At 40.3% G+C, this 288,358-nt stretch overlaps 8 protein-coding genes across 14 annotated transcripts; 3 read left to right on the forward strand and 5 right to left on the reverse strand.

Moving 5' to 3' along the window:
* Positions 1 to 30,728: 30,728 nt before the first annotated feature.
* MSH3 (mutS homolog 3) lies at positions 30,729 to 142,790 on the reverse strand. Its single transcript, XM_086480036.1, has 24 exons — positions 142,674 to 142,790; positions 140,823 to 140,943; positions 139,583 to 139,803; positions 136,085 to 136,297; positions 134,710 to 134,826; positions 133,815 to 133,932; positions 132,381 to 132,526; positions 131,538 to 131,704; positions 102,765 to 102,877; positions 101,221 to 101,335; positions 94,199 to 94,283; positions 93,508 to 93,617; positions 82,184 to 82,316; positions 72,555 to 72,742; positions 68,927 to 69,095; positions 65,453 to 65,517; positions 64,063 to 64,179; positions 62,170 to 62,277; positions 58,540 to 58,654; positions 55,047 to 55,204; positions 37,112 to 37,298; positions 36,773 to 36,902; positions 33,994 to 34,168; positions 30,729 to 31,080 (listed from the first exon to the last, which is right to left on the reverse strand). The coding sequence occupies exons 1-24, from the start codon at positions 142,788 to 142,790 to the stop codon at positions 30,972 to 30,974; spliced, it is 3,297 nt and encodes a 1,098-aa protein (XP_086336162.1). The 3' UTR covers positions 30,729 to 30,971.
* A 232-nt stretch (positions 142,791 to 143,022) lies between these two features.
* On the forward strand, positions 143,023 to 165,023 carry DHFR (dihydrofolate reductase). Its single transcript, XM_086479914.1, has 6 exons — positions 143,023 to 143,123; positions 143,581 to 143,630; positions 148,776 to 148,881; positions 149,787 to 149,913; positions 163,121 to 163,236; positions 164,936 to 165,023. Exons 1-6 carry the CDS (start codon positions 143,038 to 143,040, stop codon positions 165,021 to 165,023), a joined length of 573 nt encoding a protein of 190 aa, XP_086336040.1. The 5' UTR covers positions 143,023 to 143,037.
* A 19,130-nt stretch (positions 165,024 to 184,153) lies between these two features.
* On the forward strand, positions 184,154 to 185,710 carry ANKRD34B (ankyrin repeat domain 34B). Its single transcript, XM_009949100.1, has one exon. The coding sequence runs from the start codon at positions 184,154 to 184,156 to the stop codon at positions 185,708 to 185,710; it is 1,557 nt and encodes a 518-aa protein (XP_009947402.1).
* A 12,036-nt stretch (positions 185,711 to 197,746) lies between these two features.
* FAM151B (family with sequence similarity 151 member B) lies at positions 197,747 to 207,833 on the reverse strand. Its single transcript, XM_086480208.1, has 6 exons — positions 207,815 to 207,833; positions 207,554 to 207,679; positions 205,613 to 205,778; positions 201,900 to 202,117; positions 200,032 to 200,167; positions 197,747 to 197,897 (listed from the first exon to the last, which is right to left on the reverse strand). The coding sequence occupies exons 1-6, from the start codon at positions 207,831 to 207,833 to the stop codon at positions 197,747 to 197,749; spliced, it is 816 nt and encodes a 271-aa protein (XP_086336334.1).
* Positions 207,834 to 208,183: 350 nt separating this feature from the next.
* ZFYVE16 (zinc finger FYVE-type containing 16) lies at positions 208,184 to 237,855 on the reverse strand. 5 transcript variants are annotated; one of them, XM_086480503.1, is made up of 20 exons: positions 237,827 to 237,855; positions 235,734 to 235,766; positions 234,902 to 235,070; positions 233,791 to 233,899; positions 231,425 to 233,604; positions 225,390 to 225,486; positions 223,722 to 223,898; positions 222,190 to 222,341; positions 219,729 to 220,107; positions 219,095 to 219,217; positions 218,844 to 218,999; positions 218,005 to 218,229; positions 217,463 to 217,545; positions 215,378 to 215,482; positions 214,371 to 214,521; positions 213,135 to 213,215; positions 212,413 to 212,575; positions 211,469 to 211,574; positions 210,897 to 211,061; positions 208,184 to 210,012 (listed from the first exon to the last, which is right to left on the reverse strand). In XM_086480503.1, exons 4-20 carry the CDS (start codon positions 233,858 to 233,860, stop codon positions 209,851 to 209,853), a joined length of 4,575 nt encoding a protein of 1,524 aa, XP_086336629.1. In that variant the 5' UTR covers positions 233,861 to 233,899; positions 234,902 to 235,070; positions 235,734 to 235,766; positions 237,827 to 237,855; the 3' UTR covers positions 208,184 to 209,850. The 5 variants fall into 5 exon arrangements, with proteins under 5 accessions (XP_086336629.1, XP_086336631.1, XP_086336630.1 ...); XM_086480505.1 differs by lacking the exon at positions 218,005 to 218,229; XM_086480504.1 differs by lacking the exon at positions 237,827 to 237,855 and having other exon boundaries at positions 235,734 to 235,778.
* A 6,701-nt stretch (positions 237,856 to 244,556) lies between these two features.
* Positions 244,557 to 257,720, reverse strand: CCDC125 (coiled-coil domain containing 125). Its single transcript, XM_086479972.1, has 11 exons — positions 257,450 to 257,720; positions 255,795 to 255,853; positions 254,347 to 254,433; positions 253,433 to 253,510; positions 252,623 to 252,708; positions 250,435 to 250,517; positions 248,288 to 248,403; positions 247,614 to 247,721; positions 246,508 to 246,679; positions 245,024 to 245,157; positions 244,557 to 244,895 (listed from the first exon to the last, which is right to left on the reverse strand). Exons 1-11 carry the CDS (start codon positions 257,718 to 257,720, stop codon positions 244,557 to 244,559), a joined length of 1,533 nt encoding a protein of 510 aa, XP_086336098.1.
* Positions 257,721 to 259,455: 1,735 nt separating this feature from the next.
* Positions 259,456 to 261,235, reverse strand: AK6 (adenylate kinase 6). The gene is made up of 5 exons (XM_086479856.1): positions 261,208 to 261,235; positions 260,583 to 260,675; positions 260,185 to 260,243; positions 259,960 to 260,105; positions 259,456 to 259,816 (listed from the first exon to the last, which is right to left on the reverse strand). Exons 1-5 carry the CDS (start codon positions 261,233 to 261,235, stop codon positions 259,627 to 259,629), a joined length of 516 nt encoding a protein of 171 aa, XP_086335982.1. The 3' UTR covers positions 259,456 to 259,626.
* Positions 261,236 to 261,525: 290 nt separating this feature from the next.
* LOC104351607 (cell cycle checkpoint protein RAD17) lies at positions 261,526 to 278,044 on the forward strand. Of its 3 annotated transcripts, none has more exons than XM_086479138.1 (16): positions 261,526 to 261,590; positions 262,983 to 263,261; positions 264,401 to 264,484; positions 265,222 to 265,378; positions 265,874 to 266,010; positions 267,116 to 267,168; positions 267,262 to 267,387; positions 267,475 to 267,544; positions 268,214 to 268,325; positions 270,671 to 270,865; positions 272,066 to 272,151; positions 272,735 to 272,881; positions 273,443 to 273,589; positions 274,354 to 274,474; positions 275,801 to 275,858; positions 277,215 to 278,044. In XM_086479138.1, exons 1-16 carry the CDS (start codon positions 261,549 to 261,551, stop codon positions 277,480 to 277,482), a joined length of 2,082 nt encoding a protein of 693 aa, XP_086335264.1. In that variant the 5' UTR covers positions 261,526 to 261,548; the 3' UTR covers positions 277,483 to 278,044. The 3 variants fall into 3 exon arrangements, with proteins under 3 accessions (XP_086335264.1, XP_086335265.1, XP_086335266.1); XM_086479139.1 differs by having other exon boundaries at positions 265,267 to 265,378; XM_086479140.1 differs by lacking the exon at positions 274,354 to 274,474 and having other exon boundaries at positions 277,215 to 277,251.
* Positions 278,045 to 288,358: the final 10,314 nt, after the last annotated feature.

A 288,358-nucleotide genomic window follows, 5' to 3' on the forward strand; every position in this document is an offset into this window, starting at 1 on the left:
GCCCCGCGGGAGGAGAGCGGGTGGCGGCAGCGAGCTGCCCCCCGGGGCAACTCCGCCGTGACGTGGAGGGATCAGCCGTAATCCGCTTTGGAGAGCGACTTAAAGAGCAAAATCGCCGCCGCAGCTCCACGGTCCCTCCCTCCGCCCGCCGGCGGGGCCGCCTCCCGGTGGGGGGGGGGGGCGGACGGGGGGCACCGCACACGGCCGCAGCGATGGGGATGGGGATGGGGATGGGGATGGGGATGGAGGGGGTCAGATGGGGCACCTGCGGACAGCCATGCCCTCGGGGGGAGGGACGGGACGGGGCGGGAACGGCTGGGTGGTTTGGGGCTTGCTGTTGGTTTCCCGATAGTTTTCCCTTTTCGATTCTTTTAGTTAAAATCTTGGAAAGCGGCAGGGCTGTGTGAGCGTGGCTGCCAGAGTCGGGAACTTCGTTTTCGAGCTGCGTTGCGAATTAAAGCAAAAGCAAGAAGTGAAACCCGAGTGAAACACCAGAGACGCGTTACTTTGAACCCGATATTCACCAGGATTAAAGGCCAGGAGGGGGAGGTGAGTGGTGCAGGAGGTGTCACCCCGGGGAACTACATCCCGGCACCTTCCTCAGCATCCATGTCGTGAACAAATAACCCGGCCAGGGCTGCAGAAAGCCGGCCGCCTGTCGGGGCCCGCTTGCAGCACGGCGCGTGAGGACAGCCTCCCGCTGCCAGGGGTGCAGCTCAGCGAAGGCGGGGGTGGGGTGGTCACATCCCGAAAAGCAAGTCTGCATGCGCTGTGCTGGGGAGAGCGGTGCCTCGGGTTTGTTTTCTCACGGAGTTTAGCCAGGCTGGCAGCAGGCACGGTGGTGTTTCTGCAGTCAGGGCAGTGGAATGAGGTACGAGCAGACCTTGATTAGGAAAAAAAAAAAAGCTCTGGGAAAGGAGCTGGTATCAGTAGGTCTTTTACATAAAACACTAGTGATATGGAAGTTCCTACCAAGTAGAGGACCTTGGACCTTTAATTTACCAAATTATTTAAACTTCCTTTTAAGGTTCTCTCACAAAAAGGCGTTTAAAACTTTTTCATTTAAAAAAATGTTGTGTGTATGTAGCTTTCTGTTCTCTTGCTTTAACGAGTTGTATGAGTAAGAAAGAAAATTGATTCTCTTACTGACTGAACAAAAATGTGAAGATTACAATGCTCGGTATGCTGTATAAAGCACAGAGCGAGTTGGAAAATATTCCCTGTGTGATCTCTGTCAGTGATTATGATTTTGAGTATTATTTACAGGAACTGTGGACCCACGTGGAGTTTTAAGGCTCTTGTTCTGTGAACAGACAACTTTGTATTAGAAGAAACAGATGCATAAATGCTGCTGGAACTGACTAGTTTGCCTTGTGGCTTCACATCATGACATCTGAGCTTAACGCATAATGTCCAGGGAAGTCTAGGTCCTGGACAGGAACTGGAGATGATTTGGATGATTCGCATTTGTGAAATAACTCATATTTGTGCATCTCAATGCATCTTTAGTTCAGTATTCACTCAGCTAGTGCTATCCAAGTCAGTATTAATTCAGTGTGTGAAATTTCATGGGATATCTTGTCTCTTGATGTCAGTAAATAGCAAGGCAGTAGAACCAAGGGAAAGAAGCAGACTGCAACTCAAGAGTTTTAACATACTTGATGCTAAGGGAATAGTTAGTGCTTTTCAAAACAAGCACATCATATATCACAACCGAATGCTATAGTAAGAACCCACCTTTGCCAAAGGTAAGGTTGCAAGTTTTTGTCCCATCTTACATGATTTGTACATTAATAAAGCTTTTGCATAAATTAGAAATTATTATGCACCACCTGTTCTACCACAACACCTAAGACGTACAGTAAAATGACAAAAAAATAATTGACAGGAGTTAAATTTTAACTACAAAATAAAGAGAGGGTTTCCTTCTACTATATTGTTTTCTCCTAGACATGCAGGCATTTTTCCTAAGCTGAAAATGTTGAATATGTCATTGCACAGCAATCCATAGGAATTACGAGGCATCTAATGTTCCTGCTCACTACAGTGAATGCTGACTGCGGTTCATCATGAATTCTGGTACTTTGTTGTTCAAAGCATTATTTAGTTCTCTCAATGATATTTTCTTTATTACTTAGTGATTCTTATAAAAGCACAACCTAGTTTTGACTGCTTTAACTATCTACTGCGTATGTATGTATCAATGTACTATCTAATACATCTAAATATATGTAAGTAAATTTTAAAATCTTTTTTTTTTTTAATTTTCTTCATTACTGATGATAAAGAAGGGGTTGTGTGTGGTTTTTAAGAAAGAAATTCTAGGCCAAATTCATATGTGTGAACATGATTGAGTTATATGTGCAAACAGATGTAAAGGAATCTGTTGGTGTAATCTATTCCATAGGGCTCTGAAGAAAAGAACATACAGATCAGCACACTGGTTTACTTTTATTTTATATCCTCCTTAACTAACCCCTCCTTTTTGTGTATTTTCATTCCAGAGTATTCATTTATAAAACCACATTCCCGAGTGTTGTGTCACTATAGGCCCTAAGGAGCTTTCTGTAAAACTGTGGTGGGAAGTTGTGGTCACATATTCAGCTGAGATAATGTAACACATTTAGCCCACATTTACCTTGAAATTTCCATTGGGAACTAATTCATTGCATGTTGTTCAAAGCTGTCATAAATAACGAAGTACATGGCATCGTATGACAGTGCAATTGTTGATTCTGATAGCCAGAAGTGACCATGAAAGCTTGGGGGGCAAGTCAGTGAGTTGTCACTCTTCTGAGTGACAGGTGACAGGAAAATCTATTTTAGAAAGTATGTAAAATTTAGGCCTATATTTTGAAAAGCACCTTGGGAAAATACTATTAATGTAAAGGTAATAAAAATTGATTAAAGCAATGGAAAAAAGTTGTGCTATCATTTTTATGTCTCAGTTTGTATTTGCTCTATGTTGTTATACATTTGGAATGCTTATTTGTCACTAAATTGGAATAGTAAATCATTATTTACCTTTTCATGTCAAGATAGCATATCAAATACAAAATAATTTTGTAAAGCTGTTGAATAGCTGCTACAGTAGCTTATGGGGAACAAACTATGTTTCACTAAGTATATATGTGTGTAAATCCTCTTATATATTGTCTGAAATGTAGAACTGTGAACGAATTTATTCTCTAATTTTTTGTTATGCAGTTTTGCCAACATAATGGTTTACTCTTTAAGGCACAAAGCATGATTTGGCTATTTGAAAGGCATTTATAATGCTCAGCTAAGATTTAGTTACCTGATAAAGCAGTAAAATTTTCAAACACATTGTATTATACATCACTGGTATAGTAAGTCCTCAATACCTTGAAAACAACAGGATATTCTCCTGTATGGAAATGTCATTTGCCTTTTATCATTCTCCTTTTAAATGACTACAAACCATTTTGTGCTTGTTTAATCTAACTTTTGATGTCACTTCAGAAGATTTACTTTTCCTATTTTATCTAGACATTTTTGGGGGTAATTGTCTTGGCTAACCAATTTTAAATCATTGCATATACCAGGTCATAGTGATTCATTCCTGATGGTTACTTAATCTTTTAGCAACTAGAAGCAAATGTTATGGTCAGCCTTTCTGTGTAAGAGATGTGACTACACATGCTCTTCAGCTGTATGAGAAAGGTGGTGGAACAAGTGTTCATGAGATCCCCTCCTTCAGGAATCTCAGGCCAACACTCCCCCAGGTCTTCCACAAAGCAGCAGTGAGGATAATTTCACAGCGCCTCTACGCAAAGCGTGAGTAGTGCCTCTGATGCCACTTGCACATCTTTCCAGGAAAGAGCATTTGCAGTCATTTTAAGAAAAAAAGAGCATGGTAATTCTGTACATAGCAGAAGCATCTTGTTACAATATACACAAGTGCCATCTAGCTATTTTGCAGCTCCACACAGACTGATTCTCATGATTTGAAAGGTCTGAGGAAAGGATTTTTACTGCCATACTGGAGGGTGACAAAAGGACCACTTCTTTCAGTGGGAGATTTCAGCACAAGGCAGATAATTGCAGATCATTTACCTATTATGCAGGTGAGGATATTATCATCAAGGTTTAATGCCTTAGCCTCTTTGTGCTAAATGCTGCATAAACGCAAGAAAAGGATCCATGCCAGGAAGAACTGAGTCTAAGCATAATATCAGGTCACTAAAGCCAGTCAAAAGGAGAACTACGGGGACTAGTAAATGCACTGCACACTGTGATAGGCAGCATCCTCGGTACACAGCTAGCATATTTGTTGCTGAGGTTTGGGAGAAGAATAGCAAAAGAAGGTTTTGGAGGAACTTTTGAAAGAAAGTTTGGTGTGTCTGTGGAGGTCATTGGGGAGTTCTTGCCTGTGGTCAGGGACAGCATGGAAAAATACAAAGAGCAACTAAAAAATTTTTTTAAAAAATGTGTGGCAGAAGCTGTCTCACAGGCTGGAGAAAGTAAAAAGCAGGGGAAAAAAGGCGGGGGGGGGCAGAAGCTGGAATCAAGGGACTCAATTAAATTGAGGAAGTTGCACTATTTAGGCAAGAGGCAAAAAGCAAGGGGGTTGTGGAAGAATTCAGCCTGTTTGGCAGACTGATGGTAATAAGAGCACCGTAGGTAAACAGCAGAAGAAATCAGTGTGAGTAAGTGAGGGCTAAGAATGTCTGGAGAATTGGAGAAGATGGATGGGGATCCTAACAGCGAAGTGCAGAGGAGGGAGTTGCTGGGAGGTGGTAATGGAGAGAGACTTATGGAGAAGACAAACCTGGGAGCCACAGAGCATGAGCATCATGGCTGCTGAGTAATGCTAGAAAACCAGGTGGTTAGTAAAGAGGTGGAAATCACCTGCAGAGATCGTGGGGGCTCTGAAATAGGAAGAAAAGAGACCAATACACGAGGGATGGGGGCAGATTGAGGAGGCTGGTAGGCAATAATGTGGGAGAGGAAGATCTGAGTTGGCTAGGGTCAGTTCAATACAGCACATGAAGGGAAAGGATTAGATCAAGGGTGACACCGAAGAAGAAAGCATCATTTCGAATGTGAAAATGTTGATAGTACAAATCAGCGCTAAAATCACACAGGGAAGAAAAGACAGGCAGCGTTTTCTTCTTAAGCCTATTTTCACCTGGTTCCTTTGCTCCAGAGACAGCAAAGGTTCACTAGCTGAGTGAAGATCCAGCATTCAGCTTGTTGTCCAAAAGTTTAAAGATACACTGATGTACTTGGTAAATTAAAAGCTCCAGAATTACTTTACATAATAAAGATACAACGGACATAAACTGAGCTCCAGATTTATGATGCAAAGCATAGTGAAAATAATATTTTAAAACTTTCTTCATATGGCTAACATTTTCATATTGAGACACATACTTACTTAGTTGGAACATGACTGTCAGAGCTAAGCCCTGATTTTTAAAGTCGGTAGAGATTACTCCCTTTTTCCCTGTTCTGAGAGCTGTGTAATGAGAATTTCACAGACACTGTGATTAGCGTGATAACCTTCAGAAGAGTATTGTCCTAAAGCTCACAAATAGCCAAAGCATGAAACTGTCTCGACATTCTTGGGAGATAGCTTAAATTAGTACTTTAAATGTTCCAAAGACATTGGCATGTCATAACACAGGTTTCATAATGTTCTCCAAATGTGAGTCAAGAGAGGCAGCCTGATGACTGAGCTTTTGCAAGTAAAGGGTTCAGCAGACACTAGGCTATGATTACTCTAAGTTTCAGAAAGCTCTTGGTAACTGGGAAAATGACTTTAGAATTAAAAAGACATAGTAGGATAATATTTCCTTTTTTTTTTCTTATTCAATGTGAACTGAGTATAAATGCAAATCACTTTTTGCTTATTCTGTCAAGATACTCTCACGTATTGGCATAAAAATAGGAAAAATGTGTAAAAAAGTAAAGCATTCTCATTTCTTGGGGAAAAAGTAAGCCCCACAGATTGGAAGAAAGATACAGAGAGCGCAGCGGGTGCCATCTGGAATAAGTAAGTAACCCTGGGAAGAATTTGTGATGTTTACAAGGCTCGATACTGATACAGAGAATTCTATCCATCTGGCATAAAGCCTGCAAATAATCTGCCACAGGGGTGCATAATTCAATAGAAATAGGTTTGATAAACTAGAAGTAACATTCCCCATAGTCACCTTGAAAGAGACATTTAATGTATTATGCAGCTGAGCAGCTTTCAGAAACACAGCACCTTACTTTGTAGGTAGGCAGACCCATATACCATAAAAATCAGCTTTATGGGAAATGGAATCCACTGTTCTCTGAAATCAAACATTTCAGGCTGCCCACATCATTTCGAGATCACGTCAAGTTTCTGAGATGATGTCTTTTTATGAGAACATTGCATTTATATTTGATACAGATGCAATATATTGAAAACCATTTTAATGAATCCATTCAGATGCAGCTGGGACTGTACAAATGCCTGGAGAAAATGTGTGTAACAGCAGAAAAAAACAGTGTTACAAGTCTGTAGGCAGAGCAGCCCTGACAACAGTGATCTGAGCCAATGTTATCACCCCCACACATGCGAGGAAAAAGATACCAAACAACAGTCTTGCCTAACAACACTAAAGAAATTAAGCTTAACATCAGTGGCTGACTGACTGTTTTAGGGATTTCTGGTCAGGTGGGAAGTGGATAGCAGGTATCTGTAATTGCTGACCCGTTGTTGCTAATCCGCATTCCTCTTGATTCAGATTTATGTTGTTCTCAGATGACAACCTTTGCAGCTGCTTGGGAGCTATGAAGTATACTTTTCTAGGGGAAAAAACAAACAAACAAACAAACAACAGGAAAAGAACAAAGGAGAAAAAATAGCTTAGAAAAATAGAATAAAAATTTTTAAAAATCAGACCTATATCCAGATACAATTATATTCAACATCATACAGAAAATTTGTAACTGTATATTTTATAGTAGAATGCTTTCTAAAGTAGAAGTATATTAATTGCATTTCATATTAATGTATATTTTTTTAAACAGGTTACAAAAAATAACATTTATTGTACTTGTCACAAAGCCACTGCTGTTACATGCTAAAGTAAATAAAGGCCCGAATCCATATAAAAATACACTTGGACTTTTCTCATGCAGAAATAAGTTGTGACTTATTTCATGAGTAGGTTCCTCTTGAATGCATAGTAAGAAAATAGAAGAAAAATAATTTTGCCTTTTAAAAAAATAAAATTTTTGTTCACCTGTTTGTGTTACTCTTACGTTTGTTTGTCTTCTTGGGTCAGTTGTATTGTTTTGAGTATTAACACAACCTTTCTTTTAAACACTAGTGGTAATGAGGGGAGCTGAAAGGTATATTTATTCCAATTTGACGTTCTGTTTTCTTGTATTAATAATAAAGTTAGATTTATAATATTTGAGAATTTTGCGTAAGGTTATTTCTTGTTTGAGTGGTGCTTTTTTTTTTACCAAATAAAGGAGCAATTTAAAATACTTCTTTTGTTGATTCATACTGTTCCTATTTTTTGCTGTGGTATATAATGGCTTTGGGGAAATAATTCTAAATTTCTGGCATATGTGTAGAAACATAGATCAGATATAGCTAATGCATAGTAGTTTTGTCAGATATAAGGGAAGGCTTGCTAATAATGTCTTAGAGTCTTCTTCAGGAAGAGCAGCAAAGATCTGGAATTAACACATCCTATAGGTACATGAGCCTGCACTACGGGTGAAGCAAGGATATGAAACCTACAGTGTAAAACCGGGTGAGAAACATTTTTCCAAATTCAAGAATTTTTAAAAGATTATCCATCATCAATTGTGCTCGGCGCAGAAAATTCTAAAAAGGCTGTTCTCCAAAACTCTGTGGAAGAAATTTATTAGGGAAATTGTATTATTCAACCATTTAAACAGCCTGGAAAAATCAGGTCTTTTTTGTTTGATTTTCAAAAGTCAAAGGGTCTTATATATTTGAAAATCTTTCCAAAAAATCTGACATCAAAAATGTCAAATACTATCTTTTCCTCAAAATGTTTACTGCTAGTTGAACAGATCTGTTTTAATGAACCACACCTTTAGAAAAATCACTGCCAGTTCTAGTGTAAAGAACTCAGGACACCTTGCTTATCCCCCAAAATGAAAGTCACTGGCCTTAGAGACGTTATAGCATTTCCTGGCCTTAGTTTCAACCCAGTGGGAATAAATACATGAACTCACTTGCAAAGCACTTCGAGGTATGTCAGTGAGAATTTACTGGAAGAGCTTCAGTCTCATTCTGCTGGACTGTGGAAGGAAAATACATCCCATGTATTTGCCATGGCAGCTACAGTATTCTCACTTCTGATAAGGTTTAACTTGTGTCCCAAAGAACCAGCTTCTGAGATTTTTGACAGAAACGTTTCTGTTATATATATGTATTATATAGACTTTCTTAATATGGATTGTAGTTATCTTTAGTCATTGTTCATACACATACTTCTAAATGTTACTTCCATTGGATTTAAGGAACATTCTAGGATACTATAGTTGTGATCACTTATTGATGTAATTACTGTGTATGATTAAGCTTGTTCATCCTATAAAACTGATTCTTTTTTCTTCCAGAGGGTATGTCTTTATGTTTCTGTGTTACTCATCTGTAATGCAAGCTGACAAGCAGTGTAACCAAAAGAAACGAAAATGAGAGGCCTAGAGAATAGGATGCTTTCTTGTCAGCTATGGGATATATTGAAATTGTTTTGATACAAGTTTTGTTCGATGTTTCTCAGGTCACATCAAAAGAAGGCAGCCAGCTTGGCTGCACAGTTTGAGGTCTGTACAAGACGGGGAGAATAACTCCCAAATTATTTCTCTCAGTCCTTCCAATAGCCATGCACTGAAAGTTTTCCAATCTCTTTTTCAGAAAAGCTTTTAAAATGCTCTAAGTGAGGTAATTAAGTGGCTCGTGGAATTAGTAATGGGATACAGAGCTTTATGCTCTCAGGTCACAGGTTCATATTCAGTAAAAGACAGTAATTAGGACAAATCCTGCTCTAAGTTATAAAATTCCACTAGAGTAAATGACTGCTCATTTATCTCTGAATTGTTATCTGGTATCTGGTCAGGAGGCAATGTAAATGAGTCAGTGTAGCCTGTCCGTTTTTAGTAGGTTTGGTAACACATACAGCTATGGGAAGGGAGAAGAGAAATAAGAGGAAAGAAGTCAGCTTGCCCCATACCTCTGTTGAGTCACACTCCCTCCCCTTCACAGCCATCTTCCTCTGGTGTAAAGCTCAAAAAAAAAGGGAGAAAATCCCTTCTGGGGAATCCTCCAAGTGTGAACAAGCTTAGGCTGGTGCATTTAGCATCTCATTGTCCCAATTCCAGCTGGTCTGTGGTGGCATCAGAAGATAACATTCTTAAAAGCAAAATGTGCTAAGCATTTTCCTGCTGATTTTTGCTCCTTGCTCTGTAGGTAGTAATGGAGTCAATCCTACATGATTAATCTTACCTGCATGCTTGCAGGGCTTTAGGCAACCATCACAGTTGGACTAATTTTAACATATTGCAATTGCCTGCTCATCTATGGCTGCAAGAATACTTTATAACTGTGATAAATGATTGACTCACATTTGGATATGTCACATATATACAGATAGTTATATATAAAGATGGTGGTTTTATTGTCCTATGCCACTCTGTCTTTTTTCATCAAAATTACCTTTTTCCCTAACAGTTCAAAGGTACTAATTGCCTAAAATTAGAGCCGTCAGATATGACTAAAATTGAGTTATTACATAAAAATGGATATGAAATATAGATGAAATGTATATAATTTTTATTAAAAGTAGTGTCCTGACTTAATTTCTCTTCATACCATTTTTATGCTCTGCTTTCTTGAATTATTGCTCTAGCTTGAATTCAGCTGTGAGCTGTACATTGTCAGCCTTACTGGGATTTACTGTATAAATTATATGTCTATTAACATATCTGCATCAGATTAGCTGTTAAAATTAGAAGTACTAGCATAACTGAGGAACATACAAGAAAAGGAGTTTGGTAAAGGAGTTTGGTAGGCAAGGATGAAACAAATTATGGAGTAACAGCATGCTGGTTTAATTCGGACTTCTTAGTAATATTCACTGCTGTCGTTCTCTCTGCTATTTTCTTCCCAGATACAACAAAACACTTCATAAAGAAAATATTCCGGAAAGATGATAGCGTCTCAAAGTGCCCATTTATTCTGCTACCTCTAAAACATCCATTTCTGAGCTAATCTTCTTAATTAATCAAACAAAATAGCAGCTACGCACAGATTTCCTGCAGTGCTTATCTACCCAGAAAAATAGAGCAGAAATACTAATCTATTTGCATTAGAAACAAGAGTGCATTCCCCAAACACATTTTTCATTATAATCAATTATATTTAAAGTTTTGGCTAAACACAGTTTGTGTTAAAGACAATCATATACTCAAAATAAAAATTATTTTAAAAAAATGAAACCAGTGGAGATATAGTGTCATAATGCAGCAAAGCATGTCACATATGGATAGAAGAGTTACAACTGCTTCCTGCCTCCCCAAATGAATCAGTCAGTATATAGTAGCATTTAGGCACATGTCCATAAAACACGTGTACAAACTTGATAATTAATTTTCCTGTATCTTGGGAGCTTTTTCTTTTTTTTTTTTAAAGGAGACCATAAAGACTCAAAGGGCCTGGAGAACAAAATCCTCTTTTTGATACAGTCTATTTATAGGGTTGCATAGAAAAGCCAAACCATAGTTATCCTTGGGGTGGAAGGCAGTTCTATTTCTTCACCCGTGTCTGAGGAGGTAACCAAGCTGGCAAAGGCACTGCAAGTGGCAGCTCTGACACCCGTCTTTTACAAAAACAGCATCTTCAGCAGCATCTCATTCCATTCTGCACATTACAAACTTGTGCGAGTTTCTGCAAGCATGACCCTGCCATGGCTTATGCTGCTTCACCATAAATACTCTGTACATGCAGCCCCAAACAGACCTATTTGCCAGCCTTGAAAAAAGGGTTAGCTGGTGCTGTGTCTGTTCTGAATTGCATTTGTGGAGCCCCTTCAATGAGGACTTGCTATTGCTGTAGCACTCCCAGGCTGAGCACATGTTAATGATGTGATGCTGTCTGTGACTAACTGTTAGTCCTGACTTAAAGCATTCAGTTTTCAGTGCTCTCCTTGTCCTCTCCTTGCTATGTTTCAAAAAAGCATAAAATTCATTAGCAAAAATAGAGCATATAGCTCTCACCTCAACTTCTCTTCTTCAAATTCTTGAAGGAGGGTGAAGCTTGTGCTGAAAAGACCCAAGTAACTGCTAGTTCAGAAGACAGGTTTATCTTCTAGGTACTGTTGTAAAAGATGGAAAAGGTATTCATCATCAAATTCAGGTCCTACAAGCATGAACACCCTCTGATCTTTTTGTCCTTAAGCAGGTAAAAAAAAAATTCCTATTGTGACAAAAAAAAATACCACTTATATTCTCTAGCCTTTGAAAAAGAGTTTTGAAGGAAACTAATCTTCCCTGACTATTGCAATCATAGGGATGATTACAATAATTGAAAAACACAGAGGTACGAGTACATGAGGTAGGAATATATTTTTCATTCATGTGTGTTTAAAAACCTCCATGTACACACTAACTAGGATACCATCAACTCACAGAGCTTGGAAGGACTTAAAAAGATAATCCCTTCCTTCCCTAGGCAGTCTCAGCAAAACCAGCATCATCCCTGACTGATGTTTGTCTCCCCAGCTTCAGAGATCTCTGAGACTTTGGATTTTGTCCCAAATGCTCCACGCCATCTATTCAAGTGATTAGCTAACCTTACTTTTAGAAATTTTCCCTTAACATATGACTTGAATCTTCTTTCCTGCAATGTTAAGTCTCTGTTCCTCCATACCCCTGTGGGACGTGGAGAACAGGCCGGTCCTTGTAGCTGCCTTTTACCTTTCAGAAGATTGCCGCCATGTCTTCCTCTCTCGATATTAAACCACTTCGCAGTCTTTCCTTGGCCCTCTTTCCAGGTAACTCATCACTACCGTGTCGCTTTCCTGGTGTCACTCCAGTAGGTCCGTGTCTCTCTTGATATGGTACCCACAGCTGGACAAGGCATTCACTCCGAGTCCTCACCAGCTCTGAGGAGAGCAGGGGAGTGATGTCACCTGTCTTGCAGGATACACTCCTGCTTACAGAGCTTTGTCTAACGTCTGCCTTTTTCACAACAGCATGGTGCTGTTGACTCATATGCACTTTATGATTGATGACTAGCTCTGGATCTTTTTTTCTACAAATTGCCACCCAAACCAGATTATAGGATAAACTGTTGCTGTAACATTAGAAGAAAAAAAAAAAAAAAAACAACTTCCAAACTGTTCAGTTTTGGGGACATGCAAGTCATGTCCCCAGAATTCAGATGAATGTTTGGCCCTTGCAAAGGAGGGAATAGCATAGAGCAGTGTAGGACCAGTTTTCTTGGCAGCACGGACATTTTTCTGGCAAAACATGCTTGTGGAACTGGAGCCTGGGGCCACCTGGGTTTGCAGATCACTTAAGATGCAATATTTCATTCAGCATAACTTGATACAATACGGCATCGTCTTTTAAGAGTGGTTTTACACTCGGTTTAGTCAATTTTCTTTCCACTACCCCAGCTACACATTTCTACTAATTGCTTTGTTTACTATAGCAGTCCCGTGGTTGTATAGTAAGTTGGTCCAGTTTGCTCATCTGCCTGAAAATTAAACAAGGAATAAACCTTTTAGTAGTTCTTGCCTTGCAGTCACTCAGTTGCTAGCACTGGTGCACAAAAGAGGTAGTGCAAGGCCTGGGATGGGGGTATGACCTTCCATCAGTAGCAATGTGTCTTAGAGCATTTTAAGCCAACTGTGGAACTGCACCTTTTCTGAAGTGGGAGCAATAGGTTTCTGGAGGAGACACAATTACATTTAATGAAATGAAACCCGTATCTGCATAAATTTCCAACAAAACCTCACTGCCCATTGGAAGACTCAGCATTCTCTGGCTGCAGAGCATGTACAGGACTGAGTGACTTCTCCTGCAGTTCCAAGGCTGACCTTATTCTCTCTCTTCCTTCTTGTCCTAATGGTCTTTAACTATGATCAGCGGCACTGCCTTGATCTTCAAATGTAAGCCTTTGTTCAGAAACCTGAGTGAATTCAGCTTGCAAGACATATCTTAGACTTAATAACTCTTTTCCAGAAGAAAGTTGGCTGAAGTTTCTGTAACAACATTTTAGTGCTTATTTCTCACGTAGGCCTGAGAGCATGAAACAGTCAAATCACAGCTGGAGTGAGAGGGTGTTTATACACGACATTCTTTTGCCAATAACTTTAAAGGTGACTTTGAACAGCAAGAATAAGCTGTGCATAGGTGTTTTAGATAATAACTATTACTTAAAGAACTATATTTATTTAGTAACTGATTAAAATGCCTTTCTGGAACTACAGGGCAGTGGCTAATGACCAATGCATGCTACATATAATTCTGCAGAAGCTTTGGTAAATATCTGCAGAAGAAAACATTGCACTTATTAATTTTTGTTCGGCTAGTTACCTGCCTGAGAAGAGAAAGCAAATAGGAGAGAGACCTCAGGCATCTGAAGAATTGGAGGATGGTGGCAGAATGGGTTGTGCCATCTTTTCTCCAACATGTTTTTGGCACTACATGGGAGATGGACACACGGGGCGGGGTGTGTGTGTGATGTGTGTGGAATAACCCCCAATAACCAATCAAGGAACCTGAGTAATGGTGTGTGTCTCCTTGCAGCTTGGCAGCAGTGCCAAGACACTCCTGACACTCATGCCAGCTGGAAACCTGATGGCAAGAGGGGACAGGCAGAAGTAGCCCTGCTCTCCAACAGCTTCTCTTCCTCTTCCTCATTCCCTGTGGGAAATGCCCTAAATGCACCAGGAGGTCTTGAATAACGGACCTAGAAAACTAAACAGTCCCTTGTGGCTGCACTGCTGAACTCTTTCTATAGTCATATCCCTTCAACTGACCATCTCACACTTTTGCCTATCAGATGTTTTAGCCAGTCTGTGCAAATGTCTCTGCTTTGTGTTACTCTTGCTGTACTGGCTTAGCCATATGGGGAGAAAGGAAAATATAATTACTGATATGCTTTATTAATGAAATAAGAAAAGACTTGTGCTACTGTGCTAATTACTTGGTTTTATAGCAGTGAATGCAGAGAAGAGGTTTGCAGAGTCTGGAGTTACTGTTAGCCAGAGGGTCTCTCCCCACAGGGCAACCAGAAGGTGATGCGAATGGAGAGCACAGTGTTGCTGGTTTATGCGTTATGCTCTTAGTCAAAACAGCCCAATCAGAAGATGTTTTGCTTTGGGCAGCTGACACTATTTCCATGTCTGTTTCTCTGCTGAGGATCACACACACAAAAAGACCCAAGTCCTTCATGCTGTTGAAATGAGCCTAATAGGTGTTGTATCAGGGCTTTGGTGGACACAGTTCCCTTCTTAGGAGCTCTGCAGCTCTGAGGCAGTGTAGAGGAGATGATTTTGTGTAACCCATGCTATAATTGCTTCTGTGCAGACACCTTGTCTGAAGTACAGCAAAGTACTGTGGGTAGCATCCCTAAAAACAATGACCAATTTCCTGCAGGGCTGGCTCAGGACAAAAGCGAGAAGGGAACATTTGTGGGCTCGGTCTGCTGAGAGCAATTTCACCCCAAGGAAACAAGCCAGAACTGAATCTCCCATTGCTTCAAGAGCTCAGGGTACACTTTGTCCCCAGACCGCAATCTGCAATTTCAATTTGGGAAAATCTAAAGGAGGAAGTGTTGTTTGTAGAACTTATCTGAACCAAATTCCTGACAATAACTATTGTTCACTCTAGCAACTTGACATAATATAATTTATTTTGTGAAAAATAAATTTAATTTGCAGCCCATAACTGTAGTGAGATATACTGTAGTTTTATTAGCAAGAGTAGACAGATTTCTTCATTGTTTCTGAAAGAAATCTACATGATTCTATTTGCAGAATGCATTAAAAACTCATTTTGAAACCCTTGAGATGGTATCACATTGATTGATTTCCGTTCTTAACAAGTTATAAGATGTTGCGACTTCCATATTCTGAAAAAAGTTAATATCCCTTTATTTGCTGTGAAAACTCCCTCCACCCCCCACCATGATTCAGTAATATCAAGAAATCTTGATGTGCCCTGCTTACACTTTGCTAACTGGGGTGGTTTGAAACCAGGAGAAACAGAGAGTAATTTTTTTCAATTATGACCTTTATAATGAATCTCTTTATTGTGTCTTTTGTTGAAATAATCCATATGTGGATCTTCTGAGCAAGTTAAACAAGCTGATTTGTTAATTGGGGGAATGTGGTTTTTGTGTCTGACAACCTGAGAACTAAAGCTGTGCAAAAGGAAAAATCCAGACCAAAAATGTCAGCATCTATTCTTGCAGCAGAGCTTACACTGTATTGTGAAAGTTTATTTTTGTCTTTCAAATGCTACAGAAAAGTTTCCTCCATGAGTGCTGTGGACTGTTTAAACTAAACTTAATCTCACCTACTTCTGCCCATATGTAACTTCCAGCCTGCCCCTTCTCTAGTCATTTGTATGTTTTCCTTATTACCAATTTTATCTGTGTTTTTGAATCACAATTACAGTTCCGCAGAAAAAGCAGTGTGCTTTTTTAAATATCACAATCCAGAACACTACCTTGAATTGATTTCTATCTCTTCTACAAAAGCATCCACTCACGTGTAAAAAATACCCAGCAACAGAGAATCCCCCAGGACTGTTAACAACTCCTGTTGCTTCTCATCCTCATTTTTTGGGAAGATGCAGCTGGTATCAGCCCAAAATGTTCAACTTCCAGTGACAAGTTTCACCTTTGTTTCTTATCCAGGCCTAGGCACGTATTGGTGACTTCTGGTCTGCAGCTGGCATCCGCGAGCATAGTATAAGCAGTATCAGGCTTGAAGTAGATAGCTCAAGAAAAGTAAAATCTCCTGAACCTACCAGCAAAGACAATACCTGTTCCTCTAAATGCATGACAAGAGGAGACAGAGGCATGAAGAAAGGAAATGTTACAAGTTCCCTTTTCAAGCACCACTTTGGTAACATGGTTTAGCATTTGTGCTGGGAAGAAGGGGACTGTTCTACCTAGCGTATCCCGGACAAACCCTTCCCATTGTACTCCTTAGTGGTTGTCCTGGGCCTTAAAGAAAGCCAATTGCCCTCTCACGAATGCTGTTTCTTTCCTTAGAAGTTTTGTCACATAGGACTTCCTGAAACAGCTTGTTGAGAAACAGTACTTTTCACCAAGCTCAGCCTGCAGTTATTTTCTCTCTGTGATAGCAGCTGTCTATTTTCCTGATTTACACTTACCACAATTCATGATTGAGGGGTGGGGAGAAACGAGGTGTTATTATTAGCTATTGCCTTGAAAAGCCACTGCTTTATGTCCTGACCATTCCACAAATCCAAAGAAGTGACTTCATTCCCAAGATGCAAAAATAACGTATTTTTTTAAGGCATGATAGCAGAGACAGGCTTTCTTTCTTTCATACATATAACAGCATAAGTAAGAGCAAGGCTTTCAAGATTACTAATAACAAAATAGATCATACCTCTTATTACGCAAATTAGAAACCTAACAAAGTATCCCTTATTCTTTCTGCAACATCGGCACTTTTTCCCTCATGTAAAGCAGTGAGATAATGAGTTTAATCTTAACTTCTCTTCAGTAGTACAGAGCTGCTGTACAGCAAATGTGGATGTCACTAGGACCCTTTAAGCAGTACTCTGAATTCCTTGTTTCCCCATCACTGCATTATTTGGGGCTGCCCTGATCCACCTCGCAGAGCAACCAGGACTTTGCCTTGGGTCCTTCTTAAGCACCAGCTCTCCAGATATGACAAGAGCAAAGCACGCAGTGTGCCACTTAAGAGCTCTTGGGTACAAGTGACGATTAAATCTTGACTTTCATTGCAAGTAAATAAGCTAGAAAATGACTTAGCAGGAAAGGAAACATGCTGTGCTCAGGTGGGCAATATACCAGGTGATACCAGGGAAGATGCTTCAGCAGGAATGGTGAGATCAAACAGTCCCACCTCACCTTCCCAGTGGAACCAAACCAAGCCCATGGCTGTGTTACAACAGGACAATTGGTTTCAAGTCTCACTCAGTTCAGGGTTTTTTCCTACATTCCTTCATCTATGTCCACACATTTCTACTGACACAAAAATTACTTGGCACAAAAATTGCTTGCTGCATAATATCAATTCTTGTCAAAAACATTGCACCATGGGGAAAATCCTGACCCATCCACAGACCTAGACTGAAGGAAGAATCTGGGACTTGCCTGTGCCAGTCACAGCTAGCCACACACCCCTGAGTGACCCCCTCTTTTATAGTCCTCAGTATTCTCTTGAAAGAAGTTCAAAAACAGACAGAAGAGACAACTTAAAGGCAGGGAATATGACCTGAAGTTTCTGCTAGCATGCCATGTATCTTGCTCCCAACCAGCAACTGCAGAAGATTGTCGGTCCACTTGACTGTTAGACTGGGCAAAGCACTGTGCTGTTGCACTTGCTGGTAAAGCAAAAAAGTTGCACTAGAGAAGATAACTTATATGCAGGGAAGAAAAGACACCAAGGGAGCATGTTTGGACATTTTCTTCTCACATGGCCTCCATGCAGAAGGAGCCTCTTGAGCCTAAACCCATGCTTTGGCATAAGAATCTTGTCCCAGCTTTTTACCATTCAGTACATGAAAAGTGATGTGGAAAAATTAAATGAGATAAAGATGCAAAGTATTCTTTGCTATAGCATGCTTTTATGTAAGCTAGCTCTCAGCTAAAAATAATTACCTGATTAACCTCTATCCATGCACACTACTGCCTTTAGAAGCTGCTGCTTTTCACTTCACAAGGCATGTCACAAGAAAGTATATACTAAACATTAATTGCATTCCCACCCTGAATTAGACCTGCGCTATCTCTCTTTCTGTAGACAGAAGAGGCGAAGCCACGATGAATGAGCAGTGAAGAGCAATCCTGAGAAGAGAATCTAGATTTCTGATGGCAAGCTCTGGTTCTGGGCTCTAAACAGTCCATAATGCTGTTGCTTACATGAACGTTTAAAACGCTCATTCTGTGCACCTAGGACAGACCCTGACAAGTTTTCACAAATATGAAATTGCTGCCAATGCTATCCAAACAATATCTACTCTTAAAGTAGATGACTGACAGACTGTTACCTGCTATTTGTGTGTGAGGTGAAGGCTTCTGCCAACAGTTAACTGCCGCAGTACGTAAGCAATCCTCAGCTGAGAGTTAGATATATTAGTTTTGTGTTTTCTGTGAAGGTCATAATAAAGTGCCCTCTTAAAAGCTTTCACTTTGTACATAGCAACAGACTGCTTACCATTCAGAATAATAAAAAAAAAAATCCTTGAACTATGTTTTGTTTATAGTGGAACACAAATTCTTGGTGAATCTGGGGGGAGGAAAAAAGCAGCCTTGGTAACAATCAAAATAGACAAGTCATCTCTCAGTTGTAATTATTGTTGGTCATGTTCAAGAAGCAGTAGCTACCTTGGGCCTCTAAAGCCAAGGAGTGGATATTGTCCATGACACAGCTTAATACAGGCAGCAGTGCTCAAAAATGTTATACACCGATGTGCCACGCACTGAAGATACTTAGCAGTTCAGAGAGGCAAGGACAAACTTAATGCAATAGCAAATTTGCATACATGGAGATCTGTTGAGAGTAAAAGGATCTTTCAGCCTTGTGCTCTTTGTGGAATGGACTTGAGAAGCACGGATGACTAAATCCTGGCCACCACTGGCTGCTGGGACATATCACAACTCTGAAACAAAACTTGCAGGTCTTGGGGACTGAGGATGAATTTTACTGTATAAATAAATCCATCAGTGCACTACAATCTAGTTCAACGCTTTTTCACAAAAACATCTACTTTTTGAAACACAGGTGAAATACTTTTGAAATACAGGTGAATACCTGTAGTGAAGGTATTAGAAGTTAATCTTAATAAAACTTCTTGTGAGCGGCCCTTTGCATGCGAATGGTTGTGATCCAGTGTACCAATATTCTTGTATGGCCATCTGAGGTGGGCTGGAGATAAATGGTTAAGGACGAATAAAAGGAGACTTGGCACGTTAACATGGCAGCAAAGTGCCTAGGCAAACAGTGATCAGCTGCTCAACGAAACAAGCTACAGACACACCAGGGGAATGCTTAGGCAGTCTAGCATCAAGCAGGACACTTGCTGCTATCTTTTTGGGCCTGACTGGCCCAAACATGCACAACCATAGCGTTGCGAACCTCTCCGAAATGCCCAGGGCAAGACCTGCACCTGAAGAGTTTGGGTCCTCCCTGTATGCTTTGTCACATCTGCTAGCCTCCTGAGGATGTCTCAGCTATCCCAGGGCCTTTTAAATGGCATTAGTTGTCTGTGTTCAGGTAGCTGATTCATGCCGTTTACATCTGCCAATACTGTGGCACGACATTTGCCATTAAAAAATTTGGACTGGACTCACATGCTCTAGTATTTTCAGTGCTAGGAAATCCAATGGGAATTTTTAAATGGTTGCACATAGAAAGAATATAACTTAATTAGGACAATGTCTTTTCAAAATAATTGCTTTTAACAGGTGAGAACATGGCTTTCAGAATATGTATGTGTGTATATATATGAACAATACACTGAATTAGCTTATACAAACTTTTGTTATCTGACAACATAGATGTCTCTCAAGGAAATATTTCTAACATCATCCCAGCAGTAACAGAAATAGCAGAGCCTTCTTCCTCCAGCCTCCTGACCCTGTTTCCAAATACCCTCCCCATGACATCTTGCTCCTTCTTGCCTGGTGGAGGCACTGACATGCACAAGTAGCCTGGCTGTACAAGAGCAGGTCCTGTATGTGCTGGTGGGCTCACTGACTGCAGCCTCACATGAGGAGAACAGCTCGATGCCTGCCTGCTGTTCCCCAGCAGGTCTTCTGGACTCATTTGGGTCTTCTGTTCCCAACTACCAAGCTTGCTTGTGCACCGTTGAGGAGCACATCTTTGAGATATGGTTTGAAACTGGCCAGTTAGTTCAAAAAATACTCAAAGTTTGAAAGAGGAAGGTGTAGTGGAGACATGAGAGATCATATGATTGTGTCCATCTCTTGTCCATAGTACATCCAGAGTAAAAGTAGGTTCACGCATATTCTGTAGTGGTTGGAGACCACCACAGAGGCCATAACTTACCGTAGCTTGTCTATGATGTATGAATAAGCATCAGAACATTGACCTAGGCTGAAATTGCCCAGCCTCATCTGTAAGGCAGAGACTTGCAGAGTCTAACAGAGATACAACACAAATATTCTGTTTTCGTGGCTTTTTGCTGGCATGTGTTGAAAATGTTGCGTCTTCCTTAAAGACAATTCTATCCTCAGTTCATTTATAATCCCATTTATTTCAGGAGAATCACTTCCAGTGACGAAACTCTAAACTGCAAAGCAGTATGAACTCTTACCTAAGTATCAGGTTCTTCGTAAGTGTAACACAGACCAAAGTTGAAATCAGTTACAGTGCTTGTCTTGGGACAGTCAAAAGGCATATTCAAAAGGTATAGCCTTCAGTTTCTAAAGGAAGAATGGAGTAAGGCAACTAGAAGTGCACTTTTATGTGCAGCTTAAGTATGTCAGTAACTTTCTTTTCAATAGCTTGTAAACCTCTAAGGCAAGTACTCATCAGCGCATACATTGTTCAGCTCATAACCTGTGACAAGACTACTTTAACACTGGCACAGGACTGGTATTTGTGCTTGCAGATAATTCATCTCCTCTCCCTGTTTGGAACTTAATAAATTATTCTGACACTTCTGCCCCGTGTTGTCAGCAAAGAAAAGGTTATATCGCCCTGGGGTCCTTTACTAACCAATCATTTCCTCACTTGGAAATCCAGTCTAAATACAGTGCATAAATCTTTTATCAGGATATGTGGTCTTAACTGGGAAAAATGTATCTTCTACGTGCAATTAATTACACATAAAGCCACTGTAAATGTCCTAAGGGAAAGGTGGGGTTTTAGCAACCTCACAAATTTGCATCACACATCACTACCACATCCACCTTCTCTCCTCTAAGACCGTGGCTGTGTCCAAGCCTAGTGAGGTGTCCACCTGCTCTGTGCTAAATAGAAAGCTCTGTAGGAGCAGTGTTCCCTGTTTGCTAGTGCACAATATTGGCGTGCTCAGTCAACCTCAGAGTTTCTTTTGCTCCTTTTTCACTGCAACACTGTGCTTGCCATTGTCTAGCCAATTCCCTCTGTAACAGTAGCCTGTGCCATTTGTATGTTAATAGACAGCTTCACTGTGAGGTCTGTCATAGAAAGATAGTGAGGTTTTAAACACACTAACAATTAAAAAAAAAAATTACTTTCAGTAAGTAAGCTGAAAAGGCAGCCTTCTATGATGCAAAAAGATAATGGAACAGAAATTGAAAGGGAAAACTTTTAAATGCTTAATAGTGATCACTGAGATCTGTCAGGTAAGCTAAGGGAAATTGATGTACAGCACTGGGCCACTTGCTATCAACTTGCCTCAAAACTTCCAGATCTAAAACAAGAACCCAAGTGAGGTTGAGACTTGAAAATATAATTCCTTTATTCCAATAGTATGGTGACAAGCAAAGTATTAAAGTATTACTGTATAAAGGTGGAGGAATAGTCAAAATGCCTTTCCCTATCATTCTCTTACCTACATTTCAAAAATACAGAAGGAAGAAATGATTAAATGTGTAAGTTAAAAACAAAGCTGTACGGACAATGCTAGCTGAGATGTTGTGAGACGCAGGGGAAATACCAAACCAATTTCTAACCTAGAATCTAAATTGACTCTTGCTGAAGTCCCTGGGAACCTTTCTAAGGGGCCCTAAGGATTAAACTTTTAGAATTGAGGATCTGCTAAGAAACTGCAGATAGCAGCAAAATCACTCAACCCTGGAAAGAGGGAAACACACGAGTGGTCCAGCATTTCCCAATCTGCAGGGAAGATCCTTGCCGAACAGCTTGTTTACTGTGTGACTGGTCTCATCAATCTTGCATCTGATTATGAGGCATGTGGACAGGTCTTTACAGAAATTGGGGGAGAGAAGAGAGACTGCAGAACATGCTGGCCTAAAGAACAGCACAGTGAAGGAATGTATTGAAACATTTTTACATTAAAGTGTTGAGAATATAAAATCCAGAGAACTGTTGTAGTCTCCACTGAAATGCCTGCAGTTGGTTACTGGAGAGAGAATGAACTAGTTGCAAGGTGCTGCTGTATAGAAGCAAATTAAAATTTAGGATCAAGGGCTTTTTTTATTTTTTGTTGAACACCCTCCACCTTTATCAGGAGGAAGCAAAATTATAGGCAATGATAGACAAGATGGTTGTAGCACATACCAGCTGAGAAACAACAGGTAGGTATGAGGAACAGACTACAATGCCTGTTAGAACTATTAAAAAGGGGAGTAAAGCTATGTCCTGAGGAATTTAGGCAGTGATGGTAGAGAGGATGTTATGATGCAAAGGTGCCTTGGAGAGATCCTGTACGAAACTCCGTGGGAATGGATAAAATCTGAGCGCTATGCACGCAGCTGCATACATGCTGTCTGCATGCTACACATCATCTGGGAAACAGGTGGAGATTTTTTTCCCGCTGCTGGAGACAGAGGGGGAAGGGAAGCTACAGCTTCTCAGCCTGCTGGTGAGTTGGACATAACACAATGTTAGGCTAAACGTATCATTTGTCACAGGCTTTAGCTTACTTTTAAGACTTAATTGCTTCTCAAAAAATAAGTGTGAAAGGCTTACAAAGCTTTAGGTTTGCAAATTTAATTAAAGGATTAGCAAAGTTTTCTTTTCCTGTGTGGAAGTTATTAAGAATAGGAACTTGGATAGAAGATCAGCTCATTTAATACAGCTACTTATTGCATTAATACAGTCTTTGCTTAAGTACTGCAAATAGAGCACAGTATTAACTTTATACAGAAATACTTTCACAGTACGAGATGAGATTAACTCGAAGTGTGCATAAAACATAACCAAGGAGAACACAAACACCCCAGATACCAACCAGTTGGGAAGAGGGTGGTCTCACTGGACACCATGCTGCTTGCAATGTGGCAGTCTAATAGCTGTGAATATTCTTGGACTGCACAGAAAAGCCAGCTCAGTGTACCTTGGTGTTGTGTACTTAGCGTTATTAAAACTTACTTACTTTGAGATCAGTTTTGAAAGATATCCAAATTACAAGCCTTATCACTCCCTGGTGATGCACATTTTGGGCAGGCTTACTTAAGCCAAGACAAAAATGCTGTTTCAAGGCCTTTTCCTTAAGTATCATCCCCCCCATTCCCCTCTTTGATTGCTCTCACTGAAGCACTTGTTTTTCCAGCAACTGTGAGTGAGATGTTTCAGGCACACAGGGGGGTTGACAAGCTGCCTAAGTTAGCACATTGAAGTAGAGATCTAAGGAATGATCTTTAGCCTTCTCACTGCAAACCAAATATTTGCCGGTCTGTGGTTTTGTCCCCCGTGGTGGATCAACTCGGTCTAACCAGAGAACAGACCTTTCCCCTCTCCCTTCCTGCCCAGCAGTGAGAATCTCAGCTGACCAAACAACTGAACCCTTCGAGGGCACAAGCCTGGTCCCTCTGCCCTGCTGCATCCCACAGGCTCACCATGCCCATGTCCAGGGAGGGACAGCATTCCCCCCCCCAGCTCTCCCTCTCCTCCTGTAAGCGACATGGTTCAGCCAGCAGATCAGGGCCCTGGAGGAGGTTGAGGGAGACGCTCCTGCACAGCCATGTAAAAGCAACCACCAGTCCATCACCCTGACAAACCTTCCAGCAAAAGGAGGTCCCGCATGATTAAGTTCAGTGATACTTGCCTCTAGTGATTAGTATCATGGCACTGATTTTTTTCCCCCCTCTGAACAAGAAGAACTATAAATACATGCTCATACAATACATGAGATATTCTGAAATGCTCTAAATGATAGTCAATTTCTAATGCTTTATGAAGAGAATATGCAAAGAGAAATATTTCAATATGTAGGCAGAAGGAAGAGCTCAGTACTTGACTGAAACTTTTGTGTTACATAAGAGTGAGATAATTGCATTTAGTAATCTTCCCAGTATTCAGGACACCCTGAGTTTTAAGTGACCCTAGATATTTGGATTATTATAAGTAAAAAGCAATATTGATTTCTACTTCCTTATTGCAGATGATGTATTTAAAATGTGCTGTGTGTTGTGTTTTCCAATTCCTTGTTTCCCAGGAATCACCCTTTTTCTTATAACATATTGTAAAGTCGTAAAAAACTAACTAGTTAAAAAAACCCCAAAAATCCCAAAAAGAAGGAAAAAAGCTTAAAAATTCCATTAAAATTAGACATATTTTTCATTATTTTCACTTAATACAGCTACCCACATTTTAAATAAAAATCACCTTATTTTACAGCACCTGAAAAAATCCGTGTACTTACAAGCAAATATGTGGAAGGAGGGCAGCCAAAATGTTATCACATATTCCTTTCACGTCCAGAACAATGTAAATATTTGAAAACTATGCCTCTTAATGAAAATTATTTTACATATATTTAAAAGACTGGTTAACTTCTACATTTTAGGGCTAAACTTTGTTTTCTGCTGACCCTGTGCAGGGCTGAGGATGGGGCAAGAATCCCTTCTCCTTCCCAAGTGATGCAAACAGCAGTCCTGCCTGTGACACACAGAGCGGAGAGAGGCCATCAAACTTAGCTCCCTGCCCTCCCCCACAGCACAGTGAGCAAGTTAGGTGTCAAACTGGAACCACGTGCTGGCTAGCAAGTACCAACTGATGAAAGGCTTCTGTTTGAAATAAGCAGCAGTGCTTCCTGCCCCAGACTTAAGTTCATCTTTCACAAGTTATGATTGCAATGACATGAATCCCACAACTAGGCATCACCTCCGTCTCCCTGTGACTACTTTGGGCAAGATGCTCTTGATACCATTATCCAGACAGACTGCTGGACATGCAGGGCAATACCGCAAGGGCTCACTACAGCAATCAGTCCCAGGCAAACTCTATTATCTTATATCCTGTACTTGCTGGCTAGCAAGACTGTAGCCAAAATACCAATCTAACTGGTGCCTGCTCGCTCTTCAACAAATCCTGACATCATGTAGGAGGAAACCATCCTGTTTCCTAATGTCATTATTCTTAGAACAGCTAATTATTCTTAGATTTCTATATCTGGCTTTATCTTGTTCACCTTTTATTTCCCCTGAACAGTATCTTAGGCACCATCATCTTTTTCTCTACAGATCACTTAGGGCTTAAATCAGTTTAGTCTCAGACAAATACGCAATTTCACAGTTAACAGCATGGTCTGCAAAGACTCACATCTTACAAAACGATTGTTTTAGCATCTGTTTAAGATTTTTAAGGAATTAAGAAGACATCCTTTGCTTTCTTTCTACTTGTCTCTATGGTTAGGCAAGGTGAAAAATCTATAATGTAATTAATGAAGTCATCAAGTTTGTGCATCTGTAGCCGAGAAAGAAGAAACTGACCTACCATTTCAAGCAAGCGGAGGATTTCCATACCAAATGTGTTTAGTCATGTACAATGACAATCATAGCATCGTTAAGGCAAATAGAGTTCCATAATTTTGGCAAGAGTATTTTTAGTACAGGACTCTACCAAGCCGGGCAAATCCATGGCTTCCCTATAGAGATAGAGCTGCAAAACAAGAACAGTCAACAGCGTTGGACTGACATAGGTCAAAGACGTAAATAAGTGATCTCAGAACTGAATCCCATGTTTTCCTACCAGCTGGATTTTAAATCCCGAATTCATTCTTGTTCAGCCATAAATCCCTTCTTGGGCTCTGGCCACATGCTTTTTTAAAACTCCTGATTCAGATCAGCAGACTGCAAATTTGTCCCCGGAAACAGAATTCGGATTTAACAAATGTTTTATCTGGATTTGATTGCCAGAGATTTTGCAGGGAAATGGAGGAAAGCTTTGAAAACAGATGGGAAAATTATGCTGAGATGGTAAACTTCAGCTTGCTCTGGCCTTTGTGTTTAGGGACAACTAAAATGTGATGAGGACCATCCACTCTATTCATATGCTCTAAAATCTGAAAGGGGAAAAAGAGATGGCAGTTCAGACTTACTTTTCAGATTGCTGTCCAAGATTTGTGGTACGGGTGCCAGGATTTTGGAGGAGATTGCAATGGCCACCCAGGGCAAGACTGGGGGAGGAGGCCCTCCAATAGGCATCCTGGAGTGTGATCCAGATTCTGGAACAGAATCTTCCTTCTCTCAGTGCAATGCAATCTACTAAACCTTTATTTCCTTATGAAACATGCCTTTACATCATAACTCCTAAGAAGTTAAAATAATTGAATTAAATTCTCACTAAATTTTACTATAGTAGAACTATATGGACTTTCCAATAGATTCTGGTAAATAAACATTACTTTCATTGCAGGGAACAGACTTATTGGAATACCTGACTCAGCTGACATTTCAGTGATCTTTAAATTCATTTACATGCATTGTAAACTCATGTGGTAGCTAAATTCATGTCGTTTCTATAAATACTTCTGGAAAACTTTGCAATACAAAGAAAAACTCTTTTGAGAATTATTCAGTGAAAGATGTTGTATGCCAGTAAGAAAGGTAATTGCTACTGGTAATGTATTTTACTTTGCGTATTCTATAATAACGTTCTTATATAACCAAATACAAAAAGGCAATGACAGTGTATCCATCTCTCCTTCTCTTCCATTAAGATGGTCTAACATTTTTTGTTGCTAACCTGTGGCACTGTGATTTCTAAAGGCAGCACATTCAAGACAAGATGCACAAAGGCATTAAAATTTTTATGTTAAGAGCGTGGAAGAGAGAACAATGAAAAAGCTTAAGCAAGTGACAAATGCCATCTTTTAAAAAAACGGATAAAAACCATAAAGTGCAAAAGTCTTTCAGGGAGACTGTACCTTTATATAGCACAAAGCTGTATTTTTCACATCAATATTAAATTTTAATGATGTCAATAACATACTGGCACAGGCAGTAGGAGCCAATACTCTATACAGGTTTCAAAAAAAATTAATATTTAGACAAACCGACTTAGGTGTTCCTTTCTTGAAAGCAAACTCAAGACTAGCACAAATTCCCACTACAACCAAGGACCATCTAAGTATGGGTCACTCTTCTTTAACCTTACGGCCATCAGTATGCAGGATCAAACTTGCTGACTCAGCACACAGACTAAATTTTATGACTGATTTAAAAACAGGGCAGATCCCAGATCATACCACTAACAAAACTGTAATTCAAATTGTTTCTGTGTGCTGGAACTTAAAAGAAAAGAAAGCTTAGTGTGCTGGAATTTAAAAGAAAGGAAAAGAAAAAAGGAAAACACAATGGCAGTTTCTCATCTTTCTGTCTCTTAGAAGGACTCCTGCTATGACAGACATGGCACGGAAGTCCCAACTTACCATTGGAAAACAAATGGGAAAAAGGTCCTACAAAATTAATGCCTTTCTCTGTTTTCCAGCAGGTCTTTGTTTCTTTATACCCCTCTTGCACTCTGTGCTACCATAGGCCAAGGAATGTCTGTCTCGTTGCCTGTCTAGACTATGCCTGATCTCATGCTCCACAAACGCACCTAAGTGAGCGCTGAGCTCATCACATCCCAGAGCAGTTGCCCACACACAGTGCTAACGAGCATGGCTGCTCCACATCAGCAGCACAAGGTCTAGATAAATCTGCACTGTACTGTGTGTTTCATTACAAATATATCCTAAAACCAGCAGTAAACATGTCTATCAATAGTATCCACACCTTTATAGTGCGTTGTCAAATGGTCATAACTTTTTTACATATCTGTTAGGTATTACAATAATCATCAGTGAATAAACAGTAGCTTTAATAATTAGCTTGTGCATCTAGAAGAAACCCTGTCAGGATAGCAAGATAACCTCTGCTGTTGAACTGAGCAGGGCTAAAATCAGAAGTTGTTTCCAACATGATCAGAGACATCAAGACGAAAGCTTGCTGTAATTGCTTTGTAGTTCATAGTATGAGCAGGCCAGTAACATTGTGTCCATTTCCCTGTTCTTAATTGTATTTTTTCATTTTTTTCAGACTGCATTCATGTGTTTTTTCCTTGTCAGAGCATACTCTGAATGCTCCCTTGAGGGCAAAGACAGTCTTACTAAAAGCACATTTAGCACATATGGGAATTTAGTAATAGCTCATTTATTTTGTTTGAAAACTACGGTCAGAGGTCTTCAGATCCAATGCACTGAATCTGTGCACCTTAATAATGAAGTATCACACTCATTGTGCTTCACAGTGTGTGGCATGAACACACACACACACAGAGACGCACACACATGTGTAATCACACCTTGAAAGACTAGTTTTCTCCTTCAGCTCTTCCAGTTTAGATAAATAACACTTCACACTCTGGAACAAGATGCTTGTATTGATTGCTGCTATTTGAGTAGCAGATAAACTATCCGTTTAAATGATGCTTTGTCATCTGAAGAACCTGGAAAAATGTCTTTGGTGAAGGTTAGCAATTGTTTATGCAGGTAAAAAAATTACACCCTTTTCTGCACAAAGTTCTCTATGCTGTAAAGACTAATTCAATCACCTCCAGTGACATTATTTCATATTTATCCAACATGCATTATTTTGAAAGAAAAGTCCCTCATTTACTGAAAAAAACAGAAAGGTTTGGCTGTCTGAAGGATTACTAAACCTCATTTTATTCTTTTCCTTATAGAAAAATCAAGATGATACTTTATTTAACTTCTTTCCACTTGTGAGGGTTGACCCTGGCTGGGCACCAGGTGCCCACCAAAGCTGCTCTGTCACTTCCCTCCTCAGCTGGACAGGGGAGAAAACAAAATGACAGATTCGTGGGTCAAGGTAAGGACAGGGAGATCACTCAGCATTTACTGTCACGGGCAACACAGACACAATTTGGGGAAATTAGTTTAATTTATTACCCATCAAATCAGAGAAGGGTAATGAGAAAATAAAAACAAATCTTAAAACACTTCACCCCCGCCCCCCCCCTGCTTCTTACTGGGCTCAACTTCACTCCCTGTTTTCTCTCTGTCCCCGGCTCCAGCAGCGCAGGGGGACAGAGAATGGGGGTTGCGGTCAATTCATCACACATTGTCTCTGCTGCTCCTTCCTCCTCACAGGGAGGACTCCTCACACTCTTCCCCTGCTCCAGCGTAGGGTTCCTCCCACGGGACACAGTCCTCCACCAACTCGAGTCCTTCCCACAGGCCGCAGTTCTTCACGAACCGCTCCAGCGTGGGTCCCCCACAGTGTCACAAGTCCTGCCAGGAGCCTCCTCCAATGCTGGCTTCCCATAGCCTCCTTTGGGCATCCACCTGCTCCAGCATGGGGTCCGCCACAGGCTGCAGGTGGATATCTGCTCCACCGTGGACCTCCATGGGCTGCAAGGGGACAGCCTGCCTTACTATGACCTTTCACCACAGGCTGCAGGGGAATTGCTGCTCCGGTGCCTGGAGCACCTCCTCCCCCCTTCTTCACTGGCCTTGGTGTCTGCAGAAATGTTTTTCCTCCATATTCTCACTCCTCTCTTCCGGCTGCTATTGTGCTGCAAGTTTTTCTTCCCCTTCATAAATACGTTATCACAGAGGCGCTACCATCATCACTGATGGGCTCAGCCTTGGCCAGCGGCAAGTCTGTCTTGGAGCCGGCTGGCATTGGCTGTATTGGACATAGGGGAAACTTCTAGCAGCTTCTCACAGAAGCCAACCCTGTAACCCTCCCCGCTTCCAAAACCTTGCCACGCAAACCAAATACACCCCTTAATAAAATATTTTTTTTTTAAATACAACAATTTGCCAAAGTTTAGTATGTCAACATCATTGTCCATTGTCATAGCAGGATATTTCACCTGGTTATATTCTAAAGGAAAACTAACTTGGATATCACATTCCCATTTAAAATCTGGACTTGATAACTGCAAATAAAAAAATTAAAAGCATTTCTCCTTTTCCCATCTTTACTTTGCATTTGACAGAGCACTGGGGATGACAGTTGCATAGTTTGAATTGCCTCTTTCACCTCAGCTTACAATGTTTCAACTTTATTTAGAGTAAGACTTTCTCCATACCATGCCAGAGAGGGCCAAGATCAAGAGGAAAGCTCAAGCTGAAAGGGAAGCAGGCATGCATGAGAATGAAGTAGGAAAATAAAACATAGACAATGCATGTTTTGTGCTGCTGCTTTGAAAACTACTAGTTGCACCATTATCAAACTCAACAGCAGAAACACCACCCTAATGCAGCCACATAACACACACTTTCTTAAATTCATTGTGCAAATAAATTTAGGGGATGGTCTGCAAGACCAGTGAATTTTAAATGCACTAACACTGGAACAAAAAAAAAAAAAAGGCCTCTTTATAGCATCATTCTTACCAATTGCACAGTGGTATAGCATAGTTGAGACTCAGCTACATTTTTCCAATGCAGAGGAATATGTCTTTAGAAATTGAAGGACAAGAAAGTTAAAAGACATTATTTTATTTATAAAAGATTTACCTAATAATTTACCAACATAATTTTTCATGTTTTCTAAACATATTAGAAACTAAATGCAACGCCAGTAGACATTTTGCAACTAAGGAAAAGGGTAGAAAACACATCAGGGAAGGAATGTGGAGTAAGAAAATTACACACAATCCGGAAGTGGATGTGGGGCATTGTATCACAATGCAGCATCTCTTATCTCTCAAAAGCCAGAAAAGTCAACTTAATGCATCTAGAACTACACCCTGATAGACTCTATCAGTTTCCAGACCTACATTTTGCATCTCCAATATTTTCCATCTTTAAGCATGATTTGAGGATTAAAAACTATCCTTTCTTTCATCTTCAGGTTCACACATACTTTTCCATTTTTGTAGTTCCTGAGAATCATTTATCTTCCATACTTCAGCAAAGGACTTTAGCTTTTCTCTGAGGGAAAAAAAAAATAAAATTCAATCAAATTATGGACACATTTTTAAATTAAGCTCATCAAAGCCCAGTCATCTGTAAAATTTTATACACAGTCAAAAATAGCAGTTCGCATTACTCAAATGTTATGTGATCTTTAAGCAATCCGTTAACATTTTCCAATACATGCAGTCCACCTCTAGGACAGTTAACTAATTTCATAAGTAATTTACAGTACTGGAAGCATTGACAAGATGAAATAAAACACTGATCAAGAGTAAATCATTGAAGGAAATAAATAATATTGTACTTCGCACCATTTAATTTTCAGCATTGAGTTTCTACAAATTTGCACTTGTAGAATCATAAAGAGATAATGCATTTTCAAAATAAATGAGTACACACATCCTTCCTGTTTTCTTTTTTGATTTAAAGAAGAATGTAAGAACCATGACAAATAACAACAAGACATTTAAAATGGGTTAACACACATTCCTGACAACAAAGATGTCAAGGCTGTATGGAATTACCCAGTGGATTTTCTTAAATAATATGAAAGTGATTTAAAAAAATAAGACAAGGCAGCTGGCCTGTGGGTATTGCGACAGCACAAGTATACTGCTATGAACAGGTCTGCATTTGATCCACAAGATCATAACTTTCATTTCCTACCACAGATACACCATACCCATTTTAAAATTTCTTAATGTCTCTTTTGTGAAGAAGGTATGTATAGAAGAACACTTTGACGTGTAGATCACATCATGGCAATAAGTGAAAATAAATAGGAATATATAAAATAAAATATTTCTGCAATGACCTACATAGGAGAACTGGAAAAATTAACAATTACTTAATACAAATGTGTCTGTGAAATCATCAGACACATTTGATATTTTTTTTATTTTTCACTGACTTGAGCTCCAAGTTTATATAGATGCATAAAGTTCCCAGTGGAGTGCATGCAAGAGGTCTACAATGAAGCAATAACCTGGTACAGGCCAAACCCGACGAAATAGCAACTGATGTGTGGTGGATATCCCTCGTCCCTGCCCCCCTACATAGCACTGTGTTTCTGCCAAACCTTAGATGGGTTAGGCTGGTCTGGCAGACAGGGCTGCAGTCTCAAGGTTACATTTACACTACCACCTGCTGCCAGAATCAATGGCTACCTCCTCTTCTTACTCCCAGCCCTTCCTTGTTCAGGTAGTAATGCCTGTTCACATGTAACATCAGGAAACTGAACTCTGGATATCAACTGGAGGAAATGACTTTTCAGCTGTTTCAGATCCCTGACCTGGCCTGTTTTGTGGTCATGTGAAAAACTGCCCTGGCACCACGGAGACAAGGGCAGGGAGCACGCCTCCAGCAGCAGCCTGCAGGAGGTGGGCTTGGGAAGCCTACTCCAGCTGGTCCTTCCAGGTACGTGCGCTGGTGTAGCTCCGGTGGCAGCATTCTGCAGTGAAGTGTGCGGTGCAGGGGCTTCCATCCTTAGTGATGAGGCAGGATAAAGGACTCCTAATAGCTTTAGATTAAGTATTTGTTCTTTTTCACTTTAAGAATACAAGCAAATTACATACCAAAAGCTAAAATACAGATGGTAGCTTACATATTCAAAAGCTGATACGTGGGACAAAATTAAGTCCCATAATTAGGATTGCCAAACAAAGGAAAAGAAACCGAAGGGACATATTATATTATTTCACATCTTAATTTTGTTACACAGTAACTCTGGCCTTCCAGCTCATACTCCTACCTTTGTGAACAACATTTTTTTCTTGATTTTAGAACACTACGTATCCCGTAACAACAGACTTAAGATATTACTAATAACCTGTTGTTTTCCTTTTGTGAATTATTGACTGTTATTTACAATTAATATAAGAAACCACATTAATTTTCCCATAAACTACCATGTGTCTTCAACAGAACACTTTTATTTTGCTTACTTAAAAGGGGATAAAAACTGGTGTCAAGTGCTAAGCACTGTTACATTTCAAAATAACTGCTTGCACCTACAAATAGCTAGTACTTAACATTTTCTCAAACGAAACTATTCTGTCAGGATTAGTTACAGCCATCAGACAATAAAGACCTTGATTTATGGTATTCGTAAAGGGTTATGTGAATTTTGCTGACAGGACCGCCACTGAAAATAATAACAAAAAAATCAGTGGGAATTAATACGAATACTAGTGCATATTTGTATCTAAACTGTGTAGATAATGTTACAGGATGCTACTTAATACACGTGGGAATTTAGCTAACTAGTCTAATATATGAGGTACATATTCCCCTAAACAAAAATTGGTTGTCAGAAAAATATTAAAGTCCCCAGACTTCCAGTAAAATTTTGTGTGCTTGGAGAGCAATCAAAATTTAGTATAAATACTTATTTTTAAGTTAAACCAGGAGAAGAATATCTAAATTTGCTTCTACACTATAGTATGCAAATACAATTTCAAGTTCCAAAGTGAGTAATATACTTTCTAAATTAAATCTATTAATATTTTCATTATCACTGGTGAGATCAGAAGTAGGTATTGAAAGACAGTATTTCAAATTCGTTTTCTTGAAAACAGTGAAAATACAGACCTGAAAGAATAAATTTGCCATAAGAAAATAAAAGTTTACTCCTAATGTTACTCAATGTGCATTTAGTTTTTTCCAATCTTGTTTCAGAGGGCAACGATTAAACTCTAACATAATAGCTAACTACAAAATATAAAGTTTTGATTGAAATGGATAGTACAATTTCCTACACATTTTTTCAAAGTTTTGTTTCATTGTCTGTCTCTTCCCTGAAGGACAGGAGGACATCTGAAGTAGCTCTTACTGTTCTTTTTAATGCATATCTTATGAAATGCTCTTCGATTCATAGCTGAAGTTTTGTCGGGGGTGGGGGGCAGGGCAGGGACTCTCAATTGTTCTGACCTTTTCATATTCACTATTGTCTCTAGCTCCTTTGATTTGTGAGCTGCCTTCTTCAAGATTTCTTCAGGAACATCTGCCAGTTTGGCAACATTTAGCCCGTAACTCCTTGCAGACACTCCTTTAGTTATTTGATAAAGAAAAGTGATAAATTCAGGATTCTCTTCATCTTCAGGTCCTAAAAAAATAAAACCAAAATCAAAACCTCCTCTATGATTTTAATAAAATATAGTAGACCAAAGACCAGAATGGCAAAGACTGTGGTCTCATTATCATTCATGCTTCCTGGGTGATTTATTCCATTGAAGAAATATGAAAGAAAAATGTTTCCTTGAGACCACACATTTTACCTACCCATTGGGAGACAGAAGAAACTTTTTACTATACTTTTACCTGTTGTCTTATTAAGAGACTTGGGGGCGTGCGTGTAAAACTCATAATCTTTGTATGTCAAATTGATTAGTTAGGCTGTAACTGGGATATTTCATCTCACATTTGCTGAGCAACGACAGAATAAGGAAGTGTCAGTAATCCCACAATTAAGAAGTCCATAACTACAGCACAACGAAGAGTTTGCTGCCTACCAGCCATAGTAAATGCTTAGTAAAAATCAAAGATTAGGGTGGTGGATCCTCCACTAGGGATTCTTTCTATTCCATGACAATAAGATGGAAACATAAGAGCTATCATTATAAATCCCATGACTCCTTTTCCTCTTTAGACATCCTTGTTGCATCTCTGCACAATCCAGGCCTTCTGTAAAGGACAGAAAAACTATGGGGTTATTTGCTGCCATTCATCCTTCTGTCTTAAAGATGCAGGTTTTTGGAAACAATAAGATTCCATAAATGCTGATGACTCAAGCTGATTTGATCTGAGTGATCCAAGCCAAAGACTGGAAAAAACCATGCCATAAAACTCACCTTAAATAAAACAACGAAAATGTTAAGACATAAGGAGCTAAAGATACAGGCAAAGTAAGAAACATAGATGTGTTGCTTGCAGGCTGTGGTACTACACCTATTGTGCTTTCTGTAGCAAAACAGTGAAGACTACACATGGCCTGAAGGTTCAGAGGTCAACTAACACTGAAAGCAGAAATGCTGAAGCAGCACACTGAAACACAAAGTATAGGGTTTCATGAACACAATAGTTAAGCAATAGTTAAGTACTGAATGTTGACAACACCTCAGTTGCCTGAGAGTATCAGAGATCAACAGTTCCATTAATGAACTTTGTGAGAAAAGGACATGCTGACACTCAGGAGAGTGATGCTTTTAATTGAGAACATCAGCACAGCTAGATAGTGCTCACCTATACACAACACTAGTTTGAACCACCTGTGCTCACAGTTAACGCTTATTTTGGGATCCCTGCTTCTAATATTAAACAGAATACAAAAGCTAAAGTCTTCCTCTAGCCAAACCCTAAATTTTTAAACTAACTCTCTGAAAAAGATTTTATAAGTGATAGATTATATATTTAAACACATTATTTAGTAGCAAATACTAAACTGCCCTGTCCTGATTAGTTTATAATGTAAGCAGATAATACAATATTAAGAATTAATTAGGGGGAAGGTTAATGGTAAATACCATGCCAACTCTTAAAAAAATTCTAGGAATGATTCAGGGAACAGGCCATTACTAGGCAAAGTAGGAAAACCAGAACAGCAGCAGAACTGTCAAGCACCTGATTAAACCTGACATATTGAGGAAAAAAAAAATCAGAACACTTTGTTTTGGAGGGAAATCCTACGTCATAAATCTGTTATATGTTTGGAAGCCATGTTAGTAAGAGAGATCCAGTGGGTAAACCCTATGTGGACGTTCAAAAGGCTTTTGACAACAGTCCTGCACCAAATGCTCTTCTGAAAACTAAGCAGCCATAATCTAAAAGGAAGGCCTTTGCTTTTGTAAATTGGTGAAAAGATAAGAAACAGATGGTAAGTCAGTTCTCACCATGAACGGTGATCATCACTGCAGTTAAGACAGAGCTGCTCAACATACCCATTACTGAACAAGAAAAAGAGTTGAGCAGTAAGCTGACAAACTTTACTGAAAATACTAACTAATTCAGAGCAACAGTGACAAGAAGAAAGCCTGTAACTCTTCTGCTTGGTAAGACCAGAACTGAATGGGATTATGATAACCAATCTCTGAAACTATGCATGCCATAGAAAGGATGAACAGAGATTATTGCTCTGCCTCTTCTAATTCAAGAACTGGGACCATCTAGTGAAGTTACATGTTGTTTCAGAAGACTTTCAAAACAAACAAGAGGAGGCGGTTCTTCACAATGCAGTGTTAAATTTTGGAGCTCCTTGACTCAGTAGAATGAAGATGCTAAAAGTACACAAGAATACTCAGGGAAACTAGACAACCTTGCCGAAATGAAATCTACCAAAGATAGCAAAAAACAGGAAAAGCATGTAGCGCTTGAAACACCCTCAGTAGCAAGTTTTTGCAGACAGTGAGATGTTTCAGAGAAAGAGCTGCCATATGCTTGATCCCTAATCCCTCCTCCCTAATCCTTCGTATTTGGCTACTGTGAAAAGTTAGATACTGGGCTGGGTGAATCTTTTATCTGACCTAGCTCAGTCATCCTTATATTAAGTATTAAAAAGAAATTGTTGTTCAGTTTTCAAGCCCCCCCAAATGCGTGTATAGGCTGCTACTCTAGTGAGTTTGGATGTGTCGCTTTCACGTTGAGGTTTAAATTACCATAACAATTTCTGCCTATTACCTATAGTGCCAGAATCTTAGGTGGATTTCTACCGTACCTTTTTGTTCAGCACTTTCCTCCTCATTCACCAAGAAAGCCATGTGGTAATTACCAACTTTTTGTGGATACACCTTCTCTAGCTCACAAACTGAGGGATAGTGAGTGACAAAGAGTGTCAATGACTCCACCTACAACAATGAAACATACACATAAGAAGGTTTGGCTTTACATTTTTTTGAATACAGCAACATAGAATTGGTATGCTTTATCCATATCCCTTTGCTCTGAGTTTAGACATGCCAAATTTCTACAAGGAAATACACACCATGTCAACGTCAGCCTACCATAGCACAGGCTGAACAAGCATTCACAAGCATGTCCCAGATTGAACACTTACATCTTTAATAAAATGTTCAAGCGTAGCATAAGCAATAGCAATTCCATCGTGTGTGCTAGTTCCCCTTCCCAATTCATCCAAAATTACTAGTGATTTTGGAGTTGCTTTTCTTATTATCTCAGCAGTATCTGTCAGTTCTTCCATAAAAGTACTTCGGCCTTTGTAAATGTTGTCTGCCGCACCCATTCTGCATTGGGATACAAACCAGAGCAATTTATTGGGTTTAAATAAATGCCAGATAACACTGAAAAAAAAGCATGATAATGAAACATTCTGTTATAGATTTCTTCTTGCTGCTCCAATCAGAGCAGAAAAACCCAGGCAGAACATTCACCTTCCAGAACAAGCTACTGCTTAGGAAAACGAGCAATAACAGCACATGGCACAGATGTGACAGTACTCTAAAAGACTGAAAAGTTCAGAGGGAAGTGCTCATGTACCACTAAGTACGGGCTTGTATGCACCTCCCAAGACAAGAGGGTATACTGACCCTTATGGGCATCTAGGGGGAGATAAGGCTGCAGGGACAGCAGAGAATTTTTCTGGGCCATCAGTAACCTAGTCCCAATGTAAATCCATAGACAGAAAATCTCAGCTCCCATGTCAACTACAGGAATCAGCAGAAAAAGAGACTGTGGACAAAGAGATATTAGCATGCAATTCTTCCACCTTGACAAACAGCACAAGGCAGCCTGCTCTTCCCTTAGAAAGAACCTCGGGAATTCAGACCAGTCAGCTCACAAGAATTCCAACGAAGGTAGCTATGAACATTAATTTTACTTTTTTTGTTTAGTTCAATCATCTAATTTGTATGTTTTTAAATTGCTAACACCTGAAAGTATCAATATTAGCATTTCCATTTAGAGATAGAGTGAACACTCATGTGACCAGGTATTTGTGGATCCAGATACAGCAGTTAATTCCTTCAGGCAGTAACAAAATAACAACTATTTCCACTAATTACACAGGTATACAACCTTACTAGCATGCTTAAACATGATTTTAAGAGAAAGATTTCTCTCCTCATCCTTTTACACAACTGTCCTTGAACTTACCGGCCTCCATGCAGGTCAGCTTCTCCCCTGCTCCACACACGCATATACATACACACACACATGAATTCCTTCATGTTTCATACAAGTCTAGCAGTGTTTCAGATTCATGCAACCTTCAATCCTCAGATTTTATCTCAAATTGTGAAACTGCAGTTTCCATCTCAGAAACCTGTTGGTGATTCACCCTGTTTTTCTCTTCTTCTGCATCTTTCCTTACCTATTCAACTAATATACTTTCTACTTGGAAGAAAGAACATTTCCTTTCTCCACATATGCTTTTCAGTCACATTAATCACATTACAATATGACTTCTGAGATAGGTTATCACTAGCACACAACTGAGTAGGGCTGTAAAAATGGATTTGTTCACTTCCACCAGCCAACAACATAGTTACATACAAGCCACATTGATTTAAGAAAAACTGATTCATGGGCTTAGCATATTACATTTCCAAATGTAACAGCTGGCCACAACAGTATTTAAAGCCAATCAAAACCTTTAAAGAGAATCCAAATATAGCTTTTTTCCCCCCTCTCAGTCTTTTACTGCATCTCTCTCTAATATAATTGCTTCTGTTTGCCTACAGAAGCACTAGCAAGATACTGATCGTTTTATAAGGATCTTACAAATGTCAAGAGTAATTGACTACCAAAAACTAGCAGGTTGGACTCAGAGCAACTATGACTTCTATATATTCTCTGGTTCCTGCGCTGGAAATTTGGTATGGCAGCATGCATAACTTCACAATATGCAAATCTTCAATTATGAATGGATCAGTTTTGGTTGGAGATGGGCATTATGATACAATAAGCAAATTGTCTTTTTATTTCAACAAGTATGTTCTTACAGACACAGACAGTAGGTATGTTCCCCACATACTCCAGAAGAAAGGTGATTTTCCACATAAACTAATTAAAGTTTACATGCATTTCACTGAATTAAATATATAATTCAGGATACTGAGGCATCGTGAAATTAACGTTTTATTAAGCCACTTACTACTGTAATCCTTTTAAATGCTGGGTTAAGAACTATGAACATATTACTGAATTTCTCACAGTGCCCCCAACACCCTGCAGCCCCTTTCCTAGTTCGGTTCAGCCATCACGTACTACTGTAAAAATCAAACAATACCCCTTTATCGCAATACTGCACAGATTTACAGAGAACAATTTAACTTAGATCTATTTTTAACACTATTAAATACAAATAAGTTCACTAGAATGACACATACTTTTTATGTCTGAACAACCTCTGACTCCATAATGGGCAACTTTAAGTTTCTGACCTTAAGATTATTAGTACTATTATTTTATCATTTTTATTTGGCTTTTCATTAAGGAGACAGTCATCTAACAGGCTGTCTGTTCTGCACCTATGATGATTACACTGAGAGTTCTCAGTTGTATTTTTCTCTTGGATTGCATCATTTCCATAGAGCCCTCAAAATCATTTAGTTATTTTGTATCTAATTTGCATTCATAAAAATAATTTTCAGACTTCCTCACTAAATACTCAAGATACAAAGAGAAATTACTATTATCTTTCTCTTGTTAACAACAGCTGCAAAAGAAGCCTTTCTTTTTTGGCATCTTAAAACATTCAAATCCAACTCATGCTTATCTACAGATTAAAAAAGCCCCATGTATTTTTAAATTACATAAAAACTCTTAACTGTCATGATTTGAAAATTGTTAAAATTGTTCTTTCTGACTCGGTCCATGACAGTAGAAGAATCATACTTGGTTTTTTAAACTTATGTGATAGGCAAGTAAGAATAACTATTTTAATGTGGATCACTGCATTCATAAAACCACCCGTTGATATGCAGCAAGGCATTGCTCCCTAACCGTATGCTATATTATTCCTGATACAATAAAGTTTGAGTCAAAACACCTATTGCTTAAGCAATTCTTTTTCTTCAAGTTTAAAATAGCCGTAATAAATCCCACTAAACTTCTACAAGATCCAGTTGCTTTGAATTTAGATTTTAATGTGGCTTGCCTCCTAAATGTTTTTATACATCAAAACACTAAACTTTTCCCTACAATAGTCTGCCCACAAGGAGCGTGCAGACATCCAATGCGAAGAGTGCCTCTTTAGTGCTGGCAAGAGATCTATCACTCCTCAGCAAATACAATTTGGCCGGAAACTACTTGTTATAGTGTCTCTTTGACAGCCAACCAAATTTCATAAAATTAAAAACTTTTCATCTTCTAATGTTCAACACATTTATTATGTAAAGAAAAAAAAAAAGAGGAGGCATTATCTCTTTTCAGTGCTAGGTTTCAAGTGGTAAGATTCCTGTCTATAGCCTCAAAAAACCAACTGGGAGGCAATGTTTTAATAAACTAATTTTTGGAGGATAAGTTAGATGTTAGGCAGCAGCAGCTAGCTTTAGGTAAACCAGCTAGTACTTTATGTTTAACCTGTTTGTGATCCCTTAGAGGAAAATATACCAATTACCGTATTCTGCAGTAGCAGCATTCAAATGGCTGGATTTTTAATCTGCTCTCCTGAGTAAATACATGCACACAGTACTGACCTTTTCCAATGGAAGTGCTCATCATCCTGGGAAGGTATCCTATGATATTTTGTCCTACAAGGCTCTACAAATGTTAGGAATTTTTTTTATGATACCACTCAGAAACCAATAAAATTAAATAGTGTATTTTTTTCCCTTGCATCTCAAGAATTTTTATGTAGCCACTACCCATTTAAACTTGTTCTCACCACACACAAACTAATATTGCCAAACTGTGTGGCCCTGAAAGTTAATTCGAAGTCTGGTGCTTTCAAGCTTTTGATCAGCTAGACATATCTGAGGGCTTTGACAGCCAGCCACGAAAAGCTTGTACGGAAGAAGAAAATTTAAAATCAGGCCACTGAGCTCTTCTTGGAGCACCTTCTCTCAGCATCCTGTTATTACTGCTCTCAAACTGAAGTGTGCTGGAAAAGGGGATAGACTCGCAGACTTGATGACTAACATGGCATAACAACAACAGAATTACCCAAGACATTGTTTTGTAGTGGAGCAGAGAGGCCCCCAGAGAACTGCAGCTGCCTTATGCTAGCAGTCCAGGGGTAAAAGTGATAACCTGTAGGTTAAAACAGAAATTGTCCCAGTATGACAGAAGGCAGTGAAAAGAACGAATTTCCCAAGCAGAAAAACTAATCTGAAATGCACAGGCTTCTAGTTAAGGCTTTTTCCATGCTACCTTTCAAAAGAAGTTATCCAACACACTGGTAGTCGGCTTGGTTATAAAATTAAAAGCACTGTGTGGACCTCAGGTATTTTATTATTCTTTTATGTTAGTGTGAATCCCCCACTTCTGAAAATGACCAAGCAGTCCAAGAGCTCCCAGTTGTAACAAAAAGCAACTACATAGCACCAAATAGGTCCTAGAAAACAAGACTACAAAACCATTCCCTAAAGACTTACTTTCATCACTACAACATCCTGGTGCTATTTATGAATTCCTAGTTTATAAAATACTCAATGCTGAAAAAAACCCTTAAATGCAACTTAAGACTTTTCACCTTGATTTTAGAAACATGGACTTGACTTTAAAAGTTCATCTAAAATACTTACCAGAGAAATGAAACCTACTGCCTGTTACAGAAGCATTAGTATGGAGTCTCTACACACTGCCTTTGCAGTTTTCAAGAGAAGGCATTCAGGTTTCCAGATACGGTCTGTCTTCCCAGGGATCAGAACTGAATCCAGAGTTCATCTCACAATGTACTCATAGTCAAATTAGTTATTCATCAAGAACAATTAACATTAAAAGAAAATTACTCTCTTCTCTGAGAATTTCTCAAATGTAAGGTGTACCATACTGCTCTCTCACCAGTGACACAAAGACATTCCTTCTGTGATTCAAAGAGAACACTGAGAAAAACACTAAATAAATTCATCATGTGATTTCACAATTCCACTCACTCCCTCTCACACAAAACCCTTCAAAATGTCATTTCAAAGATCACTGTATTTGAACAGGAGTTATTTAAATTAAAAACTAATTTACAGAAAGAAAGGATTAGATGGGCTCTTGCCTTACAGTTTATCCCTTTTTTTGCATAGGACCATTCTCTACAACATGTTTTTGATCAACACTGTATAGTTAATATTTTTTAAAAGAGCTCCTAACAACTGTTTTGTATCCTTTTATTTTTTGCAGAAAACACTCTTCCCAGCTGAAGTTTCATGTGGTCCCTGTAGAAAACAAATGGCCACAAAAGTGTGAGTATTAACTGAGGATTATGTTTATGACAATAGAAAATCTTGATACTGATCCTCACATGAATGGAGGAACACAAGCGCAATTTCACTTCAACACTTAGGTAATCTTCTCCCATTGAACCACGTTATTGACTGTCTGTTAGGCACCCAGTAAACAATACTTACCAAGACTTCCCATGTTAAAAATCAAAAGTAGTTTGCAAACTGATTTGCCAAGAAAATGAAAACAGGCATCCTAAACAGAGGACTGGCAGGTCGACTACTGTGTGTCCTCTCCTGCTGTGGTCCCAAGAATCCCAACACCTTTAACCAGAACAGTTGTTCAGTTTCACCCACAAAGCAATTTGAAACTCTGTGTATTTTAGAAACGCTCAGACTGCTAATAAGAATTTCACAGTGGTTAGTACAAAAGTAGACCCACTTGGTTATTCTAACTTCTGGCTACCTTCTACATACAATGAAAATTTATCAATTAATTCTTTAGAAGATAGCATCTTCAAATTTATAACAGTTCACTGGCAAGAAACTAATGCTTCACACTCCCCCACAGAGTACTGGTAAATCATTTACTTCATTTCCATTAACCTCTTATTACTTCAAACCACAAACTGACAAAAAAAAATAATTTACAGAAACTGCAATTTGACAATTTAAAAAATAACTCTTATCCTATGTACGACAAAGATTTGTTATCAGGATAGTTATTATTTTTGCATTATTCATAGGAACCTCTAAGAAATAAATGTGTCCAAAGTTACGCGGACAACAATGATAGGAAATCAGAAGATACTCATGACACTAACCTATTTACAGTCAATATGCACACATGTGCTCAACCATTTCTACAATTGCTTATTGGCAAATTTTAAATGAAGAAATACCGATGGTATGTTACTCAATTTAGAAGACCAGTTGCTGAAAAGCCCTACAGAATGCATTACACATTTATAGAAAATACATTTTTATTTTGTAAATTATTGTAGAGATATGCTGGTTTCGGTCACTGAGAAATTAATGAAACTAGTAAAACCTAAGTCCACTAGGGATACATACTTTGCATCATTCTGGAAAGAAAAGCAAGTCCAAAGTGATTTTAATACTCACTTTCATAGTGTCTTTTACCTTTTTTCTCCCTCTCTCAATATCACTAGGTATTGAAATAGCCAGAACAAGTAATCACTCAAATCCTCATTACCTTATAGACCTGGCCAACAGAGGCATGCTGCACACACGATCACCCCAGTATATTAAAAGAAATGTATCTAACAGGATTAGCTTTCAAGATGTGAACTGCATTGATTTTTTTTCTGAAAGCCAGAGGAAAGAAAAACATCCATGGATTGCAGTGAACATTCAACATTTTAAAGGCTTCACCTCAACTGACAGAACAGGTAGGACTAAGTTCAGAAAACAAAACACCAGTCTAGTCAATACAGTCACTGAGTGACAGGAAGTTACCAATATCCTCTCATTCCTAATGATTTATAAGGCAACAGAAATTCAGTCGTTGTTCCAAAACCTTACGTGCCATTACCTAGCGAAGAACATCTGAGAAAGTTCTTTTCTGATATTGAGCAATGATACCCCCAATAATATCAGAACTCCTTAAAAATGCTTGTTACATCATCTATGGCAAAGCATCACTCACTCAAAATAATCCAGCAGATTTCTGTTTAATGCTAAAATTTTCCATAGTATTTTAAAACTGCACTTGCTTGAGTCTAAGTTCCATTTTCTCCACCCCATGTTACTCACGACCTTACAGGAGCTGGCTGCCAGGGCATGAAGGCTGAGCCCTCAGAGGAGCCTGGTGTCCAGTGGCAGAACAAGGACACAATACCAATAGCTTAAATTCCGCATTCAAACATGCAAAGGATTATATACCTAAGGTATCAATGGATTGCTTTACACAGGTCCATCAGCTTTTTTTACATTCATTCAAACACAGAACAAAGCATTTCTTTTTCTTGCCCTCAGTGAGAAATCTATGGTTTGTTCCTGTACAGATGTACCAAACTGAGGTTTCTATTGCAGCTTCTCCTTCTGATGGAGAGATCTGTCAGTGTAGTCAGTACATACCAGAAGGCCAATACTAGATAGAGAAGTTTATGAAGGCTCCATTAAGCAACTGAAGATCCAAGCACATGCTTTTACCCTGATCTCTCTGCAGGAAACCATTAACACTCTATAAATGTTACTGATAAAAGAGAAAGAACAGATTAAGAGTACAATCGTTTTGTTGAAGGATAAATCATAAACGTGGATATACAAATTAGGTTGTTTATTTGCAAGCCATCAATATTAGCTTGAAGAAGCTGACAAAATGAAGACAAAGAAAAATCCAACCCTAAAAAATGTACAGGTTTACACTTACTACTCTCGGATTCCAGTGAGGGAACTCAAGGTAATTAAGTTAATGTGCATATGTAGCTGAAGGATTGAGGCCAAGTGGGATTAAAAAGCAGAAACTATAGCAACAGACTAGGGAATATAGCTGAAGCATTCAGCGCGAGTGAACTTTTCCCCTTTAAACCTGTGGACATTACAGAAAATCCAATTCAAATTGTGACTAGGTTAAATCATAGCGTGGAAGAATTTTAGAAAGGCAGATACCACCATTCAATGTCAGAGTTTCAGCTGCACTCTGAAATAGCTGGTCGGCTTCCAGGCACATTTTCTTCCCACCCCTCTAACCCACCCCCTCCTCCTGCCCCATCATGGGATAGCCTTTCAATCCCTTTCAGGAACACTGCAATATGCAGCAAAAAATGTTTTACAAATCTCACTGTTTATATAAACAACTATATTTTATTGACTTAAATTAATTTTCAAGACTGATTTAAACCCCTGCAAACAGAACAGTTCTTTGTATTTATAATTTTATCAAATGCCATAGAGGTAAACCAAAGGCCGTTTTGTGAAATATTGTATTACATGTATGTGAGACATAAACCTAATGCTGCAGACGCATGCTACTGTAAAATGAACAAAGACATGAAGTTAAATTACCTACAAATATAGGCATAGCGTAGCTTAATTTATTTCTACAGAGCTACAGAACACTGTCAGAAACAGCTACAGTTCAAATGTACTGTGGTATATCCAAGACACAACTTTTCTAGAAAATCAGAACAAAACAAATTTCAGTTTAACAACACTAACTACAGCTTTTACTTGTTCTCCTCTTTTTCAAAAAGAACATCTCCACCTGATAAAAAATAGCTGCAATGAATTTAAGACACCACCCTTTTTTCCCCCTTGAAGGCTGGGAACAATTTACCCCAGGGGTGTAATCGTATGACTGTAAACATAAATTAAAGGCTTAAGTAATTTTTGTTATTCTGGCAATAAACACAAATACAATTAAGCAAGAACAAAATGAAACAAATTACTGTGTCATAAAGAAGTAACATTGCTGAAAATTACTTTTGGATTCTTGACAACTAACAAGTTCTGTTTGTCTGACTGTCGCTTTCCAGAGCAATACAAACAATACGTTTGCATACAAACAATATATTTAGTATATCAGTATATGCTAAAATTCTTGTGTGGACTTGCCAGTAACTTGGGATTGCTTTGTATGAACAGTGCCCTTACTTTTCTGCACAATGCATACATTAACATGTATGGCAAAACCTGCACACATAACTACATATATATATTATAAACAAAATGTGAAAAAATAGCTTTGCTTTTAAATTTTCTGACCTTTTTCTTTCAGAGTCTAACTCTTTGCACAGACAAATTGAGAAAATCTATTTTTTTCCAAAGGAAAATCTGAATGACTTAAATTTTAAATTTATTTTCAAGTGTAAATAACAAAAAACCCCAAAACAACGATAACAAAATCTAACAAGGCATCAACCAAAGTACTGGCCAAAACCAGGTAACATACAGACAAGTTGCTCTGCTGAGATAAACTCCTCCACAGCTCCTATTCATCACTCAATCTCCTGGCGATTCCCCTATTACACAGGATGCCTGCAGACTACCCTGCCAAACACTGCTGTCACCTCAAGGTTAGAATTTCATAGGTTAGATTTTTATGATAAAGGTATGAAGAAGCTGACTAGCTGAATCTTCATGCCAAGATTTGTGATATAACTGATATTTCTAGGACAGACAGGAAGATTAATCTTCATAATCCTACCCTGTAAGCCCCAAAGAAATCAATAACAATAAAGCAATAAATGGAAACAAGGCATTTTTTAGTTTGGTAACTGTTATTTTGAGTTCACATGTGAAAAAAAAAAATGAGAGGCTATATGCTATTCTGACAAAATACTGAAGAGCTTGTCAAAAAGGACAACTTATTATTGCTAAACATTTGAATGCACAAAACCTATGGCAGTCCAGCCCCATTATCTCATGAGTTTTGGAGTGGCCCCCACAAGAATTCAAAAAAAAGGCATAGAAGCCCTTAGATGGTAACAATGCTATAACTTCAGGGAAATATTTTTCAGTAGATTTAAAAAAAAAAGAGTGTCATGGTTATGCAATCTCTCATGTATAATTCCAATCCAAGTATAGTACATTTTGTTTAAGGTTTATTACAAAACAAAATCAGTGCAAACCCCCTCAAGAGATGACAAGCAATACCATCACACTCTGCACTCATAAAGGACTAACAGTAAGAAAGGACAGGCTCATTTAAGACATAAAAGCTCTTCAAGTCTTTCCTGCACTCTAGTAACCATTTTAAAACATCACCAGCATGCTGCCCCCTCAGCAGTCAAGGTTAAATGCACAGAGTAGCTTTGGATGGAGGATATCCATTTCTTCACCATGTTTACTGAAATCACTTCAGCTGGTAATCATGCCATTGACAATACACAAGATCTTTCTGGCACAAGTAAAACAAAAAGCCAAAATCCAGTAGCGTACACCAATGGGAAAATACTTCTTGCACACACCCTGTGGATACAGAGATACCTGCAGTCCTTGCAGGCGTTATGGGAAACATGTACATGGCTCCATGCATCCTGCATTCTTGCACAAGCCTACCTAGGTGCAGCCACAAACTTTCCCCTATTTTCTGGCACATAAATACTCTTTTGGGTGACAACAATCAAGCAAAGAAATAATAGGGCTGAAAGGATCCATGATGGTTGTAGTAACTCAAATGAGAAATTAGTTTGGGATATGTAAATCCCCCTTCCTCTTCCATCTTCAAGGATCCAATTGCATGTGACTGACATGGGTCTTTTTGCTCACAGGTTGATGGAAATGAGGAGTGACAATCACATCAGCCAAGAAGGCATTCAAATACTGCTTTTGTTGCTATAACATCAAGCTCTCCCACGCGAGTGTGCAAAGCTCACAAATTTAAGTGGAATGGGCCACATCTCAGCTTTGCAGATTTCAGTATCAGTTGAAGACACTATCTGAGCAGTAGCAGAGCAAGCATGGACAGGCAGGAAGGGAAGTACAGCCACCAGCTGGCAGAACAGCACGATGCATTGAGTTACCCACTTCGAGGGACTCTGTGATAAAATGTCTTGGCCTTTAAAGCCACTTCCTACTGACAGAATGAGACTTAATCTCACCAGTGTCACCATGTTAAGCCAGGCATACATACAAATAATGCCATTTCTTCTTTAAACTGTAATGCACAATAAGTTGATTGTCTGACTTTTGCAAAGGTTGAAAACATGCATGGTCACTTTTTCCAAAGAACTGAAAAGACAAAAGTAGCTTGCTTTCCGTTTCTTAGAAGAAAAAGAAGGATCATCTGGTGGGCATTACTGGGGTTCATCTAAGACAGAGTGCCACTCTGTCACCAGAAAGCAGGCTCAACTGGGATACAAAAGCAGGCGGATATGCTGGTCTGGGACTGATGGGCAGTACCTTGCTCACTGACACTCCTAGGGCAAACTGAGCAATGCATGCACCTGGGATGCCTTTTCAAGGGTTGATACAGCCTGTTCATAGATGTTTTGCTAGACTCTAGAAAGACTGGGCAGGTAGCAGGTGAGTAGAGTCCCGTAAACTGTTGTCAACACATGCAACAGCTGTGAGGACATAGCTGATGACTCACATGGGTAGGTCCTCAGAGGCAACTTTCAATAGCAGGAGGTGATCTTCAGTTAGCAAGTCTCTCAGTAGCACTGCTGTCCCTTGTAGTGATCAAAATTCTTTCCCGTTACTGAACTCATTGGTCAACTCAGAATCACCACTCCTTGGCAAGGTACGTGGCTGGAACAGATCTTGGCTGTTGGACTTGAACTAAAATGACCCAACTAAGGCCAGTGGCGAGGAGGGCGAAACTCCCTCATTATTTCAGTGTTAGATGAGGCTGGCACTTCTCAATCAATGTAGGAAACATCCTTCCCTTTCCTCTGCCTCCTCCCTCTCCTTATAGACCCAAACATCACAAAAGCTGAAAGCAGTTTCCGATGTATGAAGGGCAACAAGGTAGGTCTCTGCATTGCGGTCTGAAGACTGCCTTCAAAGACACCTTCAAGAAGCACAGCCTGAACCTGATGGTCTCTTTTGGTTTCCGCATCCAGATCGCATGCATGCCAGGTACATATGCAAGCACCTTCACAAGATAAGGCTTCTGTTGAATCAAGCAGAAGCATCGGGTCACTGTGTGACGGCAACAGCTTAAAGTCAGAGGGCCTAATTTGTACAGCTCTGCAATTCTGTCATATCAAACCAACACATAAGGATAAGCTGCCTGAATATTTTTGCACTCTAGTTTTAGTTGAATGAGCAACTATTACACATGTTCAAAAACATTATACAAGGAAGACAGATAGACAAGAAAATACCAAAACAGCTATGTAACTTGAACCCTGGAACAGACAGATTCAGGATTCCACTTGTAGCCATGTCTGTCTGAAAGATCCTATATATCTATATATATTTATACAGAACCAACATATATCTATAGACATGTAATACAAGCTAGAAGAACAAAATCATCCCTTCCCAGCCAAGATGACCAACCACTATCTGTTTTCACAGTTTTCAGATATACAGCGGAATTTGGACTGAGTATCTCCTAACTACAGACACAGCAATGAAGAGTGCCCTCCATGTTAGAAATATAGTGAAATCACCTGTTACAAGGATAAAATGTAGGACAAAGTTCTGTGCACCTAAAGACAGATCGTGTGATGAACAGACTGTACCAACACAACCGCCTTGAAGTGCAGGCAACTGTATAACTTGCATAAAGCAAAAGAATTAAACTGCTGCTTACCTAGGCAACCTACCACTACCACGTGTTAACATGTATGGCCAACTTCCTCCACCCCTCTGTTTTCTTAATATACTTTCTTTGACAGTTCAAATTTTACTTTGCCATCATGAGGATTAAAGACATGCTTAGAATTTCTGAACAGCAAGATAACTCTTTTGAGAGAGACAAAGGACTTGACAGGATAATCTACATGCATTTCACTGATGCTTTTAGTTATTCCTTTAACCTTTAAGCATGCAGCACATAACCTGCAAGAGGTGGTTTTCTAATGCAATTGAAGCACAATTCATAGTATTAGCTCAGACAATCAAAGCTGCACCTTTAATCATATGCCAAATTTGGCTGATGGTATGAAACCTCACTGGAAAATGTATGTCACCATAGTATGACTGTGCATACTTATGCGTTACTACTGAAATAAGTGAAATAGCTTTTATTTCAACATAGGAAGAGAAAGCCAGGCAGGTAAGTGCTCTAGGAAGGAAATCCTTCTTTGTCCCTTTAACATCACGTAGAGTTGGTAGGAGCGGGCCTCCTTCACAGTATTCTTTCTAATGATAGCTTGTGATTTCAATAAATTGATTCTTAAAATCTTGAATACAAGGCATTTGGTAATTTGAACTATCAATTACCTTGCTTGTTTGAACATGTTTTACCTTCAAATTGTTATAACGTTCTTTCTCTATTTTGAAAATTGACCCTCATGAAAAGCTACTGCCAACCTACAGGAAGCAGGCTGAAGTTTTCTAGCTGAAAGAAATTATATCAATAATTGATTATAAGTGGGACCTCTTTAAAGGTCAGCTTTCTTCAGCTGCTAAACATCATCTCTTCTGAATGCATGATCAGGTCAACAGAATTTCTTTCATTAGTTCCTCCATGTGTGCGTGTCCACACTTGCTTTGTCTTTCTACACAAACACACATAGAAATATTATATTAATTTCAATGTCTGAATAACTCCATTGGAAGAACCAGCACAAATTGAAGGTTAATTTAAAGCAAAAATCGAACCCATTTACTGCATGGAGAAACTTGTATGGGAATTTTCAAATGGAGAATTAAATACTCAAATCCCATTAAAAGTCAATATGGATTGGGTGCTGACCTTCCAAAAGTATTCCAAAATTCTTAAATATAATGGCATTGACTAAGTTAAATTCTTTAACTAAATGTTGCATGAAAACATTATGCCTTATTGGAGAAGGAAAAGAAAAAAAGAAGAAAATATCAATCAGAAAAACACTCTCAAAATATTGTGTACTACCTCTGTATTACATAGATATCTCTTAAATAATGAGCATAGCATACGGTCTGAAAAGCAGTAACTTTTTTGTACAAAAATGGTTTACACATACATTGACTCATGAAAAAAATGACCTAAGTATGGAATTTCAAGTGAGAACTTTATACAAACACTTTAATAATTCAATATAGATATCTATTCTAAAACCAGCTTTAAGTAATACTACAGAAATATGGAGAATGATATAGCATCTGTTTAGTCTGATGTTACGAAGCTGGAGCCACCTAAAACCAAAGCAAACATTTTATTTATTTCACAACCCCTAGCAACCCCTTCCCAGGATTAGGAACGAAGCATTGCAACTGAAATTGCAAGGTTGTTTTTACACATAAGAAATTGCGAGATTTGGGAGAGTCCATAGGAGCACTCAGAGCCTTCGTTAAGTAGTAAGACAAGTAGGGTACTGTAGGAAATTACTCCTGCCCCCAGTCTTCTGTTTACAGACTTGCAAGAGCTTATCATCAGGGCTTAGAGGCATCATGCAGTGGAAGATTCTCTGCCTTTCCCCCTCTTTAGGATGAAATTATCAACACTACTCTGAAACATCTGGACTAGCCTTAGCACCATAATGTGTCTACACACCCAGTAACAAAGATGAATCATTCCTATTCTCACTGTACCTGTTAGCAATACAATTCCTTTTGCGTCTTTAAAAATGTTTAATATAGCACAGTATTTGAAGTCAATTTAGAGAAGCTACAATACATAAATACTAAATATATCCAAAGGAATAACCATAGTAGCAACCTTTCAATTTCCATGGAAACTCTACTTAGAGCACAAGACACAAATCCTAAATGAATGTTATTCTCTTAAACCTATATAAATTCACACTTTGAAGATGCAGTCTACAAAAAAAAAAAAAAAGAGACTGCAGTATAAAACACCAATATTCAAAAAAACTTAGCAAGCAGCAGAACTGTTGGTGCTCCTCATGCACAGAACTCCTCATAGAGTCAGCGTGTAAAGCATCCCTCACAGCAGGGTGCTATGCTAATAGTAGCATCTAGAAAACAACACACCATGTCAGTGATGAAAATAACTTGGAAACTGACATCTTCCCATGGGATGTTTTTAAAAGATTAAAAATACAACAAAGTTATCAACAAAAAAAATCCCATTTTCCAGCAAGACACTTGTGGCCTGGGGTGGCAGTGCAGAAAGGAGGTCTGCATAGCTGTTATCCCATTTAAAAAAAAAAAACACCAAAAAACAAACAAAAAAAAAATAAAAAAACCAACCTGCAAAACAAAACACAGACAAAGAAAACAAAACAAAAGTGCAAAATTGGGGGTAAGTGAAAAGAAAACCTCTGATCTCTTCAAGCTCATTCCCTACCAGAGTAGAGTTCTTGGCAAAAGCTGAGGTTTTAAAAATGTACATTCAGACACACTGAGGATTAAAGAAATAAAGTAGGACATACCGTGTGGCAGTTGAATTTATTGTTTCTCTCCAACCAGGCATTAAAAACTATTAAAAAGAAAACTCCCCAGGTCTAAGAAATACCCTGAATATAACAGCACATTAACCTGGCCTGACAGACTTATATACTTTAAGATCTTTCCCAGAACCCTGAAAAAAAACAACCCCAAAACAACCCAACACAAAACACTTAAACAAACCAAAACAGAGATGCCTACTTCCTGGACAGTCTCTGCACACCTTGAGCCTCTGAGCTGCAGAATCTGGTAAGTTATTCCTTTTTTCAATGGAGAGGTGAAATTCATGATTTGGAGAAGGTGAAACTGAAGCAGGAGTTAGGCAAAGACCACTTTACTGGGCAGCAAAGACCACTTTGAGGCTAACAAATAGAGCAGGACAGAAAAGAGCACTGACAACTCACCTACTTGGGGAGCACAGATGTCGTTACTTGGATATGTAGAGCAAGGAAAGCCCCCATACTCCACAGGGTGAAGTAAAATCATGACGCAGGTATTCTCCTGAACATTTGTACTGGAAGGAAAGCTACAACTGGGTCAAGATCTAATACCCTGTAAGCACATCACAAATGGCTAATGCCCGTCCCAAAGGTAGAACCAATTTCCTCAAACTGTACTATACAGAAGACAGAAGTTTAAACAGATCCACAGACAAGCAGTTCCACTGTTAATCTTTTACAACTTGAAGTGACCATGCTGGATTTCTGAAGGAATGCAATACATAACCTCAGGGGCTTTTGTTTCCTGTTAAACTTTCAACTAATGCATGACTATTTTCTATCTCAATAATATATTTTCAATTTCTTCTTGATTAATATTGAGTCAATTAGTTTACCCTTACTTGCCAGAGCAATTACAAGAATTTAAGTAATTCTTTAGTATATTCATCTGGTGTTTGACACATTTCACATTAAATGAAGAATGGCATATCCAGCTGAGCTTCCAAAGCTAATTTAGACATAGAAAAACAAAAAAAAACCAAACAAAAAACCAAAAAAACCCATAAACAAAAAAACAAAACAAAACAAAAAACCAAACCAAACCAAACAAAAAAACCCAACACAATCCCCTCTGGTAGTATCCAACTGGGTTCCAAATTAAATGGTCTGAAACCTCACAGCCAGTAAGTAACACACTGTAGGTCTGCTTGGCTTGAAATCTAAAAGCATAAATTTTACCTTCAACCACACTACCTTATCAGAACAGATGTGAAAATACCTGTAATACAGAGAAAAGCTAAATGGAATCAGAGAAATACGTTGGGGAACAAGTAAAACTCAGATATGCTAATTTCTAGGTTTTCACACTGTAGAGGACAAAACCCAGTTTGTTCACTTTCTACTGGGCACAAAACAAAATGACACTCCCAGTGACTGTCACATTTCTTATTTTTTCTGCAGACATAATCCTGTTGCAATGAAATAAAAGCAGAGGAAAGTGGATACTAAGCTTAAGAGTAACAGACTTATGTATGGTTAGAAATTAAGTCAGTGTGACTACAAGTAAAGTACTCTAAATTCACCTACAACACACAAAGAAAGACAAAAATAATCTTCAAATTGTTAGTAACATTGTAATGTTTTTTTCTGTAAGTAGATCTTGTGTATCTCCATGTCCCCTCGAGAAAAGCCCATGCAATCAACTAGTCAAGTATTTTCAACACAGGGCAGGAAAAGTTAACAGTTTTGAATTTTCAGCTCCAATTCATTTTGGAAAGATAATACAAATTGTTTTCCAGTTTGTTCAACTGTTTAGCACTGAAGTGCATCAAAGCGCGATTTCATTCATTTTTGACATGACAAAGTGAGGCATAAGAACACAACATCTTCATATGATAAAGCATTCCCAGATGAGCAGTACTTCAGATTCTCTGTTAAAAGTTAACTCCGAAATGCACAGTGCCATCACAGAACTAGAATTTCAGGAAAGATCATTCTACCACAGGTAGATGATCGTTGTGAAACTTACAACCACAAATAATTATCCATCTCAAACACCATCAGTAACAGAACTTCTGCTGATTAAAAAATAAATTCAAGAAAAAGGGGAAAAAACCATATGGATCATCCTTGGTAATATTATACTATAAAATACAAAAGTTTTGACTATACTCATAACCTTTAAACTCAGCATTATCTTAAAAATGAGACTGAGTGAAATGAACTGCCATTTTTCATTCTTTAAAAGACATGACATAAAGTCTGCTGAAGACTGACAGTACAGGAAGGATAGTAAGCATAGAATATACACAGCCCCAAATTCCCAGTCTCAAATGTTTTGAGTATATATATATACCTTGTTGCACAGCAAAAACTATGATGTGATTTTTAGAGGTGATAGCACTCATTTTAGGGGAAACATCATTTGGCTATCACCCAGCAGAATAAATTTGGCTGAGATATCCATTCAGGCAGATGAAGTTAGATATCTGGATCCTAATCAAGAGAGACACATTAACATTCTTGTGCTTTAAAGATTCAAAGATTCCAAAACAAGTACTATAGCTTACCAGAAATCTAGAATCAAAACCTAACAACCAATACAGGTATTTAAAATTAAAAAGGAAACTTCAAGTATAAATTCTAAGGTCCTAAATGAAAAATGAAATCATACTTTGACATATACACACACACCCCCTGCAACAGTAACATTTTCATAAACATATAGCAAGTTTTGAAATATTACCTGGTAAAAATACCATCCACAACACCAATTGTTGACTCCTCTGCAGGAACGTAAGAACCAATCTGTGCCATGACTGTGATCAATGCAACTTGCTTTATATAGGAGCTCTTTCCTCCCATGTTGGGTCCAGTTATTATCATGACCCTTTCGCCATCTCCCTGGAAACATAAAGCAGTGTTCAAACATATTGTTCTGCACATGGGCTTTTAAAAGAAAGTCTGGTGTGTGTATATGTGCTTAGAGGGATATAGGACAAGTCTTCAGGATTAAATATTCTGTTTCTAGGTGAACAGCTTGCTTCATTCTTGGAGTTCATTGCATCCACTTTTCAAGATATTATGAAGTCACAGATGGATAAATCTTCCTAAGACCTCTCCAGGCTGGTGAGAGAAAAGCATCGAAATCAACTTTCACTACTCTTGAGCAAAATGGACAGACTGAGGGAGAACCTTCCCTTTCTCCATCAAGGAGCCAAGAAAGCAATCCAAGAACATTCTGTGCAATTTTCTTTGGAGAAAGGGAGAAGCTCATCAGCCTTCATCACAGCCAGTGATGTCCTAATTTGGTTGTGATCTTGATTTCTTTCCAGTTAAAGTTCTCATTGCCAAATGGGGAGAAGATCTGGCAGACAAAGACCTGACCTAGACTTGACACTCATTCATAATTGCTCGCCTTGGTACAACATACTCACATTCAACAGGCTGGCTACAACAAGAAGTCAAGGCATTGCTGAGTTTGGCAATACTTGACTGCAACACATATATTGTGAGCAGACTCTATGCAATCACTGATTGATCAGTGTACCTAACCACTGAAATCCTATGTAAAATGACATCAGATGCAAGAGCTTGTCTCAGCTGTAAGACTCCCTACAATGTCTATGTATCTAGAATAAGACTGTTTTCCTTTGGTGCAAGACAATTGCTAATACAAAATTAAAACTCATCAATGAATCTATAAAGCTTTCTCATAGCCTGAATCAAGACTAGGAAATTAAGTTATGCAAGGACTTCAGACAACTAGACTTTTCCTTTCTACTGGACATAGATGAAAATCCATGCAATGGATCTGTGCAATGAAAAAAACATACAACAAAATCCAACAATTGATGAACTGACCAAAGTCAGCATATTCCATTGGCCCGTGGAAGGGGCATGGAAGAAAGGACAAGCTATGCATAATAAATGTTAGCCACGCTACTTCGGAAACTTGGAACTGACCAGGCACTGTGACAACAACAACACAAGTATTGACAGAATAAATCTCATGATCATTTCAGATTCTTTTTTTCAATGGGGCTTTCACTCTATTAATAGCGAGGCAAACAAAATTCAGATAGGACTATCACATGTCATAAACCAGATCATACGGAAGATACAGCAATCTGTATTTATTACATGTAAAAAGCTGTTTAGCTTTTGTGCAGATAACCCCAACTATAAGGAAGTCACAATGAAGTCAAAACTCAGAAAATGCCATTATCAGGGATAAACAACAGATGTAATAAAATGCATATGACTATATGGGAACAAAATTATTAACATTCTAGTCTACCGAGTTATAGTTTCAATACTGCTACTAAAACCTCATGAGCGCCACCGTTTGGCTCAACACAACAGAATTTATAGATACTTAAAACCAGATGAAGCTCATCTGTTAAAAATCCACATTTCTTGCACGTGTTGGTTTCCCTCCAGGGTCCCTCCAACCATGCTGTGAGACTGGTGGCTGGTTTGCAAAGCCAGCTTTCAGAAAGAACACATGCTGCTACATCAGACCAGAGGACTCATCTGCCCTTACAATTGTATGCAATCATAACCTAACGTCTTATTGGAACTAATGGCTGAAGTGAAAAGTACTAAAAGAATCCATGAATGTCTGGGGAGGAGAGGGGGAATGGAAGAACAAGATGTTTATTTCAGGGCATTACAAGAAAGCTTTTCCTAAAGTTAGATATTTGATAACATTTCAGCTGAAAACATGACAGGAGATGCATTTCCCTGATGATTCAAACACATCAGTTTAAAACTAGAGGCATTTTAATAAACTGGGTTCCCACCCACCTCTCTCTCAAAAAAAAGAGAGAACTCAAACCAACAGTAGAGGCAAGAGTGATTCTACCATGATCACCTGATTTTGCAATATGCAGTACTTAAAAGTCAGCATAAGAATGGGACTAATAGGGGAAAGTGCATGATGACTACTGAAGGAAATGCTAAATTTTTAGTAAATGCCATCTGCCACTTGTTTGGAGCTGACAAATAATTTTGAAAACATTCCCTGAAGTATTGCACAATATCTGTATCATTGTTCAGTATAGAACAGCATTTAAAAATACTTCCCCAGAAATACATACAAAGTTGAATGGTGTTTACCACAGCAATGCTCCACACTGACATCTGTTTCACACCTTTTGTATAGTAACTGTATGAAAAGGCAGTTACATATTCAGAGTCAAGTTGCAAGCATATCTTTTAGATTCATTACAAACAGACATGTAGTACTTCAAAAAAAGATATAGACTGGTATATATTTAACAAAAAATGTCAAAAGGACATGTAGTTTAAAAGAGAGATTTTCGTTTTTCAGGAAAAAAAGGAGGAGGAAACAAACTAAAATATGCTTATCAGAAACAGATCTGTGAAGCAAAATATGGCAATGTTTCCTACCTATGGTAATTGCATATTTACAGCAATTTTAGGCAATTTAGGTAACGTTGCATAGAAAACGTTAAGAAGTCAACCCTCCACTTTCTTTGACCTATTGACAACAATACCAAGCAATTAATAGCCTTACTACTTCTCAACGTCATCCTCTATTGCAGAAAACAACTGCCAGAGGGAGACTTCTGGGTAACATACGGCCTGCAAGGTGTAGCTTGCAGGAAGGGATCTTTATTATATGTTAACGTGAAAGCTTCTTACACCTAATGTGCAGTCTACAGAGTGTATACTTGATACTACACAGTGAAGAGTCAAAGCTCCAAGTCTGCTTTTTCAGATTAAGAAAGGCTGTATGAAATCAATACTTCCAGAAAGAAAAAAACATAGTAGAGAACCAGCTAAAAAAAAAATCTGAGCTATCTTGGAATTAATTTGGAAAACTGAGCCTGTAACACGTTACACAGAAACCTAAGCTGCTGCTATTCCGTATATTAAAAAAAATCCACAAATTCCAGATAAAGTTACAACAAAATGCAAACTTCTTCTGACGACACTGTTAAAAAACCTGCAATTATGCATTTGTTTTTCAAAAATAACCATTTAAAACTTCAATTTTCCGAATTTCGAGATCACATTTTCTTTATGCCACTAAGACTGAAAAAGGTTGTAAAGACAGCATCTGGCTGCAAAGATATCAGAAAAAGGACAAAACACATGTGGTCACATTGTTTCATAATTAAATTATTTATTTTAACTTCCTGGCCAAGAAACAAATCCCAGATTCCTTCCCTTGAATGATTCTGAAGCTCAAACAGTATCTCAGTACTTACTGAAAGGTTAGTGGTATTTGGAACGTACTGATCCTGTTCTCCCAGTAGTACATCGATCACAGGATGCCTTCCATTTTTTATAATTATTTCTCGCCGATTATCTTGCACAGTTGGTCTGCAAAAAGGAAAATATATTCATTTCAGTGTTTATCATAACCAATTATTTAGAAGTGCTGAAACTAAAGGCTGCCGGAGGGTCATCTATGATGCAGATTTTTGTGAAAAAATACAAATGACAAAAATGAATTATTGCTGTCAAATATTTCTAAAGACTTCCTTGGTTTCACTCAGATAAAAAAAATATTGGCAGAATGGATAAAGAAATTTTAGAGCAGTTTCTTCATTTTTTTCATTACTGAGGGAATATTTTCAGTCGTTTATGTGTATTCTGAAAAACTACTGAGAACTACAAAATGAACAAGCAATAGCAAAACTCCCAACTGGAGGACAGTCTGCTTTCTTTCCACCACTGCACCAACTTCTGCAAATTACCACCTTTTGCAAGACATGTTTCATATTCTCGGAATCATCTTGCTGAACTGGTCCAGGCTGTTACTACATTAAGTCCTAACCAGAGTGTGGGGAGTAAAGAAAATTGTCTAACTATACATATTATTACTGATAATATATTAAATTATACAAATCAAAGACTACAGTGTGACACAGTTGTAACTCTCATATAAACATCAGCAGCTCTTGTAATCCGACAGCAATTCCCAAACAGGTATAAAAGTCAACAAACAATAACTGTCTATAGAAAGAGCTTAGTATCTAAGTTGAAACACTGAAATGACAGTACCCTTTCAGAAATTAGTATGCAAACAGGATCAATACTACTTTTCTTCTTTCATCTCCAAATCACGTAAAAAGAAGTTTCATCTCAAATGCCTCCACCTTAACTACATGCTTACTAATATAATATGTATAATTCTACATTACTTATCTCCATGTCTGAAAAGCTCCATCTCCAAGAGCTGCACATTCTTCACAGAACAAAAAATGCAAAAGAAGCGTGTTCCACTGAGTTATGACTATGATTTCTTTTTGTCCTCTGCACCTAGGTTTATTTTTTCATTATAAACTGAAGTGCTGCATTCAATGGAGAGGTAAATGTGGTTTCATGTCTCAGCAACATTTTCCTACATGAGAAGTACAATCACTCCGAACTAAGAGCAATAACTTAGGAAAGTGGCAGCAGCTGAGAAAAAACGAATACTGGAATAAAGCCACAGAACTTTTTGACTGGAAATTAATTAACACTTCAAGTGGACTTTACAAAGAAGACAAGATCTGGGGAGTGTCATTTGTCTTGGGCTGAAGAATGATGATGCAATTTTAAAGGAAAATGAAGACAAAATAAGTAGCATACGAAAAACACAAAGCACCAGGGAAAGAGGTGCAAGCCAATAACAGTGTGGAGTTTTCAGCATAAAGATATTTCTAGCATTTGTATTGCTGAGAAGAAACCAGTACAGACAGAGATTTAGGTCTTGGGGACAAAGAAAGGAAATTTCACCCTCTACTTGCTGGATAGGTAAGTTGCTTGGAGCTGTAATGTGATGGTCTGAAAAGGGAGGAGCACACACCTAGGAAGCACTTCCTCCAGTACCTCTCCACTTTGCACTCAAGAGAGGGAGACAACAGCTAAATGATCCATTTGCCATTTTGTAATTCTGCCCTCGCCTTTGGAAAGAACTCCCTTTCTTCTAACTGCTCAAGCCTCCTTCCACATAACTGTGAGGTGTGGTTTCAGGATGTCATGAGCCTTGCTGACTGCCTGTTCTGGTTTCAGACAATGGGGCCCGCAGAAGTAGGGCCTCAGCCACAGTCATTCAAAAAGTCTTCCCTGCCCTGTATTCCCGCAATCAGACAACCCTGTGTCATGCAGTAAGAGAGTAAAAAAGGTAAATTGCTCTAGAATGCATAACGTCCTTTAGTCAGCATTCCTTAAAGTTAAACAAATTCAGCATCTGCAGAATGAATACTCAAACATCAGATGACAACCTCTGGACTACGTACACCATCATCTTTCATTATCTAACTTTGCTGCCTGAGAGCCCTGATGATGTACAACATCCTTGTAAAGGATGAGTCTCCCAACACAGGGGTCCTGAAACATCTTGAAACTGTAAGAGGTGCTTACTTCTCTCCAACAACTGTGTGGAGCACCTGTGCTCCTGACTTCATGACTCATTTACATGCCTGAGGTAGGGTGATATGAAACAATCGTCACGTAATCAAAAAACATTCCTCCGAAATACTTAAATTAGGTAATACAGAAGTCCCATCTTTCCTTCAGTAGCCCTCCAAAATTAACTACTGACACCTTCCCTGCAGCTGAAGTTTCACTGAGAAGTCTCCTCCCTGCTAGTCTATAAGCTCTAAGCCACTCTTTAAAATTCACTGAATTATTTAAACTCTGCACAGTGAAATAATCAGATTTCAGTTTGTTTTCTCATCTGAGTATATAGAAATAAGTGAAGAGTTACAAAGATACTTTGATAGAGGCACACAAGATCCCAAGAGTCCGGAAGTGATGAGTATTATCTTAATGCTGTCTATAAGCTGATTTCCCTTCATCCACATACATTTAATACACGATTTGCTGTATTTCCGCAGGTCTCAAGTGTTACTAATTCGCATTGTTATTCCTAAGCAATCGTCTGAGCACTTGCAGTGCAGCCCTACAATAACAACATTTAAAAAGTTACACACAGCACTTTTCAAAGAGTATGCAGACTGTCTGGCAGAGGGAATAGCTGAGGACTGGAAGCCAGTAGCCCTTGCAGGGGTGTCTACAGTAAACATCAGAAACACTAAGCGCCTGGCTCTAGGACAGCACTCAGCAAGCTGAACCAGTGGCTCAGTGAGTGTACAGCACCTCTGGGGACAGAGACCTCATGGTACGGAAGAAGGCACTCCAGTGAGACTGCCTCTGTGGGGGTGCAAGAGATACGGGCTCATGAGGGGGAGGAACACCCCAGCTGCACGGTGTACAAGCTCAGGAGCCAGCTGTGGACCAGCCTCCGGTTAAGTAGGACTTGAGGGTTCATGTCTCCCCAGCACAGAGAGCATGGGGGATGGCCTTGGTACCACTACAGTCTCAGGCTGTGGTGCCCAGTGTGCACATACGGGTCTTGGGCAGAGGGAGGTGCACAGCGCATCAGATCATACACATGATCCTAGGTGAGGCATCACCACTGCTCTGGAAGCTGGCAACAATATTTACCTATTATTTACCTGAAATACATCTTTGAAACATACCTCATACACGTTAGAATCTTAGGTATTAGAAAGACATAATGAATTCAGACCTTCCTGAGAAAAAAGAAAAAGCAGGAAAAAGATTTCCGTGCCAAGTACAACATATATTTATATATATGTGAGACATCACCTACTCAGGTCAAACAACAGACAGACAAACATAAGATGACAGATTTGAACTGCAATGTTTACAGATGTGCATTAAGCCCAGAAGTGTTGCTTTGCAAAATCAGATTAAGTTGAAATTATTGTAAACGATTTTAATAACGCATTTTATCGTAGTACACCTATTAAAATCAATATTTTTTAAAAATAATTTCTTACAATTCCCTATAAAATTCTAAATAAAAACTAAAAATTGATTACCTGCAGTAGTCTCCTTGCTTAGCCACCTGGGCCAACGAGAACAGACAGTCGACAGTTGCTAGGTGACCAATTGCTTTAGACACAGGGTGATAATGTTCACTAAAATGGCTATACCAAAACAGGGAAAAGTAACAGGAGGAAGAAAAGAGAAAAAAATAATTTCATACAAATACAAACGTACTGTCAAAACATACCCCATACTTGCTTCTCACGGGGCTCCAATGGTCTTTACCTTACCCTGAATTCAAATCTCCCAGCAGTGTATTAAGTTACAGTATGGGGACACTATGTTAATCAAGACAGACTTCATGTTGTTTATCACAGTGGCAAGTGAATCCCAACTGCGAATTCACTTCAACCAAAAGTTACAGTCAAATAAAAATAAACTAAAAGTGCCTGAACGCAGGAGTTGTCTACAATTTCAATAAAAGTTGGTATCTACAAAGAAAATTTAGTAATTCATTTTCTATTTATGGTATTGCTTCCCCCAGTACATAATGACATTACCAGGAGAAAACAGTTTTCAGCAGAGACCTCAAGAATTTCTTTTTTTTTTTTTTTTTCCCCTCTCCTAGTCTCAAAGATACAACATGGAATATAAAATCAGTAGGGGAGCAAAATTTAATAATTAAATAAATTAATGGAGGTGCAGGAAAGAAGAGCACTTTTCTACACACAGTCTTTCCTTGTACGCTGCTATCATACAACACTATTGAAAACAGCAAAGTAAACATAAAAAGCAGCAGATCCAAGTGAAAAAAGGTTAAAATAGGTCTACTTAAACTTACCTGACTAATAAAGTGACACTAAACTAGTTAACAGAACTATTTTTATAGCATTGCAAAGGCAATACCTCTGGAGAACAGTGAATTGGAATGTTTTCCTAGTTTTACCAACTTTACAGAATTGCTGTGTTCCTACGAGAAGGCAAACCTTGGCTTTAGTTACATCCAGTTAGACAACCTTAGAAGGAACTTGTTAAGTTTTTGCAGCAGCAAAAAAAAGCGCAAGTGAAAGTGAGACAATTATCATTGCGTGACACGAGCGACAATTTCAGTGCATCTTTGATTCATGAAAATAAAAAAATAACTGATATCCAGACACATGAAAATTTAAAGGAATTCAGAAGTTTGAGAAATATTTTTTAAACTCCCATTTTAAAGATCCTTCGGCTAAACAGTCAAGTAACTCCATTCAGAGCTCTGATCTGAGACAAACAGACCTTCCATGCCAGTTGTGAGGGACAATAACACTCCCATTAGTTTCTAGCAAACAGACTCACAGCCAGTTGCAGGATTAGCAAACAAAGGATAGGGCTATGCAGAATCATGATCACTCAAGCGACTGCCCAAACTCCCTGAACATTCCTAACTCAAAAACGGTAAGTAACACTGCAATTGTACCTAATTTATTATTTTTTTTAGTAATGGCACACTTAACAGTGAAGCCATACTCTATTTTGATTAATATTAAAAGTGAATTTGGTTAGCTTGTATAATAAATTCTTTTTCATTTCACTTACATTATACTCCAATACTAAAAATACTAGATCGAGTTTCACTCATTTACAGTCAGTCATACTTTCAGGTTCTTAATGCTGTGATATTAGTTTTCAAATTTTGAGAGGCACTTTATATATTAAATGGTGTATTTTCACCAGAATTTTAAACTATGGAGACATTACTGCTTGTCTCAGGATTCTGCAAAGGTTTTGCCTTCAAACATTTTAAACTGAAGAATGACATTTTAATTTATGATCTTTAAAACTGTTGTGGGCAACATAATTGAATTGTCAACTTTTTTTTTTTAAGATAAACATCTTTTTCTGTTCTTATAGCAAAAATAAAATAAAATAAAATACAATGATAAAAACTGACTCTTTTGTAAACTCACTCTAAAAATTTTAGCCATTCAGCACTGCAGTCAAGGACTAGCTGCTCCCGGAGCCGATTCAGATGTCTGTAATTTTCTATAATGAAAGGAGAGTGGAAACGGCTGACAGCTTTTGTACTGGAAGAGAGAGAAAAGCCAAATAGGAAATCAAGGTTACTAAGCAATCAGTTACACCAGCTACATGCAAAATTGGACTAGTTTTCTTACTCTTTGTGAGCCTTGAAAATGGATGTTAAAAAAATATAAGTAATCTTTTATTGTGGTACCAAACTCTACTGATTCCAGTGATCTTTATTGTGAATGAAGTGATCAGTTACTACATCACTGCCCATTCAGAAGGCTTTTGAAATGTTTTTCACAATGTGGCATGTATCATTGAAATTTATATATTTCACAAAATTCTGTTCAGCAACACACTGCGCAAACGTATAACTTCTTTGTGACTGACTGCATATACAATGAACTCCAAGAAAAAAATTCACTTTAAAGAGGAAAACCTCATGATAAGCCTGGAATAAACTTAGTAAATACAGACTGTCTTGCTAGTTTCCGTTTGGGGCACTTGCTATTTATTCATGCATTTTCATTAAGGACTCACTTTGGCATTCCCAGGCGTTCTTTTACAAAATCCAGATTAGCTGTAATTTGTTCTTCATCATCTTAATACTAATCTGTGCACTTTTAACACTGAATTCTTGCGTAAGTTAATAGAACGTCACTTCAGAGTTCACCTTGATTATGCCTATTTCTGGTGCAAGATGTTTGTGCTCACACATTATACGCTGAGCCTTGTATAGAATTCAGCATTTACATGGACATTAAGATATTCAACCTGATTAAATAATAAAACAAATGGCTGAAAAGAAAAAAGCCAACTACATAATTCAGTTCATCTCTGTTTCACCTACTACAAAAAGCATCCAAAACTACCTAAAATCATGCTTGCATAACACTAAGTACCAAAGCAAGGAATGCTTGTCTGTATGAATAAATAAAATGACATTTTAAATATCTGTTTCTGCCTCTCAAACTCAGCGTATCTGCACAGCTACCTTTATCTTTTTGAATAAAATAAGAAGAATAAAAATTCTACGAAAGATTTGCATGTACAAGCTACAGGCACAACTGAATCAAGACCATAGTTTTGACATCAGCACATGTACTTCGAAAGATTAAGCAAGTAATATAGTGTAAAAAGGATCTAACATGTAAAACCTTTTAAAAACTCCATATTTTTCAGTTTGGTTTTGTTTGCTTTTAAGAAAAACTTATTATGGCAATAAATTAATGCACTTTTAACTGATTGGTTTTCAGTTTAAAAAAAACCACCAAATGCATGGACCAATGAGAAATATTAAAATACAACAAACTTCAAAGACATTTTACATACCTACTAACCATAACCCAGTCAGATGGCACAAAGGATTTATGGGAATTCTTGACTTCTATCATAAACTAAAACAAACAGAAATGTAATATTACACACCATCGGAAGTTAAGACTACAGAACCATAATTGTCATGTATCAACGAATCTGCATGCATCAGAGGAAAACCATATTCAGCCTGAAAAGACTGAGCAGATCAGAAGCTTCTTTTTTCCCCAGAAATAAGGGTTATGACATACACACTTTCTGCCAAAAGAGCAACTCCTCTCCTGAGCTGCCTTTGTGCCCTATCATGTTGCTGCCCCACCTCTGCCCTTCTATTCCTCCATACACTACTATGCTCTCCTCACCTCCCTCTTCAGCCAAAACCAGGCTAAAGCTACTAAGTCTTGCTTACCTGATCCTGACTGGGCCTCATACAGAATTCAGCATTTACACGGACTCTACAGTACATACCACACGTACTGAGGCTACTCCTTACCAGTGAGATGTGCCTTCCTGCCCAGGGATTAATACCTACAATATTTCAGCCAACAGCTCAAAATCTGAAATGCTAGCACTGTATCTACAGTATCTTGCTTCAAGTTTGGATTAACTCAGGGTCAGAAAAGGAAGGAATAGGGGAAACCAGCAATAATGGCAAGACACTCAGTGCAGTGAAATTTACACAATGTGTTTATAGATATATATCATATTCTCTATGATTCATGTCAGTTATCTTTACAACACTAGCCTGAGGCCCTAGACATCAAAGAATTGAGGCATTCTCAATTAAAAGAATTCAGCTGGAAAATGAATTTCTAGCAGGGATTAGATTAACCCAGAATCTGATCACCTTTACAGAAAACCACGAGACTCTCATCTGACACAGCTTTTCCATTACAGCTAGTATGATTTAGACAAAAACTTCCACACCTCACCAGAATAGCCAGCAATCACCTTCAAGTACAATCAAGAGGAATAATCCTAACATGAGCACAAGACTCCAGCAAGGACATAGTGCCCTATTTAATTCACCGAAGACAATTTTAAAATATTCCGTGTAATACATGAGACAAAAAGCAGAGATCTGCAAATATCTGAAAATGAGCCAACTGCTGTTGCCTCTAGTGGTGTTGCTGATGGGCTGGCATTACAGGTTTATTTGAAGTTCATCTCAAAACAATTAAACACGCTGTGTTTATGAAAGGAAGACAGAAAATAGTACCACATTTGTGTCTATATCGGATGCCTTACAGAACTCAAAACAGTCTAAATTAACACAGCCAGTTCAATTGCCTGGTTTCTGTGGCTAGTGAGAAACAAGCAGAGAGGCTGCAATTTTCCTCAAAACAACAAAAGCATTTGCTTTTTCACCCTTTAATTCTTAGCCCTGTTATATAAATAATTGCAGTACTAACTAAACTGGGACCAAAGCACTGCTTATGCTATGCAAGCAGCAAATATTTGCCAAATATAGCAATTTATCTCGAAATCCTGCCTGAAACGAATAGCAATGCTATCACTATCTGAACAGCTTTCTGTCTTGTTTAGTGCACACTATGAATTACATTAGAGGTCTGGAAACAAAAGATAAGACAGATATGGGTGTAACCTCATATTATGGAAAAGATACGTGTCAAGATACTATCTTCATCAGGACTCTAACAGGAACTTAACAAGTGTAAGTTAACAAACTGTGGGCTCACTCTGAAAATCTAACCATGTATTCATAATGATGGGTTTAGGGGCACGCAATGGAGGAGCAAATCGTTTTATTTTCTACTGATTTTTTTTTCCTCCAAGAAGACCTGTTTCCTGAACAGATGTTCAGAGTAGGAAGATACATTAAAAAAAAAGTTTCCTGGCAGCTTCTCTCTCTTCCAGAACTAGCAAATCATAAACCTGCTTCTGTTCAGGTCTGTTGTGAAGAAGCATTTGAATACTACATCTATCAGAGTGCTACAAGAACATAAGAAGACTATACCATACAGACCTGAGGAAAAAAGAGCTCAACTCAGAGAGACTTTTATGCCTATGCTCTGCTCCTCCTGTACAATTCCCTTTCCATTACTTCCACTCCTCTAGTGTCTTTCCTTTGCTCACTGATCATCTTCTCTAACCCTTCCTCTACTGCCTCTTTTGATGCCTCTGAAACACCCAAACGAGATGTAATTAAGTAACAGCTATCCCTCACCTCCGCAGCTGCTTTTGTGAGTACACCAAGATAGATCTCTCTCTCTGCAACGGTTGCTGAGCCACCCCCTGCTACAAAGGCTTCCTCTCAAACATGTGCATAGTGACTGGCAGTTTCTGAAATTCTCCTGTCCAGTTCACATCTGACTACTTACTCAGATGCTCTCCTCTCTTTGATCAGTTCTTCTCTTCTCCTTTCCTTCACACACATATCCTCATCCACCTCTTAATCCAGCCTCTCTGAGAGAAACCTTTCAAATCCTGGCTCTCCCCTTCCTCACACAACACTCAAACTCACTCTTCTATTTTCCTCTTGGACTTCAATATCCATGCTGATCGCCTGCCCAACTCTTCAGCCACATGTTTCCTCTTCTCAGCTTCGGCATCAAGACAAATATCCACCCGATCGCAAATGCTGCTACCTCTAATTCACCCCTTCTCGCATTCTCTCGGACTTTCAGCATTGGCTGTCTGCTCCCTGCTAAGTCTCCCTGCTGTGTCTCCTGGGTCCTTCAAGCTTCCTAGGTCCTCAATATGACAGGGAGCTGCTTCCAGCTCCTTCCCTCCCCGTCCTCACTGATTCACCTCTTCCTCACAACCCTCATTCAGCTTCTAATGCCTTTCTTTTCCCAATATTCTGTAGAGTTTTCCCCAGACTTCCTACATTCAGTTCCCAAAGGACAATGCTGAACAGTGCTACCTTCTGCTCCTTTCAGCTCCCCCCGAAATTTGGCAGGATCTGTGCCTGTCTTTTTTTTTTTTTTTTTTAAACTAAACTTCTCGGCTCACTGGAGCACGGCCTACCCACACTTGCACACCATCTAGCAAAAAAAGCTCCAGTCTGCAACCACTGTTTCTAAGAATTAAAAGTAAAATAACATTTATAATTCTTTAATACTGTTCCTCTTCTCTCATCTTTCAAATTAGTCTTAATCAGTACTTACAAATAATTTTACCATTCTTCAAATTAACCTGATGCTGTGCCTCCTGGTTCTCTGAGAATATTTCAGCATTTAATAGCCACGTAATTAACCTTGGAAGTATGCAAGTGTTTTTACACACACAGAAAAGCAAAGCATTAGTGAACCAAATTCAACTGCACTAATGCGTTTTTATTATTTAAATCACTAAAGTAATTAACTTAAATAAAAAAGTGAAACTGTTCTTTAAAGTTGTACAAAGGTTATAGTCAAGTGACCTCATCAAGTATCATACTAAAGGAAGAGAGTTCTAGTTAAGCCTAACTTTTAAGGTATTTTCTAGACGAGCAAGGGTGCAGTCATACATTATATACCATATTACCTCTTGACCAGAAACTGTAACATACTCTGCAGAAGGATTCTTAATCTGTTTACGAATGTCTGGCAGATGCAACTGGATTTTAGAAAGCACATCCAGGATCTCTTCCTTCTTCTTTCTGATGACAGGGAAGTCTGTAAGGTCCTTGAACAATTGGGTTTTATCTCCAGTCCTATCCATAAGAAGCATAAGATAAAATGACACTAAACCCAAAGATACATTCCCCAATTCTACTGTGTCCATATTTTTATTTGTTATTCTCATTTCTTTTAACACTAGCTTTATTCCCCTATAAGTACAGCTTTTCTGTTACTTTGTCATAGTACAGCACATTTACTGAAATCTGCCATACACACTACATAAATAGAATGCACTTTGTGTACGAACATTAAGAGGCTACACCAAGATACTCCCTGCCACCAACGTATTCAAAATCAATCTATTCCTGTTCCTTTCTACTCTACTGCATTACGCTCGTTCTTCTACACCAAACCCTGCTGTCTCAGTTTTTTTGTCATCTCTGAATGTGCACCCTGTTTATACTCCCTTGGTCGAGCAGAGCAAGAAAAGGAAGCACAAGAAAGATTTATAATTCTGGAATGCAATTGCTGCCCCAGCCTGGAGTATCTCAACTGACATCATGATTAAATGTGAAGCTCTAGAAAATTTCTGCATAACATGAAAACACGAAAAATATTCAGTGATTCTATGATTTTTCACATATTTAGAATTTGGCCAAATTTGGTCAGATTTTCATGAGGATTACAAAGAAAAATCCCTCCTACAAGGCCTTCATTAAAGCAGAATGTCATCAGGGGTTTCTCAGAGTAAGTTCCTTTTCTCAAGAAAAGATTAACCAGAGCATTTTTTAATACATGCAAAACAATGCTCCTTTCTAGTCTCAATGTCAGAAAATGACAGAATTGTTTTGGCTGCACTACCTCAGCTCAGGATTGAAACCTGAAACAGACAATGCCATTCAAATGTTTAAAATCAGGAAGCTGAACAAGCTATTAAAAATATAGTCATTGAAAATAACAAAAATTTAACTTGTCCTAGTGTCAGGCAAACAATATAAAGTAATGCAATCAGCCCTAAGTTAATTGGCATATACATCTGTATTGTAGAGCAAACACGAAACTACGAGTTAATTACATAATTACCCTGAAATCCAATATTTGGAGAGCAAGTAATTAGCAAACTGAAAGCAATAAAACATGAAAGTAATAAAAAGTCTAATATTCTACCTACTTCAATACCCCTTTGCCTAAGAATGAAACTACAACTAGAGCCAGTGACCAGACAGGTAACACAAAGCTGTGCTTTGATTTTGCGTTCTATGGACATAGTTATTATATAAGTGACAGTAAAGATGCCATTTTAAAATACAATACTAATTTTTAGAAACAATTTTGTGCTAATTAGACCTGTTTCCATGGGATGTAAGGAAAAAAAAAGATTGCTAGTAGCCAGTAGCTGACTGTGAAGACTGTCACTGCTATGTGATGCCTACCAAAAATTTATAAGTCAGCACTTTAAAAAAAAAAAAAAACCAAACCACAAAACCCAAAATCTCAAACTCCCCTGGAGCAGAAGGATACTTTTGAGAACCACTAGAGGATTTTATCTGCCCCACATAATAAAATTAACAGATGATGCCGTATATGTATGCATGTGTGTGTGTATGTATGAGTAGTCATCATGATTTAAACGAAAGGAAGATTTTTAAGTTCAAATAATATTGCCACACAAGTTTGAGATATATAAAGGCCAAAAGGTAAGTTATTTTAGTCATCTCGAATAAATGCAAATAAAATATATGCATTCTGCAGATCAATGATATCTTCTACTTATACCATTGTCTCTTATTTTTGTATACTATTCTAGCCATTATCAACACAGTGACAGAAAAAAAAAGTCCTTATTTTAAAACTACCTACAGTAAATCTGACACAATTAAGATAGCCTGTTTTGCCATAACCTGCCTCAACTGTAATTGGATACCATGCATCAGTAGAAATCTCATAATCCCACCTGTCCAACAGGCAGAGCAAATATTTCTGCCCTTCTCAATGTCTAAATTTATACATCTTGCATCTGTCTCTAATTCAGAGGCAAATAAAGTTATGTTCTAGGCTTTAACTCTTAAATTTCTTTAATTTTAAATCTCGGCTGGAAAAAGATTTAAAATATTTTATAAATAAATTGGAAGTTTATTTTTAGTCTGTTTTGAAAATACAAAACCAAGACTATGCTGCCCCAATATAACTACACATTAAACTGTATACCACATCTCTCATCAAAGAATCTCTAAGTGTATTACAGTCAATTACATCTAGTAATATTACATGAGAAAATATTCAAAGTTAAATGAAACTTGCTCATAGGGAGGGGAAACTTGCAGGGAAGTTTACGATGATCTGGATATAAAGCTGGATGATATTAATTTTGTGTTCAGAATGTCCTTTCAACATGTTGTGTAAAAACTACACTGAAAGAAGACCAAAAATCTGCGAAGTCAAACGCTTAGAAAGGTTGGCTGTGCAAGTCAGTCAGGCTGCCTCTGTGCCTAGCACCATGACAGAATGTTTTTAGAATATTTTATACTCTTTTTCTGAAAGACAGTGACTTTCACTGGCCACAAGGTATTCCTCCTAAATCCTGTGCCCTAAGAAGTTTTTACCCATCCCTCCCTTACTGAGCTCATGTTTTTGCTTTACTTTTGGCATCTTAAGCCTCTTGCCTTCTTCCTGTAGTTAAAACTAGTATTTGGGGGTAACAATGAGGCAACAGTTCTTCAGAAGAAGCAGTAGAAATTATTTAAAGACGTTCTCCCTTACAGTACATATTCATTCCAATTTAGCATCTTCTTCCTTTGCCTACATCTTTTTTCTTGGACCAATGAAGGAAAGAATTAAGACAAAAAAAGGCAGACAGCTTCCATACTTCCAGCTCACCTCTCCAAGACTGCAGGAAGGCAACTGCAGGGAAAAGACTGACCGCACCCAGAGCCTGACATAGGCGCTTTTTCAGCCATTCTCTAGAGTCCATGAACAGGGCACTAACCCCAGAAATGCTCTGAGGGGGTAAAAATCACACAGCCTACATGGAATCTTATAGCTATTAAACTTCATATTCTCTGTCATTAGTGAGCATGCAAAGAGATTTTTAAAAAATCATGGGAGGCACTCAAAGCTTTCATGAATTTTCACAAAAAAAGTAAGGGGCACATTTCTGACAGCAGAGCAGCCACTCTGCTAAAGATCAAGCCTCTCCAAAAAGAATCACTTCTCTATTTTAAAAAAATAATTAAAAAGTTCTTAAACAAATTAACACTAGCAAAACATATTTTGCTCTAAATTCAACCCCGAAAACAGCTGAAAACTTGCAAAAAATTATTCTGCCTGAGGCAGACACCCACTAGGCAAAATACTTGCTTGCCTAGCTTAACTTTAAAAAAAGAATGTAAGCTGCAGAAAACAAGCTCTGCTTTAACTAAAAGCAACCTGTACATACATAAATATAAAACTAAGTTGTATTAAAACAAGTTGCATAATTCGCATAACTGAATACATTTAGTCAGAAAGAAAGCCTATGAGGCACAGAAGATTTATCTATTTTCTCTACTTACTTGGCTGCTTCTTCGTTAAGGATCTTTAAATAATGTTTTACTGGGGAGAGAAGCTCTGGTATTTCCAACAGCGCATTTTGTAATAAAGGAGTTTTCACATGAGATTGTATGACTGGAACAAGAGCTTGAATTTCCATGTCCAGACGAGACAGGGTAGTGACTATCAAGAAGAACTCTTGGGTTGAGCACTGAGAAGAGAAGCAATATCTAAATCATTACAATGCACTATAATTTCATTAAATCCTACAGGTTTTTTTGCTTTTTGAAAACAAGACAAAACACAGTTAAAACGTACGACTGCAACACAACTGCATGATCTTATTACATTCATAAGGTTAGTAGAGCATACTAGTTCTTTTAACCATTGTTGTTAGGAATCAGTTGAGAGCTGATCTCCATTACCCCTGTTCTGGATGGAGTTGTGTAACATCTATGGAGTAGACAAATAGCAGAAAAATGGGCTAGTAATGTGCAAACAGCAAAAAAGCAGGCTCAGTAATTTCATGAGGACCACAACTTGTCTATATGGGCTTGTGCATCTATGTGCTGTTACCTGAATCCTCAGGCTGCTGTTTTGGCTAGAGAGGGTTTGAAAAGACAAGGTCAGGCACAGATAAGAAGAGTGTTGGAACAAGGACACAGAAAAGGAAAGGGAAAAAAAACCCAAAACAACCCAACAAAAAGACACAGAAAGAGAAAACAAGCAGTCATTGTTTAAAGTGCTTGTAGCTATTGCCAGCTTCAGTCTCTGGCTGGTTACTCCCAGGTCTATGTGATGAGGAAACTAAGGAGAACACACTAACCTGGTCTTTCTCTTCCATCCTCTCCTCACTACAAAGTTATGAAAGAGATTTTTCTACCTCTTTCAAGCAGTTAGCCAGGGTATCACAGAATGGTTTAGGCTGGAAGATCATCTAGTTCCAACCCCCCTGCCATGGGCAGGGATGCCTTCTGCTAGAGCAGGTTGCTCAAAGCCCCATCCAACCTGGCCTTGAACACTGCCAGGGAGGGGGCACAGCTGTTCTGGGCAGCCTTGCCAGTGTCTCACCACCCTCATATGGAAGAACTTCTTCCTAAAAAGAAGAAAGCGGATGTTCCAGATTGGAGCCAATAGCACACAGTGCTTTCAGAGCTTGCTTCATGATATTCACAGAGTAGCAGCATATTGGTTCCCTTAAAGCTTCACACCAGAAGCAGTGACTTGCAAAAGAGAAACTCTTCTTTCGTTTCTTAATCATTAATATTACTTCTTATGTGGCTCAAAAATTTTGCTGTTAGATTCTACACGCTCTTGAGCATCAGCACAGTTTATTATCTTTAGCTCATTTTCAAGAATTGGTGGTCCAAGCAGTTAACAACCTAACAAAACAATCCACCTCCTGTCATACTCCTAGTTGCCCCCCATCCCCCACAGTTGATCCAATCAACTCTCAGTTACCTAAGGTACTCATGACCCACGTATAAATAAGGTAATACTGATTCTCTCTGAAATGGTCTTCACAGAAGTAAGTTTGTATTTGTGCTAAACCATATTTGCATACCAAACGGAAACCCAGTCCTATGAGACACTTAATGCCTTCAAACGCTGATGAATTCAGTGGCTCTCCAGGACATTTCCATTTCAGAAGGTTTGAAAAAAAAAAAAAAGGTGTCTATAAATAATTATGCTGATTTTTGTTTTCATATTTTACTGATCTGTAGAAACTTTCCTGCTTCAGTCTTCTGAACTTCTCACATTGGTCAACTGATAACGCTGAAAAAAACATTTTATTTTCCTCACCTGAGGATGCAAGGAAGGGCATAGGATATCCTGAATGTTTCTACTATGATATTTTTTGTATGCCACAACATTCTCTTCCTCTATTTTTTCTGTCTCCTACCCAAGGCACACACAGAATTTGTGTTTCTGGTCAGTATTTTGAGATCAGTACAACACTAATTACAAAACATGTAGGCTTCAGGGAATCACTATTTCATAAAACATGTCTACTTTTTTATTTTGTCATCCCTTCTCTTTCAGTTTCTTCCCAGAGGTAAACTTCTGTTTCTCTTTCCTTCTCACACCCTTATGCAAGAAGACAATTCTCTCATCTATTACACTGTAGTTATGTCTCTCAAATAACTTCTGTACCTAAACATAGGAACAAGTATTAACAAAAATGCTGCGCTGGAAAGGAACATTTTCTCTCCCTCCCCACATATGTAAACCCTAAAATAAATTTGCTCTGTAATGCCTACTAGCCCTTGAGAACATGAAGACCATCTAAACATAGCCTTCTGAAAGTCATAAAAAATAAATTAAGGTACACTCTAGACACAGCCTTAGCCCTTTTCTCTTTAAATATATGTCACTACTCTGACTAGTGATGGAAAAGTGGCCTCCATGTTGTATAAACACAGAATAAAGATACATCTAAACCTGCAGCCCTGGCAATCCACTATGGGCACTGGAAGCTGTAAGTAACTGACAACAATAAGGCTAGAAAGAAAATAAGTTATAAGGTTGATTGCTGTGTTCACTGATTTGCTCTATCATAAAGGCTATATTAAAGAAAAATGAAAGAAAAATCATGCCTGGCCATTTAAAATGCATTCAATCACATGAGTAAGTAAATGTAACTGACGTTATCACAAAGCCAGTATCTGTTAGATATGCCCCAACTAACCTGAAGCATGGCCATGTGCTGAAGAACTGAACTTAGACCAGACAGGCAAGGCTGGTAGATAACTTGACTAAAGGGATATGCAATGTAATCATGGTATTTCATGACATTCAGGAAGGCCAGAGACATTATGTTCAGAACGGTTCTGGACAACCTAAGTTCAGCTTTGTTTCACATCCATGGAAGTTAGGGAGAGAAGACACACAGTAGGTGGTTTCCCTGCAACTGCTCAGTTTTTCTGCATGAGTTTTCTTTTTGCCTACTTACATACCAAGAAACTATGTGCTTACTGCTTTCTTTCAGAAATAAATCCATAAAGCAATAATTATCATCATGTAAAAGTTTTATCAGATAGTGCAAATTTCCCTTCCATTAAATTAATCCCAATATCTCTAGTTTTACTCTTTTGTATTACACTAACTCAACTGTTTCTTTGCTGTTAACACCCTTCAAATGTCTCCAAACTTTCTGTTCTCATTTAATCATCAATTTAACCAAACTATAATCTTTTAATCTTTCTTCATAAACAATCAATAATTCAGCCTCATGAAAACTCTGGACCTCCCCTGCACTTGCTGCAATTTATCAACACCTTTCTGATAATCTGGAATTTACTTTATCTTGTAAAAGCTCTGACAACAACATAAAACAAAATAATAAATCAGTAAATCTGTCAATGGCATTTGAACTCAAAGCACAAAGGAAAGGTCTGAAAGACTAAACAGATTATGAATCTAGGTTTGGACTCAAAGTTAAATACAGTATGACCGACTGCAGCATCATCATCACTTACGCAGATAAGGGATAAAATTCTGCAGGACTGCCCTTGACTACAAAATGTACTCAAGGAGGCAAAGGCTGAAGCCCTGCAACATGAAATTGCAAAGTGCTGACAGACAGCATTAAGTGATTCATAGGTGAAAAATGTCCAGAAAAGAAGAATGAACAAATATGGACAGTAAGAAATACATTAGTTGAACAGGTGGTGTTTGGTTGGGTTTTTTTTAATTGTTCTTTTAAAAATGAAACAAATGGAGACTTAATTAGCGCACTATGTATATGAGCATGGGAAAAGATTTTAAGGACACAGAACACCTATCTGAGGTGTTCTTCAGTATGAGTGCTGACGCTGGTGAAGGTAAGGAAGCTAGATTTCAATGCAGTGTCACCTATAAAAGAATCAGAGGGGCAAAAACCAAACAACCTCCATCATGTACAAAAGACGCTGTAAATAACCCTCATTGAGAAATGTGATTTCTCAAAGGATGTTTAATGAACATCTGAAGCTTCTAACAGCAACTGATATACACCGTAATGGCCACATCATGAGTTAAAGCCTATTTCATTCTACTGTGAGCTACAGTCCTTTGGAGAACGGGAAATTCAGCATGCTTTACTGCAAACAACTTTGTTAAACACAGCATTCCCAAGAAAGAGGGTGAACATACCCCTTTTGTGCTTATTCAGAGCATTACTGTTTCCTCTGGCTTGATTTTAGCAACACTGCAGGCCTTTGCATCTAAAATTTAATGGCTCCACTGCAGAAATTATTTACTAAGCAAACAGACAACCTGGAACAGATGCATAGAAATAACTCTGAAAAGCTGGGCTCCATTAAAGTGGGATGGATTCCATCTAAATCCTAACCTTACAAAAGAGATATAACTCTGTTATAAATTAGCAGCTTTTAAAATACAGTAAAAATGATTTACATAAAGCAGGATTAATAGTCTTGCATTCACAGAAGATTTTCACAAGCTTATTCAATGCTATTTTTGAAGTCTAATTTTGAAATGCTGTCAATGATAGCTACAGCTTCTCTTGCACTAGAAAAATAACTCAGAGTTGACAGTGATGCCAAACCATAGTTTCAACCAGCAGTTTATCAAACTGCACTGAAAATGGTATGGCTGCCACTGAGAAGAATGCACGAAAGATCCACAGCAGTATGCCAGATCTAACACCCTTTTCAACAACACTGAAAGCAATTTAGCTTTGTTTGCATTAGTGAAATTGTTTCCAACAGATCTAAAAGGGAGTAACAGAGACCCACGGCTGACAGCCACTGACCACTCTGAGTTAAAAGCATTTCAAATTAAAAAAAAAAAAGGAGTTGCAATGCAGCGTACATTTATCACTCCTTTCAAACTGTAATAGCTTCCTTAATGTTTTTAGTATAGTGAGCATACTATTTTTGGTTTAGGAAAAAGAAGGTGCCTCCTTGTTATGAAATTATTTATATTAACCAGCTTAACAGGGAACAATTTGCTCAAATCAGCATTTAGTATTACAAAGCTAAAAAGATCTGTGGTGTAAATTCTTTAAAAGATTAAAAGTATAGTATATGCAAGATGTGCATACCCCTATCTTAGAAGAAAAACTGTTTAAAAAAGAAGTGTTAACTGGAGTCAACAATATATTATGCTATAAGAATTTATTTTAAATATTCTATATAAACAGTAACTAATTTCCCGGGCATATACAACAGGTATTGATTGAATGGGGGGGGGGGAGGGGGGAGATCAGAAATAGAACACTTTCCCTGCATCTTCTGAAAATCACACCATCTTCAGTGAAGTATCAAATGTACCTTCCAGGGAAGAGCATGTTTTCAGCATCACTTGGTTGACAAGCTTACGTGAAAGATTTTAAACACCTAGCACCCAGTTGAGCAGCACCCTTCTCCTCTGAGAAGTCAGAGCATAACAGTGAAGTAAAGTATTCACTGGAAAACTGAAAGGGCAATCCCACAAGGAGGCTGTAGGCAGCCAAGCAGCAAATACTCGCCCTGGAGTAACTGCCTGCTTTATTTTGCACAGGTGAGCAGCCTGGTAAGTCGGCAGCAAAACTTCAGAGACTGATTCAGAACTGAACAGGTCTTCCCAACTGCAGCAATGTGTGAGGAACTCCAAATGAGGAACAGCCTACAGCTGAAGTTTGAAGCAGAACAAACTGAAATGACATTTCAGGTCTGATTATTGACCTCAGTCCTCGTGTAGGAGGTCAGTGAAACAGCTTCACTTTAATCTCTTCCGTAAATTCAATGACCATTTGTTATGATGACTGCTGTCCACTTTGGTGACTGAGTTTTAGTCAAAAAAATTATGTTTGTTGAGCAAAGGGTAAAAATAAGATAAGCATTTATGGATCAAGCCTGTATATATATTTCTCTTCTGAAACACACTGCATGAAACCAGGCATGAAAACAGCAAGCAACATCAGGATGGCCCTGTAGAACACATTTCTAAAAGTACTGATGGCATGTTTATTCTGTACTGGTTTTTAGACCTATTCAAGCACAGGTCTCTGAACACTCTCTTGGCCTTTTGTACACTTGAAGGCAAGGCTAAGCAATCATTTTAACTGGGACAAAAAAAAAAAAGCAGGGTTCTGCCATTTATATTTCCCACTGTACTGAGATGCAGATCACAAAAGGAAACGCACACGGCCTAAATTTTCTTCTATTATTTGGTGGCTTTCTCCAGGGCCTAAAGTGCATGGCTGAACTGGTTATGGAAAACATTGAGCCAATGTGTCTTCCAGCAAGATCTTATTCTGCATCAGCTCCAGGCACTATTTACACAAAACTCAACAATTTCCTGTCTCACAGTTTGCTTTTGAAGGCAGCTTCTGAATGCTACCAAGAAGTCTTCAAACAATTCAACTCCAGCCATCCTTCTCCTGCCATAGACAAGGGGAAGGCTGTTCTGCTGTTGACAGCATTTCTACCTGGCAAGATGTCAGATGCTGGAGCTGCAGGAACTAAGAACAACCAGTCCTTCTATTAATTCCACTCTCCATAGCAACAGTAACGTTGTTCTTGTCTCCTCAACCATTCCCACATTCCTTTTTCAGGCTTGGGCAAACTCAGAGCTGGTAATATGACCTCCAAGGTAATATCTAATTCCCACTACAAGAACACTTCTAATTACAGATTGCTCATAGCTGCGGGTAGATCAGCAATGAGTTTAGGTGGTTTGGGTTTAGGAACTTGTGGAGGGTTAGATTAACAATTGCCAATTCGAATGATAGTATAGATGATAAGAATCATTAAAAAAAAAATAGGTAAGTCAGACCAGGAAAATATACAATGCTGCTACTTACCAGAAGGGCTCCCATAAGAATGCTTTGCCTTGAGCATTTTTTTGCCTTAATTTTTTCCTGTCTTCTCTAGAGGTTACTGGTGCAAAGCGCATTGCACAATAAAAGTTCTGCAGCGGCCGATCTGAATGGAAGATGTTCGAAACAACTCGAGATAATCACAGAATCACAAAACGGCAGGGGTTGGAAGGGACCTCTGGAGATCATCTAGTCCAACCCCACTGCTAAAGCAGGTTCACCTAGAGCAGGTTGCACAGGATTGTGTCCAAGTGAGTTTTGAATATCTCCAGGGAAGGAGACTCCACAGCCTCCCTGGGCAGCCTGTTCCAGTGCCCTGCCACCCTCAGGGTAAAGAAGTTTTTCCTCGTATTCAGGCAGAACTTTCTGTGCTCCAGTTTGTGCCCGTTGCCCCTTCTCTTGTTGCTGGGCACCACTGAAAAAAGAGCCTGGCCCCATCCTCTTGACTCCCACCCTTTAAATATTTGTAAGTGTTGATAAGGTCCCCTTTCAGTCTTCTCTCCTCCAGGCTAAAGAGCCCCAGGTCACTCAGCCTTTCCTCATAGCAGAAATGCTCCAGTGCCCTCATAATCTTTGTAGCCCTCTGCTGGACTCTCTCCAGCAGTTCCTTGTCTCTCTTCAACTGGGGGCCCCAGAACTGGACACAGCACTCCAGATGTGGCCTCAACAGGGCAGAGCAGAGGGGGAGGAGAACCTCCCTCGACCTGCTGGCCACACTCTTCTTCATGCACCCCAGGATACCATCGGCCTTCTATGCTACAAGGGCACATTGCTGGCTCATGGTCCACTTGCTGTCCACCAGGACTCTCAGGTTCTTTTCCACAGAGCTGCTCTCCAGCAGGTTGACCCCCAACCTGTACTGATACCTGGGGTTATTCCTCCCCAAGTGCAGGACCCTACACTTGCCCTTATTGAACCTCATCAGGTTCCTCTCTGCCCAGCTCTCCAGCCTGTCCAGGTCTCACTGAATGGCAGCACAGCCTTCTGGTGTGTCAGCCACTCCTCCCAGTTTTGTATCATCCAGCATCTCTGTACCTTTCAGAGGTCTCCTTTAGTGAAATGTACATCCTCAAATACTAACACCACTACAGTCTAAAGGGCCTGAAGGATGAAATACTTGTCACATCTATTTTTCTTGCAGCTGACACTGAATTAACAAAGACATTCCTTTAGTTAAGCCACCAGAGTTTTGAATCCCTTAATGGAATGTAATTGCAGGGAACCTCATTTTGAGCATGTGGGAGATGGAATTAACAGAACTGGAAAGGCTCCTATAGTGGGAACTGAAATAGCAGCATTCACTGGATATTCTGAAGAAAAAAATGTTCATGAAAACCAGTTACTCCATGTTCCTGAATATGTATCTGCTTTGTAAGGACCTTTCTTCAGGCTCTATATTCATTGTCTGTCTAAACTGCAGAATTTGTTTCCTGGAGTCCGCTTTTGATTCTTTATTCAAAACAGACCTTGTCTTTCAGTGACACTGTCATCTCCTCAAAGTCCTAGAGATCTTCAGTGATGACTCAGTCCTTTGGGTACTTTCCACAGTGTTCTGCAATAGATGACAAACTAGATTTTCGCCAAGGGAAGCTAACTCAAAGGAAAAGCGTATGCTTGGAGCTTTCCCTCCCTCATTTGCCCTTCTTAAGGATTCTGCTGGAGCACTTCTCTCCTGCAACTTCTTTCAACATCTGATTCACTAAACACATATCGTCACAATACAGTGGCTGTTGTTAAGACAAGCTACCTTGCCACCTCATTCCAAAAATCACACGAAAATCCATAGTCCACCTAAATGACAGCTTTAAAGCTGAGAAGGGTAAACAATCCTCCAACCTGAAGAAACAGACACAGACTAGTAAAAAAAAATAAAAATAAAAATAAAATCACACATCACGACCTGAAATGAGTTAAACCATTAAAAAGTAAATTAATCTAATTCCTGGACAGTTGTTTTGAAAAAAAAAAAAAGTATCATGTGGATACAGTACATTTTAGAGGATGGGGAAGTTGGTGCCCACTCTCTCCTCTCATAATCTTCATTATGGCTGGACGTCTGTATCCATTCACTGAAATATGCAAGTCTTTCCACGTGCCTAACGCTGCAACACGTTAGGGCTCTAAAAATTACACAAGAACTGAGTTTCAGATTTTCAGAGAGGAAACCTTTGTGCTGTACCATCCAAAGAAATTACAACTTCACTCTCCTACCCACCTATTCCTTTATCTAAAACAAACTGTCAAAATCTCTAAATATAACAGTGAAATAAAAGAACATGAAGTACTTCACAGGTGCTATTAGCACATTAATCTGCTTCAACTAAGAATTGTCAGTGTCTCATTACAAGTAATTCTTATTAAAATGTACAAGTGAGATTCAAATTACAGAATTTATAAACAAATTAACATTCATTTGAAAACAGCTAACTACAGCCAAGTGGTTTCACTCACAAATGTGATTTTAGACAAGTACACAGAGTGCAATGCTTTGTTTTAAAGGGAAATAATTTACAGCACAAGGACCTATAGCACCATCTCATCTCACTAAATCCAGCCGCTAAGTCATGAGTACCATAGACGTTTTTCCTGTTAGCATTAGTAATACAATGTGTGTATTCTAGAATCCTAGTCCTGCATTTCTTCTATCAGCGTATCACTGATAACAAATAAAATAAGATTCTACCATAAGGCAAAAATAACTTTTATAAACTTGCATCCCTTTATTGTCTCAGCCTGTCTTGCTAAGAAGAAAACATTTTTAAATGAACACGCAAAAACTACAAAAGTACATTAAGACAGAATGGCGCCATTTAAAAAAATAATAAATTAGGGTAATTATGGGTATACCTTTTTGTGAAAAACACTGCAGAGGCCTCTCTCTATATCTGGCAGCTTACAAAGAAGATTTTGAATCTGACCAAACACACTGGATTCTGACAGCAGAATTTCAGACACAGCATCAAGCCGGGCATTTATTTCACTGTAAAAGAATAATCATAAGATCAATAAATAAAACTTCTGTTTCTCTGAGGGGAAGGCATATACCTAGTGAACTTTTTCCTTTGGTTTGTTTTAGTTTTGAGGTTTGGATTTTTTTTAAACTTTGCCTCAGGCCACATTCTCATTAATAGGTAAGCAGAAGAATTAAGAAATGCAGAGAAACTCAGACTTTCATTCAAGATACAAGCAAGATCCTGGATGTAAGCTCATTATCCCCCTCTATGCTCAAAACAGCCAAATATACACTTCAGTGCCCATGTCTACATGTTCTTCTAGTGGTACATAATAATATGAGCAACACTGAATCCTGAATATCCAACATACATTTGCAGACAAGTACCTGGGGGGGGGTGGGGGGTGGGGGGTGTTGTGTTACTTTTGAACTCTATGTACCATACTTTAACAGGGTATAGATATTGTTTACCATTTTGCCCCTCTACTTTTGATCCAGAACAGCAATTGGTTATTACATGAATCACAACTATGTCAGGGTTTTAGCTTTTTTTTTTTTCCAAAACCTGAAACGTTAATCTCTGTATTTCAGAACTAAAGTCAATCAATGAGGAAACACTTTTATGTGAAGAAACAATTCTATAGTTCTTTGCATCTCTCTTACAATCATATTCTTACAACCACTGTCAGAGAAGAGCTTTAAAATGGACAACATACTGTCAAGGTTCGCCTTGATCTACACTGCTGCTAATGGCACAGCTACAACTTCATATATCCATGAACCGGCTGTAGATTGCAGAGCTAAGGTAAGCTCCATTCTGCTTTTAGTGCAACCAATGCCTCAATGGTGCTTTCTAGAAAAAGACTGAGATTATCAAAACATACAGCTTAGAAATTTTATCTTCGGGAGCTACTGAAGCAAAGCACCGTCAGTACATGCAGCCCAAAGGAAACAGCGAAAGGTAGCTAATCCACTGTAAAACAGCAGTGAAAGAGATATGTCAAAGCTGAACAGCACAGTTCCTCTGAATGTAGCTTTCCCATGTTCAGGCTTTATCTCTGAAGTAACTGTGTGCACTACAAAATAGAGTCAACTAGGTGAAAGCTGTGCTAAGATTTACTGAGGTTTCACAACAAAAAACACCTGTTCCAGATCATATGCTCCCCAGAGTCCCCTATCAAAGTGCCGCTGGGTACGTTCTGGGGTACCAACGTGCTGGAAGGCTATAGCTGGCATTCAGAAAGCTTCTGGCAAGTAAGGCTGAATCTGAACGATACTGTTCCAAGAAACATTAAAAATCCTCAAGACATCCTAGTGAGTATTTTAAAATCCTTGTTTTCTCCCAGTATGACAGCTAAGCCTTACCACAACATTCTCCTCCTGAAATAAGTAAGTTCAAAAATCTCCATGCTGCTATGTGTCTGTCCATCCAGCCTTGCAGGTTAAGAAGAAAGCAGTCTTTTATACCAACACTTTGTACGCCAGCCAAGTCTGTGCAAGGCAAACATAGCCCAGCCCACATCTGTTCTCATGGGCCAGTGACATGCTTAGAGCTCAGCCAGCACAGAGGAATAAAAAGGATGCAATCAAAATGTAAGATTTCAGGGAAGACTGCCTGTCTTGCCCATGGTTTTTATCACAGAACTGCCACACAACTTGCCACTGTAGCTGCTAACAAATACCATCCGTGAGAAAATCAACATTAGGCAGCTCCACAGGTTGCAGACGTTACAACAGACAGGCAGTCAGAGGCCTCTGGCCCTGAAGGCAGCTAACTCTGAAAGTCCTTGAAATTGTCTTACACCACGTACAAAAGGGAGAACATCATGACTGGATGTGCACTCAGATACACAGAAATCTAACAGCATTTAAGTGCCAGGATTTTTTCAGTGCCATATTGTTTTATACTACAACAGTAAACCCATCTCCTCATCTGTCACAAATGACACATATTCATTCCCAAAGCAGCCTTGCTGTACAACGCCAGGATTTGCACCTGCCAGCATCTACCTGGAGTGCAGGTAGATGCACTCCTCCACAGCCACCGTACGAACTGGGGACAGACTCTCTGCTATTTTCTTGACTCCAGGCACCTTGGGAACACTCTCTGAACTGGACAGCAGACTCTCTGATCACACCGCATCACCCAAAATATTCCACTGTCCTCAAGACTGCTTTTTCCCAGCCCTGAGAAAAGCAGAAATGTTAGACTTAGAAGGCTCTACTTAGCAGCCCTGTGCAGGTCACAAGAATACCTTCTTCCTCACCACTGTTCCACTCCTCCAGGAATGCCAAATGCACAACATTAAACATCTCTCCCATTCCCCTGGGCAGCCAGGCAACCTGTAAGCGAAAGCAGCAGACAGCAGCTACGGCCAATGCAATAGACCTATAGCAGCTTTTTTCAGCACAGAACACATCCGAGCTTTAAATCCAATCCTTAAGAGCCACAATCATGTATCTGGTGTAGACTGGCAGGGTTACTAAAAGTTATGCAACCAAATAATCAAAGAGCAAGCTGTTAGCATCCACACAGTATATTCAAGATAGCAGAGATTTAAGCTTTGTACATCAATTAGTGAGGTGCTCTAAACTACAGCTGGATAACAGAAAGGAAATTGAGAGGTGTTGGTATCAGTGACAAAGTAATAAAATACGCCGAGTACGCAGCTTTGAAGCTACCACACTATTACACTGAAATTCTGAAAGGTCAGTATCATCAGCCACAATTACATTTTCATGGAGAATTATTAAAATTCACAGTACTCGAGACCCTGGAACACTCCTCTATCATGAAGGAGTACTGAACTGGCAAGTTATAAACACATGTACCTTAAAAAAAAAAAAATCTGTGTTTTTATTATAAAAAGCATGTGTAAGCATCAGAATTCTGTTCCAGAACACTCACTTAATTTAAACAGCATGATTATATCTATGTGGCGAATTCAAAACATACAGTAATATGTAAAATAGATGCAGATATTAAAAAAACCCTCCTCCCTTCAAAGCTTAATCTGCACTTTAATCATCCTCACATATGGCTATGTTAGTGTAGCTCCAGTAATCTAAAACTAAGCATCTATACTCTTTTTCTGCTTTAATCCTACAACTAAGAAAGGGTCAGGAAAACGGCATCCAGTATCAAATGACCCATTTTTTCCACCTGTAAACAAAACATAGTGGGATTCCTACTTCAAAAGCCACTACAGTGAAGAATTATGTAAAATTCCATGTGTATGAGGAAGAAAGGACAGGGAAGAGATATGATAAAAACAGTCAGATGATGAACTTCAAAGTATGCTTTTAAACCAAAAATATTTATACTTGTACTAATAAACATTCTGTTGAGTACCAATGTATTATACTGACCAGTTGTTAAACCACCTCAAAAGAAATTTGTTCTGCATTACAGTTATTCAGAATATTTGATGTGCAGACTGGGTTTTCTAACCTCTACACGATCTGGAAAAAAATTCCACCACTAGAAAATTTGAATCTAACATTATAAAAAGAAACTCAACAGCTTACGCTAAGAAATTGTCTCACATTATATAAACTGGCTATTACTTCATTCCCTATTTAGGTGCAATATTAGCCTATTCTTTCCCATCTGCATAAACCACATCAGCAATCTGAGCTCTAACCAATTTTCCAAACAATCTTCTCTGAAATAATGTAACTTAAGTCAGTAGACTAAAAGCAATACATTTACTTCTGCCATACTCTCCATCTAAGAATAGCATCATTAATACAACAGTAAAATCACGTTGCAAAGTATTTAAACATAACAAAATCTAACTGCAGAATGTTTTATTCTAGTAATTTAAAAGAACTACATAAAATTAAATCATGAGATAGTCTCCTGTATTATTCTGCTGCCAGATATGTGAACAATACAGAAAATCAGCAAATACAAAAATATTTGAATCCTGAACTAAAAATTATTTTGACAAAGAAGAATGCTGCAGATATTAATGCACTCACTGAATTAACATCTGAACATTTTAACAATCTGAACAGGATTGCTGGTTGCTAGTGTGCTAAAAGATCTGCTGATCTCTCACACACTGAAGCAACCTAACACTTTTAGATCTGATAATGTATCTTTACTTTTAAAGCAGAGTGAAATTGATATCATAACTGCTACATAGAACCACAGAAAATTTTCAGTCATATTAAGTTTTATTTTTACACATACTAAATAAACACAAATTTATCAGAAGTCTCTTAGCTTAATCTCTTAACTCAGAATAAACGCACAAAGTATGAGTTTATTCATCATGGTAAGGACACAGCTCAAGCACAGTGAATGTATAAAATTGAAATTCATTTTTTAAAATCTGTTTAGAGACCACAGTGATAGGTAAAAACACCAGTCACAAGAATTCAATACCTGAAAAAATACAATAAAGAGTATGAAACAACAAACACTGCTTTCCATGAACTATATTACCTTCATATAAGCCTAGAAGCCTCCTGCCCAACTACACCATTTCGAAGAAAGAAAATCTATTTCTTAAACACTAGGAAAATGCAAGATATATGTAGGTATCAATTGTGCCTGATGAATTCCCTGAATTCCAAAGTCCTGGAAGCTGGGAGCATTCTCTGGGGAGGTAACATTATCCAATTGCCATGTTCTCATACTCTCCTCTAACACTGGCTGCTTTCAAACACAGGACTAGGTGAAGGCTATTCTGACTTCTATTGCTTTATATTTTGTCACACACATTCTGCTTTTTTCTTGACCTTCCTTCAGAATACAGTTTACAAACATTTTACGAGTTGATTAAGTTAAAGACTATGTTAAATAGAACAGAGTGTTTTCTGCTGCAGATCACTCTCTTTCATAACAAGCAATTAATGCCATCAAATCCCAAAGCCATGCTAGAATTACCACCATGCAATCAATAAATTGCATATGTCTTTTTAAAGAACAAGCAAACAAAAACCAGTCTATCACTGGCTTTTTTACTTCAGTAGCTAAGTTAGAATCTGGCTAACTTTATGATATATATCTGGAATTGTTAAATTGTGCTGTGACCGCTGCAATTGTATGCATTATCAACAATGAAAAACTACAAACAAGGCTAATTATATCATAATTACCACAAGGAAATTTAAGTGAAACCTAAAAAAATTTAACACTCTTCTGGATCTGTTAACTTGTTTTTCTATATACAGGGGAAACAGAGTAATTTTCTCTCAAAACTCTCAGTGTCTCATACCCCTCCAGAGAGGTCCAACGTTCCCCTAAATAAACATGCAGCCATGAGAAAACAATATTCCCGAATGGATCTCAAATACTTAACAGCAATATACAAGTACTATAAACTTTGTCTTTCACATCTGTTAAAAGAATGCATAAAATATGCAAAGGGTAATCAAACACTTTTATGTTCACACACAATATATTTCAGCTATTTGTATAAAAAAGGGAACTGTCAGCTACTTTAGCCAACATGAATGAACGCCTGATTACTACATTTATAAGGAGTTAGACACAGCATTCAATGGCACCAAAACACAGCTAACAAAAAATGAATGAATACATGTGATGATACTGCAATCTTTTTCTATACTACAACAATTTTGAGATCTCAGGCATATGCTGTAACCTTCATTTGTGCATTTTATATTGGTACTGATGCTATAAAATCTTTATTCTTAGGAAGAAGAAGTAGCCCATCAAATTCTGCTGTAGGATGGATGGATTTTGTTTCTAAACCACTGCTGCAAAAGAAGATTCTAGTCCTGCTCTGGATGGTGATGGTATCAAATGGCAATCAGTTTAACTCTGAATTAAGATGAATTTAAGATGGATAGTTTGGTTTACTGCCCAGACATCTTAATTATAGGAACAAGGACAAAGTCAAACTTCAAAGACTTTCCTTTAGGACTGCACTTTGTGTGTAGAAGTACACATAAACCAGCACTCAATACATTCAAAATGAGAGGATTTAGAAAGCTATTTTTATATTACGAAAGACATGTTGTTGCCAACCTCACTATAAAGGGACCCCCTTTTTCCTCAGTTCTACAGTACATACCCTTCAAATAAAAGTCATGTTGCATTAATAACACCAATTTACAACTCTTTCTCTTCTTCAGTGGTAGATAACGAACGGTTTGCAGTTCTGAATTTGCTAAAGCTATGGCCGTTCTACGGTCCTGCAGGCAAAGTATATTCAGACTAATAGTAATTATTAATACTATCCTACAAGACTTCAATTCAGCCTCCATAAAAGCATTATCTTATCCAGAATGGGACAAAACAGATCACAGAAAAAAAAAATGGAAATCCTATTTTTGAGGAGTAATTAAAAATTCAGTTTCTCTAGCCTGCACAGCAAAGGTTAAAATGGGTTTTTTTGGCAACTCTCCAAATACACATAATTTTTCTCCTTCCTTGGGAGCTAAACATCAGCTTTAACTAGAAAAAGATCAAATGAGTATAAATTGACTACAAATAAATGCAGGCAAGAAACTACACAGAGCGTTCCAACCATTCAAGTATGATATTCACTTCTGGCAAACAGTGTCCCTTGGAGACAAGAACATGAACCACAACATAGTAAAGCTGAAATACATCAACAGGTTGGAGTGAATCTAAGGCCAAAAAGGTGAGCTCATCCTAACAAGGCCTTAAGTGTTTGATTTGCTGATACCCTTTGCGGTACCCAAAAAGAGGCTTCGTCCTCCTTTGTATTCGATGTGGTCTGGAATACTTTTTAACTAATTAATTCCATGCTTCCTAACTTCTACTAATGGTCTGGAAGAATTAAGAGAGAACTCTCTGTCCCCAACCTTTTTCCACCACCCTGCCACCAGAGATACCAGCTGGGTGCTGGTCACAGCAGCGCACTGGGACCACTGAGAAGACTTGTGCTGACTATGCCTTGCCGTCTGCTCAGGGTCTGCACAGAAAGCAGAGAGATGGACTTTGGGCCTCCAGGTGGGGTGGGCATTGTGCACTTTTATCTCACAAGTTCTCTGTTATGGCACAGGTCGAAGACATCAATGAAACCTTTGAACACCATTCTTTTCCTATGGCACACTTATGTTAGGGGCTTAACTTTTTGCTCTACGTTTATACCAGTATACTGAGTGTATTCTGTGGCTTGCAGGTACACCAGAACTGACACGTGTTAATCCAAAACATAGACATGCGTCAGCAAGGGGTTTGTTTTTTTTCCTGTGTCAATGCAGGCTGACAAAGTCTATTCAACCCAAAGCCTCAAGCAAGCTTTCTGGGCTGGAAGATGCATGACTCCTGAATGTTTAGGGCATTCTTCTCTCCATAATCTTACCATTAACCTCATTACATTAGCTTCTCTACATCATAGAAAACATACTAAAAAACTAAGAGTCAACAAATTATTAAAGAAATACAGTTTAGGTACTCATGGATCACTCAGTCCATTTAAGCTACTTCAAACCATGAACACTCTCAAAAAACCAGCAGGTATCACCCCAAAGGGAGAGAGCACTGTGCAAACTAATATGCTCATGTCACACACACAACGAACCTCACTTCCAGTTATCCACCCCCCACATGTAAGCTTTTAAAATATTGCACTAGATACTCTTCTAACTCAAACTAAGCACTTTTCCAACAAATGCAAACACAGGCGTTTTCCAGATTATCTTCCACTTAGATAGCAACATCTCCACCTTCTTCCTCGCTACAGTACTAGAAATGACACTTCATGATGTCCACCCACTGATATTTAAAATATATTCTACCTCTCCAGGAATAGACTAAGGGAAAATAAATAATCTCTCTTATGCAATGCTTTCTATACACACAGGCCACAGTTCTCTGCATCGGAATGGACTTCTACACATATTCCCCTACAGTGGCTATGAATTGGTCAGTATAATATATCCATCATTTAACTCAAGTTCTACTTCAAGCACCTAGTCACAGCTTTATTAGCATTACAGCCTGATCTAATATGGAAATAATAAACCTCCATATAATTGTGCTACTCATTTGCCTTTTTCAGTTTTGAGCTCTTTGTTCAGTTCCAGCCAACCTTGACAAGGTAGAGGAGGGTGTTTGTTTGATCTCAAGGAAACAAACTTCCCACAAACTGTGCAAGAATCAACAGCTGAGCGAGCCACAGACACAAATTAATACTCAATGAGGAAAAGGATGCAGTATTTGTTCCACGGTTGTCTATTCTGTTTGGACTCCAGACTGGGCAAGCAGCATCACTATAGCTCGGAGCCAGTCATAACACTTAGGCAACAGGAAAGGCAGACGCAAATATGACAGACACATTTTGCAGAGATGAGGCTTCAGTGGTAGGGCAACAACTTGTTTGAACTGTCTTTTATACCACCACCATAGGACAACATATCCATAATATTCAACAGCAAAACAAGAAAGATGCAAACCAGACCCAGGTTTGCTTAACCAGGCCTATGTTCTTCCTGTAGCTAGTGAAAAAGCAATGACTGTTTCACATCGACTCCAGAGGTTCTGAGATTAATTTTGCATTAGGAAAGAAATTATTTTTAAATGCTGCACACATACAAAGACACAAAGAGCACACTGTTATAACACTGTATCCTGAGACCAGTCCTTAGCCCTTCAATGCTGAGTATGATAATACACAACTCTACTCCTCCTGATGAAACTCCATTGCCCAACAGCACATTTCATTCAGTCAAAAACGTTCCAACCAACTCAGCTTTCTATTTCCTTCTCTTTCTGCTCCCTTTACAGAAGTTAGGTGAGGAAGGTACTGGATGGAACTTACATTATATGCAAGGCAAGATAACAGTTCCATCATCTCCCAGATTCCTCCTAAAAAGCTCCAAACCCCAATGACTCATTCATTCTTATCTCATCATCTTCGTATACCTAGGTGAATAAGTGAGGACATCACACCTTCCTTGGTTAAGCTTTCTTTTTCTTTCTTTCTTTTTTAAATCGCACATATCTTATGCTTAAAAGCTTTTCTTGAAAGTCTCTAAATGTATTACATCACCAATGACCTAATGGATATCTTCAAGTTTGTCCAAATGAGCTGTCTGTACACAGTCTACCTTTATTCAACCTACTGTATGGTTTTTACTCTGGAAATTTAGTCACCACCCCAAGTGATTTTTCAACCATAAGGCATAAAGCAGTAATTACACCCTCTCACTTTTTGATACACCAAGGGAAATACAGCTACCCACTGACTGGAAAAGACGCAGTACAGAAATCTTACTTCCTCTGAAAATGTCACTCCAGGAGGCACAGGTGAATTACAATTATAGAATGTTCTCTAAGTGCATTTGTGTGCATTACTGGAAACAATACTGCCTAATATCTGATGCACTAAGTACATGAAATTACAACTTGAAGTCAGAAATGGAGAAGTACACAGAAACAAAATAGCTTTTTTAGCTTCAACTGAGGAGTACTGTCATCTCCAACCACAGAACTTCCTCCCATACTGAGAAAGAGGGCTGAAAAAGGGAAGTATCAATCTCTAGAAGAGCATAGAGCAGAGAAGAAAGAGAAGAAACCAAAACTGCAAACTGGTAACGCTGGTTCTGCACTGTGACAAGGCAGAATTTAAACTAGATCTACCAGTTAAGAAAGAAGGCCTGAAGTACCCAGGCAAGCAGTTTTCTATCTTCTGTGTCCGGGAAAAAAATCTTGCCTATTTTACTGTTGAATGGTATGTCACCTGCCGCATCACATATGTGATCACTTGGAAGCAAAATGGTTAGGGGCACTCCTTTTCAGGTCCCCATCCTCAGTGCTGCCACCATACCAGACCACAGTCTGTGCTCTGGCTCCCCCCGCTGACAACTTTAAAAACACTTCCCAAAACGTCGTAAGGTGCCTCAAGGGCAAGAAATAAACTAATTTATTTCAATTTATTCCTGTGAAGTGGCCTAGAAATTCTACCTATATGCTTTTAAGGTGAACACCAGACACATAATCAACTTCCATAAAGTCTAATACTATTTAGGATGGTTCATCAAAAGCCTTTTTGAAGTGGGTAAGATCTATAAAAGCTATTATCAGAATCAAAAAAGGCATACTGAAATCAACCAATTAAATCCCTGTCAGCAACTGAAGCATGAAACAGTCTAACCAGTATGGCTCCTACAAATGTAAAAGGTTTCTAATATTCCAAATTAACAAAATAGGAGGGAAAAAAAGTTATGTGCTTTTCTTCCACTACTGAGAAAAGATCCTTACAAGAAGGCTAACAGGAAAATTAAACAGTGATGCTTCAGAAGTATAGTGCTTCAACATATTAAATTTGGTCAAGGGAAAAAAAAAAAAAATTCTGTAGAAATATTTGTAAATTACCAACAACAGCAAGATGCTAAAACATAGGTATACCTCACCATTTAAAACAGTTAAAAATTAATATAAAGTGAAACTTTAATATCTTTACAAAAGTAAAAGAGGTAAAATTATCTTCAATAACCAAACTAAGAGGATATTCTGTGTGCTATAGCTGAAGTGAACAAAGCAACAACTGAGTAAACTCTATGTTGACAATGCTCAGAGAATGCAGTTTCAAGGAACAGATTCAAAAACTTAAAATGCAGGCAACACATATTACATGGACTCAATACTTTTATTTATTACCTATCAAGTAAAACACTCCAATAAAGTCTGCAAAGAGAAATCAGAAAAGATGGGAGTCTGTTTCAAGACAGAGACAAGTAAAACCAAGCATAATAGTATTACAAAAGAAAGCATTTCTAAAGCATTAATAAATAAAGCATAGCTCAAAATACAGGAGTGATCAATCAACCATCACATTTCAGAACTAATAAAATGCAATACATTGTACATAGGGATAATGGAAACATCTACATTAAATTGAATACATTAAGGATGCAAATATTTGTGAAGACAGACAGACATCAAACATTAATTGGCAAGTTTAGGAATAAAACATCCTCACGATTGTCTGAAAAAGGATACTGAATTAGAATGGCACCCAATCTGAATTCTGCACAGGAGTTTATAATTTGCTCCAAACTTACTACTCTGAACTACTTAGATGTTCTGTGCCCAAACAGAGCAGTCTAACTTTTGAACCTATGCATAACATCCGCATCTTCTATCATATAATTTCCCATGTAAACTCTACTATGGATCTTGGGTCTTCAGGAAAAATAAATACATTGGGCATACTCAACATCATAACTATAAAATACACATTTAGCCCAAGATAAAGAACTATCTCACCTGGATTTCATGAGGGGCTGGGTTACCCATTTCTTCAATCTTCGACGTCCAAAGGAAGTTTTAGTATGATCCAAGACCCAGAATAGGCTTCCTTTTGTTTTCATATCAGTCTAAAATAATAAAAATAGCATAATTACTTTTAACTGAACAACCAATGATGTAGTGAAAGTATCTTCACCACACTACTTAAACGTTCTACTTAGGCTTTAAGATGTAGAATTGCATTCCATTTACTGATCTTGTTCACCAACGATGCCTTACATAAAGTACCTCCAACAGTCATAAGATATGTAAGTATGTTTTTCCTTTAGCGAGAAAATCTTTTTAGAAAATGACTGGAATAAATTAAAGCAGTTAAATAAAGTCTGTGCAGAAGCACAGAAGAAAAAACAGTCCTATCACCTGACTGCAGTTGTTCAAGAATTCCAGCTCTGAAAAGTTCTCTGCTAATCGAAGTGCACTAAGATTTCTAACTCACAGTAAAAATCCAGCACAGATTAACTTTCATTTATGTCTCTGAAAATGTAATCCCCCTTCAGTTTGATCCCATTTAAAGTATTTCAAACTTCTGGGTGAGATCTGCAAACTAACTTAACTAACTTCACAGGAACAGTATGTCAAACAGATAAATCTCAGCATTTCTTTAAAAAAACGCCAAAAAAACCAAAAACCAAACCACATTTATTCTTACCTGATTCTGTAAAATTTCAAGATTTTTCATTGTTGTCCCATTAACTGTCATATATTCAGTTTCACTTGACAAGCGTTTGAAATTGCTGGGGAGAGGAATTTCATACGTTATATTTTAAATTTGGGCACAGATGTAATGGTGAAACGCTGTCAAGTTTCTTACAGTAGAGAATTCATCAGTTACACAAAACTTAAAAAAATCAAGTAAGAAATTAAAATTATTCAAATAAATAAAAGAACTGAACACTAATGAACTTCTTTTAATTTACTTCTTGGGAAAACACCATTTATGACTCACTTCCCAGTTTCCCACAACAACTGACAAAGCTCAGAATAAAATCCAGCTCTCCTGTTATCTAATCCTGATCCACTAAATGGTTAAGGAAGTACCCCTTCTTCAGTCTATGATGAAGTTGAAAAAGTATGTGCTTTTGTTAGTGTTCAGTTACGATCACTGTAGGATTAGGATGAGGGATACGACTAAGGATTAATTCTTGAAGAGTGAACAGATTCTAACACAACTCACCATCAAAATAGCATATCGAAATACTTATTTTTTACTACTACTATAAATTTAAACAGGATGTTAGTGCAATTATTTAGGAAAATAAAAGTAGGGTATATATAAACTATTTGATTTTATTTTTAATATGAAATAACCATGACCAAAATTACTTGACTTTTTGACACTGCCTAACAGAACTGGATGAGACCAACCCAAAGGTTGTGTCAGTTTAGAATCAACGTTAATAAAATAACCGTATTAGATGTGTAATCATATCAGACATGAAAATAATTTCAGTCTCAGACATATACATGTGGTAGTTGGGACCATGAAGTGAAACGCAGGATCCTTACTAAATGCTTCTGACAAATCAAGTCATGATTGTCTAGGTTAATCATACTGCTGACTGCCCTTTGCACAAAATCTAGGACACTCTTAGACTAAACAGAATGACTTGCTGGGTAGGATTTAAAACTGCTTTCTTGACTTTTAACAAAATTTTTTTCAGTGCATTCAATTTTAAACTCTCTGAGGGAACACTCAAATGCTCAAACTTTTCTGTTAGGCATACACAGCTGCATTATTGCTGTATTAAAACTTACAGAAACATGAAATATTCAGAGACTAATGTTAGACATTTATGTTGTATGCAGGTGTTTGGGCTTGTTAGCAAATTTGTTCCTAAATAACGGTCAAATTATAAGTATTTTCCACAGAACTAAAAAAAAACAAAAAGTAGATTCAACTGAGTGCCCTCGAGAAGTTCAGTGATTAGAAGTACAGCCAACTCAGAACTGTACCCACAGTCATAGTGATTCTACTCTGGTGTGCTATCCCAGCAACCAACAAGGATGACCAGCAAAACAAAACTTTGGAGACAAAAGCAGAAGCACTTTCCAAAGTACACAACATTATAAGCAACAGAACAACACTTCCTTTTATTATCTTCAGTCACAACTGCTGATGCTGGCAAAAAATAACAGGAACTGTTTCTGCTTGGCTCCCAGTCTCTATGCTCAACTCAAATCCTACCTACTCTTCCAAAAGCACCTCTTCTGCATCTAGGACTTACCTAAACTGCAGTTTCCCCATTTGCTGCATTTCAATTTGCCACTACACAAGCCTGTGATCTCTTAAACCCAGCTGGGTAAGAATCATGCCTTTCCATCTCTTCCCGAAAGAGAAAAGGACGCTTTTGGCTGTTTCTAGCAACACTTAATCACCCACATGTGAGTTTCAAGATTATCAGTTTACTGGTTCTAGTGTTTCCCCACTTCAGCTGCCTTCAGAGCACTCAACAGGGCGTATTCTGTTTACAGCAAGCTTCAGTACTATTTAAAGACAAGTAACTCTGCTCCACTGCAGAGCATGTTTACTATTCTTTCGGAATCAGATACGCTAAAGTTTTTCTCACAGCATAAATTATGTGTTTTTTGTATTATTCAAGTGTTTGCTTTATCTGAGTTACTCCATCCTGCTATTAACCCTGATAATTGTGAGCTTAGAGTATATGAGTAATAGCCAAGATCAAGTGCAGTATATACCCAACCAACAATTCCAGATGTCACAGCACAGAACATGTTTTGTTTCCACCCCCTCATCTTCCTTCAGCTTGGGATCAGAAATTGACAAAAACGTGAACTAAGACAGACTCTTTGTAGGGCATTGAGGGACCAAATGGCATAAGAAGGTGGTTGTAAACAAGTATTAAGTTATGTCTGGTTTTGCAGCAAGGGTGTCAAAACGCTCCTTGTGAGAAATTCTAACGTGCTGCTATCAGCCATGTCCTGCATCAGTAAAAAAGACCCTTCAAAATCACTTCAACTGCATCACAATGCCGTAATTCCTTCTGTAGGTGACACTGTGACCTGAGTTTCAAAGAACAGACTTGAAACTGTGTTAAGTAGCTAAACAGCACAAAAACACAAGCAACGGAAATAGATGGCCAGTCCATTATTGAGGATCACGCCATTTAGACTGAGAAAAACAAAAAGAAGAAACAAAAAGAAACACAAGCTTCTAGGAAGGTTTAGGAAATTTTTGAGGAATACTCATGAGAAAGAGGTTCCTACTCATAAAATGACTTTTCAGAGTAGAACCAGAGTAGAACTTGATGATGAGCTTTAAAGGGTTATGGTTGCTTTAGAACAGTAAACAACATCCTCAGACTTCGATTCTAATGTGTTACCTGTGAGATTCGAACTTTTGGGTCATTCTGCCTCCTGAGAAGCTTGCAGTGAAAGGCACTTTTTATACTTCATTCATTATTCTCTCCACAGGAGATATTCTATATAATTTTGTACTCAGTAACTTAGCCTAAGTGAATACACGTTATTCAGATCAGTAGTCTTCAACTACTTCAATTTTGCAAATCTGTAAAAACTTTTCAGCGAAGCTGCAAGGCACTCTATTGAAAGCCTACTAAGCAGCAGATTTTCTTTGCTCAATTACCTTTTACAGACCTCTAGAGTCCATGTCTTTGAGATTTCTAAGGATGAATAAACAACAGAACAAACCTATATATTTAGACAAGAGTTGCAGGAATCCCTATTCAGCTTTGAGGATTAAAACCAAATCTATTTCTCAGAAGCATTAGCTTTCTTTAGCTATGTTTTGTATTTAATTAACCAGTTGTAAATTCATCAGTGAATACTGCCACAGGACTAGAACTTCTGATCTCGATAGGAGTCCAGAAACTTCCAGCTAAACCAGTAAAAAAATCAAAAACACACACACAACAAAACAAAACTGAGAAAAACAAACCAAAGGACAAGAACAGAAATGAGAGGATCTGGGAAGGAGTGAGACAAACAAAAATAACCTCCCTCATTTTTATCTTGAATTAATCTTCTTTTTCTCCACTGAACTCACCCCAAGGAGTGGGCCTGCAGCCTTGTTCTACTCAGATGTCTGTACTCTGTCAACCTGCTTTCCTTGCACACAGCCTCAGCACTTCTTCAAGCTCCAAATGTCCAGAATGCAAGAAGTCTCACCTTGTGCCTTTCTTCTGTGGTCCCAAGAGAGATGGCAAATCCTTTGCTAAGCACCTTTTACTGTCTGAAAACCATGGCTTTCCTTCTTCAGTCCCTTATGGTCCTGAGCTGACTTTGAAACCTACCAAAATCATTTCAGTACTCCCTTTTTCATAGTGACAGTGGGTAAATAAACCCATGCATTATCTTGTACACACAATGTTTCTGACATCATCAGCACCCTAGGGACACGAACATTCCCTCCATTTCTCTGACATTTCCCCTGAAAATTCATGGATGTCCACAATTTTAAGCTGAAGAACTCACATTTTGACTTCGCTCAATTTCATCTTGCCAACTCTCTTCTACCCCTACTATAAGATACAAACAAACATTTCTCCTCTTCTTGAATTCTTTCTTTCCCCTCCTCCCTCAAAGCCATTTTAACCCTTTCCTCTCCTCTTTTACTTCTGCCTCTGTCTTCTATCTTCACTGCTGGTAGTTCTCTAATCCCAAAGCTACTCCCCTCCTTCAGAAAGGTACCTGGCTCTTCCATTCCCTACATTTCTTGAAGTTCATCTATCACTGTTCAAAATCTAAAAAACCCTAGTCTCTCTCATCCATCTCCAATATGCTAGAAAAAATGTAGGCAAAAAAATAAAATATACTGAGGCACATTTCCCCAGCAACTTCTATGCAAATGATGATTTTTCAAGCAAAACTGGATACTCAACTGTATCTGAAAACTGCTCCTAGATGTGTACCAGCGTCTTGTCAAAAGCCAATAAAGGTCTCTCCATATGTAAGGGTATTAGAACACATTGATTAAAATAGCTTGTAACATTCATGGTTAAAACTATATTTACCTGCTGCTAGAGATCTGATGCAGTCTAGCCATATCACAGGGTCCTGCTATGGCAGAAATCTTTTTTTCTTTTTAATATTTTGCTTTATTTACAATCTTTAAAGTGGATTTTAAAGCTTCATCTAAATATTAAAACAAAACTTGTTTCTCCCTGACTCATGAGGATCCCTCATTGCTTACATGATGTTTCATGACTTACTATTAAATTGAGCTGGAATTTTTTTCAGCTGGGAGAAGAGTGTTTATCCAAAGAAGGTAGAGGTGTAAGGAATTTTTTTGTCATTCTTCCTATCAAACAGGTCTTTTTCATCCAGATCTGTGTCACTTACATTAATAAACTGAAAACTATCTCACAGCTCCGACTTCATGCTCACTGACTCATCAGTATATATTCACTGACCTGAATCCTCCTAGGAATTTTAAGTTGCTTGACAGTGCAATGGAAGTGTTTCTCCTCTATTTCCTCCAGAATCACAGAAGATCCATGAGCCTTACAGCCTTTGCTTAAAATGATCTCCTTTTTCAGTATTTAGATAGTATTTTACTAGCATTAGGAAATATATTGAAGTTGAGTTTGCCTCAGTATTTGTCTCACTACTTCAACATATGTGACACTAAAAACAGCAAGTAGAATTCAGTATCAGGTAGTCAAAGCAGTAAAGGCTGCAGAAGTAAATACAGTAGAATCCAAACTCTGGAGCACAAGAACAAAGTTATCTCAAAGAATGTGTTTTATTTCTTCATAGCATATCACCAAGACATCAAATAGTTCATTGTCTTTCCATTCGGATACTCATACATTCACATAAAGTCCATTAGAGCAAACTTCAGCAGGCAAATGTCAACTCTAAGACTCAGTGCTTTTCCTTCCTACTCTGTAATTACACTTGACTTTAATATGCAGCTATTACAAATGTGACTGACTGTTCCTGGATAAGCTTTCACGTAATGATGCTTTTCCTCTGCTACTGAATTACTTCTACACAAAAGATGGATTTTATATTTCCCACATTTGAAAGAACATTCACCTTATGTTTGATTGCACATACGGATGACATTGTGACAATAGTGATCTACAAGCGTGACCATGGGATCGCATTTCTTTGGCGTTCCTTAGCCAACAACATTTCCTTAGCCACCAACATTTCCTTAGCCACGCAAGAAGCACTTTAAAAAACCAAACAAACAAAACCTCCAATCAAAGAAAGGGAAAACCACAGCACCATGGTGCTCAAACACCACAGATCAGAGCACTCCTTGATGGGCAAGGCAGGGCAGATGGCTTAGAAGATGCCACAGGAATTCTTTCCTCATTAGGCTTATAAGCCCAGCAAACTTTTTCTTAACATTTTAATAGTACTTGGAGAGGGGAAAGGCAACTTAAGGAAGAAAAATCAATCCAAAATCCAGAAAGCCCAGGTATATATAATTTCCAAATATTTTACTAGATACATGAAAAAGTGTTTAAAGCTGACATCAATTTTTTTACATGCAGCTGCATTTTTAAAAAGCCTGGTAATGTAGGGATCCCCTCAAAATAAGGCTTGAAACTTTAAGAGTCTCATACTACATGTGAATTATTTAGAAATGACATGACATTTTTAAGTTTCCAGTTTGCAGCCAGACTTCCTTTGTTAAATCCTGCCTACTCACAGGATAGAGGAATACTCAGACAAACAAGAGAGTATTTTGCACAGAATCCACAACAGGTAAAGCTTAAAAAAGCACTTAATAAGCGTCAATGATATTTTCAAACTTAAGACAGGTAGGATATCAATCTTTTATATTTGTACAAGACAGGATAAAAAGATGCTTGAGTAGCAGTATCTTTCCATTTTCATTTGATTCCACCTGCCTAATCCTGTTACAAATTTTGAGTACTCATTTGGGCATATCTAACAAACCCAAGTGTTGGGACTACTTAAGGGAAGACAAGATTATTTCCATTTCCACGTCTGTGTGTTTTTGTAGTAACTTTGCACAAATGGTGACGGCCTATCAACAACTTTTTGCCTGATTGTTCCCCCACACCCAGTCACCACTGAGCCACTCAAGGCGTTTTTCAGAAAGCCAGGACATGTTGAATGTCTGTTTTCTTTACAATTGATAACTAGATTCACCAACTCAAACAGACCTGCTGAGTACTGTCTAAACATTACAACACATTAGCATTTATACCTGCTTCCGGAGCTATAGAACATTATTCACACACTTCTGGCAAAATAAAACATCTGCAAATCTAAATTACAGCACTAAATTTTTTTTTAAAAGCTGCCAAAAAGTCACAAATTTTGTTCACAAAATAAAACTGAAGTTGAGATATGATGGTTGATATTAACAAACTTTAAATTTCCCCTGTAGCATCTACCAGTTTTTGTGCCTTGTTTGTTTCCAATAACACCTGGCAGCAGTACATGTTCATTTACATTACTGACAGTAATTTCTAGACAAACATACTTCATAAAGATTTTAATGAAACACCACTTAAAAAAATAAATCACTTGATTCTTTCAGTTCTGATTAGGAGCTTAAATGTAAGGTATAATTTTTACAAAGTCTATGTTTATCACTCTAGCAGGTGGGTTCATTACATTGAAGGGAAGTTGGCTGCTAAAACTTACAAGGTAATGCTGGTACACGTATTGGCATTTTGAATTGGAAGCTTATATAAGGCAACTTACCTTGGATTGTAAAGCATCCTTTCCAAATTAAATTCTTTGAGGTATGCAATTACTGCTGCCAGAGAGCAAATAACAGGCTTATCCAAGTTCAGTATTACAGATAGTTTCTGAGGACCTAAAGAAAGAGTGATTTTCTTGTTAACTCAGTGTGTACTACTTATGTATTTTAGAAAAAGCATAATCTATTTTTCAATTTAATCAAATAGAAATCTGTAATATACGTACAGTATTCTGTGGGATCTATAAATCAACATAAAGTGAGGTTCCAAATTAACACTTACGGTTCCAAAGAATGTAGACTATTACAATATTGTAAATACATCATTAAACATAAAACATTTGCTTCCACAGGTTTTTCTTCATAAAAATGATTAACTGTTGGCATAAGAAATTTCTAAGTATATAACTAGGAACTGAATTCTGATGTCTCCATTACTGAAGGCAATATCTATGCAAGTTAAAAGGAATGAACAGGCCTTGGCACATGTGCTGATGATTCATCTGCCTCAGCCAGTCTGCAGAATATGGTTCCATCTTTGTGAGGTAGGTATTCATATTTGACAGTGCTTATAAACACTGCAATACTACATTCACTGTTCCAGCTGCAACAATAGGCAAATTCACTCCATGATACCTCAAGATAAAATGGTACTTTTTAAAAATCTATTTAGTTAAGTTTTTTCAGATGGTTTTTAAAGCTGTTCTTCTGTTCTTAAGAGTCTTAACACAAAAAGTTGAAGAAACATTTCAGATGTTGAATTTCCCTCAGTTGCTCTATATGTGTGAAATTAAGTCTGTCTAAACACACATCTTCAAGCTATTAAAAAAAAAAAAAAAAAAAAAAAAAGGGATGCCAGCCCTGTATTCATTTCTATTTAAATAATGTTCACTTTCAAGGTTCACTCCCTCCAAGCTCAAAAAAGATCCCAATGTACAGAAAACTAAGCAAAGGTGGCAGAAGAAGTGCATGGCTGAACACAATACTCCTGATTAACTCCACATTAAAAAGGAGGAGTATGAAAGGTGGAAGCAGGGATAGGTGATCCAGGAAGAACGTAGAGATACTGTTCGAGCTTGCAAGGATGAGGTCAGAAAAACGAAAGCCCACCTGGAGTTGAGACTCACAAGGTCCGTGAAGGACAAGAGCTTCTATAAGTACATCAGCAGCTAAAGCAAGATAAGGGAAAATGTGGGCCCACTGCTGAATGGGGCAGCAGATCTGGTGACAAAGGACATGGAAGAGGCTGAGGAACTCAATGCATTCTTTGTCTTGGTCTTTACTGGTAAGATGTGCCTTGAGGAATCCAAGGCCTCTCAGATCAGTGGGAAATTCTGGAGCAATGAAGATTTCTCCTTAACAGAGGAGGATGAAGTTACGGAAGAGTTAAACAAATTGGACATAGACAAGTCCATGAAACCTGATGGAATGCATCCGCATGTATTCATTATCTATGAAAAAGCTAAGAGGATGCATGCTTCAAAGACATTCTGAATGACAGATCTGTAATATGAGGCACTTTTGCATAAAAATCCAAATGACATACCTGTAGTACCAGGCACTTCTTTTGCATAAAAATCAGTAATCAGCTGAAAAGCATGGCTGTATTCAAAATGGAGGTTTTCCATCCTTTCTATCCTAATTCTGTCATCCCGCAACCTGCAAAGAAAAAATAATTTACTTTCAGTATTTATGCTCGCTTCATTAAGAACACCTTAAGAAGGTTAAGGGTTAAGAACATTTCCAAGAGAGTTTTGTTGTGAGGTTTTTTTTTAAAAACGTTTCTCCTTTCCATTGTAAAGAAATAAAATAAAACCAATAAACCCCAAACAGCAACAGCAAGCAAGCCCAAAAGAGATGTCAAGTGGTGGTCTAGTACACCTGCAAGGTAGATGTAAATATGTTTTCGTCAGTCATAAGTATTTGCCTTATCTGTTCTTAAAGACTTATGACGATTAAACAATGAAGCAATTATGCTATCTATTTCGATATTTAATTATCCTTTATCTTTAAAGGCTTTGTTTTACAGTGTACAACCTGTTGCAACATTAATCTACTGCGTCTTTCCCTATATGCAGCTGAAATAAAGTATTCCTGTCCTCTATTTCATAACTATTTGAAGACTTTTCTGTTCCTTGTGCTAAAGGACTTGATTTCTTTCAGACTTTTTTGCAGTCGAGGTTGTCACAGATGTTACTAATGATAACCCAGTCCTCCCAACATGCCAGCAGTTCTTCCCAGTTTAACAATACCAGCAAATGTAGCAAACTTACTCTGTTCCAACATTAAGCCAAATAAGATCTCTTCCATGAATCCTTCCATACTGTCAGCAAGTAATTGAGAATTAAAGCAGTACAGAATTTCAGCCATTTGTGCAACCCATGAGAAATTAATCTAGCCTGTTTCCTGTGACCCCTGCTTCCACAGCCTGCTTATGTAAGACAGTGGCAAAAACCATGCATTGTGCTGTGCATGAGATCAAAGTTGCTTGGTACCTGGGGCTGAGGTACACCTGAGATACCAAAATCAGACTCAGAGAAGATCATGGGTGTGGTGTTTACAAGATACAACCTTTCTACACTGGTTGCTTTTCGTAACTGCTCACTGAAATTAAAATTGGATGCCACATTATTAATTCAATTTGTACAACTATTAATATATTAACCAGATGTGCTGTTTAAAAAAAACAAAGTAAGAATCACACAGCCTCCTCCTGCAACCTTTGAGCATAATTACACAGCTACAGAACGAGCACTGAAGAAGGTGCTGCTAGAAAGCTGCCAGTAAAAGACATATATAAAACCTGTTTGGCCTCAGAGTATCCAGTCTCATACTACAATGGGACATGAATTAACCAAATACTTCTAGCACATTGGAATTATGCCAATGAGAGGGATTGCATAGGTATTATAGGAAGGAAATTAATCAATACCCTTTTTGCAGGGCTTTTCAGCTTCACAGGAAAAATCAAACAGGTTTTCTGCATTACATCGTACATATTCCTATCTGAAAGGATCAATATGTGCCTGTGGCTCAACTCTTAAAAATAAGTGTTATTTTCCTATAATATGTGTCAAACTAACTGAGTCTTAGAGGCTTGACTTTTCTCAGCACATCCTAGATGATCCCTTGCTTACATCGAGTGCTTTAGTTTTAACTGACTGATCCAATTAAGTTTTCAGTCCTTATGGCCTCTGGGATTCCCCTCTGCCCAAACCCTACTCAGAATGAGCAAACATTTTTAAAGCAAATGGATTTCTGTAAAAGACAGTTAGTCTGTGTTCCTCAACCTTCGACAGCCATTGGCCATTTTCTTCCTTGCATATCTCACTTGCTCCAAACTTCACTAACGATCTCCTCTTACACATCCATCCATCTTGCTAAATTAGCAGGTACACTCCCTACAGCCTTTTGCAAGAAGAATACTTCAGCATTATTTTTTTTAAAATGTGTTGTATGATACCTGGAGGTCAGCAGAATACAACCCTTTGAATCAGTCCTGCAAGACAGCAGGGCTTTTCTATTGACCATGTGTGAGTAGGGACATACAGAAATCTTTTTCTAACAGGATTATTATTTCTCATTTCTACTACTTACGTTTTTATAACACCACCTTCAGAAGCAAGGCTTAGCAAGGTCTGCAGAGCTAATTTTTAGAACCAAAGTAAAACAGGAGGCTTTGGGGGGTAACTCATTAGATGATTCATACCACATCTGCTTGTTTTAAAGTAATGGTTAAAAATTAATTGTTGTCATTTAACACATTTTTATCAAGTAACGCCTTAACATGCTTGTGTTTCATTTTATAACCAAATTTGTCCAGATCTTAGCATAAACTTTGGCAAATGATAGTTAACAATCAATAGATCTTGAGTGACTTCTTATAGTAGTACTTTTGTTTGTCAATTGTATTGATAGGAAATAGCTCAAATTAGAATTGGACAATTCAGACATTCGTAAAGATCCTCACACATTTTAATATTTATATTCTAGATATGGCATCATCAAACAAATATCTGACACTGTCTATCTGCAAGTATGCATCTGATATCCTAGATAAAGTAAAAAAAGGAAGATTATAGATATCTATTCAACGTATGGAAAAATATGTATTTTTATTAAGATGTATGAAAACAAAATTTGCTGCAGGTTTTCATGTCTGTCCTTTGTTTAGCCAGATGATCACCCATAGGCCATTTTTCTGATTATAGACAGAATGATATGTCAATGCTTTCTCTCTCCAGCTACCAATGCCTATTTAAATCAGAAGTAAATCTGCCATCAACTTTCGTAAACATCATTCTTGTCAGAACATCTACAATGAACTGCTGTGCAACTCATCCAGTTTTTTATTGATATCCTTCCCAGTACTTCTGAAAATAAGCAGTCCTCATAGGCCCATGACACTGATGGGGTTAATGATGAAACTCAACTTTTCAAAGCTTTTTTACTTTCCTTGCACAAGCTGTTCTGCTACCATCCTTAACTGGAGATTGAGCAGACAGAGATGTTTCAGGGTTTCAAACCCTGTCAACTGATGGTACTAATGAACCTACAGCGCCCCTTATTAAAATTCCCTGCTCTCTAAACACATGGGGATTTGATGCAGAACTGTTTTCCTCACAAGATGAGTTACAAAAGTTGCTTGAAGAGATGAACATCAGCCACAGTTAAGAATATTAAATCCATGTGTCCATAAATAGATGCATAAAGGATGAGATCCTAAAATACACAAATTTACACAGATGTACACACTTTTGTGTAAATACAGTAAGTCCATTTCAACCTATACTGTTCTAGGATTCTGTTACTACGGGGACTAATTTATCAGTCACCCTACTGGGAAAATGAAAAATTGCCGAGTTTTATCCCTCTATTTATCTGACAACTCAATGCATCCACTTGAAGATTCATTGCTTACCAAGTGCTTCCGGAAAAATATTTAAAAGAGATCATTACATTGGGGGGGGGGGGGGGGCAGGGATGAGTTGGGGATATCTCTTAAGACTAAAAAGAATGCTAGAAGCTAGAAAATTTAAAGCAACCTAAACAAAACTAATTTACAGAAACTGACTCAAGATATTTAAAAAAAATAATAAAATCTTTCATTGTAAGAATAAGCTTGCATATAACCACAAGAGCTCACTGCAGTATGCTCAATAAAACAGGAGTCACTTCATTACTGCTTTACAATTCACAATTAAACAGGCATAAAATGCATAAAGACTTCCTGATGAACAAATGCAGCCAAAGTTTCCTTAAAGCTTAGGAAACCTTCTTAAGGAAAACAAGGAAGTCCAGAATTTTATCTTCTAACTACTACCCTGCCCTGTCCGTTCTTTAGGGCTATTTCAAATGTGAGGATACAGGCACCAATACTTTACTGTACATCCATATATTACAACACAAGTTCATAAACGACATAGAATTTGGGAAGGGAGGTCTCTGCTCCTAAAATTTATTAAGAAGTTTTTATTTCTGATGCTAAGCGGATTTATAAAGTGAAAATAACTGTCATTTAATTTTTCCTATACACTTTATCCAAACTGCTATTTTCTCCACACTTCTCACAGTGCATTCTGCTAGGATGACCTGTATGTCACTGCAGGGAAAAAATACCTACACTGCCTGGTAGAGCAAGGTAACCCGAATGCATTAATCCTTTCAGAAATCCAAGTACACTGTGTCATCTTTGCTTATTGACATGCTTAGCAGAAACTGCATTTCTTTTACCATCACTGTGATACCTTTGTTACACAATTACTTCTAGCTCAGGGGCTCTAGGTTTAAACTTGTCTGTGAGAACTAGAGAACAACTATCCTTCCTTTTTGGCAAATACTGGCACAGAGCTCCAGTACCTTCTCTGGCAAAGTCTCAATGACTTTTCCAAGCAACTGTTCTTTTGGCACTTAGTACATATGTTTTTTCTCCTGCCAGAGTAAAGTACTTTCCCACATTTGCTCCGAACAACCTTCAGATACCAGAGATAGAGACAAGGCAAGAAAAATGACAGGACAGTCACCTTCTCTGAGTATCTGCCACTCTTGGAATGACATAAATCACTGCTCCTTGTAATAACCAAACGATAACAATCACGTGTATGCTATCAATTTACTACATACAACACGTTACCCCACAAGAACTCCAGCTTCTCAAACGCCCTGTCCCAAAACCCTCCTTTATGCTAGAAGCTGCTGAAAAGCCTAGAAGCAACTTTGACACACTTTAACATATATATACACACACACACACACACAAACACGTATATTTTACATATATATACATACATACACAGAGAAAAATTCGGGGAAAAAGCCTTGCTTGCCTTTTACTATCCAAACTATCAACATTTCTCAACACATACATCCTGATTTCCTTCTAGTTACCATAGCAGAACTAGAGCTCTACAGTTGAAAAGAACTCCAATCATATCTACAAGCCAAGATTCTAGATCCATGAAATTTGAAAAAAAAAAAAAAATTATTTTAACTTTAGGAACTCAGAGACAGGAGTTGTCAAGTAAGCAGAGCAAAGAGGCCATCACAAAAGCACACAGCAGAGAGTTGTTCAGACACTGTATGACACCCTATGCCTTCTGTGAGAACAGAATTATGTACTACATGACAAAACACATACATAGTTGTGGTCCAGCAGCTACTGCATCCACAAATAGACACAAATCCTTTCCAGGCTCCTTCCATCTGCCTAGCTGAAGAATGGGATGAGACATACTACTCTCATTTCATGGAAACCTAGTAGAAAAGATGAAGAACTGCTAGGAAACTATTTCTAAGCACCTAGAGGCAAGCAAGATAAGTAATAGCCAGCATGGATTTGTTAACAAAAAGAAAATCCTGCAAAATCCTTTTAAATTCCTCTGATGGCAGAGGAACAGATTCTGTAGACAGAGAGGAAGCAGATGATTTCCTAACGTGCTTGACTTCAGTAAGGTTATTTTATATCATTTCACACATTCTCACAAGTGATCTACAGAAGCATTATTTACATGAAAGTACTTATTACAGAATGGGTACAAAACTGGCTGGAGAACAATGCTCAGAATGATATGGGGTTGACTATCGAAATGAAAAAACGTGTTTCGCCAAGTTCCATGAAGCTCAATACTGCATCAGGTATCACTTGGACAACAAAACAGAAGACAACTCCAGTTAACTTGCAAAGGGTATGAAGTTGAAGTGACTGCACAGAACATTAGTAAAACAGACTTGAACGTCTCAACATGGTGGAGAAATTACCTAAAAAATGCAAGTTCTCTCTGTCACATATGGCTGTGAATAAACAACACATGTCCAAGTACAATGGGGGGATAAATGAGTAGAAGCTCTAATTTCAAATGTAGTTCTTTCAATTGAACGTCCAAAGAACATAAAGTTTACTTGCAAAATGACAACACTGAGCAGTTCATATCCAACAAACAGCACTATTTAAAGTCATCTTCAGTGCTTCATGCAGTTCTGTATCCGCTCATACAATTGCTCTTCAGAAGTCAGCACGGTATCTTCTCCCTCTTCCAGCAATATTTCCCTCTTGTGTTTCGCAGGTGCTGTATAGAACACGGTACTGGGAGGATGCAGCTCACTGATTTGGTCTCATCAGGAGACTGAGAGCACATTGGACTGATCTGACATGTGTGTGTTCTACTGTTACCCTCCCCCTACACCCCTCACGGTGATGTGCTAGAGACAGCTTCAGAAACCAGCTGCACAACTTTGATCCCAGAATCACCACTGGCATCACAATTCCTCCATTCAGGATTATGCCAACCAGCAAAAAATCTCTCTTCTTGCAGGGCTTCAAACAAATTAAACAAAAAAAAACCCCAAAGCAACACTACCACAAACCAAAATACAGGAACATCCCACCTAATATCTGCCATATGCCATACCACATTAACACCAGTGAAATAATGCTCCCCCCAGCTATAACCCACCATGGCAAATACCTCTTTCTGAATCAAAGTGTGAGTGAGGAGACAGTGAAGACATAGATACAATCATTCGTTCATGATAGCTTGGGATCATCCCAAGCTCTCTCTTCTGCAGACCATCCAGTCCCCCACAGCAGGGCATATTTTGTGGCTTTGTTTAACTGGTCTGTGGCTATTTCCGCCCTGAATTTTCTGACGTTATTTATATAAATTGAAGGTTGGAAGCTTCCAGCAGAATTAGCACACAGTTTTATCTTTTTTAAAAAAAAAAAGATTATTTCATTGTCGTGCATTTCTGTCAGAGAATAGTTCAACAAATACCAGCATGCCATTGTGCACTCCTTGAAACACTCAGGGTTCAAGCATGCAGTAGTATGCCAAAGAGTTTACCAGCTAACAGTCACCAGAAGTTTCTCCAAAAGGACAACATAAAGGTGAGCCTAATATGGCTCTAACATGACCCATAGAGCTTGTAGCATCTTTTTCTCACGATACAGAAGAACATGATAAACTGCTGCATCCTGCTAGAGCAACCCAGTGTGCCAGCATTCAGGATTCTGAAGGAACAGAGTGCTTTGATGCTTGCTACTCAGCTTCAAGCCAATGTTTACTCTAACTGGGGGCGGGGGGGGGGGGGGGGGCGCAGAAGGACAAAACCCCAAAGAGACAATATGAAAATGAAAAATGCACAGGCAACAGAAATAAATGAAACTCCACATTTATGAGATATACCCTAAAACCAGATGTCTCCACGTCTCCATGTCTCTTTCTCTGCACTTAGCTGATAGCCTATGAAACACCTAAGCACCATATTGTGCTTTTTGGATAATTTACAAATTATAAACTCCTCTCTCCCCCTTTTTTCCCCACAAGAATCAATCATTTCCTCTCTCTGCATTGCCCAAGTTTTGGCCAAGTACTAAATAAAGTGTTAATTATCTGTGTTCTTCCCCATCAGACAGAGTAATATTCTGTATTTTCTTCTCACATGGGGTCTTAAACTTGGTACAACAATGTATAGCTGGACAAGTTACATGAAGGGGATAAATACTCATTTACCTCAACACTGGCTCTTATTATTGTGTCTGGTCTCAATTACTTTGCAGCTGCAGTTCTGTGCACGTCTCCATCAATGTAGCTACCAACTGCCACGGTACCATCCTCCCCACCCCATCCTCGGCTGCTTATTCCCACTGCTTCCTCTGCAATGGCTGTAGAGCTTTTCTGACCCTGCACCAAAAACTTGGAGCATGCTATGATAGAAAAAAATGCACAGGGGGAGTCAGGGAAAGCTTTTTGCTGACTTGGCATGGTTAAATGGCTCAGCAACAATAAAGTGGAAAGATGGTGATGATGACAGGATGAAAGCAGCCAGCTCTGATCACTATTTCAAAGGGAAATTGTGGCAAATGCTTGCCACCAGAAAGCTTTAGGAGTGCTGGCTATTGTCTCAGACTTGTATCACAGTCCTCTTCCAATCCTCCAAAGGGCCAAAGCTTTATTTCACTATTTGCAGTCGGTCAGCAAGAGGACTCACCTGCTTTGAGACTTTCGCTGCATGACCCTTCTGCCCTCTCCACCTCCAAGTTTTCCTATTTTCATGCTTAACAACATGATTTTGAATGTCAGCAAAGATCACAGTGAGCAGACTAGAATGACAAGTCCCGCCCCTAAAACTGCAGAAATACCTGAGGGACCCTCTGGATGTCATGTTGTCCAGCCCTCCATTTGAAGCAGGGCCATCACCAACATCAGATAGATCATTTCACTAAACTGTATAAGCGCCTGTCACTGGTATAACAAAGGAGCTGACAGAAATGAGAAGCAGGTTGTAAGAGCAAGTCCAAGGTCAAACCAAAGTGAATTTTAAAATGTAGCACAAAAGAGAAGAAACTGTGGGATGGAGCAGCCACAGCTGCAGGAGCTGCACCTTGAACTCCCACAGAGAGCAGCACAGGGCAACAGCACATCTATCTGCTAATATGGCTGCACGCAAAAAGGAAATATTGCAGCACAAAAAGCAAAACAGTTGTAACCGATCCTCGCTGAAATCATGACAAAGGGCTTAATGCCAAAATTTTCCAGTACGTGACACACACCAGAAACACGTAGAGAACTACTGTTCTCTGGAAAGTACAACAAAACTGATGTTTAGGGAAAAGAGATTTAACTTAGAGAAGCAATTTAGGGTCAAAATGAAGAGTCTCATCTATACAACTATTTGGAAAAGAAAGCAGAAAGGTAATCCAGAAATTATATCAACATTTTAATTTGCTGTTCATATATTTCCCCCAGAAGCCAGCTATAGTCCATCCTGAAATATTTTTCACAAAGACAATGCCCTACTGCAAAACACTGTTGAATCTGCTCATAGAAAAAAATACTTCAGATAATTCCATACTTGACCATAAGACCTACAGCAACCACTTAATACTATTTTAAATTATCCTCAAATATAGTCATAATTAACTCTCAGAACTCCCCCTAAATTACCATACTTTTTTACCAGAAGAGATTCCTAAAAGAATGCCTACACCACCAGACAATAGGTTGGCAGACAGAAAAACTGAGCTCTGTATTACTTATTATTTAACTAGAAATATCACAACCGTAGCTCGCACCATTAAGAAAACCCTTTCAGTGCTTCATAAACATTAGCAATAAAGTAAGTAATAGGAAGAGAGTGACTACAGCCAAAAGGCACCAGCTAAAATCTCTGGACAGGCAAAGACAAGGAAAAGATGACAGAGCAATTAGTTTTGAAACTCTAACGCAAATGTGTATGGTGAATTTTCGACTATCACCTTGCTCTAAATGGCAGCTTTTCTACTAGCCCCCTCACAACTCCACACCTCCTTTACTGTACTATACATTTTTCAAAAGTGAACATACTGCTCTTTGCTTCATAAGGTCATGTGTTGTCTTATCATACTTGTGTTGATCGACGGGAACATGAAACTTTCCCATTTTCAACAGCAAAAACTTTTGAGCACACAGCACTTTCCTTTGTTTCACTTCTGATCTTTTTGGAAAGGCTTTCCACCTACCAGATCTTGCAGTGAAGTCATAACCATTGTGCTTCTGTCAAATCACTGCCTACTGTCATTAAAACTCACCATTACAACCCCATTCTAGGATCAAGCTGATGGAGAAAATTCAGTAGAGTACATCTTATTCAAAGACACATCTTCCCTAGCAGCAGAAGTAATGGCCCAAATTAAACTGAACAAAGTCAAGCTCAATGCTTAATAATGTTTCCCACCCATTTTAATTATCTCCCTTTCCCTTATGCCGTGCCTGAGCAACTTTCTCTTAAGCATTTTGAGTTTAATATATTTGAAATGCCACTGGCCCTCAAAACATTCAAAGTCATCTGAATCCTATACATACATATGCAAAATATTTAATGCTTTGTTCCAAGAAAGGAAAGCGTTTCCTAGGTGAGGCTGTTAAAATAAGTAAAAATTAAAAGCAGATGTCTACAATACAACATACTTCTGGAAAGAATCTTGAATGCAAGTTAGTGACTTCTTCAGAGGATTAAGGAGAACCCCAAATCACAGCTGAATGCTGCAGTATGTGTCAGCCATAGAAAACCCACAGCGGTTCTGAGGAGTGCTGCTAAAACATGAACCATGCATGTGCCCAGGCGATAGAAAGAAGGATATTCTACTAGCACAGATAAATAGGAAGTTGAATGGAAGTCATCATCAGCTTATGAAACATCATTTCCAATGATTATATAAGTAATGGAGACAGTGACAGAGAGTCCGTCCATATATCTGTTATAAATCAATTTGAACTAACCTCCCACACTGCTACCACAACTCCACCTGCCAAGAACTGTCAAAACCATAAATCCTGTTCTTTAATTAGCATGAGAATTGCTGTGGAAATTTACTAGGAGTGCTGAACATCCAACACGGACCACACTAAGAAAGTATATCGCTTCTGCAAGCAGGAAGGTCATACCTGGGTTTTACATCCATCACTGCACTGATGTATGTACGGATGATGGATGTAACACCATTTAAGTTAACAGTGCTGAAGAAGGGATCTAGCTCCTGTTCAGGCTCACCCACTGCTCAGTTTTCAACTTTGCATAAGGGAAGCTCAGAACCTTTGATAATAAACACACACATGTACGCTAACAATAGAGCAAAAGGGAACTCATATGAGAAGACGACAGCCTATCTGTTTTGTTGGGCTGGACTGCTGTATTACAGGAAGAGAGAAAATGTGGAGGTCCCCCAGGGACAGCCTGAAGGAGGGAGCAGGCCAGGGAGCAGATGGTTGTACTTTCCATGCAGATGTCATGTGGGAATGGAAGAGCTGAAAGGCCTCCAGGAAGAATCTATCTATGCCTTGTCTGCATTACAGAAAGTAATATTCTGACCCCTGTCTGGAAACTGATCAGCAGTCAAAATTAGCTACATGTAACTAATTCTGCTCCCCTGATCCATAGATTTGTGTTCACAGCTGGAGAACCTCTGATACTCCAAATAAACTAGTAGAAACTGGACATTTTCTTCTTTCAGTTTATGGGAGTGCAGGTCACAGTTCAGAGCAGAAACAATGGCCTAACGTTTCTCCCAAGCATTCCTCAGCCAAGTCCTGTCAGAGCAAACCCACCAGTTCTCAAAGTGGCAGATGTCAATTAGCAACACATACCCAAACAAAATCTCCAATTAAAAAAAAAAAAAGAAACGCTGAATCCTCTTGATAAATACTTTGCCCGCAGGATTACAGACCAACTTAAAAAAATTAAGCAGGGAAAAAAAATATTTAGCCCATAACATCTCACTTTAAATTTGAAAGGAAAGTGTATACATTGCTATATTTTCAAATTATGCTGACAGGTCATTATACCTGGCACTCGGGAAAAAAACCTGCAATTGTTCTTGAATTCTTTGCTTAAAACACCGCATTATTCTAACAAGTTATAACAAAAAGGAGAAAAATTCCAAAATATGTCTTCAGGATTTGGATAATTTTATCCAGATGTTTTTGTACCTAAGACTTGATATTCATAATTAATATTTTTAACTACCTGCAAAATAAGTATCTGACCTATATCCAGACCTGAAACTTCTGGGTAGCCATTCCTCTGGGTATTACCCATCATTAAAAAAAAAAAGGTGGGAAATACGTTCATCCGAGTTGCAGAGGAAAAGAAAACCAACAGCGTGGTGTTCACACACCACTCAAGGCTCCATACTCAGAGCAACATTAAATAGGTCTAAGTGATGCATCTGGAGGAACAATACATCTAGGCTATGCTGTACTGGTTGTAATTCAGCTAGCAGAGGTAAAAGAGTAACATGAAGCACAAAGCTTCACAGCTACTGGTCAGTGCTTACAAACTGGTGCTTGTTTGCCTATTTCCTTTACAATCACATCTCAACTATCACATTCTCTTAGACTTGATTTTTCCATGCAGGTAGGACACTAAAGGATATTGCTTTGAATTTTGTGCAAAGAAAAAGCAGGGAAACATACCAGGATAAAGTAATTTGAGTTCCATGAAGGCAAATCATTCTGGTGGCGGTGAATGCTAACCCATACTGGGCCATAGTAGCGCAAGAATGGTGAGATCAAGTGATTATTCCACTCTACTTGGTATTCGCAAGACCCTATCTGGAGTACTGCGTCCAGTTTGGGCCTCCAGGACAAGACACCTATCAACAAACTAGAGGAACTCCAAGAGGGCCTCTAAGACAATTAGGAGGCTAAAGCACATGGCAAATAAGGAAAGACTAAGGAACTGAACTTATTTGGCATGGGAAAAATAAGGGGACATCTTCTACTATACAAAGGGCATTTAGAAAAGCCTGGAGCAGATTCTTGTCAGACGTGCACAATGAAAGGACAAAACCAAACAGTCGCAAGTTGTTCAAAATTCTGCACAGCCTTTAGGGAAAAAAAAAATTCCTCCCCACAGAACCAATTAAGCACAAAGGCAGGTGGTACAGACCAGCTGGGGACTTCCCTTCCACAAGGATTTTCCGAATTGGGCAAAACTGCATGAAACCTGATCTAACATTGAAGACAGGCCCCTGCTTTAAGCAAGAGGTTAAACAAAATGACCTCCAGAAATCCCATTGAAAGCAAATTTTTCCAAGGTTCTGAGAAACAAATGATTCTAAAAAGCTGTGAAAATTATTGTATTACATACAACATAAACCAGTTGTAGCTTAATGGCGCCAATAAGAACAAGTATATACAGCCTGGCTGCATAGCCTTTCTTGCCTTACAGCACTCTCCTACCAAGCAGTTTCTTCTGTGCTGTAGAAAAGAGATAGATGAAGATACAACATTTAATTTACCATTACAATTATCTACTAATGAGATCAGAAATAGATCTGACACTAGAATAATTATGGTTCCAGAGTTGGTTTGTGACCACATCATGGTCTTAGGTGATCTGCTTCCACAAAGTCTTTCTCACACATCTCAAACTCACGATCTGTGCTCTGACCAGTGGATGCTCTTGGGAAAACTACCAAATTTTCCATGCAGGAATTCTCTCAATATGTCTTCACATAGAGGACTTCAACCACCCAGTAGCTAGGAGATTAAGAGACATGCTCTTCCATTTTCTATGGGTAAACTTCATATGCAACAGGAAGGACAGGACATACTATTTAAGCTGATTATCTAACTGTATTTCAGTCAGCTGAGACTGGCATGAAGTCTCTTTTTTCTTTTTTTTTCTGGCATGCATAACTTGCTGTTCACGTTTCATTCTCCTCTTACGCCACTGACAGCATCACTTGAACTGACTCCAACTGAATGGATATGATAGATTATGTAACTAGTCAGTCTACTAGGGTTTTCTCTTTTTTCCTTCCATTTGGAGGATCAATGTTTGGGACACCTAACACGTTCAAGTCCTCTCTACATGGCAGAAATAAAAATATTAAGCCACAACAAGATCTTGCAGCTGTCAGCATTTGTAACCACAGATGTAATTAGAGACTATAAAAAACCCAAAACTATTAAGTATCTCCATCCCAAAAATCAAGCCTACGCTGTTTTGAAGAAGATTCAGTAATCAAACTGAGTTTGGTTTTGCCCATGGCCTATACCTTGCAAGACTTTTTACCCTTTTTCAAGGAAGATCCAGTTGTGTGTTGTTATAGTGCATTTTTCAAAATGACAATACAACCTAGTATGGCTGGAAAACTGTATTATCCCTGATTTTCTTCCAAAAATTACTCCATCTGAGCTCTCCAGCTACGATTAAAATAAAGAGCCTCCAATTCAAAACTCACAAACAACAATATCCAGCGAGACACTACCTTCAAATGTAAACACAATAGGCAAAGCTCTGCTCTAATGCCACTCCTTTTTTCTTTGCTATTACTAGAGTTACTCTCCATTCCTGTCAAGCCAGGAATTTTTTTTTTTTGCTGCATTCTAACCCTTCACCCAGTGTGACCAACACTTGTCTTGCACTCCAGAACAAATCCTTCTAACCTGGATCTTTCAATTGCCCAGTGAAAACAGGATGACATTTAAGATGGGGGGAGGGAGTTAAATATAACAACAAATCCAAGTATGGAGTGAGCAAGAAGTCCCTAAGGAAGCAATTTAAATGAAAGCAAAAAAAAAGAGGAGGAACATTTACTGTTACGCGTATTAATATGAGGATGAATATCGCATTCATCCTCCACACCAAAAACAAAAGAGGCTTCAGAGGTTTGATCATGCGCACTAAAGGCGAGTGGGGATTTTATTTTTAATAATTTTAACTCAAAGAGAAATTTGGCTCTCATACATTAAAAAAACCCTGCAAATGGCAGATAAATGTTTAAAGAAGTGTTCAGACCCTGAGAGTTCTGTGTTAATCCCCAGAAAGGCCAAACTTGTTTCTGGAAAGATTGCTGCTGAGTTTGGCCATGATTTGTCTTGCACTGGCCCAAAAGGAGGCTAGTTACATCCCCACTGTTGACTGGCCATGTCCAAAAGAGCAAGAGATTCTCCATGATCAAGGGGACCACTGCAGTTCTCAACCATCTCACAAAAGGAAAGCTGAAACACAGAATGGTTCCACAAGGCCCTTCTTATGCCTGCAGAGAAAAACTTCCAAGCTTGGGAATGAACACTGTAAATGTAACGGACAAAACATTCTGCCCATGCAGAATAGACTTCTATATTTTACACTGTTGAAGTATGACAATTCAGCAAGGCAGAGCTTGTCTTCAGTACATGCCTATTTACTGCTCTCAATATACGAGCCTAGCCTAAGAACTGCACTGCTATTAGAGGTTTTCTTGTGTGTAGCGAGGAAAACACAACCACATGTCCAGCTTTAGTCATGCAGTGCTTTCCTCCAGGAACTAAGCATTTTGCCGTGCTGTCTATGTCATGTTTTAAAAGGGGTTCCTCTGACAGTTGGTAATGTAGCCTGCCTCCATATGAAGTAGTACATGCCTACAGATACTGGTCACCCAACATGCATTGAACTATCATTTCAATCTCACTGCTTGAGCAGAATTTGGCACAGGGAACTTCTCATCTCCCTCAGATAAAGAGCTTTACATGTTTTGTAATGTTTTTAATAGAGGCTGCTGGACGAAAACAGGGAACAGCTGTCTAGTCAATTACACTTTTAATTAATGTTTCCTTTGATAAGCTGATAAAGATTTAAGAATCTATTAAATGTGATGAAATGAACTTGTTAACTGTTCCACACAATTTTTCAGGCTTTCCTGTGAGATGTACAAAGATGCTTAAACACAGTGACATTTCTAATGTAATAAATATGAAAAGCATTAATAATCATGCCCTCTATATACAAAATTTTCTTTTCATTACCATATTCCTGTAATTAAGAGTGGCACATTTTAACTGTAAATGGCTACTTACCTTGATTTCACATTCTATGAAAAGTTAATAAAAGTGAAAAAGCAGGGAAGTTATCTTTCCCATGGCTTAATTTAACACGTACAGATGCTGTACACTGTGTATGTTTCATATTACTGCTTTGCTAGTATTTATGATCAATGAGACAACAGCAAAAAGCTAGTGAAATTATTTTACAAATGGAAAACACATGTGAAGGAAACAGATGAAGGCAGCATCACTGACGAAACTCCTTTCTGAGGCACCTTTTCACAGTATGCTAAAAATCAAACAGAATACTTTTCAATTAGTAACACTTGATAATATGCTGATTATATATCACAGGGTGATTAAACTGCCATGTGAATTTCAATTCACTTTTGCAACATCAAAAAGCTACACAACAATTATTTATTAGTTTCACTGCAGCCCCAGCTTGTCTTTTAAACCCTTTCAGAGACGTAATACCAAGAGTCAAATATAACCCCTCTGTGATCAGTATCCCTTTATTTGCTTAGTAGACTCGTAAAACAGACGTATGTACCTTAACTGAGTAACCATGGGATCCTTCTCTTACAATTACTGCTCTTCCCTTAGTCCTTACCCTTCATTTTGGAGCATGACACCACTGAATTCATACACACACACATGTTATCTTTGAATCTACAATATGAGCAGTCTAGAACAATTCTAGAAGTATAACACGCAATGTAATTGGAAATATAATGATCAGCCCTTCCACATCAGAACTGAGCTGGTTTGTCTCATCACAGTCCTTACCTAAGCTTTCTAAAGCAGTTTTGTGTTCAAGATGATCCATCATATTTCAAAGGCCGTACACTCACACTGAGTTACAGAGTGCTTTTCTGCCCATCTTCCATATTACCAAAGTCACCACCTCAAACCCAGTACCTGTCTAATGGACAGTATGAAATGCAGGGGTCTGACACGGTGTAGATTCAGATCCCTACATTATGCACATACTGGAGCAAGTAAGAGATGTATCTATTCTACCTAATCAAAAAACCTGTGCTATACAAGACAGCATAAAACCATGGATCTTAACCAACAGCTGTCTCCAGTCTCCAGGATTACAATTTCTTTTATTTGATAGAGTTGGAAGTTTCCACTGTGCCATGGCTCACAAAATTACATTATGATTTTGAGTAATAAACAGATTCCAAAATAGGCATTAAAAAAAAAATAATGCAAGTTAATCATAAATGCATTTGATTATGATCATTATGAAAGCATTTATTTACTTAGGCAACCCACATGCATTAGCATTCAAATTCTTATGCCAGATCAAGCCTGTGGGTTCAATCTGGCTATGTCTGAAACCTGGGCCACATTTAATTTCTCACATCCAGATTAGGTAACCAAATGTTTACTACTCTGTTCTCCAATTTCAGTCATTTTCAGCTTAGCTTCAAGAATGTTTTCTACATCTTGATGCCTCTGTACACTTTAAGTCAGTAAGCATTATAAATTCCCTAGCAGCTAGAAGGACACCTTCTGGCAGCCTTCACTCTGCAAACCTGTGTGAGAAATGCAGCACAAAGGAGGAGCAGCACCCTTGGCTTGTGTTGGCTATACAGCTCCCTATGCTACATTCAATTCCTGCTTTTCAAACTCCAAGGCTGGCCTAAACAGCCAGTTATTAGGTGAACCTGGCTGTAAAATACCCACTCAAAAGAGGAATAAGTGGTCTGTAGCATTTTCTAAGTTGACTGATGCATTTCTTCAGCCTAGTTTAAATGCAGGTTTTCTCCACTCTCCTGATAACACTGCTACACACGAAACCAGATCCTGTATGAGCTATGATGAAGACATTAAAGTTTATCAAAAAGTGCATTAAAAAGCTTGTCTAGGAAAATGGATGTTCCACCAAATTCAGTCAAAAAAAAGCAAAGTACAGTCATCAGTGTACAGTTTTCCTTAGTTATAAATTGATTTTTTTTTAGCCAAAGAATACTGGCTGGGCTATTTTTCTTTATTTGCTTTTTTTTTTTATGGGCAAGGTGTTTACAAAACCCTGTACAGCTCATCCATATATAGATAACTGCTATATTACACATATATATACTTTCACTTAGATTAACTCAAAGCACAAATCCTTTAAATAAATTTCAGAAACAAAATCACTTTTTTTTTGTCAAGGCCATGAGGGATAACAAGTACACTGTATTCACAATATACACAGAATGCTTTATGGTGAGACTTAACTTCTCCACTTTGAGATGCAAATCCATGTGCTGTCTTTTCAGATGACTAAAACAGGTTAACACATCAATTAATACTGTAAGTAAGGATTTTTGACAGCTACACAACTGTTCCCCACAAATTAAAGGATTCTTTTTTCAGCCTTTCCCTCTTCCTACTTCCCTTTCTCTCAGATGCACCAAGAAGTTATTTTTTTTTGTACAGCAAATGCAACACTACCCTGTGAACGGATTTGACAGATGGACTGTTCTGTGGGTGAAGAATTGGTGGATGGTCACATCCAGAGGATAGTGGTCAATGCCTCAATGTCCAGATGGAGATCAGTGACCAGTCACATCCCTCAGCGGTCCGTACTGGGACCAGTGTTGTTTAGTATCTTGATCAATGACATAAGACAGTGTGATTTGAGTGCACCTTCAGCCAGTTTGCAGATAACACCAACCTGAACAGTGTGGCCAACACAGCTGTGGGACAGGATGCCATCCAGAGGGACCTGGACAAACTCAAGAAGTGGACTCATGTGAACTTCATGAGGTTCAACACGGCCAAATGCAAGGTCCTACACCTGGGCTGGGGCAACCCCCAGTATCAACACAGGCTGGGGGATGAAGGGAATGAGAGCAGGCCTGCCAAGAAGGACTTGAGGGTACAGGTGGACGAAAACTTGGACATGAGCTGTTAACATGCGCTGGCAGCCCAGAAAGCCAACTGTACCCTGGGCTGCACCAAAAGCAGTGTGGCCAGCAGGCCGAGGGAGGTGATTCTGCCCCTCTGCTCTGCTCTGGTGAGACCCCACCTGGAGTGCTGTATCCCTGTTGGAGTGGGTCCAGAGGAGGGCCACGAAAATGACTGGAGGAATGGAGAACCTCCCCTATGAGGACAGAGTTGGGGTTGTTTGGCCTGGAGAAGAGAAGGCCCCAGGGACACCTTCTAGCGGCCCCTCAGTACTTGAAAGGGCTTACAAGAAAGATGGGGACAGACTGTTTAGTAGGGCCTTTTGTGATAGCACAAGGGGTAGCAGATTCAGATTAGATATAAAGAAGAAATGTTTCATGATGAGGGTGGCGAAACACTGGAAACATTCAAGGCCAGGTTGGACAGGTCCCTGAGCAACCTGATCTAGCTAAAGATGTCCCTGCTCACTGCAGGGGGGTTCAACTAGATGACCTTTGGGGGTCCCTTCCAGCCCAAACTATTCTATGAATACCACCTTGCTCTTCACAGTGTTCTCTTGGTTCTTTCTCAAGCCCTAACAAGAGACGTTTAGTAAAATGGGAAATGCACAGCCCAAAAGCAGTATAAGACATGCAGTGAGATGGTGCAAAGTACAAAAGCCCAAGTGAAAGTTATCCTTCCTTCTCAGAACCCTGCACTTCACCAGCAAATGTAAAACATGAGAAAAAGTAAAAGGCTCTGACATGCCCTCCCTAGGATGCTAGCTGGGGAGCTGCTGCTTCTTTCTCCATCTTAAGGTCCCTGTGAGCCATGACTTTGTACAGGTGTATGTAGAGGAAAAGAAGAGTCCCAAGCAGTCTGTTGCAAGTAGTGCCTGAAATCTGATGGAGATGGGGACAAGGGCACCCTAGACACGGGAAACAAAAGGCATAGACATGAAGAGGTGGTAAAGACTCAAGAGAGCAGGTAGCATAGTTGTAAAAGAACAGGCAGAAGGGATGGAAGGGTAGACAGTTATCTTCCACTTGACAAGAAGCAAGAGAGACAGGCAGAACATAAAATAGAAAAGGAGGAATAGTTTTTAGTGTGTGTGCTAGAAATTATTTTTAAGGACATCCACCTGCCTCTGCAGAAGGATTGTTTCATTTAAGGGGAAAGCAAATACACATACATGAAATATTTTTACATTAAAAAAAACCTGTATTACTAAGCTTTATACTGGAAGAGTTAACTACTACCACAGTGATTTCAAACTCTTTATTAAGAACTCAGAAAATATCCATGTAATCTTCAAAGCAAGCTTAACTACGAATTTCTAACAATCATTTTTACTATTCCAAATTCCCGGATGAAGAGTCCATGCTTAAAGTACACTCTTCACAACTCTAATTTACTGAAAGCCTCTTACCTATACCACACATCAAAAAGAACATCTGTTAAAAAGAGATAAACGTTGTAAGCCAGTCAAGCACAAAATTAAACTGTTAAAGACAGTCTTAAAGATAAAGCTTGTTCCCTCTTGCAGTTCAGTAGATTGATGGCACATAAAAACCCATTTCAGTTTCATTTTCTCCAAAATTAAGAAAATTAATATATTCTGTTTTTATGAAAAATAAATATATTTATGGCCTTTCTCTCTTCCCCAACTCAGGAGGGGTTGGGAACCACCATTAAGAGAGCATTATTCTTCTCCTCACTCTAGTATCACTGCTGTCTGCATTTCAAACATGCAGATAGTTTCAGTGTTTCTCCCTCCCATACTCACCTCACTTATATCACTATATTGTTTTGATTAAAATTGCTGAGTTTCTAACTCCTAGGGCAAAAAACGTGGGAAGAAGTAATGTCTGAGAAATTAACACATCCAAGGTATGCATGATGCCACTGTTTCACAAGGAAAAAGTTTTACATCACAGGTCAACTTCAAAAAAGAATAAATTACAAAAAAGAAGTCATTATTTAAAAAAAATGCTAGAACTTTTAGTTTATTAACCAAATTAACAATTACGCCAACAAACACTCATAGGCTGTTAAAAAATTTTAAAAATTGCATGCCAGCTTTAAGAGCTTAAGAATCTTTCTCCATTTGAAGGTATGCACTCTAGCTGCAACATTTTCACTGACATCTGGAACACGTAACTGATGTTCTGGTTGTAAGAACAAGTTGGCATCACACATACATATGCTGCTTCATAGCATGTTAGCTCCTTCACTACAGATGAAAATGTAGACATGCATTTACCCCTACATATGTCCAGTTACATTACCTCTTGATGAAAACAGACAACTCACCTTCACATTTAAAACACAGAACATGCACACTGGAAGTTACCATGGACCAGCCAATGTGCAGGGCAGCCTAGAGCACTGGAGTTACAAGAGCAAACTACTGATGTAACTGGATCCCTCAAAAAGGATTTTACTTTCACTCAAAACTCAACTTTCATCCAAACAGAGTTGCCAGTTATATTTGGGGCTTGTCTATTTTTAAGAAAAGCCATTTACATTTTGTTCTGGTCACCTCAAAGCACATAAACAAGTGGCTGGTTTACCATAAAGACCTGAGCACTCCCTAGTATCTGTACAGGTAGAGTAACTAGGATATTCAACACTTTTGCAAGTCATTTATATCTGTACTTTAATACAGTTGAGACAACAGTTTTAAGCAACTTTCAACCTCATAGAATCACAGAATGGTTTGGGTTGGAAGGGACCTCAAAGATCATCTAGTTCCAAACCCCCCACCATGGGCAGGGACACCTCCCACTAGACCAAGTTGCTCATGGCTCCATCTAACTTGGCTTTGAACACTGCCAGGGATGGAGTATCCGCAAGTTCCTCAGACAACCTGCTCCAGTGTCTCACCACCCACAGGGCAAAGAACTTCTTCCTTGTATCTAGTCTAAACCTGCCCTCTCCCAGCTTCCAACCATTACCCCTTGTCCTGTCACTGCAGGTCCTTGTAAACAGTCCCTCCCCAGCCTTCTTGTAGGCTTCCTTCAGATACTGGCAGGCCACTAGAAGATGTCCCCAGAGCCTTCTCTTTTCCAGGCTGAACAAGCCCATGTCTCTCAGCCTGCCCTCATAGGAAAGGTGTCCCAATCCTCTGACCATCTTGGTAGCCCTACATTTACACAACTTACACATGCCTGTCAGATATAATCACCTGCTCTATCATGAAAATCTCCAATATGTGTAACATCTGTACCATCTTATCAGCAAAATAAACATCAATCAGTAAATGTCCACTTCTTTGAACAGTGACTCCTTATCTGAAAACTGTAAGTTACCAATATGAATCACACTAGAATAACAAAGCCATTTGGGTGTTTGCTTTATTTGAATTTTTTTTAAATCAGAGCAATGACCTCTATCTCAAGTCTAAAAAAAAAAATTCAAATGTAAAGGAGAATTATTCCTTCAGATTAGGATTATTGAATTTGGGAATTTATTACCATTCTCTGCCCAGTCACCTAATGCATCACAATTATTTTCCTCACGGATATCTAGGGAAAATTAGTTATTACCAATCGGTTGCTTTTATCCCCTCCCTCCCTAGCAGCGCTCCATCACGGTGGTGCCACCTCCTGGAGGACAGAGGTGTGAAGCTCCAGGCTCCCGTCTGGGTTTTTAATTGTGAGCTTCAGCACACCTGGCTGAGAGACTTCGACAGCTGCCGTGAAAAGTGAATTCTATATAAATAACAAGAGAAATAAGCAAGTAACATCATAAGAACCAAAGAGGATAATAAAAGTAGAATTACTTACATGTGACCTCCTGCAGTTTCTGATCTATTCTATAACAGTAAATCAAATAGGTGCCAGGATATGAAAACAAATGCTTTAAAGTTTCAATTTCCCTGCTTCTTTCAATAAGGTGGGGTTTCTCTCTAATTAAAAAGTTAATTTTTTCACAGTAAGAATTACACAAGCATAAAGGTCAATGTAATCATTCTTTATTTAGCAATTTCTCGCTCAAATATGGAAAAAACCCAACAAGCCAAACCCACGAGTGTCACCAATCAGTGCAAAAATGTCACAAATACAGTTCCTGAACACAGAATGTTTTCCATCCTGCTTGCAATCACATGAAAAATAATGTACCTTTGAACCAGGTACAAACTGCTGGTGAAGCTTACCAGGGCACACATCTTTGCTTTTGCCTGGAGGAATTCACAAAAGCGCATGGATTGGGCAAGGCCTGCAAAGTGCAGCTGTTACTGTAACAAGCAATGCTAACATTTTTTATCTAATGTATCACCCAGGTTAAGAAAAGTGCTCTGCACTGCATTTAGACAGAGTAATGCTTTGCAACTGCCTTCCCATGTTTTTCTAATGGTAACTCTGCAAGCATAATGGAACAGTAATTTCATCTAAAGGATGCCATACGCCTGTGTTGTGTCCCAAACCATGAAGGCCAGCAAGGTAGGCAACAGTAAAGAAGTAGGCTTTACACATAAGCAATTTGTCAAAAGAGATTTAAGCCCCATGCTTCCCTCACTTGCAATGCCATAGAAGACAATGAACTACAATACTGAGAACATGTTTCATGACTGCAACAAGATTAAATCACAAAACAACCTGTCCAACAATTCTTTCAGGTCATTACACGATTCGATAATAATTTTGTGGGGTTTTTTTCCCCGCTCTCTATTCCAAACAAGTGAGCTATGACATGACCAGTATTCTTCAAGCAGCTCTCCAAACAACTGAGTTGCCCAGGCCATGAATTGGATTTCTAGCAGCACAAAAAGCCTCCTTAGTCAGTAAACATCTGTTCAGTGATGCATTTGGTTTTTGTATTTACAGGAATTAGCTCACATGCTGGTTTTGTACTTTACTTGCTTTTTTCCTGCTGCAAATTCAACTGCTTGTAGCTTCCATTTACACAAAACATTCTTAAGATGTTTGTCACAGCTTGCCTTTCACTTAAAAATCCATGGGAATATTACAAGCTATACAAACCACGAAACCACTAGTTTTTATGATTACCAGCCCTTTAGATACTTTTCACTCCTCTGTGCAGTAATTTCATTTGCAATGCTGTTTACTCTCTGTAATCATTTGGTGACTGTTTTTTGCCACGATAAGGCTTCCCATCCTTGCACATCTACAAACTTTATGAGCTGAGCTACATAAATGTATGCACATAACTGCTCCCCATTTAAAAAAAAAAAAAATCATTAAGTACGTGAAAGTGTCCTCTGATCTGAGCGATCAGCCATGTATAAAGATCTACAGAATTGAAAGCATTTTATATTCATTTACAAGACTTCACTGAATTCTTTTCAGCCTAGTCTCTACTGCTGGACTGATGATGCAAATCCATAACTCTATCCATGACTGCAATTAGCAATTAATAGCACTATTGACCAATGCATGTAATAAATCAGATACAGCTCACTCCTTTACAAGTTAATTTATAAAGACAGTAGTACTTCCCATTTCAAGGAACTCAAAGTACTGCTGTATTCTACTACGGCATCACACATACTTAAAACAAAAAAGTCAAAACACATCTCTTATTCTTAATTTCTGATAAATTACAATCAGGAGGCAGGACGACAAGAAACAACCAACCAGCAGTCAAATATCACCATCAGCTATGCCACAGCTAATGCTCTGGGCTGGTAAGAGACCACAACAGGGCTGAAACTAGAGACTAACACACCTGTGGAGCATGATGGACACTGTGTCAAAACTGCCTCCCAGATTACAGGCCCAGGCTAACAGGAGGAAGACATTACGCTCTGCAAACAGAATAAAGTGAAAAACCTGCAGGCATAGGCAAGAGGTTAGTTATCGTATCATCCTGATTTTAGATGGCTGGCCAGACATCAAACAAGACATGCAAAAAAGCCAAAACAATACTGACTTGACTGAAATGATGCTTTGGATTGAAAGTGAGGTACTTGTGATTGGTGTGTTTTTACATGGTGTCAAAAAATGCTACAGAATAAAAAATTACATTAAAAAAGGGCAAATGGAAAAAATAAAGAAGTGAAGCACTGGAGCACTGGATTTTTCAATGAAACAAAAATGGAGCACATGAGAAGAGCAAGAACAACCAATAGAGAAAGGAGCCTCAAAAACAATTTCAGGAAGACCAGTACAGGTCAACTTTTAAAGCAGCCAATGTGTTAAGGAGGATGGGTACTGACCCTTGACTAGGAAGAGCTTGGAGTACAAAACACAGGTGTTCTGTAAAAACGTATTTTTTGCAGGCAAGAATATTTTCTTGGTTTTCTAGGAAGAAGGAAAATAAAAGTGTTAAAAAGATTTTCCTCCAGCCAGTCCAGCACTTGCAAACAGATGTTACTAACCATTCGGAAAAAGAACAGTACCCACCAGAACAGTTTGTTCTGAACCAGTTTCTGTAACCTACTTTTAACTTACGCTTTGCTTTTGAAGGAAGGCTCTCCACCAAAACTGACCTCCAGTTCAATGCCCTTGAATAGTACTTTCTAGTCATTAAATCTGTCCTTAAATAGTACTTGCTAGTTATAAATTTTTATTGACAATATCTTTCATAACATTGGCAATAGGAGCATTTCATTTACCACTTGAAAAAGCCACATGCTAGAAGCAAATGAACATGAAACCGTGCCACACGTTTCAACAAATTTGCTTCCACAAGTTTTAAATTACTAAAGGGGAGAGTTTGTAACTTGTACCACAAATCTACTCCACAAGTTAAACTATTTTTTAAAGCTTACTTAGGTTGGCAAACACCAGAGTTTAATCCAAATGTTTAAGCAAAAATCTTTACAAAAAGAGGAATAAGTCTAGCATCACTTAAGTTAGTGGTAAAATACCTTTTAAGGCTAGGATTCCTACCCCGCCCCAAGTATGTTGTTTAACTAAACTGGCTTCATACTAACTGCATTAAAACTCCACTGTATGAACAAATGATACAAACAGCTAAGGAATCATAATAGTATTTAGTTTTGCTTACTGCTCATTACATTAAAGTCCACGCCTAACTTAGAGATAGAGAACTTCAAAACCAGGACCAAATTTTCCACTTAGACTGCAAACTGCTTTCTCAGGCACAACTCAAACTGCTGCTCTTAGACAGTTCTTAAAACAACTGCTGCTGCTTCAGTACTTTATTAACTTCCTATAAAATTTGTTTTATTCTTCCTATTGTGAGATGCTGTTTACAGCCACATATAAACATGTGAAACTATTTTCTCCACTCATCTGCAGGATAAGCAAACTTTTCACTATCACTCCACAGCATTAAAAAGTGATGAGGCCACTTTCCATTGCGTACAATTTCTACCATAATGAAGCACTCCTTTGGCTTAAGTAACAGATCTTGGTGATTGTGAACCAGATTAAAACACTAAAACCTTTCTGGTGACTTACTTGGCTATTGTTTCTGATAAAAACAAATGTAGAACAGCAGCACCCTGCCACTCAGCTGTTTCTTCCTTCTGTGACAGGTGTTCCTTTGATGTAAATTTGGCTGTGAAAATGTACACAATACCAAAATAGAAGCACCAGTAAACAGTGTGAATGACACAGCTGAGCCTTGACATAGTTGTGTTGGCAAAAAGGGAAGAGGAAGAGGTAAGCACAGCATTCCATAAGGAGGAGATATGTACATTATGTATGTTTCATTCTTGTAGAATAAAGGCAGAGACATGTACACCAGTATATAATACTCACATTTGGTCTTTGTGTATCAAAAAAAAAAAAATACAGAAACTGAAGGAAAGCACAGAGACACTTTCAACTCTGTCAATAATAATCAGGCACTGAACCAGATTATGACTGCTGTCATAAAGCTGCAGTGGTTTATCTGGACTAAATATTTCAATTTTTTTAATAACCATCAGCACACTCTTTGCACTGGAGTAGACCTAGGCCACATCTTGGTTGCTCAGTGTGAAGTCCTAATACGCAACATCCAAAACCAAATCATCTCCTGAGTTACTCAGACAATCTCTAGTGCAATTCTTACACGACATGGGCATGTAGTGAGCAGAAAGAACATTCTCTTCTCTGCTCTTAACCACTCCAAGCTGTATACCTCCTGGTACTATTCTTCTCTCCCATCTGTACCTGCTTTTATGAATTCAGTGGTTTTCCGCAGCATTATAAATACACTAAAAGATGAGGAGCATGAGGAGCCTTCGTGAAACACAAGATATAGTTCCCAAGGTTTTAGTCAGAAAGGTCTTCTAAAAATTATAGAAATTAAACCTTTCCCAGCTAATGGATGACTCTCAGCAGGAGCCACTAGAAAAGAGCAGATAAAGAATGAAATTACCAGGTAACGGACAATAACCAAAACAGAATACTTTAGACCACTCAATATGCATCAAAATAAACTTACTGACTGTATAAAAGCAATTATGTAAAAACTGGAGCCTAGTTAAAAGCACAAAAGCAAGTGTATTGGAACCACCCAAATTAGTATTAAATACTTCAGGGCCCTCTAGTGGTTAAATCTCTGATACAGGAAAATCATGAAGAACTGGTTTTGAAATAAGGCTACTGAAGCATACTGAAGTAGTGTGTTTTATTTTCACCACTCCCATGTGTTAAGGACATTCAGGCTGAAGAGCGTCCTAATAAATTACCAGAAAGTAGCAAAACCTGCAAAACAATATCTGTTCACAAAATCAGCTAAAGGGCGGTATTTTTTGTTCTTAATAGAAATCAGAAGTTACTGACGTTCTCAGTTGTGCATAGTCAAAAAAAAAATAAATACAATGGCACTCTCAAACCTGTATCAGAATTACCTTAACGCACATCTAAAATACTTGTTTCTGAAAAATGCACTTGCTTTGTCAGTTTATCACATCATTTTACCTTCCTCTGGCTTCCACAAAACTGTCAGTGCACAACATCAGCAACAAAAAAAAACAAACTAAACAATAATTGTTAACATTCGTCATGGTATATTCAGAAATATTTTGGGCATAATCCTATAGAATTGATTTGCAAAAGAAAAAGTTATCAAAGTAAAAAGATTAGTAAGGCTAAAATCTATATCTGTTGGCAACTGGAAAAGGTTTGTTACTTCCTAATCTGGTATTTTATCTGCACAAGTCTTGACGAGCCATTTTACTGCAAGGAAATGCATTGATATTGCTTGCTTAGTACATCTAATTAGAGTTGACCTTTTCAACTCCTTATGGCTTTGCATTCCATACACGAGCTAAGGGAACAGAAGAGACTAATACGACCAGAGCACACTTCACTACCAGCATAAGCCTCACACCAGCCTTAATGATGATGAATACATCACTTTCACAAGCCTCATTTTCTTAAGATGCCTAACACCAAATCAGACATTTTCAGTCCCTCCTCTACCTCCTGCCTCTCATATAAACATACCTTGAAAGCCTGATAGCTGAGTACAGCAGTATCTGTGCAAGTTCCTATAACAAGCCACAAAATCAGCTTTTCCTGATGAGATGACTGCCTACCCACCACTTCATGGCAACCTTTTTTTTTTTGTTTAAATAAAAGGGGACTAAGAAGGATTACACTGGCCTGTGGGGAAAGGAATGCAGATTGATCAAGCAGCTCGGCCCTCTGGAACATTAGAGGAAGCCACAAGATGATGACTTGGGCAGAGTTTAAGTGAGGTAGTCAAGGTACAGAGTTGACTGCCTGTCAAGTGGCTGCCATCCATGTGACTGCGATGCTTTGTCCATCTTTACTGTATGGGAGGGTGATGATATTTGTATCTTCATCCCAATGCAAAACTTTGCCTATGTAATACATTCATTTTTCTTTGGCTTTCTTTAGCTCCAGTTTTGTTAACACGTAAAAGGAAAATATTCTGAGTAGCTCATTCAAAACAGAAATGTGAAGCTCTAAGTTAGTTCTTCTACAGTTCAGAGCTGCACGGTTAAAAAAAAAAGTGAAAAAACTGGTATTTTCTCACAAAAATTGCATCTGCAAGATTTTGCAAGTTAACCACATATGTTCAGGGGATTGCTTTGCCCTTCATCTATCATCCTACAAATTACATCCTATTCTGTCTTTATTCCACAGTAAAACTGATATAGAAATTGTTACAAATTTATTTTTGAAATACACAAAGAGAATTCAAAATATAAACAGATGATCAGTCACAATAATTCTAAGCCTGAATCCAAGTTCAAAATACTGTAATAGGACAAAAAGAATGAAATAACAGTTGCAAAGATTTTCTGTATCTATGTACGTTAACAGAAAAATTTTCATGCCTTTTAGAGATCTTAAGACTACAAACATACAAGAAAAAACAGCCACATAACACCACTTTCAGATCCCAAAGTGCATGAGCTCTGAAATAAATCCAACAGGCCATATGATAGGGAGTGTGGGAGCAAGACAATCTAAATGAAAAAAACAAATATTTAGGTGCGCAGATCTTTCATAGGCCTGAGACAGAAGCTGTGAATCTCAGTGTAAATACAATTTAAGAGTGAGTACCCAGAACTCAGTGTGATTTGGGACATTTTCAACCCAGCAGCAAAATACAGCCATTCTGAAATGGGCTTTACAGAACGACACATCCATGCTTGCTTCTGGATCTGAACTCTATCAATAGCTATGCTGTAACCGAAAAAAAAAAAAAAAGGCAAAAAACCCAAACAACAAAATCCCCATAGAACATACCTCATGGAGGTTATACTGCTGATGAGCTTTTCAGATTGATCTGACAAGCTAGATGGAAGTATTATTTCAACTGGTTGCAGGCGCAAAACCCGACTCTCTAATTCTAAGCGAGACGCACAGTCCCGAAAACTGTCAAAAATTACTTCTCCGGTAGTTGGTTGGATTGCCTGTCAAATTAAAAAAAAAAAAAAAATGCAATGAATATTTAAATTTTCAGGGAGTCTTTCAGTGACTTAATTGTGGTTTTCGAATCTATGATGTGGTAATAACTTCAAAAGACAACCACAATTTCGTCTTGGTAAATGATAACAATACCTTAAAAATGTAAATGTGCTCTTGTTACCATCAGTCCACTACTGCTCAACTTTTATTACTAAGCAAATCTATATAGTTGGAAGTCTATGGAAGGTACATGCAATTCAGCCTGGAAACTGTCATCCTAGCACATGCTTTTGTTGCTCTCTCCCAGTTGCAGTGTGACATTCAAACACAAGCACAATCAAGATGTTTTTAAATTAATAGATAACCAGCAGACTGGGCTTCAATTATCACTGTGTAACTGATATGTCAGCAAAACCAGTACCGGGTATATTCAATTATCAACTCCAGACCTTTTCTGTAATTTTCAAATATAAAGACACCACAATTCACACACAGATGATATCTTACCTAAACTGCACCTTGTCACATAAAACTCCACCCAACCCCACAAAAATCTAAAAGTCAGAGCAATCATAAATTTAAGATGACAACCACCCACCTCTCAGAAAAAAAAAAAAAAACAATCCCCAAAAAACCCTCCACAAACCCTAAAATACCAATTCCCCTGTGAAACTAACTTACCATAATGCCTATAACAATGTCTCCCTTCTTCCTGTCTTTTAGGTTTTCTCCATTTTCACAGATACAGACGAGGTAATTATCAGGGACTTCTGTTGTTACCTCTTCAACATCTACAGAATCATCTAGCTTCAGCAAAGGGTTCACATGTAACAAATGTTAAAAAAAAAGTACACAGATTTTGGCAGATTAGTCATAGGTCCTTCTAGATCTTCCTTCTCAACTAGATTTTGTGCTGGGATCTCTAGGAAAAAGGTCTATTTGACTTTTATTAGTGTTGTCTTGAGGGACAACGTTAGTTTGACTCCTACTATGATTTTAGTAAACTTCAGATGACTGTCAGGATGAGGACTGAAGTCAGCAGCTGTCTTCACGGGAAAGGCCGTAACACGATGCACAGATTTCATCAGCTTTTGCAGAGGCCGTCTTTGACTATGTCCGTGGGTCTCCCTCTTCAAGTAAGAGCAGCTACATCAGAAGTTAAACCAGCAGCTGACTCTGGACATGGACTGTGCCTTTCTGACTTCGTATTCACAAACCACATGAACCTAACAGAAAAAACTAAATGCACTAAAGCCTACATCTTAGCTGGAGCATTAGGTTAGTTGCATTGAGAACTTGCTGCATATCTGTCCACTAGGCTGGATCATGCTGCTCAGCTCACCTTCACGAGTTTGCCAAACATTACAACAGAGTCTGTAAGTACACTAGAAGTTCTCCAGCAAAATCTCAGGACTATGTTTGTTTTCTGCTTCCCTGATCTACACCTTAAGTGCAACCTCACAGGCATTAATCTAACAATCTTTTTAGTTCTTGGTATCCAGTAAGTACTAGTTTGAGAAATTAAAGGGAAAAAAAAAAAAAAAAGGAAAAAAAAAGTAGGTAGATAAGGCAAGAGATATGAAAACAAAAACTGGAAGGAAAGAAATTAAGAAAATCACTGGTTAAAAGTCGTTTCTCCCTGATTTTTGCATTTTCTTTGTTACAACAGTCAAGAGTTAGTTACCTAGCTAGATTTTTAACAGTCCATTGATTTTATCACCACCGTGTCACTTAAGCAAATTGCTGACACCAAACAGTCAATTCTTCCTTCACACCTTCCTGAATCACTAACGCTAGGCATTCTCAATCTGGTGAAACCATTAGCTGAAGACGAGACCTACAGAACACTGTAGGCTTGGGAAGCCAACTCTCTGACTTCAGAAAGCAACTACAATAAACACAAGCTCTGCTGTTCACAACAAACCTAGAGCCCTGAAGAGGTTAATTCTTTATAAAGCCAGCATGATGTTTTACCACCACATAAAATTAAAGCAACTCTATTTCCTGCTGCTGCTCCTATGTCAGCCACTAGCTGCTCATGTAATAAACCTAGAATTATGGCCTTTCATACACTAAAGATTAGAGCATGAAACCAAATTTCTTTGAAAAGGATATCTTCTCCAATAAGTGTAGACTTTGTGTAAAGAGCAGTCAGTTTCCGGCTGAAGAGAGAGCTTTTATTTTCTCCAGCAGCCTTCAGTGCTGCAGTTTCCATTTGTTTTATTACTCCAACCTACAGGCACACAGATAAGAAACAAAGTTAACTCTTCAACAATAATTTTTTTTTTTCATTTTATAAATTTGGTGATCTTTTAAAATGGGCAAACAGCAAGAGCATCATTAAAGCTGAGCAGAAAGGGCAGAGGCTATCATCAGTCCTGCCAAGGAGACTATAAGGCACCGCCTTTCCTTATGCCCTATCCACTTCTAACTGCCTTCTCAACTTCTGCCCCTGTGTTTTTTGTCCTATTTTGAAACAATATAGCTAGAGTTCACCACCTGCCAGAGAGTGATTGCTGCAATCAGTTTAAATTCAACAAGTCCTTTTCTCATAAGCACGGAAAAAAAAAAAAAAAGAGAGAGAAAAAGGTATTAACAGAAAGCCACAGAATTACAGGGATCAATAAGAGGAAGGAAAAGAGAAAAAATACACGGGCTGGGATAAGAAAAAAAAGGATGCAAGGAAGAACAAAAAAAGAGAGCACATACATAAATTTCTATTTATCAAATGCAAAGGCTTGATAAAAAACTGAAAGAAAGAATTCTTCAAGAACTGTTCTAGAAAACATGAAGATACTTTTCTGTAAAACAGAGCAAGCTTGAATCTACTTAAATTTCACGACACCAGAACAGAGAAATTGAAACAAAGGAAAATTAGCTATTTTAACTCCAAAAGCATGTGATAATGAGTTTTCCACTTCTCAGTTGAAGCAAGACTCTGGTACAACAAGTGCAAGTTATTCAAGTGCTATTCTGTACTTAACATCATTTAATAAAAGCCAGGGATAACCTTGTATCCTTTTGCTACAAGTCGCCGCACATGGACAAACAGCCTGTGACTCGGTATACTGGCAGTCATAAAGTTATGATCCTGATGACAATAAATATTTAGTTCTTTAGCTGCAATCTGCAAAGCACAAGAAGAAGAGTCAGCCAACAGTTCAAAATGCAATACAGGGGCTCATCTCTATGACAACACTGATGCACAACTACAATTAAAAGTCCAAGGCCAAAGCGAAAACATTACAGGAAAAGACCCAGAGAGACGGGTCCCTCCACCTTCCCGTCCCAGCATGTTGTCACAAACAGGGGCTTCAGAATCACAGACTTCACATGTCAGATTATTATGCTGCACCTTGATCTTTACCTCTATGAGGTAAACCACCTACACTGCACACAGGGATTCTGCAACACAGCTCAACAAAGCGTCAAATAATTTTCACAACACTAAAAATACAGAAAGAAATGAGTTATTTTAGTTACAAAGATGGTTTTAAGCTAGATAATCAATTAAAATACTGAAAAATCAGTATCGAACAGCTGTGGAAACTAAATAATTCATAGAAAAAGACTAACAACACTTGTCAAAACGTGACATTAGAATGTATGATTTGTATTTGCTTTTTTGCCCCTTGGCAAAAAGGCAGGTGTTCATTGACTAGGGAAAGTGAGTGGTCTTAAGTAGTCAAACACTGAACTGGGCACCTGGATAGTAGATTTCTATTTCTGGACTGCAACTGTACCAGCAAAGGAGGATACAAATTACAAAGTACAAATTTGATCAGGAAAATTACTTCCCAGTAACTAAGCAAAGTTTCTTACTGGTGTAGAGTGTGGAAACAGCACAGATCAAAGGTTAAATTGCTAGCAATGATTTTGGGACAGACTATGAACCATTTACGAACTATCACTTCAAAATTATGTTTGTTGCAAAGTACCTTCCAGTTCCTACAGATTGGGCACATGTAAGTGCATCCAAGATGCTCTCTGCACCCAGACTATACCAGCTATATTCATCTATTTTTACATCACTTGCTCCACTGTTTTCCAAACGGACATACTCCTAGTAGCGTTTGGGCCACAATGGAGAATTCACTGCTGAAAGTGTTTCAACTTTAACTCCGACAAGTAATTATTCTAGGACTTCATCTCAAGTTCTCAACATGCAGGGTAGCAAGCACTACCATATAATTACAAAACAATAAATGCTATTTTGGTAAAAAGTGCATGCATAATGGATAAGCAGGTGGAGATTTTGATTTCAAGTATTAAAAAAGCCCCACAAAATTTATGTCCCTCAAAAACCTTCCTTCTGGAAATGGCCATAGACCTAGTACAACACTAACATACTGCAAGTATCTTTCCATAACCCTGGCAAAAATTACCTCTGCATCTTCTCCAAAGAAGCGGTATTTGTATCCACATTCCACACATAAAACAGCATCTTTATACTGTTTCTTCATTTCTATAAATTGAAGTTCTAGTGGAGTGTAAATGCTTTTGGTTCTCTTATTAAGATTTGTATCTGAAGTATTTTGAGTATTTTCGTAAGACTTAAGAGACGCAGAAAACTGACTAAGATCACAGCGTAACTCCTCCTGTAATTAAAAGATGAAAAAGCATAGTTAGGAATCATCAAATAAATCAATTGCCCCTGCAGACCTTGACTCACACTGACCACAGAGCTAAAGGGCGTTCTTGCAGTAAATAGCCACAAGAACTGCAGCAAAACTATTAAAGTAGGATATACAGAAACCAGTTTCTTTGGAATTAAAAGGAATTAAAGAGTCATGAAAGTCAAAGATTTTTTTTCATCCACTAGTCAACATGTTTTACAACAGTCCTCAGACATCTCAGCTGAAATCAGATCCCTATTGGATCATGCGCTCTCAAAACACAGTTCAAGAGACATGCAGGCTGCAAAGACTAAGTCTAAACTGTCCCAATACAAAAATAAGGATGAATTACTACTCCAATTTACAGATGAGAAACTGCAGCACATAGAGATTACTGATGTTCCAAAAATCCACACAAAATCAAGAAATAAAACAATTCAGTATGAGTCTTAGTTCACTGTCTCAAACACCAAAACTGTATTTCTTCTCCAGTCTGCCCTTTCTACATAAGCTCAGCAAACCCCCCAAAATAATTTATTCTTAAACACAGAAAATCTATATTACAGTTTCTAAACCCCTTAACAGTTAAGGCTTTAAGCCCACTCTTTCTGCAGTTTATCATTTACAATAATATTATGCTAGCCAAGCAACTTCAGCTCTACAACTTTGGTTTGTTCTGTATCGTAAGCAGAGTGACAGATTCAGTCTTTTAGAAGTGGAGTGAACAACACTGTTAAGGTGCATCTCACTTTCAGCAAAGTTTCTCCTCACTTATATCACAGTATCAACTAACAAAATTGGTTTAAAAAAATAAATACAAAGATAACACCCGCCACAAGTCTTTAAAGATTATGACTATACAAAGCACAACTGATCTGTGCTCTGAGTTTCTTTATCTGTAAATAAACCCAGTAAACTTCCATTTCCAACAACCGTCCCATCTAGATTACAAGGAACAAAGTCAAGAGACTGTTTAGAAGCAATGGTAACTCAGAAGAAACACAGAGATAGTACAAACCATAAATCATCCCATGTCATGGGAGTGTACAAAGAATGCAGGCAGAAAACAATGGAAAACAATGAACACTTAGCTGTATTGTTAACTGTGAATTGCAAAATTCTCAGAATTGCACACAATCAAGGGACGACCCATTTGACAAGCAGACAACATAGCCCAGCACAAACAAAGCTGTACCATGCCCAGAACTCAGATGGCCCCAGGAGCTTAAACGTCTCTTCTGCAAAATTGTCAGCCCAAGGATTCAGTGGTCTTTTAAGTACAAGGTCTGTGCCAGCCCAGCAGCATGACCTCATCTCATTTTACGGAGAAAATTGTCGTGACAAAGCATGTAAAATAATGTCATGACAGAAAGTAAAAGAAGTAAAAATATACATGGAAGTTGAATTGATGAGATGGTAGTAAGTTAACAGCTCAAGGAATTTAAAAGAAAATTATTCACATAAAAACACTATAAGAAAAAAGCAAGACCCAAACATCTAAGATGAGCCATTCCAAGAAAGGCAGGCCAGCCCTTCCCCAGCTGACTGCCTGGACAGCACAGACTCAGAAGGTGTCTTATACAAAAGATGATAGTAATGCTTTGCCAAGTAAGTCTTAAGTCCTCACTGAGTGTATTAAGTAAGAAATAATTACTCTTTACTTTTACTTTCCATACATCTTGCTTGCAAAGTCTTTCTGCACATGGTTAAAGATGACCTTCCTCGTGGTCTAGGAAGGGAGAGTTAACAGCTAACAATCTCACAAACTGTGATCAACTCGACCCAAGTGCTATTTGGCAAGAAGCATCTAAGTGTATGAACATACCATGGCAATATTGCTATAAAAACCATGGTAGTGCTAGTGCATTGGAAACCAACTTTGGATCAGGAAGGCAGAAATACTGCACCAGATGATACATGGCAGATTAACAAACACATCTGTTCAAAGATAAAGAGAAGCCTGAATCCTACAGAAACAATCATCTTAGGCCTACAGCTTGGTGGAAGGACAGATAGATGCCTTTGGTCACCAGACACACGCTGCTACTGCGGTTACTGTAACATACATTTTTGACCAATAACTTATGCCAGGCACATGCTGCCTCGAGTGTTACAGAAGAGAAAGTCACTAATTACTCCCAATGCATGTTTCACATACATGCATGCATAAAACACATTTTGTAGTTTCAGCATCTAGAATTGTTTCTCAAACATCTGTGACACATGCTAAAGTATGATTTATAGATTACACTGGTAGAAGCCACTTCTGGTGTCAATGTAACTCGATGGACAGAGTCAGAAATTCAGTAATTAAGACGTTCCAGACAGACAAAGGTTTGAAAAAGACAGGCAGAGAAGGAATCAGTTTTCTGTGTTCTCCAACTGACCACATCTACATAATCTAAATTCCTTATCACAACAGAAATCTCTCGCCACAAGCTGTTCACTTCACTATCCTTATTTTGAGCTCATGTTCACAAAACCCATACACCCCAAATTAAGGTCATGCCCTTCAGACAGGGAAGGTCAAATCAATTATGCAACCTTTCATATCATCTCCTTCCTTCAAAAAGCCAGATGCAAAGCTTTCTTAAAGACCAGTGGAGTCCCAATGCAACACCACCACAGTAAGCCATGAGGTGCCTTTTAGGACCGGAATACTTCAAATTGAGCAAGCTGACCCCAAAAACCAACTACCTAATGTTAATTAGCCCTATAATTAAAGGGGAAGCAAAGTACTATTACACTCTTATCAACTTGTATCAGAACCATAATTTCTCATGGGACTACCCATATCTTCTGCAGATGAAAAAAAAGTGGTATCTTTAGTAGTTACATTTATTAGCAACTGGATTAAGATACATCTCAGTAATAATTCTAACCCACAGTTTTACAAAGAAAGCCTGTCAGGAATTTTACAGCCCATATCAAATCTGACAGACCTGAAAGAAAGCTGAGCAAAAGCCCACACTTAACGTTTGTTATTACAGTATTACAGGTTCGTTCACAATCACAAGATACACTGCCAGTGTTTGGGCTCTCTCATTACTGCTTTGTGCAATGATATCACTGAAGAGCTGCAAGAGGGATTCTGCTTACTATGCTAACAGTTCCAGGAAAACATCCCTACACAAGCACTGAGCTATTGGGTACTGCTACACTGTTTCATGACAGAACACAAACCCACAAAAGGAATCTTGTGCCAAAGCTTGCTTTTTTAAACCATAAAAAGTAATCTACACAGCACTGGACCAAAGCACTACGTACCTTCTGAGTAACCTTTGGGCTAGTGTCCCAAGCCTGAAGAGGGTTTTTCAACTCTGAACTTCTCCCAACAACACTGGGGCATTTTTCCAAACTGAGAGATTCTTTCTCCCGAGAACTATCTTCCTGGATTCTGTTATACTGCTGGTCTGAATCACTGCAGAATTCTCTCAGTCTGTCTAGAGTTTGCAAACATACACGGGGCTTTTCACACTTCTGAGGTTCTTCAGTAAAAAAACACAATAAAAGCATATTAGCAATGTAATGTGCTATAATACAATGTCTATTAAGTGACACCAATAGGCAGAGAACATCATCATTTTGCTCTGTCTCTCTCTCCCCTACATTCCTTCTCCTCTCCCATTGCAGTACTTCTGCTAGCCTGACAGAATCATGCATGTGATCAACTTGGTAAACTTCCTAGGAAAATCAATACTCCTCACTTGTATGCTTCTTCATACATGGGAGAAGAAGCACAATTATTTTCTGGACTGACAACTGCAAAGCCACAAAATCAGCCAAGAATAGTGGGACGAGTGATATTTTTTCAGCAGTTTTTAAGCAGACAGTATTGCTAGTTAACGGTGTCTTAATGATACTTCATCACACCCACAAAACTGAACATAATTCCCTCTTTAAAAAAATTGTAGAGACCAATTATTTTCAATGAAGTGTAAATGTAATGAACTTTATATTCACTGATTTGTTCTTCTACTAGCACCACTAATTTGTCAAATTCTTGGTTCAAAGTCAGATGGAACACAGGCATTTTCAATGCAATTAAGTGGTTATCATTTCACAGTTACGAGCACTGCATTAGAACTATTTACTCTGAGGTACCCTTTAGGTATCCCAGTCACAGGCCAGACTCCACAGAGCTGTCAGGTGCCAGTCATCCTTCAGCCTGAGTTTAAAAGACAGACTGTTAAACCAACACACAAAGGGAAGCTGCAGCTTTTCTGCCTGGGCATCTGGACTTCACTGACCGAAAAACCTGTTAAAGCTAAGTTAGATGCAGGGGATTTGCAGAGTAATTCTGGAGCAAGACTCAAGTATCTAGCTTCTGAGCCACAGAAAGGTGCTTTAACAGTACAGCTAGTACGGTCATAATGGCTCTTCCGAGATGTATCTTACACTCAAGAGACAGTTCCTAAGGTATCTGCCAACAAATTTTTTTACACTGGACAATGAAAAACTACTTATTGGGTATAAATGCTTGAAGGTTTGTTTACAGTCAACTCACTTTTATCCTGAGCCTTCAGTGGGTTACAGATGTCTTCTAGAGTAACTTGTCGTGCCTTGGTCTTCTTTTCACAGAGTTCATTGCTTTCAGTTGATGTCCTTTTTGTGCCAAATTCAGAAGCCTGAAATGTAAATTAAATCAAGAAGTTCAGTTACTTTTTCTCTTTGCCTTTATGAAAGACAATAATGCACCAAATTATTTCATAAAGAGATGATGCAAAATTAATTTACAATATATTAAACCCTAACTATTTTACCTATCTACATTCTTTGTTTATAAAATAGTTCATCTAACATTCAAGGCTACAAGGGGAAGAGAAACAGTGCATTCTGTGAACATGTTTGCTCTTGTGCTACAGAAGAAAACACCTGCAGCTACCATGGCTTCAAAAGGCAGCTTAGAGCTACCTCTGTGGCAGAGAACTGAACCTGCAATTAACAGACTTTCCCATCATATCACACACACTACCACCCTGTGTCTGAACAAGATCTCTTCTGCAAATCCTCATTCCCACAGCGCAGAGCCCTCTCCTTGCCAGATACTGGCTATCCACCTCCAAAAGCCACTACTTCCTATGGCCTGCATCCCGATGATGTGAGAATATCTTCTCCACACCATCCTGGAAGTGCCAATCCAGACTCAAAAAGATTTCCCTGAACTATCTGTAAACACCTAGCGAGCACCATCCTGGGTCTGCACAGAACGACAGTACTTCAAAGCCTGACATGGCTTTTGATGCACACACTTTTAACAAATCATAAACAGAAAGTTCATCAAACTACATTGTTTCATCATTGATGTATTCTGTTTGACAGAATGCAATTAGTATGACCAAATATAAAGAAGTAACTTGCAACTGCAACAACCTATAAACACACTACCATTTCACTTTGCAGATAAACATACAACAGGTGCTTTTAGCAGCTTGCAAACAGATTTCATATGGTTATCTCAGGTGGTTACGGGGGAAATCCATTCTCTTTATAACTAAGCAGGAACTGCACCCCAGCAACTAAGCCTGTAACCTCTACATAATGTACCCAAATGAACAGCCCACATGAGTGACAGAGAGTTTTCCTTCCAAGTCCACCAATAGATACCACCAAATTAACACCAATTAGGAAGCAGGTTTTCTGTACAGACAGAAAGCGGCAATCATATTTTTCAAAATATATTTGGACCAAAGATAACAAAAAAGGTTGACTTGAATCATGTGAAAAAAGCATACACCCTTCCAGGGCCAGAAAGGGCTAGAAACATTAACTACTGGGATATCGGAAAACACAAACTCAGAAATCCAATTGCTGATAGACAGCAGTTTTTTCCCAGCGACAACACAGAGAGGCTGCTGTATCACTGCACCTAACAGCAGACTAAGACTCACCTTAGCTCCATGATCTGGGCCCAACCCACTGCACACCAGAAGGCTGAACCTGTGCCACAAGGTCCAACACGCGCAAGGGAGCCAAGCCCCTGTAACACAAACCGGCACACGGGCTTTCCCAAGCTCACCACACCCATGTCAAGCTTCAGCTCCTACAAAACGGGCAGATCCTCGCTGTTACCTGAAAGACTATCGCTACGCAGTGTCACACCAGGCAAAGATGTTATAGCAAGCGTTGGAAACTGGAAGGCCCTGCCTGTCTGCGGGGCTGCCGCGGGGCACTCCTTCGTGCAGCGAGCCCGCGGCCAGCTCCGGCCGCCCCTTCTGACATGACTTTCTGACACGGGGGTAACCGGCCAGGCCCGAGGGCCCTCCGCCACCACGAAGAGCGTTCCCGCGGGGCCTCTGCGGCCCGTCCCGCGCCCTTCAGGCGCCCTGAGCCCCAACCGCCGCCGCCCCGGGCGCACCGTCTGCCGGGCGGCAGCCTGCTCCCCGCCGCTCCCTGCCGCTCCGAAGAACCTGCTCAGCACCAGCTGCTGCCCCCCGCCGCCGCCGCCGCGTTCTCGCCGCCGTCCCCGCGGCATAGCGATGGCGGCGGCGATGGCGGACCCCGGGCCGAGGCCGCGGACACCGGTACCACCTTGCTCGCCGGATACGACGGCGGGCGTGGGGCGGGGCCGCGAGGGAAGCGCCTCGGCCCGCGGGTGCGCTGCGCTCCCTCCCGCCGCTGGGGGAGCCCAGCCGCCGCTGTCGCTGCCGCCACCGCCGCCTCACGCCCCGCCGCTGCGTGCTCGCTCTCTGCCTGCGAAGTGCGGTGCGGCGGTGGGCGCCATGATGCGCTCGCTCAACTCTATCGTGGCCGTGTGCCAGAACATGGGCATCGGGAAGGACGGCAGCCTGCCCTGGCCGCCGCTGAGGTACCGCGGGTCTGGCGGGGGTCTTCCCAGCGAGGCGGCGGGGGCGCGGGCGGACTACAGCTCCCAGCGTGCAGCGCGGCGGGCCTGCAAGCGGCGGGCGCTTTGGGCGCTGCGCGTTGCCTCCTGGGAGTTGTAGTCGGGGAGGGCAGTGCTGAACATGGCGGGAAAGCGCATATGGGGCCGCGACCAGGGCCGTAGCTGCCGCACCCCGCAGCTGTGCCGGGGAGCCTCGAGGGGCTCGGGGAGGCGCGTCGGGAGGCTCTCGGCCGTGGATTATCTCGCATGCAAGCAGAGCCGGGGCCAAACGTCTCGCTTCAGGCATGGCACTGGGCCGGGCCCCGTCCAGCCTCTCCTCCCCGGGCGCCAGCTGCACGTGCGTTCCGGGTTTTTTTTTTTCCCCACTTAATGTATCTTATTCCTAAACCACGTTGTAATGCTCGTCCTGTTTTATTGCCAGGAATGAGTACAAGTACTTCCAGAGAATGACTAGCACACCCCATGTGGAAGGTAACGTTGTACTCGTGGCTGAGCTGTGCCTCTGCTTACTAAAATTAGTTTGTGTGGTATCAGTCACAGAAAAGAGTGGTGATTTTACTTTTCCCTGACTTAAAAGTCCTGCTTCTGCAAACAGCCTGCCCTTCCCCACCCTCCCCAGCCTCACAAGTGTTTTACCCTTTTGTAAATATGTTGTCTGCAGATCGTTTCGGTTAGATGAAGAAACCAGCTGTTTCAGGGCTGCAGGTGATTTGTAAATGAAAATTCAAAGTCCTACTGCCCCAACAGGGTAGAAAACTTTACCTACAACTACAAGTTAAAAAATGAATGGCTTTGATATGCTGATTAATTGGCAGAGGTTTTTTCTAAGGCTGTATGAGCTTATCTAACTTGTTTACTGTAGCTCAGCCTTTGCCATTTGTTCCACCCCTCTGACCCTTGTGACAGTAAATTTGCTTGATTTTCTGAGTGCTGACCCATCCCAATATGCCAGAAGACCCCAACCGTACTGATAACGTACAGCAACAATACTGCAAATGTTTGCAATGTGTCTATACACAGCAATATGCAACCATGCTGGTAAAGTGCAGCAATGATGTTCAGCCCCAGCGAGACTTTTGCAGCAAAGAAATAATGTAGACTCTATTGATTCGGTGAGATAAAACCAGTCATTATGGGGTGAAAGGAATTTAAAATCACAAACAAACAGGGATAGGAACGCAAAAGGAGAAAACGTAATTTGTTCTGACTGGGTGCTTATTGCTGCCAGAAGAGACAAGTCTTGCTGGATTGCCCCTGTTCCTTGTTCACCAACTTTAGTGCTGGTTTGACATTTTCTTAAGCTGTTTTAATTTTCTGACCCAGTAAACTATGCTGCTGGGTGTCTGTGGGGACTGCCAGTATAAGGTGTGTGGTAGGATCAGGAAGGAGGCATTGAGAGCGGAGGAATAGGACCTCCCTGAGCCTTGTGACTGGCTCGCTGCATCTGGTGGAATAAGAGCCATAGAGACAACAGGTTTATCCTCGTGTTTCTGCTGCTGCTCTATTTGCCCACATGGTCACTGTCTTTCCTGTGGTTTTTTTTTTTCATGCTGTCTATGAAAACTCACTGGTTTTCCACTGTCTAGCAAAACTCTCTTGTTTGCCAAAACTGCTGGGCAGCCTAACATGCCTACCGGGGGAGGTGCCTCACTTGACCTACTGTTTATGAACAGAGAAGGATTGATGGGAAGTGTGGTGGTCAGAGGCTGTCTTGGGCTTAGCAACCATGAAATGATAGAGTTCTCTATTCTTGGTCAAGACAAGAAACCACAACCATGGACTTCCAGAGGGCTGAATTTGAGCTGTTTAGGACTGGTCGAGAGAGTGCCTTGGGAGGCATTCCTGAAGGGCAAGGGGATCCAGGAAGGCTGGATGTTCTTCAAGGAGGAAGTCTTTAAGGGTGCAGGAGCAGGCTGTCCCTGTGTGCCAGAAGACAAACTGGCAGAGAAGATGACCAGCCTGGTTGAACAGGGAGCTTTTGCTGGAACTCAGGGAAAAAAGGAGGGAAGGACAGGTAACTCAAGAAAAGTATAGGGAGCTTGTTAGGTCATGCAGAGGGAAAATTAGAGGGGCAAAAGCCCAACTAGAACTCAGGCTGGCCACTGTCATTAGAGACAACAAAAAATACGTTAACAACAGAAAGGGAGCCAAGAACAGTCTCCATCCTCTGTTGGATGTGGAGGGGAACATTGTCACCAAGAATGAGGAAAAGGCTGAGGTACTTAATGCCTTCTTTGCCTCAGTCTTTAATAGTCAGACAAGCAATCCCCAAGGTAATCAGCTCCCTGAGCTGGAAGATGGGGACGGAGAGCAGAATAAACCCCCTGTAATTCAGGAGGAAGCAGTTAAAGATCTGCTTTGCCACCTCGACATCCACAAGTCTATAGGCCTGGATGGGATCCACCCAAGAGTACTGAGGGAGCTGGCAAAGTTACTGGCCCAACCACTCTCCATCATTTATCAGAAGTCCTGGTCCACAGGGGAGGTCCCAGATGACTGGAGACTTGCCGATGTGACACGCATCTACAAGAAGGGCCGGAAGGAGGATCTGGGGAACTACAGACGTGTCAGCCTGAGCTCGGTGCCAGGGAACATTATGGAACAGTTCATCCTAAGGGTGCTGACATGGCATGTGCAGGACAACCAGGGACTCAGGTCCAGCCAGCATGGGTTCATGAAGGACGGGTCCTGCTTAACCAACTTGATCTCCTTCTGTGACCAGGGGATGCGCCTAGACAATGAGGGGAAGGCTGTGGATGTCATCTACCTGAACTTTAATAAAGCCTTTGACACAGTCTCCCACAGCATTCCCTAAGAAAGCTGGCAGCTCATGGCCTAGACAGGCACACACTAAGCTGGGTTAAAAACTGGCTGGACGGCTGAGTGCAGAGAGTGGTGGTGAATGAAGTTAAATCCAGCTGGTGGACAGACACAAGCAGTGTCCCCCAGGGCTCAGTGTTGGGACCGATCTTTAACATGGATGGTCTGGATGACGGGATTGAGTGCTCCTTCAGTAAGTTTGGAGATGACACTAAATTGGGTGGGAGTGTTGATCTGCTCGAGGGCAGGAAGGCTCTGCAGAGGGATCTGGAGAGGCTGGATCGATGGGCTGAGGCAAATTGTATGAAGTTTAACAACGCCAAGTGCCAGGTCCTGCACTGGGGTCACAACAACTCCATGCAGCGCTACAGGCTTGGGGATGAGTGGCTGGAAAGCTGCCCAGCAGAAAAGGACCTGAGGGTACTGATTGACAGCCAGCTGAACATGAGCCAGCAGTGTGCCCAGGTGGCCAAGAAGGCCACCAGCATCCTGGCCTGTATCAGAAATAGTGTGGCCAGCAGGAATAGGGAGGCAGTCATGCCCCTGTACTCGGCACTGGTGAGGCCGCACTTTGAATGCTGTGTGCAGTTTTGGGCCCCTCACTACAAGAAAGACATTGAGGTGCTGGAGCATGTCCAGAGAAGGGTGACAAAGCTGGTGAAGGGTCTGGAGAACAGGTCTTATGAGGAGCAGCTGAAGGAGCTGGGGTTGTTCAGCCTGGAGAGGAGGAGGCTGAGGGGAGACCTTATCTCTCTCTACAACTACCTGAAAGGAGGTTGTAGTGAGGTGGGGGTCAGTCTCCCAAGTAACAAGCAATACAACAAGAGGAAATAGCCTCAAGTTGCACCAGGGGAGGTTTAGATTGGACATTAGGAAAAATTTATTTACTGAAGGAGTGGTCAAACATTGGAACAGGCTGCCCAGGGAAGTGGTGGAGTCACCAACCCTGGAGGTGTTCAAAAAAATGTGTAGATGTGGCACTTTAGGACACGGTTTAGTGGGCATGGTGGTGTTAGATCAACGGTTGGACTTGATGATCTCAGACGTCTGTTCCAGCCTAATGATTCTATGATTCTGTGTGCCCTTGTTTTGATTAAGTGACCTATTCCATATTCTGATTTGAAAGTCTGTTCCATATTCCACAAGGAATGTCTAATCTCATTTTGCAGCAGTCTCAAGTGTAGGAAGACCTGGTTCAGCCCATTTCAACCTTATATACAAAAGAGACAGAACACAATTCTAAGTCTTTTTTATGTCTGCAAGTTGCATCTTGCCTGGCACAAATAACCCATCATCAAGAAAAGATATCATAGAATCGTAGAATGGGTGGTGTTGGAAGGGACCTCAAAGGTCATCTAGTTCCAACCCCCCTGCCATGGCAGGGACACCACCCACTAGACCAGGTTGCTCAAGGCTCCATCCAACCTGGCCTTGAACATATTTTAAATACAATTAAAAAGAAAAAATTTGCTCCATCGTGCCTGCACATTTTTTTATAAGCTATGACCTTAGATGCTAGGCAGTTAAATTACTTCATAACCAGTCCTCTTAATGGATTGTACTGCGATAAATCTTCACAGCAGGGATAACACCATTGTCTCAAAAAAGTCAGAGAGTCACTGATTTTTGAAAGTGGGAAGGATACCATGGAGGCATCGCCTGATCTTGCTTTTAGCCTGCTTGCATAACTGTCCTGACCACTGCTGTAAATTAGCTGTTGGTCTAGATAAATCTTTGTTCTGACCCTGTAGCCATCCCAGTGTGAATTTTTGCTGAGAAAATACATATGTTTTTCAGGACTTGAGCATTTCCTTCAGCAGTTATTCCCATGGTCTGTGCTAACGTAGCTAAACTGACACTGCAGTATGTCTCTTGGAAACTTACTCATGAAGCTTATCTGCAGGAGAAGGGACTTCAGACAGTGCTAATAAACAACTGGAACATCAGTTCTCTGGTGTGATCTAGTAGATCCAGCCTCTCTCAGACCAAGAAGGAGGGAGGATACCTGTGAACAAATACTGTATTATTTTCTCTTATTCTCTCCTGCTGTGTAGCACTGTAAAAAACTTCCTGTTATGTTTTGTGAATCTCAACCTCTGTGTTTAATTCTCTGACAGCTCCAAACCCTCTTCTTAGAAGTGTATATGTAAGAGAGAATCAGGTTATGAATGTTAGGACTTGGTCAGAAATTATGGGTGAATTCTAGAATATGATTGAATGCCTGTTGCACTTCTGCTTTGGATTTAATTTGGTTCGTTCTCCTCCTAAAAGTTGTCCTTTCACCTGGCCTTTTTTTTTCCTTAAATGGTGCTCAAAGCTGGAAATTGTTCCTGATTGTATAACTGGAATATGCAAACACAAAGTCGATTACTGTACACTGCTTGGATTTATAAGGAGAACAATGGTGGGTTTTGACACTAAGAGAACTCTTTTGAGGGTATGAGTTAGTCTCACACGTGGAGATTAATTTCACCCCGTAACTATAGGAGAGCCAATGTCCCCATAATGCATGTAATGGGCAGTGACATGCCTTTTTTGATTTTCTTTTAATTGTAAGTTTATAGGTGTGCATGAGACTACTTTGGTGTCAACTATCTGACAAGGCTTTGAGGCCACAAACATGTTCTTCTATCCATGTGACTAGTTTGAGAGTCAGCGCCTACCCTTGTGCTTTTGTTAACTGCAGAAATCAAGTTTGGAAGGGGGAGGGAAAGTCCAACAGTGTCACTAAACACCAAAACAAATTTGGGACAGAGCAAAAATACCCTTTACGTAAGTGTTTTCTCTTTTACTCAGGTAAACAGAATGCACTGATAATGGGTAGAAAAACCTGGTTCTCCATTCCTGAGAAGAATCGTCCTTTAAAAGACAGAGTTAATATAGTGCTCAGCAGGGAGCTCAAGTATGTATGATGAATGATAGGCCTGTAAAACAAATAAGTCTGCACCTAAAAGTATGTGTAGCAATACATCATAAAATAATTCTGAATGTAACATTTTTGGTATCTGGTTAGTTAGGAAGCGTCTCTGCTGTTGGTTCTGAGTGATATCACTACCTTTAATTTTTTAATTGTTATTTTTATTTCTTTTATTTTTTAATTAATTCAAAGGTAATTGTAATTACTTTGCATAATAACTACTAGTCCTAGCTCTACACACGAACCCATCTGACAGTTGTCAGTAGTCTTTCTGACTCATGTATTTAACTGTATTTCTTTAGTACCTGGTTAGATTGGTGGCTCTTAAATCCCTTTTTTGAAGTTTATTTTTAGTAGCATTTAAGGAAAAAGAACTGTTCTTTTTCAGAGCTCTCTTCTTGAATGCATCACCCACAGTCATCAAATATTCTTAAACAAAAATGTCCACTTATAAACGGTTTATTTCTTTGGAGGATGTTGGTGGGTTTGGGGCTGAATATGTAGAGAAGTGGGGGATAGGGGCTTTTTGACTAGTTAATTGAATGAAATATGAATGTTCTAGAATTCAAGTAAAAATCTATATTTAATTTTATAGTTATCTAAATTTCTTAGTCACGCTTTTTAAAAAGCATGATGTAAAATTTCAGATCTGTAATTTATAATGTTTCTTAAGTCACAGTTACGATTAAACTGTGATTTATTAAACAATCCTGCAATCAGGTGCAAATTCTAACACAGTTTAGCAATAATAGGTATTTCAAAATAGTTAACTAATGTGAAACATTTAGTTATTTGTGAATTCAGCAAAACACATTGTATGTCTAGATTGTATTGATTATCATGATGAATGGTCCTTTAATTATTTAATAGTAAAACTTTGCTTTTTCTAGGGAAACCCCAAAAGGAGCACATTATCTTTCCAAAAGTCTGGATGATGCTTTAGCTCTTTTGGATTCTCCAGAGTTAAAAAGTAAAGTAGACATGGTTTGGATCATCGGAGGCACTTCAGTTTACAAGGTACATTTAGAGTACTCCTAAATGACTCATTTTCTGTGGTGGGATGAGGATGGCTCAAGCTCCTATTACTTCCGCTTTAGGAAGTGTTTTTTCTTCACGTGACCCGGCAAACTCCCGTGATTCCAACAGAACAAGTCTTGGAGAGTGATATTTCAACTCACGAGTTTAAAATATTTATCTAAGTAACCAAATGTTGCTCTTGCTAATGGTCCAGTGTCATACAGTCACTGCACTTTTGAGAGCTTTTCTTAAATATCTAAATTGTTAGGTTTTCAGTCAAAACCCATATTGTTATGTTTATTTTACTGAGAAAGTAGAGTGACTCTGCAGAGGATGTGGTAAAAAAAAAAAGGAAAAATGATCCAGCATTTTTCGCCAGAGTGTGACACTTCATACAGATAAGAAAAGAGGATTTAGAGAGAGCTGGCAGGTGATGGTGTCAGCAATGAGAGGAGATAATCATACAACAAAAGGTAGCACTCACTCTGTTTTCCTATCCAGCAACCAGAGGCCCCTACTGTTCCCACTCCCCAGGTTTCTCTTGATGTCTAGAGCATCTTGCTATTCAAGTGTCAGTTCACATGCCAAGAAGACAGTATGTGCAGCTTTCTTCTCAGGGACATCTTTGCACAGACGAAGCCCTGTATAAACTGTCCTGTTTTCCTACAAGTGTGATAGTCTTCCTGTCCTTAACTAAGATACTAGCTGTGCAGCGTGAAGGTCTGGAGTAAACCTTATCTTGTTGTTTCCCTGTGTTTCCTCAGTCATCTTTCTCCCTTGTCCCAAGCCCTTCCTCTCATTTTCTATTATACACATACAGAGTTTGGTCAACTCTCCATGCCTCCACCCACGTCTCTAGAGTTGTACTTTAGCCCCTCCATAGTCAGGTTTCTGCCCTTTGACTCTCTATTGATTTTGTCCTCTTGTTAAGTTCTCGTATAATTTGTGTTTACTGTCAAACAGTACCACACAAAAGATTATGGCCATCAACCCCAGTTCCTTTCATATCAATCAGAAGAATTTTAAATAAGGACAGCAGTAAGCATTCTTTCTTCTGATAGAAAAAATTGTAGTTATGAAATTTTTTTTATAGTAATGGAAACAGTTCTGCTGTCCTTTAATCATTACAGCTGTGCTGGGAAATATATTCCACTTCTTGTTTGGCTCTCGGACTTTAAGCATGTGCTGAAAATGCCGTCATGCTAGTGATAGCAAATTAGGGCTGATAATATGCTTTGTATACATGGTGGGAAAATACATTTTCTGGTATTTCTTGCTTTTGCAGTTTGTACCTTTCATGAACCTCTTCTCTGTGTCTTAGGGAATGCATCTTTTACAGTAAAAGAGGAAAAGTAGTTAGATATTGCTAAGGTTGCAAGAAAAATAAGATACATATGCAAATAGCCTGTAAAACACTTGTTCCGCTAGCTTTTTTTTTTAATTTGTTTTATAATCACTTTTGCATGTGGTGAAGTCCACCACACATTTTTGTCCAAATGCATTCAGTCTATAATCAAGCATTATATAGAAGTAACCCGTCCTTCAGTCTCAGCTGTTAAAATGCCTGCTTCCAGGCAGTGAGTAGCAAGTTTATCACTGGAGACAGTTTCTCTTCAGACTGAGCATAACTGCCCAACATGAGCAAGAGACTGAATTTCGCTTCTGCCTGTAGTTCTGCAGGATGCATAGTGTGAGCAGAAGCATTTACCCATGGCAATGGCCAACTACTCATGTAGTGCTGCGAAGAGTGATTATTTTTGCTTGCTCTTCCAGTAGCATCTGTGTTGTAGACTTCTGGTTTAACTATTACTCCAGTGTCTGGCTGATATTTGGTAGAAAACAGTGGCATTTTTTAGACTATTACTCGCCAATACTTAGATTATAAATAGGCAGTTTTGATAGAGAGCACTTTTGTAACATGTTACTTGTGCTGATCAGCATAAGGGAATATGACTTAAAATTTCAACTGTTTTCCCACTTTCAAGCATCTGCTCAAGGTGTTTCAAAGGAATTTCTAATTCATTAGGGAGAAATCTAATTGTTTCACACAGATTCCTGCGGGAGCTGCGTGAGGACACTGACATGATCAATGTGATCTAACAAGTGAACCTTTATTTCCGTGTTTCCAGTGCAATTTATAACCCTCGACCACACCCAATAAATACTGATTGGCTTCATCGCAAATAACAGCCCGTAGTCCAACCTGATTGGCCACATTACGAGTCATGTTCAAGTCACGTTCACAAATGTTCACACCCATCTTCTTCAAGAAATTAATACTGCGTCATTACTGGCGGCTGTCTCTTCTCCTGCACCTGTAAGATGTTCATGCCCCCTGCACCAGAAGTTGTTTATGCTTTCAGCAGTTCCGGTACGTCCCAGCTCGGATTCTCTGGAAAGGCTGGATTGTTCACATGTCCCTTATTTCATAAATGTCCTCCCACAGATTCCTGCATTCAAACTAGCTTTGTGATCTTAATTAAAAGAGTTTGATGGAAAGTATACACCTATACCAAAACTGCAGGTAATGTTTTTAGTGCCTGTATTAAAGATGCACAAAGGATTACAGGAATATTTCCATTATACCATGTAGAAATGTGTGGAAAGTAAAATAGCAATTGGTACTTGAAGTGAATAATTTTATTCAGTAGTTGTAGGTATTTGCTTTTAAAGCATTATTTTGATCTTACTACTCTGTATGGCTCAAAGCTTTAGAACTGCTTGTGTTTATAAGTACAAGCCTGTGATGGAGAAAGTGTCTGTAAGTACTTGAGCAAATAAGTGCAACAGGAGTGGTTTGATACATGTAGTGCTGAGGACATGACATTTCCACTTTTAGCACTTTGGGGAGTTTACCCCAAAGTTCACATCTTTCAAACCAGGTAGAGCTTCATGAGGACAGACCTTGATGAGGAGGTTGGGACACTCTGCAAAGCACCATACTTTTCTTTTCGTCTGCCCTCCTGCACATGATGGTTCCAGCCACTATCAACCCTTTTCTGTTCCTGGTCTTGTACCTGGCTCCTCCTACTCAATTACAAGTAACGCTACTGTGCTTGCTGAATAAATCCTCTTCTGCATCTGAGCGTAGCCACGCAACAATGCAGTAGAGAGCTGTTCTGCACCAGGAGGAGCTAGTCCATTATGATCACAGTAAAAAAGCACCCAGATTCTGTTAAGTGTCATTTAAAATGATACTTATGAGAGCAAACACTTACAAAGGACAGAATAGTACAAGTAATCTTACATCCCTGTAGATGTTGAAAACTCCCAACTTGTGTGGCATTGAACAAGCCTCCAAGCCACAAGCAGCATGCTGTACAGACCCCCATCTGTAGAAAGGACTACCCCAGTTTGGTCATTCAAGCTATTCTACAACTTTCTTACAAGAAAACAAGTCTATTCGTCATTTCTGCTGTCAAACAGAAAGGATGTTCACATCAGCTTCTTGCCACTCTTTTAGATAAAGGTAAGGACACACAGGTGGTATGACCATTGGTGCCAAGTGGGAGCTGCCTGCAGGCTCCTCTGCTACAGTTTTCTGTCTGAGCTTATCCTGTGGCCAGGGAATATGCACAGCACAGTACAGGCCTGGGTCTATTCAGGTTAATTGTTATGTGGATTGCTAACTCTTTATTTTACAGTTATCTTTCAGTCAGGATCACTACAAAAGGGAATGGCAAGCTCACACATGCACCTTTTGCACTTGCTTTGGGCAGGCTGCTTTGACAGCCTGTCACAGGCTGTTGTGGATGTCTTGAAGGGCTAGTAGGAAGATGGGGGCTAATGGCATTTTTGGAGTCTTCACAAGAGAGCTACAGCTGCTCTGCCCTGGTTGATCTGTGGCCCTTGGCACAGGGGTTGAGCTTAGGCTGGTGGCATCCCACCGGTGTGGGGATGCTAGGGATGAAGAAGTAGTTTCAGAATGTATTGAATATGAGGGTGTCTATGTTTAGCCTGTACCCGGGGCTAAACGTTAACAGTTGTTCTGTCACTCGATGAACCCTCACCAGTCAGGGAGAGGAATCATGAAAAAGGAGAGAGGACCTGTAGGTTGAAGTACAACAGATTTAATGAAACCACCACTAGTACAAACAGAAAATACTTAGCTGAATGAATATGCTGTCATCAGAGTAGTCCTCAGCAGAAGCAGAGGAGGAGCAGGAAGAACCCTAGCAGGAATATCTCACAGGAGCTCTCTCTCTTCTCAGTAAACCTCCTCGCTTTATAATGAGCATGACATTATGGTGTGGGCTACACCGGTAGCTAACTCAGGTCAGCTGCCCTGGCTGGCTTGAGCCTGCCTAGCTTGGCTGGCCTATGATTCTATCCCAGCCAAACCATGACAGAGGGTGCACCACTGAGGCCATCTGTCAAGAGCTACTACAACAGCTTCGCTGTTACCACACAGAACTTCAAGAGTCCGTATCATTATTCAAGAGGGTTGGTTATTGCCCTGTGGAGCCTTTTAACACAGCTCCTAACCTTAGCAACTCCTGATCAGTTAGTCATTTTAGGATGGGGAGGGCCACCATGATAAGGGTTGTTGTCACTGAGCTCCTTGAAGCAATCCTCCAAGCCGTGTTTATGTAGATGGAATGAGGAGGGAACATCCCATGATCTTTCAGGCCTTTACTCTATTTGGTTTCCCACACCCTTTGTGGATGCTCCGGGCAGCACCCAGAGGTTCTGCGTTCCAGACCCGGGGTAGCAAGCCAGAAGGCATACCAAGGGTGAGCCATGAATTGAGGCAGATTCACATGTTCCAGGAAGTTTCCAAAGAACCTCAGACTGAAAAGGTGTGTGCACATGGTCATTCAATACGGCTGAACATGTACCTTATCTGAAATACTGCATCCCCTCTGTGCCTCATGCTGCCCTGCCCAGGTACCGTGCTGAAACACAAGCCTGGCTTATCCAGATAGTTGTGCTGAGGTGGAGCATCTGCCTGGCAGCCTGAGCAGAGAAGGGCGCTCTTTGGGACACAGGTGTCCAGCCTGTCTCTCAGTCTCAAGTACGGTTGGCTGCTGTGCCCTGCCCAGCATCTGAGAACAAAGGCAAGCGAAGGTGCCTGAGCCTGCACTCCAGGGCGGCGTTTCAGGACAGGATGCTGCCCTCAGCAACAGAGGAGCAACAAATGGAATGGAGGCAAGGGACTACTGCTGTTGATAGCCTTTTCCTCGTAGAGCTGCAGGGGAGAGGAGCAAGCCTGACAGTCTCTGGATGCTTGTATGGACACAGTGCAGCTGTCTTGCTTATGGCTGTCTTGCCCACTGCCCATGAGTTCTCAAGGACACAGTTCTTTCCGGGGTGGTCAGAGTGTTGGCGTAAGCTCCCTCAATTCCTGTGAAGGACAAAGAAAGGTGAGCTCCGAACAGGATGGCCATCCAAGTCCTCATGTAGGTTACATTCATGCTGCGTGCAGCAGCATACTCTGCGAAACTTGCTTCTGGGCTGTAACCTCTGCAACAGGAAAAGGCAGAGCAGCTAAACATAGTAGGCGTTTTGGTGTGGAAGGGGAGAGCTGAGTAGAATATTAGTATTAGGAAGTGAGAACAGAAAAGATTGAAGACAGCTCCCATGGTCCACTTAGGGTTCAAAAACCTCATGCAGCCTTCATCTTCTTAGATTTTACTTGACATGGATCACTTCATCAGGTCTGTAATCTCCTGATATATTACCCCAAGGTAGTACTGTTGCCTCCAGCGAAGCTTTTGGGCTTCCCACAGCACACAAGTTCCATTTCTTTGGATCTCAGTGTGATGCCGTACTGGATCTTCTGCACTATTCTGGATCTCCTGAGTTCTAGAAGGAGTTGGTGTTGCTGTTGATTGTGTGGGTGAGGAAGGAGGAGTGTAGCAGTAGGTCACAGCAATTATGAAGCTGTTACGCGTCATGAGAGGCACTCCATGATTTTGCGTGAGCACTTGATGTTTTGAGAGCTGTCTGCTGGCTCATGAGTGCTTGCTGTGTGCTGGAAAACTTGTGGTGGTGACTCACTCGTTGTTTCTGGTCCTTGAGTCCCTATTAGCTGTTAGAGCTTATCAAACATGTTCCTGGAACAGATTTTCTGGCTTGGTTTCATCCCCAAGAAATTTAGTTCATGCACATCAAGATTGCTCCCCAGTACAACTACAGCATGGTGAGTACAGACAATTGGAAGATGAATTTTAAGACCAAGTTTCTGTTCTGAGTTAAGACACTAATGTAGATGCACTCTGTGTGGAGGTATTGTCTCCTAATTGAGAGGTTCAGGTCTTGGCTGTGACTCTGGAAAACAGCACTACCTGGAGATCCTAGGGCAGTCTGCTCAGTATGAATTGTAGCGGACTCTTTTGAACTGGAATTCAACTGTGTGTTTTAAACTGATTAAAAACAACAATCAGATTTTTACCAGGAATAGAAACTGTAAGTCCAACACATCCCCAAGTATTAAATAAGGACTTTAAAAAAAAGCAAAAAGCAGATGTAGATTTACTTATGTGAATGGTATGCTCTTATGTTGTTTGTATTTAGTATAAATCTTACTTTGTAAAAAGAACCAAGCAAAAATCCCTAACAGTGAACCTACCAGTAGGGCAAAAAAAAGGAAACACCTAGCAACAAAACTTAGAAAAAGAAAAAAGGAAAACAACAGAAAAGAACTGAAAAATTTATGACTCAGGCCCTTATAACCGAAGCCTCTTTAGTAACACCAAAACAGGCTATATGTCAAACAGGTTTTCACCTTGATAAAAGAGTTTTTCCTACAGCATCTCAAACGTTTAAAATTGTCTCTTATTTATACGTTCCTACTCAGCTTGTTGCTTTCTCAATGCCACAGAAGCAAACAATGACACTCAAGGTCACATTGCTGTGAGCACAGCAGTACAGAATTGTATTCACATTTAAATTTGGAGGAGAAACTTGTAATTTCATAACAGAACGAGAAATTCTTTCCTAAGGAGTTATGTTGTTTTTGCTGTTTAGTTAATATCTAGGCTGGCCATAACAGAAAATAGATGATGGTGATAAATAGTGTTTGGGGAAATTCTTCAACAAAGAGGCTTAAGCTGTAAAATTAAATTTCCAGTGATCTCCAAGGGAAAATTCTATGTAGTATTCACGCTTGGGTGTCTTTGTATGTATTAGTATTTGACATACTGTGTTTGGTAATCTACCCTCTTTCATTCTTCAAAATTTATTGAATTATGAAGTTGCTATTCATATTTAGTGCAGCAGGTCTCTTGCAGGTGATTAGTGACCCTCTTAGAGTTTCTTGACTAAGCGTATGAGCTTCACTGGGTTCTGAATGCCCTGAGTGGGTTGTGAATGCCACATTTGCTAAGCTTCAAATCTTTGGTTTACCATAAGGATCACTTCTATAAAAGAGAGAAGTATTAACAATGAGTCATTAGGTTTTTTTCAAACCTGCCAAAACTTTACTAGCTAATACTAATATACTAAAATACACATTTTAAAGATTACATTTTAGTATGTTAGAATTTTCTGTAAACTAAAAGAGATGTAATAGTAGCTTTTCTACCTTCGCTGGATGTAAGACAAAATGGTTTTGAGCTGCATGCCTACTGGAATGATTTTAAGCTGCATACGTATTGGAATAGAGACTAACACATATGTTACCATTTTTTGTAGAGTTGTGTTCAGACTGAGATGTGACCAAGGACTGAGATCCACTTACAAGGGAACTTTGCAGACAGCTCATTTTTCCGTGCTGACTCTTGCAGGTTGCAGTGCTGTTGCTCACTTTGAACAGTGCTCTCAAAGAACATGCTGCAAAGAGCAGGCTCCTCTGAGCTGCGTGATGCTGTTGACGTGGATCACGTCATTCTGCAGGCCTGAAGCATTATTCTGTTCTGGGAGCAACTGGTGCAAAAAGCTGAGCGCTGCATTGACTTCTCCACTAGTTGTGTTTTAGAGTGAAGTATTTAGCATGGCTTAATCGTATTAACATTTTTGAAAGCTAGTGACATTACCTTTGGTAAAGTGAAGACTGAAGGTTGTCATGGTCGCACTTTTCCTGTCCCACTAAGCTCATGATAATCTTATTTGATTATGCACATTTCTGGGCCTGAGCAGTTGTTTCCAAGGAAGGTTACTGTCTTCCTGGCATATATGCAAACATAGTTCTCTTACTTCATTACTATAATGTCACAGAATCTTTCTCTACAGGAGAAGTTTCCCATGTGTAGTTGTGTAGCTTTGTGTAGTTGTCTGAACAGAAAGATGGGAATGGGAAGACAATTTTCCTGTATTCCTATGACCACCTAGATGTTTTTTGAGAAAGGCTTTGAGCACTCTTAATGTGATTCCCTAATATCAGGCAGGGTCACAGCGTTACAGCCGACAGCGCTGCCCTCCCATAGAGATTTATGTTTTGTAAACATGTCTCTGTAACTGTTGTAGTCATGCCTGCAGTGGCCAATACTTCTTGCTCTTACCTAGTTATAAATGAAATAGAGGGAACAGAACTACAATATTAGCAATGGACTAGTGGATTAACTAATAACTTCTTTTAAAAGTTTAAGAATCTTTTTTAATTTAGCATCTTTATACTTTCACAGACTTGAGAGGGACATACCCAGCCTTTCCAGTGCAGTCTTCAAAATAAACTCAGAGGGTTTTTAATGTGGAAAGAAAGGTGTACTATTGCTATTACTCCTAAACAAGCTTTTTGTGTGCTCGTTCTTGTGAACAAACATATTGATTTGACATTCCTCTCTGAAAAAATAATGACTAAAAAAAGGTTAATATATGAGTCGGTTGCAGGCATAAATAACGCAGCTGTGAAAGGTTGTTGCGTTTTAAGTTCTTTTCCAAAGATGCTTGCAGAGATCATAGAGGAAAAGATTTAAAAGACCCTCCTTTAAGACTAACTCAAGGAAAAGTCTAGTGACTAAAGTGTACCTGTTTCTGGGCAGGCTTTTTGGTAACGGTCATAGAAGAATTTTGTTGTATTTGCCTTTGTCCCTTGCAGAGAACTGGTAGTGGGAGTTACCACAGTGTCTCCTCACTCACTAGGCTTAGCCTAACTGACTTGGGAAGGAAGTGCTATTCCCTATCTCACTAAGCTGAGCCCTAGTAGTGTGAGAAGGAAGGATTTCTGGAGGTGTTGATTCTCCTGGTTATCACCACAACTCTCCTAATAGCCAGAGTTTAACTTGGGCAAGTCCTTTTACCTAGGTAAGATCTAGAACTTCGTGAGATTTTCAGCTGTGAGACTTTTTTAATGTATAAAAATGTATTTCTAATACTCTTGTGGCTTCAAAATGCAGCTTGCTGTTATGATCCAATACATTTTAAGCACTGAAAAACAGAATGCAAATAAACAGACTGTTTATTTTGACATTTTCTCTTTTGGATTGGCAATGTTGTTGACTACAAAGATACTTGAAAGATAAATGCCTCGCATGGTTACTTTGGCTGTTCTACTTACTTTACGTAATCAGTAGAAGATGAGAAAGCAGAAGCAGTGTGTGTGTGCATCCTAAAACCTGAGAATCCCTAAATGACTAGAAATAATTGGTCCCTCCTACAGCAACTGGTTGCTAGGCCCACTAGTTTGCAGTGGTTTGGTGATTAGATCTATAAAGATTAATTTTCCATATGATACTTCTGAAACTACTTGTAATACACAGCTATTCTTTGTTGCAGAGCTTCAGGGCAGTTTTAACCTGTGTTCTACAAAAGAAACTTATTCAAGGCAATGATCCTGCACATGCGGATATAATCTAATCTTGTATGGCTGTCAGTCTGATGCAGCTGGAAATTAGGGGGAGGATGATCCTTAGGTCGTCTGCTTTTTGCTTCAGAGGCAGGTCTGCTGAGGGCTTCGTCAAAGTAAGCAAAAAGGCAAGGGCATGCTAAAATCTTTTCACAGGGTTATGAAGATATATGTAGGTATTAAAGACCTCTGGTTGACATATAGGGTTGACGTAACTGAGACAACAGGAGAGATCTTGACACCTCAGCTCTCTTGTCCTCCCTTCCTTGTGGAAAGTCATCTCTGCCTGAAGAGTGCTTCTGGTGTTTCCGAGATATCAACAGCCACGGTTTTAATAGGCTATGCTTTAATGTGATCCAGAAATCAGCATTGCTTTTCCCTGTTGCATCAGGCTGTACTATCTTAAGATGTTCAGTGGCTGCTGCACAAGGAGGTGAGCCTGTGTGGAGAGCAAACACATATGCCTAAGAGAAACCAGTGCAGGTACAAATACAGTCCAAGGATAACTGAATGGATTATGAGGGAAAAACACATTAAATTAAAAATCATACCAAGAATGACTCTGAGACCCAGCATGGCAATGAAGTGACAGTAATGTAATGACCATGGAGGAAGAATGCAGATTTTTCAAATTTGCAGAAGGATGAGCTCAGAGACATTGTCTTTTTTTTTTTAAAAAGCTCCTCCTCTTGCCCTGGTACAATTGTTTCCATCAAGTCCTCTCTTACTATTTATCTGTTCCATCACATACATTATCCTCATGTTTACAAAATACACAAAACCAAAAAAGGCAGTACTGATGTCCTACTTATTGGAAATGGTTTGTCTGTTGAATATTGTGCTAACTTCCCAGTGTTGCCTGATCACTAGAAATTTACTTAGTTACTGTACATTCTGTTTAAATAGTTGAGATTTACATCTATACTTTTGTATTATTTGTATGTTACATTAAAACAAACTTATATTCACCCTATTCTGTTCACTAGAGTAAATACGCATAGTGTATATTTCCTTGATTAAATTCAGAGTAAGTATGTCAACATTCTAGCAGATCAGCACTGTGCGTCCTCTGACTTGTCTTCTGTACCAAAAAAAGTGCTGAAACGCTGAAACTGATAGGGTGGGCTGGACAGGGCAAGACTGAGTTGAATGTCAGTGAGAAACTACCTTAATCCTCATGCAAACACCGGAGTTGTGATAAAGCTCCTTCCCCATCCTGCCAGGTCCATAGCAATAGTTTGCAGAGGCAGTGTCAGTGTCCAGTCCTCTCTGAACAAGTTCCTTTAGAGACTCCACACATGGAAGATTTTGTGTTTGATACAAAATTTACTTAGGTGAAGTTTTCTGAAATTGCTGTCAGGGAATGTGGAGGACCAGATGCTCCGAAAGGGATGGGAGCTGGGACCCATGGATAATAACCTGACTGGCAGGCCAGGGCCCTCACCAGCCAGGGCTCATAGTGATGAGGCAGGTCCACAGGTGGGATCGGGCCCCATGAAGGTAACCGCAGTCAGACAGGGATTAAATGGGGCCGGGTGGGGATAGGCCAAGGCCAGGTCAGGATGTCAGCCCATGACATGATTCAGCTGTGTACTTAAATGCCAATACAAGTGAAAATGACAGCAGAGGAGAGCAACTGAAATACAGATCACTTTCCAAATGTGTTTCTCCTTGTTGTCGCTGTAATATGCTTACTGTCATGACACTGGGCATTCCAGCTGCTGAGAAGTCGTATGTGGGTGGAAACCAGTTCAAGCCTGTTGCTCTTCTCCAGGTTCTTCTTGTTTATTGTTTAGTATTCATGGGCCACATGCACGCACAAACCCTCAGAGCTGGTCTGGCTAACTCAGGAAGCATTTGCATTTTTTTTATTAACTTGGGGACAAACAATTACACAGATGGTTGGTTGGCTCAACTAATGCAACCATTTATCTAGAACAGAGGTCACCCTTTGGTCCTCTTTGTGCTAAGTTCACCTTTCTCTGCACTATCTGTGATCAGTTGCTCCATATACTCTTCCCTGACTTCTCTTGGTGGTACAGAGTTCTTGCTGAAGCTGCATTCCCATAGAGCTGGATAGGAAGCTGATTTTCTCTTCTACAAAATAAAAGTATCTCTGTTTACAGAAAATGGTATGTTTTTATTTGTGAAGCAGAATATTCATCCATCATTCTGCAGGTGTATGTTTCTCCTCTTACCTCCTACCCTTATTTAAAAAAAGGAAAAATGTGATATTTACGTACAAACTGGATGAGCACCAGTCCAATGCTGTTGGATGCTGGTGTGCCTTCTGTCTTAAGCTGTTCTGTAGGGGTAGAGCAGCTTTTCTAGAAACTAACTTCTCAGCAGTGATACCAATTAATTTTGTTGGATTACATTTGCTATTACTTGGTTCCTATACTTGTCGAAGTAGTACCTAATAGCGTGCTGCATGGTGAATCACCTTTAACAAAGAGCATTGCTCATTACCAATTTAAGGGAAAGGGAGCAACAGCTATAAGCTTATAAAAATGTACTGTGACTAGGCACCAATATAGCTTTTAATGGGTTATTTTAATACCAAGGATGTCTGGAAGAGGTGACTTTTCTGTCTGATTGGGAGACAAAACATCTGTTTTTAACTCCTGATTTTGAGTGAATTTGCTGGTGAGGAAGTCACCTAACAGGTGTCTTTATAACTTGTTTCATGCAAGGAGCTTGGAAACTTAATTGTTATTGTTATTATGTAACTTTAAATGCATATTATCACTTTGCCATAATCCAGAGATCAAACTTGGAAGTTAAATTGATGGGTGATTTGATCACTGGAATTGCAGACTAAGGCGGACTAAAAATACATTATGAATCCTTAGCAGTGCTGTTAATTAAACATTGCAACAAATTACCTTGAGTTGTGGGCCTCTCCCACTGCTTAAAGCTTCCTGTCTTTCAAAGAGGTATGATTCAGAAATTGTTTGTTGAGACTAGGCCATACTGCTGCTTTCTTCTCAGGACTACTCTTCTGTCACATACCCCAAGCTCTGAGAATAGATGTTGCTGCAACTTACCAGGTGAAACTGGCACAAGATGGAATTATCCCTTTAGGAAGTGCTCTTGGGCAGCATCCAAAAGAGGAGATTTAGAGTTCAATTTTCAGTTCTTTGCTTAGATCCCTTAATACATAAAACAGAAACTGAGTTTCACTTTTAGATAACGTATTTGATGTGCGATCTACAAGTAGAGAATATGCCAAGACTCCTGTCTCTTTGTTCTTTTTGAATGCTGCCGTGGTGATGGCTGGTGCAGGCAGAACAACAATTGGGAGAGCTGATAAAGAAAACTAGTGTTCCAAATAAGAACTTACACTTGATATTATCATACAGATTTCCAATAGTGTTATTAAACAATAATATTAAAAATTTTAGTAAACAACACTAGGTCATGCATGGTTGAGCTGTTTTACAGGGAACAACTCAGCTTTAATTGCATCTATTGTTTTTAAAGGCAGCAATGGAGATGCCAGTTCATCATCGATTGTTTGTGACAAGAATTTTGCAAGAATTTGAAAGTGACACGTTTTTTCCAGAAATCAACTACAAAGACTACAGACTTCTCACAGAGTAAGTGTCAAGATTCATGTGTTCAGATGGAAGACTTAATAATCTACTTTGAATGTGTAAGTCTCCTATTAAGGCCATGTTCTGCTTTGAGTTAGAGGTGCTTTTCCCTGTATTTTTTCCCTAGAGTTACATTTTACTTAGAACCTGGAATTGCACCACACTTAGCACAGAGAGGTTGTTGGAACTTGCTCTGTTCTTCAACCTTCCCGTAATCTTTACAGTAAAGAAATGCATTTGTGAGTTTGCTTGAAAAGTAACTTTCTCCTTGTTTCTCATTTTAGAATTACTTAAATATTTACTAAGGTTCTTAACTCTCAGTATTTTGTTAGTCAATGGTATTTAGCCTCTGAATGGCCTTGATAAATTGCCAAAGACCAATTAAATGGGTTTGAGCAGGAAGGGTTGAGTCCTTATAGATTTCTAAGATTATTCCTTCCTCTTGAGAAAATTACTTCTTCCTAACAAACTTAGTAGGAATAAGTATTGAACTGTAAGTTTCTGCCATTCACTGTGGCTTCTTCTATGTTACCCTTGTCATATTCCAGTCATACTTTATGTCCTGTCCAACGAGACTACATCCAATAGGCGGTAGGGAGGTGGCAAAAATTCAAACATCTGCCTCAAGAACCAACAAGGAAAGGACCTCTTCCTCTTCTTGCTACTCTCATTGTGGTTCCCAGCTGGTTACAGACCAGCAGTGGAAGGAATAGAAAGAAAAGGAATAGAAATATGACAAATCAAGCTCTCTGCATGGGGACAGCAGTGGAGTAGCACTGAAGTGGGGGAGAATAGGTAGGAGCAGGAGAGAAGGATGCAGGAGAGACAAACAAGGTGAGTGGGGAGGATGAGTCACCTTTTTCAGCTCTAACATGTTCTGTTAGAGCTGTGCTGTGCCATATCGTGAGCCCACTCTAGTACCCTGATGTCTGACCCAAAGCTCCCTTCTTTCCCTCTTGGCTGTTTTCCAGGTATACTTTGGGTTTGGCCAGTGTACTGAAATCAGAATTTGGCCTTAAACGACTGATTTATAAAATAGCAGATAATTCCTTCGCTGAAGTGGAAACCTGATAGAGTCAAAACTAGTAAATAAAATTTAAAATTTCTTTCTCCCTCAAAGTCAACATTACTCATACAGAGTCCTTATCCTGTCAGAGGAAGGTGAAGAGATTTTTGAGAGTGTCTGTTAATAAAAACTATTCTAGTAAATCCGGAAGATAGAGGAACACTTTGCATGGTAGCAGTCAGCTACTTCAAGCAGCTGTCGTAGACTTGTAAGAAACCTTTACCTTAGCATTTCCTCTAAACCATCTGAGGAAAAACAAAGCAAAAAAAACCCAAAGGTGTTCTGTATCTCTTCTACCTTTACAGAGATTTTAAATAATATGTTGGAGGCTTTAATAAAAATGTTGGGGTTTTTTGATTAAGTAAAAAAGGGGGCGTTTGGGGTTTTTTTTTTAGTGTCAGAGTATGCTTTCTTGGTTTAAAAAGATGTGTGTACAAGTTGCTGATGGAAGTTAACATGATTCCTAAAAACAGTTTGTACTTAGTATACCTGTTGTAAGGGTGGTGTTTGCATCTCCTTTTTCAAACAAGTCTCTTTTCTAATTGATAGCATAAATTGAAGGTGGCTCATATTTTTTATTTGTGATATTTTTATCTACTACTTGGCTTTTGCTTTTTTCTTTTTCTCTTTCTCCAGGTACCCAGGTGTCCCTGCTGATATCCAAGAAGAGAATGGCATCCAGTACAAATTTGAAGTGTATGAAAAAGCTGTCTTGGCACAATAAATGAGGCTTTCCGTACTTCTGTGTAAGAGCAGGCATTTTAAATCGTGAAGTCTTATTGAGTGCAAATATGTATTAAATTATTGAGAGGAAATACTGCTCAATAGTGCAATACCATGGTCATGAATGATTCCAAAACACACACCCCACATTCTGAATATACACCCTGCAGTGGAAGTATAAGAGTGGTCAGCAGCATGAAAGAGGTAGCTCTAAGGAATACTGCAACTAAGGTTGCATGAGACCTTGTGTTGATCTTCACAATCCGTGGCAGCATCCCTAACAATTCCATGAGTAATGAAAGGCATTCGACTGTGTCAGAACCTTTCTACCTAAACAAAGGGGTTGAGTATCTCCTGATTCAAAACGTCCTACACAGAAAGCATCAAAACTCCTGCATTTGGCTGAGATAGCGTGTACATTTGTAACAGTCTTTAAAACTTACTGGTGTAGAGGACAAGGTAAGCAAGCATAACAAAAAAAACGGAGTCTGGAAGTCTCAGGCAGCAGTTGGGAGTTACAGTGATCTTTCGTGGAAGTCCTCTCTTGTCATCTTGACCATCCTGGATACACAGCCTACTTCAGGCCTTTTGGCTGAAAACATGAACATACAAATTAATCTGATAAAGAAGTTTTAACGTTTCCATTAACTTCACACCTGTGTAAAGGCTTGCTGCTCTTATGAAAAGTTGCTATGTCAGTTGGACCATGGACATTTTGCAGTACAAGAACATAAACATTGCTTTCTTAACAGAATCTGTGTGCTTCTAGGCCTTCTAAATGTAATCAGTGCAGATGCAGAGTTAATTTGTCAGTGTCATTTTGGATATTCTGTGACACGTACAAATATGCACTATAAGCAGATCGTGCAGTCCTGTTTACTCTTTCATTAAACATAGCTAGTATAATAATGTTTTGCATTGCCATTCCCTGAAAGTAGTGAGTGAGATACTGGCACTGTAGTAACACTGTGATTCTGATGGCGTACAGCACCAAATATTGACCAAAGTTTATTATTGACGATATTATCATAACATGATTAGTGTTAGTCTGTTGCTACATTTGACTGTGGAGAGTTTGTTGGATGGTAGAGGACTCCGTATACAAAGTGTCATGGAGAGGAGCTGGAACTTACCAGTGCCCACCTATGTTTCCTTGTGCCGCAGCTGCCACCCTGAGAGTGAGGGCCTGCAGGGAGGGAGCCTGGCTTTCCTTTCATTGCAGATCAGTCTGAGACCAGTGAGAAAAAAAAAGTTAACCCTCAACACTCTGCTGACTGTTTCTCCAAAGCATTTTAAAAGCATTGTCTTATGAAGCAGTGTTGTGGGAGATTCAAGTCAAAATGCTTGTATTTTAATGTCACGCTGAGGCCCAGTTCTAACATCAGGGAGGGCAGCACTGGCCATTGGCAGGCTTTACTCAGGTACAGGGCAGTGTAAGAGTGCCCAGTTTTCCAAGAGAAGATTAAATCTGATTTTACTTGCTTTTGAAAAGCCACACCTCTTTAATAAGAGAAAAACACTTAGAATATCAGCTGTGAATACCTCTTGAATCTTCCATGGCAATTTACAACATTTAACTGATAAGAAAGATAATTTTTGCAGCGTTTGTTCTGGGTTGTCTCAGTTTTCTCTGTGTTCCTTTTACATTCTTAAAAATGTAAGTACTTTCCTGTGTTGATCTTCTTGCACCACATGTGCTGACCTTACATTAGTCGATAAAGATTAAAACAACAAAGTTACATGCTTGCGTAATGCAGCAATAAGTCTCCTGAGATTTAATTTGCCAGCACATTGTGAAAGGGAAGGAAAAAGACACCAGGGGGTGTTACTTTTTTTGAAAATGTAAGTCACAGTGACCCTGACAAGGGAAAATAACCTCCCAAAAGAGTTTAATGTGTACTGGTTAGTATAAAAACCCAGGTCACTGTTGAAAGCTCTGCACAGCTAGTCTGCAAAGAGCTGTGTTTATGGCAACCGTCATCTCTTAAAAGTGGTAGCAAAGACTTCATGCGATGTTGGATTACACTGTGGTACTGATGCGAATATTGCAAAAATTTCTGCCTAAGCATACGTTGCAGGAGATATGGTTCACTGAGGCCAAAATATTTTGTAAAACCACTTTGGTTGCAAAGAACTTGGATGCAAACAAGTCTACTGGGAAAATAAATACTTACGCTAACTCCTTGCAGACTGACTTAGTCCTCTCCAGATTTAACTATGTTCATTTGTCAAATTCTACAACAAATTAAGTCAATTTATGATTCGTGGAAATGAGAACTTCTGAAATAATGCAGCAGTTTCCTACTTAAGACTTTTCAGAAGATAGTAATGATCCAGTTTCTTCAGTATGCCGCTGCCAAAAAGATGCATTTTGGTTTGTTTTGGGTTTTGCCTTAATAAAAGCACTGCATTTGGACAGCACGTTTTGCATCAGAGCTTTTCAATATGCCATACAGTTTCCAGTCAAGAATTGTGAAAATGCATTTGATTGCAGTAAGGTTGGGTTCATCCTAATGACAGACATACCAGCCGCTACAAGGTTAGGTGCTTACTGTTTCAAGAAGATGGATAGGCAGAAGGGCATAAGTCCATGTGCTCAGGGAGCACATGCAAAGGCTGTTCGCTGACAGGTGTGTTATTTCCAGAGGATGGATACTTTGCACATTTTTTTTTAAATCTGTGCCCTTTGAAAGATGCCTCAGATTGTTCATCCAAAAGCTGAGACAAGAAAAATGGTTGCTGTCTTCTAAAGGCCAGTTACTAGCTCAAATTTGTATAGGGCCTTTTTCAAAAGCGATGCTTCGCTGGGTGACAGATTGGTTGAAAAAGCAACAGACACAAAATAAGTGTTTGCTCTTCACCTAAATTGGGCATTGCACTTGTTACCTCCATGGTTTATATTGCCCAAGGGAAATAAAAATATTTTATTCTGTGGCTTGAAGAAAAAAGTCCTTTGTTCCAAATACAACTTTCCCATGTTTTGTTTACTCCCGTACCTCACTGATGTGTCATTCCATGAAAAGCCATAGATTCTTATTATGTCTAGTGCAGGGGAAATGTCATGTTTTTCCCCAGTTCCACACAGCTAAATGCAATGAATAGCATCATGAGTGACAATGTAATTGCCAATCACTAAGAAAAATGTAGTAGAGATATAATTTAATCCCCCTCATTCATGCTTTCCCAAGAACAAAGTGTTCTAAACAGATTAAGAATTTAATTTTTAAGGATAATACTAGTTTTAACAAAATAGCTAAAACTAGAGGGTCTGCATAAGAGATGAAAAACAAACCATTAATGTTTCTGTTGCTTGTCTATTACTCATTATCTTTCTCATCTGGCAGTGGACAGCAATTTCCATTTGGCAGTAGAAAGCTGAGGTTTTCAGAAGCTCACCACTAGTGTTATGTCTGCAGTGTATTCAAGGACAGAATTAGGAACATTGCAACAACAACTCTGTCATGGAGAGCAATCCATGGAAAAGAAAGGTACACTCCACATAATACGAGTTTCCTAATTCAGCAAACAGACTATTACTAGTGTATATACAGAACACCAGGGGAAAAACAGGAAGGGGAAAATGACAGTAATTAGATTATGCATGTTATCTAAGGAGAGCATCAGGAGTGCTTGACATGAGACCGTAATTGGGATCAGACAACCATGTTGTCTTCATCAGACTACAGCTAATTTGTCAAAGGCTTAAACCTAAACACAAACTAATTTGGAGTAGTTTAAAAGCTATGCTAACAGAAGAGGAAGATATGAGCAGGCAGCAGCTGATTTGGAGAGGGGAGAGGCTGTGGGAAGGGTTGTTTGTCAATCAGTGCAGAAAATGAGGTGACTAGAGGTGACAAAGCTTCGTTAAGTGTGAAATTAGGAAATACTTTCCTCTTTATGCGGTTGTCCATTAACTGTTTCTGCTTGCCCAGGAGGGCTGTAGGAATGAAGCCTACCAAGTCAGAGCAGGCTGACCAAGAAACCACAAAAATCTTCTGAAGAGACAGGTTCTGGAACAAAAGAGCGGAAATGGGGAAAGGGGGGTAAGAAGGTGTTTCCTAGAAGGATTAGTTTCCTAGAAGTGTGAGTTTGTCCTGTAACTATAATTATTAAGGAAACACTTTCAAACTGCTGCAGGATTTAGCACTTCTGTGACAAAGAATTTCATTAGTGAAGGATTTTCAGGATTTGGATGCCTGTGTGACTGCCTTTGTCACCTATGCAGAAATCCTCAGCTACAATTGCTATCCTGAAGTGCCTGCACTACATCTGAAAGCAGGACTCCCATCCTGGAGCATCCAGTAGCCCAAGGGTTATTAGCATTGTGTCTAGCTGGTGATCTCCTGCTTCCCTGGGTGGAGAGCATACGCTTCTGGGACTGCATATGGGAAACGTAATGATTTTTCTTGGTCTTCAGTTATAAAGACTTGCTTTCTGCTGGCTCTGGGGTGATCATGGGTTATAGTCATCTCCATCTTCTGTCTGTAGGTTATTCTGTCTCCTTTCACATAACATAAAAGCAGAATTTGTACAAGGAGTCTTTTATTAGGTTAATTGACATGGTCGAAAAAAGAACAGACAAGCTCTTGAGCAGAGTCCTTTCCCGGTTACATTCTCTAGACTTTCTTCAAGTGGCTTGAACGAGGGCTTACATGTCCAAACTTTCCTGATTTGTCTCCAATTAAGTTGCAGGGTTTAATAAAGCAAATTATCTCACCATGTAAATCTTGTTTTGCTCCTATCTTTTTTGCTCCTATCTTTGTAATGGTCCTGATTACAGCATTTGTGTGTCACCTTCAGTCCTCAGGCTATGGTCCTCTCAACTCTGTCCCTTGTCCCTTCAGCTGTCCTGTTGGATTGGAAATCTACAGAAGTTCGGAGAATTGTTCTGATCAAGCAACATGGGTATTTCAAACAGAGTGCTCTTAAGTATGTGCTTATAACTGTTGAAATGGTAGTGAGTGTTTTTCATGTATTTGCCTGATTAAGGAAGGCTTTAGGTATGAAAGTAAATATTTTGCTAAATTATGTCTGCTATGAAAAAAACAGGGGAAAAAAGTAAATACAGAACTGAAGAGGACAGGAAGTGGATGGTACACCATTAGTCATGGAAGCCTAAATCAATGTCTTCTCCTTCAGCAGTTTAGTTTAATGAGCCTCTAATACCAAACAATCTTTTTCAATAAACAAGCTGTTATACAGAAGTCACTTTAGCTATAAATTGCATCGTTGGTTTAATTGAGAAGGACATTTGCACAAAACCAGAGTGTTCGCTCCTTAGAAGTAACATGCTTTTAATGGTCATTCTTCCTCCAAACTCACAGTTTTCCACACAAAACCCTGCTGGGAACACTCACACTTGTTTCAGGCAGCTGTACTGGTTCATGGATTACCGATCCTTTGCTGGAAATCCCTGCATCACCTCTCAGCTGGCTGGAGGGGTTATGCCTAATGCACTTCCAGCAAAGCCGAATGGGTTCATTTAAATTTCCAGCGAAGAGTGGTTTCAGCTGAACAAAGTGGGTTTACCTGAAAGGAAAAGGAAAAACTCAAGTGATCCTTCCAGCTAATACAGCTGTGGGGCAGGTAACTCCTAGTGACAGGCAGTGGTGAGTGAGCAGGAGCAGTAATGTCATCACTTGCTTCACCTAGATCTAGGTGAGCAGCTTTAAGACCTGGAATAATTTGACATGAGCTGCCTGTGGACACACTCCATGGAGGAGCACACCTCGCAGATGCCAGAACACATGATTGGAGGATGCCTGCTCTAAGCCATGAGCAGAACATCTCACTGGTAACTACATCCCATTCCCATTTTTGCAGTAATTAAAAGCAGAAAAGGGAAAAATGTGAAATATACCTCTCATGTAAGAGTAAACAATAGATTGGGCCACTGAATTCCACTGAAGCGTGTGCAGTTGTACTAAGGAGCACTTTAGAAGCTTTTGAACTTTTCAATGCTGTACCAGTAGGTTATTAAACACGGCAAAAAAAGCCCCTGAAAACTATTTCTTGTGAAATCAGATTGAAAGACAGGTTAATTTTCACCAATACAAGAAGGGAGTTTTAATCACTATACCTCATCTTGTTAGGTTTTGTTCAGAAAGGTTAAAATCTAGATCTGTTCCCATGAGGAGTCCTAGGCGGAAAACCTCACCAATTGAACATATCTAAGTTTAGAAATAATTAATTTTCCTAATTAATTTTAAGTTAACTTTTTCCTATGTTTGTTCAGCTGTTAATCATATAAAAAGTCAATCAGTTTTTCTGGAGTTCTTCTTTACTTACTAAGTGCTTTTGTGCATATGATGTTCCAGTCAGTCAAAACTGATTTCCTCATAGTATTAAGTCTCAGTGTCCTTCATCAAATTACAGTTCCCTTCCAGATGGAGTCATGTAGATTCTCTTTCCCTTTGTCACACAGCAGTTACACCGTTGTTTACTGCACAGTTCACTATGTATTTTTTTCAAGTACGTAATTCAGATTTCTTTAGAAACTATTATGGCGCACAAAGAGTACAGACAACTTTCTGCTGCAATCTAAATAACAACTGCTTTCATTCAGTGTATTGTTTATCCTCATATGTAGGTAATCCATACCCTTCAAGTTACAGCAGAATAGTGGCTTGGCCTGCTCAAAAGATTAAAAAATCTGTCAGGGGAAAAAAAAAAAGCTTTGTAACAAAACTGAGAGTGTATGTTTTTCTTCTCAGTAGTATGAAAGATTGATCTGGTATTGACCATCACTAGCTTCTGAATTTCAAACAAGCCTGTAGGCAGAGAAAATAGCAGTTGATGTCTTGAACTATTATGTGATTTTTCATCCTAACTAGAAAATGTGCTGTGATGAGGAATCACCTCCTTGACATAAGTCCTTGTTATACAGCAGAAAGCATGCTTTGCTACCCTCTTACTTTACCAGTATGCCTAACACTATAATGTCAAATAATTCTAAAATAATTTCTTTCACAATCTACTTTCAATTTTTCTGAACACATTTAGGAGAAAGAATCAACTTTATGGATGTTCACATACTGCATTAGTATCATCTGATTCACATGAGAGGAAATAAAAACACAGGCAAAAGAGACTTGTCCCATAAGCCTGCTGATTTACACCACTTGGGAAAGTAGCACTTGTGTTTTGCAGCGTTGCAAATGGTTGTGTCCATGGAACGAGACATTTTAGTGCAATATATTCTCTAAAATTATATGACGAACTCCTGTTCCCTCACCAATCGTAATTATTCCTGCAAGTGTCACAAAAGCAGTTCCCACGCACAGTCAATTTTTTAATTGAAGTAATTAGCAAAAATATACCAAACCCTCAGAGACCATATTGTTCCAGAAAGAAGACTGCATGTCATAACCGGAGAATTAAAATATGCCTGACAGAAATGAGGAGAAAACCCAGCTTTGGCATTACCTCACTGAAGCCAAAGGGGTAATGCCAGACTAAATGTCAAACAAACCTGTCTCGGCGCTCTTAACTGGCGTGATCGACCCAGCTGAGTGTGTTACCAAAGACAGTACAATATCAGGTATCCATCAAAAGCAAAACTATCTAAATAAACAAACCGATAAAGTAATAAATTGGTATTCTAGATTTTATACTGCATGCAGAATTGTAGCTTTTTGTGAGTTGTAATTTGTTTGGTTTTGCTTATTATATTTGAAAAAAAACATAGCACTTCTCTATACTCTGCCTACTGCTTCTGTCTCTTCTCTTTTAGACCTCTTCCGTGATGTCCCTAGATCACTAGCATAATCTCACTTCATAATTTTAAACAAGCAAGAATCTGTTACATTTAATAAAAGTATTTTTAAGAAACACTGTTGTTACAATGTGTTATTGCATTCCTCACAGCAAACAGTTCTAGCACGATAAACATCTGCCTCCATACATAATGTTTTAAAATGCATTTTTAAGGTACCAAATTACCATATAATAATACTGATTTCAGGGCTGGGTTTTCTTCAGTCACCACAACTAAACCAAGTTAATTATGCTTTTGTATTTTTCCATTTAGCCACAGTTTTGGGAAAAATTCTGTGCACCGATACCTAATAAAGTACCTGAATGACTACAATGACTTACACTACATTATACCACGTTCAACAATTCACACACTAATGCATTAATATAAAAATAATTATATATAGTAAGCAACCATGGCTCCTTCTTCATTTGCGTCAGTTTTTGCTAGTGTAGGCTAAGGCTGTTCAGTACCAAACAGACATGACAGCGCAAGTGTTTACAATTTCCCATGGAAAACAAAATTCAAAACCAGCTCTGTTTCAGATCAAAACAAAATATTTCCATTCTTTTTCTTCCATAAACAAAATGGAGCAGCTAACTTAGTCAATTCCCGGGAACCCCAGGAATGCAGGAAAGTCCCCTGCTCTGGTCGATAGCACTTGGAACCCCTGGCAGTGCCAGGAGAGGCAGGGGCTCTCAGGGGCACCCAGACTCCCGTCTGCAAAGCCTGAGGTTTAAGCTCTGAAACCACCTTCCCAGAACAAGGCTCCTGGGCTTGAGGTGTGCGATCTGGCTCTGGGCTTTCAGCAGCTTGTTGAGCTGGCCACCAGAAAACTAAGCATGTTTCTTCAGTTTCACTGTCTGCCTGCCCATATTTGGGCAAAAGTTTATCAAGGATCAGTGCAGTGGAACATTTTGGTCAATTAAAATGAATATTAGTATTCTGTGACCATAAAACTTTCCCCTGGTAGGTATCTAGCCAGCCCAACTGTCAGTGAAATACAGGAGAGGGCTGGGTTGGTAGTGATCCTGAGAGGGATACCAGAAGTATGATAAATCAACATGCTATGTGCATATGCAAACATCTTCTGTATTTTAGAATAAACTTTGCGCTGCATTGATGTATTGCCTGCTCTGGTTTTCCACTCTTCTTCACTGTTAACATAAAAACTAACTTCTTGATACCAACAGTTGTTTATATATCCAATTAAAAGTAGCCAAAAGGGATGATATTGTGACATTTATTAAAAAAAAATCTAATTCTCTTCCTAAAAGTGCTTTTCTAAGAACAGGTATGATACACTTTTTTAAAAAAAAAAAAAAAAAAAAAAATGTTGGCTATCATAAGCACAACAGTACAATGTAGGCAAGGATGGAAGACGGAATAAGAAAGTGTACATGAGAGCTGCAGAAACCACAGAAGTGAAGATGCTCCAGCAGCGGAACTGATGAACCACACGCAAGTGTACACCACCTCTGTATCTTACATAATTCACACAACAAGTCTGAGAAGAGCAGTAACCATCCCAAAGAGCGGGTGTTCAATATACATGCCTTTCCGAGACCGTGCAGCAAAGACGGAGTATTAACAATGTGGGTGAGGTGCAGAGAGTAAAAAAACCAAAGATAATTAGAATCACGCCACAGGGACAGAGGGGGGAAGAGTCTGTGGACATTCTCCAAACTTAGCTTTTGAAAGACAAGGTTAAAGAGTAACTGAAGAGCCTGCCCTTGGCATGTTTGTCTTAGTGGCTTGTTCATATGATTCATCCAGCTCTTAGTCATGCTGGTATCTAACCAATCCTGTCACGCACTTTAAAAAGAGGGGCACAACTCTTCACATTCCTCCTGGAATCTTCTCTCTACTGTGATGCCTCAAAAAGCCCTTCACAGCATCAATGTTGCTTGTGCCCTGTGACTGCTACTTACTATACCGAGCATGATGGACTGTTTTGCTGTTGCTTTGCCCTCACCTCCCCTATTTGTTTGCTGCATTCACCTTTTGTCTTTTATTGTACACCAAGACAACTGCATCTTGTTGTTGTTGAGGCAGCAGGTGCTTTTTTAGATAGACGAGTACCAGACGTTGCATGATAAGAGCACTACAGCCCCCACAACTAATGCTGTTTGCGAGAGAGACAAGACAGTTGCTGCAGGTCCCACATCTTTCTATTGTATCATCCTTGCCTCGTCACCACAAAAAGTTAGCACAAGAAAAAGCACTCAAAACATCTGCAAAATGTTGAACTGTATGAACTGATACAGCGTGCTTTTGTGGGAATCAACATTCCAAGAAAAGATCCTTGGGATATCAGTACACCTGTCATTCGCAGGTGTAATTAAGGACACTCCATAAGCATCATCAGAGGTGCCAAGCAGCTAAACAAGACTACAGCAGCACAGTAAGGTGATCAGAAGTAGTCAGCTTGGCTTCACTGAAGGAAAGTCATCCTTCAGCAAGCTGATGACCTCTACGATGAAATGACTGCCTGTTAGATTAGGGAAGAGAAGTGGATATTGTCTGCCTGGACTTCAGTAGGGCTTTTCACACTGTCTCCCAGAAGATCCTCATAGAGAAGCTGTTGGTGCATGGGCTGGATAAGCAGGCAATAAGGTGGGTTGAAAACCTACTGAACAACCGGGCCCAGAGGTTGGTAATTGGTAGTACAAAGTCTAGTTGGAGGTCAGTAATGAGCAGTGTAGCCCAGATGCCAGTACTGGGTCCAGTCCTGTTTAATATCTTAATTAACAATTTGGATGATGCAGCAGTGTAACCTCAGGAAGTTTTCAGATGACACCAAACTGGGAAGAGGGGCTGATAGACCAGAGAGAGGGTCTTATGGCCATCCAGGGGGGAGCTGGACAGGCTGGAGAAACAGGCTAATAGGAACCTCAACAGTTCAACAAGGGGATGTGCCAAGTCCTGCACCTGAGGAGGAACAACCCCAGGTACCAGGACATGCAGGAGCCACCCAGCTGGAAAGCAGCTTTGCAGAAAAGGACCTGGGTGTCCTGGTGGATACCAAGATGAACATGAGCCAGCAATGTGCCCTTTCCACAAAGAAGGCTAACATTAGGGCTGCATTAGGCATAGTATTGCGAGGAGGTTGAGGAAGGTGATCCTTCCCCTCTGCTCAGCACTGATGAGGCCGTGTCTGAAGTACCGCATCCAGTTCTGGGCTCCCTGGTACAAGGGAGACATGGACATACTGGAGAGAGTCTAACAAGGGGCCATGAAGATGTTGAAGGGACTGGAGCACCTCTCCTATAAGGAGAGGCTGTTACTGGAAGAAAAAAGGCTCAGGGGGATCTTATCAATGGATACAAGTATCTGAAAGGAGGGTGCAAAGACAGAGCCGGACTCTTTCTAGTACCACTCAGTGACAGGACCAGACTCAATGGGTACAAATTGAAACAAGAGGTTCCCTCTGAACATCAGGAAACACTTTTTCACTGTGAGGGTGACCAAGTGCTGGCACAGGTTGCCCAGAGAGGTTGTGGAATCTCCATCCTTGAAGACATTAAAAAAATATCTGGACATGGTCCCGGACAATCGGCTCTAGGTGAGTCCAGTTGATCGGAGGGGTTGGACCAGATGACCTCCAGAGGCCACTTCCAACCTCAACCATTCTGTGATCCTGTGAAGGTGTCCTAAATTTGCATGAAAATCAAGAAGGTTCTTTCAGCATACTTCAAAATTTCACAGGATCTTAGTAGTAACCTGAAAGGCCCCAGTGGGAACAAAACTCCTATGAGACAATAAGCTTAGAAAAATGGGACCCAAGGAGCTAAGACAACCTCAGAGAAATACTGTGTGGCAGCTGTGAGAAGAGAGTGATTCAAGTATTTGGCAGGAATTTTTTATTTTGCATTTTTTTCCAATTTTATGGACAAGAATATACACCTTGGCTTTGTTGGAATACATTTTTCTTGTTGAAGCTTGTTGGGTGCTGAGGCAGATTCCAACCCATTCTGGCAAACATAATGTAACCTACCTCTCAGGAAACAAATCCATACAAAGTGATGTTGCATTAAAGTGGTGCTGCAGATAAACTTTTTACGTCTGCCATGCAAGAAAATCCCAGGAACTGGGACTTACTTGCTGCCAGGTTCATCTGGCAAGTATCAAAAATGTCAAATATCAGGAAAGATGAGAATGTCTTTCCTGTCAGGCTTTGACCAGATTGTGTCTGGCATGGAGGAAGCAGCAGAGAGACAACCCATGACATCAGATAATCCCATATTGACATGGGAGCCTTCATCTCCAGCAGGGTACATGAGTACTCCTGCAGAAGAAAAAACTCATAATAAAATAGTTTAACCAGCTGGACTGATTTAGAATTGTTTAATAATGAAGAAGCATTGTGAAAGAACTAGGACCTCTTAGTCCTTCTATAAGCAGGTAGGACCCAGACCCTGGGGTTTTTGCCTTTTGACAGTTTTGCTGTCCAAAGCAGCTGGGGATTATTGCACAGTAAAACATGAGTAAACCTGAAGGAAGAATCTCTTTGGGCTCACCTTCCCCTAATTCCTATTAAGGCCTTTAAAATCATGGCCCTGAGTGGTAGGAAGTAGTGAGGTGGTAAAGAAGGGTCTTAGGTGGGTTGTTTCTACTGTTCACCACACCCAAAGGAAAAAAGTAAGTACAGCCAAATGCATCTTAGTGCTGTCTCTGCCGTGAGGGGTGATGACCATGCTCTTCACCAGGAGGAAAATGACTGGAGGTACTGTGCAGTGCGCGTGTGGGTGTGAGGGTATGGCAGTGTGAGAGGGGAGAGGGTGTGGGCGCGGGGATATGTAAGGGTGTAGGGATGGGGGGTTGCGAAGGTGTAGAGGTGAAGGGGTGTGGGACTGGGGTTGTGTAAAGGTGTGGGGCCATGAAGCTGTGGGAGGATGTGAGGGGCCGAGAAGGGTGTGAGTGCGGGTTTGAGGGGGTGTGTGGGAGTGAGGAGGTGTGAGGGTGTGGGAGAGAGTGAGATAGTGGGTGGGTGTAAGGGTGCATGGGGTCTGGGGGTGCATGGAAGCAGGATAGATGGGGTGTGAGTGTGGATTTGGGGGGTGTGGGTGTGGGCATAAGGGAGTGTGAGGGGCTGTGGGAGTGGATGTGAAGGGGTGTAGGTGTTGTGGGTGTGAAGGGCGCGTGGGAAGGGGCTTGAGAGTTTGCGAGGCAGCGGTTGAGGGGGCGTGAGGGGTGTGCGGGTTGGTGCAAGGTGCTGCTTGTGCGGGATGTGAAGGGGGGTGGCGGCTGGCGAAGGGGCGTGAGAGGGAGCGGGTGAGGCAGCCGCTCCGCTCCCGCCCGCAGGCGCTGTGGGGGGCCGCCGCGCTGCCCGCTCCGCCCCAGGGCCGGCAGCACCGCCCGCGCTCAGCCCCGCCCCGGCCCGCAGGTGAGCTCCGGGCGGAGGCCGCTCCGCACCTCCCCTCAGCGCTGCTGGGGGCGGGACGGCGGCTGGCGAGCAGTCCGATCTTCCTCTCCGCCTCCCTCAGGGAGCGCGGTCCCGCGGACGCGCCGGTGCCTCCCGGGCGGATCGGCCGAGAGTGATGCCGAAAGCAGGTCCAGTGGACGGCAGGAGCTGAACTTCCACGCTCTGCCCGTGCGCCCGGTGGCGGGGGAGTTTCTCGGCTCGGCGCAGGAAAGCCGTGCGGGCTGGCAGACGCACCCCCTACCCCACCCCCCCACCCCCCACCCCTCCCCCCGGCCGAGAGCTGCCCGAGGGGCCGCACTTCCCGCCCGGCGGGCCCTGATGCGGGAGGAGGCGACGACGACGACGGCGACAGGTAACAACGGTCCCCTCGCCCTCCCCTGACTCCTCTGCCCGGTGCGGTGTCGCCTGGCCTTTGCCCTTCCCCACGCGAAGCGGATGGCGCGGGGTTTTTTTACGTCTTATAGCACTTTAGCGTGGCCAGAATGCTGAGGACAGTGTCCTGACAGTGACTGAATGTCTGTAGGTGGGATGTTTTGTCTTGCAAAGCGATTCTGTCAGGCTCTTCTCAATGCAAACACCAGTCCCTTCCTTCTCAGTGAATTTTTAAGGGGAAAGCCTTTAACATGCTTACTCTTCTAGCCTGCATTTATATTTTTCAGGTGTGTGCTCTGTAGAGAAGTTGCCTGTCCCTGTTTTTTCCAGATCTCCCTCAGGAAAAACTGTAGAGCCATTAGGTTACAAGTCAGGATGCTGTCAAACAGGAGTGAGGAGCAACATTGACCTTAATGTAGAGCCACAGTGAAAACTTTCCTCTCCTAGTGCTCTCCACCATGCTCCAACCTCTCTCTGGCAGTAATTATTGCCATAGGAAACAGGTCCAAATGAGAAAGAGTGTGTAGAAAGATGATAGATGATAAATGCTGTGACAGGAAAAAGGTACTTAATGAGCTGGCTGGACTCTCCAGACTTTCTTTGGAAGTACAAACACAGGAGATCCTAAGTGAGAAGATGGGTAAGAAATGTGCAGCTCCTGACCATCCTGTAGATAACCTCGGAAAACACCAAGGCTTAAGAGACAGACGCTTTGCTGTGGAAGGTTGCACTTTACAGGCTGGGTTTCCAAAACTGGACTTTATTCTGGCAACTTGGGCGGGGGGGGGGGGGGGGGGTGGTGGTGGTGGTGGCGTAATTTTGGTTGTGTTAGAATGGTAATTTTAAAATCAAGTTACTCTCATATGTGGTAAATTTCAACGTGTTTATGACAGTGTAGGAAATCAGAGTTCTTGTGGTACTGACTGAGAGAATTTACAGGGTTAACATGGATATGAAGAATCAAAAATATTTAAAGGCTTTATGCTCTTGAAGTGTGTAAGCACATCTTTATTCAGAGATGAGAATTGATGACTTAATTTTACTGGAATGATTCAAGACTCTAAATACTGCTGTGAAATCTTGTTTGTGTAACTCCGAGAGTGCTGAGGCACAGAGGGCAGAAAATTTGGCTTTCACATTGAAAAAGTGAGGAATACCTTGCAAGAACATTTATTCATAGCACTTCTTTATTTACTCAAAGCATTGGTTATGTTTACATTTGTTTATACATTACAACACTGATGAGTTTCCCCCCCTCAATTTTGTGATTATTCACTGTTAGACGTAAGAAAACATTGTACAAGTAATTAAATGCTGTTTGCAAATCAAGAAGCAAGCATTGGAGGAAGAAGTGCTAAAACTTATTTTTAAGTTTCAGTGGCTTTTCCCACTACGATAGCAGCAGGACCTGTACCAGAATAGGACTCTGGGTTATTACTCTTACATCTGCCAGCCTGATCTCTGGATAGCACCCAGCGCAAATCCACAATACCACCTATCTGCTTGGAAACAAATCCTCATTGACTTCAGAAATTGATATTCATGCTATGAGTTGCTTTGTGCTACTTCAGCTCAGAGCACTTTCAAGGACAATACTGCTTTTTGAAAATACGACGAAGCCCTTCCTCGACAGAAAGAGTGTTCCAGGAATAATATTTGGACAAGAACACCAGAAATTTGTGAATGATCTGAAAGAGCAGTTCATGATTCAGTGTCATACACTAAGCTGCATAGTTCCTCATTCCTTGAACTGCTATCTTGGCACAAATTTACCTCCACAGCTGAAAAGCAACTGTGTCAGCCCTGACATCTCAGTAACACATGTAGTGGTTCTGACATCACAGTTAATTATATGTAGGAATGTTTTATAATCCCAGTCTGTTCAGCATCAATCTGTGATGAATTATCAGATAAATTACTCTTTTAGGGAATCTGCTTGACCTGCGGTCTTTCACTTCAAAACAGCTAGCTGAGGTTTTTTTGGAGCAGGTTGTACCCAGTCCAGGTGTGGCACGTGCGTTTCCATTGAGCCAACGTCAGTGTAGGTCTGACGAAAGTCCAGCTGCACTTTGTTCCCACAGTGGCAACTTTAGGATGATGCAGCCCCAAACACATTCTGGAATGAACAGATTCTCCAGATGAAATAATGGTTATCTTCAGCCAGCATTCAGGAATGTATTCTGCATTATATTGTTCCAGTCGCAAATTTGTGACACTTCCTTTTAACCACATAGTATCTGATTCTGAAGTATTTGTGGATTTTTATTCTCTGTTTTGTATTTCCTTCTCCACTTGCCTTTGCCCTCACGCTGCCCCCTTTTCCTTGGCATGCAAAGTGTAGACCTATCCATAAATAACGTGGCTAGCTCTCAGCAGCACTGGTGCCTGTGCTTCTTTCTGGGATTAGCCAGCCTGCTTTGCAGACCTGACAGTTCCAGCCTGCATAGATAGTGATTAGTTGGGCTTCTGAAATAAAATTTATTAGTACCTACAAGCACTGGTGAGATCTCAGGCACACTGGAACTGCTGACCTGCCCGCACAAAGACATCTTGGGCTTTCTCCAGGCCAGGTTCATACAACATCCTGCAACACAATCTACTCCAAACTTTCAAACTTTAACTACTGGCTGAGACTAGCCTTCCTCTAGCCTCACTCACATTAACAGTCCTGGGGAAGTCCACGGAGACAGTGAATTTAGGCAATCAGAGGGTATCAGAAAAACAGTCTCATTTTTAGCATTGACCTGCTTCATGACTTCAAGTAGCATCGTTCTCTTTCTGTGCCTGTTTAATGTTCCATTGGCCATAAAAAGTATTTCTATAGATTAAAAGACTTCTGTAAGAAGTGCTATATGCCATCACTTAAGTAAAGCAAGCAGTGGGTATCAGAAGAGCTTTAGATAAATATGAAAGAAATGTAAAATCACTGATGACTTCCAAGTAGGTCAAAAACAAGGGAGAAAGCAATCAGAATTCCAGCATGTGTGCTGTCTAAAAGATATTTCTCTTTAGTTTGTTTCTGGAAACCTAAATGCACAAATTAATTACATACTTTATTGTAAAAAACTTGATAATAATCTTGAATATATTACTTGTCAAAAATATGCATTTTACAATCATGATTTGCACATCAATAAAAGCTGAGATAGACACTACTGAATCATGTACTTTCAGTATAATGGAATGAATCCTTAAAGTAATTTCAATGCAATTACTTTTTAAAAATGTTTTATCAAGACAGGGGGGAAAAAACCCCAACAACCAGTCCAAAGAAGATGATAGTACTGTTGTCAATGATATTAAAAAAAAAAAAAAAAAAAAAAAAAGTAAAATGTGATTGAAACAACTGGAAAGCTGCTAAGAGTCCTTTGTATGGCCCTAATCGAATTTTGGTGAAACAGTAACTAGACATGATTCAAGACTAGATTTAAGAACTATTAGACAACGTGGCTTTGTCAGAAAGGGTGATGGATTGTGATTTGGCCAGCAAACCATGAAGAACTGCTTGGGACTGCCAAGATTAGAGATGAAGCAGGAAAAAGGTAATTCTGGCAAGGGGAGATCGTGACCACCGACTTGTTGGCCACCCACCCAAATGACACTACCTACTCAAAAAGGACAATAAAAGAAGACAGAATCCACATGCTAATTTGCATGAGAAGCGAGGAAGAAGAACCAATCAATGAAGGGAATAATGATGAAGATGTATTCGTTAAGTGTATAATTGTGGGAAACTCTGAGGCCACGTGTGCTGTCTTGGGACAGACACCCACTGATGCGCATCAGTGAAATCAAATACGTTGACTCTGTGTGCCTGTTGGTGTTTTGCACACCGGGTACCAGACCCTGCTTGTGGGACAACAGCACCACAGTAGTATGCCTGTTCTCAGCAGTGATCAGACATGGGATGTTTACTCTCATGAGGTTGGACAGAGAAGTTCTGGCCCTCTGTCATCCTCCTTAATTGCTCAGAACAGGGCTGCAGTCATACCTACACAGTGAATGGTCTTTGTGAGGGCCGTAAGCCCAGAAATAAATGCTACCAAATGTGACCTGGTTCATCTCATCATTTGCCTCCATCTTTTTCCTGACATACCAAATATTGTGACGTATGTTACCCAAACACATGCTACATGTTACCATTATTACACCATGTCACCGAACAATTACTATATTGAACATAAGTTAGCACTTAATTAACACATGGCAAGTATGAAGCCCTCTAGCTAATGTTTCTCATTGTGACTGATAAAGCCACCAAATGTCACTGCTTAGCAAAAGCACCTGTAGCTGCAAAGCATGATGCTATGGAGTGAAATGAACGGGGAGACACACAGTCGAAATCTGTGATAAAAGTGTCATATGTATCTCAACTGACTTCTTGTTTGTTTTTTTGACTTTTGAAACAAACTCCTTTGAGATCATCCTTTGATTTTGGAATTGAAAGTAAAACTCCAATATCAAAGAAAAACAACAAAATTACTTCAGTTATTCACCAGAGTATTACTAGTGCTTTCAATGGTAAATAAAAATAAGTCTCTGTTAATTTCCCTTGCAGTTAAACTAATTAAACATTTTTATTTCTCTAGAAATATACTGTAAATAAACAAATGTAATTTTCATTTGGAATTATATTGCTCTGCCTACTGTTAATTTTTTTCTTCTCTAAAGATTTTCCCTACACATGAGTATGCAAACATATAAAAGACACAAATAAAAGTAATTTAATTAAGCTCTTAATGTTTTTGTGTGAAACTTTGCTTTGATGCTGTCAAATGTTTCTTTTGTTTTAGAGCTGATACTGTCTGCCCAGGTACAGGACACCTCTCAGCCCACTGATCTCCATGATGAGTGGGACAGGCTGTGCATCACTCCGTTTACGCTCTTCCACTTGGACTAGTACGTTTTCAAAGGAGCATAAGGAAGGTAGTGTACTTCCACTAATGTAACTACTTTTATAAAATACCTTATTTTCCAGCCATTCAATAGTTTCTTCTTAGATAAAACATACTTTACTATGCTTGCTTTCCTTATTTATTAAGACCTATGAACTTTCTCTTTCTCATTAATTTCTTGATGTTTAGCATTGTCGTTTTATGAGAAAAAATAAGTGAATGTGATGCTATCTCACACCAATGAAAAAAGTGCTGCAGGATTCATTCAGTTCTTGCTTCTTGCACTGATGAAAGTCAGGCGTGGTACAACTGCAGCATAGCCACTTGGGTGTAGTGAGTATACAGCCATTAGAGTGTGGAGAATTAACCTTTTTTTGCAGCTTATTTGGCAGAGTGTGACAAAAAGGAGAACGCTCAAAAAAACCCCAAACAGCCATGTTTTAAGCATCTATAAATGTTATAAATATACTCAAATATTAAGTTTTGAATGCATTTCTTGAAGTCTCAGAGGTGGGAATACTGTTTTTTCGGCTTCAAATTCTCTTCACAAAGTACTGGGGTGTTTACAGGAGCAATTTGTAAATTTAAATCCTCATTTTCTTTTTTCTGTGGGGCCTATTTTCTTTCTCTGAAAACCAGGTGCTCTTTCCAGTCACTAGGAAGGTGTAAGTGAGACAAGTGCAATGACCGAAACAGTGGAGTTGCCAACGGAGGGGAATTCCCTGATAAGAGCTGTCTATCAAAGCCGCCTTCGCCTCACCAGACTGTTACTAGAGGGCGGTGCCTACATCAATGAGAGCAATGACAGAGGTGAAACCCCTTTAATGATTGCTTGTAGGACAAAACATGTGGACTCCCAGAGTGTCAGCAAGGCAAAGATGGTTAAATACCTACTGGAAAACAAGGCTGATCCGAACATACAGGACAAATCTGGAAAGACAGCCCTGATGCATGCTTGTTTGGAAAAAGCAGGCCCTGAAGTGGTATCTCTGCTACTGAAAAGTGGAGCTGACCCAAGCCTGCAGGATCACTCCAATTGTTCTGCACTTGTGTATGCAGTAAACTCTGAAGACAAAGAGACCCTGAAAGTTCTTCTTAATGCCTGCAGAGCACGAGGAAAAGAAGTCATCATTATCACAACGGACAAGTCCCCATCAGGAAGGCAGAAAACGAAGCAGTACCTAAATGTGCCTCCTGCAGATCTCGAGGAATGCCATTCCCCAGCTGCTTGCACTTCCCCATCAGAAATAGAACTGAAAACGTCTCCGTCCCCACTTCCAAGTTCAAATGAAACTACAAAAGTATTGTTCAGCTTTAAAGAGCTGGATCATCCACGAAGCGTGGACAACTCATCTCAAACAGTTTCACTGACAAGAAAATCCAGCTCAACAAAAGCAGGGTCCAGGCTGGCACAAGTGCAGCAGCTACAGTCTGAGCCTTGGATAAAGAGCTCTCCGTCACTGTTTCACCAGAATAAAATTGCCTTTTTACAAGAAGAACTTCAGGATATTACTCCAGAAGAAGAGCTCTCTTTTAAAATCAATGATCTTGCCTTTTCAAAGAGATTCATCACCAGGCACCAAAGTATTGACATAAAAGACACTGGTCACTTACTGAAAACCTTTGATCAAACTGGATCAAGGAAAATATCATATGATGAGATAAACTCTCAGACTCGGTATGTTGAAGAGAAACAAAACCCCAGTGGGATTCCTGTGGGTAAGGATGCCAGTTTGGGACAAATCAGCTTTATTTCAAACCTCAGCAGTATTATCCAGAAAAGAAATTTGGGTGCAAATCACTACAGCTCTGATTCTCAGTTAACTACTAGCCTAAGTCCTGCTGCTGCAGAAGACAGTAAGTCAGTGATAGGAAAGAAAAAGATTCTTTCTCCATCCCACTCTTTGTTATCAAGTTCTAGAGAAGTACTGGAGAACATGCCTCTTGTTACTCTGAGCAGGAGAAATCAAGCTTTTCTAGAAAGACAGGGTTCAGGAGCCTTGTTGTTGGATCATATTGCTCAGACAAGACCAGGATTTCTTCCACCGCTGAATGTGAATCCTCCTCCCGCAATTCCAGATATTACTTTCATAAACAGGGTTTCTGGGATGGTTTCTTGTGGACAAAAACACTTAGTACCAGCAGCACCTGCTTTCCCTAGGGAGACCAAAAATATGAAAATGCTACTAAGGAGGCAGTCATTACAGACTGAGCAGATTAAGCAATTAGTGAATTTTTAACAGGGGATTAACCGTTTACAAAATCTTTATGGTATGTAGATACTCACTGCACTACCTGATTGTAGTGATCCGTATCACAAAAGATAGCAGGTCTGTGATGTAAAGCTCTCTGCCTTAGAATGAGTTAAATAGCTTAAGAAACTACATGAAAAGATGTGAAGATATACTTAACAAATTGTGCTGCTTTCTGCAGACTGGGGAGTATTTATTATACTGTTCTCATGTTTTCAACTTCAGCACTGAAGTCTTACCCGTGACAGACTGAACCCACAATGGGTCTTAGGCACTGCAGTTCTCATTTTATGTTGGAAATTCTCTCCCTCTAGGCTTCCTCAAACGCATATCATTCCTGCACCCAGAAAGGTGGTACACGTGGAATTTAGGAACTTGAAACATTTGACTGTGATGCTGGACAGCAGACCTGATTGTCCAGGTTGTGCAATACTCAGAAATCCCAGACACAACCAGTGTGCACAAAGGGTGGGGAGTGGCAAGTGTTCGTAGGCAGTGTCTCCTGGCTTCAGCGGCTTTACTGCATGTAAGCAGACAATAAAATCCATGTTGCAGAGGTGTGTTGCATGCCCAGGGAATTCCAGCTAAACACTGGGAGCCTGCTTCAGATGCCTTGCTGCCCACTGCAAGTCAGCATGATCCACGTGGCACTGGAGAGCTCAAGTTCAGTGCACGACACCTGGAAGCCCAGTCAAGAAGCCAGCACAGGGAGCAAGAATTCCTGAATAATCTCATGTAAAATGACCAAACCTTGCTTACACTGACAATCAGGCATGTCAATCAACTTGGTCTTCTCAAGCTATTGGATTGCTGGAATCTGCTCATTTAAAAAGAGGAAGGGTCGCGGGAGGCAGAGGCCGTGTCTAAACTAGGGTCCATTATTTTTTGTAGTTCCAAACCCTCCCCCCCCCCCAAAAAAAAAAAAAAAAAAAAAAAATCTCCACACAGGAGCTTTCTCCACAGTCACAGGCCTGGGTTTCTTTTTGACAGGATATAGATGGGGAGCACATCCAGATGTTGTGTTAATCAGTGAGGACACTTAACACACACTTGGGAAGAAGGAAGAGCTCTGTACTTGTGCTCAGAGAGACCCCCCCCCCAAAAAATCCAACACCTACAATACTCACCTGAGAGATGGAATTCCTCATTTTGCCTAATTTAAGCAGAGGACTGAATTTCTTACAGATGAGAAACAGTCCTTTGCCTCCAAGCTATTGCGTATTTTTGAGTATCTCTATTTTTCCTTCCCATTCAGTGTTCTGCGATTCCAAACATCTACCTTGTCTTTGTGCATATTCCATAGATGCTTGATTTCTGGTATTGCATTTAGCATTTTATAAGTCATCTTCTAAAGGCTGAGAAATAATGAATGTGTTCTGTTTTGCCATAATTTACAGAAATTAATTGCATTGGCATTGTGTCTGTATAGTGTGGATTTCTGTATACTGGAATGAGATACTTTGTTTTCTGAAAATACGCAGTGGGTACTATTTGCCTTCTTGCAGCTTCTGTCAAAATTCACCCAGTCTGACGTTGCCTAACAAGTACCTGTAATGTTATTTAGCTTTCCCCTTATTATAAGACAATTCCAAGTGGATGATAAACATACAGTCTCTGCAAATACCTTTTTATGTAAAAATATAAGTATGTCCAAAAGTTCATAATATGCGTACTTTGAAGAAGGGAACACTTGACATCTGGAAAGTAAAGGAGTGTGGTTTATGCCTCTGCACAACGCAGTTGTGTATCAAGCACTGATCTGAAACTACAAATTTAAATCTTTAAATCAATTTTCCAACAAAATCTCTCTGATCTCTAGTGACGACTACTAGAAGGCAGATGATCTTACCTTGATTCTCTGGCCAAGCTCTCAAAGGTAGCTGGAACAAAGAAAGATGCAAATCTGTATTGCAATTGTCAAAACCAATCCTTCCCCACAAAATGCAGACTGGAAAGCTGCGGTGTCCTTCACCCTCCTCCCATCATGGCTCTGCTGGCCTGGGGTGTGTAGCATTCTGGTGACAGCTGCGACGGCCACAGTGAGCTGCACTACGCTGCTGCATTCAGCTTGTTCAGATATCATTGTCACGCTTTAGTTTCTCACCCCTCAAGAGCCATCGGTACCTGTCACAAAAATGTTTGTTTGGGTTTTTTTTAGAGATGTACTGTTCATCCACTGAAAGACTCGTGCTCACTTAGGGATTGGCTGGCAAACTCTAGTCTCTGCATATACACAAACAAGAAGCGTTCACTGTGTCAAAAAACCAAAACAAAACAAAACACACCCAAGTCTGCACATTAAGCATGCAAAAATGAGAAGGTTCCAAAAGTGAAGTTACGTACATTTTAAGAGCTATTAATTAGTGTTGGAAACATGGTGAAGGTGATAAGAGTATTTGGTTTCATTCAGATTCTGCCTCTTACTTCAGATGTTGCTGGATCGGCATCTGCATAGACCAGGTAGGAAAAAAGATTAGATGGAAATGTTTTTGTGGCAGAGAAATTATATGGAACAACGTATGTCACTTCAATTATTAACTGGGTACAAACCGGTCCCTACAAACACAACATACAGACACAATGTACTTTTCAAATGTTTTTATGATATCATAAATGCAGACAGCAATTTGTAGTCTGTTAGTCTCATAATGAAGTTGAATATTTTAAGCCAAAAATGTACCCTTAAAAAATACAAATGCTTTTTTAAAAAAAATCAGCTAGCAGATCAGATGTTCTAACTGGTATCTTTGCTGAAGATGCACAGCCCGATCTCTGCTGTACTGATTTTAGAATCAATTACATATATGGGATCACTGCTCCTTCAACTGAAACAGTAATTTTTTTACAAAATGCTCAGACAATGGAGGAAAATGGCAAATGTCTTGAGGAGCCAAGTTCTTCTGTAGTATTGCCAGTATTTTGTGCTTAATTTTGATGCAGAAGTAATGTGAAAGGTTAACATTAATGTTTATTGTTGCATCAATGTTACAAGTGACCTTCAAAGGAAAAACAATTCAGTTTTGTTCCCTTGATGTTATGAAGCGTAAGTTACTTTTTCCTCCATTCAGGGAATATGGAAATAGGCGCATCCTTTTATTCACCACTTAGGAGACGCTGAGTCACTACCAAAGGTACTCGCTTCTAAGTGTTTCTCAGGCTGTCTCTATACAGGAAAATTGGAACAGTTAATTAGATTTAATCCAACATAGCTAAATTCGTACAAAGTATTGTGTGAGAGAGGCTCTTTCGATCTGCCAGTAGCTTACTGTGGTTTCACTTCAGCAGAGATACACTACTGCCATCTTTGAAGTCTTAATCCTCATAATTTTCCAGTCACCCACAATGCCTTTTAAGCAAAGATGGGAAGCAAGACCTGAATTTCTAATGTTAAATCCCGCCCCCAAAACCATTAAAGTTTACAAACACCAAAATACCTTTCAGGTGTTCTTCATGCATCTTGATAAACACCACAGGCTGAAACTTTTTCCTTTGTAGTTTTCTTTCAAAAGCCGTGGCTTCCCACTCAGAGAGAACCATCTGGACTAGTTCCCACACCTTACACTGAAAAATTAGTGAAGCTCATCCGCTCTAGTTTACAGAAAGATTAATGGCGTAAAATCCTTAAACTGTGTAAAATGGAAGTAACATTTCTGTGAGCAAGCATTCCTGCGAACACAAGTTACTGTTTTGAGTAAGACACACTACCTATGAGATTACTGATTTTGAATCTATGTGATAAGTTTAGACAGGTGGAAAACTTTTACTTTTGGTTTTCATTTTCTCTGCAAAATTCTGTGAAATCATACAATGAAAGTAACTTCAGACAAGTAGTAGTGGCCTCACAAAAAGGAGCAATAATCTAAAAAACTTCGTATTTTGGTTTAAGAAATTTAAGAACAGCAAGTCACTACACAAGAATGCTGTAAAAAAGCGGTTTTCAAGGTTGTGTTTCAGGCATAGTGTGCAAAGCACAGTTTTCAAAATATCCTTCCCTGCATTTCTTTGTTTTTTGCTTTAAGAAGAAAAGCATTTGGAGTTGCTTTGTTTTGATTTCTGTCTTTTATGATTCTGCAGCACTGCCAAAAAAATATTGCCATAATTTGATGCAGCTACACAAGAAAAATAGTAAACTAAAACAGTAATTAAATTCCACTTTTTTTCCTTAACAGTTCTTAATAAGACCCTCATCTTCCTGCATGCGTTATGCAGTGCAACCAATTAATTTTCCAGCTCAAATCAGGTATTTATAAATAAATGGATTCTTACAGTAGTAAACCTTTATTCCATTTTGTTCATGTAACAAGAGCATGGCTTGTTATAGAAAGGCTAAGATTAGTCACAAATAACCATCCTGCTAAAAACACTCGCCCTGTATGTATAAAAGGTACAAGTTTTGTTTTGTTTTTTTTAATTAATGTTGAAATCCAGAATTAGAAGAAGGAATGACTGTGGTAAAGTATTTCCCAATATTTCCCAGCCACACATTTTCACCTTAAAGTACTACTGCAATACCTTCAAGGAGTTCAGGTTTGATATGACACAACTTCAGAAAACTCTGGGGCTTTTTCTAGAGTGAAGTGGATAAAATTCAAATTTTTATTACTAACAAGATAAAATACCCAGCTATTAATCCTTTTTAAAAGACAACAGGTCTTATACTCCTTTACACAAGTTAACCTTATATATATATATATCTATATATCTGCAAAATTCCTGTTCTTCAGAGACCTGTTATCTGAGACGGGTGTTTCCTTGGCCAATGATGCGTACAGCTGCTTGAAGAAGGCACAGGCCTCGTAGGAATGTCCTTGGCTTTGTCATTTCGCACACAAAAAATGTAAGTTTGCTTCTTTTTGCTGGTACAGAATGGGCAACAGAGCCCCAGGACTTCAGTGAGGGACTGAGGCACTCTGGTGATAGCAGCAGTTAAGTTCCTTTGTACAAATTCTTTACTTACACAACTTCCTTGCACATATTTATTTCTTAAAGCTCAACAAAGATGAAAGTAAGTTTGTAATAACCAGACTACACGAATTATAAAAGACTTACTTAAAACTCCTCCTGCATCCCTATTAATCCTCTACGGTAGTATGTACTGTGTAGCAGGTGAAATGTGTCATTAAATCATAATAAAAATCAAGGCTGAAAGGAACCTCTGAATTTCTCATCACACCTCCAGCTCAAAGCAGGTCCTGCTGCAGCCGTACGGCTCACCTGAACCAGGATTCAGGAAGCCAAGGTGTCAACAGTTCAAGACTTAAGGAAGCACCAGAGGACTCAGAATTATGAATTTGAAGTCAAAAACACTACTTTAAATTTAACCATAAAGATGGCATCTCCTGTGCTAGCACCACACTGTGCATCTAACATTAATGCAGTGGTTTTGTCCCAGGCAGAAAAAAAAAAAAGTGAACTTATGTTCAGCCATTTAAAAAACATGCTAAAATCTTAAATGGAACAGTGAAGATACTTTTTTAGAATTGTATACAGTCCAGTTTATTCCCAAATTTCTGAAATCCAGATGCAGATGCGTGTTGATGAACTGTAATTAATTCCTGTATTTTTTCCCTGAAGTCATCAGCTAGCAATTCTGAACACCTTCACGAGCTGCCACAGACGGCATGAGTTACAGCCTTCTCTCTCAAAAGCTAGTCTATTTTAAAATCTAAACTTGACCTGTACATAATGTTAAAAACACAATCATGAGAACACCTTTTTAAAACACATTTTAATTCTGCTTGGACAGATCCCCATTGAGATCATGAATTTGCATATGCAATTTTTTACCTGCTACAGCAATGGGAGGAGTCACAATTAGGAAGCGAAAGCAGCAGCTATAATGACAGAAAGATCTCTGAAAAATTCAAGGGAGGCAAGCCAAAGTATATTAAAAAACAACATACAAATGACCCCAAAATTTAGATATTCAAAATTCAGAAGACGGTAAGAGTACGATACTTTGAATTTTATTGGAAGCACAATCAAAAATAATGCTTCTTTATCACGGGTTTTTACGAATAAGGCAGTCTAAGATGTTATCCCCAGCTGCTTGTTGCACTGATCTGCCAGAAGTTATTGCTCCTGTCTAAGGAAACAGAGTGCTGAATGACCCAGTGCAACGTGGAGTAACTGCAGTGTGGAGTCTTTTCTTCAACCACGCTACTAAAAGGGTAATGATACAATAATTTCAGTAATTTGCAGTAAAGATGTATTAGAAGTAATTGTAGCTAGAAGGTGGTAGGAATGTCTTACTTCACTGCAAAGACATATGCCAAAAGTCACCCAGCAAAGCCCTAGAACACAAGCAAAGAACCAACGACTGATGCAACACCCTGGCTGGATTGTTATCCAGCAGCCTTACTTTTGCACACAGGTTAGCACAAGACTCATAGATAAAACTCTTGGTAAAACTGACAGTAAATACAACAAGCTAATACACAGTAGATAAGCCTAGGCATCAGGGAATCACACTGCATAGGCAAACGGATAGTCCTGTAACAAAAAATGAACAAACTAAAGAATAAATGTCTGAGAGCATCAAAACACAAAAACCAAAAAGCTGGCTTTCAATTAAAATGTCAAGAAACTGCAGTAGAAAAAGGTTTCTAATTAACATAAAGCTTATGGAAGAAATGTTTCTTTAAAAAAAATTGTCTAAACAGTTACTAATATCTTACGTTACTCATTTCACCCTTACAAAAACAAAAACACTCTGAAAATTTTAAGAAAGAAATTGTAAATCAAGCAAAAGACATTTTAGAAGAACAGTGAAATCTATGGAAAAGCTGCTCTGACTCTTGAGTGTAATGTAGGATGCAATTCGTAATACTCTTAATTGTCTCTCCCTAACCTTTACAAAGTAAACAAACAAAAACCAAACCAGACCAAACATTTTTAACTCCCCAATGCTGTAGTTCCTGTATTTTTTTCTTAAAGAAAAGGAAGGACAGGGCCATTTCATCACCAAGTTCATAAATCACTTACAAAGACTTTCCTTGCAATTCCCTAGCTCTGTCTTCTCAGACACCAACAACAGAAATTCCTGAAAGTGGGTTGCAGCAGTGGAGGTTAATGTAAACCTGACTCTGCAAAAGGGCACGCGGATGGTTCAGATACAGATTCCTGGGGCTGTGGCAGGACAGCCAGCATGCGCCAGGTGCTGGAATCAAATTCTTCATTATCCAAACAAAGCACAATAAAAACCAAGTGAAAGCTTTACAGTGTTTGGACTCCAACATTAAATAGGGTTAAATGGACAGTGCAGGAATAAGTCTGTAGTAACAGTTGCAAATGGCCCAATCACAGGTGGAGGCTGATAAATAAAACATAAAAAGCTTTAATTTGAAGGTTTTAATTGAAGAAAAAGACTGAGGTTTTTTTTGCAGTCGGAGTAGGCCAAAACTGAGTAATGCTTCAAACGAATGCTGAAGATGATGATGTGGAGAGCTGCTTTGGAAAAAATGTGGCTTTGGGGGCATGTTCTTTGATTCCACAGCACATTCACACAATACAAACCTCAGAAAATCAGTTTCTGTTTTGCTTTCATCAGTACACTTACATGTTACTGCAGGATATTATTAAGTAGTTGTGCAGGACTAATGATGTCAACTCTGTTCTGTAATGTGTTATTTTACCTATTAAGTTCCACCAAATTCACAGAAAAATACAAAGCTTGAAGTAAATTAGAAACATTTTATTAATCAATTAACTCACCTGGACATCCTGAACAATACCTAATTCCATTAAAATCAACAAGATTTTTCATGTAACAAGGACAATTAAGTCTAAAAACCTGTCTGAAAGATATCAACAGACATGTACCAACACTGATAGAGAGAATGATTCTGTAATGAAGTGGCAGAGTTTAGAGCTCCTAAACAAAGCTTTAAGTACAAGGAATAGATCCCTGACAGAAGGTAAAAAAAAAAAAAAAGACAGCAACAGCTAGTTACACACACGTGCCACAGACCCCTGTTTCCAACAGAATAAATGGCTTTCACCTCACCTTCATTATCTTACTGCCAGCTCCACAGTTAACACATCTTACTTTAGAAGGAGAGCATTCGTGTGAAGACTGGCATGAAAACATAGAAACAAATACACTTGAATTGATTTACGTGGAAGTCAGACCAGACTGACAAAACCAACAGAAAGTACCTGGCAGGAAAGTAACAGACATCTATGGGTAAAAAATATGTGCAGAAATTCAGATACACAGGATAATCCATACAGAATGATCAAATTCACCATATAGTCAAACCCTTCTGTCACTGCAAGAATGCTTCATAAAATTCATTTCTAGCATTTTGTTTTATCTAGTTTTACATGTCTTGTTACCTTAATTAAATTTTCTGGTAATCCAGATCATGTCTTCTTTTAATTTCATCTGAATACCCCTGTTTATTCATATCCACATATATTACTCAGTAATATTTCCTCCATGATGTCTGCACCCTTAAAAATACCTCTGGCAATTGCTGATGTTTTTTACATAATAGTTTAACCAGTTTTAACAAATCCTAATACTTCAGGTGTGAATTGTTAAGTGGAAAAAAGTTTCTAAATAACAGAAAAGTTTGCCTGTGTGGATGCAAAAAGGCCTAACCAACTGAAAGACAAAATCCCTTAAGTGAATAAATGCAACCCGCAACAAGGAGCTGAAACAAGATCTAGGAGCCCATTCCAGTCCTAAACATTTACATAAACAGTGGAATAAAAGGACAACAAAATAACCTTGTATTTAAATCTGTTAGAGATAAATGTATGTCTGGAAAGTATTGCTGCTTCTGAATGACCAGCACTGTCTTGAAGAGAAACCCAGTCTCAGCCTAGAACTAGTGAAGTGTTCAATAAGAATAATACAAAAACCTCAATGCTCTTCAATGGCACCTTTCTTTCAATAAGCGAACACGGCTACAGCAATGTGTCCTCAAGCTATTTCCTTTATGTCCCTCAAAAGCAAATTCTGTTATTCAGACACCTTCCTGGCTCATTTTGGCTAATGCAGCTATATTGCATTTGATTCCAAAAGCTGGCTGACATCCCCTAAGTGCTTCTGGTTCAATGGTATATGCTGGAAAATAAAAAACTCTGAACTGTACTGTTTCCTACTAGTTTATTGTAGGTACTATAGATTCAAAGCAATGTCTATAACTTTGGTTTAACTGGACCTTTGGTCATTCATACATCCTGTTCTCCCTGAAGGGGAGTTAGGGGAAAGGGTCATCAACCAGAAAAGGATCTGTTTCCATGCCTGTTCACACAACGTGTTTCAGTCAAAATGGTCTGCATTAGAAAACGGTCTTTGAAGTATTTAAAATATTTTCCATAGTTACAATCAGCTAGGAACCAGTCAATCCCTCTTCCTCCCATTATATAGCAAAGTGTGCATGCAAACCTCAAAGAAAGAGATGCTATAAAGAACTGAGAGATTAAATCTGTTCGAATCAGACCATGTTGTCACAGCAAACTAAACCACAACTCCCAATTCATTAAAAGGAATCACAGTGTAGTCCAATATTGAAAAGATTAGATCCATATGTAATACATAACGTAGAGTCTTGCTTGTTAGGTCAGTTTGTCAGGCCAGTTTCAGAAGACACCTGGCCCATTGTTTGTTCCCTGACGGACCAGAGGGGCTGTATCTGACTCGCGAAGCCAAGTCAGTCACGCTGTATCAGCAATGCCTGCCTTACTAGCCACTATGCCCTTGGATAAGAACTGAAGGACTGATAAAAGAGGAACACCCTGCCCTGAAAGGTGGATTTTGTTTGTACTTAAGTTTTGGAGTAGTCAGCATAACAGCAGATAATAGCGTCCTTAGGAGAACTGCTCTCATTATAATACTAAAAATCACAGCCCTTAGTTAGAAGACCCCTGCCCAAAAGAGACCCCTACCCTTGGAGCATGCGTAATAATTGAGTACATGATGTAATTGTATGCAAATTACTAACCCATCACATAAAACTTTGGAGGTGTCAAAGGCGGGGTATACTGAAGTAGAAGTGTATATAAACTGTAAGGCGAAACAAGGAGGTGTGCTAGCTTTGTGGAATTTCCACCTAGCACCCTTTTCTGCGCAGGACTGAAATAAGTATCTTGGCTCTGTGTGTACAACTGGCTTGTTACAAACTGGGTACCAGACCCCGCTGTGGGACAACAACAGTGCCAAACTTGACCTTTCGGTTGTTACCACCATTCACACAGATGGATTGTGTAAATCAAATTAAGTACTCTAACTACTCCAAGTACAACTAGATAATTTCCTTATTTCAAAAATATTTCCTAATTTTATCCAAGTATATTGTATCTTAGTAGGTGTCAAGAATGTAAAACAATTATTAGATAAACCTGGTGGAGGAGCATAGGTAACAACCAGGAATGTTGAATTTTACTTACTGCCTGAAATCACCACATTTTAAGATTTAGGATGGATAAATATAACTTAACTTTTCTATCACAGTGGTACTTATGCTATGTAAGAACCAAAAATTGCTGTAATTAACTCTTTAGTACTATCAGTGTGTCCAGTATTGTGTAAAACACCACAGTTAACACAATTCCTGTGGGAAGCATGTGAGAAGAATGGCAAAAGGAGGACAAGAGGATGACAGGGTAATGTCTCTTCAGAGAATCAGCTTTCATTTAGAAATCAAAACCTCCTCTGTCATTGTGAAAAAAAATCTTTGTCGTGTTTGGCAGAAAGCAACAATACACAGCTTCTGTCTCAATACGCATGTCTCAATTAATGCCTGTATTAATTTTAAGGGATGTAGAAGCAAAAGAGGCAAAAAAAGCTTAAAAGGAAATATGTAGGACTCTTCCTGCAGGTAATAAGCAGGGTTGCAATGATTTTAGTTTTTCTCAGAGGCAAGTTCAACTTTTGAAATTTGTGGTATTGTATTCTGGGAGTTGAAAAGAGGCACAAACCAGGAGAATATAGAAAATAACTGTGCTATCACAGAGATGTACAATTTTTTCTGTAAGCACTATCACTGTACAGCTATTTCATTCTTAGAGCCTCTGGCTTTCAGAAAGACTGCAGCAGAACATTTTATGTAACTCCTGTTACACTTAAAATTTAGTTTAAAATTCTTGAAAGAACCACCAGCACTTCTCTATGCTATAAACTGCCATAGCTCTTTTGATGCTGTCTCTGATGCATACCTCACTGTAATCCATCTTTGTGTGCTATGTACAGGACAGGGTTATCTTTCGTTTTGGAGGTTCTGTTTGCCTCAGCACCTTCTGCAGTGCAGCTACAACTCCAACTCAGACTTCTCACCACGCAAGGACTATGCGGCTGATGGCTCAGAAAGCATGGAGACAAGCCATGGTGTGGAATGCACAATCACCACACTGCAGAGAATCCGATTAGTTGTAATTCAGTAAAAATAACCATTTTTTCTCCCTGGAATGTGTAGCATCACACATGCCACTCTTCATGTCTAACAAAAAGAATCTTTGTTGACTAGGAGTGAGAACATTTATCAATTGCAACGGCATTAAAAATGGAGCGTATCAAGATGAGCTATAAAATAACCCCTTTGGGAACAGCATACTTTTGTACTTAATACAGCCTTGACTCTTGTCCTCCCCTATAAAAAGCAAAACCAGGCTTTGGTAGAGACTGAGCGTCCCATAGACCGGCTAAGACAAAAGCAGTTAGCAGCAAACTACCTTGGACCACGCCTATCAGCCAGGGCCACTCTCCCCTTTATAGGCTTGCAGGGGAGAAGTACCGCCGCACTCAGGTAACGTGAGTAGCCTTTACTATATACCACTGGGTGAATGAGAGGGAATATGCCTATGATGAGCAAGTAACAATTCTGACCCATTAAAGAAGGCATTAAATTTCTATTTGAGGAGCCTTTCAATAAAGTGCTGTACAAAAACTCCTCCAATAATAACAGCTGTGTTCTATACAATTCTTATGGGAAGGAATATGTATTTCCCCAAACAAGACATCTCCACATTTAAAGAGGCTAATATTATAAGGTCAGAGATTTGCCTGCTTTTTATTTACTATTCTACTCCTGTGGCTTTTTTGAATTCAGAATTTTGTGGCTCTAAGATGTCATAATAAACCCTACTTTTATCAAAGTTTTCTCGGATGTAAAGCAAATCTTCTACAGAATACACATCTTCCTTTCCTGTCCAAACAGTGAGGCTGTATCTGTATCAAAAAAAAGGAAAAAGATAAAAAAGAATGTTATTATCTTAAGATAAAGAATGTAAGACAGAAATACACTACACTAATAAGCTCCTAAAAATATTTAGGACTGTGGTATCTTAATTTTAGGAATGTAATTAAATACCAAAACCCGGTTCTGCTTTACATTTCAAAGTTAAGCAACCACAATTCATGAACTACCAGAATTAACAGTTTTGTATGTCCTTGCCCTCCTCATCCTTTCATCCAGGTAAGTCATCACCCTCTACCCTGCATTTGTGCTACAGCCGACAGCACTGAGAACCTCTCCAACCTTGGGACCACAGTTACTTCAAGTTACGAGGAAAAGCAATTGCTGGGTCAAAATGCTACCCCAGGAACAGGCATGATCAAATACATCCTAGTTTGCACACAGGACACACGGAATGCTTGGTACAGAGACCAGCTGAAGAACATGACTGAACACACAAACTAAAATTTGCAGAGGTCTATTCCTTTGACACGTTTTTTCCCCCCTCGTTACGGAGGTAAGTCATACAATTTGGCTCCAGTCAAACTTTGGGTTCTTGCTCCTAATGCTGAACTTGCTAGAACTTCCCACGGAGGACTGCAAAATTTTTAAGATGGACCACGTTTTATCTGTAGCCTGGTCCTTGTTAGAACTGTTCTGCCAAACCTAGCAAGGAATAAAGTAAAAAAATCTCAGGCAGATCTCCAGCTAAGAAAATTACCAGGCTGAGCATTTAAAGTTTGACAAAGTAATAAATAGTTAAAAGCAGAGCATTAGAACAGAAAACACAAGGTAATCTCAGCTACAGGTGATTTTTATACCCTTGTTTTGTCACACACGTGATATGTAGTGATGCCATCTCATTAACTGAATATATCTTCTGTACTTTATCACATACACTTTTCTCATTAATTGCACAGACTTTATCGTGACTCTTAAAAATACCTGAAGAACTTTGAAGTATCAACTTAAGTTAAAAGCATTACCATCCACAATCTCCACACGACAAATACCTCATTTCCCCCCTTTGTTTATTAACACTGTATTAATCTCAAATACACGTAAGTCAGAATTTCGTTCTATGTCGGCAAACCTGGCTCTGTAATTTCTGTGTTCTAATCATACCACTAAGAAAAATCAGGATTTTTATGCTGAGGTAAAAGGGGAAATCCTAGTATTTCAGTGGGAATAATGTTTGTATCCAATGAGGACATGTTTGAGAATGGCACAATTCACAAGACATACTCTTAACAATATTTTTAAATTAATTTCCCATTTCAAATGTTTAATTCTGATTTCTCTCTTGATTCACCACTACAAATGAGAAAAAAAGCACTTTATTTTTTCCACCCTGTTATCTCTAACTATTCAGAAATTTTCCATAGAAGCCACTGTCTTAATTCTTCTCTTGGGCTTTGACCTTGGTTGGTGCTTAAGGAACAACTTTATTAAAGTGTAGGTAGGCAGAGCAGGTGAAAAAGACGAGTAGAAGACAGTACGTACAAAGCAGGTTTTATTCTCATTCTATTACATGTAAATACATTTTTTCTATGAAATTGTTACAGCTTTGTAAGAACTATTTTTAGAAGGAAATATTAAATCAGTGTTTGAAAACTACTGAATGTATTTTTAAGTACCTAAGCAAAATCAGCTTTGTAGCACACTCATTAACTTCCAACCTAACAATCACTTTTAATGTTTTTACGTCACATCGTTACAGAAAATATAAATACTGAATCCAAAGTATCTATAAAAATCTAAGTTTTAAAATGTAATTAATTCCAAATTGCAACACCCAACTACTCGGTCTATTTAACTACATTTGTGTTACGAAATATTTACAGTGCAACTGGATTACAAACCTACACAAGATTCACCACCTATAATGAGTAATTTTAAAAGAGGATTTTGGAATCTTACTGTTTTAAAGAAATGAATAGTGACCACTTCTGTATGACAACACAATGTAAGAACTGAAGGAATAAAAGAATTGAAGGGATGATCTACAAGAAAAAATATTTTTAACATAATGGGATAAGCAGGTACACATAATGGTGTTATATTTAATATAAACAATTACGTGCCTTTGTAATAAAGACAGCTAAAAATAAAGGCCCTCAAACTTACCTATCTGACTGTTGCATTAACCAGCACAGCTCAGATATTGACTGTCGTACTAATGCTGCTCTTACAGGGAAAGTTACAGGCTGGGAAAGTGTATTGCATACCTGAGCCATTTCTTTCACCATCACCCAATCGTAGCCTAGAATAAAGACCACTTGATTAAAAAGAATTCTTCACAAATACAACCTCTATGAAGACACAATACATTCTAGAATGGTTAGGTTACAAGATAATCCAAGAGCAAACATGGGTTTTGTGAAAATAATGTAACTCAAGAATGAAATTCCTGAATCATTATAAATAAAAAATGTCACTGTTCCAGAGGAGAAGAGCAATACTAACAAGGAAAAACAAATTTATTTTGAAAATTTTTATTTCTATTAATCGCAGCGTTATTTTACATATCGCTATAGAATATGAAATTTTCTAATATCCAGGAAATTATATCTTTGTTCTCTAAAAAGCAGTGTTGCCATTCACTTCAACATGGACTAGTTTTAACTTGACAGTGAACCTTAAAAAACAGAAACATTTTGAAACAATTTAGAAAAAAATTGAATGAATGCAATAGAATACTTCAGATTATAGAGAAACGAAGCATGTAAAACGTTTTGTACTTTAAAAATGCTAAAATAAAGCAATTCTAAAATGCTTCAAGTGCCTGCTGTTGAGATTTTTACAAGCACTGGCGCTAGTTAAAATGCCATTTGATATTCATTTAATTTTACAGGCTATGAAAATCTTACCTGTATTTTTTATCAAGTACTCATAGGCAATGTTGCAACTGAAAAGACCTAAAGCATCAAATCTTAAAAAAAACAGACTCCGTTGGGCAAATGGCAATTTGTAGTGGAAATCAGTCAAATAAACTGGTTTTTCTCCTGTTTTATGCTATATTTTTAATTAGCATCCATAAACTGAAATTCAGAATGGAGTTAAAGTTACATTCGTTAAAACAGATTACTCAGTACAGTATTTCCAGTATATTATTTCCAGCAACTTTTTACTGCACTGAAAATACTTTGGACAAACTACTATATAGTTTAATAAAATTATTGTATAACATACAACAAAACCCTCGTAACATAATAGTAAATCTTGCTAATGAACAACTAGCAATTTGGAATGGCGTACAACTTAGCTGCTGTAGTCACAGACAATACTGGTGGGGACTACGCTACTGCACACCAATGCACGTGCACTGCAGTAAAACACACTCACAAAGCAGCTCTAAGAATCATGAGATGCAGCCTGTGACAAGGACCCTGAGATAACAGTTACATGTTCAGGTTCTAAATTCAAGTTCGGGATTAACAGTAAGAAACTTCAACTAGATTCTTAACACCGTGATTTTAAAAAGTTACTAACTTCAATAAATTAGAAAATTCATTGCAAAAATCCAATTATTCAACAGAAACAAAACGTTAAAACCAATGTTTATCTATAATTTTATTTCAGTTATATACTACAAAAGCACACAGATAGGGTTTTAAATTTCCAGCTAACCTATTTTTCTTCAGGAAACGTGCTGCTGATTACCAAACCAACCCTCCCAGGATTCAGGGAGCAGACTACCTGAAACAGGGCGTAGGCGATTTGTCCCCCAAAATTCCTCAATATGTATGAATGAGTTGAAAACCAGAATACTATGAACAAAAACATCAGTATTTTATACAGTTCTGCTGCAACTCAAACATTGAACTTACTGCTATACAACGCTATGAAATACAGACCAACAAAGAAAATAATTCGTACATTCACTATTATTTTCAAACTGACCAGGTGGCATGTAACTTATTTTGAATCAATTACAAAATTAATTTGAAGAAAACAGACTATTGCAGCATAAGCATTAAATTTTCTGTCTTTACCTGCATTGTTTTTGGCAGGGTACCAGCCAGTTGTCCATCCCAGCGACAAGGTTATGTCTGGGAAAAAGGAAGTGACAATGTCGAGGAACCCTTTTGCATCCACTGCAGCATTAGTTCCATTAGGTCCCGGTAGGATGTCTGCATTGATCCAAACGGGTCGCCTCAAACGCTGCTTCACGTGTTCAAGCAGCTCCAAGGAAGGCCGTACGGCTTCTAGACTGTACCAGTAACACATGGGTGAGACAAGACACCTCACTTGGATTGCAAACGTGAAAGATAACAGTACATACACAGACGGCTATGTTAATGAAACTCTCCCTGTAAGCCAGAGAGCAAATAGCGAGGGCCCTTTCTACCATAAGGTGACTGTTACTGCTGAAGTCACATAAGGCTCTTGTCTCCCTGCTGCCCAATAGAAACTGCTTCATCGCTCTTACCTCATGGCTCTTCTAACTCCCAACCCGCTAAGACTTGGATGTTATCGAACTCTTAGGAAGGATTTTAATTAAGGAAGCCACTGCAGGCTCTAACACTTTTGTAGTCGTTGTTCCCACAACTCAAAAGTGTGGCATAGTCGGGGCAGCATGAAGAAATTTGCCCATCAGATGTTCATCCTACAGCTAATCATTAAGTACAAAATGCAGGCACACAAGCGACCACTGCAGCACCACCTGTAAGCATCTGACAAAACATCTTAAGTCACATATTCTCACTGTTCTCTCAAAACAAAAGAAAAACCATAACTAGAAAGCAAACAATAATCTTTCTCTACCCTATCAAAACAGCAGTATTGTAGAAGGAAAGGAAAGGTGGAATAATGGGGAAAAGGAATGAATGCCAAGAAAACAGGTATTTCTTCTCTCACAGCAAACTAATTAACACTCTATATAACATTCATGAATTTAAAATCATTATGGTCAGAGTTGTGACTTCCTTACTAGTAGTAAGGACCTGTGTTTTCTCTTGTGAGTCGTGAAAAGCTCTGAATAAGCCATCTTCTAGCTTTTCCTCAAAACCTTGTAGTGACCTGATACAGAGCTGAGCCAACAGAAAATCCTTCACGATGTTCTGCAGGGTTAGTTTCCCTGCTTAACATCCTAAACTGGCCCCTCTGGGAGGGGAGCACCAGGAAGAGCAGAGGGAAGAGAAGGCACTGTGAAGAGCAAGGAGAGGATCACAACTGCTCCAGCTTAAGCGGATATAAACCACAGGCTACGTGCTCCACAGGTGCCTGTTTGAACAACACAGATGATGGTTAACTGCTACCATAGCTTCACAGTTCCCAGTTCCAAGGCCATTGCACCTTCCCAATTCCTAGCTGCGTTATCTCCAGCCTCTTAGACGTACGGTGCTGATGCTTGCTGCAGCAGCAGTGTGTGAGTTCAGCCACGTAAAGTGTAAACAACTATTCTCATTGTTTTGTAGGGATCATTCTGCACCAAGTTAGTCCCCAATCTGGCTCATAATTAGTTCAGGTGAATTGTATCAGGATTTGCAGACAAAAACAGGAATGGCAGCCAGCTGTTACCTTAGGTTAGCTCTAAAGCCAAAAATCGTCGTCCGAGCTGCCTGTGTGGTTTCCTACGAGAAGTCATTTTGTACATTTTAACATTTGTATTGTTGAGAAAGCTGCATAGCGGCAGGAATTCCACTGAACGCTTTCAGTCAGTCTTGGCTCAAGTCTTCTTAGAGAAAAGCTGGTGACGGCTTGAGTTAACATTATTGGCTTAAGTATTTCCCACATTGTCTGAGGCCAGAACAGTTCACATTTTGCCATATACAAGGGACTGTCAGAGCCAGTGGAATGCCTTCCTTTTTACTACAAGTTACAAGATATTTTAAAGAGAAAAAAAGCCCAAAGCAGCATCTCTTGAAATAAACAACAAGACAAAAACCCCAGAAAGCACTGGTTTTATTGCACAGCATTTGGAAAATTCAAAACGTATTGCTGACAACGACTCCAGCATTTTTGAAGTGGGACTCTGAAGTCCTTTTGCAGAATACATTCATTCCTGTAAATACAGCCAGCAGGATATGTGACTATGTGGTCTGTCAAGCTGACAGAGTAGACATATACAAAATACTTCTTTTTAAGCGCTACTGAAATAATCTTAAAAACTTGAGCAATGGTATCCAAAGAAATACTATGCAAAAGAACATCAAATTCTGCTGTCACTCGCTTGACTGTATCTGCACTGTGTGCTCATATTTTTCAAATGCTTTTATACAATTAGAATTTTATAATGCAACATAATTTTATGAGTTTTTTTAAATCACTGCACTTGGCTGGAAATTCCTTGTGGAAAAATAAGAGGTGGATGTTTCAAAATTAATTTAAACAATAAGTAAAATGAAAAAAAACCCAACAAATAAACCCAAACAAATGCCTATTTCTCTTGTCCCTTCCCTTCTCTGTCCAGGCAGACATTTACAGATTCTGTAACAATAAGATGTTTAGCCTGCCTACATCTTTTATATTTTCATGAACTCTCATATGAAAACTGCAATTGCATCACATGTACAACAGGTACAAATCACATTTTACAACTATTTAGTGTTTTTCTTTTTGCATTTCTGTAGCATACTCAGGCATTGATGAAGCTCTTTTTAATGTGGAGGCGGATTCCCCATTTGCTGCAAAAAAAGATGTTGTCTGTGCAAATTCAGACTAAGTTAAAATTAGGAGTGGCAGAGCTGTATGTCTGAAAATCACAGCACACTTTGAACCTCATTTCAAACTTTTTAAGGCAATCTCATGGGGTGTTCAGGTGCACTTTCCATTAAAGACAACAAAAGAGCTAACAGTTAAAATTCTAAATGAACCTCTGAAAATGTAATTAATAAGTTAGACAAAAGAAACGGAATTTACTACAATAAACGTGCACCTTACTATACAGAAAGCAAAACAACATTTTCTATTACAACCATACTGAGGAAATCTAACACCACAGCATAGGTGGTATGAGATCTGATATTCAAAGGAGTACAACTAATTCTTGAATTGAGACATCCCCAACAGATTGTTAGTATTGGAGCTGATCAGGAAACAGAATTCCTCGCCTTCAGGGGTGGAGAGGAAAAAAGCTCTGGCAAAATAAAAGATATTCACGCTGGTATGGGAGGACGTTTCTAAATTATCACAAAACTCAGCAGACCTGGAATAGGAGTTGGCTCTTCAGCAAGCTTTTCAGAAGCTCCTTGAAAAACCTGGACACTTTCATTCCCCTTCCATGGTGGAGAATGACACCAAGAACGCCGGATGACAGCAGGTAAGACCTCTGCGCTGCGAGGCAGAGGGACCGAGGGGGCTCAGCCTCATTTGCAGCCTGGAGCCATGGTCTGACTTCCCAGTCGGAAGGGCTGTCTTTTCCAACTTCTCTGCACAAGCAGAAAACCGACAGGAGCTTTCCAGACAGGCATGATCATTTCAGCTTTTCCAGTGGGAAAACTTTGCTTCAAAGCAACTCAGTAACTAATTCACTGAACAGGAAATCATTATTTGCAGTTCAGCTTTTAAAGCTTTTATTCTTGCAATGCCTTTGGTAATAGTGATTATGTTTCCTCATTTTCCATACAGGAAGGAATGCATTACAGTAGACTGCACAGTAAGAAAAAGTTCGGTCTACTGTCACCAAAAGATAGTTAGCACTACCTGTCAAACTGTTAATTAACACAAACACAAACACCATAAAAATCTTTTTGTCTTGAGATACCTCTTAAAATCCAGCTTGATGCCTTTATTTGTGTTGACAATCTCTTCTAGCCATTCCTGCAATGTGTTGTCACTGTCTGTTTCAGGTGGATGAGCCATGATAGGGTCTCCGTTTCCTGCCTTGCCACCACGAAGAAGAACATCTGCTTCTATCATGTGAACATCACCTGTTGATTTAAAACACGAATGCTCTAGCAGAAGTGAACCCAATAGTTCCAGTGTCTGCTTCTGCGTAACCATTACAGGGCAAGTTCTACACTGGACTACGCACACTTACTCCACAAAGATCGCCCAGTATGAGTTGCTGTCTGTGTAGCACTGAGCTGCATTACTCTAGGTACTTAGCCACCGAACTCTTCAGAAATCTACAAGCACTTGAAAATTGATTTTTGTGGATACACTTGGCTGAGAAATCATGTTTTTTTCAGAGGAACAGCAAAATTAATATCCAAAATGTGAATCCACTCTTGCTAAATTTCAAATCTTTTCCTCTTACAACAGGGTTCCAGACAGAGTCTTTTAGATTTTAACGCTGGCAGAGACTGAGTACTGTCCTTGTCTCATCCTCAAAACTGACCAATCCACCTCAGCCAAAACTTTAAAAAAAAGTTGGACAGCCAGCAACACCTGCCAGGAATATGGTAGCTGAAACACAAGACAAGTGAGTGGAAATCGTAGGAATGCTGCAAGCTCTTGAAAACAGCTTTCTATAGTGAGAAGCATCTCAGAGTGTGGACAGTGCTACCAGCTTTGCAGAGAATTCAATATATAGTTACTCAGACAGAAATAAGAATTAAAAAGATAATAATAACTATATTATATATAAATACAACTATACAGTCAAATTACATATAAAATTGCATCAATAAATTCCATATTTCCCCAATATTCACATAAATTAAATTAAAATTCAGTGGAATAAACTGCTCACAAATAACCTGAAATATTTGAATCATCTTGAACAAAACACGGGGGGGGGGGAAAGCAGTAATGAAACTGTCCTGTAGAATCCAAGAAATATCTCCCAGCGTGTTACAGCTCTACACGATTTCAAACCGTCCTAAAAAGACCTAGGAGAAGATCCATCCACATAGGGTCAAAACAACCTAGGAATCCTCAACTGTCTCAGGAAGACAGGCCACGTTTTCCAGTGTGGCCCCGACACAGCTGTCACAAGCACCCACCCCCACAGCACCGCAGCTGCTGCCCAGTGGGCAGACACCCGGGGCAAAGCCACCTCGAGAGTTACGGTAGCTTCCCACAAGGTTTTGCTCTGCTGCCGTCTCGACAGCGCTGAGACGGAACCTCCTTGGAGGCGAGGGGAAGGAGGGATGACTGGACAGACTTTTCACCAGATCCTTTCCATTTTGTTTTCCAGAACAGACCCACACAGAAGCATCTGCACAATGGGAAGAGCAACCTACCGTGAGATCAAACAGGAAAGAACAGGGACGACTTGACCACTGCTCCCCAGGCTGGCTTATCAGGCAGCTGCTGTGCTCTAACCAGAGAAACCAGTTTCACCTGCAGCAGAAGCTTTTGTGCTCCCATTTTGTCCAAACATACAAACTGAACAACCCTCCAGATAAGCTTGGTTCGAGCCTGTGAAACCAGAGGACTCCTCAACCACGGCTGGTCTGCTGGTAGGTGATGACGGGCTTTGTTAATCTGAAGGTCTGACCTCAGAGAGGGCCTGCATTGCCTGGAAGCTGGTTGTCTTTCTGCAAACAAACGACTTCGTCTAATAAAAGCGCACCACCTCCAAACCTCGTCCCGCCGGCGGCCCGCAGGGACAGACGGACGTCCTGCGACCAGCCTCGCCTAGACGGGAAACGGGGAGAGCCCGGCGGCACGACCGGCCCCGCTCCCTTCACCAACCCCCGACGTTAAAGCGCAGGCGGCCGCCCGGAGACAGGGCAGGCCGGCAGGGGCTCACACTTACTTCTCGCGGCCTCCGCGGCTCGGGCTTTGCTGTTCGCGGCGTGGAACCACCTGATGGCCGCTCCGTCTCTTGCTCCGATGCGCTGCCACCTCAGAAAGTGATCCACCGCCTCCTCGCTCCAGGCGCCTGCGGCGGCGCGAAGGGAGACCTTCCGTCAGCACCCACCGCCGCTCGGCAGGACCGGCCCCGGCCCCGGCCCCCCCCCCGCGGGGAGAAGCGGCGGCGGGAGGGAAGGCCCGCTTCCCGCCGCGCAGCTCTTACCCTGCGGCTTGTCCGCCATCTCCTCGCCAGCGCCGCCCTCTCCGCAGCGGCGGGGGTGGGCGCTGCTCCGCCGGCTGAGGCGTGCTGCCGCGCTGGGCCCCGCGGGGCTGCCGGCGCTCTCCCACCGCCCCGGCAGAGGGCAGCCAGGGCCCCCAGGGCCCCCACCTCTCCCGGCCGCTGTCGCCGGGAGTCGCGAAGAGCGTTTCCGCGGGAGGCGGAGCCGGCGGGCAGCGAGGGCAGCACCCTCGGGCCGCGGAGGGAGGGGAGGGCTCGGGGAGCCGCCGAAGAGCTGCGAAGGCGGGACACACCCACCGAAAAGCTTGTCTTTTTTTTTTTTCTGATAATAACAGAGGGTAGGATACCAAGTAGTTTAGTTAATTATCTTTATTGATCATTAATTAAAAGCAGTTAGTACAGGGTAAGTGGCAAAAGTCAGCTGTCCGTTTGGTCACCTCTACACACAGAGATGGGCATCACTGGTTCACCCATGCGAGGTGGGGGGTACTGGGGACACCAGCCACCTCTGACCCAGCCCCAGCCCCATCCTTCGTTACTCTTCAGCCTTCCACTGTTTCCAGGACTGTCCAGTTGTGTCCAAGCTTGGACATGGTTTGATCATACTGCACATAGCGTGGGCTTCAGCCCTTCTCTGGAACTGCTGTTTCTCTGAAGTTACATTAATCAGCTCAAGTGCTGCCTCAGTTTCCTCTGGGGTAACATCTAGAAGTCTGAACCCTTCTAGAACCAGTACTTTGAAGCACAGATAACAGCAAAGCAGATCAGGTTAAGTTACAAATTGTTTTTGATACAAAAACATAATGTATCCCCTTATTAGCATCAAGAAGGCAAAGTTTTAATAGTCTCATTATAAAATTATACCAGTGTTTTTAGTGAAAACAATATAGATCTTGTATATATTTCATTTGGTTCTATTCTTGAGAAACACTTGTGTGGCAGTTACCAAACCCCAATGATGGTTCACTGAACCTTAGTTAAAAAAAAAAAGAAAAAAATCACATGCATCTCAAATACATAAATAGACCTTAATGACCCAATATCAAAAATACATACTATACAAGAAACGCCGGTGTACTAAAAATCAATCTGTTCACGAAAATCCACACTTAATACATCAATTCTCCCTGAAAGTAAAGGTGGCTACTAAGAGGTGGCAAAAGCAGCAGACAGGAACTTTTTGCAGATATTCTTGTCTGACTTATTGCTAAATGTCATTACATCAAGTGTAATCTGGTTTTTTATTAATCCTTGAAAGGTCCAATTGTATCAGGACTTCTGAGCACAGAATAAAGAATAAAATAGACACATTTATAAAAATAGCATCCATCTAAGTTAGAGAAATCCTCATAAACACAGAAAAAGAAATCAGTTATTCTGTAAAAAAAAAAATCAATTCGGAGCATATGTTCCTGAAGCACCAGCATAATATCCTAATATTGAGGACCTCAACTACACAGTCTTTACGAACACGCTTGCAGTATTTCTCTTCATGCTGACCATAAGCAAGTGTCAGAAGGTGTTCACTTGCATTTTGTACAGACATGTGAAGTTTCCAGTCAGCTACTGAAGATCTCGTATTTGAATCTCAAATGGCAAGGAAGCAGTTTTGTGCCAGCTTCTACTTCAGTGTTTAGCTCATTTGCACATGGAAAGCACATGCTGCAGAGATTAGATCTAACCACAGCAATTTTTAGTAACACATGTATCTGAGGTTAAGAGACAAGATAGTATGGCTTAAAGTTACACTACATAAAGCACATGCTACAACTGGGTAAAGCGGTAACAAAACCTGCCCTCTCTGCACCTGTATTAAGTGTAAACTTTCAGAACTTTTGGAACATTACAAGCTACAATTTTTTCATGGTAAAGTTACCAGAGAGGATTTGAGGGTCTTAAACACTTTGAAAAATCTATTGAAACATAAGAGGTTTAGAAACTTTAACATTTTTAGTGTTTGTAGCATTACGACTTTGGCATTCAGATCTAGCAAATCAGTATATTGCCTGTAATCAGCCTCATCAAAACAGATGTTCTATAATGAAAAATATTAATTCCATTTTCAATGGTAGACTTGTAGGGTCTGACATTCCACCATGAATCACAGGGATCAGAGCACTGTCCAATTCATTCAGATAGCTCTGTGGAAGAAGGTGACCTCCAGATCCGGCTAAGTACTCAACCTAGAAGGAAAATATGTTAATGTTGATATTAACACTTTTTGTATTAGCAAGGCAAGAGAAAAGTGCAGTATCTTGGTAAGAATATTTCAGCTAGCATGAAGTGACAAAATAACATTTAAGCACTGGCGAATGGATGGGTTTTGAAGTCAATCATGACCAATTACGCTTGCCATTGAGAAGTATGTAACATTCCCCCGGGTTTACAAGGCCACACATCCCCTGCCTCCCAGACTGCTTCAGTCTGATGTCCAAGAGTGAAATTATTATATCCTACTATCACAGTTACTATTAATTTAAAAATATACTACTGAAAACTAGATTTTTTGGGACTGTACCTCCAGCTTTCCTCAAAAAAGATATGGAAGTGTAACACAGAACACATTCAGAGGCAATGAACTGAACTGTTCTGCAGTTCTGTAATTTTTTGAGGGGCATCACATGCCTTGCCTTCCCTTCCCTCTCTTCCATCCTCAGCTAGGCAGACCTGTCCTGCTGTACAGATTTTGGTATAAATATCCCTTACCAAACTACGTTAGGGAGCAAAACCAGGAGAAGACTACATACTTCAAGAAAACCATCAGAAAATTAACTCTTTGATTCTCTAAACTGATTCACCTTGGAGACAGATGAGTGCCAGAGAGTTAGAACTAAGGAAGGATGGGTAGCTTACTGCAAGTGTCTATAAGGGAATTTGGGCAGAACAAGGGAACAGGACTATTCCTTTCAAGAAAGAGTAGTTATTAAGACAACTTCATGAACTTCCATCCTCAATCTGGATCTGGGGTAGGGCAAAAAACTAAAAACATTCAGAAAAAGATCCAAGGTCTTTCCAAGAAAAGATTTCAGTTGAGGTGGAATGTCTGCAATAAAAGTTGAAAGATTACCGTATCTGTGTCAACAGAAACTCTTAGGCCTATCTTATTCATTCCATTATTTTTCAAGGTTTTAAGGTGTGGACAAAGAGCAGTACTGCAGGCAATAGCAGTTTCTTTAGCAAACTGGTGAGGAACAGGACTGGATAGTTTATGGTCCTTTAGAAAATAGTATACCTGAAATTACAGAAAGGATAAGGACAGTCAGCAGCCTGGTTATAGTACCAAGCAAGGAAAAGAGTACTTCAGTATACATATCATGAAGAACTGAGCAAGCTATAACGCTTGTTTGCTGACAAAGTAGTCTAGTGTTTCATCTATTCAAAATGCTTAAGTTACCATGTGAGTATCTGGATTACATATTTATAGAACTATCAATGCTAACAGACTTTTAGTTTTTTTCAGAGGAGAAAAGTAAAAAGTATGTAGTGTTACTCAAGAGCTATGGGGAACATTCTGCCTATCAGTATGACTATACATCAAATAAGGTAGCTTCTTTAGTAGTATCTCTCAGTATGATCACTTCACTTATTAACTATTCGAAAGAGTAGCAAAAAGGCTGAAAAGCAGTGCAATTTACTAACTTCAGTACACTTTATAACTCTTCCCTCTCTTTCGAAGTCTCTGCTTTGTGGTATTTTTTCACTCTGAGTTCCTTCCATCGATTTTCCATCGACTGGGCTTAAAATTCTATGGAAGATAATACGGTTAATAATTAAAATGACATTTTATGATTTAGATTGAGTAACTTGTATGAAACAATGTTTAGCCATCCTTAAAGGCTATTTAAACAGCTTTACAACAAAGTGTAATTCAGGACTTGCATCATGAAAATACAGGTGCTACAAAAAAAAAATACCCTACACAGGGTCCAAACAACTCTTACTTGATAAAAATCTAATCTTACAGGTTTAAGAAGGTATAAACCATCTCAGGTAAAGCCACTGTTTGTTCTAATTGGTCAGGGAAGCACAGAAAAAGGCATACCAAGCCAAACCCACGGCCTGAGAAACAACTTGAGACAAGTTTTGAGTTAGTGATGTAAAATTAAAGTTCGAAGCTACAATGACAAGCATTCAAATCACATTCAATAAAGATGTCTTCCATCTCACTTTGCTTCGTTGAATGCTGGCATTCCAAGCAGTGAATGGCCAAGGACAGTACTACCCACTTCCAAGCCCCGCCCTCCCTCCAAATAAGGAAGCTTAAATGGATTAATTGCATCCTCACACAAACTGATTACTGATTTGTTAAGGATTTTCAAAGGAAACTGAGGGTTCACACACATTTCCTGTCAACTTCCCGAACAGAGAAAACAGTGTTAAATTTTAGTTAACTACAAGAAAAATTGTTCTGTTAGTGACATCTAGAGGATTGCAGGTAGTTTACCATTTATCCCCCTTTCAGGTTTTAGTATCAAGTACTTTCAATAAAAATTCCTTAGACTAGTTTCAAGAAATTAAAAGTGGATATTTGAAAACTGGGAACAAGAATTCTCTAAGATGTTTTGGTTTGGTAATACATTTACCCTTTGTTTGTTTTTTCTTCATTTTCTACCCAGCAAATATCTACATATTCTTTTATGTCTCCTGTATCCGTTTTGCCACAAGTTATTTTAAAGTCCTTCTTGTCTCTTAACGCCTGACGTAGGCTTTCCATCGTTTCTGGCATTATTTGTACCATTAGTCCATCTAGAAGAAAACCAGTTAAAATTCCAACTTATCTACAGAAAGATTAGCACAGCTTTTTAATAGAATCTTGGCTTAAATTCTAGTGGGACCAGCCCTCTCCTACAGCTTGTTAGTAAATGCACACCAAATGGACTCCATCCCCCAACTACAGCATTAAACATTACATGAAAGAGGAAGTAATGAACACCTTTCTTGTCAACAGAGCTAAAAGATAAATCTTAGACTAATCTTAGAGGTTTTTTGCATGTGTCAGTCTATGTATTTCATTAATCTGGCAATGAAAACAGTTCCAGATATAGACAGCCACAAAGGAAAGACTTGCATTGACTAAAGCAAAAAGACTTCAAACTTTGTACGTTTTAAAACAAATAGGTCAACTAGCATGTATTTTTGTACAGCATTTGTTTGTAATAGGTTTTCTACAAAGTTAAAAAACCTGAAAATGAAGAGTTAGGTTACTGAGGAATAAATATCTTGCACAAGACTACTGCTATTTTATGTTGTTTTTTTTTTCCCTAAAGTTGTCTTAAGACGACATCTTATAGGACAAAATTCTTACCTTCAACTATACTGGATTTAGCTAAAAATCCTGAAGATGTTTTTAAGGCTCCATTAAACACCACAAAACTTGCACCTGTAACTAGAAGTGGGAATAAAGTTAGTACCACTTCATAACACTCAAGTTTGTCATTACTAACATTTAACTTGCATTCCTTTCTAAAAACACAGGCAAAAAAGATATTACTATACTGAAAGTGCTAACAGAAAGCCCTGACTAACAGGATGAAATGAGATGTAACTCTCTAAAGAGGAGAATTTTTTCCAATTCGACCTTGGCAAAAACAACTAGCTTTGCTAACTTATTTTGTGAGTGCATACAGTATCCTTTCAAGATACCGTTGGCAAGCCAACACATGCAAGCCAAAAAAGCTCTATATACAAAGAGGAGACATAGCTGAAGAAACAGCGGCATGTTGGTTTTTTTTTTTTGTTTGGGTGGTTTGGGTTTTTTTCCTTTAAAATTGACATGACACTCAACTTTTAAAATTTAATTTATTTACACAAGATACTCCTGAAGCTTAGATCATTTTCAGTGGTACTAAAAGAAGCTAAAACAAAAGATGACATAAGTGAATCTCCATGCCACAAACCTTTGCATAAATTTATCAGTTACACACAATGCTTCAAAACAGAACAGCTAAGCAGCTATGCTTAATGAATAACAGAACAACGTTTCAGATCGACATTGGAGATTTTAAGTACAGCCCTATCAACGTTGACTTCCCCCCAGCAAACAGCCCTTATTGAAAAGCACAGCTCATGCTGCACAGCTGTACTTCAGAACCTAAAAGGTACCTCTGCACTCTTCTCTGTGCAGGTGGCTGTATCAGTTTGCTAGGTGTTGTACGGAGGTACTCACTGTTACGTATTTTCATACCATCAGTTACTGAGACCATTTGTTTACATATGTAAATATATTGCCCAATTCACATTAACTACATTTTGAAATACCTGAAGAATCCGATTATGTCTGAAACTGTAAGCTGTATTAATAACATTCTGTAAACAAGGAGGGAAAACGTATTAAACTCCATTTAATGTAACGTTTGTAAAAGATTAGTGTTGACATAAACCAGCAACATTTTATTTGCATTTAAATGATGTTGCTGCTTGAATGCTGAACTTTGTCTCAAAAACTTACTGGGAATATGTATTTTCCTTGTGGCTAAAAGTGAACTTACATTTCTGCTCTAGAAAAGTGGTTTTTCTCCACAAGAAAAACTAGACAGCTTACCTTTTCTAGGATGACCAGGTGCACTGTTTGCTTGTGTGTGATAGAGGCCATGCTTATTCTGCACACACACTAAGTGAGAATCTGCTTCAGTATTAAAACTTGCTCCAATACTAATTACATGTTCATTAGAAGAATTTATCACCTTCATTACCTGTCAATACAAAATTTGTCATTAAACTCACAAATCTCACTTTGCAGTACTCATTTTAAATACATTAGAAAAATCCACATCTCAAAATAAATCACAAGAATTAATTATTATTAATTCCAGAGAGTTTGAACAATGCAGTGTGCCGTAACTAGCTGGAGGAACATTAAGCATGATCAAAAATACTACTTCAGTTGAGAAGGATGAGTAAGTACTGCTGGACAAGGCAGAATACCAGTTGTAGGGACTTTGTTGATCTTAAGGCTAAAATGTATATTAAGCCTCCTGCAATTTACTACTCGGGGGTTGGTGTTTTTTTTTTGTTAAAGCTGAAGTAAACAAATTTTAATGAAAACTACACCACCAAGATAGATTTTTTTTTTTTAAATTTTAAGCAAAACACCACCATTAGGAAATGTGTAAGAGATAATCCTTGAAAATATGTGCTAAAGATTTCGAAGAAACTGTTGATTCTTCAGCGTTTAACAGTTACCCAAAGCCCATCTTTTCACTCATCGTTGTCCACTTTCCAACATATCCAGGAAGAAGGAAGTGTGTGCTCAGATAATTTCATTCCCTCCCCCCATCACATGCTTGTATCAGTTTAAAGTTCAGAGTCTACTGCACAGCAAATAGCAAAGTAATCTAGAGAGCTGCTATCATGTGGAGAATTCACTTGCAGAACTACCTGGAACTAGAACCTGCAAACTGATTGCAGAACAAAAACATTACAGCCTCTAAGAACCACCCACCCACCTCTATTTTTAAGAGCTCATGTTAAAAATGTGAGTGGCATTATACGAAAAACAAAGACTCAAGCAGTTTGGATTAGAAAGCTAATCAAGATGGTTTTACTCACCTCGTTATACTTCCTTACAGGTATTTTAATACAGCTTCTACCCATTTCCACATGAACAAACAGGTTATCTATGGTATGCAAAGTATACTGATAATTTCTAAGGTCCTGTAACAGACAAAGTTTTTACATTAGCAGACAATTAAGTGTAATTTATCTAAGTGATCTTTATTATAAAAGGTAAGAAAAAGTACTCTACATAAGTTTCTAAGGCTTCTGAAGAGCAGTGACATTAAGGGTAGCTAGGCTTAGGGATTACTTTTTTCCTACTGAGAGGTATGTGAAAGGTACCTTAATGAATACATGAACGAATTTATAGCACTGACAAGGTAGCTCTATTTACCAGTGGGTTACATAGATTATGGTTACTTTATACACTCAGGATCTTACAGCATTTTAGGAAACAATACTTCCAACACCCTCCCTCTCTGAAAGAAAAGCAAAGCATGGAAGCCACCATTTAAGATCAGTGTTTCCAGGCTCACACCCTGCCCCCTACAGCTCCAGCTTGTTGATTTACAGCTTGAATACAGCACTGTTTCTTATACCTTTCTTGGACTTCATCTGATGGATGAAGTTATCATCCATTGTCTCAGCCATTTCTGCAAAATTTCCCTATTCTGTTTTATTCTAGAACAACAACACTAGGTGTAAAATGCTCTCATTTGCCTCTACTAGCTCAGTAAAAACCTTTTGAAAAAAGCTTAGAAAAGGCTCTTGTCACCAGCTGAACCACGTAATCAGTACCCTCCTCAATCAGCACAGCTGTAGCAAGAAGAACATTTATGAACACATCTCTGCATTACAAGTTTCAACTGAACAACCATTGTTTTAGCAATATTAAGGATATACATCACAGATGACCTTTGCCTCCACCATCTACCAGTACCTCAGTCACTTGTGTGGTACAGGATTTTATATGATCTTTAATTGAGAATTTGCACCACAGGTAGTTAAAAAAAGGTAACATCAAGGGAACATTTTGCAGTCACCTTACAATTAAAAGTCCTGCTGAATCAAAAGAGATAGTCCTGCCATAGAGCACGTATTCCCACTTCTTGCTTCAAGCTGACACTACAAACACAGCTAGAAAGGAGAATCAGAGTAACTCGAATCCATCTGAAAATAAAACTCCATAGAAGCCACCTTCAGCAGCAGCACAACATTAAGAGTCCTCAAAGTCTGAAGAGACAATTCCACATTGGTAATGGCAATTCACCAACCAGGCAGGAGCTGGCTCATGGAATTAAAAGGTAAGATTCCTCCATTAAGAAAAAACACACTTATTTCAGATGGTGCAACTCCTCTGATTGATTCCTTATGTAATGACAGACATCAACAGTGGCATAAAGGGAAGAGGGGCCAAAGACTGCAGCTTCATCCCAGCTGTAACTGTCTCTAGACTTCAAGAGGATTTAGAGATCACCTAAATAATACATGCAATTCTTCCCATAGCTTTACAGCACTTTTCACCATGGCATTAAGGGTAAGTTCTACCTAAGTGTTAGAAAAAGAAGGTTATTGATCAGGATCTTCCTGGAAGTTTAGACCAAATTATTTGGGTAACAGAGCAAAAACTTCCTCAGGGAATGGCATAAATTCCACACTTGACTCACTATGATGATTTTGCCAAAAACTTAACATATGACAGACTGGTTAACTGTGGTAAGGTTAAGTTTGTGTGACAAAGTAATTACTATTATGGCTGGACCACAGCATCTGCCTGTCAGGCCTTTCTTCACATTTAAAAAACGTCACTAGAACTCCTACAGCACACCAATGCTTGGAAGAGAAAAATGCCACTGAACTGTGACTGCTACCAGATTCAATGTAAATGTCAACATTTTTCTCATTCATTTAAAGCCATTTCTTACTACCAGAACTAATGCATAACAATATAACATGAAAGATACAGCTTTCCTCACTCACCCTCATAGGTAAGAAAGTTTCAAGTCAGGTATGAAGAACAAAACTATTAGCTCTTTATCTGTGCAAAAAATAACTCCGCTTTCAAGAATCAGAGTTTTGAGGGTATTTTACATAATCTAAACTACAACAGGAAGGGAAGAGAATAAAACATTTACTCACAACGAGCAGATTCATAATTGTGTCCCCAATCTCTCCAAAGAGTGGCTTCCGGTGCCTGAAACTTACTACAGGAGCTGGATATACTAAGGTCAGGGAAGAAAAAAGTAAAGGTCATGTTTACCTATCGACAACTGTAAGATTCACCAATCGAAGTATTTATTTTCAGCTATAGCCTACATTTCTTAAGCTCAACATTTGACCAGTCAAAGGAATTAAAGCCCCTATCTCATTCTTTGTCATGGGCTGCCCTTCAGCCCACTGCATTGTTTCCCCACCCATGGTTAAAACCTACTGCAATGGACTGCATGGAGTCACTCTCCTAGTGGCAGTGACTTGTTGCTGCCTTCATACACTTTGTCAGCTATATTTCTTGCAATAGGAGATATGGACAGAAACATCCTGGGTTCAGCCTCTGGGTCACCAGCTGTGGGAAGTATTGTAAGGCTTCGTGGTTGGCTTGGATACCACCTGTGTGGACAGGTTAACATCCGCTTCTACATCAAAGCTGTAATCGAAAGTGAAGTATCACTTAGTGAACTTACCCCCATATTCTGCTCCCAATCTCAAGATTAAACGGATTGGAAAAACTTTTGCCCAGGGTATTTCCAGCTTATGGATGAGAATGCAACAAAGAAAGGGGTTATCTGGTAGAATTTGATCGTCAAGTTTCTGAGAAGTTGGTGAAACAAACAGGAATCCTCCATGCTCTTTGCTACCGAGAAAGGTTTCAGTAAAAGTAATGTTTTCCATGTTTCTTATTAACCTTCCTGTAGAAATAGGGACAGAAAGTCTTTGCACATCATGAGAAGCAATACATTAGTGTCAAGAAAACTACTCTAACCAGTGGTCTCCTACAGACTTGTAAGCCACAGGGTGTATCTCACATCTTCGTGAAAGTCTGACAGACATCTAAACCCACAAACTAAGTGTTCTATATTTACAAACTAAATGAACTTGAATACGAAATTAGGTTTTTTTCAAACAAATACCAAAAACCCCACAGTGTACAATGTTTGGGACAGATTAAATCGGTGAACATGAATTAACACACCTCAAACATTTATATACATGAGTATTATACTTCTACAAATGAAATTCCAGATGTCCTAAAATCATAGACTCTAGGACTTAGAATCTCCAACACAATATGGCTGAAGAACAAAAAAACCCTGCAAACAGGATGTTTACAGAAGTGTATGAAACAAACCTCATTTTTCCTTCCTGTCATTTATTTAGAACCCAAGGTTAACACTGCAAGGTTTTTCAACAGAGTCATTAGGTACATAATTTTTCTTGAAATACTTGTGGGTATCAACTTCCAGCTATAAAGATGAACAAGAAGGTACTATAAAGTAAGAAGTTAGACATTAAAGTTACATACCTTTCATTGCATCCTTATAGATGTCAATAAATAATCTGAATATTTCACTAGGAAAAATCTCTTCATCTGGCAAACACTGCAACAGAATTATAATTTCTGCCTGACCCAAACCATGTAGTCCATTTGTTGAGAAGTACCAGCACTTTTCTGAAGAATCTTTTTAATTAAAAAGATAGATACCACAGCAGTGTTGTTATAAAGTCAGAAACAGAAAGCTGTATTTAATGGAAAATAAAATGTGCACTACTTACAAGTTATTAGCTTGACATTCGCAAGTAAGTTTGCATTTAGGATAAAAGTTAATGGATTAGGACCTCCTTCCACAAGAAGCAAGATGACCTGTTGGTGAGATGGATGTTCTTCCACTAGAGGATCTAAATAAATTAACACCCGATTTAGTTCAACATGTCAGCCAACTACCTAAACTACAGATCATAGCATATGAAAGACTGTCCCATCCTCCCACTTAAGAGGGTGGTAATTATTCTCAAACTTAGAATAGTCATGGGTCAATGAATGAATAGCTTACCCTAAGATTCAAGGAACATATAAAAACAAAGCACTAACTTGTAACAGAGGTGCAAACTAGGGCTACCATTCATCTGGTAATTAATGACTAACTGTGTATGCTCTCTCCTTATTCATGTACTGTTACTATTAGTTACCATCACACAGTCACTACTATAATACATGTAAGTGATGAAGTACTCTTGTCACAACATATTGAACTTGCTAATAATACATGTTCAATTATCCAACAATCCAATGTGCAGCAAATAAATGAGAGATTAGAATTGTATTAAAATACAAATTAGATACAAAATTTCCAAATATGAACTTGTGTGTAGCAGGTGATTAACTATTAACAACTTTCTCAAATCTTACCTTTTTCATTTTCACCCACTGCAAGCAACAGTGGTGGCAGTTTATCACCATCAGGAACAAGGCTGATCTCTTTACGAACACAGTTTTCAATACCACATAGTGCTCTGTAACTGGAAGGACTAACAGGCATACCACTTGCAGTCTGATCAACTGAAGTGGAACTAGTCTTCCCAGCTTCTGCAGCAGAGGAACACTCTTTAGTTTGTACAGTTACACATTTATAACTATGTACAACCTCACTCTGGCCTGGAATGGCCTGCTGTGCATCATCTGAAGAAACAGAAGGACATAATTCCTCCATTCTTGTAATAATACCAGTTTCTTCCTCAGGTTTTGGATTTACATCAGTTAATATGTCATCTTCCTCTGGGTTTGCACCCTAAGAAGGATAACAGAAAAAGTTATCTACACTTGTCTCACAACAAGCTGAACTTTCATTACTAGCATTCTAGAAGCAAAAATAGAAGTAAATGTTATCACACATACCGAGAATGCATTTCTTCTAAACAAGAAGAAAGCCACTCAGTCTCTCCTGGATCTTCCTTCTCCCCGCCCCGCCTGCCCCCATTTTTACAAGTTACATTAGGTGAAGATGCATCATTAATTTATTTGTTTGTAACACAAAATTCGTATCAGAGCACTGCAGATTAGTCATTTTAGCATACAACAGTCAGATGTAACACAATCAACAGTAAACCAAGTACCCCTCCAGGAATCTGTTCAGTATTACTGTTTCCCCACTCGTAACTACTGAACATTGTCATCACTGTAATTTGCCATCATTGGGATCAGCAGTTCGGTACTGCAAATGTATTTCTATTTCTACACTATGTACTAATAGCTGAGTCTAGCATTTTACAGTCTGATTAATTTCTAGTTTGGAGTCAAACCTATGCTGCTCCACCAGCAAAACAGCTATGAGAATCTACGAGCATAGGCACATTAGTATATGACCTCTCAAAAAAAACAACAACCCAAACCAAACAAAACCAAACCACGAAATCAAGAGGTGTGCTATTATCTTTCAAGCACATTAGACCTGCATCCTATTTCAATAGGGAAGACTTCGCATTGCAACAAGAAAAAAGCCTAACAACTCTGTGCTTGCCTTGTAATAGCTCTCCTGGTATGCCATCAGCTTCCAGCAAATCCTCTGTTTAGAGAATACACGTGTCAGAAAAAAAAAAAAAAGACGCTAACACCAAAAATAACACCCCACAAACACATAAACATGTCTAAACTGGCCCCTAATAGACTTATTCCCCATGAATTTGCTTGCTAGTGTTTCACATGATTTTATACTTTTGACCGTCATAGCACCCTGTGGCAGCATGTTCAGGATTATGTATTACCTAGGAAAGTAATCCTTTGCTTTAGAGCTGCAGTATGGTGGTTTTGTTTGAGTTTCTGAAGCTGCATACAAGAATAAGCAACTAATTGTCTCCCACCTACTGTGTCCTTGCTGCTTTTAATTTTAGACATTGCTCATCTTTTGCAAGTGAAAATATCCTACTCTCTCCCCAAAATGGAAGACAGGCTATACCTTTTGATTACTGCAACTTACTGGATTCCTTCCCTGTTCCAAGTGAAGTCACATATACATCCTTCATGAATTAAGGCTCATTTACATCCTATACACCTGGTAACTGTTCAGATCCTCCATACACACACAATAATGATCTGGTCTGGTCATTAGCTTTACTAACTTGTTTTAAAAACTCTTGAACACTGTTAGAATTATTTTATGTTATCAATTGAGACAGTGTTTCAGTGCTATGTTCTATTTTTAAAAGGCTCCAGCTGTGGAATCTCTCCATATCTTTCCACAGCAAACTTACATCACTTCTCTTGGAGTTTTCTTGTTAAGTGCAACTAGTTCAACACCATAAATATGATCAAATATAAAAAAGCCAATCCCCCTCTCAGCTCACTATTAGTTCACATTAGAAGCAATACATAGATTTTGCTGCACTCTATCATGTAGTATTGCAGGGCATTAAGCAACTTCCGGTTAGTCTAATCCAACCAGCAAACTACAGCAAGGCACTGGAAAAAAAAAAAAAACAAAACAACCCACAAAAACTCACAAACTTCTACTATAAGCATGCTGTTAATAACAGAACTATGCCTGAGGTTACCTTCGTAAAAGTAGTTAATGAAAAACTGTGCAGAAAAAAAACTTTGGAGCATTTTCTGCCATCCCATTTTGAAAGTTCATACACACCCCAAGCCAAACACAGTTTCCTTTGAAGTACAGTCTACAGAATATTTCAATCCAAGGACTTCACAGCCACCCACCAAAAAAAAAAAAACCAAAACCAAACCAAGATCAAGTACTGGCTCAGATTCCAAAAGCTGTGAAGCAAAAGTCATGTTATGGTATATAATGGGTCCCATTAATAGCAAGAAAATGTATTTCAAGACATAATTCATGCATCTATGCATACTTCTTAATTCATACCTTACGCATTTCTGGCAAGTCAGGGTTTGCTGGACTTAAGTCCTGTGACGACCTCTTTGCTCTAGATGAAAGTTTTGTTGTATCTGCCACTTCGCCATTTGGCAAAATACCGTCCGCAAACCAAACTCTCCTCTGTTCTTTGGGGCACAGCCCTAGGACAGGTTAAGAAAACAACAGTGACTTCATATTATTGTACTGGTTCTAGTAGCTGAAAGGGATAAAGTTAAGCCCCTTCTCCCCCCAAATATATAGAGAATCTGCTTACTAGAACAAAGCACAGGTAGTTTGACATCAACCAGTCCCCAGTCAGGCAAATACAGGCAAAAAAAAAATCTCATACTTGCAGAGGAAGCTGCCGTGCTATAGTTACAGCTACCAATTCCCATATAAGGAAGCTACTTCTTCAATTATCCCTCTATAGTAAGATAAGAATGAAGTGTGTATCACAACTAAAAGGTGAAATACACTCTAAAATCTATTTTCACTGAAGGTCAGATGTTTAATAAAAGTGGAATAGAGACACCACTTAGCCACTAAATCATTCATATTTACACAGAGAATGAATCACAGAATCCCAGAATGGCAGGGGTTGGAAGGGACCTCCGGAGATCACCTAGTCCAACCCCACTGCTAAAGCAGGTTCACCCAGACCAGGCTGCATAGGATTGTGTCCGGGCAGGTTCTGAACATCTCCAGAGAAGGAGACTCCACAACCTCCCTGGGCAGCTTGTTCCAGTGCTCTGTCTCCTTGAGGGTAAAGAAGTTTTTCTTCATGTTTAGGAAGAGCTTCTTGTGCCCCAGTTTGTGCCTGTTGCCCCTTGTCCTGTCACTGGGTACCACTGAAAAGAGCCTGGCCCCATCCTCTTGACAATCACCCTTTAGATATTTCTAAGTGTTTATAAGGTCCCCTTCTCGGTCTTCTCCAGGCTAAAGAGCCCCAGGTCTCTCAGCCTTTCCTCATAAGGGAGATGCTCGAGTCCCCTCATCTTCACAGCCCTCCACTGGACTCTCCAGTAGTTCCCTATCTCTCTTCAATTGGGGAGCCCAGAACTGGACACAGCACTCCAGGTCTGGCCTCACCAGGGCAGAGCAGAGGGGGAGAAGAACCTCCCTCGACCTGCTGTCCACACTCTTCTTAAAGCACCCCAGGACACCATTAGCCTTCTCCCTAGCAACTACTGACTCTTTCTACTGTAAGACTGGCAGTTGCAACACAAGCCAGAGATCTCCTAAGCTATATAAAAATGATGAAAGTAATAGCTACACACATACACACAAAAGTTACAAGATGAACAGAGAGGACAATGAAAAAAAAATTAAACACCCACATTTCATAAATGGAGACTTAAGACAGACTAAGCCAAGCTCATACACGGCACCAAACCTGGGAACTAAAAGTAACTTTCCAGTTCCCAGTTCCATTTCCCACAAAAAAAAATCCCTATACCAAGTTCGTATCCAAGATCTGACAAACAACTCTTTCCACAGAGATCCTGAAAACGTTAAGCTATATTATACTGTATTTAGCATACCTTCAATACCAGGTTGTTTAAGTACTGAGATAGGTGACAACACAGAAGGTGAAGGAGAGCTAGCACTACCAGACATCTGGGCTTCCTCCAAAGGTGGGACTGCAGAAGAACACTCAGAGGAGGTACTGGAATTGGGGACAGGACCAGTTGGACTCATCATCCTTTCAAATGCCTGTGCTAAAAAAGTGTGGTTAGTTTTTAAGATCTCACAATTGATTAAATTTCATTTGCAATGCAGTGTTATGGGTGGGGTTTTTTTTGCAAGTGCAGCGCACCATTTGTAAGCTAGTTGTGAAAAATGAACACTCAAACTAGTGTACAGAAGAAAATCTAGATTTCTTGGTTTTCTACCTGCACTCGCATAATTTGTTCCTAACACAGAAACAGATTTCCTTGTACCTCTTGCTACTGTTGCAGTGACTACATTGAACCATATGATTCCTATACCTTGGTGCAAATATACACACCACATTTATCAAGTCAAATTCCACACAGATGGCATATTAAGAATCTGGTATGTTCTCAACTTGTTATTTAAATATTAATCATCAGGACCTCATTTTGTTTTCCTGATCTTTCCATAAGCATCCATGCTTTAGTTAAGAAAAGGTTATCTTATGATTCAATTACTGTAGTACATTAAGTGACTTGTAAAAATATCAGGACAGAAAGCTACATAAAATGGGCAAATAACATGGGAGAACAAGCAGGCATATGGCCTTTAAAGAAATAGAAGACTACTGTGGAGAGAGGATCACTTTTGCTAAACTCCTGCCACAGATGACCCAAGAGCGTAAATTTACTTTTAGTCCTACGGAGTTCAAACCCACTTTTTTTCAAAATAAAAAATAACCAGTTTGCTATTCAAAGTTCAAAATAAGAACTTAAATCCAACTAAGAGGTACAATTATTCTCTTCCTCCCTCCAGCTCAGTGTCATGGTTTGAATCCAGCCATCAGCCAAACATGACACAGCCACTTGCTCACCCTCTGCCTGCCCTGGGGAATGGGGGAACGAGAATTGGAAGGATAGAGGTAAGAAGACTCATTGGTTGAGTTAAAACCAATTTAATAATTGAAATAAATAAAATTAAAATAATAATTATAATAATAGCAATAACAGAATATACAAACGAGTGATACACAATGCAAATGCTCACCACCAACCAACCGAGGCCCAGCTCGCTCCTGGTTGGCAATTCCAGAGGGGAAAATCCCAAAATCTCAAGCCTGGAAGACAGAGAGCTTCCTGGCTCACGCTCATCTATATACTGAGCATGACATGTATGGTATGGGATGTTCCATTGGCCAGTTTGGGTCCATTTGCTCTGGCCATGCTCCCTCTCAGCTTCTAGGGCACCTGCCCACTAGCAAGACATGGGAAGTTGAAACCTCCTTTATTTCCTAGCAACAACTAAAAACGTTGGTATATTATCAGCATTCTTTTTGTACCAAATCCCATACAGAATCCAAACACAGCACTATTCTAGCTACAAAGAAGGAAAATTAGTTCTATCCCAGCTGAAACCAGGACACTCGGAAACAGCAAAACATACACGAATTAAACTAAAGACGCTTTCAAAAAGAATAAAGGTTAAAGAGATGCTAGCTCTTTAACGATTTTCCTTTTCTTTAATGATTACTGCAGTTACTCAAAAAACCTTCTTACCTTTATTAATATCATCATAACAGCGAGTACAGACTCTTGCTTCCTTGTCCATGTACTGTAGTTTGCATTTTCGTTTGCAACAGCCACCACAAAAAACCTGAATCAGAAAAGGACTGAATTAAATACTATAGACAAAATCCCAGTATTTCCTGAATTAAGTTCTTATTATTATTTACTCCTTTTACTAAAGCAGATTGCACTATATAAAGCACACATATGCATTTTCAAATGTGTAAGTAAGGAGAAAAAGAGCTTTAGCATATGTATCTTACAATAGATTTCTGTTCAGGGAGGAGGGAAAGTACTAGACTAAAGACACTGTTATTAAAAAGGCTTTTACCCTGTCCAGCTCTGGGCCCCGCACCATAAGGACATGGACCTGCTCAAGCAGGTCCAGAGGAGTCCATGAATATGCTCAGGGGGCTGGAGCACCTCCCATGTGAAGACAGGCCAAGAGTGTTGGGGGTTGTTCAGCCTGGAGAAGAGAAGGATCTGGGAGACCTTATAGCAGCATTCCAGTGACTAAAGGGGGCCTGCAGGAAAGGTGGGAAGGGATCTTTATCAGGGAGTGAGCTGGCAGGACGAAGGGCAACAGTTTTAAACTGAAAGAGGGGAGATTTCGATTGGATATAAGGAATAATTTTTTTTTTTTTTTTTTACCATGAGGGTGGTGAGACACTGGCACAGGTTGCCCAAAGAAACTGTGGCTGCCCCCTCCCTGGCAGTGTTCAAGGCCAGGCTGGATGGGGCTTCGAGCAACCTGGTCTAGTGAGAGATGTCCCTGCCATGGCAAGGGGGTTGGAACTAGGTGATTTTTAAAGGTCCCTGCCAACCAAAACCATTCTGTGATGCTATGATTAAGAATCTCAAAGTCTCCACAGTTTGGGCCAAACTACAAAGTCTGCCAAGTTCGCTTCTGATCAGGGGTTCTTCCAATCCTGTTCCCCAGAACTGCACCACAACCTATCCATACCATAACCTTTCGAAATTTGTCAAGTACTTCGGGACCAAAGCAATCCTCAGATGTCTACAAACCAACCTTCCACACACAGCCAGGAATGCCCACATTACACAGCTAAGCACTCAGCTCTTGCCACTAAGTCTCACATTCAGGGGCGAAATGGAGCAGCACCTAACATTTCTCACTGTGAGTAGATCTAATCACCTAAGGCCAGGTGCCCACAAACACAGCTAAAATTGGATTATTTTAATATTTTTTAACATTGTAGCTGGAAGCAGCTGGTATACAATTGAGCAGCAATTAGAAAACTCTTCAAAGAAACACATTTGCATGATTCTAAACCCTCTGCGGCCTGATATTCAAGCCTGTATCTTAACCTCGCACAAAAGAAACCTTCAGATAAGAAAACCAAAAGCCACAATCCACAAACAACAAAGAGCAGCAACAAGGAGGACACAAATTATATCATATCAAAGTTCTTATCTGGAGTGATGAAAAGAATTCCAGGTGGCACCATCTATTCTCAAATTCATTCCTACTTCTGTTAATCCCATAATTATTTTACACTAAACAACAGCAATAGGAACAAGGACTGAATCCCAGATTTGGGTCAGATTTGCTTTACTGCTTTAGTATTACCCCAAAGATAACTGTTGCAATTTCCCATTAGGATTCAGGTAACGATGAGAACTGTCTAGTCTCATACCAGCAAAGAGCCATTCCTTATCCACTGAGCTCGCAGCACTGTGCAGTGCACCAAGTCTCTCCACAACCAGCCTTAAGAGTTTGTTATGAAATTCCAAGCTGCCTTTTCTACCTCATTGACAACTACTGAAGCCAGAGCTCACTGCTTCCCAAGTTATTTATTAATGCTGGCTCAGGAACTATGTTGGCTAAGTAGGCTCCCCAACTCTGTCAGAAAGAATAAGCATAGATGTCCTAATGTTACTAGCTCCCTTCAGCAAAGCATTTTAAAAGCTTGCTGAAGACTGCTTTGAAAGAATAGAATATACTCTTCTACTCAACAGGTAACATACCCTGTCTATTTTTAGAGCAAAGATGGGGAAAAAGTGCACCTCTTTATCCTGGACTACATCTGCACAACCCCATTCAAATAATTATATCTCTAGTAAAGCTGTTTTCTGCAAGAGCTTGCATAAATATCTGGTGCTTTTCTCACTTTTCCCTTATGTTCCTTCAAGGGCGATTTGCAAGTTTTCTTAGAGTCCCACTATTTTTAGCTATATGCAAACTCTAGAATGAGTATTAGCCCTTACAAAAGGTATCTTTCAAAACCTCTGTCTGACAGAAATCTTCTACCACTGACAAGAGTTAACTAAATGGAAAGAACACTAAAACTCTTCTGCTACTCTTAATTTTCTCCAGGAAAACAAGTGGATCAAGGGGAAAAAACCCACCCAAACAGTACTGACAGAGAAAAAAAATTAAGTTATTAGACATGAACTCTTTTAGCTAGGAAAAGTCACTGTAAAAACAGTAATACTCCTTTGGTGGAATGTGAGCTTAAAAAAGAAACTATTCCAATTGCTTCAGCATTAGTGTCAAAGGTAATTCACCTCAACTGAAAATGCACATGCTCATTAACAATGTTAAGAATGTAACTGGTGAAGATTAATTGCTTATCAGCTACAATCTATCTCAGGGCTTCAAACGCTAAGCAGTATAATCCTTTGCAATTGGTATTCTCCTCTTACGCTTGGTGCCACTGAGACCCACAACAGAGGGGTCAGCTTAATCCTAATGCACAGGAGACAACAGGTGGAGACAAACTAAGGGACAGGTAATGTAACAGGTGAAAGGAGATGACCAGGCTCCTGAGCAGAAAAATTTATTCTGGTTGAGCCAGGAAGAGGAAGGGTACCACAACAAGAGACAAACACCAAAACAAAGAAAACTGCAGTTATTTGGCCCCACAAGTGTTCCAGATGGGTGAGAAAGCAGGTACCACTAACCTCGCACTATCCTCCAGCACAGAAGCCAGAAGCCACAAGTGTTGCCATTTTCATTGATAACAAAGCTGCAGGGCCCCATGAAAACTACACAATTGTCTTCCAGATGTGACAGATGCACTCAACCCCCATTAACCAAATCAAGAGCAGTTTGGTTGGCTCCAAAGTGGCCTGACCCATAGCTGGGCCAAAAACTCCTCTAGGATATCCACAAAAGAGTAGATCAAACAGACAGCTGGGGGTTCAAGCAGTCTCATAATTTGCCTGCGAGCCAACCACTTTATCCCATAAATATGGTATGACAGCCTAGAGTGAGCCTTCTTTGAGCCTTCCCTGCTAGGCAGTGTGGTGGTGATCTCCAGCAACAAGACCTCTTAGCAACGATAGATCACTGGATGAGGCCAATCCGAGTTCTCCCTGGATGGCAACTGGACTGCACGCCAGGCAACTCTTCCCTTGAGCAGGGATGCCTCTCAACATTAAGAGATACTAGTCATTTAGCTTAAGTAAGTTTTCAATAGAATGAATCACTTAAGAGTTGTAATGTTGCGTGACTTAGTATCCCGTTTGTTTAGATTTATTTACTTAGCACAAGTAGCTAGATTTGATGAAGCCTTAGACTAGAAGCTGTACATTTCTACTGAGGTTTACTGAACACATACCTACTTAGTCAAAATGGGGGCCTCCAGAACCTGCATAAATCAGAAAGAGGCTTCAAGGCTACAACCATCAACAGCAGGTGCAACCAGACAAGGTAACAGCCTGTCTGGAGACAGTGAAGTAATTCAACAAGGAGTCAGAAGAAGTCAGAGCAGAATCATTTTTCCGACCCAGTGAGGAACAAGACTCCAAACTCAAATATTACTATTGGACTGAACTGTCGCATGAGCAGCAGGTGAATAGTCTGCAAAGGTGTAATTGCCAAGGGATTTCTTTGTCTAGTTGGCTCCTCCCTCCTTTTCCAGGTCCCTTTGGGGGACCCCTCTCCAGAGACTCCCTGCTGAGCTGCACCACTCAAACTATTTGTTTTTATAAAATTCGATGCCTGAGAGTCTGCTTCAGGAAACCTAGGATTCGAACTTTGGAGTGAACTACCACTGGGTGCCTGGACTGAAGAGTTCAAACTTCTGAGCAAACTATCACTAGATGCCCAGATGGAAAGTAAGTGAACTGGGACTAACCATGCTGAAACTTTGAAAACTTAGCTAAATGATGTAAAGGATTGAGTGAACACACAATCCCTTAGCCCTAAACACATATAATCCTTTAGCCCTAAACCATTGACCAAGTCTGGGACTAGAAGTGGATTCAGCTGCACCTAGACTCCTCTCTGAGAAGGAGTTTAGAAAACAAGGGGGTGCACTGTGACCCTCGTGACTCAACGGGAGGGTCTCCCTTACCTTTTCATATCTTGCAAATCATTCCAAATAGATTCTAACTTGATTTTTCCCTGTGTATATCCTCCATACAGTAAGTAGTAAGAGTGCACCTCGCCATCGAACTCTAAGTTGCACTTCTACAAATTCTTTAAGTGATCTAAAACACTCATCCACAACACCAGAATAGTCCACAAAGGACAACTGTTAATTCCTACTGGTTTCTCATTAAGTGGTTGAAAACATAACACACAACATGTCCACAAGAAATGTTTGGGGTTTTTTTTTAAGACAAAAAGCTGCTATTAAAAAGACAAAAAGTCTTACAAGGCAAAAAGTTAAGCTGGTGCACATTCAAAAAGGCTATGACATAGTTAAAACTGCATAGCACTCCAGTATCCATACAGTTTAGATAGTCTATATTGCCTTCACTCATTCTCCCAAACATGCCTTGTGATGCTCCTCTAATTACACTGTTCTTTTGCTAAAAATCCCTCTGTTAACACACAAGACTACAATCATCAGCTGATAGTGTTGCTAAACAGGACTGGGCAGTGACGTGTGCTTTTATCAACATCTCTAGACAAGACCCAAGAAATTTCACAGCTAATGTAAACAGGAACTTGAAGTCGGTCTTCTGACTAAAAGAAAACCCACTCTAGAGAACTGTGTTTTAAACTGTTGCAAAACTGTAACAGGATATTCTGCCAAGTGATTAAGTTCAATGACTTCTAGGTTGTCAAAATGAACTCTTAATTTTCTTGGCACCCAAATTCAGACTTACATTTTAGCTCACACTGTAGCTGAAGTAAACAGGTACTATGCTTTGAATACGCAGTGCTAGAAGAGGCATCCTGGGAAAAATCACCAAGCTTCTCCAGATGCCTCTCAACACTGGGGATGCAAAAAGTTAGTAAGTACTGATGTTAGTCTTTGCTATATCTCCTCATCTGTAAAGCTTACAGAAGGACACTGAAAAGCAAGTTCATTAGTATTGTTAGTATTTCCATTTTCACACTAGTATGTAAACCACAGTAGCTCATAACGGAATTCTGGATTACGAATAAGCTTTGACATTATTTACTCACTGCAGAAGACCACAGGGTGGAAAAAGTTCTACAAATTACTTGCTTAGTTGGTGACTACCATTCACCCCACAAAAGTAGCACTCTTTTCCCTTGAGATTATCCTCCCCTGGAAAATTATACATCTAAACACACTGCAGGATAGATTCAGGCTATAAATCCTTTGCATTGGTACTGCTGGCTCCTCAAAGAATGCAATCCTTCCAGATTCATGGACACTGTTTTACAGCTAGTATAACCACTTATCTACTTATCTGAATCCTGATCATCATCATTACCTCTTTTTTTTTAAGCTTAAGTACTTACACTTAACTGAGCAAAAAGCTGATTCACTATGACTACTATGAAGTAGTCCACTGCCTTGTCTTCCTTGTTCTATGCAAAACACATTAGCCTAGCCACTAATGGAAGATAAATTAAGAACAGTCTCTGTACTTCCCTTTAACCATTTTCACAAAAAAGTCATACATTTCTTAATTAATACCCATCTCTTCCAACAGTGTTTAAGTTTCTGTGAAGGAAAAATAAAAAGTAATTAAAAAAAAAAATTCTGTCAGTGTTCTTTCCCTTCTGTATTTTGGTTATCCCTGAAATTAGGATTCACTTGCTTTCAGTTACACAGGACCCCTCTCCAATAACTTACCTTTCCACATGCACGACAGTGATGTCGTCTTTTTGTAAACGTGAACTTGACTTGGCAGTTCATGCAGTTGGGTGCCTCTGAATCAGGAACCCACAATGGTTGTTTCCGTGACAGAGCTGCAGGTATTTTAAGTGAGTCTATCTTTTCAGATGTTTGATTTCGTCCAGTTTCAGAGCTGCTTTCCTCAGAGCGCACAGGGTCAGAATTTTTACCAACATTTACGCTGGTGCCCGAGAGGGGAACTTCTGGGATAATAGACTGGGCTTCCTCGTTTTCTCTCTCAAGTACATCTGTTCTATTCAGTTGTCTCTGATCAACAGCTCCTTGGGAAAGGCCAAGCAACCACTTTGGTCTTGCACCCTCAATACAAACATTAGAAACTAGCGCTTCACTACCACTCTCAGTCACATCCTGAATATGAGACATAGTCTCTTCTGTTGCAGATTCTGATTCACTGGCACTAAGAAATACTTTAAGATCACTATTAATGCTCATTATCTCCTCCACTTTTGCTTGCATACGTTCTTCAGTGACCTCTGTGAAATCCAGGTTGTTCACATTTGTTAAATTCCCTTCATCTGCATCAGCTTCCACTAAGTTACTATCGTCTGAAGACTTCAACACGTTGGACTGAAGACTTAGTCCATACAAGAAATCATCAAGCTCAGCATCACTTATCAGAGTATCACCTTTAATAACATTCTCCTCAACAGTGAAGTCAGCCATAACTGGGCTCATACCTTCATCGTAATAAGATTCTATACCCATACTATATGGCTCATCTTCATATTCTAGTAAGGCAGAAGCAAAAGCTTCGATTTGCTGAGAATCACTGTCATCAGTTACATTCTCAGTATCGTACTTCTCTCCATCTGTACTTTTTTCCATAGTACTGTCATTGATTTTAGTTACATATCCTTCCTGTTCATGCAAGTCAGTGTTTTCGCAGGATGCCCTACCAGAGAGATCAGTGTTAGACTTCCCAGAATGAACAGCTAAAATATCACTAATAACCTCTGCCATTTCATTTTGAGGTAGAAGATTAGCTTTTTCTTCTGTTTCAGCTAATGAATCACATATAGATACAGGAAGTGGAAGACATGGCAGCGAGGTCTGGACATCCTCAACTGAAATACACGAAGTTGAAAGAGTGTTTAGTATTTCACTGCTGTTAAGTTCTTCATTATTTACATTCTCTTCTGCGATTTCCCTTTCCACTTCTACTTTAGCTCCGGTTTGACATGAGTAGTCTGGTAAAACACAATTTCCAGGTGATGTTGCATGGCTTTTGCGCAACTGAGGCCTCTCTGGCAGATCTGAAGGCATGGATTCAATGTTAAGCTTGTCTTTTGAGTCTCCCTTTTCTATCGCATTTCTTCCACACACCTCTTTGCTTACTGCAGAGCATGCACTTTCATCTTGTGGTTCACAAGGCAGTTCTTCAAATGCTTTCTCGTCTTTGCGACTATACGCATTTGAATTCTCTGATGTTTCAGGGACACATGCAGTATTAAGGCAAGCAGTTTGTTCAAGCTGATCAAATACTTCATTGCACTTCACAGATTCTGTCCTGTGTTGATCATCACATGGATCCAAGATCTTTGCTGTAGCCCAACTGTCTGATTTTAAAGCTAAATGATTAATCTCCTCTCTTTTAAGAGGTCCTGAATCTTGTAGCGTTAAGTCCCCACAACTCTGCTCTGTACTTGAAACACCACTGCAACCAGCAGGCGACGCAAAAGTAGGAACAGGTATGCAAGGTATGCCAAAGCCAACCAAACCTTCACTGTACTGGAAGTCAACTGACTGCAACTTTTGAGCATCTTCAAGAGCAGCCACTGAGTGGATTGAGTTACCTGTGTCATTAACAAGATCACACACAGGTATACTACACCTTCCCAGGTTTGAAGCCTGAATTTCATTTAAGGAACCACTGTCCACAGTGGACAAAAGATCAGGTCCAGCAATGTTCTTCTCATTTTGTGGTGAGTAACACAGAAGTGCTTCACTTGTTCCAACGTGGCTAGCTAGAGAGACTTCTTCTGATGAAGTACAATTGTTCGCAAACTCTTGCTGTTTTGGCGTTGGGTATACTTGTTGTAAGCAATCCAGGACTGAAGAAAGCGAATGGTGTTTTGAGTCATATGCATTTTGAGGTGTTCTGTAGCAGTCATATTCATCTATTTTAAGCAAAAAATCAAAAGCAAAGTTTATCAAACTCCTCTCTTTCCACCGTGCACTCCCTCTAAATCCCACCTATTCATCAATACAAGCTTTTCTTTAGCATATGTTACTTTCAAACTCCATGGCAAGCATCATTTGACCAATATTATTATGCTGGAGAACAAGGCAGCACAGGAACTCACCTGTATTCTGTTCAAATTCATCAAGTAGTTTGTCCAAGTCACAGACTGCAGCTTTAAAGTAACTATCCATTCTAGTTACAGTTCTAGTGAAGCTTTAGCCTTCTTAAATCTAGAAAGAGAAATACAGCATTTCATTCACAGCATTTTGCTGTTCACAAAGTTAAAGTGTTACTATTAGAAGACAACTTCTATGAAGCATTTTTCCTTTCCTCTCTCCCCATGTAAACAAAATGCAAGCACAAACAGGGCTGCAGACTGTCAGCCTCTGTATTCTGAATGCACTCTACAGGATACTTGCTACACTCAGCACAACATGCTCAAAAACTCACCTTAAATCAGGAGATGGAGGCTGCCTTATTAAAACCAAATGCATCTGAAAGCACATATTATGGCATTATAATGTCAGGAAGTTTAAAACCAGAAGAGATACAAAAATCTTCTAGTTTGATCCCCTATACATTTTACACCATGTAGCTCACAGGCAAAAAACCAAAATAGGCCGTCATTACCCCTGCAACACACGTGAACTGTTTAAATAAATGATAATCCCAGAAATTTCATGCTTTAAACTGCAGTAGGAAGCAAAAAAAAAAAGTATCCTTCTGTTGACAGAAGTGCCAGGAAGAAAAAAACATCCTTTATGAGTTAAAACCTGACAACCAGTTCAACACTGAGCATGTGAACATGACACTTAAAAGAAACAGATTCTCTTAGTTCCCAAGCTATCCAACTAATCAACCTCAATTTAACTTTCAGCTATGACCAAATGTTTTAGATAAGACTAAACACAGGCTAAAACCTGAAATATATCAGGACTATAAAGCAGATAATCAGCTGAAGCACTGAAGTTTGACACAGTTGTCTTAACACAGAGCTGCAGTGCATTTAAGCAGGTTGAGGTCAGTACTCCTCCCCCATGATGACTAATGAGCTACCTTTAAATCCTCCTTTTAAACCTTCCTCCAAGGCCAGGAATAAAAAAAATGCAGCATGTTAAGTCAGCTCACCATCTCTATTCTACTCAAAACACAAAAACCTTTAACCCATTAACTTTTTCTGAGACCCAAACAATTTTTTTTTTTTTTTTTTAAATCTCTTTTTAGAGACTTACCAACTCCTCAGAAAGCGATTTATTAATCACATTCCCTATTGCAGAACACCCTATTTCATTTCTTTAATGAAGATTTCCAGCCCTTCAATGTCATGCCTTTTTGGTCATTCTGAAGTGCTTTCTAATTCCACATCTTCTTCATGTCTGAACACCCACACTGTGAAATTACCTGTAACATATAATCAAGACGTTATTTACACTTCCCTTTAGCAAACTGAAGGGACTCAGAGCCCTTTAGTCCACTGTCTGGAGACTAGACCTGTGGAGGTCTGTCCAGTTTTCCTTTTACTCTTATCCGTGCATTTAGTCTCTGCATTGGCTGACTTCACACCCTACCCCATTCACCGTACTCTGACCATCTAATACTGCCTCTTCTCAAAGCTTGGAGCCCAAAGAACTAGTTAAATCCTCTCATACCATTTACGTCACACTGCAGCTGCAGATCTAGATTCTACGCTTTACTTAATCCACTCAGGTGTAAGGTTTCCCCTCACTGAATGGTTCAGATCAGCTGCATTCACATTAGTATGCATGCAACGAGAATATTTTAAGCTAATATATAGTTCAAATAGACTTGCAAAGCACAAGAGGCACAACAAATACACATCATAACTTAATACAGTATTTTGTGCCCATATATAAGCAAAAAATAAACAATCTGAATATATCACTGTACTGACATTCATGGCCATGAATGAGTCACTCCAGTGGTCTTCAGAATGCTGCACCCTAAGCCAAGTCTCACACATCTATCTAATGAGCATTAAATAGCAACAAGTACATATTTAATGCCATTTTTCTTACATTTATTTGCCTGCAACAATCAACTTACTTCTCAACCTCCCGGCAAGCAGGTGATTACATCCTGAAATGGAAGTGATTTCCATTAAGAGCCTTACAAGGTTAATGGCTTTGGTGATCCATTAAAAGACATTAAAGTACAGATCCCATCCTTAAAGCTGTATTTATGTACAGCAACAAAACTGACAGTCAAAAATCAGTCTAACAGATTACATAAACTAGAAATACTGAAGCATTATGAGAAAACTGGGGATCAAGGAATACATAATGCTGATTTTTATTCTCTGTAGGGATATACTATACAACCTTACCACTCAGGTACAACTTAAGTTACAACTAATGTGCAGACTAACAGCTGCAACCAAAAAGGGTCGTGGTCACAGGCCCCTCACCACTCTACAGCCACACATTCCCCAAGCCTTTGTTTGTACTGGTACCCACTCTCACCTCTTCCCACAAGGAGTCAAAGAGCTAAAAAGATGGAAAGTCATGTACTTCAGAGTGAGAACAAAGTTTGGGTTGTTTTTTTTTTTTTTTTCTTCTTTCTACACCAAAAAAGGTCTCCAAATTCAAACAAACTTCAACCTAGCACAAAGTCCCAGCAAGATCTGTAAATCTGGCTGTTTCATTCTTCATTATCTACACAAAACACTATTTGCAGAGTAACAGCCTTGTAAATTAAGCTCCCAATTTACCACAATCAGAATTTTAAGTATTCTTTTTAAATCAATAATAAACGTTTTTTAAAAAACCCTAATTGTTAATGAAGGTGGAACATCTACCACCAAGAAATTAAAGACACCCTCTGAAATTAATTTTGTTCATTTGTCTCAATGACACCAGAAGCTCTTAAAAACACCTTTTGTATTTCAAAAAATATATTATAGAGAAGCAAGTAACCATTTCAGCTACCTTTATCTTATACTTTAAAAGATCTAGAGATTATCCATTATTTTGCACTTTTAAGTGTCACAAGACAAATTCTGAATTAAGCATACATGTGTTATTAGATTATACTGCCAAACAGGTAGATTAGAAGGATTCATTTGCATGGTATGCTCTTGGCCCACTGACCTCTCTGAAAAAGCAAAGAAACCAATGCAAAGAACTGTAGAACCGAAATTGTATGCAAATATTTACATCTATTTAATATAAGCTATAGCATTTCTACAGAGAGCTCCGAGAACTACCGTGACACTTCAATCTACTAAGCGAATAGCATTGTTACATTTAGTTAAATCTATATAGTTTTGAAACAAAATGGTTCCACTTGAGTTGGTAAAGCATTTTGAACAACTAACATAACTTCGCACAACCAGCGTATTATTCCTGTAATTTCACTACTTTTCCTTGAAGTGTTCCACAGATTTTCAGCTTTTCTAAAACAGGCCTCCAAAGAAAACCAAACAACCCAAACCCACAACAAAATCCAAATGCCCAGAACAGGGTAGACAAGCAGTAACTCCTTCTCTCTCACACCTCTCTGCCCTAAATCCATGTATTTGCATCACCAAAGAATTGTAAAAGTGTTCTGGTTTCTCACATTTCAAATCATCTTCAGCAAAAAGAACAAGTTTTATTTTTTGCTCCTCAGATTTGCCTACAGCCAATCCCCTATTTACATTAAACAAGGAGTGCATTAGAAGCTATGAAAAAGCTCTAGCGACATGTTTTTATTAAATGGCTGTTTGTTTCCCTGAGCCAAAGTAGTCTGTAAGAACCACTTGTTTTAGCAAACTGCATTTGTTCCAAACGTATTATTTTCAGACTGTTACAATTCTGTGTCATTCTTAACCAGCACCACCACTGTATGCATTTTTTTTAAGCAGGAGTTTCAGTAGAAGCAACACCCACCATCCCCCCACCGCCAATCCTACAAAACCATTAAGAAAGCAAATTACCAAGATGGGAGAGGGAAATTACTGTTTTGTATGGGCAAGGAAAGCGCATGCACACATAGAAGCGCTGGGTGTGGAAGAGGAGACTACAACTGCTTACGCACATGGATCTTTCCACATAGGTTTTAGAGGAACTGTTCTGGAAACAGCTTGTCCTTTTACCATTCCCTATATCATGCCAGTTTAACATCTGTTCAGTGACACTGTGCACAGAGCAAGAACTGACCTGGGTCAAACAGAGTTTTCCTCAGTTTTTTTTCATCCAGATGAGATCCTCACACACAAAAAAGTGACCCAGCACACCAGAAGGGGCAATGCATGAGCAGGAAGAAATCACTACCAGAAAGAAAAGCACAGGGAAGCTTAATCTGCATGCCTAGCAGACACCTTCAGGACTTGAGTCAAACCCCTCCTTGCTGCTGTCACCTCTTATGCATTTAAAGGCATGGACCTTCTGTTGACTGAACAGCATTAAGTGCTGCCTTCTGAACATTTTCTAGAGCTCTGAATACACTCACTAGACTCTCTCCAAGCTGGTTCACAGATTCTTTTTTTTTTTTTTTTTTTTTAAATAAACTATCAGGGCCCCACGTTTGTAACTGTAACTGAGGCATTAAGTCCTCAACAGTGCAGTAAGACATACAACTTGAGGCTCTTACCCGCTCCATTTTATAATTTTTTTTCCAAGTAGAAAGCTTGTAAATTTTAAACAATGTTTAAATCGCTATCTGTCAAAGACTATATGCTTTCAGATGAAGATGAGTTGAATATTTACATGCAAGGAGACTTCAAGATAAAATACCACTCCTCAAAAAGGGAAAACAATAATCAAAGCATAAAATTATTATAGTACAGTGATAACAGCTAGTATCTGATACCGTAAAACTCAGTTTAAAGAGCAAGAGCCAAGGAAGATTTATTTCAGAAAGTCAAGTTTAGACAGTGGAAATGCAGTTATGGTTAAATCGGGTAACATAGTTCATAGTTTTAGATATTTAGAGATTACTGTGCAGAACTGAACTAATTAGGTCTGTTATTTCCTTAACACATCTGACTGTCTACTGTACAAGTAAACTATGAAGGCCTGACATCAAGAGAAGTGCTGGGGTGCTTGCTTACTATTTCTTCAGCAAGAAAATACACCAAAGATGGCATATTAATGGATAGACACATGTCACATTCTGAACATTTTATACCATTACAGGCCACCAATTTTCATCACACCATTCATCCTTATGTACATCTCACTTCCTTAAGAGGTAGCTAATCTCACTTGAAGAACAGAACACAGCGATCGCAAGGGTTTCCAAGTACATGGGTAGGCAAAGATCCTTTTTTTTTTTTTCCCCCCCAGTTAACAGTCAACTCTTCATTTTGTTGAGTACTCTTCAGCTTCAAGACAGAACAATACTTTTTGTTGATGTATTACAGAAAAGCACTAAGACTACTGACTACATCTTTAGGTAAACATTTGGTATGTTTCTAAACAAGCTCATCTTTCAAAGCTTTTACTTGTGCCCTGATTTCAAGACCAGCATTCTTTATTGTCTTACACAAGTTTATTTAGTGAAAAACTAACACAGTCAATTGCTATGCCAGGCAGCAGTCACCATGGTGAACCAAGGAAGCCAGTACCTAGAACAGCTGACGTGAACAGCACTGAAGTGCGCTATTCTGTGGCAATCTCAGGAAGGATTCTGAAAAGTTATTTAGGTCACATTGACACCTGGTCAAATGCCCTTCTTTACCTCTTGAGGCCTCCAAGAGGCAAGCTTAAATGGAACAAAAGGTAACAGTGAAAGTTTACTTACATTATTTGCCCAATCAGACAAGACTTTGTCTCTGGCAAACTCCTAACACTGCACTTCAAATTGCATAAAGACATTATCTTAAGAAACAGAGGCAATAACTCTACTACATAAAAACTATTACCTACAGCAACAAAACACTGATCTGGATGACCGTGCAATGAGTGCAAGTGTGTCAGTGCACTTAAAAACAAACCACTTCTTTTATACCCTTTATAAATCCCTTCTAATCTAATAGGCACATATTCCAGAGTTCAAAACCAATGTTCCACTAGAGACTTCTCAACACTCTTATTTAAAGGAGAACACAAGTCTGCTAGGATCAAGAATGGCCAAGTTACAGGACCCATGTCAAAGGGATCAAAATTGGGCCTAATGCTGTTTAACATCATCTTAAGTGATTTGGATGTTGTGATCAAGAGCACTCTGATGAAGTATGCAGATGACACCAGAATGAGTGGGGTAGTTGACACTCCAGAAGGGAGAGCCACCCTCCAGGAAGACCTGGACAGGCTGGAAGAGCAGACTAGCAGGAACCTTATCAAGTTCAACAAGGACAAGTGTAAGGTCTTGCACCTAGGAGTACATAACCCAGCAATGCAGCTCAGACTGGGATCCACCTGGCTGGAGAGCAGCCCTGTGGAAGGGGACCTGGGGGTCTTGGTGAAGAACAAGCCTAACATGAGTGAACAGTGTGCTGCAGCGGCAAAGAAAGCCAACAGGATGCTGGGTTGCATTAACAAGGGCATCACCAGCAGAGACAAAGATGTCATTATCCCGCTCTACTCAGCGCTGGTTAGATCATACCTTGAGTACTGCACTCAGTTTTGGTCCCTGCTATACAAAAAGATGTGGACAAGCCAGAAAGGGTCCAGAGAAGGGCCACAAAGATGATCAGAGGACTGTAAGACCTTCCATGTGAAGAGAGGCTGAGAAAACCGAGTTTGTTCAGCCTTGAAAAGAGAAGGCTTAGGGGAGATCTTATTACCATGTACCAGTACATAAGGGGTGGCTGCCAAGAAGATGGGGACTCCCTTTTTTCAAGGAGTCACAGGAAAAGACAAAAGGTAGTGGATACAAGTTACTCCTGGGAGATTACAACTGGACTCCAGAAGAAACTTTTTCACCATGAGGACAATCAGACATTGGAATAATCTCCCAAGGGAAGTGGTGGATTCCCCTACATTGGGCAGTTTTAAGACTCAGCCTGACAGGGTGCTGGGCCGTATCATTTAAACTATATTTTTACCTTGAAAGGTTGGACTAGATGATCCTTGAGGTCCCTTCCAACCTGGTATTCTACAATTTTTTTTTTTTTTTTCAAATACAGTCTCTTTAAACAGAGATAGTAGTTTTCAGTGGTGATTGTAAAATAAAATTGATATGTTAATTATTACCAGCTAAGCAGTTTAATGCCTGATGACAAGCTGCCTTCTGATGTTTAAGAATCACTGAAAAACTCTCTGTAGTGTTAATATATATAGACATTACCAGATCTCCAGCTAGTCACAAGTAATTACCTCTGCAGAATCAAGGCCTGCTTTTTTACGGAGAATGCTAAAACACCACAAGATCAGGCTCAGAGATAAAGAAACAGTCACACAGGTGTGCACACCAATCTTCACTCCAGAAAGATGACCACAGTAGCCATCTTAATTTTAGGTTATCAGGAAAGTCTTTTTCCTCACTGCAAAGTTAAAATAATGTAACTCCATCATGGTGTTTAATCATTATATTTAGTGTGTGAGCAGAAAGCTATATTGAAGATTTGTCCTGATATCAGGGATGAAGTTAATTTTCTTCCTAGTAGCTGGTACAGTGCTACATTTGGGATTTAGTGTGAGAATAATGTTGGTAACAGGCTGATGTTGCTAAGTAGTGCTTAACCCCAGTTTCCCATGTTTTGCTAGTGTGCAGGTGCACAAGAAGCTGCACAGGGAGCAAGGTCAGGACAGCTGACCAGAACTAACCAAAGGGATATTCCATATCACAGAACATCATGCTTAGTATACAGGAGGGAGGGAGGTATACATGGAGGGAGCTGGCTGGAGTGTAGGGGGGCAGATCACTACTCGGGGACTGGCTGGGCATCGGTCAGCAGGTAGCAAGCCACCGCATTGTGCATCACTTGTCTTTTCTTGGGTTTTATTTCTCTTTCTTTTTTTTGTTATAATCCTTTTTCATTACAGTTATTATTTGTATTTCATTATTATATTTTATTTTAGTTATCAAACCATTTTTATCTCAACCCCTAAGTTTTACTTCTTTTTTTCAGTTCTCCTCATCCCACTGGGAGGTGGGAGGAGTAAGTGAGCAGCTGCTTGGTGCTTAGTTGCTGGCTGGGGTTAAACCACAACACTTTTATCCTCACAACGGGATTTAAGTAGTTTTTTCCAGCTCACCGCCCAGCAACTACCATAACTAGAACAAAGCCTCTAACAGAAACACAACCATTAAGAACTAAGTCCACAGTCCTATAGAAATGAAGTGCTGCATCAAGCACAGTATGCCTCTTCTCCCACCTTAAAGTGTATTTAATTATTTAATTACCAGCTTTCCCCTTTTCAGCCCCCTCCAATACCCCCACACCATACAACTACTCATAGGCTTGAGGCCCCACAGACAAAAAAAAAAATTAAGGGTAAAATTGCACATGGAGTTCATCAGCAATCAACTTAACAGGAAAGTTCACTACAGCTGAGCAAACGCTTTGTGAGAAATTTAAGTGTTGTCAAATAAAAACTAAAATTATTCTTGCTGAGCAAGACAACATAGTATCCAACACAAAAAAAAAAAGCAGCAGCTGCCGCCACTGCAAATTTACTGGCTGAATCAGTGGCTGAAGATAAAAGTCACTGAAGTTTTCAGAAACAGAAGGAAAAGCTTACATGGCACACTGCAAAAAAACCTGAACTGCCTTGCTTAAAGAGCATATTCTGTTAGTTCAACAATTTCTCCAGACCAAAACTCCATCAACAGCATTATATTGTTACAAAAACCAATCAGACAACTCCGTCCCAACATCATCATCAGCTCCTGAAGATTTTCTTTCATTCACCCACAGTAATTTGTTATTGCTCTCACAAACAGAAAACAGTATCATTCACACCATCCAGAAAAATTGTCTGTCAACAATTACTGGTTTTCAGCAATGTTCCAACACATCAGCGGTACCATCAGCAGCCAGGGCCACAGCTGAAGAACCCACTTGCTCAACTGAACAAATGCATCTCTCACACATTGCCCACAGTGCCATCATCATTGGTTGTATCAGCATTAGAAAATGAATCACGGGAATAGGATTATCACGTCAGGTCTCAAAGACCATTCTCCAGTGGAAATGAGAGTCCCCTCAATATGCTCATCATCTCTGATTTGCGTTGTTAGTTACCACATATTCACATTACACAACCTCAGCAATACAGCACTGGATGCTAACAGACTGGCATCCAACTTGATCCTTTTCTGTGCTCATTTCTTCAGCATGTACAGTAGCCAGATCTCTGCCATTACAGTTCGTGCTTAAATACAGACTGAGAATGTTTCCCAGTTCATCCAGAAGCATGTCTTAAGACATTTGATGCCTGTAAGTGAATGGTGTAAGCACTGTACTCTGTACCCTGTATCAAAATAAACAGAAGTAAGCAAAAACATCACTAATATCTCTAAACCTCTAGGGGCAATTAATCCACCCAAGCCATCTAATATGCAATATACACAGTATGAAGTCCTGCAAAAGTACCACGCAATTAGCTGCTACAGCACGCCAGTAGCAAATTGTATGCTAAAAAAACAAAAGGATTTGGTTTCGTTTCACCACCATCTTCCATTTCCACAGACTGCATTCGCTGGTGCTACTCAGACAGTAAAACCTTTACTGTACAAAGTTTCTCTGACTAATGACAGCCTTATCAGTTCCGAAGTAGACAAGCCCTTCTTCAAGCCTCGAACAAACTCCATGCTGAATGCCAACTTAGGACACTTTCCTCAACCGAGATACGCATCTGTGCCGGATCTGGTAAGACAAAGGTAGTCAGCACCTACCGAGAGACCGCAGCGAGGGGAGCACTAACCCGCGGCCATTAGCCTCGGGGGCAAGAGACACAGGGGGAGCTTCAAGCCGCGCCGAACACCTCTTCTTAAGTCCCGCCCGTGCAGAGTGCTCCGCGCCCCCTGGGCCCCCCGCGGCTCCTGCCTCCGCCTCGGCGCGGCCCCGCCGACCCCGCCGCGCAGCCCCGGCCGGGAGCCTCAGGGAGGCACCGGTACACGGCGGCCGCCCGCCCCCCGCCCTGCAGCTCCGCGAGCAGCTCCAGGCTCCCCACCAGAGAGGGCGGCCCGGGAGGCCGAGGCTGCCGGCGGAAGGATGCCGTTCGGCAACCGAACAACCAGAGGGCCGCGCGTCCTCCTCCGCGGCTCGCTCAGCGCCCCGGCCCCACCGCGGCCCCCGCCAGCGCCGGCCCCACAATCCTCACTCCGAGGCGCCGGGCACGGCTGCCCTCCCGGGCCGCCGGGCGACGACACCGCGCTCCTGCTGCGGGGCGGGCAGCGACAGCCCCGCCGCCGCCGCCAGCAGCAGCTCGCCCTCGAGGCCAGGCCTTCCCCGTCTGCTCCTCCGCGAGTACGGCGGCAGCACCCCTTCTTCCTGCGCCCAGCCGCCGCCCGGCGCATGCGCGGCGGCGCCCCGCCCCTCCCCTGCTCCGCACCCCAGCCGGCTGGCGGGGCGGAGCCGGCGGTGTGACTGACGCAGTCCCTGCACACGCGCTCCCGCGCCCCGCCGGCAGAGGGCGTCGCCCCGGGCGGGGCCGCCAGCGCGCCCGCGCCTTTTCTCTGGACGTCACCCCTCGCGGTGACGTGACGCTTACTCCGTCAGCCTCGTCACCACATAAAGTGGAGTCAGGGAAGGGGCAAGCAAAAGCGAGGGTTTAGGCAACTGCCAGCTGCTTTGTGGCGTTCGGGAATTACTGTTAAATTAATTAAATCTGGACGCTTTGCCAAAGCAATGGCTACTGCGCCGTTACTGAATGATTAAAGGCAGTACCAGCTAATGCATTGCCCTAGTTTGTCCTCCAGTGATGTAGCCGCAGGATGTTTTTAGGCATTTCCACAAGATCCTTCTTTTCTTAAAAACAAATTTATTCCAGAAGATGGCTATATAGACACCACTACAGTTTTGTCTGCATTTCCACATGGGTTATTTTCTTCGCGGTGCATAGTCTCAGATGGCCAGGAGTGTGATTTTCGAAGCATTTTAACCGGATTTTCGAATGTTTTTGCACCGGGAACTGAAAAGATGCTGTTTCGAGAATGGAAGCTTTGGCAGCAGGTGTGTCCTGGGCCCGATGACCCCTGGGCTTCACATTGATGACACCCCAGTGTACCTGCATTTCCTCTATCATGTTCCAAAACATCCTCTTTTGTCTCCATTGCGCGAGCTAGCATGTAACTAACCTTTCTTTGATGAGCCAGAGCCTCCTCTTTGTCATTTACCTGAGTATTTATTTAAAAGAGAAAGAAATAAAGGAGTTTATAAGCCAAGAACAAGGCAGTGCATGTAAATCAACAGTTGTATTTGCTCGCCTAATGACTCACGATGAATAGTTTAACAAAATACTAACCAAATCTATTAACATCTTCAGGATTTCATGAGGATTGTCTAGCTCCTCAACCTTCCTACAGTCCACATCCGATGCGAGCAGGCTGGATAGGTTTTGCCCCAGACTGTTCTTATTCCCTTGTAACTTGACACGTCCTAGTGAAAACAAGTACAGGAACTGTGGAATTGCTTAGCAGGAGAAAAGCTACTTTAAAATAAAATGGGCATGGTTAAAGTTGGATTTTGAACCACCTCCTCTAAATGGGCAATGTGGGCTACACCTTCTCCCACTGGATATACCATGGCAGATTACTTGCATGCAGCACCCCCCTTACCGCCACTTAATGCATAAATAGACCTTTCATCATATATATTGGCAAACTGAAAAGAAAGTTCTTTCTGCTGTCTGGAAAACACACTTTGACATTCTAGTTAAACAGTAATTCATAGTAATTTGTTTTTAAACAGTAGGTAGCCTGAAAGAAAAGATCTTTGTTTCTGAGAGTTCTAAAAAGATTAAAATACATTCAAATTATGAAATGTATGTATCAGGATCTAGAGCGTGGAAACAATGATGTCTGTATATGGGAAACAAAATACTCAGGGTATATGCTGTTCTAGTATTACAGACCGAGGGCACTCAAGGAATCTAGAAGACCAACCAAACTTCTAAGCCTGGCACCTCCAGGTCAATGGCTAACACAAATATATCTTGAAGTGCCATTCCTAAATTCTGCTATGGTTTTGACCACAACATAAGCACTTAAAGCGCTCCTCCTTACACTTTTTCTTGAGAAAAAGGTAAGAAGAATTATTCATCTTTTACAGAGTGCTTTGTAACTGACCGATGCCCATGTGAAGTGTAAGAAGAGCAATAAATTCTGATGTAGATACACACGCATAATAAAATACTGTGTGGCATTTAGTATTCCAGTGAAAGCTCGGTATATATTTTTTGCATTTCTCCTCCTTCCCTAACTCTTATATAAAGATCACTCCAAAAAACCCCAGCACATTAAATTGCTGACAGCATCTAAAATGTCCAGGCTAAACTTTCCAGATGTTAGCTATTATGTGCTGTTTTAACAATAAACATCTTTAATATCCAGAATATTATTGTCATCCTGGATAACAGCTTATTTATTCCAGCATGCTTTACTTAGATAATACAGTTGATAAACCTGTAATAAAAAAGGACTACATTAAAAGTGCAGACTGGTAGCTCCAATGTCGTACAGCAGTATTTATGTATTCCGCTTACACAGAGACACCCTGCCCCTACAAATGCGAAACTTCCTGTAGAAATTCTTCAACTACAAGACACACTATTTAACGTATTTACAGTTTTGACATAACTTTGTTCCTTTTTTCTTGACTCTTCAGAAGCCTCAGTCAGCAATTAAACTACAACCATACATTTAATACAACAAGAAAGTCTGCCTGTGCCACTTGTCAGCTAACTTCTTTCCTGGTCAACCACTACAGATGTATAGCATGCCCAGTTACCATCGTCTTTCAGACGTCTCCAGTTCATAAATTTTGTTTCCTTCTTAATCTTTATCATTTCTGCAAGCCTCAGGGCTTGGTCCTTCCTCTGCATTAGCTGCTGCTCAAATGCAATTCTGAAGGCATCTGCCATTATGTATGCTTCATCTTTACTCTTCTTCAGACTTTCAATCTAGTTTTAATTCAGAGAAAATGTAAAGTATGTTAAGCAATTTGGAAGCAACAGCAGATTTAAAATATATATTAAGAGACAGATGGAAGCCATAGACAACTTTTAAATAAATATAATCAGGGAAGTAGTAGAAACCAAACAAAGTCTTCTTGCCACAATAAGAAATACATTTTGAAATGTCTGTTGAGGTCGCCACCCTTCCTCTTCTACACATGCACACACCACCACCCATCTACACAACAAGCTGCCAGCCCTGCCTATAGATCTCCGCACATGCAGAAGAGCTTAAGAAGGGCATATGCTGTCTGGGCCAGGAGCAAAAGGAGCAAAAGAATGGCACCCAGTAAGTCAAGTGGAACTTCTGCAGTGGGACCATGAGGATGGTTAACCACATTTGCAGAGTCAAATACAAATTAGAATAAAAATTCTAAAACTATAGATTTTCACTAAATTTAAAACCTTAAGAGCTTGCAAATCATGTTATCGACTTGAGCATGATGTAAATACATAGTTTTCAGCAAGATCAGGTTCCTGACCTAGATGCGTGAGCAGGCTTGTGAATGCTGATGTCAATGTGAGGGTAGAATGCACTGCCAGGAAGGAAGGGAAACATTCAGTGGTAGTCCACACTCACGCTGTGTATACATTTACAGAGTCCATACACTTAGAGTGTTTTTTTCCTTTTTTTTAGATTAAAAAATATGGGTGGAAGGAAAAATAATTTATCTTTTTTTTACTGGTAAAGATGACTGATATCATTACTACAGTTTTATATCAGCAAAAGTTAAGGCATTACAAGCATCACAAACTTCTGAGAAGCATTCTTGTTTTAAGACACATTAGCTTGTGCAAGCTGCAGTAGTGTTTCTGGCTTTATTTGGTTTTGAGCACAAGCATGCCTCTGCTTGTTCATATCTAAGCCAAGCAGCATTACCTCTTGCTTGAGAAGAAGAAGTTGCTTTCGAGTTTTAGCCGCCATTTTAGCACAGGGACAAGGCTGCCCTCCAGAAGTACTGCAGGTACAGGCTCCGAGAACTGCCAGCTTAAAATCCAAAACAAACCACCAGTTAAGTATCTGTCTGCATATACAGTGCAATCCAAGAGATGTCACATGACTAGCAAAAAATTATCCTGAAACTACAAAGGGAGTTTAAGGGTCAGGGGAAGCAGGCTACAAGAGATTTAGGCATGATTTCTTTTGACTCACAATAACATACGTAAAACATATTTTTCTGCAAGATAACCTAAAAGCAAAAATTGTTGGCCTGTGTATGCTACCCCCTGCAGACCTCATTAGAATTTTTTTTACTCAGTAAAGTAAAGTGGTAGGCATAGGAGTTAAGACATTTGGAAGAAAAAAACAGGTGTGCTGTCTTGCAAAAGATGGCCCGATGCTCCTTCTGTCTACTTTTTCTTTGCAAGGTAGGAATCATGACGCACAACAAATCAGAAAACTGATTAACAGGCATGCAAGGGCATATCGTCATTAGCTAAAAACAGGTCCAAAGAAAACAGTTAAATAATCAGTAAGCAAAATTTATCTACATATTTTGAATATAAACATAGCTTTGAACCAGCCATTTTGAAAAACATGTGAGTCATACTTACTTCAAGACCTGTAAAATCTGTAAGGTCACTTTTATTCAAGGACATGTTTTCTTGAACTACCTTCTGTTGTTTCACATCTAGCATTGCAAGAAATTCCAAGCACTGCTGATTCAGGACTATGAAATAAAACAAGGAACGTGATTAAAAAGTCTACTGCTCTGATTTCTTAATTTCTGAAGTTAACTACATCCAAATGAAGTTGTTCATAGAATCATAGAATCATTCAGGTTGGAAAAGACTTTTGAGATCATCAAGTCCAACCACCAACCCTACTCTACCAAATACGCCCCTAAACCATATCTCCAAGCACCACATCTAAACGACCTTTAAACACATTTAGGGATGGTGACCCAACCACCTCCCTGGGCAGCCTATTCCAATGCCTGACAACCCTCTCAGTGAAAAAATTTTTCCTAATGTCAAGCCTAAACCCACCCTGGTGCAGCTTGAGTCCCTTCTCTCTTGTTCTATCATTAATTACCTGTGAGAAGTGACCAGCACCTACCTCTCTACAGTGTCCTCTCAGATAGTTGTAGAGAGCAATAAGGTCTCCCCTCAGCCTCATTTTCTTAAGACTAAATAGCCCCAGTTCCCTCAGCCGCTCTTCACAAGACTCATTCTCTAGGCCTTTCACCAGCTTTGTTGCCCTTCTCTGCACTCTCTCCAGCACTTCAATGTCTTTCTTGTATTGAGGCGCCCAAAACTGAACACAGTACTCGAGGTGTGACTTCACCAATGCCGAGTACAGGGGGACGATCACTTCCCTACTCCTGCTGGCCACACTATTCCTTATACAAGCCAAGATGCCATTGGCTTTTTTGGCCACCTGGGTACACTGCTGACTCATATTCAGCCGCTTGTCAATCAGCACCCGCAGGTCCTTTTCTGCTGGGCAGTTTTCCAGCCACTCATCCCCAAGCCTGTAGCTCTGCATGGGGTTGTTGTGACCCAAGTGCAGGACCCAGCACTTGGCCTTGTTAAACATCATAGCACTAGCCTCAGCCCATTGATCCAGCCTGTCCAAGTCCCTCTGTAGAGCCTCCCTACCCTTGAGCAGATCAACACTCCCACCTAACTTGGTGTCTTCTCAAAATTACCAAAGGTGCATTCTATCCCTTCATCAAGATCTTTGATAAATATGTTAAACAGAAGTGGCTCTAGTAGTGACCCCTGCAGAACAGCACTTGTGACTGGCCACCAGCTGGATTTAACTCCATTGATCACCACTCACTGTGCCCAGCCGTCCAGCCAGTGTTTTACCCAGCAGAGTGTATGCTCATCCAAGCCATGAGCAGCCAGCTTCTTATTAGAATTCTGTGGGAAACAGTGTCGAAGGCTTTACAGAGGTCAAGGTAAAAAATATCCACAGCCTTTCCCTCATCCATCAGGTGGGTCATCTTGTCATAGAAAGAGATCAGGTTTGTTAAGCAGGACCTGCCTTTCACAAACCCATGCTGACTGGGCCTGATCACCTGGTTGTTCTGTAAATGACTCGTGATGGCACTCAAGATGATCTGCTCCATGACCTTCCCTGGCATTGAGGTCAGACTGACAGGTCTGTAGTTTCCCAGATCCTCCTTTTGGCCTTTCTTGTAGATAGGTGTCACATTTGCTATTCTCCAGTCCACTGGGACCTCCCCAGTTAGCCAGGACTTCTGGTAGATGATGGAAAGAGGCTTGGTGAGCCCATCCTCCAACTCTTTTGGTACTCTTGGATGTAGTCCATCCAGCCCCATAGACTTGTGTGCATCTAAGTGGTGTAGTAGGTAACCAGTTTCTGCACAAATGCTGCAGACAACCTAAATAGTGGAATGCCACCAAGCACTCGGTGTTGTGCAAGCCTGAATAAAATATAAGCAATATCTCTCCTGTGTGTGTTGAATTGAGTCATGGCACACTGGGCAAGAATCTGCTTTTTCATAGAATCATAGAATCACAGAGTGGTTTGTGTTGGAAGCGACCTTAAAGATCATCTGGTTCCAACCCCCTTGCCATGACTTGTCTGTTTAAAGGGGGCTTCTGCACATCCATTAATATCAGCTGCCAGTAACAGGAGACTTATTGAGACAGAAAGCTTCTTCAACAGCTAAATCCTGAATTATTCCTGTGAAACAGTGTATTAAGAGGCATAGCTGTTGGTGGCTTACTTGTATTTTCAGCTTTAAGAGTTTTAACTTCTTCTGTTCTCAGCTTCAATGCTTCCTTGAGAGCTGCATTTTCACAATATAACCTGCAGAAGTTAGAAAAATGCTGTTATCTTTTAAAAAAATAAAATGAGCACTCACATGAAAAAAAAATTAGTCTGCTAAAACATTGTATCTAATATTTCTGCAAATTAAAATTAGGATTACTGAAAAGATTGAGGAAAAAAATCAAAACTGGAAAGAGTTGAATATTCAGTTTGACAATATATTATCCATGCAGCATTATACAATGTTTCCTCACTTCTAAATTTTTTAATGGAAAAAATTGTAAAATTTTTACATAACAATATCTGTACCAATAATATGTAGTATGTTGTCAGATCCAAATCTGCTAGCCAGGGGCCAGTAAGCAACCTAAACCTACTCCTAACTAACTCTCTGAAGAAAGTTCTATGTTCTAGGCTTGGTCTGACTGGCAGTGAACCAAGGCTAAGAAAGCAGGCTACAGCTAGCTTCTGTGGAGTGACTGACTCCTCATTATCCAGGCTGCAGGTGACTCTGCAGGCAGCAAAGCCAGGACCTCTGCACTCACGCGGAGGTTTCTCTGCAACCCAGATACCATGCACTGTTCAAACAGGCTCACCTTGTCATGAAACCACACCCTCAGCCAATTTAAACGTGCCCAAGTATGTTCCAGTGAATGTTAAGGAAAGAAAAGCCATTCATATGTAAATAGACAGTGCCAATAACTTCAGCGTTTAACAAGAGGTGAGATTAAGTACCACATTACCATTACAAACTCAAAGAAATTTGTTATTATGAACCTCTGAAAAACTTGCTAGAAATCTTTTACTTCCTTGAAAGAAGAAAATTGTTATTGGACACGTGACAACATGGCTCTGGTCTGAATTTTAGAATGTAAACTTCCTGTAGTCTTAATGCTGTTCTCAAGAACAGCTGTACTTTCAAGCGTTGCAGCATGAGAACATACAATAAGCATCTATAATGCCTTTTTCCTTGAAGTATTTGAGTATTGACTTCTTGGATAGAAAAGTGGCAATCTCAAATTCTAAATGTTAAAGCAATACAATTTATTTGGTGCATCTCTTCAGCTGTCAGTAAGTGCAGCATACCATAAATTCATGGGTTTGTTTAAAACTAAAGAGTACCCTGAATTATTTCACTTGAATAAACAAAGGGAAAAACACATTCTCCTCATCCTGCTGTCTCAGATATCAGAAAACCTTTTTGCAAAAAACTCCCTTTTTTTCTGAAGCCACATCTCTATCTTTCAACAGTTAACACTAGTTCTGTTTCTTGAAACCGCCCAGCTACACTTCCAATCTCCTAAGTCAGGAAAGGCAGAGTTCTTCAAGATGTATCCCTTGACAGGTGTAACTAAGTTAACTGGTAAAAAAGACACAGTATCTTAACAAAACTCTTCTTAGAAATGTACAGTTTGTAAACATTTGGCTTATCCTTTGATTCAAAGTTTGAAAACTTTAAATAAAAATCTCCACTGGAAAAAAAAAAAAAAACAACAACAAAACCAAACAACTCTGATGAGTCGACTTCAGAGATATCATTTCTACATTTGAATAAGCGAGCCTGCTGGTCTAATTTTTCAAGGTCTGTTATTGCACTATTAGTTTACTGCCTCTGGCACTGTCCGCTTGCCTAACCACACCCGCTGTCCGTCCAGAGTAAGTCTTATTTAAACAAAGAACCAGTTGATCAGCCTTTCTCAAAAGCATTCCGTTTTACGTGTACATATGCTTATATCTACAATGCAAGAAAATAAGGCAATGATTAACCAGCAAATGATATTTCCATATGCATAAACATACCATTATTTTCTAAGCCTCATTTACATTTAAAGTAAATCAAGGCAGTCTGACTTCAGCTGGCTAACATAATAACATAATTGGATGAAAATGAAAACTCAGCCTAGCAAAGCTAGCCTATGTACACTCTAAAGAACGGAGACTTAATAATTTTAGTAGTTTTAGTCGAAAAATACAAATGTAGCTATCATGAAAATTAAATAAATCTTCACAAACCTGGAAAAAAATAAGAAAACACAAAAATCCCAGAGAACCTGATGAAGCAAACTTGTAACACAAGAAAGATGACATATAGCATTCAACACAATTAAAAAAAACCCCAAAGACACAGAGTGTAAGACAAATACCTGTCATACTTTTCTGTCCATGTGTCTTCTATGTTTTTAAATCTATCCTGATCAAATTCAATTTCCCATTGCAAGATATTTATTTCCTGTGGAAATGAAACAAACCTGCAGCAGTTCATTACAAGTCTCCCATTCGAAGAAACAAGAGTTGCTGCTGGTGCTGAATTTGGCACTGGCAGAGATCAAGGTGATCAACAATGATGACATCTATGATACTGTTAAAAATACACTTAGTGCCAGACACTAAAAAGTTTCTGCATCACTAGTCTATGGATTCGAGGCCATGCTGCATGAACTAATGCTTGCAGTGGCTTACAATAAAAACAAACCCATGCTGTCACACTTCCCTGTCACCTTACTGTTCTGTGCAAAGGTCACATAGAAAAAGAAACAAAGCATAAAACTCAGTTTAAAAATGTAGCTCAATGCCACCTTCTTCCTCTTCCCCATCTTCCTTATTGGGCACCCATTTCTTAGACTCACTGAAAAGTTCCAGCTTAGTAACTAAGAAATAGTGCAACTCACTATGAATGACTGCAAAACTCGTAACAAAGACCAACTGAAAGTACAGAAAGAACTCTAGTTAACTTTCAGGTATTATTTCTACACACTACAACTGAAAACATCTAGATCAAAAGAGTGATACATTAACATTTTCCCCTTCTACTAAAGAGGAATAAGAATACTTTCAAAAACACCCTGGAACTAATGCCAGTTTTGTACTGATTTAAACAGAGTCTGATAACCCCTTATTAATAGCAATGGACTTCTACATTGTTGCACAGGTGTGAAGGAAACATGCAGCCTTACCTTTTCTAAAGTTCTCTTTTCTTCCTCAGTTTTTTGAAGCATTGCTTTTGTGTGACTAGTGGCTTTATTAAATACTGCCTGCAAGAAAACCCACAACTCTGTCAAATACTGTAACTATGTTTACTCAATTTGGCTTTAGCCAAATTTGCAGTTTTACATCACGAGAAGTTCACATTCTTAGTTAAGCAGGACTGTGCAGAATTACAAACACTAGCAACTTGTTTGTAAGTCCCCGTGGGTTTTAATTTCAAGTCACTAAATAGCTATGTTGTGTAACAAACGTGTTTCAGTCCCATAATCTTTTCTATTGAAAAATGTAGCATCATTCAAAATAAGATCATGTCTTCTTTAGGGCTTGTCCACAAAATCAGCTCTTAAAAAACTTGGTTACAACGTACTTACACTTTGATCCAGCTGTAACCTACTAGGAATGTCTGAGGGTAGAAACTGCAGAACTGTAAATGGGTTATGCAAGCAGGCTAAAAAAAATATTACCAAATGCGAACAAAAGACCTAACATTTAATGCATGCTGTCCTCTAAGACAACAGATGGAGCAGTCAACTGAAAATAGCTGTACTTTGCAGCAGCATTTCAAGCACTGGCAAAATCTGAAATTTAAAGGACTGGAAAGAAGGCCTTATTCTGTAAATTAAATAGATAAATCCTCAAAGATAAAATTATCGATATTTGCTACAACAGTAAAGTCTTCTTAAATAACCACAATAGTTCCATGCAGAAAAAGTATTAACTCATAGAAGCCAAGCCTGTAGAAACTTGCAGGGCCAATGTTTTAAATTATAGCCCTGGGATGAACTCAAGGTTTGCGGGGTTTTGATGAGGAGTGGCAGGAAGATTTCTTCTGTTTTCCTTCCGTTACCATTAAGTACCTAAATGATTTCTGAACAACTCCTACCATGCTCTGCAGAATTCTTAGAGCTTCATCTTTTCCTTCAAGTTGTCTTTGAGATGCTTCAAGCTCAACTTTCAAAATTTCAACTTCCTGAAGCAAGATAAAATAGGTACACTTGAGTAAAAGCCAACGTAATCTTGTTAAAACTCAACTGTAACAGCAATGTAAATTCACCCTCTTCAAAAAACCTTCTCCTATTTCTACTCTATATAATTCTTTTCTGACTAATAGCTTGCTTGCGATGAAGAAATGTAAACAGTGCATGCTAGCATAAAATCCTTAGAGAAGGAATACTTGTAATTATTATTCTTTCTGTTCTCTTCCATTTATTTGGAAAATAAACCATTGCAGTTCTGCCTTGCTAAAAGAACTTTTATCTATCAACATAGGTCTGGAGCTTTAAAATAAGTAAGCAGAACAGAACACAGTTTTCTTATCATGCAGTAAAATATTACAAATACATACTAAAATATAAATACCACATTAATATGGCATACTATAAATTTATTATACAAAATAGCCATACTCTATAGCATGAATATCATGTTAGGACTGTTAGATCAAAACCACTGCTTGTCCAGAACAAAACAAAACAGATTCCTGCTCCAGGTACATGCCAATCACATCTTTATGCAACAGCTCCCCCCTTCAAAAGAAAGCAGTTTTTCCATTTCCAAGAATTAAAAGAAAATGTACTGCTTTATATACTTATCTTTCCTTAACCCCTATGTAGATCCCTCAGTTGCTCACTTGTGGTCATACAAAACCCTTTTTCATAGTTCTTCCAGTCTGATTACTTCAGCAATTGATACTGAAATTGTATGTGAGAGCAGTGGCAATTTATGAGTTTTGTCTAATTGAAAATGAGTAAGGTTCCTTAACATTTTAACTTTCCATGCACTTAAGTTCTTCATGCTAAGACCACTTGAAAATGACCTACCATGGACTGTCCTGAGGTTAAAGAACAACTTTAGAGTGCAAATGAAGCATGTATTTTACAGCTGACATCACCCTGCTCTTTCTGCCTGGACTGATGCCAACACATCAACACAGTTAACCACAGTAAAATGAAAATATAGGAGTTAACTATCTTTCAACAAAAATGCAGATTAAAACCCCAAAGACTATTCTGCAGTTTACACTGCAGATTTTCAGGGCCCAAAGCTTAGTAAAAAAAAAAAAAAAAAAAAGAAAACCTGCTGGAAAATGAGTACAATCCTTTTAATATTCTCGACATCTTTAAAAATACTTCTCCCCCCACAACCCCCAAAAAATCCAAAGTATAAACCTCACCTCCCACTCTGATAAAATTAATGAGGCTGCCAGATACCGCTCTAATTGCAAGAACCCGAATCCATCCAAGACATGCCAAGATCTTCAGCTAAACTAACACTGTGCTTTTACTTTGCTACATTAAGAGGAAAGGCAGATGTCAAGAGCAGCACACTAACCTCTAGAGCTTCCTGAAGTTGTTGCTTTAGTTCTTCATTTGACACTTCAGTATTAGACTCTGTAGGATTGATAGGAGATACTAAACAATGAGATACTATAATAATTACAAAAGAAAATGTGAGAATTTGCTTTACCCTTAAAACGGGCAACATGCAGAGGTGAATTTTCATCTTTGTGTTTTTTTTATTCTGGAGCTAATAAACAGATTTAAGAAATACATAAATACTAAGCTCAAAACCATTGTTTCACAGTTAAAGAAGTGAAATGGGAAAAAAAAGGTCAGTTGTAAAGAGACCTAAAATAAGGACAATAATTTTAGAATTTCCTCTAAAAAAAAAGAAAGAAAATTGCCATCCTGATTGAAAAAATAATTTCATTTTTTAGATTCTTTTAAGATTGTACCTTTTAATAACCAAACTCAACACAACAGTAGCTATCACTATGTAGAAATAGGGGCAATTTTCAAGAGGTAAAGATGAAGTACAGTGGCGGGGTATCCCACAAGATCCAATATTCCTCTAAACAAGTGGTCACTACTGGTACCGTTTTTCCTAAAAATGAGCATCACAGAGCTATGTTAAAATGCAGCCTCCTACTAATCACAGTCAGGTTCAATGGACTTTAGTCATGCTTTCATGGATATTGCTGTGTGAAAGATCTAGATCTACGATAAGCATCATACAGAGACCAGCAGAAAGACAGTGAAACCAAAAGGAATTATGCTGCTCTCGCAACATCTTCACACTGAAGATGCTGAAACTGGTGAGGAATAATTACATGGCTTAGCTTACTGTGGCATGTGGAGAGGATAGTGGGGACTTGTCCTAAAGGAGAGAAACAAGCAAGTTAAGTGGAAATCCTTCACTCAAAATACTAAAACCAGCTAAAAATGTAAGGTAAAGCAGGTGAAGTGTAATGAGCAGCACTGCCTATATTTGATTTTATTTACAGCAGTATCGTCGTCACAAAAAAAGAGAATGCCAACCCTGAGAGAACAGAGATGTGCAGGTTCTAAAAACTTCGTAACCTCAAAAAAGGTGTGCCAATTCACAAATTTCAATGAAAGAGCAAAGAGGATTTTGAATATCTAGCCGTAAGTTTTAGATAAAATCTCTAGGAAGACACACTTAAACAAACCAGGAATCCAAACAATTACATCCAATTTCATATATGTATTTAGAGAAAAACAATTCTGTCCCCCACACAGGATGGCTCTTCGCTAAATGTCACTTTCAAATGCAAAAATAAACACTTTAAAAATGGTCATTGTACATGGAGAAGGGCCACAGCCTCACTCACACAGAAAAAAAATTTCTGCTGTTCATGTTTTGGGTGGAAGATGCAGGCACAGAGACTTCTCTGCTGCCTCCATGGCATTGAGCATCTCCTTTTGCAACACTAACAACGGACTTACAGGCTGCACCAACGAACCTGCCAGGCTGCGTTGGATCCCGGCAGGTGTGCAATGCACATGCACTTCCTGGAATCCTTCAGAGATTTCAAGGTGTTTTGGCAAACAGCTTGAATTAAACTTGATGACAGCTTGTGAAGCAGCTGAACTGCTCAGTTTTGCTGAAAAAGATTTTTCTCATAGTAAATAATTAACTTCTAGATTTTTCTCATAGTGAATAATTAACTTCTAAATTACTCTTACCACAGCTACTTTGTCGTGTGGAACTAGCAACAGGCTTTTTGGATGATCCGTCGTAAAAACTGTTTCGTTTTGAACCGGAAAGAGCTGCAGCATCACTTTCTTCCACTCTCTTTGCTGATATGAGGAAATTGCAAACTTTTCCAGATCCCTTCCTGGATCTACATGAATAGCAGTTTTGTAAATTTTCCCCTTCATAAACACCTCCAGGTCGTCTCCCAAGTCCGTTTCCCAAGTCTCCATGTGTCATGTCATCCTCTTCTGCTCCCTCCATCTTTTTCCTCCTGGTTTGTGTTGGGTTTTATTTTCGCTGATTGAGAGCGCTTCAGTTACTGGCAATGCCTCCCGCAACACAACAAGTATTTTATCTACAAAAAAAAAAAAAAAAAAGAAAAAGAGAAGAACTCCAATATTAAAGCAGTGAAACCTCCGGCTGCGGACGGGACAGTTCCCGTTCCCCTTCCCGGAGCCCCCCACCCCCTGCCCGGCCGGTCCTGGCGCTGCCGGTCCCGCCCTGGGGCGGGCTGGGGCCGGGGCGGGGGCGGTGGGAGCACCCGGAAAGCGAGACGACAGGTACCCGGGAGGCTGCTCGGAGCGACGAGTGGAAGGAGGGTTTGTTTGGTTTGGTTTTTTGTTTTGGCTTTTTGTGTGTGTTTTTTTTTTTTTTTTTTTTTTTTTTTTTTTTTTTTTAAATAGAGGTGTCTGTTCTGCCCTTAGCCCCCACCAGCCACAACAGCATTTACAAAAATCCCACGCAGCTTCGAGAAACATGATTTTACCTTACAAGCAATCATTCAAAGCATTCTCAAGAGTTGGTGTTGTCCAGATACTTCCACTCCAGAGATCAGCCTCCACCCCGTTTCCCGTTGAAGCAGTAATGCTGAAAGCAGCTGTTGAAGAGCAGTATGTGTATGTGTGTGTTTCCACAATGTTTGGTCCCGATTCTGCAAGGAAACTCCTGATTTTTTACTGTTTCGGTTTATACAAGGGTCAAATTGCTGCTGCAGTATTCTGCTGTAAGTCTCACAAGAGTCTATACCAAATTTGTAATAAAAAATAGAATCTTACATAGGTAACCATAATACTCTTTACAATAAAAATTTTCAAGCAAGTAGTTTTCCTGTTCAAACTTGTGTATACAAAACCTTTATTAGCAATCACTTTCTACAGAAGCTTTTGCAAGGCTTTACAAGCCACCTCTTCATTGAAGGAAGGTTATTATTTCCACTTTGCACAGCCATACTCTCCTGGGACCCAGGCTCTAAAAGCCATTAGAACAGATGGCTGCCAGTATTTTAACCCAAGATGCCCATCTTCTAGACATAGTTTAGTGGGCATGGTGGTGTTAGGTTGATGGTTGGACTTGATGATCTTAGAGGTCTCTTCCAACACAATGATTCTATGTTCTGGATCACTGCAGGTTCATTATCTTCCCAAATGATACACTTCCTTGACAAACTTACAGCAATAAATATGTTGAATGATTGGGATGGGTGATGGAGAATACAGAGAGAAAAAGGAGAAAGAAAACCTATTGCTTAATATTTGACACCAGTGCAGACATAGCCGACATTTCCTCACACCGTAATTCCCAAAGTTCTGTGTAATCATTTAAAAATATCTCTTACCAAGTCTTCTCTTCCCTCCAAAATAAAGCATGCTCCTTAAACTATATCATACACCCCGCACTCTATGTTAGCATCCTATATTCAAGAATACAGTGCAGTATAGCAGGTTCTAGTCTAACAATTCAGAAACAGACTGACTCCTTCTCAGAACACTGTTTTATCCTCTAGAAATCAAAAGCTCCTCAACTGTCATCAGTCACCAGGATTTTAGAGTTTTCTTGGGAGTGGGAGGGGGGAAGATTTGGTTTTAATTGTAAGCTCCAAAAAATTCTCAATTATTGAACCCAATTCCTGCTACTACAGGCAACTGTGTCATTTTCATCCTTCCATTCACTGCTGAACTTTCACCTGTGTCAGTCCTGTGTGCCTCTCCCAGAGTGCTTCAGACACTGTTCCACAGCCTTACAACATGGCCATACTGAACCTTCTTCTAGTCCCCAACCATATCAACTTACAATAAAATTAATTTTAATTTATCATACAAGAATTATGAATGTCATTTATTAAGCCCTCCCAGGAAGAGATCCAGCAGGGTTACTTTTCCACCAAATGTCAATTGTTGTCCTTCATCCATTGCTCAATCCATTGCATAATCTGATCCAAATTTCTCTCTAGGTCTTCTGGAGTGTTGCTGGGTAACTGGTGTACAATTTCCTTTCTGTATGACAACATAGCTTCCTCATAGAGTGTCTGAAAAATTTCACACTGAATGTTGTCTTGCAGCTTTTTCCCTTTATAGCCCCTAGAAAACAAGAACAATCCCAAAAGACAGTGTTAGATATGCAGAGAACTATATTCTATAGAGAATCAGCAGTTTATCCCTAGAAAAATCACTGTTGAAGGCACCCAACAGTACTTTACTCCTTATTTACTCCACTGACATACCTGCTTTCAAGTCTGTCATACAGCAATGAATTTTCTGTACGAAGTACAAATACTATATGAAACCACCGTTCAGGGAAAAAATCACAGCCATGATAATCAACAATAACTCCACCCTCACTCATCTTATCTTCTAGCTCATCAATTACCTACAAAAGAAACAAAGACAGGCAAGTTTATCTGAAATTACAGAAAGTCAAAAACAGTAGGTTTTGAAGTTGGACTTACCCTGTCTTCATCCAAAACTGGACAACCATATTCCTCATCAAAACCTTCATACAGTTCTCCTGCAGCAAAAATAATTGGTGTAAGTTTGTGAAGTCACAATGGTTACTAAAATTACTTATATTGTTATTTCAGGAAGATGCAAACAAAAGACAGTGTTCAGAGCAAGGAGCACTTTGCCTACAAATCCATATAAGGATGAGTTTGGTATTTATTACTTAATACAAAGCATGCTACTGCTACGTAAATCCTTTTTTAACTCGTGCCACCAAAAATATTTCTATTAAAGGAAACTCATTGCCTTTTCATCTAACATATAATACATGCAATACAGGTACATAGTTATACAAAGCAAAAATATCTAATGGGCCTTGATGGACTACTTTGTTAACACGGCCTACCTTCTTTTGCCATGTCACCCACATTAATATAGGTCATTCCTGCTCTTGACGCAAGTTCTTTTCCGAGTGTGGTTTTCCCAACGCCCGGAGTACCTAAACACAAAACCCCACATAAAACAGTAAGAGAAGAGCATGAAAGTCCTCTTCAAGTAACCTTCCAAAGAGTCAAAAAGGAAGCTTTTGTCAGTCAGGGCTGGCAAGTTAGTATAAAAAAAAAAAAAGTGGGGGCAAAAAGCTGCATGACAAAGGAAAACAAGTAACGGCAACGCTTAGAGATTAAAAAGAAAAAACTACTAAGAACTGTTGCTTTGTGCAGAAGTGTTACTTTAACCAGGACGATGCAAAAGTAAACCTCGCTTCCTTTAAAAGCCCTAACTAATACGGAAAAGCCCCAGTTTTTCACGCGGAGCATCCCGGCACCGCCTCCGCAGGGACCCCACACCCCAGATCCCCCCGGGCTGCGAACAGGGCCGGGGCCGCCCCGCGCAGACCCAGCCCGAGCCCCGCCGCGCTCCGCGCCCGCTCCCCCCTCAGCCCAGCCGGGGCCAAGCGGCCCGGACACCACCGGCGTCCTGCCGCTTCGAGCCGGCCCCGGGCCCGGCCCGCTGCTACCACCGCGCCGCACCGGTGAGCAAAACGTTGGGCCGCCTCATGCCGCCGCGCCGCTCCACGCCGCCGCCGGCGGCCTCCGGTCGCCTAGGAGACACGTGCGCGGGAGCCTTCGCCGCCGCCGGCGCACGGCGATGGCGTCACCGGGCCGGCCTTTGGAGCTGGCGGGCGGGCAGCAGGCAGGCAGGCGCGCCGCGGGCAGCTAAGAGCCGGCGGTGTGGAAGGGCCCCTTGGGAGCTCGGCGGTCCGGCGTGAGGGGGCTCGGCCCGGCTGGGCTCGGCTCACGGGATCCCGCTGCTGCCCCGGGAGCGGGGTTCTTCCCTGGGGCCCGGCGGTCGGGTTCCGGGCGGGCTGAGGATGTCTGGAAGCTCCTCGGGAAGGCAGGCGGCGCCGGCGGAGGTAGGCCGCGTGGGGTTGGGTGGTGGTGGCGTGGGGGATAGGGGCTTGGTGTCCCTGGGTGGAAGGTCTGCCCTGCGGAAGCTCTGCAGCTTCTGGGGAGAGCCCGGCGGCTCCGATTGCCAGTATTTTTAGGCCCGAGAATTACTCCTTGGTCTCTGTGTTGGCAGTTCCTCTTCAGATGCGGCCTTTTTTCTTTTTTTTTTTTTTTTTTTTTTAAATTTTTTTTTCTTTTTTTCTTTTTTTTCCCCCTCTTGTCTGTAAGGTGTTTATTTTCTGACTTACTATTGCAATATGTTAAAAGGGAGTCCCCGGAGATGGTGGTATCTGCCCACTGGTAAATATGCAAATTCAACTAAAATTAGCTTTTGTCAGAGTAACATTAAAAGCAAACCGTGCAGAAAAAATTAATCTTTGCCATTTGCTAATGCCTCTTACTCTCAGATACTCTTTGGTCTGGTAGTGGTCTGGTGGCATTAATTTAAAAGGCATGTAAACTGTAGAATATTCCAAGACCTTTTTGGAAATGACATGGCTATTCTGTTACTCCTGTTTTCACAGAAGCGTGTTTTGGCATGTAGCCTGTTACAGTTCCTATGCTAAAAGGTTATTGTTTGATTGTTAGCAGTGGAAAGCCTGTGATGACTGGGGTATTACTTTGGGACTGTAGGAAGGCTGAAAAGTGGCTCTGGGGTGCAAGTTCATACACCTACCCTAGCAGTGCATTCCTCAAATCCAGAACTAAACACGGACACTGTTAGAAGTTTCATTCCTTGTCGCTGTCAGACAGACTTCTGATACATATGACAGTCTGATTCTAGATCAGTTCAAGCTTCCTCACACATCAGACAAAGAGTAGTACTTTATTTTATTGTGCTGCCTGGATGATTTTTCTCTGTTGCCTATTTCTAACTTTTAAACACAAATGGTTGCACTGTAAGTGTTTAAAAAAAAAAAAAAAAAAAAGCCACATACTGAAACCTATACAGAGACAACATGAACTTGACCTTAATGTAAAAATAGTGTAAATAAGCTTAAGCTATTTTTTAGGTCTTATCTCTGTTTTAGTTTTGCTTCTTCAGTTTGAATGTGTGTTTGCAGAATTGTCAACTTGTTCTGATTTGCCAGTTTGCTGCAAAATACTCTTATCACAATGTGTAAGGTGTAGCTTTTTGTTTTAATATTGAAGAAGCATGTAACTGACACATTCAAGAAGCATAAATGCCCGTGTTTGTTGCTAACTGGTAGTATGCCTTCTAACGCTAGTGATATTCTTTACATCTATGAGATACTCTTTTATACACTTGATGAAAATCTCCAGTTTGCTAGAGACAGCTATACCCCGTTAGGAGGGGAGCATGCTACATTAATAGCAAAATGTTTGTATTTTACCAGGTAACAGATTGGTTGGCACATTCATTTGATGACTTCTTTGGAAACACAAGTATTTCTTCTGGTGCCATTCCTGTGAAGCCACTAGAAGGCAACTCTGGAAGAAAGCGACAGCAGAAGAAGAAAGACCTGTCTTCTGTGCCAGAAAGTTGCAACCCCAAAGTTCTGCCTCGAAAAAGAGCAAAGTCGTCTTCAGTAGACCTGCCTTGTAACAAGCCCAGACAAAACTGGAGCCAATCTCATGATGAGCCGTGGGTAGATAGATACAAACCTGAGACTCAGGTGTGAGAGTTATTCCAAGTGTTATGTCGTAGTAATGTTATGGTGTAACATTATAGTGTAGTATGTTGTGCTTCTGTTCATAATTTGTATTGGTCAGGTTCTAAGCATATCCTGTTTTATTAGGGCCGTGAAGTACTGATTTGATTTATTTACTGCCCACAGTTAAGACTTTAATGGGCTGTTTATCTGTAGAAGATGCATTTTTCACCAGGCTTCCTGAGGAGATAAAGCTACTGATGTGATGTTGCTTCTTGTCCATTCGCTCTGAAGCTTTTGAACCCATTACTGAATTTCAGCCAGATCTGACAGCTGCAAGTACTAGGAAAATCCACAGCTAAAGAAGGGAGGGAGAGCTGAGTTAGTGCACTCGTTATGGGAAAGATAACAAAAATTATCTTGCATGTTACTGGACAGCAGTTAGCTGATCTGTTAGCATGTTCCGAGTACTTGGCTAGTTGCAATTTGCGCTATCTCTTGCTTGCTTGATGCATCTTAGGCATGACTTTGTGAGTGGGGGGGTACTGTGGTACCTTAGAGCTTCAAGGAGAAAGGACTCAGATCTGTAGTAAACATGTCTCCGCTGGTTCCCCTCATGGAACAGCTTTTTCAGAGTGTGTTTCAAAGCTATTAGCATGTGTGTTACCTGTCTCTTAGATTGAAGTGCTGGTTGTTGTAAGTAAGTTAGTGTAGTACTTGCATTTTATATTTACATATTAGCTCATCTCTGGGGAGAAATTGAGTTACAAGGCTAGAAGATGAGAAAGCTGCATGAGGTTTGCAGAAGTTACAAAAACCTATGTAATGTTAGAGTCAGTAGAGCCTGAAAAGTACCAGGTCCAGCACTAGCTATGAAGTATACTGACACAAGCAGGCAAGACTGTAATATTGTTACTTTGGGAGTAATAAATAATTGATTATTTCCCAACTGCAAGCAATAGAAAATAGATTGTTTGAGGAGACAGGCTGAAATAATTATCTTTAACTGTTGCACTTACTTCTATGTAGTATAAACATATGTAACTGGAATATACACATACATGTCTGTAAATATTTTAATCAGCATGTGTTTTGTTCTTCAATCTCATCATTTCAGTCTTAGAAACCAAGAGGTGTATATATGCGTTTTAATCTTGTTCTAGAATGACCTTGCTGTGCAAAAGAAGAAAATTGAAGAAGTTGAAACCTGGTTAAAAACGCACGTATTTCAGAGGCAGCCGAAGCAGGTAATCGTGCTAGAATTAGCAGCTAGAGATATAAACACATACAAATGAGCTGGATTCAATTTTATTTTCATTTCGGAGAGACCCCTATAAGGAGTGGTAATATATCTATTGCACTATAACAAATCTGTTAAGAACATAGATGAGAGCTTGTACATTTGTTTTGGGCTTGTGCTGCTAAAAGGTGGATTCTGATTTTATGCAGAAATACTATTTCCCAGGATCCAGTTAGTTCATACCTATTTGATGTGTGCTTGTAACTGCATTTTATCTCCCACAGATTAATTTCAAATGTCTTGGAAAATGTCCAGTTGCACTGACTTGCTGTAATAGGATGTTTTTAACCTCTGGATTGTTAAGAGGCATTCTTATACACATGCATCATTTACCAGTCTTGCCTAGTATGAGAGACACGATTCTCCAGTTCAGTATCTGTTATGTTGGTAGTCTGCATGGTGTGCAGTAGACTAAACAGATGCGTGAAAAACTGAGCACAAGGCTTTCAGAGTTCTGGTCTAGCTCTTTCTATCTGAATACTTAACAGATAAATTAATAAAACAAACTATTTAACTCTATAGTCAGGCCCAGTTTTTATTGGGAAAAGAGAATCATTACCAGAGAAGCTATAGAAGAAATTCAACCAAGATTCTCCTTAGCCAGTTTTCAGTCTTTATTTATCATGTTTGGCCTTTTTTTTTTTTTTTTTTTTTTTTTTTTTTTCCCCTCCCGCCCTGTGACAGGGTGGCTCTGTTTTACTGCTAACTGGCCCTCCTGGTTCTGGAAAGACTGCAACTATACGAATATTAGCAAAAGATCTTGGCATTCAGGTGCAAGAATGGACCAATCCAATATCTTTAGACTTCACAAAAGAAGACTTAAGAAATATGTTTGGCCGTGGTAAGTATTTTGTTTACTTCTTTTCTTTTTTTCTAAATTCCTTCCAGTTACTTTTGTGATTTTTTTGTATTCTGTATTTTTTTATTCTTTTGTGTCCATCACGTGAAGTCTGATCCACATCCATATAAGTCAGATCCTTAGTGTTAAGTAAGAATCATTCTTTTGCTTTTATCTTAAAAGGGGTTTAGTTTTTTTACAGTGTTTACTCCAAAATAATTTGCAGTTCAAATCAGTATAGAGAGCTATGTAATAGCCTGGATATCATTTGACCTAATTAAATAAAATTGGATAAATCTGTCTTTGTCTGGGTCCTCAATTGAATTCAGCCCTTTAAAAATTCTCTTGTATTTGTCATGTGCTTGCCAAAGGGCTTGGCTGCTGGTGTTCAATGGCTACTGTCAGAAAATAGCATGGGTTGGTATTAGTTCTTGTGGGTATTTGTATTCTACTTGGTGTAATATAGAATACATATTTTTAATTTTTTTTCATTTTCAGACTCAAATTTTCATATGTTTCCAAGTCAGGCCCAAGCCGCTCTCTTTCAAGATTTTCTATTAAGAGCAAATAAGTATAACAAACTTCAGATGCTTGGGGAGTCCTCAGAAAATGATAAAAAGTTTATTCTTGTTGAAGTAAGTGAAAACTTGTGAAGTCTTGTTTTGAGAACAATACCTTTATTATAATATTGACATGCTAACTAGCTTCAGCTGGTGGATTGGTGTTGCCAAAAGTTAGTCTACTTTACTGCAGATGACTTCTTTATTACGTTTTGAGTCTCTACAGCAGTCTAGAACAAACTTTAACCTGTAGTTAATATAAGCTAATCGTGAGGCAGAAATTAGAGACTGGTTTGTGCACAGAAGTTAAGAGTATCAAAAGGCAGATAAAAACAATATTGAAAGTCATACCCATGTTTCTGTATGATTAGCTTTCTGAATATATATGTGCATAAAGAGGAAAAGGGGAAAAAAAAAACCCACTGTTCTTGTTGCTTAAAGATGCAGGAGAGTGTAGAAGATATGTGAGAATTAACACAATTGGAAAGCATTTGAAATTAGCGTTCCCTGGTCTTATATGGGGTGTGTTATTTAGGGCAGAGATGTGAACTCTGAGGGTTTGTAGGCCCTAACAGAAGGTGCAGGAGAAGACTTTATTGGTACTTACTTATCCAGGAGTGTGTTTCAGTAGTGTTTTCTTTCTGAGCTTTTCATTTTTTCTGACAGGAATTTTGTAAGTTATGAAAGTCTGTAGTCTTTCAAGAAAAACAATAGATGAGACAAAAATTCTAGCTGAGTAATGTGATGTACTGTAGAATTTAGGAAGCATAGTTTTCTGTGACTTCTCTTTGTGATGTCACTTCCTTGTGTAGGTCCTCTCATATCTCAAGCAGTATACCCTGCCCTCTTCCTCTATGGAGGAAGTGACTATCCACTTCAGTAAAACTGTCTAGCAGGCAGTGTAATCACCCAAGGCTGTTTCTTGAGAAACAAGGACAGAAAGAAACTATTTATTTTTAGATATTTTTTATTCCATAATAAAAGACAGAAATACTATGCTTTGGATTTTTTTCTTTGTGGGTTTTTTTCCCCCCTGGTTATTTTCACTGTTACCCGCATTCAAATTTAGTTGAAAGAAAGGTAACTAGGAAGAAAAAATGTTTAGCAACATAACAGTCAGTCTGTGGGAGAGAAAATTTACATCTGAATGTAATGACAGCAGCTCATTTCTTTTGAATAGGACATACCTAACCAATTCTATCGAGACCCTAGCAGCCTACATGAAATTCTCAGGTCAGTTTCAGATAAGTTTTTAATGATTACCTTTAGCCACTTGCAGTAAACTGGGGTTTGATTCTTGCTGCACCTGCTTATTTTTCAATGTAGGAGATTTATTGGTACAAGTAGATGTCCCCTTATATTTATAATCTCGGATAACTTCAGTGGAGACAGCAACCAGAGGTCACTATTCCCAACAGAAATTCTAGAGGAGTTGTGTATATCCAATATTAGGTAAGACCTTTTATCTCATTAAACCTCCGTTGAAGTAAGCGAGAAATCAGAAGCTAATTCATTTTTTTTGTAAATGAAATTCAACAGTTTCAAGCCTGTTGCACCGACAAATATGATGAAAGTTCTTAATCGAATAGCTGCAACAGAAACTAGTGTGGTAAGTTGTCAAAACAGGTAACTTGTGCGCAGTGCTAGGGCCAAAGATTTCAGACTTTTCTATCTGAAATAGCTTATTTATGTTTGGTACGGCATTGTTTGAGCTTTCTTAGCAGAGGTCCACAACCCCAACACCCCCCCGCCCCCCCCCCCCCCCCCCCCCCCCAAAAAAAAAACCCAACCCACAACAAAACACCCCGAAGAAACTGGAAGGGTGGATGTCTTGCTCTTAAGATTAGTTCCACTTGCTCCTTGGTCTAAGCCTTCATCGGTATTTGTGAAAATTCTTCCGCCTATTGGAGGAACTATAGATATGAAACACATCATAGGGACAGAAATCATTTCCATTGTATCCAGCAAGGCCAGAAGAGGTCATGAACCTAAACCCTGTCTTATTTCCAAACTGTTCTGATTACAAACAAGTCTAATATTGAGTGACACCTTGCAAAGAGTTATGTGCGTTGTTCTCTTTAACGCTGCTGTGTAAAATGTGGCAGTGTGCTTAAATGGAGTAAATGTTTTAAAGTTAGCAGTATCCCACGATTTGAGCACATGATGCATGCTCATGTAGTCTGTGGTGTCTATCAGGTGGGTCCCCACAGCCAGAATAATACTCAAATAGTCCTTTTCCTACTTTTTCTCATTCCTTTGAGCCTTGCTTTCCTTGTAGAACAGAGACAAGAATTGCGGTCTTGATAGAACTTCTCTGGAGTTGCTTTGCAGAGGTTGTTCAGGTGACATAAGAAGTGCAATAAACAGTCTTCAGTTTTCTTCTGCGAAAGGTAAATACCTACGGTTTTGGTACGTGAATGACATTTTGACCACTTCTGCTGTAAAGGTATTCTGTTCACTGTTGCAGCACAGCTAGGTGAGCTATGCGAATATTTGACATGCAGCTCCGGAGCAGGAGCTAAAGGCACAAAGTTTTGGGTCTTCTTGGTTGCCTGTCTGTTTTCCCTCAAGCAGAAAACGTTCCATTTCGTGGCTGTTACAGGTAGTTTTAAAACTGAGTGACATCAGCTTGGTACGTGTTGATGTAATTGAATGAGACGCCCTCTTTTCTTCTTGGTGGCTTTGCTGTTGGTGTGTGTTTACTTTTCAAAGCTTTTATGAAGTGAAAGTGATGTTTTTCTTGCTTGATCCTTGCACTTGTCCAGGTCCATATCTGTACCCTTAAAGCAGTTCTGAAATAGTTCTGACTTTGTGTACGGCATTTCTGTAACGATTAATTTAGCTTTGGAGTTGCTGCCGCTGTTGGTGAATTGAAATGCTGTGAGGTGGCGTGACCTACTACGAAGTTATTGAGTGCATTGTAGAATAACTGAAGGTCGGTGTTTTAGTGGTCTTCAACGTGCTTGGCTGGACAAGGCTAAAATCAGACTTAGTCTGGGATGATTTTAAATGTTCCGACTTCGAAAGAAAACAGAAGACTTCCTGTCATGTCTCTTAGAAGCATTGGAAGTCAGCAATAGTGAAGAAACCGCTGTACGCGAGGTACCTAATCTGTTCTTTTTGAAAGCCCTCCTCTGGCACGCGCAGTTCATTCTAAGAGCCGTCAGATGGTGCCAGCATTTCTGTTCAACCTAGAAATAAGGCTGTGAATTCAAGAGTCGTCTTCTGCTGTGTGTCGTAAAGCTCGCAATGATCATGTTGCTTTTGCTCATTTTCTCTCCCATCCACCTTGCAAATAGAAAATCTGCTCCTGCAATACAGGGTTAAGTGTCGTTTCATGTCCTTGTTTGAAGGGGGAGTGTTGTAGTTTGAGTTTTAGAGTATGTCGGAGTTGATGGAGCTGTGTTAGTTAAATTTCCGGAGGGAGAGAGTAAAGTTGCTGGGTTTGACTTGCAGACCTGGAAGCTAAATTCTTCTGGTGTTGTCTTCTAGGATCGTAAGTGTTATGCTGTTCTGTGTTAATCAGAAAAATACAAAATTCCTCTCGGGAAGTCCATTTTGATGACAATGCCATTAAGTCAATAAATAGTAGGTTGGTGATACTGGAGAAAAGTTTACCAGAGCTCACTGCTGGATGCCAGGTAGCTGCTACCTACTCCAGGAAATCTAAAGAGTCTTAAAAATTACACCAGCTGGTCATTTTAAGAAAGTGCCTTGGGAATGTACAACCGTAAGAATTACAAAGAGAACTGGGGAGAAAAGGAAGGCATATGGCTGGACAGCTTCTGTCCCTGACCTCTCAGAATCGGGTATTCAAGTCATACCCCACTGAACATTCTCGTCTCGCATTTTCTCAAAGAGAGCGAGAAGAGCTGCCTTGGTTTTGACTAGAAATTTGTAAGTTGTTCGGGCATTTCAGTTAGGTAGATGATTGGCAGCCAGGGAGAGCTTGCAGATTTTGGAGTCACGTCCCCTCCTTGTAGATCGCCTGAGAAGGCAGTATCAGTTTTTACAAAAAATCGTTTATTTCCTCACTTGTGTAGAGGCGTAAACACAAGTGATACACCCACTTGTGGTAGTATTAGTGAGTAAAATGGATCCATGGTCATGGTGGGAGGAAAGAAAAAGAAATGCTTAAAGCTTGATAAGGAACGTACACCTGCCACTAACTGAAATTGGGTGGTGAAAATTTTTGTGTTTGAAATCAGAAAGGTTTTATTCCTTGGAGCTCAAAACACTGTGGAAATGAGCAGGCTATTGGAAGTATCACCTAGATGAAAGGGTGATTTTGCTGCCGTGAGGATGTTATACAGATAAATTGGGAAGTGAACAGAAGCTTGAAATGTAATTTCCCTGTATTTGCACTTGTACTTTATAAAGAAGAAATTTTTAGGAGAGGCAAGTTGGGGATGCGTTAGAACTCGAATGAATGGGAAGGATCCTAGCTCTTTTTTGAAAAACAGTCACTTGCTATTCAAGAAAGAACTCGGCACCTTAGCTGTGGCTTACGGGACGGAAGTGGAACGAAGCGTACTAGTTCAGGTGACTGGATTGTCTTCCTAAGAAATGAGCTGTCTCTTAGTGCCCCTGTTTATGTAGCCTTTGCTGTTCGTCATCATTTCTTTCTTTCTTTCTTTATTTTGTTTGCTCAGAACATTAGCAGCAGCAATAAAACAGAAGACTTGTTTTGTATTCATGTACTTTATCCTGATTGTATATTTGCTTTTATTGAGAGACTGCTCCTTGGAGAAGGAGTTTTGGTCAAGGAAGAAGAGGAGCTCCGTGCTAAAATGTGAAGAAGTAGCAGTCTCTCGAGTGAGAAGGAAAAGCAAATGTGATACTTCAGAAGAGCAGGAGATACAAGCTATTGGTGGCAAAGATGCTTCCATCTTTCTGTTCCATGCTCTGGGGAAAATAATTTACTGCAAAAGTAAGAAAACGAACTTATCGTTCCTTTCAATGGGCAAAGCGTGGCAGCTGCTAATAGCTAGATTTGCTCAAGTAAGGTTTAGGGTGACCTCTGATTTGCGTGTTTGGTCATTATTCCTGCTTTTATAGTGTTATGAAAAGTTTGTGGTAACTGCGGTTGCAGCTGTCTGTATCTGTTAGGTAAATGAACTTTTCATCAAGATGTACGTAATGAAATTAGACAACTCTAGTTGCGTTAGGTCCACGTACAGTCGTGCCCACAAAGCTAGGTAGATAGCCAGCACGTTTGCTGCTTTGTACAAAAGCAAATTTTGCTTTTGTGCAGATTTACACATTGTTGTACAGGTACCATCTGTGCTCGTCTGTGTTCCTAAAGGTTACAGAACAACCTGGGAGCCTCATAGCTACTGGCTCCCTTGTTTTTGTGTCTGCTGGCTTTTCCTCCCTACTCTTGATCTCAGCTCTTTTGTTTCCTGTTAATGGACAGATGCCCTCTCTGCTTTCTGACCTGAAAACCCCTTCCACTTCTCTGTCATCCCCTGTCTCCCTTTCCACCTCTCCGAGGTATTTTCCACCTTAATGCTACTGAAAGTTCTACTTTTTGTACACTGTAAATTTACAGAACCTATCTGCTCCCTCTGTGTGGTTACAGTGCTGGTTTTGTAACTTTTGTAAAGTATTAATTGGTAAGCATTTGGTACTTATTAAACTAGTACTGTCTGCACTCAGCTGAATCAGGCTCCGTAATGCCATTGGCTGTCCACATTTTGGAAATAATTCACAATATCAGTTCCCGAGTCAATTGAGGAGAAAGACCAAGATAAGGGCATATGAAAATAGTTTGATGAGATTTGTTGTATGAAGTGTAATGTGATGCAATCAATTATGTGTTATCGCCTCTGTGATCTTACATAGTAATGACTATGTAATTAAGTACTTAGGACTGCATCAAGAGCTTTCTGGGAAATGAAAATGGTGTAATCTAGTTGCTGGTAGAGTTGACAGTTGCTAAAAGTGATGCTCAAGATATGCAAAACCCACTATTCGGGCAGTTACACATCTCCGTCCTTGCTCCTCTAATTTCTATTCTGATTTTGAACATTTAATCAGAAATGTGTGTCTATTGGCTTTTTTGGTTATATGCAGAAATGTAACGACTCTTCTGATACCAAAAGACTAAAGATTGTAAAATCCTTTGTAGGAGAACCGGCGTCGGAGTCAGAATTCCTTCAGCTGCCCGCTCACTTATCAGAATACCGTCGAGACACCTTGCTTCTTCAGCCTGAGGTACATCTGCAATAGCTGTGGGATTCCAGGTTTGGTTTGAAAAAAACCCAGACAGGACGCCTAAGTGATTGATGCAAATTCTCCAGCACAGTGGTTTTGTCACTGCTCTTAAGGTAGGCGTGTTGGGTCTGTCTAAGTTCTGTCTAATAGAATAATTAATCTGGAAAAGCGCTCTGGAGGCTAGCTTTGGAGGTGGTTTAGGTTCCCAGGCTCTGGGTCTCGGGTCGAGTTTTGAGTATCTCCAAGGAGAGAGGTTCTCTCACCTCACTGACGGGCTTGTGGTGGAAGGTGGACGTTCCCTTGCTGCGGCCTGTGATTGTCACCTCTCATCCTTTGGCTGCGCATTGCCAAGAGGAGTCCGAGTTCACCTTTCTGTTACCACGCATTGAGAGAGTTGAAGACAGCAGTGGCTTCTGCCTCCCCATCGCCCCTGTTAGCCTTCTTGGAGAGGGAGCCAGCCTCCCTTTTGTATATAAGCGTCACTTCGTAGGTCACGTGTGCCAGCTCCCTAACCATCGGAACGTACCGCAGCTTTTATAGGACGCTTTTCCTGTGTAAAGCTTGTGCTTTTTTTTCCTCGTAGGGTATTGTGGAAAAATCGCATATGTCTGGAAGCGTGTTTAATTTATACCTTCACCAGAACTATGTAGACTTTTTTTCTGATATAGATGATGTAGTGAGAGCCAGTGAGTATTTGAGCACCGCTGATGTCCTTTGCAGCAACTGGAGTGTAAGTGCCACCTTTTATACGCACGTGCTTTGTTTTCGTAACGCTCTGACTCAGTATTTTTTCATTGATTTTCAAAAAATCAAGCGTTTTTTAATACCCCAAAACGTTGAGCTTTGAAATGTCTCTCTAAGCGTTTATGAATGGTAGGAAGCAATTTTCTTACGAGCCAGTAAGAATTAAGCTCTATCACTTCAAACTTGCAGCGTAGGTGACAGTGAGTTGCTAATGAATGCCGAAGTACATCCACTACACAAGAGATGCGGGTCCACCTCTTTGTCCAACTTCTGTCGGTATTTTATTGTAGTGGGTTACAGCGTTTGTAAAACATTCTACAAAGTGTTAAGTAGAACAAATTCGTGCTAAAATGTGTTGGAGCCTGTGTGCCCTTTCCCTGAAGTAATTGAGCCAGCTTTTTCATGCAGCTGCTCTGAGTAAAAGTCTCACGGTATTCTGAACGTGTTCTGGGCGTGTTGTGTCACTGCAGTTACAGACTGTTTTAGTTCAGGTGAGACATACTGTACAGAGAGCTGGAGTTCACCCAGTGCTCGATTTCTCTCTTAGACACGGCTTGAGACGGAAAAATACAGCGCGTCTGTGGCTACCCGAGGGGTGATACATTCAAATACGTCCAGAGCCTTTGCCCATCACCAAGGAGGGATGGGGTTCCGGCCTTTGCATAAACCCCAGTGGTTCTTTATCAATAAAAAGGTAAATGCTTGATCAATTTTTTTCCATGTTTTTTTGGTAAGGTGTGACGGTTTGAGTGGTATAGATGAGATTTGCTCCCAGTGCTAAACTTGTCAAATGTCCCGTTTTGGTATAAGCTACTTCTGAAAGCACTTGCTCAATCGAAGGGGTACACTGGTGTTATTCTTTTAATGGGAAAATAAACTGGAGGCCTCTGACAAAGTCTGATTCCTGTGTCCAAGTTGGCCTACTGCTGGGAGAGTCTTAATCCTAAGTTACCGGAGACACAATTACTGTTGAAATACTATAAAGTATTCCTAAAAGTAAGTTCAAGCTTTCGTGCGCTTTCAGTCACATTAAACTGTTGTGTAAGTTTGACAAATGACTGCTGTTATGTTTTATGTGTTTGTCAGAAGTCGCTTGTTCATGAGACACGAAAGCGCTCGGCCAGTTTTTACATTTGAGCTAATATTTCTCTTGCTGTAGCGGGCAAAAAAGATTGGCCTGGATGGGTGGGGAATTCAGGGATAAATATTTTCTGTAAATTTTAATGCCCAGCAAAAGGCAAAAGTGAAGGGATTTACGATTTTTAGGATCTGCATATGTTAACTCTGCTTAAGTGCTCATCTTTTTTCCTGGTCTCATCTTCAGTAGCTTGTGTGTAGTCATCCAGCAGACAAGAAGAAAGTCTCGTCTTGTCCAGTACAGAATAGCTACATCAATAATGGTGTACCAGGTTTTTCCCTTGTCTTTCTCCTCCCCCCCCTCCCCCCCAACCCTTACAGTATCAAGAAAATTGCCTGGCTGCAAAAGCTCTCTTTTCAAGCTTCTGCTTACCACCCGAGTGTCTTCAGACAGAGCTATTGCCCTATCTTGCTATGTTAGCAAATCCAATGAGAAACCAAGGTAAGATGGATGTAACTCCTGATCTTGGAATCTGCTTTGTAATTAAAGCATGCTGAAAAATGTTGTACACAAAATGTCAATACTGCCTGTGCTTCTGTCTCGGTAAAAGAAATGCTTGGAGTAGACGCATGTAGCTGATATCCACAAACGTTTCCAGTAACACAGCCAAAATTAAAGCCGTCCTGCAGGTTTGAAACAGCACCAAGAACATCTTTAAAACTAACGTAACTGAAAGAATTAAAGCCAGCGTCTCTCTTGGCAGAAAAGAGGCCTATACGATGCTTTGTTATTGTGGGAGATGGGGTCCTCGTGTTGGAGTTTTGGAATGATTTTTCCCTTCTTTAACTGCATAGGTTTCTGGTGTCTGTGTACTTTTGGATCTCGCCGTGTTGCCCTCGCACTCAGTCTCTTAAGGTCCTTGCACAGCCCTTCTGTCTGTCTTCCTGTCCTATACTAGCTTGTCTAACTGGGTGGCATCGGCAAACTTGCTCATCTCACTCTTCACCCCTTTTTTCATAGGGTTTCTTTTAAGAAGGTGCTGGCTAGCCCAGGTCCTAGCACAGATCTCTGCAGAACTGTATTGGCAACTTTTTCCCACTGCAGGAGTTAACTGTTACCTCATGCCCCTCTCCCCACTCCAAACCGATTATTTATCAAACTTTACTCATTAAGTTGTTCTCTTCGGCTGAGGGCTTCTTTTAAATGTACGCTAGAGGGTTTGGTGAGAAGACTTTTGGAAACCTAGCAGGCAATATTGGCTAGATCTTCCTTGCTTACCGATCCCTTTCCGGTAACATCAACAGACGTCAAAGGCTCGACAGAGCCTTTCTCAGATAAAGGAAGCATAATCCAAGTTTGCAGTGCTTTAAAAAGACGTGTAACCTGAGGTCATCCAATAGCCGACAGTTCATGTGGAAACATTTACTCTGTATGGTACCTGATACAAAAATGACTCTTTAGACAGCTGGGTCGCTTATGCTGTGTTAATTACTTCTAAGAAAAGGCTTCACGTCTTACCTGAGGCCTTGACATCAGGATGAATTCATTTTGTAGGCTATGGAATAATAACTCTGCATCATAAATACGCAGCTGATGAGCGTCAGGGAATTTTCTGTGCAGGCAATCTGTAAATACGTCACGGTAATGTGGTAAACAGTTTGAAAAAAAGAATACGTCCACGCGTGCGCCGTGTTTTTGGTATCCGAAATATTGCAAATGTGTACAAGGGTACTTGACCTAACTTAGGAATTATTTGTTTCCCAGTATGTTTAATTGTACGTGCCTTATGATCTACCCAATGTGAAACTGGTGATTCTTTGTTCGCAGCTCAGATTGCTTTTATCCAAGACATTGGGAGGCTACCGCTGAAAAGACATTTTGGGAGGTAAACTTGACTTCTCTCTTTTCTCAAAGAAAGTAAGACTTTCTCTCTTAACGCGTTGAGGAGAAGAACCCTTTCATAGAGAAGCATCTTCAACGTACATCAGTGACGTGACATCTTCCCTTGGCAAAGCGTGTCAGGGCATGCGACAAAGCTTCTCATACTGATCGCTGCGGTATTGCTGTCCCAGTTGAACTGTGAAATGGGTCCTGTAAGGTCAAGGCTCTGTTACCCAAGAATCACCCAGTTCCTCAACAGTTGTACGAAAAGCCATTTAGGTTGCTAGTCAGGAAGAAAGCGTCCCTAACGGTGCGTTTCTCTGCAGTCTCCCTCATCTAAGCCCAAATGTTTGTAACTTTACAACTTAATGGTACGCTTCCTTATGCCGTTAGTTTAGTCTGCAGCATACCTGTAAACATTGATAAGCATTTTGTATCTGCATTGGTAAGCTGGGTGTGTGTCACTTAGAGTTTTACCTGAGGGGTAGCTTTCTCCTGAAAACACAGTAATCTTTTTTCACTTGGTCACTATCTTGAAAAGGAAGTACACAGAAATGTAGGTATTTTAGTAAGCATTTGCTTCCTTCGGGAACCCTGGCTGAAAAGAATCGGTTTTGTGTTACTAAGCAGTCCTTGATAAAACTTCCATGCAGCTAGTTCACTGGAAAAAAAGAATATTTTAGTTCTTTTCCGTTATATTCCTCAATGGAATGGGGATGGTAAGAAAATGGGCATTGAGGAGGGTGCATGGTACTTGATCACCTGGCACTGGTGCCAGGACGAGGTTTTTTTGTCAGTAACTGCGTAAGTTTTTATTATTCCCATGTAAAGTGGGAAAAATAATAAACATTGGTGACAGACTGATACAGAGGTGCTAGAAAGACTGAGAAGTCCAAATAGTGAAAGAAATTTTCAAGTTAAATTGAAACTCGAAAGCAGCAGTGGGTACTGGGAAAGTGACGGAGCACAAACTTGATCTGGAATTTGGCTGTTGCTGTGCTTTGAGGCTGCGTAGGGTCGTCCTTTCCCCGAGAGGAACTCCTCTGTCTTCTGAAGGCCGTCAGCTAAGCTGTGCGGTGTTGAGTTCTGGGCCCAAGTATCTCCACCTGCAAGATGGGCGCAGAGCTGTAAAAACATGATCCTGAAGGTAGTGATGGAAGCACAGCATGTGTGCAGCTTGATTGATCACGCTAACTGTGATTGATGGAGGGTTTTACTGCCAGAAAATGCGAAAGCTGTTAAGCACCGGTGAAGAAGGGTGACCCGTGCGGCACCCGGGCAATCTTTTCTATGGCAGCTTCTGCCTGAGAGAGCAGCTGTTTTGTCGTGGTAACTTACTGTTGCAATGATAATTTTACAGGCTAAAGCTTGAAACACTTACTGATAAAGATCCTGGGGTACCAGACGTATTTGTGAGCTCTGAGGAGGACCGTGCCGACGTGCATGCTACGGAGACGGCTGCACAGACGGGGGAAGACAGCACGAAGGAGAATGAATCGGATGGGTTCCCTCTGTCTTCTAGCCAGTGCAGTGGAAGTGAACTGCCTTGCAGTCAGCCTCAGCCTGTTGCAGCTCAAGCAATCATGGAGGAAGACGAATTCAAAATAGAGGAATATGATAGTGACTGAGTACAAGAGAACATCGACCTCTGACTTGCCTGAACAGATGAATATGCCGCAGAGGCCTTTACTAAATAGAGCATGGTCTGCACAAAAGTACTGCTTTAGCTGCTTAGGTGGGCTCGGAGGCCAAGTCTAAACGTGCTGTGTCAGCATCGAGACAGCGCTCCTCAGCTTCCCCTTAACTTTGCAGGATCAGACCTGAGCTGGACACTAAATTACAAGCTATTCCCTGCCTCTCCTGAGCCATGAAATAACCTCTGACAATGAAAAGAGGGTAATAAATGGTGACTGAAATTAGTTTGAGAGAGACTGTAGGTAAGCAGTGTCACTCTAAGTTATTTCTTACACGTTTGGATTTACTTTGCAATTGTGCGGTGTGTTTCCTGAGTACGCATTTGATAAGTTGTTAGCCTTTGAAGGTTTTATTAAAATTCATGCCTTAAAAAGAAATTGCTGTGTGGAAGCTTGGCCCTTCTGAAAGAAGAGACCGCCGTGTTCATGTAAAAGCTTTGGTTACGCCGCACCGACGACGTAAATAAAACTGCCGCTGTGTTAATACTGTTTTGTACTCTGCCACAGATTTTTATGTGTTTACAGACTGAACATATGTACAAGAGATTACTTTGGATTCCTTTTTGAAAAGAGATTTCCGTAGCTTACGGAGAGGAAAATGTAACAGTCAAGCCTAAGTCCTTCCCGTCCTCTGTATTCTGTAGGAAGTTAACAGTGTAGTGTGCAGTTTTTCTCCTTAAATTGCAGTTGTGCTGGGGGAAAGAAGAATCCTGTGTTTGGTAACTGGCACGTGAGAAGTGTTGTCCGAATAGACTGCTCAGTGCTTCAGCATTTCTCTGTAACTGGGATTGGTCCGTGTGAGTCAACCTAACACGTTGCTGTGGTCAGTGATACCACAGGAATAAGAAAAACAATCAAACAAAACAGCTTTGAAAGTGTAACGTATGTTTGCGTTTCTGTCTTGCCTCCCTCCAGAGTTTAGCAGAAGAAAAGGCGTGTTTATCCACCATAACCTTGGAATGAACGCTGCTCTGAAAAAGTCCAGGTTTGTCCTCTCTCAAGGGACAGGTGTAGCCTTTCCATCTACAGCTGCCGTTTCATTTTGAAGAGGGAAATTCCTCTCCTAATTCTTAAATTCCGTTACAGCTATACTCATGGCAGCAAAGTCAAAAAGTTTGTGGCTGTTGATGCCCCTTGACGCCTTTCCCCCTCTCCAGGGTGCTTTGGGTGGGGTGACCCCTGCTCAGCTTGGGTGGTAGCTCACTTCTCTTGGGCCTCCTGCAGTTGTGTGTCACTGAAATGCTGTCCGACCCCTCCTGTGCTCCCGAGGGTGCAAATGACAATAAGGCATGAGGCGCTGATATTTGCTTTGCAAGCAAAACTCCGAGCTACTTCTTTACATCGTTTCAGCTTTCCTTACGGTAGTGCCAGGTAATGACAATAATAACAGGGTTACTTTCACATCAACTCCTTTGCATTACTGCTGGCCTTGCCCTTACTAGGGCAGTGTTCAGCGCCCACCTGGTCAATTATAAATTGTAATAAGGGAGACTTATCACTGTCAACTACAGCGTTCGTAGTAGTTTGTGTAAAGTCTCTTTCACGTGAAAACACCACCAAAAAGAAAAAAAGGCGTTATTCTCTTCAACGATCTCTTCTGCTCGAATGTCTGTGCTCTTGCCTTCGAGTGGCAGAGGTGTGCAAAATGTGGGAACAGGACGGAAGCCGCAAATCATTGAAGTGCTAGTGAGCACCCTATTAAAGGCAGTGCCAAATTAACGTGAAATCAACCCCTAGGTCAGCCAAGGGGAAGCGCTGACAGCTGTTGGGCTTGTGTAGCTGCCAGCAGGCATAGGAATGAATGCCAGTGCTGCAGCCCACCCTCCCACCTGTCTCTGGGGCTGGAAGAGTCTGTTTTGGCTCCCTTGGCAATGTCACCCAATTGCAAGGTGGGGGAAAGAAAACGGCCCTGCAAATAGAAGGGATTTGGGAGCATCCCCAGAAGGAAAGATACACGTATTTTTTTGGTGTGGTCAAAGAATTTCAATGGCCAGCCTTTGGGAAACCGCCACGGCTCGTGCTTGAACCCATCCAACACACCCTCTCTGACCGTAGCTGTAATTCAGGGTGTGTTCCTGTCACAGTCACAAAGAGGTAAACTCTTCCCAGGGCTGCAGATTCGAATACCCGTCGAGAGATTAAGGCACAAAGGAGGCCATACATTGTCAACAGCACTACAAAGTTTTATTGAGAGAGAGAGAGAGAAAGGGAGAAAGAAAGGGAGGAAGGGAGGAAGAGAAGAAGAAGAGCACGCCGCAATAGTCACCACGGGGGATCTGCGGCGTCTGGTGGTTTTTCCCATCTAGCAACGGTCCAGTCCAGGCAGGCAGGCAGGTCTCAGCTCTGCTCCGCTCCGCTCCTCTTTTCCCCTTTCTGCTTCTTGCTGCCGTCTTGCTTCCCTTTGCTTTTCTTTTCCTCCAGAGGCTGCCGAGGGTCCCTTTTTTTTTGTACCATAGTCCCAGGCCAAGCCGGTGGTGATGAGCTGCGTTCAAGCGGTGAGATCCAATCCAACGGCGGCATGTTGCTTCCACGTGCCGATCACGAGCTGGCAGTCTATGCAACCTCCATTACACGGCTTGCAAGCTGTAGCGCATAAGCCGAACAAATTCATGCCTTTCGCTGTTACCGCGTAGCGACAAAAAAAGATTTTCAGGAAGCCGTGTCGTCTGGCCCAGGGTCCTACCACGTCTGTCACTATGGTGACTTGAGTCTCTGCTTCCTTTCCAAAACCACAAGGTACAAAGTTTGAGACAAACATAAAGTTCAGCGGTCCTAATTCTTACAGTTCCGCGCAGATGACACATCACTAACGTGTGAGGGAGGGTCAGCACAGTGCTGGATGCACCTGCCTACTGCCTACGCCGAGGTCAGCCCTCGCCCGGCTGCGAAGACACACCTTTGGCTGCCATGGCCTTCTCGGGCTTCCCCTCCTCTAAGGAAGCGTTAGAAGAACGTTTTCCACCTTGTCTAACAGCAAAGCTCTCCAGAGGTGAACTGAAAACTTCTGCAGACTGTGGGCCTGAATAGGAAAGCTTTTCCTTCTTCTGCCGCCTGCCAACAAAATCCGTGACTAGCACCAACTGCCCGACATCCTCACCCTTGTGCAGTCTCTGATTCACATGGATACCAGAGGGGAGCCAGCCTGGTGAGATGCATTCCTCCAGCTGCAGAAGTACACGTATGTTCCGTGTGAATGCAGCCTGGTTCGGGTTGCACGATCGGAACTTACAGGGAAGTAGTTCTCTTACTGGAATGCAGTGCACTGGAGTTGGCTCCAATATGTTTTTACACCAAAGAGGTCCTAGACGCAAGCATGCACGAACATTTCTCCCTTCACAGGCAGATGTACGGGCAGCTCCCTGCCAGCACGTTAGAAAAGGAGCTCACGAAACCACTGGCAGTATCAGGGCACTAGGAAAATGGCTAAACCAGCCAAACAAGAAGTTTCAATAGTTTGGCAAAGTTTTCAAGATTTAAGTTGAGAACTTAACAGAGAGGGGGGAATTGATGCCATTCTGTCTTCTATTACCGCCTTTGAGGACGTTCAAATCAAACCCAGGCCAATTAGGCAAATCACTTCACCTGTTCTTTTGTTGGTGTTTTGGTTTCTTGTGCCTTTGGAGCAAGCACGAACTGTGAACATGGGTGTGCAGAGCATCTGGCATGATGAGACGTCGGACTCAGCTTTGACCTCTGTGTCCCGACAGCAGCTACCCCAGCAGCTACCCGGGAGCACGCACCAAACTCGTCAGCCTCGACGCAGAGTTGCAGGCCGTTAGCCCTCACCTTTTTGCTGTGGACTTTTCGCTACTCTCTGTATGCCGGCGGCATCCAAATGCTGTTGGGAAGATCGGGTGCTTTCCATCCCCTTCAATAATCAGTAAGAGACAGTCGCTGAGCTTAAAGACGTAATGAGACGCGGTCCACTGCTATAATCAGAGCAACCGTAACAAACGCACGTACAACTCAGGAAAAAATCCTCCTCCACTATGACAGGACAATTTCCATGCCAGCCGGAGGTGGCTTGTACTATTTGAGACAGCGCAGGACCTTGGATAAGCAACTATACCACAGCACTCCTGTAAGACGCTGCCACGATTTGCAAAATGTTCTAAACATTTGGAAAATGTTTGGGAAGCGCTACTAATACCAACTTTGTAACCTGTTGCCTCAAGTGACTGCGTCAGGTCAAAAGCTGAACGAGGATCCCACAAGTCCTCGCTGGCTCTTTATTTGGTAAAGTCATAGCTTCAAATGAGGCATGTTGTCAAGTGTCTGTCTGAACCATGGTCCTGCTGCTCAGCAGTATCAGATAGTCACACAATCTCAACAGAAGGCAAAAAAGAGAGCTTAAACATGTCCTCCTTCTTTTAGGCGTGTCCTTCACGAAGCGAAAAATGCCTTCATTTCACTTTCTTTGCTTTTATAGAACACAAGGCGTTTTCCATGCAAGATACAGAAGAGAACGCAGGAGCATTGCCCCATTCAATCAGGTAGAAGCTCTTCTTGGGAAGGTAGTGAATGTTCACAATTTGGCTTGAGCGGCACACCAGTCAAAAATTCCTCTCTCCCGATAGTACCAACGAAAAAGCAAAATAACCGGGTTGTTCTCTGGTTGTCATCATCATTATCGTTCTTCATAACTGCCATGATCATGATCACTGCTCACCTCCCCTCTTTCTCCGTCAGCACCGTATAAAGCCATTCCGGTGCCTTACTGCTTGTTTTCTGCTGTTCCCAAAGGCACCTGAACCATTGCTCCGAAACTGCCTCCACCCAAACTGGAAGAGACCCGAAATGGTCGTCTCTGTTTGCCCTTCCATTTCCAAGACAAATTCAGCTATACGTAGCAACTCCCGGTAGAGAGGCGCGCAACCTCTTCAAATTATGTATACGATTAACATCAAAACCAGCTTTTAGAAACGAAGGGGGGAAAGGAGGGGGACACCCGGTGGGACTGTTGGTTTGGGTTTTAACCCTGACTGGCTACGTCTAGATGACGTATCAATTCTGGGTAACAAATACTAAGTGAAAAACAAGGACGCAAAGATTTCTAATGCAACTGCCTTACACTTTGGGTTTTAGTGGGTTACTGGCTTTTGAAAGCTCATATCCACCCAGAGCAAGTTCAAATCTATAAGGAGTCCAGCTGCAGCCTGCAAGAACTATTGGAAGCCATGCGGCTCTGAAAATCAGGGCCAGAATCCTGGCGATAAACCCAGGTATTTTGCTGCTAAATTCCACATTTATGCTAAATGTCTACTTTTTAAAACCCACCTTCTCTCTTCATTCAAAGAGCAAGAGTCAGCTTCTCAGAGTACACAGGAATGTCTTCCCCTAATTGTACCGGAGAAGTTCTCCGCACCTCTTCACACCTTCTCTTACTAGAGACCTTTGCTGGCAAAGCTGAGCCTTGACTGGCAGCTAACCTCAGCAGCAGCAGCACGTCTCCAGAGCAAATTGCATTTTTGGCTCTGCTTCTCTGAAACAAGCTGTCGTCTTAGGAAACAACGTTCGCTTGATCTCCGTGTCATCAGAGAAGGGGGAAAGTACTGCCACTTTATTGCCGTCTGACTGACACTACTCTCTTCTTCCAGCCGTTTCAAGCCCAGGCAGGCAACAGGGTTTTGCTAGCCACAGTGCAAACCGGAGCTGCAGGCAGTAACAAAGTCGGTGAATGATGGTCTAGCCCACAAGCCATCTGGCATGCAAGTAGTTTAATGGATCCGGAAGCCTGCGTGGCTACCTGGCGGGACTGCCCCGTCTCCCTGCGCTTCCCTCAGGCTGGCGAGTCACAGAAGGGTCTTGGTGCTGGATCTTTTCTGTTCCTGCTGGCAGTGACACGTGTCCCTCCCACTGTCCTGAAGCAGTACAGCGGAAGGCAGCTGCACAGCCAGAGGGCGGTTGTTCCCCTCTGCAAAGCCGGGATTTCCCTTCCCGTTTGTGAATGCCATTTAGGAACTGGACACCTTCACTGGGCACGGAGGCATCAAACCACAGCCCTTCTTCCTCCTTCCCAAACCACCGTAGCACTGCATCGTGCTCCTTGACTCGTGCGCTCCCTTCACCTTCCATTACGCTGTTTTCATTTTCTGAAGGTCCTGTGGCAAAACTTTAATTAACCATATATACAGAGAAATAAGGGTACCGGGAGACGTCGTTAAAATTATTGCTTGAGGTTTGCCGTGAGCTTTGTTTGTAGATGCAGGGTGACACCATGGAAACTGGGGAGGTCTCCTCGTGTAGAAATACGTCCTCTTTGCTCTCCTTTAAGAGCCAGTATAGGAGGAGTACTCAAAAAGCATAGGCAGTAGATTCCACAGAGCAAGAATATGCAAGGAAGTTGGAGTGCCACAGGGTCTGACGGGCCATTGTGATGTCACAGTGTGGTGGAGGGTGCCGTCACCTGTCGGTGGACTGTGACATCCTTGAGCGATGGACTGTGACCTCACGTCCCTCGTTACTTATCCTGGGGCGCCGGCAGAGCCTGGCCCAGTCTGACTCGTGCCTGGACTCCTGCCGAGCGCGCCTGCGAGGCAGATCTGGAGGGTCGAGCCAGGCTTGTCGTGGTGCTGGGTGGTGCTTCGGGGGCTGACGTCAGCAGCTCTCGGTGCCCGTCCCGGAGCCATCTGCTGTGTGAGTTTCCCCGGCCCTGCCTGGTGCAGGCAGCCGGGCACCGCAGGGCGTGCGTACGGCAGCAGAGGTGAGCTGAGCTGGGCAGGGAAACATCCCCCTGCGGTGGCCATGGGGCGGGCGCTGGGCACGGGGAGCCGGGAGGGCGTCCTTCTGAGGGGCCTGGGCATTTCTTCCTCCCCTCCCCTCTCCTCCCCGGGACAGCGAGTGACCGAGGCCTCTCCGTTTCACAGCACGCAACACCCTTTGTCAGCACCGGCGCTGGTGAGGGGAGCAGCTCCTCAGCCTCAGCTCCCCGCAGCTCGCCGCAGAGCACCAACATGGACGCAGAGACGGAGTGGAGCTGCCCCATCTGCTTCGATGCTCGAGATGATGTTGCTTGCGTGATGCCCTGTCGCCACAAGTTCTGCCTGGGCTGCATCGTGCGCTGGGCACTGCTGCAACCAGAGTGCCCAGTCTGCAGAGGACTGGCGGAGACTGTTGACTTTTCTGTGCGGGGACAAAACTACCATCTGCAGTGTGGTGCCATCACATCCCCCGAAGAGCCGGCAGATGCCAGCAGCCGGGCAGCGAGAGCTCCCAGCCCCCCAGCCGAAAGCAGGCCCCCTCGCCCTGTGGGGGTGTCCCCTCCATCTTCTCCACAGGGGATACTGTCCCCAGCTGAGCAGGGGGCTGCGGGACCAGAGGCCGTGGGTGGCCTCCTGCCCGAGGTCTGGGCAGAACTTTTCCGAGGACAACAGCATCTCCTCGATCCCGTGTTGCCGTGGCTACGCCAGGAGCTGGAGGCAATATACGGGGCCTGGTGGTGGAGCGTACAGACTGCAGAGAGCTTAATCCTGGAAGCCCTGTGCCTCTACGGTCCAGATGGGGATGCCATATTCACCGTGCTGGAGAATTACCTCGAGGAACACACAGAAAGGCTGGTTCATGGCACCATCAATGTCATTGTGTCCCAGTGCAGCGAGGAGGCCCGGAGGCTGCTGCGCTCCCATGCTGCTGAGGAGGAGGACGGCAGCCCTGCAGCCAGCTCCACCTCCTCCCGCTCCAGCTCCTCCAGGTCCAGCTGGACCCGCTCGAGCAGGCCGATCTCCTCCTGCTGCCCCAGCCCCAGCTCCACCAGCTCCCGATGGGGGACTCCCATCTCCCACGTGGACTCCTCCAGCAGCCCTGCAGGATCCGATGTGGAGGACCAGAACAGCACGTCGGAGGCAGCACTCCATGGGGGCCTGGGCCACCCCCCATCTGTACGTGTCCCTGCAGAGCAGGAGCAGCCCCAGGAGGAGCCGGTGGCAGCAGGTCCCTCTGCCCAGGCCTGCAACCGCAGCCCCTCTGCTCCCTATTGGGGTCGGGACCACTTGCCCGCAGGTCCCCGGCGCCCCCCAAAGAGGAGGGCCCCCAGCCCCCAGGACTCTCCCCCGTGCCGCAAGAGGCCGCCCCGTCGGTCGCGCTAGCAGGGCTCCTTCAACTCTTTCCTGCAGAAAAGGGACATAAATGCCTATTTCTCTGACACGGTCTCTGGGTGCTGCTTTCTCCCCCTTCTCCTGGTGCCTTTCCCGGAGCCCTGTGCCCCACGGAGGGTGGCACCAGCCTGCTGGGGGACCCGGCCCAGGGCCCCTGGAGCCCCAGGGCCATGTGAGCGGGGCCTCCTCCTGCAGGAAAAGTGGCAGCAGCTGCTCATTCACAGCGTGGCGTCTGCGGAGGGCAGGGCGGGCAGGAGGGGAAGCTGGTTTTGCTGCTGCTGCTGCGCTGGGGACGAAACTGGGCATCACCCCCACACCCTACTGCCCGCGTCAGCCGGTCCTGGGTCCTTTCAGGGCCCTCTAGCTCCTCCGGATCCTCAGGCCCTCAGCGATGGCTGCCTGCGCCGAGGGCTGCTGGAGATTTGTGAGCGCGCTGTGAGCTCTTGGTGCGGCTGAGGAGTTAAATGCCCCGCTCTGCAGAGGGTCCAGCGAAAAGCGCAGCTTTGGGGGTAGGAAGAGCTTCGTGGCGTCAGCGCTGTGCCCAGGGTGCCTGAAGGACCCGCCTGTCCCCCCCTCTGCCCTCTCTCCATGTTGCAGCGTGCGACACCCTTTGGCAGTGCCGGCGCCAGCAAGGGGGAGCAGCTCCTCAGCCTCAGCTCCCCGCAGCTCGCCGCAGAGCACCAACATGGACGCAGAGACGGAGTGGAGCTGCCCCATCTGCTTCGATGCTCGAGATGACGTTGCTTGCGTGAGGCCCTGTCGCCACCAGTTCTGCCTGGGCTGCATCGTGCGCTGGGCACTGCTGCAACCAGAGTGCCCAGTCTGCAGAGGACTGGCGGAGACTGTTGGCTTTTCTGTGCGGGGACAAAACTACCATCTGCAGTGTGGTGCCATCACATCCCCCAAAGAGCCGGCAGATGCCAGCAGCCGGGCAGCAAGAGCTCCCAGCTCCCCAGCCGAAAGCAGGCCCCCTCGCCCTGTGGGGGTGTCCCCTCCATCTTCTCCACAGGGGATACTGTCCCCAGCTGAGCAGGGGGCTGCGGGACCAGAGGCCGTGGGTGGCCTCCTGCCCGAGGTCTGGGCAGAACTTTCCCGAGGACAACAGCATCTCCTCGATCCCGTGTTGCCGTGGCTACGCCAGGAGCTGGAGGCAATATACGGGGCCTGGTGGTGGAGCGTACAGACTGCAGAGAGCTTAATCCTGGGAGCCCTGTGCCTCTACGGTCCAGATGGGGATGCCATGTTCACCGTGCTGGAGAATTACCTCGAGGAACACACAGAAAGGCTCGTTCATGGCACCATCAATGTCATTGTGTCCCAGTGCAGCGAGGAGGCCCGGAGGCTGCTGCGCTCCCATGCTGCCGAGGAGGAGGACGGCAGCCCTGCAGCCAGCTCCACCTCCTCCCGCTCCAGCTCCTCCGGCTCCGGCTCGACCCGCTCGAGCAGGCCGAGCTCCTCCTGCTGCCCCAGCCCCAGCTCCACCAGCTCCCGATAGGGGACTCCCATCTCCCACCTGGCCTCCTCCAGCAGCCCTGCAGGGTCCGATGCGGAGGACCAGAACAGCACGTCGGAGGCAGCACTCCACGGGGGTCTGGGCCACCCCCCATCTGCACCCGTCCCTGCAGAGCAGCAGCCGCCCCAGGAGGAGCTGGTGGCAGCAGGTCCCTCTGCCCAGGCCTGCAACCGCAGCCCCTCTGCTCCCAATCGGGGCCGGGACCACTTGCCCGCAGGTCCCCGGCACCCCCCAAAGAGGAGGGCCCCCAGCCCCCAGGACTCTCCCCCGTGCCGCAAGAGGCCGCCCCGCCGGTCGCGCTAGCAGGGCTCCTTCAACTCTTTCCTGCAGAAAAGGGAAATAAATGCCTATTTCTCTGACACGGTCTCTGGGTGCTGCTTTCTCCCCCTTCTCCTGGTGCCTTTCCCGGAGCCCTGTGCCCCACGGAGGCTGGCACCAGCCTGCTGGGGGACCCGGCCCAGGGCCCCTGGAGCCCCAGGGCCATGTGAGCGGGGCCTCCTCCTGCAGGAAAAGTGGCAGCAGCTGCTCATTCACAGCGTGGCGTCTGCGGAGGGCAGGGCGGGCAGGAGGGGAAGCTGGTTTTGCTGCTGCTGCTGCGCTGGGGACCAAACTGGGCATCGCTCCCACACCCTACTGCCCGCGTCAGCCGGTCCTGGGTCCTTTCAGGGCCCTCTAGCTCCTCCGGATCCTCAGGCCCTCAGCGATGGCTGCCTGCGCCGAGGGCTGCTGGAGATTTGTGAGCGCGCTGTGAGCTCTTGGTGCGGCTGAGGAGTTAAATGCCCCGCTCTGCAGAGCGTCCAGCGAAAAGCGCAGCTTTGGGGGTAGGAAGAGCTTCGTGGCGTCAGCGCTGTGCCCAGGGTGCCTGAAGGACCCGCCTGTCCCCCCCTCTGCCCTCTCTCCATGTTGCAGCGTGCGACACCCTTTGGCAGCGCTGGCGCCAGCAAGGGGGAGCAGCTCCTCAGCCTCAGCTCCCCGCAGCTCGCCGCAGAGCACCAACATGGACGCAGAGACGGAGTGGAGCTGCCCCATCTGCTTCGATGCTCGAGATGACGTTGCTTGCGTGATGCCCTGTCGCCACCAGTTCTGCCTGGGCTGCATCGTGCTCTGGGCACTGCTGCAACCAGAGTGCCCAGTCTGCAGAGGACTGGCGGAGACTGTTGGCTTTTCTGTGCGGGGACAAAACTACCATCTGCAGTGTGGTGCC

The sequence above is a fragment of the Leptosomus discolor genome, chromosome Z, assembly GCF_034619465.1.
Source record: "Leptosomus discolor isolate bLepDis1 chromosome Z, bLepDis1.hap2, whole genome shotgun sequence".
NCBI lineage: Eukaryota > Metazoa > Chordata > Aves > Leptosomiformes > Leptosomidae > Leptosomus > Leptosomus discolor.

Bases quoted from the DNA above. Each gene is read 5' to 3' on its own strand.
- MSH3 (XM_086480036.1), bottom strand. From the start codon at position 142,790: ATGCCGCGGGGACGGCGGCGAGAACGCGGCGGCGGCGGCGGGGGGCAG. The intron at 140,944-142,673 runs GTGCGCCCGGGG...TTTACATTTCAG, and splicing joins AGGCTGCCGCCCGGCAGACG to GCTTCTGAATTTGGCACAAA. The intron at 34,169-36,772 runs GTACGGTAGAAA...TTATTTTTTTAG, and splicing joins GGAAAGTGCTGAACAAAAAG to GACCTGAAGATGAAGAGAAT.
- DHFR (XM_086479914.1), top strand. From the start codon at position 143,038: ATGATGCGCTCGCTCAACTCTATCGTGGCCGTGTGCCAGAACATGGGC. The intron at 143,631-148,775 runs GTAACGTTGTAC...TCTTTTACTCAG, and splicing joins TAGCACACCCCATGTGGAAG to GTAAACAGAATGCACTGATA. The intron at 148,882-149,786 runs GTATGTATGATG...TGCTTTTTCTAG, and splicing joins GTGCTCAGCAGGGAGCTCAA to GGAAACCCCAAAAGGAGCAC.
- ANKRD34B (XM_009949100.1), top strand. From the start codon at position 184,154: ATGACCGAAACAGTGGAGTTGCCAACGGAGGGGAATTCCCTGATAAGA.
- FAM151B (XM_086480208.1), bottom strand. The intron at 202,118-205,612 runs GTATCTCAAGAC...TTACTGGTACAG, and splicing joins ATCAAGCTGGATTTTAAGAG to TCTAGAAGCCGTACGGCCTT. The intron at 200,168-201,899 runs GTAAAGACAGAA...TCTTTATTCTAG, and splicing joins CCCTGCCAAAAACAATGCAG to GCTACGATTGGGTGATGGTG.
- ZFYVE16 (XM_086480503.1), bottom strand. From the start codon at position 233,860: ATGGATAGTTACTTTAAAGCTGCAGTCTGTGACTTGGACAAACTACTT. The intron at 225,487-231,424 runs GTAAGTTATTGG...TTTCTGATTCAG, and splicing joins ACTGTCGTGCATGTGGAAAG to GTTTTTTGTGGTGGCTGTTG. The intron at 220,108-222,189 runs GTATGAATTAAG...TATCCTTCTTAG, and splicing joins ACTTGCCAGAAATGCGTAAG to GGTGCAAACCCAGAGGAAGA.
- CCDC125 (XM_086479972.1), bottom strand. From the start codon at position 257,720: ATGGAGGGAGCAGAAGAGGATGACATGACACATGGAGACTTGGGAAAC. The intron at 250,518-252,622 runs GTATTTGTCTTA...TAACTTCTGCAG, and splicing joins TGGACAGAAAAGTATGACAG to GTTATATTGTGAAAATGCAG. The intron at 245,158-246,507 runs GTAACTGGGCAT...TGTTTTCACTAG, and splicing joins GAGACGTCTGAAAGACGATG to GACGTGTCAAGTTACAAGGG.
- AK6 (XM_086479856.1), bottom strand. From the start codon at position 261,235: ATGAGGCGGCCCAACGTTTTGCTCACCG. The intron at 260,106-260,184 runs GTAAGTCCAACT...TTTCTTTTGTAG, and splicing joins CAGTTTTGGATGAAGACAGG to GTAATTGATGAGCTAGAAGA. The intron at 259,817-259,959 runs GTATGTCAGTGG...CTTGTTTTCTAG, and splicing joins TATGACAGACTTGAAAGCAG to GGGCTATAAAGGGAAAAAGC.
- LOC104351607 (XM_086479138.1), top strand. From the start codon at position 261,549: ATGTCTGGAAGCTCCTCGGGAAGGCAGGCGGCGCCGGCGGAG. The intron at 261,591-262,982 runs GTAGGCCGCGTG...GTATTTTACCAG, and splicing joins GGCAGGCGGCGCCGGCGGAG to GTAACAGATTGGTTGGCACA. The intron at 263,262-264,400 runs GTGTGAGAGTTA...ATCTTGTTCTAG, and splicing joins GATACAAACCTGAGACTCAG to AATGACCTTGCTGTGCAAAA.